At 50.3% G+C, this 228,115-nt stretch overlaps 3 protein-coding genes and 1 non-coding gene across 4 annotated transcripts in view; 1 reads left to right on the forward strand and 3 right to left on the reverse strand.

Moving 5' to 3' along the window:
* The window catches only part of GTF3C2 (general transcription factor IIIC subunit 2), a 108,147-nt gene extending 77,628 nt beyond the window's left edge, over nucleotides 1-30,519 (reverse strand). The window contains 5 exon segments of the mRNA XM_083178975.1: nucleotides 19,700-19,794; nucleotides 20,217-20,487; nucleotides 25,330-25,678; nucleotides 26,517-26,839; nucleotides 29,896-30,519. Coding sequence (XP_083035101.1) covers nucleotides 19,700-19,794; nucleotides 20,217-20,487; nucleotides 25,330-25,678; nucleotides 26,517-26,796 — 995 coding nt within the window. The 5' untranslated portion in view covers nucleotides 26,797-26,839; nucleotides 29,896-30,519.
* Nucleotides 2,855-2,973, reverse strand: LOC146066184 (5S ribosomal RNA). Its single transcript, XR_014472881.1, has one exon. It is a non-coding gene; the product is annotated as a 5S ribosomal RNA (ribosomal RNA).
* An 18,576-nt stretch (nucleotides 30,520-49,095) lies between the features above and the next one.
* EIF2B4 (eukaryotic translation initiation factor 2B subunit delta) lies at nucleotides 49,096-89,686 on the reverse strand. The gene is made up of 13 exons (XM_083178976.1): nucleotides 89,540-89,686; nucleotides 88,576-88,610; nucleotides 86,708-86,825; nucleotides 85,946-86,176; nucleotides 85,328-85,407; nucleotides 71,128-71,219; nucleotides 70,766-70,880; nucleotides 68,023-68,099; nucleotides 66,623-66,725; nucleotides 65,953-66,080; nucleotides 65,670-65,847; nucleotides 53,294-53,474; nucleotides 49,096-49,348 (listed from the first exon to the last, which is right to left on the reverse strand). Exons 1-13 carry the CDS (start codon nucleotides 89,559-89,561, stop codon nucleotides 49,149-49,151), a joined length of 1,560 nt encoding a protein of 519 aa, XP_083035102.1. The 5' UTR covers nucleotides 89,562-89,686; the 3' UTR covers nucleotides 49,096-49,148.
* Nucleotides 89,687-118,379: 28,693 nt separating this feature from the next.
* On the forward strand, nucleotides 118,380-205,519 carry LOC146064936 (scavenger receptor cysteine-rich domain-containing group B protein-like). The gene is made up of 7 exons (XM_083178977.1): nucleotides 118,380-118,522; nucleotides 124,447-125,007; nucleotides 148,286-148,600; nucleotides 150,044-150,361; nucleotides 150,735-151,058; nucleotides 174,854-175,168; nucleotides 195,005-205,519. The coding sequence occupies exons 1-7, from the start codon at nucleotides 118,456-118,458 to the stop codon at nucleotides 195,010-195,012; spliced, it is 1,908 nt and encodes a 635-aa protein (XP_083035103.1). The 5' UTR covers nucleotides 118,380-118,455; the 3' UTR covers nucleotides 195,013-205,519.
* Nucleotides 205,520-228,115: the final 22,596 nt, after the last annotated feature.

The following is a 228,115-nucleotide window of genomic DNA, read 5'->3' on the forward strand; positions in this document are numbered from 1 at the left end:
GAAAACACTACCCTTCCTGGCTAATATAGTCCGCTCAACCTCCTAGCCGACAAAGGAAGCTGTTTTATGTTTGGCGAAATGAAGGCTCCTTGCTGTAGAAGGTCCCTCCTCAGCGGCAGGGACGTCCAACGACATGGCCAGAAGGGCAGCATACTGTGCTCTCCTTGGTCAGTCCGGAGTGATTAGAATCGCTTGTGCCTTGACCTTGCGTTGCACCCGAGACAACCGGATCGGAGGGAACAGGTACACCAGTCGATATGGTCAGAGTGTCAACAGTGCATCCACCGCCACAGCCTGAGGGTCCCTGGCCCAATACTGCCAAAGCTTCTTGTTGAGCCGAGAAACCATCAGTTGTATGGACAGGCCCAACGGTCCATGAGCAGACGAAACACCTGAGGGCATAGCCCCCATTCTCCAGCCTGGTTCAGGAGAATGGCCTTGTGTATGGCTCAGAGTTCCAATACATTTACCAGAAGAACGGACTTGTGGCTTGACCACTTGCCCTGGAACCTCGCCCCTTGGGTAACAGCGCCCCAACCTCTCAGACTTGCATCTGTTTTAAGGAGAATCCAGTCCTAGATCCCAAAACTTCGTCCCTCCAACAGGTGGGATGGTTATAGCCATCATGCCAGAGATCTGCTGGCCTGAGAGGAAAGGCATATCAACCGATGCATCAGTAGATGCCAACCCAAACACTTGCTCAGGAGGTCCGATTGAAACCCCCTCGCATGGAATCGCCTTGTAGGACACAACCATCTTGCCTGAGAGACGGGTACACAGGTGGACTGAGACTCTGTCCAATCTGAGGACTTCCCTTACCAGAGACTGCAAGCGCCTCCACTTTGTCTGGCAGCAGAAACACCTTCTGGGCCACCATGGCCAATACCATCCCCAGAAACAGGAGTCTCTGGGCAGACGGGACTTCTGATCATTCAGAATCCATCTGTGACTGGACAACAGCCGAGTTGTCCAAGTTATGATCACCGAAACTGAGATTTATGTCTTACCTGTTAAATCTCTTTCTTCGAGGACGTCAGGGGCCACAGGGATTACATTGGGTAGAGAGTGAGGTCACGACCTTTCCAGCACCAGAAAGGATAAAACTTCTAGACTGCCCAGAGACAGCCCTGGCTCCTCCCTCCTCTAACCCGCCTCCTAGGCCTGGCTCCTCCCTCCTCTACCCCGCCTCCTAGGCTAGCTTACTTTCAGTTTTTCCCAAAGCCAGGCAGGAGACAAGATAGAAGGAAGAGAAACCCATACAGTAACACATTCAACCAATATATGTGTGTGTGTGTGGTTGCTCAACAGAGAAACCATAACTGTGACATGTATAAGTACCTCAACAAAGGAACTTTTAACTAAGTTCACTCACGGAGGAACTATGAACTTCAATACCATGAAGCAGGCGCGGCAGGGAGGGATCCCTGTGGCCCCTGACGTCCTCGAAGAAAGAGATTTAACAGGTAAGACATAAATCTCAGTTTCTTCTGCGGCAGACGTCAGGGGCCAGAGGGATTACATTGGGATGTCCTAAAGCAGCCACCTAAGGGTGGGGACGCGCCTGTGCCGCGGCCAATATATTCTGGCCGAATGCCGAGTTCTGAGAGGCAAACATAACAAACGCAAAAAAAGCGTAAAAAAATCGTTGGCAGACGACCAAGTTGCCGCCTTGCCAAGTTGCTCTGCCGTTGCACCACCTGTAAAAGCCCGAAACACACCCACAGATGTAGTGGAATGAGCCCGTACCCCCGCAAGAACAGGGAGTGAGGTGAACAAGGAATCCTGCTTGATAAACGACCGCAGATATCGGCTGGCAATAGTCTGCATGGTAGCAGACCAGCCCCTCTTATGAATTCTCTAGTGGATAAAGAGAGAGTCAGATGGCCAAAGTATTACAGCGTGATGTACATAGACGTGCAAAGCACAGACCATCTCCAGTTGCTTGCTGCCTAGGAGAGACCGCCGGCCTACAAAGGGCAGGGATCACTATCTCCTGGATGACCTGAAATTCAGGAACCACCTTGTGAGGTGTAAAGTAACGTTTCAAAGAATCCGTTCTATGAGAATAAAAGACCATGAAGGGCGATTGACCTGACAGAGCCTACCGGGCAGACACCCAGCAGCAACAGTCATAGGAAAACCGTTGTCCCAGTTAGCCTGTAAAGAGCCCTAAAGGGCCTAAAGAATCAGAGAAAGATTTTATCAAACCACCATGTTTGTAACAACCAGAGGTTGGATCTGCAGGACCCCCTGCCAGAATGAGCGGAGATCGTACCACAAAGCTCATAGGCTGTGGAATACAAAGGAGAGAGCCGAGCCCTGTTGCTTTAAAGAAAACAGGCGGAGGCCAGCCCCCACTACTTCTACCGAAAGTACAAAACCCTAGACAAACGGTAAATTCTGGGATTGAATTCAATCCTGTGGCTCTTAATAAGGTTGTCTTAACAGCCCTGTGAGCAGTTCTGGCCCCAGAGGCAGACAGATAAGAGAGATCCCTAACAGGGTTCACAGATCCGAGAACCAGATTCTCCTGGATTAAGGTGCCCCCACCTCCACTTTTAATGTACAAATTACTTTGAGGAGGAGCAAAAATGGGGAAAAGCCTACCTCCGAACGAATAGCCACTGGACTGACATAACAGAGCGTGGACTCTGTAACCTGCAGGGTCTCGAGACCTGGACACATACAGGGTGACCTGGTAAATGTGACGCAAAGCCATCAATCCACCATTGGTCCACCCCAATGGCCTACCAACCACAGGAACACCTCCGAAGGGAGGGTCCATCTGCCGGTATAGTTTTGCCAACAAGGCCGGGATCTTGCGCTGCACCCATTGGAAGAAGCGGGAGGCCTAAGCCTACAGCACCTGGTATTCCCAGACGGTCTCCCATCCAAGTACTAACCAGGCCTGACCCTGCTTGGCTTCCAAGATCAGACGAGATCAGGCGTGTTCAGGGTGGTGTGGCCGTAGGCTCATAGCCGGCCCACTCAGAGTGTCACCCTAGTGGTTGGTAAAAAACCACCCTTTTTGCATCACCCGACTGGACCTGCACAGGGTGACCTAGAAACCAAGGTTCTACCTTGCAGAAATCCCACAGGACTGTCTTTTTCACTTAGGTTTCAAGACAGAAGCATCTTTTCCATAATAGCATTATCCAGTCTATGCCTTAAGATGTACTGTTGCGTGTATAAAACACGGATTTACCAAAAGGATCAGTTTTGGTTATAATGTATGTGTATGTAGATACATTAGAAAACAAACAAACAGGAAACTATAATCGAACCGCTGTTTGAATGTAAGAAGCGAGAATGCTGGCCCAGCACCGCTATATATATCCACATATATATATATATATATATATATATATATATATTGTGTATGTACATGTATATATATACACATGTACATACACAAATACCTACAAGCATAAACATATGCATTCATGTACCCCTATACAATAGGTCGTACAGATTAAGAGGCAACATATTGGTATATAGCATATGGTGGCGCTGAAATGAACAAGGCCGTCAACATTGGCAACCAGTAAAACTTCTACCAAAGTGAGATTGCGTCCCTGAAGGGATGCATAGTCAAGGCCATATTAGCTTTTAATTATAAAAGCTACAGCCAGTGTTACTCCGCTAACATAACTTAAAGGAGAACCATAAGAAATGACAAACCGAATTGTTTGTGGGAGACAACGGGAGTACCTGGAGTAATACCACGCAATTACGGGGAGAATATACATAAACTCCACACAGTTAGGGTAATGGCATTGTTTGAATGGAACCCATGTTATCTACAACAGCTGGTGTTCCCATGTGATCTCAAACGAGATTGGGCATATCCAGTGTGTTATGAATATAGATTGACATCAGTGCCGTGAGGTAGTAATGTTAACCATTACACAGTTCGTACTGCACCTCCACAGCTGCATCTCCCAAAAATGCTACCCCGCTGGGGTGCAAGGCTACTAGAGGCCTGGAGGAATACTAAGTCAAATTATCTCAAATGTGCGATCTGCATGCTACATGCATGTGATCCTAATGTAAATCCGACTACATAGTCAGATCCCACACTGGATTGTATTGTGCGTACACACCACAACCAGCTCTGTATGTGACAGTGCAATGTTCCAACTTCCAATGACCAGGAATACCGAAGGTTATCCTGTGGAGAAATTACAATTCAGAGTCCACCGTTGGTGACGTTTGCCATAGTGCCCTGTCAGAACATGAAATAACCCCTGGTATTGTGGGGACTGAATCCTTATAGCCGTGCGCCTCGTCTACTTAAGAGACGGGAGCGTTGCTGATTGAGCTATTGCTCTATTAGGGTAAAACAGGCCTGGACTAGGTTCCGACAGGGTTTAAAAGTTAGCAGAGGTGTCTGGACCAGAACTGTAATGGCTGCACACACTGTGATTTCTAATTGACTTGCTATGGAAAACTTTGCTAACTCATGAGTTAGTAACATACAAGTCATGCTACCTGCATTAGACATTGCTGCCCTTGCCTTTGATTAATGGAGTGACCTCTGTGTCACTCTGATAGCAGGGTATAAGACTTCCTGCTGTCCTCTGTATGTGACAGTGCAATGTTACCCTCAGTATCTGTGCATTAGAGTAAGGCAGTGACCTCTGTGTCACCCTGATAGCAGGGTATAAGACTTCCTGCTGTCCTCTGTATGTGACAGCGCAATGTTACCCTCAGTATCTGTGCATTAGAGTAAGGCAGTGACCTCTGTGTCACTCTGATAGCAGGGTATAAGACTTCCTGCTGTCCTCTGTATGTGACAGTGCAATGTTACCCTCAGTATCTGTGCATTAGAGTAAGGCAGTGACCTCTGTGTCACTCTGATAGCAGGGTATAAGACTTCCTGCTGTCCTCTGTATGTGACAGTGCAATGTTACCCTCAGTATCTGTGCATTAGAGTAAGGCAGTGACCTCTGTGTCACCCTGATAGCAGGGTATAAGACTTCCTGCTGTCCTCTGTATGTGACAGTGCAATGTTACCCTCAGTATCCGTGCATTAGAGTAAGGCAGTGACCTCTGTGTCACCCTGATAGCAGGGTATAAGACTTCCTGCTGTCCTCTGTATGTGACAGTGCAATGTTACCCTCAGTATCTGTGCATTAGAGTAAGGCAGTGACCTCTGTGTCACCCTGATAGCAGGGTATAAGACGTCCTGCAGTCCTCTGTATGTGACAGTGCAATGTTACCCTCAGTATCTGTGCATTAGAGTAAGGCAGTGACCTCTGTGTCACCCTGATAGCAGGGTATAAGACTTCCTGCTGTCCTCTGTATGTGACAGTGCAATGTTACCATCAGTATCTGTGCATTAGAGTAAGGCAGTGACCTCTGTGTCACTCTGATAGCAGGGTATAAGACTTCCTGCTGTCCTCTGTATGTGACAGTGCAATGTTACCCTCAGTATCTGTGCATTAGAGTAAGGCAGTGACCTCTGTGTCACTCTGATAGCAGGGTATAAGACTTCCTGCTGTCCTCTGTATGTGACAGTGCAATGTTACCCTCAGTATCTGTGCATTAGAGTAAGGCAGTGACCTCTGTGTCACTCTGATAGCAGGGTATAAGACTTCCTGCTGTCCTCTGTATGTGACAGTGCAATGTTACCCTCAGTATCTGTGCATTAGAGTAAGGCAGTGACCTCTGTGTCACTCTGATAGCAGGGTATAAGACTTCCTGCTGTCCTCTGTATGACCTAGCTGGCAGCAAACTGTCCCCCCATAAACTGTAATCTGAGAACACAGTATCTTTCTGGAAGAAAGCAAGAAGGGGTTTTATTTTGTCAGCCAGCAGATACACATTGCACAATTAGAGGCTTATTGCAGAAATCTAAAGATCTCTATGTCACAGAGGAAAAATACATCAGGGAAGGCCACAGACACATGCCTCAGATGACAGTGTAAACGGAGTTATACACTTTCCACCTGACAATATATACACTACACACACACACAGGGAGAGAGAGTAGGTATAGGTAACCAGAGATAGAATCACTGGATAAGAGAGACAGTATAAGGAGATGAGCTGCCGAGGCCATCAACAACACCATGGTATATAACACAGGAGTGCTATGACCTAATTTACATACAGCCCAATACTGTCCCACTATGCTCTAAACCCCACTGTCTGAACACAGAACCTGGGGGAGCAGCTGCATTCAATATGCAGTTAATCAGGACAAGCTTGAGCACAGCCCTGGCATTAGTAGTCAGGAGCCTCCAGCAGCGTGCAATGGCGAAAAGTATGTTACAATGACCGCCAGAACCGCGTGATAGCTGGGAAAGTACCATGGACTCCGTCCTTACAATGGCGTCCCTTTTTAAAAGGGTAGCCGCGCCATCAGGCTATACTCATATGCCCAGGCTGGCCGGACCTGCAATGAGTGCAGGACCCCAATATAGGAGTCCCTATGTCACTATCGCTGTCCTCTAAGATTGTACAAGAGGCAGCTAAACTGGTACAGCTAACACCTATACTTCTGACATACAGTGATGGTGTTAACACAGTTATGAGACATCGCACAATGCAAATAATAATAAAAGTGGCACTGAGCTCCGCAAAGCACAAAGGCCGGCAGGAGCATAAAGTACTGTACCCTGTGCTCCAGTAGGAGAGGTACAGGGGAGATTTGCCCAAATGGCCTGGCTGTGAAGAGGTGGACCCCGGACTGGCAAAGTGCTCTCCGTGTCCCTCTATCACTATGCAGCAGGCAGGCAGGAAGAGATGCAAACCATCTATGACCTTAACACCCTTGCGCCCGGAGGTCTGAATTCAGACTTCGAGATTAAGTGGTTCTTGTGATACATTTTTTAAAATTTTTAAAATTAGATCTCTCTAAATTGGTATTTTTTACATATGTCTTTTTATACGTTTTATATGATTTGATTTATAATTTATGTTTCGTTTATATCTATAGATATAATGAGCACATAGAGTGAAGGGATAAGATAAGGCGTCCCTGTTGCTGGGTTACCAAAACACACTGCCCGGAATCACGGCACTTCTGAGAGGAATCCTGGGAGCTGTAGTCACTTCAGACGAAACCGGAAGTGACGTTACGATATTATACAAGCGTCTACAAACAGCTCACGATGTAAAGGATCTGTAAGTGTGCCGGATTGGGAGTGACATGAACACGCACCCTGCGCTCTGCTGCGTCTGAGCGGCAGGGTTGCCAAGACTACTCTGTAAGCCGGCAGCGGTAAACAGGAAGTCCCGCTGTTCCTCGCAAAGGACTATGGGACACGTAGTTCTACAAAATTAATTAGAGTCCGGCCAGGAAGCGGGAATAGACTGGGTATATAAAGGGCTCATACGCAGTGATGCAGGACACCTTGAAAAAGTTCTCTGCGGAGGAAGAAACGCGTTGGTGGACTGTGTATGAGACAGAGAAAGGAATTGTTGGAGAGACTACATCTTTAAACGCATATGGGACTGGTGAGAACTCAGTTCCCATAAGATTGGGTAATTTTCCAACTTTTTGCCTACTTTGGATGCACATGCACTTTAATTATAGTGCTCAATTTTTCATATTTTTTCTGAAGCTTTTTATCATTGTACCTATGAATTTCTTGTGTTTTTAAATAGTGTTAATAAATGACCTATTGGTGTTTGACATACTTCACCATTTAGATTTATTCATTTATTTTCATGTGCTGATTTCGGAGACCACAGCGCAGAACAAACTCCCTCAAGCGCCCGATAAGTGACCTTTCCCATTCTTTTCTGTTATATGGTATACTGGTATAACTGTGTATAGACAAATCTTATGCCTCTAGTAGGTCAGGAAATGGCAGTGTCACTAGCTTACACCGTGAAATACCAGAACCGTAACCAAATCAGCCCCCGATGTATGTAATAGGGGGTGTGTAATGTGACCTAGGCACTGCATATGCGCCTTTTCTGCGGATGGACTGGAACCAGTGCCCTTGAGCACCATATGATGAGCGCGGGTCTGAACTCGTGTCTGGGTATATACCCTAACTACTGAGGATTAGCCTTTCAGACTATGCAGGGACACTTCAGCTTGTTGAGTCCCACACTACCCCATGTATCATAGCGAAAGCTATGGGGGCAGCCCCTACGGGACCCTAGACAAGTGGACCCACAGACAGATGTCCTCTTGCAGGCATCTGGGGAAGGACACTCATTATAACCGCACAAGCTGGAATACACTTATGTTTGTTTCCAGGCCTAAGCAGGTAGCGGGTTATAGCATTACACAAGGTGCACTGGTGCCTCAAGGTGCACTGGTGCCTCAAGGTGCACTGGTGCGTGTATAAAACACGGTGGTTTCCAAAAGGAATCATCTCTTTGCTGAATTACATGTACATACATTATAACCAAACAGGGAATTATATAGAAATGCTGATTGAATGTCAGAATGCTGGCCAAGCACCGCTATATTCAAAAACGCATACACATATATAGACATAAATATATGTATACCTGTACCTGCATCTCATACGTCATACAGATAAGAGGCAGCAACTTGGAATATGGTATCTGGTGTCGCCATCATTGGCAGCCAGTAACAACACCAAAGTGTGATTGCGTCCGTAAAGGGACGCGTCGTGTCAAGGCCATAGCAGCCAGTGTTACTCCGCTGAAGTCATTTAGAGGAGAAGTTTAATAAATGAATACTATATACCCCTGCAGGGGATCTGAACCTGTAATGATGGTGTCAGAATTTAGAAACCAAATTGCAACAGATGCATCCACCCAAAACGCTACCCCGCCGAGGTGCAAGGCTACTAGTGGGCGGGAGAATACTGCATATTCCAACTTCCATTGAGCAGGAACCGTGAAGGTTATTCCTGGTGAAAGTGCAACTGTTGGTGGCGTCTGCCATAGTTCCCTCTCTAGGAAAAGGGCCTGAAATAAACAATGGTGGTCTGGGTGATGGCAGCTAAAACAGTGGCCACAGTGAAGTTTCACAGAGGTCTTTTACACTGTACAAGTGTCTGGACCAGAAACTGTAACCAGCTCTGTATGGGTACACTGTAGTGTTACAGGCTGTGGCCGGAGAGCCCGGCACACGGGGTTAATGGCGGCCACAGCACTGAAGGGGTTAACTCTCCGTGCCTTGCCGTTATTCAGAACAAGGGCACTTGACATGTTTTAAACTGTATGAGCAGCACTGAGCTGGGACAGGACCCCCCCTGCAGTGTGTGATGTAGCCTGCTGCTGGGCACAAGGCACTGAGCTGAGACAGGAACCCTCCTGCAGTGCTGATGTAAGTTGTAGCCTGCTGCTGGGCACAAGGCACTGAGCTGGGACAGGACCCCTTCTGCAGTGCTGATGTAAGTTGTAGCCTGCTGCTGGGCACAAGGCACTGAGCTGGGACAGGACCCCTCCTGCAGTGCTGATGTAAGTTGTAGCCTGCTGCTGGGCACAAGGCACTGAGCTGGGACAGGACCCCTTCTGCAGTGTGAGATGTAGCCTGCTGCTGGGCACAAGGCACTGAGCTGGGACAGGACCCCTTCTGCAGTGCTGATGTAAGTTGTAGCCTGCTGCTGGGCACCAGGCACTGAGCTGGGACAGGACCCCTTCTGCAGTGCTGATGTAAGTTGTAGCCTGCTGCTGGGCACCAGGCACTGAGCTGGGACAGGACCCCTTCTGCAGTGCTGATGTAAGTTGTAGCCTGCTGCTGGGCACAAGGCACTGAGCTGGGACAGGAACCCTTCTGCAGTGCTGATGTAAGTTGTAGCCTGCTGCTGGGCACAAGGCACTGAGCTGGGACAGGACCCCTGCTGCAGTGTGAGATGTAGCCTGCTGCTGGGCACAAGGCACTGAGCTGGGACAGGACCCCTTCTGCAGTGCTGATGTAAGTTGTAGCCTGCTGCTGGGCACAAGGCACTGAGCTGGGACAGGACCCCTTCTGCAGTGCTGATGTAAGTTGTAGCCTGCTGCTGGGCACCAGGCACTGAGCTGGGACAGGACCCCTTCTGCAGTGCTGATGTAAGTTGTAGCCTGCTGCTGGGCACCAGGCACTGAGCTGGGACACGAACCCCCCTGCAGTGTGAGATGTAGCCTGCTGCTGGGCACAAGGCACTGAGCTGGGACACGAACCCCCCTGCAGTGCTGATGTAAGTTGTAGCCTGCTGCTGGGCACAAGGCACTGAGCTGGGACAGGACCCCTTCTGCAGTGCTGATGTAAGTTGTAGCCTGCTGCTGGGCACAAGGCACTGAGCTGGGACACGAACCCCCCTGCAGTGTGAGATGTAGCCTGCTGCTGGGCACAAGGCACTGAGCTGGGACAGGACCCCTTCTGCAGTGCTGATGTAAGTTGTAGCCTGCTGCTGGGCACAAGGCACTGAGCTGGGACAGGAACCCTTCTGCAGTGCTGATGTAAGTTGTAGCCTGCTGCTGGGCACAAGGCACTGAGCTGGGACAGGACCCCTCCTGCAGTGCTGCTGTAAGTTGTAGCCTGCTGCTGGGCACAAGGCACTGAGCTGGGACAGGACCCCCCCTGCAGTGTGTGATGTAGCCTGCTGCTGGGCACAAGGCACTGAGCTGAGACAGGACCCCCCTGCAGTGTGTGATGTAGCCTGCTGCTGGGCACCAGGCACTGAGCTGGGACAGGACCCCTTCTGCAGTGCTGATGTAAGTTGTAGCCTGCTGCTGGGCACCAGGCACAGATTATATGTACTTATGAAATATATGTTTGGCACTGAGCTAGGACTGCATCATATATTGTATTGAATATTGAGGAATGCATTCTGGACTTACAATGCACTTTGTACATTTCTGGGGGGAAGGAATTTAGCAAATCTTGGTGATGAGGAAATGAAATGCTAATCTGCCCCTCTTGTCAGAAGGTCTGTGAGTGTCCAAAACACAGCAGGGAGTAGGCTCTGTGTCTGAAGCCCTGTGTAAAAGGTGATAAGGACATTTATGTACTATATGTGATGGGTCACTGAACCCAGGCCATCCTGTGTGAGGTGTTGGTAATGCAGACATTTGTGTTTCTTTATGTAAACATGTCCAGGAGATAAATATCTCCCCTGTTCCTGGAAGTTATATATTCTAAGGACATTGGAGTGAACCCTTTGACATGTAATCTGGATCTATTTATGACAGGAAAATGTTCCAATTGATATATAAATGTAAATGTCCCAGGCATGTACACCTCCTGCACAATGCTGAGTGGGTGGGGAGAACAGGGTGGGATTACCCCCTGTGGTATGCTGTGTGGATTTTGGATAAAAAGGCCCACGTTCTGCCTGTAGGGTTGTACTTCTGCCTGTATCTGAATGCTGTAACATCTGTATGCTGTGCGTCCTCTGAAAGGAGATGAGATCTCTTCAGATCTATTGGCAATAAACCATCTATTGCCCAAGACGACCACTTTTATCTTGCGGCCAACATAATTACTGCAATAATTCTGTTCTCCGGCTGTTCTGGGAACAAGTATCCAGCGTCCTCCCAGTCTCCGCCCTGCCAGCTACCAAAGCAGAGGCCTGGTCCGTGACCAGTGGTTGATCTGGAGTGCGCTTATCCCCAGCATACCATCAGAAGTCCACAGGGAGCTTGGGCACTTTAGAATAAATTAACAGCGACTAACTCCTCCCCTTCTACTTCCTCTCCTAGGCAGTCTAGGTATGTGCCCGGAGGGAGCTGGAAGAAAGACACACTTCCAAGAGGAGGTTAAACATAACAAGTCACACACACACACACACACACACACACACTCACTCACTCGCATAGAGTGAAAAATAGTTTGAAAAACAGCACTCATAACAGAATGAAACAACCCATAATTGCTGAGAAAACTTAGAATTAAGGCTAAGTACCAAGGTCTCATAAGACATCTGGTAACTGATCAAACCTGAAAAAGCAATAAAAGTGAGATACAGCGTCGGGTGGGCGTCCAGTGTCACCTATGGAGTCTGAGAAAAGGATTTAACAGTAAGTACAAAATCCCCTTTTCTCTTTCCTCCACTAGGTGACACTGGAGAGTTACAGTGGGGACGTCCCAGAGCTCCCAACACGGGTGGGATGACACTGAGAGCCCCTTAACACAGAACAGCCAAACTGCGAAGCAGTTGCCGCAAATGTGTCAAATTTGTAAAAACGGACAAAGGTCCTGCGGCCAGACCAAGTAGCCGCTCTACATAGATCCTGTATAGAAATTCCACGGGCAGCCGCCCAGGAGGTACCCACCGACCTTGTAGAATGGGCGGAGATAGAAGACGGTGGCACTCTAGAGGAAGCCACATAAGCCTGACGGATTGTCAGCCCGATCCACCTGGCCAGGGCCTGTTTGGAGGCGGGCCATCCAGGACGCAGGGAGTCATAGAGGACAAAAAGAGCATCCGACTTACGCAGACTCCGATCTGGATACGTATATGCACAAGGCCCGGACCACGTCCAGCGCTCTAGTCTCCTCTGACTCCTCCCGAAAGGCCGGCACCACAATAGGTTGGTTAATGTGGAAGGCCGAGACCACCTTCGGGAGAAAAACACTAGAAGTGCGCAGCTCCGCTCTATCCTCGTGGAAACGCAAGAAGGGTGGCTTACAAGAGAGAGCACTGAGCTCCGACACACTTCTCGACGATTTTACGATTCCACGTCCTCCATGGGTTCTAACAGGGAGGACTGGAGGAAGCTCAAGACCAAGTCCCACGGTGTTGTGGGGGGCTTGAAAGGAGGTTGCAGCCGCAACACCCCCTGGAAGAAAGTCTGAATCTGAGGAAGAAGCGCCAGTTTTCTCTGGAGAGAAAAAGAAAGAAAGAAAGAAAGAAAGAAAGAAAGAAAGAAAGAAAGAAAGAAAAAGAGAGAGAGAGAGAGAGAGAGACAGAGAGAGAATACCTGCACCTTCAAGGACCCCTGAGGAAAGGCCCTTCTGTAAAAACAAAAGCAACCGGGCAAGTTTGAAATTCACAGGAGAAACCCTCCTGGACTCGCACCAGGCCACATAGGCCCTCCATATACGATGGTAATGCACCGAGGTAACCTGTTTTCTGGCCCCGATCATGGTAGGGATCACTGCCTGAGGAATGCCTGCTTTTCTCAGAATGGACCTCTCAACAGCCATGCCGTCAAATGTAGATGTTGTAAGTTCGGACAGAAGAGGCCACGGCTCGTCTACTAACAGGCCTGTGAGAACCGTGTACCACGACCGGCGAGGCCAGTCTGGGGTAATGAACAGCACTGTTACCTACTCCCTCGGGTCGGTGAGAGCATCCCCACCGACGAGTCAAGGTCTGGAAGACCTGGGGGTTCAGACACCACTCTCCGTGATGGACGTCTCGTCAGCTGAGGTAGTCTGCCTCCCAATTTTCCACACCTGGTATTAAAATGGCAGACACGGCCCCCGCGTGCTCCTGTGCCCAAAGCAGAATCCTCTTCACTTCTCTCATCGCTGCACGGCTGCGAGTGCCTCCCTGTTTGTTTATGTAGGCCACAGCTGTGGCATTGTCGGACTGTACTCTGATTTCCTTGTACTGAAGAATGACCTCCGCCTGCAGGAGAGCATATTACACCGCTCGGAGTTCCAGCACATTGATGGACAGCTGTGCTTCCTCCAGGCGTCCACAGGCCCTGGAAGTGGAGGCCCAACGTGACCGCTCCCCAGCCCCTGAGGCTGGCGTCTGTGGTGAGGAGCGTCCAGTTGTGTATGGCGAACCGCCGTCCCTCCTGCAGGTTGCCGGAGTCGAGCCACCACGCTAGTGATGCTCAAGCCTGATGGGAAAGGGTGATTCGCTGATAAAGAAAAAGATGAACATGACCACTGGTGGAGCAGACACAGATGGAAGGGGCGAGATCGAAAACGCCCGTACTGCACCGCCTCGAACGTGGCCACCATCTTTCCCAACAGCCTTGTGCAAAGTAGGACTGACACTCTCCGATGCTGCAGCACCAGGCGAGCCGATTCCTGTAGAGACAGGACCTTGTCCACTGGGAGGTAAACCCGTCTGTGGACCGTGTCCAGGGTCATCCCCAGGAACAGGATCCTCTGCGAGGGGGTCAGTTGAGACTTCTGGATATTGAGCATCCAGCCATGGGACTCCAGTGTCTGACGTGTCAGCTGGATGTTGTGCAGCAGGATCTCCTTGGACGGAGCCTTCAACAGAAGGTCGTCCAAGTAAGGGACAATGGTAACTCCCTGAGCCCTGAGTATCTCCATCATGACAGCCATGACCTTGGTAAATACCTGGGGCGCAGAGGAGAGGCCGAAGGGAAGGGCTCTGAACTGCAGGTGACCTGTCTGAATGGCAAACCGCAGGTAGGCCTGGTGAGGGGGCCAGATGGGGATGTGCAGGTATGCATCTTTTATATCGATGGATACGAGAAACTCCCCCGGCTCCAGGCCTGCAATGACTGACTGCAGAGACTCCATCTTGAAACGGGTGAACCGCAGAAACGGATTGAGCTGCTTCAAATTCAAGATGGGCCTCACCGAGCCGCCCGGTTTGGGAACCAGAAACAGGCTGGAATAGAATCCCTTCGACCTTTCCGAGTCTGGGATAACCACCCCCATGTCCCTGAGTTTGTGAATGGCCGCCTGTAGTGCCTTGCTTTTCTCTGGAGAAGCTGGCAAACCTGTGGGAAAAAACGTAGAGGAGGAGGCAACAAGAAGTCTATCTTGTAGCCTACTGCCACCAGGTCCTTTACCCATGCGTCCTGGCAGGACATGGACCAAACGTGCTGGTAAAACAGCAGACGGCCTCCCACTCTGCGCTCCAGGCAGGGACTGGGAGAGTCATGCAGAAGGCTTGGAGGTAACCTTTGCATCCAGGATGGGTGCGCTGGCTGAACCTCTGCCTCGGAAGCCCCTAGAACTGGTTGTGCTTCCACATGACCTACCCATGAATCTGGGGGTGGGTTGGAATGATCGAAAGGACTGCCCTCCTGTAGTGGGGGGAAGGACCTGCGTGGGGGAGGGGCTGCTGTAGGCAGAAACTGTGACTTACCCCCCATAGCCTGTGAGATCATCTTGTCCAGCTCTGGACCGAAGAGCGCCTCACCATCAAAGGGTAACTCTTCCACCGCCTTCTTGGAGTCGGCGTCCGCATTCCACTGTCTCAACCAAAGAGTTCTGCGAGCTGAGACTGAAAGGGCAGAGACACGAGCCGCCAGCATACAGACGTCTGAAGAGGCTTCAACTAAGTAGCCTGCAGCCTCACGTATGTGTTCTACCAGCAGTAACATGTCACCTGCCCCCGGGTCTAGGGAGGAGGCAACCTGGGCCGCCCAGACCTCCATGGCCCTATTGACCCAACAGCCCACATGGGCCGGCCTTTGTAAAAGACCTGCGGCCGAATAAATATTCTTCAGGGTGCTCTCTAACCGTCTGTCAGAGACATCCTTGAGGGTAGAGGCTCCTGGTATGGGAAGTACTGTCTTTTTATACAAGCGTGATACTGAAGAGTCTACAGCAGGGGGCGTTTCACAGGACTTCCTAGCATCCTTGAGGGTAGAAGCTCCTGGTATGGGAAGTACTGTCTTTTTATACAAGCGTGATACCGAAGAGTCGACAGCAGGGGGCGTTTCACATGACTTCCTAGCATCCTTAGGAAAGAGGAAGTGAAAAACCTTTGGGACACCTGAATCTTCTTGTCAGGGTGTAACCAAGCTTTTTGCAGGTGATCTTCCAGCTCCACTGAGGCTGGGAAGAATGCAGACTGTTTCTGCTTTTTAGCATAAACAGAGGGACGCACAGCAGGCCTCTCCTCCTCAGAGACATTGAGGGTTAAACGGACTGTTGTATTAAGTCCTCTAAACCCTGAGAGGGGAACATCAGTGTCCTGCAGCGCTAGAGCCTCCTCTAGATCTGGCATATCATCATCTGTATCATCTAACAGAGGGACCTGAGGAAACATCCTATTAGCAGAAGCCACTCTAGGGGGAGGGGGTGCTGGGGTGTCTGCATGTAATGCTCTAGACCAGGGGTGGCCGGACTTTTGAAACCCAGGATCTACTTTTTGTACACTTACTTACCGGTGATGTAGCAGCATCTCCCCCTCTGCAAAATACACCCCCCTCCCCCCAGTGCAAAGTGCACAGAAGGTCCAGCACAGGCTGATAGGGTGAGGTGCACGGGGTACAAGTGATAGGCAGTTCATGGAGCACTGCCAGGTTTGTGGCATCAGAAGTCCCCAAATCATATGTGAAGGGTGGCAGTACCAGCTCTGAGACCCCTCAGTCTGAAGCTATACCAGAGCAGTCATGGGTGACTGATCAAAATACAAAGAGGGTGTGCAATGATGGGCTGTCAGACAATGAGGTGGATGTTTTTCTCCTCCTTCCTTGGGCGAACGTGATTCCCAGGATATAAGCTCCAAAATAGAAAATATACAGAGACAGAAGAAATGAATGACTCAGAACATCAGATCACCACTAGAATCTCAGGATTTCCGGTCTGTACTGACCTGAAGACCAGGCCCTATGAGCCCATAAAGGTATCTTTGTTATACACCAGTCCCCTTCCCATGAGAATAAAGGCTCACCTTCTAGCAGGGCCCTATGTGCATACAAAGGTTTCTTTTGGCTCCTGGATCCTCTGGGTGTGTAAAAATCTCACTCCAAACCGGTTCCACAAACGGTAGTACACAATTTTATTCCAGAGTCCAGCAAAAATACAATACAATAAAAAGATTTAAAAAACGGCTTTCCAAGTGCCTCTTTGTCTTAGCTCCTTATTCCTGTATCACTTGCCCGGGTACAGAGGTGAACAGGAATCCCAGTAAGATGACAAAAAATGGGTGAAGAAGAAAAACCAATGCACTGAACAGCCTCCTCCACAGCACCGACGCGTTTCGGACCAAACCTTTGTATGCACATAGGGCACTGCTAGAAGCTGAGCCTTTACTCTCATGGGAAGGGGACGGTCTGGTGTATAACAAAGATACCTTTATGGGCTCATAGGGCCTGGTTTTCAGGTCCTGTGGTTGTGGTCTGGCAAGGAAGGTGCATGGCCACACAAAAGTTCCCCCAAGGGTACAAGGAGATAGCAGGTGAATGGGGAGGCTGGGATGACAGAGATAGAGGGTGACTATGGAGGCTGGGGTGACAGGGTGATAGCTTGTGACTGGGGAGGCCAAATATAGCGGGTGTCTGGGGAAGCTGATATATTTTGGAGGTGGTCCGGCACAGCTACAAATATGGCCGTTACTTTGGGGGGTGCCCACACAGCGGAGACCAGGTATAGAAACACGAGAGGTGCAGCTCTCCAACCAGTGTAAATCCGTGTGTGTGTGTGTGTGTGTGTGTGTGTGTGTGTGTGTGTGTGTGTGTGTGTGTGTGTGTGTGTGTGTGTGTGTGTGTGTATATATATTTTATAATTTATAATTATACACATGCACACACTGTATAAAATAAAGGCTGCTTTTCCTGCCCTGCCTTCCTGCCTACTAATCTTGCAAATTGTCTCTGCTCCTCCGTCCCTGGCTGCCACTGTCTGTGCGCAGAGCACAGCGGCAGACACTACTTGCAGGTCTGTCATTTCCCATCCTGATCTGTCCTGCAGTATTGCTGTGGGACAGCTGGAAACACAGACGGGCGGGCGGATGACGGGAGACACACAATCGTGAGGCAGGCAGGCAGATGATGGGGGACACAGTCTGCCAAGAGGATGCAGGCTTTCCAGTGTGGGGAGCGGGTGCCTGTTCCCCACTGTGCCGGGCACTCTGGCTCCTCATTTGCGGTGCGCGGGCGATGTCATGACGTCAATACACCCGCGCACTGCTTCTTTGGGAACGCTGAATCCTCTGAGAGCTTCTCAGAGGTTTCAGCTGCTGTTTCCATTGTATATTAGGGCACTATCCTGCCCCGCTGCAGCAGGCGGAGGGACTGGGGCTGCAGCACATGGGGGACATAAAATGGCGCCCTCAGCGTGTGGGGTGAACTTGGTGCTGCACTTTTTGCTAGCAATCTTTTTAGGAGCCCCACCAGCCATCATACACTCATCAATCATCCACAGAGAGGAGAGAGAGAGGTTAAGCACCGGACAGGAGAGGAGGTATATAAGGCAAAGTCTGCCCCAAGCCAGAGACGCGCACTGTATATAAATATAACTTGCGCCGGCTAAGGGACCTTTTTGGACACAGTCCAAGCCGCCCTGACCTCCTATGTCCCGCTGTGACTCACTGTACCAGGGTCACCTGCACTTTACAGACGCCTCGAGGGAGCCGCTGATCACGCTGCTGCTTCAATGGCTGCCGCTCCTATGAAGAAGGAGGAAGCGGAAGTACCCAGCATGCCGCACGCCTATGCTCCGCTCCTCGCTATGGCGCTGTATTTAAAAGTGCGCTGCCGCATCTTTCTCACTGAATCCCCCGCTAACGGGAGATCAGCGCTATACTTACCCCTGCCTCAGCTGTTGGGTGCGGGGTGCTGACTGGTCCTCGAGGCGTGCTGCGTGCAGCGGCGACGGGACCTCAGGATCTGTGGTTCCTGCAGCCGGGTACCGGAGGCAAGCTGCGTGCAGCTGCGACCGGACCCACCGACAGCACCCTCGTCGCAGGCAGGTAGGGACAGGGGGCTACCTGCCTATCCTCCTGCTGATTGCAGAATCGCTAAAAATAAAAAAGCCCAGGAGTGAGCAATGAATGCACCCAGCTCCCGCAGGGCACATGCTAAGACTGCCTGGAGAGGAAGTAGAAGGGGAGGAGTTAGTCACTGTTAATTTATTCTAAAGTGCCCAAGCTCCCTGTGGTCGCCTTCTATTCCCCACTGTAACTCTCCAGTGTCACCTAGTGGAGGAAAGAGAAATAGAAGCTTAACTGCACATACACTACACAGGGATGGTACAGTATACCAGGGTTGAAACACTGGACAGGAGAGACAGTACATTGAAAGAAGCTGCCACAGGCCAGAACAACACTATGGTATATAACACAGGAGTGCTATAGCCTAATTGCATACAGCCCAATACTGTCCCACTATGCTCTAAACCCCACTGTCTGATCACAGAGCCTGGGAGAGCTGTAGCAGGTCTGGTCACCGGGAGAAGCAGCGCTGTTCTTGAGAAGACTGTCCAACAGCGTGTAGAGGTGACGGGGCAGCTGGGAGCACACCACACGGTAGCTCCCTCCACCCAGCAGCTCCATCTCCCATCATGGCGCCAAGTTTAGAAAAAAACACCTGCTGTACCGCCATCTTTGTAGGACCTGACCCCCACTGCTAGCAGGGGGGGGGGGGGGGGGGGGGGGTCAGGCAATACTCACAAGTCTGCCTTGCTGGCCGGAGGCGATAGGGCAGAGGGAGGATCGTGACGCTCACTGCGTCCGTGTAACTCCGGAGATGGTGGTCTCTGCAGCTGGGGACTGGGGCACGAGGCGCACACAGCTGCGGCCGGGTCCCCCCGGCAGCTCCCACGACGCAAACAGGCAGCGGCAAGACCCTGTCTGTCCTCATAAGTAAGAACTTACAGCTTTTTCTATCTATAACAATTGCCCTGGAGCAAGCCAGAGTGTGACCAGCTCCCAGAGGGCACATTCTAAGACTGCCTGAGGGGGGGTAGTAGAAGGGGAGGAGTTAACTACACTCGTTTACATTTAATGTGCCATGTTCCCTGTAGTCGCCCTTCTATTCCCCAGTGTTACTCCAGAGACACCTAGTGGATGAAGGAGAAAGGTGTACAGAACGGGGGGACGGGGGACGGGGGGGGGGGGGGGCAGTGTCGCTTTGTCACAATACATACAATCAGCGCGGACACATCACTTACAAGTCCTTAGTGGTCTGCGCTGATGCCCACACAGGCGCCATGATGGAATTGTGGAGTCCGTTCCCAGCAAACCCCCTGTGCATCGTATACACTTTCTGTGGAGTAAAAGGAAACAAATTGTGGTCAGCACCTGTCTACATGGCAGTCCCCCCCCACACACTACCAGCACCACCACTGAGCTGTCCCCTGTGACCAGTCCACAAGCGTTATGTCCACGTTTGTTCCCTGTGCCCACGCTATGCTGGGGACCACCTGGTTTAGCACTAGGACTGGGCAGGGACCACCCGGTGTACAGTACACCGCTAGGACTGGCCGTGGACAGTACACCGCTAGGACTGGCCGTGGACAGTACACCCCTAGGACTGGCCGGGGACAGTACACCGCTAGGACTGGCCGGGGACAGTACACCGCTAGGACTGGCCGTGTACAGTACACCGCTAGGACTGGCCGGGGACCGCCCGGTGAAGCCCTTGGACTGGATGGGTCACGACCATCGGGCTCAGATGGCAGTCCTCACCTCTCTGGGGGTATAGACCTCTGCCATGTGGCTGCCGGCATCGCTGGCGTACTGCTCACTGAGAACATCATCCTCAATCTCCTCCGTCTCCTCTGTGAGAAGAGCCTCTGGAGAAACCACAAAATCTACATCATCATCATCATCATCAGCGGCCTTCCTCTTCTTGCCGTGCTTCTTCTCCATCTCCTCAGGTACGGCCTGGTCAGGTGTGGGCGACCCAAGTCCAGTACCCGCCCACTCATCTGCCAAGCTCTGCAGGTACTTTATGGCCCTGAGGAGGCAAGAGAGGGCAATCAGGGACTAATACCAGCGGCCTCCCCGCAGCAGCTTCCCCACACACACACAGGACGGGTCAGGGACTAATACCAGCGGCCTCCCCGCAGCAGCTTCCCCCCACACACACACACAGGACGGGTCAGGGACTAACACCAGCGGCCTCCCCGCAACAGCTTCCCCACACACACACACACAGGACGGGTCAGGGACTAACACCAGCGGCCTCCCCGCAGCAGCTTCCCCACACACACACAGGACGGGTCAGGGACTAACACCAGCGGCCTCCCCGCAGCAGCTTCCCCCCACACACACAGGACGGGTCAGGGACTAACACCAGCGGCCTCCCCGCAGCAGCTTCCCCACACACACACACACACACACACAGGACAGGTCAGGGACTAATACCAGCGGCCTCCCCGCAGCAGCTTCCCCACACACACACAGGACAGGTCAGGGACTAATACCAGCGGCCTCCCCGCAGCAGCTTCCCCACACACACACACACACAGGACGGGTCAGGGACTAATACCAGCGGCCTCCCCGCAGCAGCTTCCCCACACACACACACAGGACGGGTCAGGGACTAACACCAGCGGCCTCCCCGCAGCAGCTTCCCCACACACACAGGACGGGTCAGGGACTAATACCAGCGGCCTCCCCGCAGCAGCTTCCCCCCACACACACAGGACGGGTCAGGGACTAATACCAGCGGCCTCCCCGCAGCAGCTTCCCCCCACACACACAGGACGGGTCAGGGACTAATACCAGCGGCCTCCCCGCAGCAGCTTCCCCCCACACACACAGGACGGGTCAGGGACTAACACCAGCGGCCTCCCCGCAGCAGCTTCCCCACACACACACAGGACGGGTCAGGGACTAACACCAGCGGCCTCCCCGCAGCAGCTTCCCCACACACACACAGGACGGGTCAGGGACTAATACCAGCGGCCTCCCCGCAGCAGCTTCCCCCCACACACACAGGAGGGGTCAGGGACTAATACCAGCGGCCTCCCCGCAGCAGCTTCCCCCCACACACACAGGACGGGTCAGGGACTAATACCAGCGGCCTCCCCGCAGCAGCTTCCCCCCACACACACAGGACGGGTCAGGGACTAATACCAGCGGCCTCCCCACACACACACACACACACACACACACACACACACAGGGCGGGTCAGGGACTAACACCAGCGGCCTCCACACACACACACACACACACACAGGACAGTACAGGGACTAACACCAGCGGCCTCTCCGCAGCAGCTTCCCCACACACACGCAGGACGGGTCAGGGACTAATACCAGCGGCCTCCCCGCAGCAGCTTCCCCCCACACACACAGGACGGGTCAGGGACTAATACCAGCGGCCTCCCCACACACACACACACACACACACACACACACAGGGCGGGTCAGGGACTAACACCAGCGGCCTCCACACACACACACACACACACACACAGGACAGTACAGGGACTAACACCAGCGGCCTCTCCGCAGCAGCTTCCCCACACACACACAGGACGGGTCAGGGACTAATACCAGCGGCCTCCCCGCAGCAGCTTCCCCACACACACACACAGGACGGGTCAGGGACTAATACCAGCGGCCTCCCCGCAGCAGCTTCCCCACACACACAGGACGGGTCAGGGACTAATACCAGCGGCCTCCCCGCAGCAGCTTCCCCACACACACACAGGACGGGTCAGGGACTAACACCAGCGGCCTCCCCGCAGCAGCTTCCCCACACACACACACAGGACGGGTCAGGGACTAATACCAGCGGCCTCCCCGCAGCAGCTTCCCCACACACACACACAGGACGGGTCAGAGACTAATACCAGCGGCCTCCCTGCAGCAGCTTCCCCCCACACACACAGGACGGGTCAGGGACTAATACCAGCGGCCTCCCCGCAGCAGCTTCCCCACACACACACACACAGGACGGGTCAGGGACTAATACCAGCGGCCTCCCCGCAGCAGCTTCCCCACACACACACAGGACGGGTCAGGGACTAATACCAGCGGCCTCCCCGCAGCAGCTTCCCCACACACACACAGGACGGGTCAGGGACTAATACCAGCGGCCTCCCCGCAGCAGCTTCCCCCCACACACACACACAGGACGGGTCAGGGACTAACACCAGCGGCCTCCCTGCAGCAGACGCACTACACACACAGGATGGGTCACGGACTAATACCAGCGGCCTCCCCGCAGCAGCTTCCCCCCACACACACACACAGGACAGGTCAGGGACTAACACCAGCGGCCTCCCCGCAGCAGCTTCCCCGCACACACACACACACAGGACAGGTCAGGGACTAACACCACCGGCCTCTCCGCAGCACCTCCCCCCCCCCCCCCACACACACACACACACACAGGACGGGTCAGGGACTAACACCAGCACACTACACACAAAGGACGGGTCAGGGACTAACACCAGTGGCCTCCCCGCAGCAGACGCACCACACACAGACAGGATGGGTCACGGACTAATACCAGCGGCCTCCCTGCAGCAGACACCAGCACACTACACACAAAGGACGGGTCAGGGACTAACACCAGCGGCCTCCCCGCAGCAGACACACCAGCACACTACACACACAGGACGGATCAGGGACTAACACCAGTGGCCTCCCCGCAGCAGCTTCCCCACACACACACACACAGGACGGGTCAGGGACTAATACCAGCGGCCTCCCCGCAGCAGCTTCCCCACACACACACACAGGACGGGTCAGGGACTAATACCAGCGGCCTCCCCGCAGCAGCTTCCCCACACACACACACAGGACGGGTCAGGGACTAATACCAGCGGCCTCCCCGCAGCAGCTTCCCCACACACACACACAGGACGGGTCAGGGACTAATACCAGCGGCCTCCCCGCAGCAGCTTCCCCACACACACACAGGACGGGTCAGGGACTAATACCAGCGGGCTCCCCGCAGCAGCTTCCCCACACACACACACACAGGACGGGTCAGGGACTAATACCAGCGGCCTCCCCGCAGCAGCTTCCCCACACACACACAGGACGGGTCAGGGACTAATACCAGCGGCCTCCCCGCAGCAGCTTCCCCACACACACACAGGACGGGTCAGAGACTAATACCAGCGGCCTCCCCGCAGCAGCTTCCCCACATACACACAGGACGGGTCAGGGACTAATACCAGCGGCCTCCCCGCAGCAGCTTCCCCACACACACACAGGACGGGTCAGGGACTAATACCAGCGGCCTCCCCGCAGCAGCTTCCCCACACACACACAGGACGGGTCAGGGACTAATACCAGCGGCCTCCCCGCAGCAGCTTCCCCACACACACACAGGACGGGTCAGGGACTAACACCAGCGGCCTCCCTGCAGCAGACGCACTACACACACAGGATGGGTCACGGACTAATACCAGCGGCCTCCCCGCAGCAGCTTCTCCCCGCAGCAGCTTCCCCCCACACACACACAGGACAGGTCAGGGACTAACACCAGCGGCCTCCCCGCAGCAGCTTCCCCGCACACACACACACAGGACAGGTCAGGGACTAACACCACCGGCCTCTCCGCAGCAGCTCCCCCCCCACCACACACACACACACAGGACGGGTCAGGGACTAACACCAGCGGCCTCTCCGCAGCAGACACCAGCACACTACACACAAAGGACGGGTCAGGGACTAACACCAGTGGCCTCCCCGCAGCAGACGCACCACACACAGACAGGATGGGTCACGGACTAATACCAGCGGCCTCCCTGCAGCAGACACCAGCACACTACACACAAAGGACGGGTCAGGGACTAACACCAGCGGCCTCCCCGCAGCAGACACACCAGCACACTACACACACAGGACGGATCAGTCACTAATACCAGCGGCCTCCCCGCAGAAGACACACCAGCACACTACACACACAGGACGGATCAGGGACTAACACCAGTGGCCTCCCTGCAGCAGCTTCTCCACACACACACAGGACGGGTCAGGGACTAATACCAGCGGCCTCCCCGCAGCAGCTTCCCCACACACACACAGGACGGGTCAGGGACGAATACCAGCGGCCTCCCCGCAGCAGCTTCCCCACACACACACAGGACGGGTCAGGGACTAATACCAGCGGCCTCCCCGCAGCAGCTTCCCCACACACACACAGGACGGGTCAGGGACTAACACCAGCGGCCTCCCTGCAGCAGACGCACTACACACACAGGATGGGTCACGGACTAATACCAGCGGCCTCCCCGCAGCAGCTTCCCCCCACACACACACACACACACAGGACAGGTCAGGGACTAACACCAGCGGCCTCCCCGCAGCAGCTTCCCCGCCCACACACACACACACACACACACACACACACACACACACACACACAGGACAGGTCAGGGACTAACACCACCGGCCTCTCCGCAGCAGCTCCCCCCCCCACACACACACACACAGGACGGGTCAGGGACTAACACCAGCGGCCTCTCCGCAGCAGACACCAGCACACTACACACACAGGACGGATCAGGGACTAACACCAGTGGCCTCCCCGCAGCAGACGCACCACACACACACACAGGATGGGTCACGGACTAATACCAGCGGCCTCCCCGCAGCAGACGCACCAGCACACTACACACACAGGTCAGGGACTAATACCAGCGGCCTCCCCACAGCAGACGCACCAGCACACTACACACACAGGACGGATCAGGGACTAACTACAGCAGACTCTCCACAGCAGACGCACCAGCACACCACACACACAGGACGGGTCAGGGATTAACACACACACACAGGACGGGTCAGGGACATCAGTGATGTTTTTGTGAGATGTTATGTGGACACTTACGTTTTAGCTGCTCGTCTCCTCGGCCTTCCACTCTGTGTCAGCTCTGTCTCGGGTTCCTCAGGGGCAGTCTCTATGGTAACCTCACGTGATTGGGCCTCCAGCTCCTGGGCCATCCTTATTAAGAGGAGTTCAGCTTTAGACTTGCGGCCTCGTTTCTTTGGCACCTTGACTGGCGGTGTTACTGGGTCACTGGCAGAAGCCCCGTTCTCCAACAGGCTGGCCAGGCTTGGAGAGGCAGTAAGACTGGTCCCAGGGTGACCTTCGCAGCTTGGTTTGCTGGCTGGCGTCTGTACGGCACAGCTCCCATCAGTAAGTAACGTCTTATTATTCCCACCAAGAAGGGAAGAGTCTAGGGAAACAAAAACCACAGGAAAGTAAAGGACTATTAAACAGTCATCGCCTGCCTGGCTCACCCCACCCTGCCCCCCTACCTGGCTCAACCCGCCCCACGCCCTGTCCCCCTACCTGGCTCACCCCGCCCCGTACCCTGTCCCCCTACCTGGCTCGCCCCGCACCCTGTCCCCCTACCTGGCTCACCCCTCCCCGCCCCCCCTCCCTGGCTCACCCCGCCCCCTGCCCCCCTCCCTGGCTCACCCCACCCCGCCCCGCGTCCCCCTACCTGGCTTGCCCCATGCCCCGTCCCCCTACCTGTCTCTCCCCGCCCTGCGCCCTGTCCCCCTACCTGGCTCTCCCCGCCCCGTGCCCTGTCCCCCTACCTAGTTCTCCTAGCCTCGTCCCCCTACCTGGCTCGGCTCTCCCCGCCCCGCGCCCTGTCCCCCTACCTGGCTCTCCACGCCCCGCTCCCCTACCTGGCTCACACCGCCCCGCGCCCTCTCCCCCTACCTGGCTCTCCCCGCCCCGCTCCCCTACCTGGCTCACACCGCCCCGCGCCCTGTCCACCTACCTGGCTCTCCCCGCGCCCTGTCCCCCTACCTGGCTCTCCCCGCCCCGTTCCCTGTCCCCCTACCTGGCTCTCCCCGCCCCCCTACCTGGCTTGCCCCGTCCCCCTACCTGTCTCTCCTCGCCCCATCCCCCTACATGGCTCTCCCCGCCCCGCTCCCCTACCTGGCTCACACCGCCCCGCGCCCTGTCCCCCTACCTGGCTCACCCCGCCCCGTCCCCCTAACTGGCACTCCCCGCCGTCACCCTTACAGCAGAAGGATGGCTAGATGTAAGAGGGTAGTTACCCAGGGAGGCCAGACGCTCTGAATGTCCCATGGTCACACTCTCCTGTGAGTCTGGGAGAGACAGTTTCCTGTGGCAGCTCATGGGCTGAGCTGCGGACCTGATGGGAGGATTCATTAGGTGGGGACCCTTGATTCCAGGAGACACCCCAGCCTCCTGGTGCCGGTCCACCATGGACGGATGAGCAGCTTTTGCTGGAGGAAGAGCACTCTCATCATCTCTTCTCTGTACCATGACCTCTACTGTGGTCGTCTCGCAGTTATCAGGAACAGAATGGTCCATTAACGTCACAGACACTCCCTAAGTCCCCCGATCATGCTGAGCTCTAAGAGGGAGAGAGAGTCGGGTCATCCCCATTATATCGGAGGCAGCGCAACAACAAACATACATGACACACACACAACAGTACAGGGAGAGAGAGTCGGGTCATCCCCATTATATCGGAGGCAGCGCAACGACAAACATACACACAGTACATACATGACACACACAGTACAGGGAGAGAGAGTCGGGTCATCCCCATTATATCGGAGGCAGCGCAACGACAAACATACATGACACACACAGTACAGGGAGAGAGAGTCGGGTCATCCCCATTATATCGGAGGCAGCGCAACGACAAACATACATGACACACACAGTACAGGGAGAGAGAGTCGGGTCATCCCCATTATATCGGAGGCAGCGCAACGACAAACATACACACAGTACATACATGACACACACAGTACAGGGAGAGAGAGTCGGGTCATCCCCATTATATCGGAGGCAGCGCAACGACAAACATACATGACACACACAGTACAGAGAGAGAGAGTCAGGTCATTTCCCATTATACCGGAGGCAGCGCAACGACAAACATACACACAGTACATACATGACACACACACAGTACAGGGAGAGAGAGTCGGGTATTCCCCATTATATCGGAGGCAGCGCAACGACAAACATACATGACAAACACACACAGTACAGGGAGAGAGAGTCGGGTCATCCCCATTATATCGGAGGCAGCGCAACGACAAACATACACACAGTACATACATGACACACACACACAGTACAGGGAGAGAGAGAGAGTCGGGTCATCCCCATTATATCGGAGGCAGCGCAACGACAAACATACATGACAAACACACACAGTACAGGGAGAGAGAGTCAGGTCATCCCCATTATATCGGAGGCAGCGCAACGACAAACATACACACAGTACATACATGACACACACACACAGTACAGGGAGAGAGAGTCGGGTCATCCCCATTATATCGGAGGCAGCGCAATATACAGACATTGTAACTACAAACATACACACAGTACATACATGACACTCTGTAAAGGGAGAGCACATACATGCCACACACACACACACACACAGTACACGGAGAGCACATACATGCCACACACACACACACAGTACAGGGAGAGCACATACATGACACACACAGTACAGGGAGAGAACATACATGACACACACACACACACACACACACACAGTACAGGGAGAGCACATACATGAAACACACACACACAGTACAGGGAGAGCACATACATGAAACACACACACACAGTACACGGAGAGCACATACATGAAACACACACACAGTACACGGAGAGCACATACATGACACACACACAGTACAGGGGGAGCACATACATGACACACACATACAGTACAGGGAGAACACATACATGACACATACAGTACAGGGAGAGCACATACATGACACACACACACACAGTACAGAGAGAGCACATACATGACACACACACACAGTACAGGGAGAGCACATACATGAAACACACACACACACACACACACAGTACACGGAGAGCACATACATGACACACACACACAGTACAGGGAGAGCACATACATGACACACACACACAGTACAGGGAGAGCACATACATGACACACACACACAGTACAGGGAGAGCACATACATGACACACACATACAGTACAGGGAGAGCACATACATGACACACACATACAGTACAGGGAGAGCACATACATGACACACACATACAGTACAGGGAGAGCACATACATGACACACACATACAGTACAGGGAGAGCACATACATGACACACACACAGTACAGGGAGAGCACATACATGACACACACACACACACAGTACAGAGAGAGCACATACATGACACACACACACACACACACACAGTACAGGGAGAGCACATACATGAAACACACACACACAGTACAGGGAGAGCACATACATGACACACACACACACAGTACACGGAGAGCACATACATGACACACACACACAGTACAGGGAGAGCACATACATGACACACACACAGTACAGGGAGAGCACATACATGACACACACATACAGTACAGGGAGAGCACATACATGACACACATACAGTACAGGGAGAACATACATGACACACACATACAGTACAGGGAGAGCACATACATGACACACACACACACAGTACAGAGAGAGCACATACATGACACACACACACAGTACAGGGAGAGCACATACATGACACACACACAGTACAGGGAGAGCACATACATGACACACACACAGTACAGGGAGAGCACATACATGACACACACACAGTACAGGGAGAGCACATACATGACACACACATACAGTACAGGGAGAGCACATACATGACACACACATACAGTACAGGGAGAGCACATACATGACACACACATACAGTACAGGGAGAGCACATACATGACACACACATACAGTACAGGGAGAGCACATACATGACACACACACACACACAGTACAGGGAGAGCACATACATGACACACACACACACACACACACACACACACAGTACAGGGAGAGCACATACATGACACACACACACACACACACAGTACAGGGAGAGCACATACATGACACACACACACAGTACAGGGAGAGCACATACATGACACACACAGTACAGGGAGAGCACACACACATGACACACACACACAGTACAGGGAGAGCACATACATGACACACACACACACACACACACACAGTACAGGGAGAGCACATACATGACACACACATACAGGGAGAGCACATACATGACACACACATACAGTACAGGGAGAGCACATACATGACACACACATACAGGGAGAGCACATACATGACACACACATACAGTACAGGGAGAGCACATACATGACACACACATACAGTACAGGGAGAGCACATACATGACACACACATACAGTACAGGGAGAGCACATACATGACACACACATACAGTACAGGGAGAGCACATACATGACACACATACAGTACAGGGAGAGCACATACATGACACACACATACAGTACAGGGAGAGCACATACATGACACACACATACAGTACAGGGAGAGCACATACAGGAATATCTCAGGATCCCATCACTGTGTCCCAGACGCGGTCACACTGAGGCGGGCGCAGCCGGATGACGTCAGAGATATCCGGGGATCCGGAGTAGGTCAGAGACTGTGTCCGGGTCCCGCCGCCATCTTACCGTAGCCTGAAGCTGCTCCCGCCTCCTACACCCTGTGCCTGCCGCCACTGTACCTCTGTGCCCGGCATCATATATATATGTACACCCGTGCTCCTCCCACGGACAGCAGCTCAGGGGGGGAGTATGTATAGTACTGCAGGTGCCGTGTACGGTCAGCAGCTCAGGTGGGTGTACGGTCAGCAGCTCAGGTGGGGAGTATGTATAGTAGTGCGAGGTGGGTGTACGGTCAGCAGCTCAGGTGGGGAGTATGTATAGTAGTGCGAGGTGGGTGTACGGTCATTAGTGCAGGTGGGGAGTATGTATAGTAGTGCAGGTGGGTGTACGGTCAGCAGCACAGGTGGGTGTACGGTCAGTAGCTCAGGTGGGGAGTATGTATAGTAGCGCAGGTGGGTGTACGGTCAGTAGCGCAGGTGGGGAGTATGTATAGTAGTGCAGGTGGGTGTACGGTCAGTAGCGCAGGTGGGGAGTATGTATAGTAGTGCAGGTGAGTGTACGGTCAGCAGCTCAGGTGGGTGTACGGTCAGTAGTGCAGGTGGGGAGTATGTATAGTAGTGCGAGGTGGGTGTACGGTCAGTAGCTCAGGTAGGGAGTATGTATAGTAGTGCGAGGTGGGTGTACGGTCAGTAGCTCAGGTGGGGAGTATGTATAGTAGTGCGAGGTGGGTGTACTGTCAGTAGCGCAGGTGGGTGTACGGTCAGTAGTGCAGGTGGGGAGTATGTATAGTAGTGCAGGTGGGTGTACGGTCAGTAGCGCGGGTGGGAAGTATGTATAGTAGTGCGAGGTGGGTGTACGGTCAGTAGCGCAGGTGGGTGTACGGTCAGTAGCGCATGTGGGGAGTATGTATAGTAGTGCGAGGTGGGTGTACGGTCAGTAGCTCAGGTGGGGAGTATGTATAGTAGTGCGAGGTGGGTGTACGGTCAGTAGCGCAGGTGGGTGTACGGCAGTAGCTGAGGTGGGGAGTATGTATAGTAGTGCGAGGTGGGTGTACGGTCAGTAGTGCAGGTGGGGAGTATGTTATGGAAGTCGAGTTACACACACGCCATTTTAGGATAGTATGGCCGCCATTTTGGTTCGCAGAGTTGCGCAAATAAAGTTTCCATACCCGAGTATGCGTGACAAAGTGGACCAGAAGAGTAGCCATACTATCACACATAAATTCATAAATACATACTGACACTAAGTAAAATATGTGTTTCTGGGGGGTTGGTATTGCGCTCCACTACTGGTACTTGTTTTCGCGGTGCAGCAAATTCTGGGTTCTTCCGCCTACTGAACCCTGGGGTAGATAATGCAATTGTTCTTGAATTGCGCACTCGCTGGTGTTGTTGTATACCTCTGGTTACTGTTAAGTAAATGTATTACAAATGTATGATAACAACTGTTTGTAAACAATAAAGTTTTTATTGATAATAAAAGGTGCAAAACACTCTATTGGTGCGGGGTTAATGGGGATGAGTAGGTCTCCCTGTTGTAATAATGTCACAGGGACCTTCAATGCTGCAGATCTCACTATTGTGTCTTCTGCAGATTGGTTTGGGTTACTGCAGCTGCGCTGCAGGATTGGGTTGGGTTAGTTAATTCAGCAATCTCCCGTGGTTTGGCAATGCACGGGATTTTATCTGTCTGTGCTGATGTTTGGAAATGGGTGGGGGGTTTTGTGGGTAGTTGGCAAAGGCAAATCTGGGTTTTTGGATGGGCAACGGCAGTCCTTTGGTGTCAGCGGTAGTCTCTCGCAGGGAAAAAGAAAGTTAGTTTTTGAGGTCAAGGCAAGTGTATGGTGGTACCGGGGGCTGGCGTCCCTAACCCTCCGGTGGTGCACCGTGCACTTACCCGATACCTGGGCTTGTTTCCTGCAGGGGATGGAGACCGCGTCCTCTCCTTCGGTGCTTCGCCGGCGTCCTCACTTCCTCGCGATAGCCGGCAGTGGGTCCACACAGTTGTCGCAGTTCCTCGCGGCACTTCCGGGTTCGGCTTTGCGGCGTCACCCGGGGTGTCACGGGTCCCGTCGCTGTGCGCGCTCAACTCCTCCAGGAGGAGACTTGTGTGTTGATGAGTGGGTGCAGGACTGGTGTCCTGGGGTCCAACGCGTTTCGGCACGTAAGTGCCTTTGTCAAGGATACAGTTTGAATCTCGGTGTTCCTGTATTTCTACCCGCCTTACTGTTCTGTCATTGGTTGGGGATACACTTGTGGGCGGGGTGGATCCTTGTGGGCGGGCTGTATCCTTGACAAAGGCACTTACGTGCCGAAACGCGTTGGACCCCAGGACACCAGTCCTGCACCCACTCATCAACACACAAGTCTCCTCCTGGAGGAGTTGAGCGCGCACAGCGACGGGACCCGTGACACCCCGGGTGACGCCGCAAAGCCGAACCCGGAAGTGCCGCGAGGAACTGCGACAACTGTGTGGACCCACTGCCGGCTATCGCGAGGAAGTGAGGACGCCGGCGAAGCACCGAAGGAGAGGACGCGGTCTCCATCCCCTGCAGGAAACAAGCCCAGGTATCGGGTAAGTGCACGGTGCACCACCGGAGGGTTAGGGACGCCAGCCCCCGGTACCACCATACACTTGCCTTGACCTCAAAAACTAACTTTCTTTTTCCCTGCGAGAGACTACCGCTGACACCAAAGGACTGCCGTTGCCCATCCAAAAACCCAGATTTGCCTTTGCCAACTACCCACAAAACCCCCCACCCATTTCCAAACATCAGCACAGACAGATAAAATCCCGTGCATTGCCAAACCACGGGAGATTGCTGAATTAACTAACCCAACCCAATCCTGCAGAGCAGCTGCAGTAACCCAAACCAATCTGCAGAAGACACAATAGTGAGATCTGCAGCATTGAAGGTCCCTGTGACATTATTACAACAGGGAGACCTACTCATCCCCATTAACCCCGCACCAATAGAGTGTTTTGCACCTTTTATTATCAATAAAAACTTTATTGTTTACAAACAGTTGTTATCATACATTTGTAATACATTTACTTAACAGTAACCAGAGGTATACAACAACACCAGCGAGTGCGCAATTCAAGAACAATTGCACTAAGTAAAATATAGTTAAAGGTTTAGAACGCCACACATAGCTTAGTTAGCCCTGCATACATCTATCTGTATCGTGTTTAGTACCGTTCCGTTCAGTTCATTATGCGAAGTATTCCGGTCATTGCGAATATTCCGCAATATACACGGCTCGATAGTTATGGACATAATCCATAATTCAGGGACAGTTTCTGTTGAAAGAATGTAACAAAGAAATCCAGATGAAACCAGTTCTTATCACTGCTGACGCCGAAACCACCGAACAAAGGACTCTTAAAGTTCACTCCCCTGGACCTAGCCAAACCAGGTGTATCAGCTTACCCCCCAATCACAGCTGACCTGACATTCGACCCCTGACCAATGAGAACGGCCTTTGACCTCCCCTTTCTGACCCTATAAGATAGGCGACCCAGAGCAGCCAAAGTCTCTTCGGCACATCTACCTTTCCCTGACTTACCACCGGACTATAGTTCATCCCTGAACGATAGTGAGCTCTGACCGGACTGCACTTCGCATATTTGATGAGACGGGTAACGGTTGCATTAACGGTATTTATACTTATTGTATTGATTGGCTGATTGTGTCTTGTATCTGTTTTCTTTCCCCTTAGCAGAGTCTGTTTAGTATTCATTGTTAGTATATTGTATTACTTGTTATACCTGTTTATTCTTATTTCTGTAACCCCCTTTTGTCCATTAGGGACTTAAATACAACCTTTTTACGGAGTTCTTATCTCCTTATTTCTATACAGTGGTCGTGTCTGTTTATTCGCATAATAGCAACAAGGTATATTACGGACACTGTCCGATAAGGTATATTCGCAGTTTAGAGACAAAATACTGCGAAGGAATCTCTGATTAAGGTACTGGTTCTCTGTGTACATAATACAATAAAAGGTACGCTACGCTGCGCTACGCTTTGTACGCACGTAGTTAGGTATAAAGGGTACGTTGGTTGCGGACTTATTACGTAACCTGCGCTTTTCACTTATTGTCTCTCTGGTCATATTTAATCGCCATTAACAATGTATAGTAGTGTGAGGTGGGTGTACGGTCAGTAGCGCAGGTGGGGAGTATGTATAGTAGTGCGAGGTGGGTGTACGGTCAGTAGTGCAGGTGGGTGTACGGTCAGTAGCTCAGGTGGGGAGTATGTATAGTAGTGCGAGGTGGGTGTACGGTCAGTAGCGCAGGTGGGGAGTATGTATAGTAGTGCGAGGTGGGTGTACGGTCAGTAGTGCAGGTGGGTGTACGGTCAGTAGTACAGGTGAGGAGAATGTATAGTAGTGCGAGTGGGGAGCACGGTGGGTGTACGGTCAGTAGCGCAGGTGGGGAGTATGTATAGTAGTGCGAGGTGGGTGTACGGTCAGTAGCTCAGGTGGGGAGTATGTATAGTAGTGCGAGGTGGGTGTACGGTCAGTAGCTCAGGGGGGGAGTATGTATAGTAGTGCGAGGTGGGTGTACGGTCAGTAGCTCAGGGGGGGGAGTATGTATAGTAGGGCGAGTGGGGAGCACGGTGGGTGTACTGTCAGTAGCGCAGGTGGGGAGTATGTATAGTAGTGCGAGGTGGGTGTACGGACAGTAGCGCAGGTGGGTGTACGGTCAGTAGTGCAGGTGGGGAGTATGTGTATAGTACTGCGAGTGGGGAGCGCGGTGGGTGTACGGTCAGTAGTGCAGGTGGGGAGTATGTATAGTACTGCGAGTGGGGAGCACGGTGGGTGTACGGTCAGTAGCGCAGGTGGGGGAGTGCGGTGGTTGTACGGTCAGTAGAGCAGGTGGGGGAGTATGGTGGGTGTGTGGTTAGTAGTGCAGGTGGGGGAGCACAGTCGGTTTATGGTCAGTAGTGCAGGTAAGGATCACAGAGAAGCACATTGCACTGGAAAGCATGTTGTTCTGGGAATCAGGTTGCAGGGAGAAGGACATTGCACAGGGAATCACATTGCAGATAGAAGTACGTTGCAGGGAGAAGCATATTGCACAGGGAAGTACATTGTACTGGGAATCAGGTTGCAGGGAGAAGGACGTTGCAGAAAGAAGCACATTGCACGGGGAATCACGTTGCACTGGGAATCAGGTTGCACAGGGAATCACATTGCACAGAGAAGCACTTTGCACTGGGAATCACGTTGTACAGAGAAGCACATTGCACTGGGAATCACGTTGTACAGAGAAGCACATTGCACAGAGAATCACGTTGCACAGAGAAGCACATTGCACGGAGAATCACGTTGTACTGGGAATCACGTTGCACTGGGAATCACGTACAGAGAAGCACATTGCACTGGGAATCACGTTGCACAGAGAAGCACTTTGCACTGGGAATCACGTTGTACTGGGAATCACGTTGTACAGAGAAGCACATTGCACTGGGAATCATGTAGTACAGAGAAGCACATTGCACGGGGAATCACATTGCACAGAGAAGCACTTTGCACTGGGAATCACGTTGTACTATGTATCACGTTGCACAGAGAAGCAATTTGCACTGGGAATCACGTTGTACAGAGAAGCACATTGCACAGAGAATCACATTGCACGGGGAATCACGTTGCACAGAGAAGCACTTTGCACTGGGAATCACGTTGTACAGAGAAGCACATTGCACAGAGAAGCACATTGCACTGGGAATCACGTTGCACAGAGAAGCACATTGCACTGGGAATCACGTTGCACAGAGAAGCACGTTGCACGGGGAATCATATTGCACAGAGAATCAAATTGCACGGGGAATCACATTGTACTGGGAATCACATTGTACTGGGAATCACATTGCACGAGGAATCATATTGTACTGGGAATCACGTTGCACAGAGAAGCACTTTGCACTGGGAATCACGTTGTACAGAGAAGCACATTGCACGGGGAATCACATTGCAGGCAGAAGGACATTACATGTTGTTCTGGGATATATGCTCCAGACCGAGGATGTTTTTTATTGTAGTGTATGCTATATATGCACCACGTATATATTGTGTTACAATGTATCCTACTGTATAAGCAAATAATCCTAATTACAGGGCATTTGTAAGAGGTTTAGAGTTATGATGTATAAATGCCTATTACATCTCAGTTATAATATAGTCTGGTTGTGACCACACTCCCCCTGTACACGAAGTCTGTGGACCCCTCCAGCTAGGTCTGTGCGCCATCTGTGGGATACTACTGGTAATGCAGGTGAACACGCAGTACTGAATCCTGTGCAGGTAACAGACCATAGTGATGCTGGAATCAGGAGACTATGACTGGATGCACTAATATCTGCAGGATTATATGTAACGGTGACCGTAATGTGACTATGGGAATCTAGGAAACGGGAACGCTCCCGGGCTGTGGACAATGGTCACTTATTAGGTAGACCCCCCCCCCCCCACATATCTAGAGGGCAAGAGGTGGAAGCCCAGATTGCTGAGAGTCACTGCGATGACAGCGTTGTTGGCTTACAGTGTTCTGTCTGTTATCTGGGTCTGGTCTGTGTTTAGCGCTGGCGCAGCAGGAAGGTGTTGGGGTGCAGTGTCACCCCTCCAATTCCTGGTCATCACCGTTCTGTGGAAGAGTTGGCGATGATGAAGAATGCACCAACTTTATAAAGACATCGCGCGGTGAGGAATCATTTCATACACAGCAGAGTCATGCCATATAATCTAGGACACAACACATTACAATGAACATGTTCCCCCACAGGAAGGTAATGTGGGGGATCCAGGCCAGGTTTCGTTAGAATCCCAGGTATAATCAGCAGCACTGGGGATGTCCTGACTTAAGGCTTCCCATGGCATTGTCTGCTGGCTCTCTATGGTGGACTCTCTGGCTGAGTGATAGGCCGGGGTGTGGATTAGACTGGGGACCATTGGAGCCTGTGATACCAGCTGTATATGAATGCTGTAACCTGCATAGAATAAACTACAAAGTCGTCACCTGAGAGCCTGTGTTAGTTAGTGTATTAGTGTATTAATGCTAAGTGTCACTGCTGAATGTAATGTTGTCATTGCCGTCCCTGCAAAAACCCAGGTTTTTGTTGCTGGGCTTTTGGCGGGGCACAGATCATCTCGGCTCACAGACCCCGTTCATACTGCACCTTAGGCTTGGGAAATTCCTGTGTCTGCCCTGCCAGCAAGTGTGAGGAATGTAAGCGCAGATTTAATGGCCATATGGGCAGCACCGCTCTTGCTCCGCCTGAGATCACGCCCCTTGGAGTACTGCTGACGAAGTGCTGTAAGTTTGTTCACAACCTGTTGCTGGGTGTTATGGATGCCGCGGGCAGACAGTATATTGTTATGTTGTAGTACAGTCGAATCTCGGAATCGGTACATCTGTCAGAACAGAGTTAGGTCGGCTGGCCCCAAGGTCGACAGGGTTAAAGGTCGATGCTTCGTGCCCGAAGCATCGTGAGGGGCTGCGGTTCAACTCCAACTGTGTCCATGTTGACTGTGTCGACATTCGGGTCAAAAAACAGTGAAAAACTCATGTCGACCTAAAACAATGTCGACATTGGCCCATGTTGACCTTAAGTCATGTCGACCTTTAACCCTGTCAACCTTGGGGCCAGTCGACCTAATGACAGTCGCCCTAAGTCTCTTCTGACAGATGTACCGCTTCGGAATCCTCAACAGTACCAGTCACTTGTTGCTTTATTCCCTCCTCCCCTCTCACACCCACAGCTCCAGCTCCTCCTCATCCCTCCACATGTCACCTGATCTCATTCCCCAATCAGCTTGCTTTATCACATAAAACCCGGTACACATATGTTCACACTGGCGAAGACCCAGGTAATCCCCAGGAATAAACAAGCAAAAAATCTGTGTGCAATTACAGAGGCATTACAACTGGGAATTTCACTTACACTTGGGACACAACATGGGAAATTACTGCTTGCCCTGGCAAAAACCTGGGTCTTTGTGGTGGTGAGAGCCACAGGGACATCAGATGGTGCAGGTAACGCTGGGGCATACAAAGGTGGGAGTCACAGGGACATCAGATGGAGCAGGTAATGCTGGAGCATACGATGGTGAGAGCCACAGGGACATCAGATGGAGCAGGTAACACTGGGGCATACAAAGGTGAGAGCCACAGGTAACGCTGGGGCATACAAAGGTGGGAGACACAGGGACATAAGATGGTGCAGGTAACGCTGGGGCATACAAAGGTGAGAGCCACAGGGACATCAGATGGAGCAGGTAATGCTGGGGCATACGATGGTGAGAGCCACAGGGACATCAGATGGTGCAGGTAACACTGGGGCATACAAAGGTGGGAGTCACAGGGACATCAGATGGAGCAGGTAATGCTGGAGCATACGATGGTGAGAGCCACAGGGACATCAGATGGAGCAGGTAACACTGGGGCATACAAAGGTGAGAGCCACAGGTAACGCTGGGACATACAAAGGTGAGAGCCAAAGGGACATCAGATGGAGCAGGTAATGCTGGGGCATACGATGGTGAGAGCCACAGGGACATCAGATGGAGCAGGTAACACTGGGGCATACAAAGGTGAGAGCCACAGGTAACACTGGGGCATACGATGGTCAGAGCCACAGGGACATCAGATGGAGCAGGTAATGCTGGGGCATACAAAGGTGGGAGACACAGGGACATCAGATGGAGCAGGTAACACTGGGGCATACAAAGGTGGGAGACACAGGGACATCAGATGGAGCAGGTAACACTGGGGCATACAAAGGTGGGAGACACAGGGACATCAGATGGAGCAGGTAACGCTGGGGCATACAAAGGTGGGAGACACAGGGACATAAGATGGTGCAGGTAACGCTGGGGCATACAAAGGTGGGAGACACAGGGACATCAGATGGTGCAGGTAACGCTGGGGCATACGATGGTGAGAGCCACAGGGACATCAGATGGAGCAGGTAACACTGGGGCATACAAAGGTGGGAGACACAGGGACATCAGATGGTGCAGGTAACGCTGGGGCATACAAAGGTGGGAGGCATAGGGACATCAGATGGTGCAGGTAACGCTGGGGCATACGATGGTGAGAGTCACAGGGACATAGATGGAGCAGGTAACGCTGGGGCATACGATGGTGAGAGCCACAGGGACAGGTAACGCTGGGGCATACGATGGTGAGAGCCACAGGGACAGGTAACGCTGGGGCATACGCTGGTGAGAGTCACAGGGACATCAGATGGAGCAGGTAACGCTGGGGCATACGATGGTGAGAGTCACAGGGACATAGATGGAGCAGGTAACGCTGGGGCATACGATGGTGAGAGTCACAGGGACATAGATGGAGCAGGTAACACTGGGGCATACGATGGTGAGAGTCACAGGGACATCAGATGGAGCAGATAACGCTGGGGCATACGATGGTGAGAGTCACAGGGACATAGATGGAGCAGGTAACACTGGGGCATACGATGGTGAGAGTCACAGGGACATCAGATGGAGCAGGTAACGCTGGGGCATACGATGGTGAGAGTCACAGGGACATCAGATGGAGCAGATAACGCTGGGGCATACAATGGTGAGAGCCACAGGGACATCAGATGGAGCAGGTAACGCTGGGGCATACGCTGGTGAGAGTCACAGGGACATCAGATGGAGCAGGTAACGCTGGGGCATATGCTGGTGAGAGCCACAGGGACATCAGATGGAGCAGGTAACGCTGGGGCATACGATGGTGAGAGTCACAGGGACATAGATGGAGCAGGTAACGCTGGGGGATACGATGGTGAGAGTCACAGGGACATCAGATGGAGCAGGTAACGCTGGGGCATACAAAGGTGGGAGACACAGGGACATCAGATGGAGCAGGTAACGCTGGGGCATACGATGGGGAGAGCCACAGGGACATCAGATGGTGCAGGTAACGCTGGGGCATACGATGGTGAGAGTCACAGGGACATCAGATGGTGCGGGTAATGCTGGGGCATACAATGGTGAGAGCCACAGGGACATCAGATGGTGCGGGTAATGCTGGGGCATACAATGGTGAGAGCCACAGGGACATCAGATGGTGCAGGTAACACTGGGGCATACAATGGTGAGAGTCACAGGGACATCAGATGGAGCAAGTAACACTGGGGCATACAATGGTGAGAGCCACAGGGACATCAGATGGTGCAGGTAACACTGGGGCATACGATGGTGAGAGTCACAGGGACATCAGATGGTGCAGGTAACGCTGGGGCATACGCTGGTGAGAGTCACAGGGACATAGATGGAGCCGGTAACGCTGGGGGATACGCTGGTGAGAGTCACAGGGACATCAGATGGAGCAGGTAACGCTGGGGCATACGCTGGTGAGAGTCACAGGGACATCAGATGGAGCAGATAACGCTGGGGCATACGATGGTGAGAGTCACAGGGACATAGATGGAGCAGGTAACACTGGGGCATATGATGGTAAGAGTCACAGGGACATCAGATGGAGCAGGTAACACTGGGGCATACGCTGGTGAGAGTCACAGGGACATCAGATGGAGCAAGTAACGCTGGGGCATACGATGGTGAGAGCCACAGGGACATAGATGGAGCAGGTAACACTGGGGCATATGATGGTGAGAGTCACAGGGACATCAGATGGAGCAGATAACGCTGGGGCATACGCTGGTGAGAGTCACAGGGACATCAGATGGAGCAGATAACGCTGGGGCATACGATGGTGAGAGTCACAGGGACATAGATGGAGCAGGTAACACTGGGGCATACAATGGTGGGAGACACAGGGACATCAGATGGTGCAGGTAACGCTGGGGCATACGATGGTGAGAGTCACAGGGACATTAGATGGAGCAGATAACGCTGGGGCATACGATGATGGGAGACACAGGGACATCAGATGGTGCAGGTAACGCTGGGGCATACGATGGTGAGAGTCACAGGGACATCAGATGGAGCAGATAACGCTGGGGCATACAAAGGTGGGAGACACAGGGACATCAGATGGAGCAGGTAATGCTGGGGCATACGATGGTGGTGAGAGTCACAGGGACATCAGATGGAGCAGGTAACGCTGGGGCATACAATGGTGAGAGTCACAGGGACATCAGATGGAGCAGATAACGCTGGGGCATACAAAGGTGGGAGACACAGGGACATCAGATGGAGCAGGTAACGCTGGGGCATACGATGGTGGTGAGAGTCACAGGGACATCAGATGGAGCAGGTAACGCTGGGGCATACGATGGTGAGAGTCACAGGGACATCAGATGGAGCAGATAACGCTGGGGCATACAAAGGTGAGAGCCACAGGGACATCAGATGGAGCAGATAACGCTGGGGCATACAAAGGTGGGAGACACAGGGACATCAGATGGTGCAGGTAACGCTGGGGCATACGATGGTGGTGAGAGTCACAGGGACATCAGATGGAGCAGATAACGCTGGGGCATACGATGGTGAGAGTCACAGGGACATCAGATGGAGCAGATAACGCTGGGGCATACAAAGGTGGGAGACACAGGGACATCAGATGGAGCAGGTAACGCTGGGGCATACGATGGTGGTGAGAGTCACAGGGACATCAGATGGAGCAGGTAACGCTGGGGCATACGATGGTGAGAGTCACAGGGACATCAGATGGAGCAGATAACGCTGGGGCATACAAAGGTGAGAGCCACAGGGACATCAGATGGAGCAGATAACGCTGGGGCATACGATGGTGAGAGCCACAGGGACATCAGATGGTGCAGGTAACACTGGGGCATACGATGGTGAGAGCCACAGGGACATCAGATGGTGCAGGTAACACTGGGGCATAAGATGGTGAGAGTCACAGGGACATAGATGGAGCAGGTAATGCTGGGGCATACGATGGTGGTGAGAGTCACAGGGACATCAGATGGAGCAGATAACGCTGGGGCATACGATGGTGAGAGCTACGTACGCGTATATGAGCTGGAATCAGGGGCGGGAACTACGTACGCGTATATGAGCCGGATTCAGGGCCAGGTGCTACGTACACGTATGAGCTGGATTCAGAGGCAGGTGCTACGTACGCGTATATGAGCCGGATTCAGGGGCAGGTGCTACGTACGCGTATATGAGCCGGATTCAGGGGCAGGTGCTACGTACGCGTATATGAGCCGGATTCAGGGCCAGGTGCTACGTACGCGTATATGAGCCGGATTCAGGGCCAGGTGCTACGTACGCGTATATATGAGCCGGATTCAGGGCCAGGTGCTACATACGCGTATATGAGCCGGATTCAGGGCCAGGTGCTACGTACGGGTATATGAGCCGGATTCAGATGCAGGTGCTACGTACACGTATATGAGCCGGATTCAGGGGCAGGTGCTACGTACGCGTATATCAGCCGGATTCAGATGCAGGTGCTACGTACGCGTATATGAGCCGGATTCAGAGGCAGGTGCTACGTACGCGTATATGAGCCGGATTCAGGGCCAGGTGCTACGTACACGTATATGAGCCGGAGTCAGGGCCAGGTGCTACGTACGGGTATATGAGCCGGATTCAGGGCCAGGTGCTAAGTACGCGTATATGAGCCGGATTCAGGGCCAGGTGCTACGTACGCGTATATGAGCCGGATTCAGATGCAGGTGCTACGTACGGGTATATGAGCCGGAGTCAGGGCCAGGTGCTACGTACGGGTATATGAGCCGGATTCAGATGCAGGTGCTACGTACGCGTATATGAGCCGGATTCAGATGCAGGTGCTACGTACGCGTATATGAGCCGGATTCAGATGCAGGTGCTACGTACGCGTATATGAGCCGGATTCAGGGCCAGGTGCTACGTACGCGTATATGAGCCGGATTCAGATGCAGGTGCTACGTACGCGTATATGAGCCGGATTCAGATGCAGGTGCTACGTACGCGTATATGAGCCGGATTCAGGGCCAGGTGCTACGTAAGCGTATATCAGCCGGATTCAGGGCCAGGTGCTACGTACGCGTATATGAGCCGGATTCAGGGCCAGGTGCTACGTACGCGTATATGAGCCGGATTCAGAGGCAGGTGCTACATACGCGTATATATGAGCCGGATTCAGGGCCAGGTGCTACGTACGGGTATATGAGCCGGATTCAGATGCAGGTGCTACGTACGCGTATATGAGCCGGATTCAGATGCAGGTGCTACGTACGCGTATATGAGCCGGATTCAGATGCAGGTGCTACGTACGCGTATAAGAGCCGGATGCAGGTGCTACGTACGCGTATATGAGCCGGATTCAGATGCAGGTGCTACGTACGGGTATATGAGCCGGATTCAGATGCAGGTGCTACGTACGCGTATATATGAGCCGGATTCAGGGGCAGGTGCTACGTACGCGTATATGAGCCGGATTCAGGGCCAGGTGCTAGGTACGCGTATATGAGCCGGATTCAGGGCCAGGTGCTACGTACGCGTATATGAGCCGGATTCAGAGGCAGGTGCTATGTACGCGTATATGAGCCGGATTCAGGGCCAGGTGCTACGTACGGGTATATGAGCCGGATTCAGGGGCAGGTGCTATGTACGCGTATTATCAGCCGGATTCAGGGCCAGGTGCTACGTACGCGTATATATGAGCCGGATTCAGGGCCAGGTGCTACATACGCATATATGAGCCGGATTCAGGGCCAGGTGCTACGTACGCGTATATGAGCCGGATTCAGAGGCAGGTGCTACGTACGCGTATATGAGCCGGATTCAGGGCCAGGTGCTACGTACGCGTATATGAGCCGGATTCAGGGCCAGGTGCTACGTACGCGTATATGAGCCGGATTCGGAGGCAGGTGCTACGTACGCGTATATGAGCCGGATTCGGAGGCAGGTGCTACGTACACGTATATGAGCCGGATTCAGGGGCAGGTGCTACGTACACGTATATGAGCCAGATTCAGAGGCAGGTGCTACGTACGCGTATATGAGCCGGATTCAGAGGCAGGTGCTACGTACGCGTATATGAGCCGGATTCAGGGCCAGGTGCTACGTACGCGTATATGAGCCGGATTCGGAGGCAGGTGCTACGTACGCGTATATGAGCCGGATTCAGAGGCAGGTGCTACGTACGCGTATATGAGCCGGATTCAGGGGCAGGTGCTACGTACGCGTATATGAGCCGGATTCAGGGCCAGGTGCTACGTACGCGTATATGAGCCGGATTCAGGGCCAGGTGCTACGTACGCGTATATGAGCCGGATTCAGGGCCAGGTGCTACGTACGAGTATATATGAGCCGGATTCAGGGCCAGGTGCTACGTACGCGTATATATCAGCCGGATTCAGGGCCAGGTGCTACGTACGCGTATATGAGCCGGAGTCAGGGCCAGGTGCTACGTACGCGTATATGAGCCGGATTCAGGGCCAGGTGCTACGTACACGTATATGAGCCGGATTCAGAGGCAGGTGCTACGTACGCGTATTATCAGCCGGATTCAGGGCCAGGTGCTACGTACGCGTATATATGAGCCGGATTCAGGGCCAGGTGCTACATACGCATATATGAGCCGGATTCAGGGCCAGGTGCTACGTACGCGTATATGAGCCGGATTCAGAGGCAGGTGCTACGTACGCGTATATGAGCCGGATTCAGGGCCAGGTGCTACGTACGCGTATATGAGCCGGATTCGGAGGCAGGTGCTACGTACGCGTATATGAGCCGGATTCAGGGCCAGGTGCTACGTACGCGTATATGAGCCGGATTCAGGGCCAGGTGCTACATACGCATATATGAGCCGGATTCAGGGCCAGGTGCTACGTACGCGTATATGAGTCGGATTCAGATGCAGGTGCTACGTACGCGTATATGAGCCGGATTCAGGGCCAGGTGCTACGTACGGGTATATGAGCCGGATTCAGGGCCAGGTGCTACGTACGCGTATATGAGCCGAATTCAGATGCAGGTGCTACGTACGGGTATATGAGCCGGATGCAGGGGCAGGTGCTACGTACGCGTATATGAGCCGGATTCAGGGCCAGGTGCTACGTACGCGTATATGAGCCGGATTCAGGGCCAGGTGCTACGTACGCGTATATGAGCCGGATTCAGGGCCAGGTGCTACGTACGCGTATATGAGCCGGATTCAGATGCAGGTGCTACGTACGGGTATATGAGCCGGAGTCAGGGCCAGGTGCTACGTACGGGTATATGAGCCGGATTCAGATGCAGGTGCTACGTACGCGTATATGAGCCGGATTCAGATGCAGGTGCTACGTACGCGTATAAGAGCCGGATTCAGATGCAGGTGCTACGTACGCGTATATGAGCCGGATTCAGGGCCAGGTGCTACGTACGCGTATATGAGCCGGATTCAGATGCAGGTGCTACGTACGCGTATATGAGCCGGATTCAGGGCCAGGTGCTACGTACGCGTATATGAGCCGGATTCAGAGGCAGGTGCTACATACGCGTATATATGAGCCGGATTCAGGGCCAGGTGCTACGTACGGGTATATGAGCCGGATTCAGATGCAGGTGCTACGTACGCGTATATGAGCCGGATTCAGAGGCAGGTGCTACGTACGCGTATATGAGCCGGATTCAGGGCCAGGTGCTACGTACGGGTATATGAGCCGGATTCAGGGGCAGGTGCTATGTACGCGTATTATCAGCCGGATTCAGGGCCAGGTGCTACGTACGCGTATATATGAGCCGGATTCAGGGCCAGGTGCTACATACGCATATATGAGCCGGATTCAGGGCCAGGTGCTACGTACGCGTATATGAGCCGGATTCAGGGCCAGGTGCTACGTACGCGTATATGAGCCGGATTCAGGGCCAGGTGCTACGTACGCGTATATGAGCCGGATTCGGAGGCAGGTGCTACGTACGCGTATATGAGCCGGATTCGGAGGCAGGTGCTACGTACACGTATATGAGCCGGATTCAGGGGCAGGTGCTACGTACGCGTATATGAGCCGGATTCAGGGGCAGGTGCTACGTACACGTATATGAGCCGGATTCAGGGCCAGGTGCTACGTACGCGTATATGAGCCGGATTCAGAGGCAGGTGCTACGTACGCGTATATGAGCCGGATTCAGGGGCAGGTGCTATGTACGCGTATTATCAGCCGGATTCAGGGCCAGGTGCTACGTACGCGTATATGAGCCGGATTCAGAGGCAGGTGCTACGTACGCGTATATGAGCCGGATTCAGGGCCAGGTGCTACGTACGCGTATATGAGCTGGATTCGGAGGCGGGTGCTACGTACGCGTATATGAGCCGGATTCGGAGGCAGGTGCTACGTACGCGTATATGAGCCGGATTCGGAGGCAGGTGCTACGTACACGTATATGAGCCGGATTCAGGGGCAGGTGCTACGTACACGTATATGAGCCGGATTCAGAGGCAGGTGCTACGTACGCGTATATGAGCCGGATTCGGAGGCAGGTGCTACGTACACGTATATGAGCCGGATTCAGGGGCAGGTGCTACGTACACGTATATGAGCCAGATTCAGAGGCAGGTGCTACGTACACGTATATGAGCCGGATTCAGAGGCAGGTGCTACGTACGCGTATATGAGCCGGATTCGGAGGCAGGTGCTATGTCTGTGCATATGAGCCGCATTTAGGGATGGGCGCTACTTATGCGCAGTTGCTGGATGTGCAGTCACCAGCACTACTGGCAGCCGTCATACAGTTAGTGTAACGTGTGCACTGTGCTTTCTGCCATTTTCATAGGTACTGAAAAAAATTGTTCAGCAAAGCTAATATCCGTATATAGGCCACCTCTGAATCAGGCCCATTGACAATAGTAGGCCTTCGCTACTTACGTGAACTAATAGTAGATCCCAGGGCATTACTTCCCGTGATGGGAGAGAGGGGGAGAGAGGGAGACTCGTATTGCCGTCATTCCGTGGCACTCAGAGCTGCCACATTCGGCAACAAGGTACCTCTGCACCCGGTGGTATGCACCTTGAAGCAGTTTTTGGAAATTTTCACTTACAAATTTCTAAAACACCAAAGTTCAATTTGCCTTGATCAACGATCTGGAAAAAAGATTGACGATCTGAGAAACAGATGACGAAGGAACATCACCACACCCGCTTTCGTTGCGGTCATTGAGCATCAATACAAACACATTCTGACGTTATGGTGGCGATTTGAACAAATTACAATCTTGGGCCTTGGCTCAGCATAAGGTAAAATTTAACAGCAATTTTAGAAATGAAAAATCCCCAAGGTTTACCCGGGCAACGGCGGGAGCGTCAACTAGCAAAAAATATATAAATTCAAATTGTTGTTAAATACAGATTGTCTAACAGTCAGTTTCTATGTCTCGGTGTCAATCATAAGTTTTGGGTCTGATCAGCTTCTATGTCAGTGGTGGGGAACCTCAGGCCCGGGGGCCATATGCGGCCCCTGTAGCTGGTCTTAATGGCCTGCCCGGTGGCTTTGCCGGGAGTCAAGTACAGGGGAATTCTCGCGAGAGGTCGGTAGTTTTTGCGAGATTCCTCTTAATCAACAGCAGCCGGAGACTGTCAGTCCTAGTCAGCGGCAGCCGCCGGAGCGTGGGGCGGCTGCAGCCGGAGACTGTCAGGCCTATTCAGCGGCAGCCACCGGAGCGTGGGACGGCAGCAGCCGGAGACTGTCAGTCCTATTCAGCGGCAGCCGCCGGAGCGTGGGGCGGCTGCAGCCGGAGACTGTCAGGCCTATTCAGCGGCAACCGCCGGAGCGTGGGGCAACCGCCGGAGCGTGGGGCGGCTGCAGCCGGAGACTGTCAGGCCTATTCAGCGGCAGCCGCCGGAGCGTGGGGCGGCTGCAGCCGGAGACTGTCAGTCCTATTCAGCGGCAGCCGCCGGAGCGTGGGGCGGCTGCAGCAGGACAATCTGTAAGAGAAATTTTTACATATGGCCCCCGAAGGATTTTTTCCCCATACAAACGGCCCTTGGCACAAAAAAGGTTCCCCACCCCTGTTCTAGGTGAACACTCATTGTACAAATAATTAGGAGGAGAGCAGGATCACATACAAGTCCCCTCCTTTCCGGTGTCCGTCCTGATGTAACATGAGTCACGCATATAAATAATAACCTTTCAGTAAGGGGTATATTCTATCCCGGCCGATGTTTGCCCAGGTGGAAATATCATCAGGATTGGGACAAATTGACATTCACCCTATTCAATGTCCGGTCCATATTCCGATGGTCAGACACGTCATGGATCGGCGATGACGGCCGCAGAGCTGACAATCCAGCGGACATTTTCCACAATTCATATTCGACTTTAAACAAAGCTTGAGACGTCCTGGCTGGGACTGAATACGGATGGCGATATTTCCCCCCTTCCGAGTGAACATTTATTTCTGCATCTAAGCATTAGCTATACCGCGTTACACCAGGTATTACCGCGGGGTCTGTAAAACGTTACAATCCAGAGTCACTTCTGTGTCCGGTGCACTTAAAAAAGTTTAAACATTACCAAAATGTAACATGAGTCACAGGACACAGCCCACCTATATATCATCCATCCTCACACAGCTAGGCCCCGCCCTCTGCGTGACACACTGACAGAACCATCACATCAGGGGAAGAGACTGGTACAGCACACTCCCACCTGGAATAGCTAGGCCCCGCCCTCTGCGTGACACACTGACAGAACCATCACATCAGGGGAAGAGACTGGTACAGCACACTCCCACCTGGCACAGCTAGGCCCCGCCCTCTGCATGATACACTGACAGAACCATTCCATCAGGGGAGGAGACTGGTACAGCACACTCCCACCCGGCACAGCTAGGCCCCACCCTCTGCGTGACACACTGACAGAACCATCCCATCAGGGGAGGAGACTGGTTCAGCACACTCCCACCCAGCACAGCGAGGCTCCGCCCTCTGCGTGACACACTGACAGAACCATCACATCAGGGGAGGAGACTGGTACAGCACACTCCCACCTGGAACAGCTAGGCCCCGCCCTCTGCGTGACACACTGACAGAACATCACATCAGGGGAGGAGACTGGTACAGCACACTCCCACCCAGCAAAGCTACTGTAGGCCCCGCCCTCTGCGCGACACACTGACAGAACATCACATCAGGGGCGGAGACTGGTACAGCACACTCCCACCCGGCACAGCTAGGCCCCGCCCTCTGCGTGACACACTGACAGAACATCCCATCAGGGGAGGAGACAGCATTTAATAAGACACATAAATATTACATGACCCCCCATTATTGCTCCCCACTCTTCACACGAAGCACCACCGGTACAGACGTGCAGGGGATCATCCCCAGGTCTGTGATCACTAAATCCACCAGGTCCGGGGGAGTCACGTCATACACCAAGTTCAGGAGCCGCAGTTCCTGGTTCTTCTCCCACTGGCCCAGGGGACATCGCCCCTTCCGGGTGACAATCAGGTCGTCTGGATCATCTGGATATAGCGAGAGGGAGAGTTACACATACTGGGCAATCTATGCTTCTACTGGCAGCATGCTCCGCGCCAGGGGACCTGCAGCTGGACGAGGAAACGCGGTGCACTATATGTGATGGCGCTGGGGGCGTGGCTACGAGAGGGAAAACTGTGCACTATATGTTATGGCGCTGAGGGCGTGGCTACTGGAGGGAACGTGGTGCACTATATGTGATGGTGCTGGGGGCGTGGCTACGAGAGGGAACACTGCACTCTAGGTGATGGTGCTGGGGGCGTGGCTACTGGAGGGAACGTGGTGCACTATATGTTATGGCGCTGAGTGCATGGCTACTGGAGGGAACGTGGTGCACTATATGTTATGGCGCTGAGGGCGTGGCTACTGGAGGGAACGTGGTGCACTATATGTGATGGTGATGGGGCGTGGCTACGAGAGGGAACACAGCACTCTAGGTGATGGTGCTGGGGGCGTGGCTACGAGAGGGAAAGTGGTGCACTATATGTGATGGTGCTGGGGGCGTGGCTACTGGAGGGAACGTGGTGCACTATATGTGATGGTGCTGGGGGCGTGGCTACGAGAGGGAACACTGCACTCTAGGTGATGGTGCTGGGGGCGTGGCTACGAGAGGGAAAGTGGTGCACTATATGTTATGGCGCTGAGGGCGTGGCTACTGGAGGGAACGTGGTGCACTATATGTGATGGTGCTGGGGGCGTGGCTACGAGAGGGAACACTGCACTCTAGGTGATGGTGCTGGGGGCGTGGCTACGAGAGGGAAAGTGGTGCACTATATGTTATGGCGCTGAGGGCGTGGCTACTGGAGGGAACATGGTGCACTATATGTGATGGCGCTGAGGGCGTGGCTACGAGAGGGAACGCGGTGCACTATGTGTGATGGCGCTGAGTGCATGGCTACTGGAGGGAACGTGGTGCACTATATGTGATGGCGCTGAGGGCGTGGCTACTGGAGGGAACGTGGTGCACTATATGTGATGGTGCTGGGGGCGTGGCTACGAGAGGGAACACTGCACTCTAGGTGATGGTGCTGGGGGCGTGGCTACTGGAGGGAACGTGGTGCACTATATGTTATGGCGCTGAGTGCATGGCTACTGGAGGGAACGTGGTGCACTATATGTGATGGTGATGGGGCGTGGCTACGAGAGGGAACACAGCACTCTAGGTGATGGTGCTGGGGGCGTGGCTACGAGGGGGAAAGTGGTGCACTATATGTGATGGTGCTGGGGGCGTGGCTACTGGAGGGAACGTGGTGCACTATATGTGATGGTGCTGGGGGCGTGGCTACGAGAGGGAACACTGCACTCTAGGTGATGGTGCTGGGGGCGTGGCTACGAGAGGGAAAGTGGTGCACTATATGTTATGGCGCTGAGGGCGTGGCTACTGGAGGGAACATGGTGCACTATATGTGATGGCGCTGAGGGCGTGGCTACGAGAGGGAACGCGGTGCACTATGTGTGATGGCGCTGAGTGCATGGCTACTGGAGGGAACGTGGTGCACTATATGTGATGGCGCTGAGGGCGTGGCTACTGGAGGGAACGTGGTGCACTATATGTGATGGCGCTGAGGGCGTAGCTACTAGAGGGAACGGGGTGCACTATATGTGATGGCGCTGAGGGCGTGGCTACGAGAAGGGAACACGGTGCACTCTATGTGATGGTGCTGGGGGCGTGGCATACGAGAGGGAAAGTAGTGCACTATATGTTATGGCGCTGAGGGCGTGGCTACTGGAGGGAACGTGGTGCACTATATGTGATGGCGCTGAGGGCGTGGCTACGAGAGGGAACGTGGTGCACTATATGTGATGGCACTGAGGGCGTGGCTACTAGAGGGAACGGGGTGCACTATATGTGATGGCACTGAGGGCGTGGCTACGAGAAGGGAACACGGTGCACTCTATGTGATGGTGCTGGGGGCGTGGCTATGAGAGGGAACGGGGTGCACTATATGTGATGGCACTGAGGGCGTGGCTACTAGAGGGAACGGGGTGCACTATATGTGATGGCACTGAGGGCGTGGCTACGAGAAGGAACGCGGTGCACTCTATGTGATGGTGCTGGGGGCGTGGCTATGAGAGGGAACGGGGTGCACTATATGTGATGAGGGCGTGGCTACTAGAGGGAACGCGGTGCACTCTATGTGATGGCAATGAGGGCGTGGCTACGAGAGGGAACGCGGTGCACTATATGTGATGGTGCTGGGGGCGTGGCTACTAGAGGGAACGGGGTGCACTATATGTGATGAGGGCGTGGCTACTAGAGGGAACGCGGTGCACTATATGTGATGGCAATGAGGGCGTAGCTACGAGAGGGAACGTGGTGCACTATATGTGATGGCGCTGAGGGAGTGGCTACTGGAGGGAACGCGGTGCACTATATGTGATGGCGCTGAGGGCGTGGCTACTAGAGGGAACGTGGTGCACTATATGTGATGGTGCTGGGGGCGTGGCTATGAGAGGGAACGGGGTGCACTATATGTGATGAGGGCGTGGCTACTAGAGGGAACGTGGTGCACTATATGTGATGGCAATGAGGGCGTAGCTACGAGAGGGAACGTGGTGCACTATATGTGATGGCGCTGAGGGCGTGGCTACTGGAGGGAACGCGGTGCACTATATGTGATGGCGCTGAGGGCGTGGCTACTAGAGGTAACGCGGTGCACTATATGTGATGGCGCTGAGGGCGTGGCTACTAGAGGTAACACGGTGCACTATATGTGATGGTGCTGGGGGCGTGGCTACGAGAGGTAACGCGGTGCACTATATGTGATGGTGCTGGGGGCGTGGCTACGAGAGGTAACGCGGTGCACTATATGTGATGGCACTGAGGGCGTGGCTACGAGAGGGAACGCGGTGCACTATATGTGATGGCACTGAGGGCGTGGCTGCGAGAGGGAACGCGGCGCACTATATGTGATGGCGTTGAGGGCGTGGCTGCGAGAGGGAACGCGGCGCACTATATGTGATGGTGCTGAGGGCGTGGCTACTAGAGGGAATACTGTGCACTATATGTGATGGCGTTGAGGGCGTGGCTACGAGAGGGAACACTGTGCACTATATGTGATGGCGCTGAGGGCGTGGCTACTAGAGGGAACACTGTGCACTATATGTGATGGCGTTGAGGGCGTGGCTACGAGAGGGAATACTGTGCACTATATGTGATGGTACTGAGGGTGTGGCTACGAGAGGGAACGCAGTGCACTATATGTGATGGCGCTGGGGGCTTGGCTACTGGAGGGAACGTGGTGCACTATATGTGATGGTTCTGAGGGCGTGGCTACGAGGGGGAACGCGGCGCACTATATGTGATGGTGCTGGGGGCGTGGCTACGAGAGGGAACGCGGTGCACTATATGTGATGGCGTTGAGGGCGTGGCTGCGAGAGGGAACGCGGTGCACTATATGTGATGGCGCTGAGGGCGTGGCTACTAGAGGGAATACTGTGCACTATATGTGATGGCGTTGAGGGCGTGGCTACGGGAGGGAACACTGTGCACTATATGTGATGGCGCTGAGGGCGTGGCTACTAGAGGGAACGCAGTGCACTATATGTGATGGCGCTGGGGGCGTGGCTACTGGAGGGAACGTGGTGCACTATATGTGATGGTTCTGAGGGCGTGGCTACGAGGGGGAACGCGGCGCACTATATGTGATGGCGCTGAGGGCGTGGCTACGAGAGGGAACACTGTGCACTATATGTGATGGCGCTAGGGGCATGGCTACAGGAGGGAACACTGGACTATATGTGATGGTGCTGGGGGCGTGGCTACGAGAGGGAACACTGCACTATATGTGATGGCGCTAGGGGCGTGGCTACGAGAGGGAACACTACACTATGTGATGGCTACGAGAGGGAGCGTGCAGCACTATATAGGATGGCGCTGAGGGCGTGGCTACAAGGCACTCACTCCTACATTTATGGGATATCATCCTCACCTAGCTCATTGGAGACAAAGGAGTCGGTCTGCACCTTCTCGCAGAACTTGTAGGTCTCGCAGCACACCAGCACCGGCACATTGTGAGCCTTGGCAATCAGCGCTATCTGGGAGGTGCCCACACGTGACATGACGTACCCATTGGCTAGTAGCGCGTGTGCGCCCAGGAACACCTTAGACACCTGAGGAGGAGAAGACATAACATGCAGTTACTGGCCATGGAATCACACCTCTGGGAGCCTGTAGACCAGGCCGCACCCAGGATATGGCCGGTGAGGGGGATACGGGGCTGCCTTACACTACTGCCGGGACAGACTAGAACGTGGAATCACACCTCTGGGAGCCTGAAGACCAGGCTGCACCCAGGATATGGCCGGTGAGGGGGATACGGGGCTGCCTTACACTACTGCCGGGACAGACTAGAACGTGGAATCACACCTCTAGGAGCCCGAAGACCAGGCCGCACCCAGGATATGGCCGGTGAGGGGGATGCTGGGCTGCGTTACACTACTGCCGGGACAGACTAGAACGTGGAATCACACCTCTAATGGGCCTGAAGACCAGGCCGCACCCAGGATATGCCCGGTGAGGGGGATGCTGGGCTGCGTTACACTACTGCCGGGACAGACTAGAACGTGGAATCACACCTCTAATGGGCCTGAAGACCAGGCCGCACCCAGGATATGCCCGGTGAGGGGGATGCTGGGCTGCGTTACACTACTGCCGGGACAGACTAGAACGTGGAATCACACCTCTAGGAGCCTGAAGACCAGGCCGCATCCAGGATATGGCCGGTGAGGGGGATACTGGGCTGCGTAACACTACTGCTGGGATGGACTAGAACGTGGAATCACACCTCTGGGAGCCTGAAGACCAGGCCGCACCCAGGATATGGCCGGTGAGGGGGATGCTGGGCTGCGTAACACTACTGCCGGGATGGACTAGAACGTGGAATCACACCTCTAGGAGCCCGAAGACCAGGCCGCACCCAGGATATGGCCAGTGAGGGGGATACTGGGCTGCGTAACACTACTGCCGGGATGGACTAGAATGTTGAATCACACCTCTAGGAGCCCGAAGACCAGGCCGCACCCAGGATATGGCCGGTGAGGGGGATACTGGGCTGCGTTACACTACTGCTGGGACGGACTAGAACGTGGAATCACACCTCTAGGAGCCCGAAGACCAGGCTGCACCCAGGATATGGCCGGTGAGGGGGATACTGGGCTGCGTTACACTACTGCCGGGACGGACTAGAACGTGGAATCACACCTCTGGGAGCCTGAAGACCAGGCCGCACCCAGGATATGGCCGGTGAGGGGGATACTGGGCTGCGTTACACTACTGCCGGGACGGACTAGAACGTGAAATCACACCTCTAGGAGCCCGAAGACCAGGCCGCACCCAGGATATGGCCGGTGAGGGGATACTGGGCTGCGTAACACTACTGCTGGGATGGACTAGAATGTTGAATCACACCTCTAGGAGCCCGAAGACCAGGCCGCACCCAGGATATGGCCGGTGAGGGGGATACTGGGCTGCGTTACACTACTGCTGGGATGGACTAGAATGTTGAATCACACCTCTAGGAGCCCGAAGACCAGGCTGAAGGTACGGCTAACTGCAATTACTCAAGGTACGGCTAACTGCAATTACTCAAGGTACGGCTAACTGCAATTGCTCAAGGTACGGCTAACTGCAATTGCTCAAGGTACGGCTAACTGCAATTGCTCAAGGTACGGCTGTGGCCGGAGAGCCCGGCACACGGGGTTAATGGCGGCTACAGCACTGAAGGGGTTAACTCTCCGTTCTTTGCCGTTATTCAGAACAAGGGCACTTGACATGTTTTAAACTGTATGAGTAGCACGGAGCTGGGACAGGACCCATCTGCAGTGCTGCTGTAAGTTGTAGCCTGCTGCTGGGCACAAGGCACTGAGCTGGGACAGGACCCATCTGCAGTGCTGCTGTAAATTGTAGCCTGCTGCTGAGCACCAGGCACAGATTATATGTACTTATGAAATATATGTTTGGCACTGAGCTAGGACTGCATCATATATTGTGTATATTGTATTGAATATTGAGGAATGCATTCTGGACTTACAATGCACTTTGTACATTTCTGGGGGAAGGAATTTAGCAAATCTTGGTGATGAGGAAATGAAATGCTAATCTGCCCCTCTTCTCAGAAGGTCTGTGAGTGTCCAAAACACAGCAGGGAGTAGGCTCTGTGTCTGAAGCCCTGTGTAAAAGGTGATAAGGAAATTTATGTACTATATGTGATGGGTCACTGAACCCAGGCCATCCTGTGTGCCAGGTGTTGGTAATGCAGACATTTGTGTTTCTTTATGTAAACATGTCCAGGAGATTAATATCTCCCCTGTTCCTGGAAGTTATATATTCTAAGGAAATTGGACTCATCCTTTGTAGTATGTAATCTTGGTTCGTTATGCACTGGAAGTAACATGTCAGATTGAGATGCAAATTGTAAATGTATGGGGGAGGATCTGACAATGCCAGTGTGTTTTCTGTCTTTATAAGCAGGGCCTGTGAGCCCAAGTTGTTGTACTTCTGCCTGTATCTGAATGCTGTAACATCTGTATGCTGTATACCTCTGAAAGGAGAAGGGATCTTTTCAGATCTATTGGCAATAAACCATCTTTTGCCCAAGAAGTCTGCTTCATCTGCGACCAACAGAATTAATTGCAATAATTCCGTTCTCCGGCTGTTCTGGGCATAGCATCCAGCGTCTCCGAGTCTCCGCTCTGCCAGCTACCAAAGCAGAGGTCTGGTCCGTGACCAGTGGGGGACTAGTCGACACCAGCAGTGTGTCGACGCAGGTAGTACTCAGGGCCAGCGGTTGGGCCTGAGGAGGTATCCGTGGTTCCAGACGCCACGTAGGAGGAGTCTGGTGGTGGCAGCGATAACCCCGCCCACTGCGTAGTGGGTGGAGTCAGTAACAGGCGGTTACTGACGGTAACAGGGAATCCCCTATTGGCCAGGTCCCGTGAGACCAGGAACCGCTATCTGTGGACCCGAAGGGCGTAGCCAGAGCTAAGGGCAGGCGTCCGGTCACAGAAATTGGTGGCAAGCCGGTGGGATAACCCAGGCGGCTCTTCAGTCACCCGATTGGAGAAGCCGAGTTACTCAGGGAGGAGTAACTGCAGCCAGGAGAACGCGCAAGATGGCGGACTTCAATGGAATGTCGAAGGATGACCTCGAGATCGTGTGTCGGAGGAAGGGTGTGGATATCCCTTCCAAAGCAACTGTAAACAAAATGAGGGCGGCGCTCAAGCGCTTGGAGGAGTCGAGTCGGGAGGAGGTGCAGCACGCTGATGGTGACCGTGTCCAGGAGGACAGCCACACAGAGGACCTTCATCTGGACCCCGTGAGACTCACAAGCCACGCCCCCTCTAGCAGCAGCCATGTTTCCCAACATTCCCTAGCAGGGCCAGGATCCCCGCGTCCCAGGGTGGACGGCGTGGATAGCCTAGCGGATCGGCTAGCGGAATTAGGGGAGAGGGCAACGGAACAAGAACGCATGCTCATCATTCGGATGTGGCATGCGGAGCGGGCACCACAGGCCGTGGTACCCCGAGGACCGTTGTCAGCTGCTACCCCCCGAGCGGGACGGATTCAGTTTGCTAAGTTTGCCGACAGCGATGGGGACATTGATGGACATTTGCAAGTTTTTGAGAGGACTTGTAAACTCCATGATTTGCCCAAACAGGAGTGGGTAAGACACCTTGTGCCCACCCTGCATGGAGAGGCCTTGGAGGCCTATCGAGGAGTGGCCAATGAGGACTGTGGGGACTATGATGTTGTCGCCAAGGCCCTCCTCCAACGGTTTTTTGTAACTCCTGAGTCCTATAGGAAAAAGTTTCGGGACTTGCCAAAGAATCCGGGCAGCACCCACGAGCAGTTTGCCACCCAGCTGCGGCAGTACTTGGTGAAGTGGGTGCAGGAATCAAAGGCCACAACCTGGGACACCCTGATTGATGTGATCTGCAGGGAGCAGTTCTACCGCAGGTGTGCCCAGGAAGTGAAGGAGTGGGTGCTAGATCGGGAGCCACCCAGTGTAAAGATGGCTGCCCAGCTAGCGGACAAGTATGTGGCAATTCGGTCACAGGGGCTGAAACGCCCAAGTAGCAGCCCACTACAAAGTACTGTACCACCAGGGGGACACCCCTCTTCAGCTCATCGCCCCCCAAAGCAAGCATCTTCCAACCTGGGTGCTCTTGGCCAGCAATCGCCCCGCAGCGTCCCTGCGAGTAATCAGGGATCATCGGAGCCCCAACTGGTCAAGAAGTGCTACAGCTGTGGGAAAATCGGACATCTGAGGATGAACTGTCCCACACTGCTGGCACCCCAGATTCGCGCTACAATTCCGAGTGCTGGAGCCCAGCTTGCTTGCTTGACCCGTGGAGATGAGTCCACAGAGACTGTACCCCCTCCAGTCAGTCCGATGGAGTGTGGTGAGAAACAGGCAGACTCTGCTGATAGAGTCACCTGCATGGCCATGCGGCCTCTACAGAATATGTGGCGGCACCTACAGGCGGTCCAAGTGGGGCCCCTGCAGGGGGAAGGCCTGAGAGACTCTGGGGCCTCAATCACTGTGGTGAGCCCCAGACTGATTGATCCTGCTGCAATCTTGCAGGGTCGCACTGCCAAAGTTACAATGGCAGATGGAGCGGAGCGAGAGGTACCCATGGCCAGAGTCTACCTGGATTGGGGGGCTGGACCAGAGTTGCGAGATGTTGCCGTCATGGATGGCCTCCCAACAGATGTAGTCCTGGGTAATGATCTTGGGGGTGGAATCGTTACTACATTTGCTAACGCAAAGTCAAGCTGCCAGACTACAGTCCTTACCATCGACACCAGCACAGCCCAGCCCAGAGGAAAAGACCACAGCGGCCAGACAACTGCCAGCACAGCCAACCACAGCATCAACCAGCCCAGAGGAAAAGACTACAGCGGCTAGATCAGCGCATCTCCCCAGCATGCCTTTTGCCTCTGGTGTGCCTACGTCCCCTAGAAACGCAGAGGATGTGTGTGCCAGCTTGTTGTATCCTGTGAGGGTGCCCAGCGATGCTCCTGTTCCTAGTGGTTTGCCAACTCCAGCGGTGAGTATGAGTGACCACACTGACCTTTACATGACTGACCCAAACCAGAATGACCCTAGACATCCCAACCTAGATGCCCCTGTAGAGTGTCCCCCTTTAGGAGAAAGTGAGGGGCACTGGCAGGGGGTTCAGGAGGCTCCGCTCTCTGACCCATCCCTGACAGGCATACGGTGCCAAGCTCGCAGCGGCCTTGATGGGGTGGGGGTGGGGAGTGTGCCCGGGCAGGAAGGGTTCAGGCCCATCGTAGTCAGGAAGGTAGAAGGGGATACACCAGATAGGGTGGGTTCCCCAAGACGTAGGTCCTTTGAGGAGGACAGGAGGGCAGGTCTGACAGTTGTTGCAGACGGGTGCCCGGGAGAAGTGACAGGGGTGCAGTGCCTGGAGGATAGTGTGGGAGGAGACAGGGGTAGGCCCAGACCAGGGAAGGTAGAGGCGACCAGAGGCTGTCCCCGGCCCACAACCCCCAGACAGGTACTGACCTTAGAAACTGTAAGACCCTACAGACCATTTGTCCCTGACTCTAGTTTGGTAGTGACGTCCCTTACAGTAGTGACTAGGAAGGGTCTTCCCAAGACAGTGGACTGTACACCTGCTTGTGAGTTGGCATTCCAGTCACTGAAGGAGGCTCTGGTACCAGCTCCAGTGCTGATGACGCATATTTATTACCAGGACATTGTGGTACGGACTATTGCGTCACTGCACGGACTGGGAGCAGTACTGAGCCAAGAGGAGCCATATGGGCAGGAGCACCCTGTGGCTTGTGTGAGCAGAATACTGCTATGGTGGGAGGTGGGGTATGCCACAATTTGGACACACTGGGTGGCAATTGTGTATGCAGCAGACCAGCTTTGGCACAGATGGTGCCACTGGCACCCCACTGGGGTGAAGGAACACCCACCTGATGAAGGTTTGCCCCCTTCATTGGGGGAAACAGACAGACTGTTGTTTTGGGGCCTTGGACTTGGACACTGTGGTGACTGTGTGGACTTTCAGCACCAACCGGATATGGCCCACTGTAGTCTGGAGGAACTGTCTAGGCTGGGGGCCAACACCCCCAGGCACTCCCAGTAACCCCCAAATGGGCTGCGGGACCAGGAGCCAAGTCGTTGGGACATGGCCCTCTGGTTTCCCGCTTGAAGGGGGGGGAAGAAGTGTGGCCGGAGAGCCCGGCACACGGGGTTAATGGCGGCTACAGCACTGAAGGGGTTAACTCTCCGTTCTTTGCCGTTATTCAGAACAAGGGCACTTGACATGTTTTAAACTGTATGAGTAGCACGGAGCTGGGACAGGACCCCTTCTGCAGTGCTGATGTAAGTTGTAGCCTGCTGCTGGGCACAAGGCACTGAGCTGGGACAGGACCCATCTGCAGTGCTGCTGTAAATTGTAGCCTGCTGCTGAGCACCAGGCACAGATTATATGTACTTATGAAATATATGTTTGGCACTGAGCTAGGACTGCATCATATATTGTGTATATTGTATTGAATATTGAGGAATGCATTCTGGACTTACAATGCACTTTGTACATTTCTGGGGGAAGGAATTTAGCAAATCTTGGTGATGAGGAAATTAAATGCTAATCTGCCCCTCTTCTCAGAAGGTCTGTGAGTGTCCAAAACACAGCAGGGAGTAGGCTCTGTGTCTGAAGCCCTGTGTAAAAGGTGATAAGGAAATTTATGTACTATATGTGATGGGTCACTGAACCCAGGCCATCCTGTGTGCCAGGTGTTGGTAATGCAGACATTTGTGTTTCTTTATGTAAACATGTCCAGGAGATTAATATCTCCCCTGTTCCTGGAAGTTATATATTCTAAGGAAATTGGACTCATCCTTTGTAGTATGTAATCTTGGTTCGTTATGCACTGGAAGTAACATGTCAGATTGAGATGCAAATTGTAAATGTATGGGGGAGGATCTGACAATGCCAGTGTGTTTTCTGTCTTTATAAGCAGGGCCTGTGAGCCCAAGTTGTTGTACTTCTGCCTGTATCTGAATGCTGTAACATCTGTATGCTGTATACCTCTGAAAGGAGAAGGGATCTTTTCAGATCTATTGGCAATAAACCATCTTTTGCCCAAGAAGTCTGCTTCATCTGCGACCAACAGAATTAATTGCAATAATTCCGTTCTCCGGCTGTTCTGGGCATAGCATCCAGCGTCTCCGAGTCTCCGCTCTGCCAGCTACCAAAGCAGAGGTCTGGTCCGTGACCAGTGGGGGACTAGTCGACACCAGCAGTGTGTCGACGCAGGTAGTACTCAGGGCCAGCGGTTGGGCCTGAGGAGGTATCCGTGGTTCCAGACGCCACGTAGGAGGAGTCTGGTGGTGGCAGCGATAACCCCGCCCACTGCGTAGTGGGTGGAGTCAGTAACAGGCGGTTACTGACGGTAACAGGGAATCCCCTATTGGCCAGGTCCTGTGAGACCAGGAACCGCTATCTGTGGACCCGAAGGGCGTAGCCAGAGCTAAGGGCAGGCGTCCGGTCACAACGGCTAACTGCAATTACTCAAGGTACGGCTAACTGCAATTACTAAAGGTACGGCTAACTGCAATTACTCAAGGTACGGCTAACTGCAATTACTCAAGGTACGGCTAACTGCAATTGCTCAAGGTACGGCTAACTGCAATTGCTCAAGGTACGGCTAACTGCAATTGCTCAAGGTACGGCTAACTGCAATTGCTCAAGGTACGGCTAACTGCAATTGCTCAAGGTACGGCTAACTGCAATTGCTCAAGGTACGGCTAACTGCAATTGCTCAAGGTACGGCTAACTGCAATTGCTCAAGGTACGGCTAACTGCAATTACTCAAGGTACGGCTAACTGCAATTCCTCAAGGTACGGCTAACTGCAATTCCTCAATGTACGGCTAACTGCAATTACTCAAGGTACGGCTAACTGCAATTACTCAAGGTACGGCTAACTGCAATTACTCAAGGTACGGCTAACTGCAATTACTCAAGGTACGGCTAACTGCAATTAATTACTCAAGGTACGGCTAACTGCAATTACTCAAGGTACGGCTAACTGCAATTACTCAAGGTACGGCTAACTGCAATTAATTACTCAAGGTACGGCTAACTGCAATTACTCAAGGTACGGCTAACTGCAATTAATTACTCAAGGTACGGCTAACTGCAATTACTCAAGGTACGGCTAACTGCAATTAATTACTCAAGGTACGGCTAACTGCAATTAATTACTCAAGGTACGGCTAACTGCAATTACTCAAGGTACCGCTACTGCAATAAAATATTAAGTGATGAATTGATCAATTGGGTATCACATAAAAAAGATTTATTCAATCTAACATACAACTAGCTAATGGTATATATGCAGAATATAAACATATTACAAATACGCTCAATAGTAGAATGTTGGCAGGACAAATGGAAAGTCCCGCTTGTTCCTATGATGCTCCCCTGCTGAGGGTTATTGGTCCCCAAAGGAGGTTTCCATTCAGAAATTGGTATGGTGGGTGTCCATAGACCTGTGTGGAGGCCTTGCCTGTGCTTGGCGTCAGATGGTCCCGATTCACAGAAGGTTAGGCCCCAATAATAGGCAGGTGGTGGTATCCCAATTTTATGTTCTCGTGGGGTGAAGCAATGTCCAACAGAGAGCGGGTGGCCTGACGTGGTTCCAAAGGTTCAGTGCTTCACCAACTGCTCCAATCATCTACTGTGCTACTTACTGAGCAAGTAGGATACAAAACAATCAGCAGTAGACGTTGTTACAGGGGGGACTAACCCAAAACACTCCTGGAGACTTGGTGCTGCCGCTGAATCTGGCTGCATGTGTCTCAGCTTGAGGGATAGACACCTGTGAACCGACGCCCAAAGGTGGGGGAGGGAGCCACAGGCTGGCACAGCCTCCCCTGTATGCTGGCCTTCCTCCACCTGGTTCTAATGAGCCCTGTGCAAAATGAGTGATTACACCCAGCCTGTGCTCAATGCCCTGGTGGTCTTGCAGCAGTGTCCACGCCAGCCGCAGAGTGACAGCGATTTGTGGCCTTTCACAGAGAGACTTACCTGCTGCTAAACACCGGGTGCCACCTCTCCCGCAAGTACCCCGCTTGACACAGGTCATGGGGGGAGTGTCGGCACCAGCAGGGGTGATGGAGCTTCAGTGCTGCCGTCGCTATGACTGAGAGCGCAGCCGGCCCTGCAGCGTGACCACTGTCGTGAAACCTAAATTTCTGTTTAAAAAAATAATAATAATAGAAAAAAGAGGATTTTGGTCATTACCGGTAAATCCGATTCTCTGAATCAGCAGCGGACACTGGAGTTCACATCGGGTTTTAGAGCTGGGAGGTAGGCACTGCTAATTTGTTTAGGGAAGGCTGGCTCCTCCCCTCTAGGACCCATCAGCCCCCAGTTAGGAAATTGTCCTACCAGAGGAGATGGTAACAATAGAAATTAAACTGTAACAACATACAACCAAAGCAGTCATGAACAGAAACCACAACAGACAGTTTACACAAGCTGTGTCCCCTGCTGATTCAGAGAAACGGATTTACCGCTAAGTACCAACATCCTCTTCTCTCTATCATGCAGCACTGGAGTTCACAGCGGGGAGGTTCCAAAGACCAGGCCCCGGGAGGGCGAGCTCCGTGGATCCTGCAAGACCAAACAAATGGAAGTCGCTGAAGATGAAAAGGTCCGAATTGGTAAAAGCGAACAAATGTGTTCACAGATGACAGAGTGGCTGCTCTGCAAGGCTGGGATGCCGAGGCTCCCCTTCAAGCAGCCCAAGACGTACTCACAGGCCTAGTGGAGTGAGCCATGAACGCTGTAGGAGGAGTCTTACCAGCATGAAAAGAAGCCTGTCTAATAGTCTAAACATATCCACCTTGCCAGGGTCTGTTCTGACGCAGACCCACCCCTGCGGAATGAGTCCTATAGGACAAAAAGAATCAGATTTGCGGATGGTCGATGTCCTTGTCACATATATATTCTGAGAGCCCGAACTACGTGTCTCCCCAAAAGGCAGTGCATTTGGTTTTGTCCATTAGAGGAGTGATTGTGCCTTTGCGAGTGAACCAGAATAACCCCCTTACACCATGGGGTCATAGTGAGCTGCCAAAGAAGGCTTTCGAGCCCTTAACATAGTGGGGTTTACAGTGTGTGGGATCCCTCTGCAGCGTAAGACGTTGGACAGACACTCTTTAGCTTCTTGAGGACCTGGCTTAGAAGAGAAAAAGGAGGGAACTTGTACATGAAGTGGAAACTCTCCGGGATCGACAGGGAGTCCACCACTAATGTGTTTGTGTCCGTGCGACGTACCTTGGGAGTTGATTTTTTCATGAGGCCCCAAGATCGACCCCTGGAGTTCCCCAACAATTGGTGAGTTCCAGGAACACCTTGGGGTGCAGAGCTCTCCCGGCTGAGAAAGTCGGCCTCCAAATTGCCAACTCCCGGAATGAACACAGCGGTGAGGATGACCTGCATCCTTTCTCACCACTGAAGAATCTTGGAGACCTCTGCCATGGCCTTCCGGCTCCTCGTGCCTCCCTGTCGGTTTACATAGGAGACGGCCGTCACTTTGTCCGATTGCATCTTGACCGGTCTTCCCTGAAGTTAGTCCTAAGGCATTAAAGATCGCCCTCCGTTCCAAGACATTTATGGATAAGCATCTTTCCAGGGGGTTCACTCTGCCTTCTAGGTGAAGACTATGCACCACTGCGTCCCAAACGAGAGACTGGTGTCCGTGATCAGTAAAAGCCAGTCCAAAATTGCAAATCGCTGAATAGCCTGGATCTGGTCGTCCAGCAAGAACACCCTCTGAACCCTGGTGTCCAACCAAAGTCCTAAAAACTGAATTATTTTGGTGGGAGTAAGGGAGGACTTCTTGAAGTTCAGGATCCATCCCAGATTGGTAAGAGTCTGGGCCGTCAACAGCACATGTTCCTGCAGGAGAGATGCTTGATGAGTAGGGTCGTCCAAGTAGGCAATTATGGTCCCCTTGGTTTCGGAGGGAGACAATAGTGACCGACAGAATCTTTTTAAAGACCCTGGGTGCCGACGGCAACCCAAATGTATAGTCTGGATCTAGCATCAATCCTGAGACCAAACAATAGTCAGCCCAGTGGACCCCAATTAGAGGTTCAGACATGAGTGCAGCGTGGCCAAGCAAATGGTGGCTGCTTTTGTGGTCAAGACTGTTCATGGGACTGGTACACCGACCACTGCTTGCCATGAGTGCTGGAAGCCATTTGCAGATGATTCTCAATTCCTGGAAACTCATAGAGGAGCTTGGTCATCTACTGTACAGTCCGGACCTGGAACCCTTTGACTTCATACCCCTCAGATCGCAAACGCCGGCTCACATCCAGGTTATTTAAGCAGTGTGAAAAGGGTATCGCATCGACACAAAGCACACCTGGGACTTAAGTCACCGGAAGATGTGGCGGAGACCTTCATCCAGCCTGCAGAAGACAGACCTGCTCCGGACAGGTCCAGTGACTACGCCAGGTGGTCAGAGCGCCTGCAGAAGAGAGACCTGCTCTGGACGGGTCCAGCGACTACCCCAGGTGGTCTGAGCGCCTGCAGAAGACAGACCTGCTACGGATTGGTCCAGCGACTACCCCAGGTGGTCTGAGCGCCTGCAGAAGACAGACCTGTTCCGGATTGGTCCAGCGACTATGCCAGGTGGTCAGAGCACCTGCAGAAGACAGACCTACTACGGATTGGTCCCGCGACTACACCAGGTGGTCTGAGCGCCTGCAGTGGAGACCTTCATCCAGCCTGCAGAAGACAGACCTGCTCCGGACAGGTCCAGTGACTACGCCAGGTGGTCAGAGCGTCTGCAGAAGACAAACCTGCTCTGGACGGGTCCAGCGACTACACGAGGTGGTCAGAGCGCCTGCATTAGACAGACCTGCTTTGGACAGGTCCAGCAACTATGCCAGGTGGTCTGAGCGCCTGCAGAAGACAGACCTGCTCTGGACGGGTCCAGCAACTACACGAGGTGGTCAGAGCGCCTGTATTAGACAGACCTGCTTTGGACAGGTCCAGCGACTATGCCAGGTGGTCTGAGCGCCTGCTTTGGACAGGTCCAGCGACTATGCCAGGTGGTCTGAGCGCCTGCAGCTTTGCATTAGATCCATCTGGCGAATACATCACTTTGTTTTTAAGAAGAAGTCTATATTGCACCCATCTCATACACCATTATACATAAAGCTCTAGCACCGGCACTCTCCTCCTGGCAAAGCGTAGAGGTTCTACCCTGCCATATATGCCCCCAATGACCCGTTCCTCCACTTACCTCTGGAATGATGTAGGAGATAGCAGAGATCAGTATGTACGTGCAGTGAATGCCGCAGTTCGCCAACCTCCGCAGGGTCTCTCTGCCCTCCAGACCTGGCCGGCTGTCTACCACGATGACACGGAACCTCTTCCCAGTGTTGTGTGCGTCGCAGAGAGTGAAGGTCACCAGCGAGGAGCTGAAACACACACGTTAGGGGGCAGAACTTGAAACATTTCCTGGCTCACATGTGGTGAGATCACATCTGACAAGGAGGATGACCACCAGCCAATCACGTACTCACCAGCCGTACACCAAGATGACATCATCCTCACTGATCTTCTCCGCTGCGTACTCAGAGATGACCTTGGCCGCCAGATGGATCTTCTCCTGGATGTAGTTATCAATGCACTGATACAGCTCCTGCTTCACCTGCACAGGGAGGAGGAAGTCATCAGTAGCTGGGTCAGCTGAGGAGCTAGCCACAGACCAGACCCATCAATCGCTGGCCCGCCACTACGAGCTACAGACCAGACCCACCAATCGCTGGCCCGCCGCTGCGAGCCATAGACCAGACCCATCAATCGCTGGCCCGCCACTACGAGCCATAGACCAAACCCATCAATCGCTGGCCCGCCACTAGGAGCCACGGACCAGACCCATCAATCGCTGGCCCGCCACTAGGAGCCACGGACCAGACCCATCAATCGCTGGCCCGCCGCTGGGAGCCGCAGACCAGACCCATCAATCGCTGGCCCGCCACTACGAGCCACAGACCAGACCCACCAATCGCTGGCCCGCCGCTGCGAGCCATAGACCAAACCCATCAATCGCAGGCCCGCCACTACGAGCCACAGACCAGACCCATCAATCGCTGGCCCACCACTACAAGCCACAGACCAGACCCATCAATCGCTGGCTCGCCGCTGGTTCCCAATACATAGCGCAGTGATATCTACGGCGTCAGCACTCACCTCCTCCTCGCCTTTTGCCCGGCTGACAGCGGAGATTTCTTTCTTTATGTATTTAATAGCATTTCCCATGCTGGCCGACAGGGGGCGGCACTGAGTCAGAAAACTGCATTACAGGCAAAGAGAAACCCATCAGATCACAGACATCCCATTGATAGCAAGCTTACCAACTACAGCACAGGAAACCTCGCCCGCACCCTGCTGCCCCTCCTCACGCACCAGAAACATACCCCTGCTGTCCCTCCTCCCGCACCAGAACCGCACCCCTGATGCCCCTCCTCCCGCACCAGAACCGCACCCGCTGCCCCTCCTTACCGCACCCCTGCTGCCCCTCCTCCCGCACCAGAACCGAACCCCTGCTGCCCCTCCTCCGCACCAGAACCGCACCCCTGCTGCCCCTCCTCCCGCACCAGAACCGCACCCGCTGCCCCTCCTCCCGCACCAGAACCGCACCCGCTGCCCCTCCTTACCGCACCTTGTCCCGCAACCCTGCTGCCCCTCCTCCCGCACCAGAACCGAACCCCTGCTGCCCCTCCTCCCGCACCCCTGCTGCCCCTCCTCCCACACCAGAACCGCACCCCTGCTGCCCCTCCTCCCGCACCAGAACCGCACCCCTGCTGCCCCTCCTCCCTCACCAGAACCGCACCCCTGCTGCCCCTCCTCCCTCACCAGAACCGCACCCCTGCTGCCCCTCCTCCCGCACCAGAACCGCACCCCTGCTGCCCCTCCTCCCGCACCAGAACCACACCCCTGCTGCCCCTCCTCCCGCACCAGAACCGCACCCCTTCTGCCTCTCCTCCCACACCAGAACCGCAACCCCTACCGCCCCAGAACCAAACCCCTGTTCCCCTCCTCCTGCACCAGAACCGCACCCCTGCTTCCCCTCCTCCCGCACCAAACCCTGCAGCCCCTCCTCCCACACCAGAACTGCACCCCTGCTTCCCCTCCTCCCGCACCAAACCCTGCAGCCCCTCCTCCCACACCAGAACTGCACCCCTGCTGCCCCTCCTCCCGCACCCCTGCTGCCCCTCCTCCCGAAACAGAACCGCACCCCTGTTGCCCCTCCTCCTGCAAAAGAAACGCACCCCCCTACTGCCCCTCCTCCTGCACCCCCTACTGCCCCTACTCCCATAGCACCCCCTGCTACCATTACTCCTGCACCGGATCTGCGCTCCTGCTACTCCTCCTCCTGTACCACGCCCTGCTATCCCTCCTTCCACACCACACTGCCCCTCCTTTCACATGGGAACATGTCCCTCCACCCATACCGGCACTGCACCCTGCAACTCATCCCATCTCCATCCTCACATCTTGATTGGCAACACTCCCCTGCCACACAGGCAACTCACCTGTACCCCTCCCCCTCTGGCAACTCACCTGCAGTTTGCTTAGTGAGCACTTACCTGATGGATGGCTTCAATTTGTTGACGAGGTCACGTGACAGCTCCTCATGGGGTGGAGTGCTGTAGTCTCTAATAACCTGTTATATGTAGGAACATGGCAGTACGCATTAGCAAACGAGGGCTACACAGTATGCCGGGTGGGAGATGATGAGGAGGGAAGGATGGCGGGGGCTGTTCGCCGGGTGTGAGGATGAGGAGGGAATGATGGCGGGGGCTGTGCGCCGGGTGTGAGGATGAGGAGGGAATGATGGCGGGGGCTGTGCGCCGGGTGTGAGGATGAGGAGGGAATGATGGCGGGGGCTGTGCGCCGGGTGTGAGGATGAGGAGGGAATGATGGCGGGGGCTGTGCGCCGGGTGTGAGGATAAGGAGGGAATGATGGCGGGGGCTGTGCGCCGGGTGGGAGATGATGAGGAGGGAATGATGGCGGGGGCTGTGCGCCGGATGGGAGATGAGGAGGAAATGATGGCGGGGGCTGTGCGCCGGGTGGGAGAGGATGAGGAGGAAATGATGGCGGGGGCTGTGCGCCGGGTGTGAGGATGAGGAGGGAATGATGGCAGGGGCTGTGCGCTGGGCGTGAAAAGTAGGAAATGATGGTGGGGGCTGTGTGAGGAGGGAAGGATGGCGGGGGCTGCGCGCCAGGTGTGTGAGGAGGGAATGATGGCGGGGGCTGTGCACCGTGTGTGTGAGGATGAGGAGGGAATGATGGCGGGGGCTGTGCACCGTGTGTGTGAGGATGAGGAGGGAATGATGGCGGGGGCTGTGCGCCGGGTGTGAGGATGAGGAGGGAATGATGGCGGGGGCTGTGCGCCGGGTGTGAGGATGAGGAGGGAATGATGGCGGGGGATGTGCGCCGGGTGTGAGGATGAGGAGGGAATGATGGCGGGGGATGTGCGCCGGGTGTGAGGATGAGGAGGGAATGATGGCGGGGGATATGCGCTGGGTGTGAGGATGAGGATTAAATGATTGCAGGGGCTGTGGTGAGGATGAGGAGGGAATGATGGCGGGGCTGCGCGCCAGGTGTGTGAGGAGGGAATGATGGCGGGGGCTGTGCGCCGGGTGTGAGGATGAGGAGGGAATGATGGCAGGGGCTGTGCACCGGGTGTGAGGATGAGGAGGGAATGATGGCGGGGGATGTGCGCCGGGTGTGAGGATGAGGAGGGAATGATGGCGGGGGATTATACGCCGGGTGTGAGGATGAGGAGGGAATGATGGCGGGGGATTATACGCCGGGTGTGAGGATGAGGAGGGAATGATGGCGGGGGATTATACGCCGGGTGTGAGGATGAGGAGGGAATGATGGCGGGGGATTATACGCCGGGTGTGAGGATGAGGAGGGAATGATGGCGGGGGATGTGCGCTGGGTGTGAGGATGAGGAGGGAATGATGGCGGGGGATATGCGCTGGGTGTGAGGATGAGGATTAAATGATTGCGGGGGCTGTGGTGAGGATGAGGAGGGAATGATTGCGGGGGCTGTGCGCTGGGCGTGAAAAGTAGGAAATGATGGTGGGGGCTGTGTGAGGAGGGAATGATGGCGGGGGCTGCGCGCCAGGTGTGTGAGGAGGGAATGATGGCGGGGGCTGTGCACCGTGTGTGTGAGGATGAGGAGGGAATGATGGCGGGGGCTGTGCGCTGGGTGTGAGGATGAGGAGGGAATGATGGCGGGGGCTGTGCGCCGGGTGTGAGGATGAGGAGGGAATGATGGCGGGGGATGTGCGCCGGGTGTGAGGATGAGGAGGGAATGATGGCGGGGGATGTGCGCCGGGTGTGAGGATGAGGAGGGAATGATGGCGGGGGATATGCGCTGGGTGTGAGGATGAGGATTAAATGATTGCGGGGGCTGTGGTGAGGATGAGGAGGGAATGAAGGCGGGGGCTGTGCGCTGGGTGTGAAAAGTAGGAAATGATGGTGGGGGCTGTGTGAGGAGGGAATGATGGCGGGGGCTGCGCGCCAGGTGTGTGTGGAGGGAATGATGGCGGGGGCTGTGCACCGTGTGTGTGAGGAGGGAATGATGATGATGGGGCTGCATGCCAGGTGTGTGAGGAGGAGGGAATGATGACGGGGGCTGCGCGCCAGGTGTGTGAGGAGGAGGGAATGATGATGGGGGCTGTGTGAGGAGGGAATGATGGCGGGGGCTGTGCACCGTGTGTGAGGAGGGAATGAAGATGATGGGGCTGTGCACCGTGTGTGTGAGGAGGGAATGATGACGGGGGCTGCATGCCAGGTGTGTGAGGAGGAGGGAATGATGATGGGGGCTGCGCGCCAGGTGTGTGAGGAGGAGGGAATGATGACGGGGGCTGCGCGCCAGGTGTGTGAGGAGGAGGGAATGATGACGGGGGCTGCGCGCCAGGTGTGTGAGGAGGGAATGATGGCGGGGGCTGTGCACCGTGTGTGTGAGGAGGGAATGATGATGATGGGGCTGCATGCCAGGTGTGTGTGAGGAGGGAATGAGGATGATGGGGCTGCATGCCAGGTGTGTGAGGAGGAGGGAATGATGATGGGGGCTGCGCGCCTGGTGTGTGAGGAGGAGGGAATGATGACGGGGGCTGCGCGCCAGGTGTGTGAGGAGGAGGGAATGATGATGGGGGCTGTTCGCTGGGTGTGACACCATGACGGAGAACCAGATTACCATTCTGATGACTTGTGGTGGGAATCGGCGTTCTCTGTGACCCAGTCACCTGGGATATTGCCCTACGCCATGGCAGATGTATGGGCTCAAGGATGCAGGGCGCGAGGGACATTACCTGTTTGAAGCAATGTAACATGGCGATACAGCGGGAGTTGGAGCCGCTGATGATTCCCTGCGAGTACTGCAGGCCGAGCCTCACCACCGCCGGGTGTATCACAGAGGACGGGATGCTGGGGGAAGGGAACAGACATCAGCACTGCAGGCAGCACGGCGGCTCAATGGTAGCATTGTTCTGGCACAGCATAGGAGTCATTCCATCCAGGACGCAACCCAAGGGAGTTTGTACGTTCCCCTCTCGCACTGGTAGTGTAACGTTTGTCCCGGTGTGTGCGCGCAGGCGTATGTATGTATGTATGTATGTATGTATGTATGCATCTATAGCGCTACGCAGCACGCCGTCTCCTGCATGGTCCTCACCTCATCTGCTGCGTGAGGGGGATCTTGCGGCTGTATTGGTGCAGGTGCGAGAACAGACTGACTTTGGCGCCATAATCCATCCGGTAAGGAACCTACAGAAGGAGGAGACAGGCCAGGTTATACAGCTTTCCCGGGATAATCAGATAATAAGTCAGTTACTGATGATGGAATAAACAATCGGGAACAGACCAGCTGCCGCCATTACTAAATAATGCAATGTTGTGTTAGGGGGGGGGGGGGGGGGGCGACGCGTTTCGTGCATGAAGCACTTTTTCAAGATAAAAATGGTGCTGTTTTTTTTTTCTTTATTTCATGGGGGGGGGGGACTTTATAAGAAAAATAAAAAATACAATTTAAATTGTAAAGCGGAAATAGTAAAAAGTTTTTTGGTTATAAAATACAGGTAAGTTCAAAAGCAATGTTCATTCCTTAGGGCATAACGTTTGTAACTCGAATATCCACTTGGATTCTGTTTGTTTTAGTGATTTAACGAAGTCTCCGCCTCTCCAATGATGTTCTGCTTTAGCAATGCCCATGAACTGCAGACCTTTTGGGTTTTTATTATGTACCAAAGCATTCGATAGACTAGGGGTTGTCAATCCTCTTTTGATATTGTAAATATGTTCCGAGAGCCTGATTGAGTTGTCTCTTGGTTTGGCCAACATACTGTAGGCCGCAGGAGCAACATAGCAGATAGAGGACGCCTTCTGTTTCACATGATATAGGCTTCTTGATTGGGTATTTTTTTGTTGTTGTAGTAGGAGGTGAAGGTTTTTAAACGGTTTGGTCGACATTTTGTCCATGTTTTTGCATTGTAAACAGGAGTAGAAGCCATTTGTGCCTCTGCGTTGTTGATTTGGAGAAACTGGAGACTAGTTCCTGTCTGAGGTTTCTTGCTTTCTTCTATATGATCCGTGGCTTGTTTGATAGCAGTGGGTTAAGGTCTTCATCTAATTTCAGAATATCCCAATTCTTTTCCAAGATTGTTTCGAATGTGCGATGATTGCTATTATATTGAGTGATGACTATGACTTCTTGTTGATGATCTGTAGGTTTTGCAGGTTTGTATTTGATGATTGGTGACTGAGTGAAGTGGATCTTGTAGAAATGTTTCTTTATATCCCTTTTGGAGGAAATTCTGTTTTAGTGTATTGCTTTGTGCACGAAAAGGGTCTTCATTGGTACAGTTTCTTCGAAGTCTTCTGAACTGTCCCATTGGGATGTTCCTTATCCAATTTCTGTGATGGTTGCTATGGGTAGGCAAGATGTTATTTCCAATAGGGAGGGGATTGAAGTAAATTGCGCTGCTGGTTTAGATCATATAACACACTATTTGGCTGAATAGAAATTAATGCTTGGACACTGTAATATTTGGAAATTTTATATAAATTTTTTTTAGTTATTACATATACATACATTTAATATAAAACAACAATGATATAAAAACAATACTAATACATGAATTGGGATCCCTTTAGATAGGCAAAAAATAACTTTAGCCAGTTTCTGGCAGACTTTCAGTGGTAGAGCTTACTATGCAGTCATTTGTATTAGGAGATACTTTGAAATGATGTATATATATATATATATATATATATATATATATATATATATATATATATATATATATATATATATATATATATATATATATATATATATGGGAATGTCCAGTTACGTACAGTATCAGATTTAACTGAGTACGGTCTGATCGCTGGTAGTACCACAAGTAACTTTTGCAGTCACAGGTAATGTTATATGCTCACCCTTTTTGATAGCATTTACTTCATGCCAGTTTGTGTAGGGGATTCTTCAACAGGCGGTTCTAGGTGGTGGCAGATGGTATTTCCTTTCCCGATGTAACTGTCACTCCTCTCGGCAGCGTGCCGGTGTAGCCTGCCTGTAGTCAGGTACGGGTTAACGCACTGACCACGGCGGTGAAGGAGTGACTGGGAGTATTGCTGGAATTTACCGCTTATTGTGGGGTCCCGGCTCTCTTGATGTAGCGTGGAGAGCCAAATGGCAACTTTGTGTTATTTTCTGCTGTTGAGGTCAGGTGCAGCCTTGCCTTCTCCCACCTGTGCGGTGCTGGGGAAACAGGGACCAGGAAGCTTAGACGATGAGGTTGTTTCCGTCAACAGGTTTTGTGTAAGTTCTTGTTGCGATATGGTTGTCTTCGATCAAGACTACTAGATCTAAGAAGGTGATGTTTGTTTTGCTGGTGATGGTTGTGAAGCGGAGGTTTAAAGGTGTTATTGTTGAGATTTTCTTTGAAGTCTGTAAGGTCTTCTGTACCTCCCCATATAAAGAAGATGTCATCAATGTGCCTCTTCCAAACAATGATGTTCTGAATGTATTTTTTGTTGGACTAAATGTGGTCCTCTTCCCATTTGGCGACAAATACATTGGCGTAGGATGGGGCAAATGAAGTTACCGTTGCGGTGCCACAGGTTTGAATATAGAATTGGTTGTTATTCCAGAAGTAGCTGTGTTGCAAAATGAATTCAACGCATTCCATAATGAAATTGATTTGGTTGATTGGTAGTGATGATTTGGTAAGGTAATGCGGAGTATGTTCACAGCCTTCTGTGTGTCTGATCGATGTGTAGTGAGGTGACATCACTAGTGCCTAGGATGTAGTTGTCTTTCTATTCGAATTGGAGGATATGTAGGGTGTCTTTAAGGTAGCTTTTTTGGGCAGTGACTAATGGTTGTAAAAAGGAGTTGATATATATACAGATAAGTTTGAAGTGATGAAATGATGCCAGAAACAATCGGTCTTCCCGGTGGATTTGTTAGGTTCTTGTGGATCTTGGGTAGACAGTAGAAGGTTGGTATTTTAGGAAAATGTATTTTGATGAAGTCATATTCATTTTTATTGAGTAGGTTTAGGTTAAAGGCTTCGTCTAAGATGGCAGTGAGTTTTTGTTGAAAGTGATTGGTTGGATTTTGTATGTGGTTGTCTCTGAGAGAAGTCTTGTTACCTCATCTTCAAAAAGAGCATTGTCCATTACCACTACTTCACCCCCCTTATCGGCAGGTTTCATTTTAATGGTCCGATCTTCTTTCAATGTTCTTAGGGCGTTCCTTTCTCCTTTTGAGAGATTGATTTTTCTTTTCTTTTTTTTCTGGTAGGTTAATTATCTCTTTTTCTACGGCTTTCTGAAATGTCTCTATGTAGGAGCTTTTACAGAACCAGGGATCAAATGTTGATGGTGGTCTGAAATTGGTATGGTTGTTTATTTCTGTATGTGTGGTGGATGATGTTTTTTTCGCAAATAATTTTTTTATGTTGAGTTTCCTGATGAATTTATTAGTGTCTATAAAAAGGTTGAATTTATTGATTTGAGAATCTATTAGCAATTGACAAATAATTGCATATACAGCCAAACATCGCTTTTTTTATATGTTGTATGTTTTATTGAAAGTGCACTTATGTTATATGAATTGTATTTTTAAACTGTGATATTGATGTTTTTTATTATTAAAAAAGAAAAATATAATTTCCCTTTAAATGGCTCAAGTATATATTTGTTTTTATATTATTTTTAGTACACCAGCGCCACTTAGTGGTGACAGCTTATAACTAACACAACATTGCATTTTTTGGTTTCAGTATACAGAGGCACACATTCCCTCTGATAAGTGTCTGCAGCTGACTCAAAATGATTGTAAAACTGACCACAGTAGCGCTGGTGTAACTGGTGGTCAGTGACTGGGTCACGCAGTAGCGCTGGCGTACATGGTGGTCAGTGACTAGGTCACACAGTAGCGCTGGTGCACCTGGTGGTCAGTGACTGGGTCACACAGTAGCGCTGGTGTACCTGGTGGTCAGTGACTGGGTCACACAGTAGCGCTGGTGCACCTGGTGGTCAGTGACTGGGTCACACAGTAGCGCTGGTGTACCTGGTGGTCAGTGACTGGGTCACACGGTAGCGCTGGTGTACCTGGTGGTCAGTGACTAGGTCACACAGTAGCGCTGGTGTACCTGGTGGTCAGTGACTAGGTCACACTGTAGCGCTGGTGTACCTGGTGGTCAGTGACTAGGTCACACATTAGCGCTGGTGGTCAGTGACTAGGTCACACAGTAGCGCTGGTGTACCTGGTGGTCAGTGACTGGGTCACACGGTAGCGCTGGTGCACCTGGTGGTCAGTGACTGGGTCACACGGTAGCGCTGGTGCACCTGGTGGTCAGTGACTGGGTCACACGGTAGCGCTGGTGGTCAGTGACTAGGTCACACAGTAGCGCTGGTGGTCAGTGACTGGGTCACACGGTAGCGCTGGTGCACCTGGTGGTCAGTGACTGGGTCACACGGTAGCGCTGGTGTACCTGGTGGTCAGTGACTGGGTCACACGGTAGCGCTGGTGTACCTGGTGGTCAGTGACTGGGTCACACTGTAGTGCTGGTGCACCTGGTGGTCAGTGACTAGGTCACACGGTAGCGCTGGTGCACCTGGTGGTCAAGTGACTGGGTCACACAGTAGCGCTGGCGTACATGGTGGTCAGTGACTGGGTCACACGGTAGCGCTGGTGCACCTGGTGGTCAGTGACTGGGTCACACGGTAGCGCTGGTGCACCTGGTGGTCAGTGACTGGGTCACACGGTAGCGCTGGTGCACCTGGTGGTCAGTGACTAGGTCACACGGTAGCCCTGGTGCACCTGCTGGTCAGTGACTGGGTCACACGGTAGCGCTGGTGCACCTGGTGGTCAGTTTTACAATAATTTTATATTATTTTTAGTACACCAGCGCCACTTAGTGGTGACAGCTTATAACTAACACAACATTGCATTTTTTGGTTTCAGTATACAGAGGCACACATTCCCTCTGATAAGTGTCTGCAGCTGACTCAAAAATGATTGTAAAACTGACCACCAGGTGCACCAGCGCTACCGTGTGACCCAGTCACTGACCACCAGGTGCACCAGCGCTACCGTGTGACCCAGTCACTGACCACCAGGTGCACCAGTGCTACCGTGTGACCCAGTCACTGACCACCAGGTGCACCAGCGCTACCGTGTGACCCAGTCACTGACCACCAGGTGCACCAGCGCTACCGTGTGACCTAGTCACTGACCACCAAGTGCACCAGCGCTACCGTGTGACCCAGTCACTGACCACCAGGTGCACCAGCGCTACCGTGTGACCCAGTCACTGACCACCAGGTGCACCAGCGCTACCGTGTGACCCAGGTCACTGACCACCAGGTGCACCAGCGCTACCGTGTGACCCAGGTCACTGACCAGCAGGTGCACCAGCGCTACCGTGTGACCCAGTCACTGACCACCAGCGCTACCGTGTGACCCAGTCACTGACCACCAGGTGCACCAGCGCTACCGTGTGACCCAGTCACTGACCACCAGGTGCACCAGCGCTACCGTGTGACCCAGTCACTGACCACCAGGTGCACCAGCGCTACCGTGTGACCCAGTCACTGACCACCAGGTGCACCAGCGCTACCGTGTGACCCAGTCACTGACCACCAGGTGCACCAGCGCTACCGTGTGACCCAGTCACTGACCACCAGGTGCACCAGCGCTACCGTGTGACCCAGTCACTGACCACCATGTACACCAGCGCTACTGTGTGACCTAGTCACTGACCACCAGGTGCACCAGCGCTACCGTGTGACCCAGTCACTGACCACCAGGTGCACCAGCGCTACCGTGTGACCCAGTCACTGACCACCTGGTGCACCAGTGCTTGACCACCAGGTGCACCAGCGCTACCGTGTGACCTAGTCACTGACCACCAGGTGCACCAGCGCTACAGTGTGACCCAGTCACTGACCACCAGGTACACCAGCGCTACCGTGTGACCCAGTCACTGACCACCAGGTACACCAGCGCTACCGTGTGACCCAGTCACTGACCACCAGGTGCACCAGCGCTACCGTGTGACCCAGTCACTGACCACCAGCGCTACTGTGTGACCTAGTCACTGACCACCAGCGCTACCGTGTGACCCAGTCACTGACCACCAGCGCTACTGTGTGACCTAGTCACTGACCACCAGCGCTACCGTGTGACCCAGTCACTGACCACCAGGTGCACCAGCGCTACCGTGTGACCCAGTCACTGACCACCAGCGCTACTGTGTGACCTAGTCACTGACCACCAGCGCTAATGTGTGACCTAGTCACTGACCACCAGGTACACCAGCGCTACCGTGTGACCTAGTCACTGACCACCAGGTACACCAGCGCTACCGTGTGACCTAGTCACTGACCACCAGGTACACCAGCGCTACCGTGTGACCTAGTCACTGACCACCAGGTGCACCAGCGCTACTGTGTGACCCAGTCACTGACCACCAGGTGCACCAGCGCTACTGTGTGACCCAGTCACTGACCACCAGGTACACCAGCGCTACTGTGTGACCCAGTCACTGACCACCAGGTGCACCAGCGCTACTGTGTGACCCAGTCACTGACCACCAGGTGCACCAGCGCTACTGTGTGACCCAGTCACTGACCACCAGGTACACCAGCGCTACTGTGTGACCCAGTCACTGACCACCAGGTGCACCAGCGCTACTGTGTGACCCAGTCACTGACCACCAGGTACACCAGCGCTACTGTGTGACCTAGTCACTGACCACCAGGTGCACCAGCGCTACCGTGTGACCCAGTCACTGACCACCATGTACGCCAGCGCTACTGCGTGACCCAGTCACTGACCACCAGTTACACCAGCGCTACTGTGTGACCTAGTCACTGACCACCAGTTACACCAGCGCTACTGTGTGACCTAGTCACTGACCACCAGGTGCACCAGCGCTACCGTGTGACCCAGTCACTGACCACCAGGTGCACCAGCGCTACCGTGTGACCCAGTCACTGACCACCAGGTGCACCAGCGCTACCGTGTGACCCAGTCACTGACCACCAGGTGCACCAGCGCTACCGTGTGACCCAGTCACTGACCACCAGGTGCACCAGCGCTACCGTGTGACCCAGTCACTGACCACCAGGTGCACCAGCGCTACCGTGTGACCCAGTCACTGACCACCAGGTGCACCAGCGCTACCGTGTGACCCAGTCACTGACCACCAGGTGCACCAGCGCTACCGTGTGACCCAGTCACTGACCACCAGTTGCACCAGCGCTACTGTGTGACCTAGTCACTTTTTCTTTGTGCCACCATAACTAGTGTGATTGGTGTTGGATGCAGTGACGCTGCTCTGCGCCTTCCTGTTACCCGACGGTAATCAGTGCCGACCGCTTACCGGTGCGCACGTACAGGTATCGCTGGCGAGAAGACAGGTCACCTAGTGAGACCGTAGCATGCTTGGAAATCCCTTCTGTACCCAGCGACCCTTACCTACATCCCACACGCTCCCGATGGGCAGGACCCCGACCCACACCCCACACACGCTCCCGATGGGCAGCTCCCCGACCCACACCCCACACACGCTCCCGATGGGCAGGACCCCGACCCACACACGCTCCCGATGGGCAGGACCCCGACCCACACACGCTCCTGATGGGCAGGACCCCGACCCACACACGCTCCCGATGGGCAGGAACCCGACCCACACCACACACACGCTCCCGATGGGCAGGAACCCGACCCACACCCCCCACACGCTCCCGATGGGCAGGACCCCGACCCACACGCTCCCGATGAGCAGGACCCCGACCCACACCCCCCACACGTTCCCGATGGGCAGGACCCCGACCTACACCCCACACATTCCCTATGAGCAGGACCCCGACCCACACCCGCTCCCGATGAGCAGGACCCCGACCCACACCCGCTCCCGATGAGCAGGACCCCGACCCACACCCGCTCCCGATGAGCAGGACCACGACCTACACCCCCCACATGCTCCCGATGAGCAGGACCCCGACCCACACACCCCACATGCTCCCGATGAGCAGGACCCCGACCCACACCCCCCACATGCTCCCGATGAGCAGGACCCCGACCTACATCCCACACACGTTCCCGATGGGCAGGACCCCGACCTACACCCCACATGTTCCCTATGAGCAGGACCCCGACCCACACCCGCTCCCGATGGGCAGGACCCCGACCCACACCCGCTTCCGATGAGCAGGACCCCGACCCACACCCCCCACATGCTCCCGATGAGCAGGACCCCGACCTACATCCCACACACGTTCCCAATGGGCAGGAAGCCACCCAGACTCGCCAGTACTGGTCACTTATAAGTCCTCTATGGTTGGTGGCCTGCAGCAGGTGACCCAGACGTGGATGATCCTGATATAGCTATGGCACTAGTCGTACTATGGAGGATATACCGGAACATTCAGCCTGTAACCAATGGCTTACGCCGCACTCCATCCCAGCACATGAAATGACTTATCCCGCACAGTCCGGGGGGCCACAGCGACAGACGGGAAGCCAGCACACAACACGCTGCGATTCTCTCCAGGACCAATACACTGATGCCACTTCTCAGAAATCACATAAGAATTCCTGGCTCCCTGGGCATGAAGATGGCATGTGATCCCATTGCCCGTGTTGGAGGTCAGGTCCAATCGCCGATTCTGACGCTCTCCATAACATGGATTATTCCAGCACCAGGTCTATATGAAAGGACGTCTGTTACGTCAGGTGAAAAAAAACACCAACACCACCTGTAATAACAGCCGCTGTCCCCTCAGGCCCTGGGAGGCAGAAAGCAGCAGGGTTCCAGGGGAAAGATCAGACACATCTACGGCTAGGAGGTGCACAGCGCATTCCGCCACACGCAGCAGGGTTCCAGGGGAAAGATCAGACACATCTACGGCTAGGCGGTGCACAGCGCATTCCGCCACACGCAGCAGGGTTCCTGGGGAATAATCAGACACATCTACGGCTAGGAGGTGCACAGCGCATTCCGCCACACGCAGCAGGGTTCCTGGGGAATAATCAGACACAGCTACGGCTAGGAGGTGCACAGCGCATTCCGCCACACGCAGCAGGGTTCCAGGGGAATAATCAGACACATCTACGGCTAGGAGGTGCACAGCGCATTCCACCACACGCAGCAGGGTTCCAGGGGAATAATCAGACACATCTACGGCTAGGAGGTGCACAGCGCATTCCACCACACGCAGCAGGGTTCCTGGGGAATAATCAGACACATCTACGGCTAGGAGGTGCACAGCGCATTCCGCCACACGCAGCAGGGTTCCAGGGGAATAATCAGACACAGCTATGGCTAGGCGGTTCACAGCGCATTCCGCCACACGTAGCAGGGTTCCAGGGGAATAATCAGACACGGCTACGGCTAGGAGGTGCACAGCGCATTCCACCACATGCAGCAGGGTTCCAGGGGAATAATCAGACACATCTACGGCTAGGAGGTGCACAGCGCATTCTGCCACACGCAGCAGGGTTCCAGGGGAATAATCAGACACATCTACGGCTAGGAGGTGCACAGCGCATTCCGCCACACACAGCAGGGTTCCTGGGTAATAATCAGACACGGCTACGGCTAGGAGGTGCACAGCGCATTCCGCCACACGCAGCAGGGTTCCAGGGGAATAATCAGACACGGCTACGGCTAGGAGGTGCACAGCGCATTCCGCCACACGCAGCAGTGTTCCAGGGGAATAATCAGACACATCTACGGCTAGGAGGTGCACAGCACATTCCGCCACACGCAGCAGGGTTCCAGGGGAATAATCAGACACAGCTACGGCTAGGAGGTGCACAGTGCATTCCATCACACGCAGCAGGGTTCCAGGGGAATAATCAGACACAGCTACGGCTAGGAGGTGCACAGCACATTCCGCCACACGCAGCAGGGTTCCAGGGGAATAATCAGACACAGCTACGGCTAGGAGGTGCACAGCACATTCCGCCACACGCAGCAGGGTTCCAGGGGAATAATCAGACACAGCTACGGCTAGGAGGTGCACAGCGCATTCCGCCACACGCAGCAGGGTTCCAGGGGAATAATCAGACACGGCTACGGCTAGGAGGTGCACAGCGCATTCCGCCACACGCAGCAGGGTTCCAGGGGAATAATCAGACACATCTACGGCTAGGAGGTGCACAGCACATTCCGCCACACGCAGCAGGGTTCCAGGGGAATAATCAGACACATCTACGGCTAGGAGGTGTACAGCGCATTCCGCCACACGCAGCAGGGTTCCAGGGGAATAATCAGACACATCTACGGCTAGGAGGTGCACAGCGCATTCCGCCACACACAGCAGGGTTCCAGGAATAACCAGACACGGCTTCTGCTATGCGGTGCACAGCGCATTCCGCAACACGCAGCAGGGTTCCAGAGGAATAATCAGACACAGCTACGGCTAGGAGGTGCACAGCGCATTCCACCACATGCAGCAGGGTTCCAGGGGAATAATCAGACACATCTACGGCTAGGCGGTGCACAGCGCATTCCACCACTCACAGCAGGGTTCCTGGGGAATAATCAGACACATCTACGGCTAGGAGGTGCACAGCGCATTCCGCCACACGCAGCAGGATTCCTGGGGAATAATCAGACAGCTACGGCTAGGAGGTGCACAGCGCATTCCGCCACACGCAGCAGGGTTCCTGGGGAATAATCAGACAGCTACGGCTAGGCGGTACACAGCGCATTCCACCACACGCCGCAGGGTTCCTGGGGAAAAATCAGACACAGCTACGGCTAGGCGGTGCACAGCGCATTCCGCCACACGCAGCAGGGTTCCAGGGGAATAATCAGACAGCTACGGCTAGGAGGTGCACAGCGCATTCCACCACATGCAGCAGGGTTCCTGGGGAATAATCAGACACAGCTAGGAGGTGCACAGCACATTCCGCCACACGCAGCAGGGTTCCTGGGGAATAATCAGACACAGCTACGGCTAGGCGGTGCACAGCGCATTCCACCACATGCAGCAGGGTTCCTGGGGAATAATCAGACACAGCTAGGAGGTGCACAGCGCATTCCGCCACACGCAGCAGGGTTCCTGGGGAATAATCAGACAGCTATGGCTAGGAGGTGCACAGCGCATTCCACCACACACAGCAGGGTTCCAGGAATAATCAGACACGGCTACGGCTAGGCAGTGCACAGCGCATTCCGCCACACACAGCAGGGTTCCAGGAATATTCAGACACGGCTACGGCTAGGCAGTGCACAGCGCATTCCGCCACACACAGCAGGGTTCCAGGAATAATCAGACACGGCTACGGCTAGGAGGTGCACAGCGCATTCCGCCACACGCAGCAGGGTTCCAGGGGAATAATCAGACACGGCTACGGCTAGGCAGTGCACAGCGCATTCCGCCACACACAGCAGGGTTCCAGGGGAATAATCAGACAGCTACGACTAGGCGGTGCACAGCGCATTCCGCCACACGCAGCAGGGTTCCTGGGGAATAATCAGACACAGCTAGGAGGTGCACAGCGCATTCCGCCACACGCAGCAGGGTTCCTGGGGAATAATCAGACACAGCTACGGCTAGGCGGTGCACAGCGCATTCCACCACATGCAGCAGGGTTCCTGGGGAATAATCAGACACAGCTAGGAGGTGCACAGCGCATTCCGCCACACGCAGCAGGGTTCCTGGGGAATAATCAGACACAGCTACGGCTAGGAGGTGCACAGCGCATTCCGCCACACGCAGCAGGGTTCCAGGAATAATCAGACACGGCTACGGCTAGGAGGTGCACAGCGCATTCCACCACACGCAGCAGGGTTCCAGGAATAACCAGACACGGCTACTGCTATGCGGTGCACAGCGCATTCCACCACACGCAGCAGGGTTCCTGGGGAATAATCAGACACAGCTACGGCTAGGCGGTACACAGCGCATTCCGCCACACGCAGCAGGGTTCCAGGGGAATAATCAGACACGGCTACAGCTAGGCGGTGCACAGCGCATTCCGCCACACGCAGCAGGGTTCCTGGGGAATAATCAGACACAGCTACGGCTAGGCGGTGCACAGCGCATTCCGCCACACGCAGCAGGGTTCCAGGGGAATAATCAGACACATCTAGGGGGTGCACAGCGCATTCCGCCACACGCAGCAGGGTTCCTGGGGAATAATCAGACACATCTACAGCTAGGCGGTGCACAGCGCATTCCACCACACGCAGCAGGGTTCCAGGGGAATAATCAGACACAGCTAGGGGGTGCACAGCGCATTCCGCCACACGCAGCAGGGTTCCTGGGGAATAATCAGACACATCTACGGCTAGGAGGTGCACAGCGCATTCCGCCACACGCAGCAGGGTTCCTGGGGAATAATCAGACACAGCTACGGCTAGGCGGTGCACAGCGCATTCCACCACACGCAGCAGGGTTCCAGGGGAATAATCAGACACATCTACGGCTAGGCGTGCACAGCGCATTCCGCCACACGCAGCAGGGTTCATGGGGAATAATCAGACACGGCTAGGCGGTGCACAGCGCATTCCGCCACACGCAGCAGGGTTCCTGGGTAATAATCAGACACATCTACGGCTAGGAGGTGCACAGCGCATTCCGCCACACGCAGCAGGGTTCCAGGGGAATAATCAGACACAGCTAGGGCTAGGAGGTGCACAGCGCATTCCGCCACAAGCAGCAGTGTTCCAGGAATAATCAGACACGGCTACGGCTAGGCAGTGCACAGCGCATTCCACCACACGCAGCAGGGTTCCTGGGGAATAATCAGACACATCTACGGCTAGGCGGTGCACAGCGCATTCCACCACACGCAGCAGGGTTCCTGGGGAATAATCAGACACAGCTACAGCTAGGCAGTGCACAGCGCATTCCATCACACGCAGCAGGGTTCCTGGGGAATAATCAGACAGAGCTACGGCTAGGAGGTGCACAGCACATTCCACCACACGCAGCAGGGTTCCTGGGGAATAATCAGACAGAGCTACGGCTAGGAGGTACACAGCGCATTCCGCCACACACAGCAGGGTTCCTGGGGAATAATCAGACACATCTACGGCTAGGCAGTGCACAGCGCATTCCGCCACAAGCAGCAGTGTTCCAGGAATAATCAGACACGGCTACGGCTAGGCGGTGCACAGCGCATTCCGCCACACGCAGCAGGGTTCATGGGGAATAATCAGACACAGCTACGGCTAGGAGGTGCAGAGCGCATTCCACCACACGCAGCAGGGTTCCTGGGGAATAATCAGACACAGCTAGGCGGTTCACAGCGCATTCCGCCACACGCAGCAGGGTTCCAGGGGAATAATCAGACACATCTACGGCTAGGAGGTGCACAGCGCATTCCGCCACACGCAGCAGTGTTCATGGGGAATAATCAGACACAGCTACGGCTAGGCGGTGCACAGCGCATTCCGCCACACGCAGCAGGGTTCATGGGGAATAATCAGACACAGCTACGGCTAGGAGGTGCAGAGCGCATTCCACCACACGCAGCAGGGTTCCTGGGGAATAATCAGACACAGCTAGGCGGTTCACAGCGCATTCCGCCACACGCAGCAGGGTTCCAGGGGAATAATCAGACACATCTACGGCTAGGCGGTGCACAGCGCATTCCGCCACACGCAGCAGGGTTCATGGGGAATAATCAGACACAGCTACGGCTAGGCGGTGCACAGCGCATTCCGCCACACGCAGCAGGGTTCCAGGGGAATAATCAGACAGCTATGGCTAGGCGGTGCACAGCGCATTCCGCCACACACAGCAGGGTTCCAGGGGAATAATCAGACAAAGCTACGGCTAGGAGGTGCACAGCGCATTCCACCACACGCAGCAGGGTTCCTGGGGAATAATCAGACACAGCTACGGCTAGGCGGTGAACAGTGCATTCCGCCACACGCAGCAGGGTTCCAGGGGAATAATCAGACACATCTACGGCTTGGCGGTGCACAGCGCATTCCGCCACACGCAGCAGGGTTCCTGGGTAATAATCAGACACAGCTACGGCTAGGAGATGCACAGCGCATTCCGCCACACGCAGCAGGGTTCCAGGGGAATAATCAGACACATCTACGGCTTGGCGGTGCACAGCGCATTCCGCCACACGCAGCAGGGTTCCAGGGGAATAAACAGACACATCTACGGCTTGGCGGTGCACAGCGCATTCCGCCACACGCAGGCGCTATTCCTGCGCTATGAAATGCGTGGTCAGGTATTGCCATGTTTTTCTGCAGTCAGAAATAGAAACACGGTAAAACTGCATTAAACAATATAACTTGTGTGTCGGCAGTCATGCACTTATTATACAGAACAGCCAATGCTTTATCTCCCTCCCCTATATCGGTGATCACGCCCGCTACCTGCTGTCTTTCCAGCTTCTTGGCCAGTTTCTTCTGCGCTGCCGGATCATCCACCTGGACATGTTCCGGAAGCCGCTTCACTGCGGAAAGAGCAGTAACATTGCAATAAGGCGTGAGGACGAGAAACATGTCACATGTACACAACAGAGGGGTTCTATGTCTGTGACATCACGAGAACAGAGGGGTTCTATGTCTGTGACATCACGAGAACAGAGAGGTTCTATGTCTGTGACATCACGCGTTTCGCAGGCCGTGCGCAAACAAAACACATGCACAGGACTACATCCAGTAACATAAGATGACGCCACAAGGAGCGAGGCTATACATAGTAATATAAATGGAAGATTGCACCATTCCCATCGTGACGGGCTGAGCGCAGTGGGAGTGTCTGAATGAATGGGAGTGGAAGGTCCGTTTGGTTGGGTGAGGTCATTACAGATTGGGGAGATAAAAGGGAGAACAGCAATCACAGAAAGGGTGTGATTGTTTATCCATCAGGGGTTCTATCCACTCTCCGACCTCCACACAGCCGCACCGTCCTCCGTCCCACCTTACCACTACTACCCCGGCCGCACCACCATCCGACCGCACCGCCCTCTGACCCGCCTGATCCCTTACCTGTCTGACTGTCACTGGGCGGGGCTTTCACTTTGGTGGGGGCGGGTCCAGTGCTCGGCTCGGCTTTCTTACTCTGTTTCTGGTTGCGCTCGGCCTCCTGTTTGGCTCTCCGCTCTGCTCGCAGCTCCGACTTGCTCTTTCCTCCTGCTGGCACCTCAGAGGCGGTCGTGGCAATATTAGGCTGGGCGGGGCATGGAGCGCAGGGCGTGGTAACAGGGCACTGGTTGTCCACTACAAGAACAGGCAATGAACATAGAATACCATGTACAGCAACACCTCAAATGTCACAGGGCAACTCTCCCTGCAGCTCAGAGTTCATACCCCTCAACACGCCCCTCCCCCGCCAAATCCGGCCCCGACCTCTCCCCCCCTTCCCGAGCAGGTCCCACCACCGGCGACCTCTCCCCCCCTTCCCGAGCAGGTCCCACCACCGGCGACCTCTCCCCCCTTCCCGAGCAGGTCCCACCACCAGCGACCTCTCCCCCCCTTCCCGAGCAGGTCCCATCACCGCCGACTCTCCCCCCCTTCCCAAGCAGGTCCCACCACCGGCGACCTCTCCCCCCCTTCCCGAGCAGGTCCCATCACCGCTGACCTCTCCCCCCTTTCCAGACAGGTCCCACCACATGTGGCCCCTATCAGGTCGCATCATACCAGGATCAGACATCGATGCCAGGCACCTATAAGTGACATGGGGACCTCACCCCTCTGTAAGGTGCACCTCTCACATCCAGCAATGCCCCCAGAACCCCTGAAATCTCCAACCTTTCTGGGCAATGCTCTCCGGTGCCCCCTCCGCTGCTGACACTGATGCCTTCTCCTTGATCTTCTTTTGCATCTTCTTTTCCTTCCGCAAACGAAGCTTCTCCTCTTTAGACATTTCCTGTACACAGGAACATAGACAGTGACCTCTAAATCCCAGGACCCTCGATAACCTTTCACCTGGACACAGGAACATAGACATATCCCCCCAACCAATCACTTGGACACAGGAACATAGACATATCCCCCCAACCAATCACTGACCACTACTCCATCCCTCACCACTACATCCTAACCGTCAGTGCTACCCTTCCCCCTTCTCAATCCCCCACCCAACCACTCCTCAACTATTGACCACTCCTCCATCCCTCACCCAACAACTGACCTCTCCTCCACCCAACCACTCCTCCATCCCTCACCCAACAACTGACCACTTCATCCTAACCGTCAGTGCTACCCTTCCCCCTTCTAAATCCCCCGCCCAACCACTCAACTACTGACCACTCCTCCATCCCCCACCCAACCACTGACCACTCCTCCACCCCCCACCCAACCACTCCTCAACTATTGACCACTCCTCCATCCCTCACCCAACAACTGACCTCTCCTCCACCCAACCACTCCTCCATCCCTCACCCAACAACTGACCACTTCATCCTAACCGTCAGTGCTACCCTTCCCCCTTCTAAATCCCCCGCCCAACCACTCCTCAACTACTGACGACTCCTCCATCCCCCACCCAACCACTGACCACTCCTCCACCCCCCACCCAACCACTCCACCCCCCACTCAACCACTGACTACTCCTTCATCCCTCACCCAACCACTACATCCAAACCATCAGTGGTACCCTTCCCCCTACTCCATCCCCCGCCCAACCACTCAACCACTGACCACTCCTCCATCCCCCACCCAACCACTACATCCTAACCATCAGTGCTACCCTTCCCCCTCCTCCATCCCCCCACCCAACCACTCCTCCATCCCCCACCCAACCACTACATCCTAACCATCAGTGCTATCTTTCCCCCTACTCCTCCCCCGCCCAACCACTGACCACTCCTCCATCCCCCCACCCAACCACTCCTCCATCCCCCACCCAACCACTACATCCTAACCATCACTGCTACCCTTCCTCCGCCCAATCACGGACCACTCCTCCATCCCCCACCCAACCACTCCTCCATCTTCACACCAAACCACGCCTCCATCCCTCACCCAATCCCTAACCACAACATCCTAAACATTAGTGATACCCTGCGTCCTACTCCATCCCCCGCCCAATCACTGACCACTACATCCCTAACAAGCAGCGTTACCCCTTAAAAAACACACAGGGCTCCTAATAAGAGCAGTATGGATACCAGGTGAGGCACCAGTTTCTCCTCCCTATAGAGAGCACACATGTAACTTATCACACTGATCCTTATAGGGAGCTACAGAACATGTGCAGGTACTGACATACTAACACACAGCACACATACACTGTGACACATGCAGTAATCATACACTGTGACACACACACACACAGTAATCATACACTGTAACACACAGCACACATACACTGTGACACACGCAGTAATCATACACTGTAACACACACACTGTGACACACACAGTAATCATACACACATACACTGTGACACACACACAGATCATACACTGTAACATAGTAATTAAGGCTGAAAAAAGACGTTAGTCCATCTAGTTAAACCTCGATGTATGTGACACACACAGTACACATACACAGTGACACACACACACAGTACACACATACACAGTACACACATACACAGTACACATACAGTGACACACACACACAGTGACACACACACACAGTGACACACGAGGCAGGACTATAGGCGGAGTTACCTGACCGCTCGCTGTTTTCTTGTCTTTACCTCCACCTGCCAAAGAGAAAGGTGTAGTGATATAACTGTATAACACAGCACAGGATAATGATGATGTATAACACAGCACAGGATAATGACGATATGGATATATATCAGCACAGGATAATGACGATATGGATATATAACAGCACAGGATAATGACGATATGATATATAACAGCACAGGATAATGACGATATGATATATAACAGCACAGGATAATGACGATATGGATATATAACAGCACAGGATAATGACGATATGGATATATAACAGCACAGGATAATGACGATATGATATATAACAGCACAGGATAATGACTATATGATATATAACAGCACAGGATAATGACGATATGATATATAACAGCACAGGATAATGACGATGTATAACACAGCACAGGATAATGACGATGTATAACACAGCACAGGATAATGACGATGTATAACACAGCACAGGATAATGACGATGTATAACACAGCACAGGATAATGACGATGTATAACACAGCACAGGATAATGACGATGTATAACACAGCATAGGATAATGACGATGTATAACACAGCACAGGATAATAATGATATATAACACAGCACAGGATAATAATGATATGGATATATAACAGCACAGGATAATGATGATTTGATGTATAACACAGCACAGGATAATGATGATATATAACAGAGCACAGGATAATGATGATATATAACAGAGCACAGGATAATGATGATATGATATATAACACAGCACAGGATAATGATGATATATAACACAGCACAGGATAATGATGATATGGATATATAACATGGGACACGATAATGATGACATAAAGCCTGTAGTGACACGGATTTATAACATAGCACAGCACAGGATAATGATGACATAGATGTAGGATACACAGTACTACAGGTGAATGACGGATACAGATACGGAGAGAGAACTCACCAGGTACCGGAGTCCCCTCCATGGCTGTAATCCGGTTCTCCTGTCACAACGCTCCCATACGGCCGGATTCCAAGGCGGCCATTTTATACCCTGGCAGAGCGGCCTCAGCTGTCGGGCAGGGTGACCAATCAGCGATGGCGCTGTACGTCTGTAGGCGTAAGGTTCAGAAGCCGCCATGATAGGTCCTGGCAGAGAGTGAATGCTGGGATGTTAGTGGCTCCCCCCCCCCCCGGCGGCAGCAGCCGGGTTCTGTGTGTGTGTGTGGCCCCTCCCATGACGTAGCCCAGGGGTGCTCAGTCAGCTCCCAGCATGCCCCATGCCAAGAGGGTCACGTGCTCTTCCTGTGTGCAGCCCCAGCTGTGGTGCAGGAGAGAGGTGCCTGGTGCCCCCTGCTGGGTTGGAGGTGTGATTATGTACTGTACACACACACACACACATATATATATATATATATATATATATATATATATCCACAAAGAAAATGGGTGCACTCACCGGTCTTTTTCCAAATGCAGGTGTTTATTTACATACCACAGCCGATTATTTCAGGTGACAGTGGGCATGGTCAACGTTTCGGTCTACACATAGACCTTTGTCAAGACCCCCTTACTCCTGCCTCCACCAGTGCACAACCAACAATAGACCATAGTGGACCTTTTATGCTCACACACAGGTACAAGGGCAACTCCCCCTTTCCTCTTTCCGGAAGTGCCATCTATTCTAACAGCCTAATACAATCACATATTTGCAGTATCAAACTACATTATACACACGCAATGTTAAAATCATTTAGTGGTGCTCACCCATATATCCCAAAGTACCATGAAGCGGGCTAGTGTCTGCCTTCACATCGCTGTGTTCAGCGCTGGCCGCGGTGTGCGTTCCAACGCCCGGCATGCGTTCCACCCGCCGGAAGATGTCACTGCCACATCGCTTCCGCCCATTGGTTATGGGGTATTCCAAATATCAATCAAAAATATCAGTGGAACGCGGAAATTATTGCGTTCCATATATATTAATAGATAGTACCCTGTGCTAGCACCAAAGGTCCACATACATAGCCCATATAATTAAAACAGTTCCATTTTTATATTTTACTAAAAAAAAAATTTTACTAACATTTTTTTTATCTTATTTAAAAAGATTTATCACCAGGCGCACTAATACACTATTTGTGAATTGCTGAATGTTATAATGAAAAAATGAGAAAAGTTGGGGCACTTTTATAAGAATACACTCAATGAGTTATACTCATTAAGCCCTCTAGGGGAGATGGTGTCCAATCTTTGTATCCATCTGGCCTCTTTGCGCAATAATAGAAGACCACGGTCCCCTCCTCTCTCCAACGGAATTCTTCGCCATTAGAAACGATGTATATGCCCAAAATGAGATGCCCATGGTCAAAAAACCTAGTACATTTGACCCCCCTTCGTCTAGCGCGAACTTAAAAACCTTTCTGCGGATGGTAGATTTAGATGTCAAGGAGGGTGTGAAAAGTTATCAGAGTTTTGACAATTTGTCTGTAGCTGAACGACGAGCTCTGAATGACCTGAAAAATTACACGTCCGTGGTGATAAGAAGCGCAGACAAAGGGGGAGCAATTGTCCTTCAGGATTTTGATAGTTACGATAAAGAGATCAAAAGACAATTAAGCGATGTTGGTACATATGAAAAGGTTGACTATAACCCTATGCCTAGGGTAAAAAGAGAGGTTGATCAGCTCCTTAAAACAGCCCTCAATATGGGCTGGATTGATGAGCAAATTTTTGGGTTCCTTGTAGTCGAGCATCCAAGGTGCCCTTTGATGTACACATTGCCAAAGATTCACAAGACTCTGATTAACCCCCCAGGAAGGCCCATCATCTCGGCCTACGGGTCTATACTGCAGCCATTGGCTCAATATGTAGATTTTTATCTACAACCATGTGTTCAAGCTGGCCAAAGTTACTTGAGGGACACTGGGGACTTCCTGGGGGGCCTTCGAGATATTGTGGGTCTATCTGAAAACTGTGTTTTAGCCACACTTGATGTCTCATCGTTGTACACGGTGATTCCACATATGGAGGGGATCCAAGCGGTCCGCACAGCGTTGACACGTGGGCCATACGATGGACCTCCTATCGAGTTCATCTGTGATTTGATTAGTATGGTTCTAAGACTTAACCATTTCCAGTACCAGGGTGGGTACTTTATGCAGATCTCCGGGACAGCCATGGGCTCAAACCTGGCGCCGGGGTTTGCCAATCTATTCATGGCTGAGTATGAGCAGATTCACATTCTAGAAAGGTATGCCACCAACATTGTACACTATAGACAGTGGCGCCGGATCGGGGGGGGGGGGGGGGGCGAGGGGGCAGCTTGCCCCCCCCAAAATTACTGAGGCGCTAAAGTACCGTTCAGGGCCGTTTCTAGAGGCGGACAAGCCGTGCAGCAGCCCGGGGCGCTGCACGGCTTGTCCGCCTCTGTTAAACAGCCAGGGCGCCCGGCAATGTTCCTTGCAAGGTGTGCGTACAAACATTTTAATTGTGCGCACTACTGTCCGCCGCCCGCCGCTCACTCCCCTGTCAGTGCAGTGGAGCCTGGAGCCGGGAGCCAGCCAGCGCCGTGTGCTCTGCCTCTGGGTATAAACTTTAAAGTGCTGCGCCGGCGTCTGACGTCAGACGCTGGCGCCGCACAGCGCGCAGAAAGAGCTACACTCAGGACGGAGCCTGCCTGCATGCCTGCCCACCTTCCTAACCCAGTGCCCACCACATAACTTAAGGCAGTGGCACAGACAGAGCCCTACCACCCCAGACGGTATGTTTACAAATAAACTCGCCCCCTGAAAATGTTGCACACTGACTATATATTATATATATATATATATATATAATATATATAGTCAGTGTGCAACATTTTCAGGTGTACATATGTGTGTATATATATATATATATATATATACATACATATGTGTATATATATATATATATATATATATATATATATATATAAGGAGCAATTAGAAGCAAGCACACCAGTTTAGTAGAAGATGAGAAAAACTTTATATAAAAAAGAAGGCATCAATCCATACTTGCAGTGCAGCAAATCTTTGTAACAGAGTACAATTGCAGAGTTTTAAATCCAGGCTTTACATGTGCAAAAATCCATACTTTACATGTGCAAAAAAGGACTGCAAGGACGCCATGTTCGAGCTCAACAGCTGTTTCGGTGCAGGTATCACCGTCGTCAGGAGCACACTGAACTGGCACACATTGCACCCCTTTATAGCAACCAACATTAGAGACAAACAATCTCACCTGTCTGAACGCACGTGAGTTTTCATTGGCGCGCTAACCGCCATCACAGCCTTCCTCTTGCCGCAAGTTCCGGAAGTGACGAGGCGCAGCCACGGCAACAAGCCTAGGCAAGCGTCCGTCACCTTGGAAACTACTGGCAGCGTCGCCGGAAGTGACGCGACGCGGGTCACGGCAGAAGCCTGACACCGCGTCCATCACCTAGGCAACGCCAGATAGCGTGGCACTTCTCCTGTCATCACCCCCAAATAGAGATCCAGGGGCGATCCACAGATCAGCGCTTAACTACCATCCGGTGTCGGACAGGGAATAGAGGTCAGCCCTGCTCCCAGGGTACAGTCCCCTCCCAGCCGGCACCGATCGCCATAGCGGGGGAATGATCTGGCTGAATAATTAGTGAACTAAGCTCCATGTTGGCTACCACCAGGGGTACATTATGTATACAACAGTGGGTATTATCAGCAATAAATGTGATCAATCATATCATATAAGTAATTTAAAGCATTACAGATAATAATGAAAAAATATAAAAAATTTATTCAAAAAAATACATGAGAAAAAATACATGAGAAAAAATTATCATAGAAAGCAATGAAAAGACAAATCCTCATTCAGTCCTTGAGGTGAGAGACAGTTCAATTGATGGATCCAAAAACTCTCCTTTTGTAGCAAGAGTCTCCCTCTATCCCCTCCCCGTCGCAGTGGGGGTATGTGATCTATAGGGATAAAGCTGAAGTCTCTTAATCGATGTTGACACTGGACAAAATGCCTAGCAACAGGCGGAGTGTTTGAGTCAATGGTGTTATAGGCTTTTTTTATTGAGGAGCGATGCATACATATTCTTTCTTTCAGAGTCCGGATTGTTTTACCGATGTAAACATGAGGACAGGGGCAGACAATAGCATAGATGACATAGCGACTATCACAGTCCAGGTGATGTTTTATTTCATATTGCTGTAGAGTTGTAGGATCCGTGAAGTGAGTACCAGTTTTGATGAATTGGCAGGTGAATGCGGATCTAATTGTACTTGAACAAGAGATTGATGTAATTGCTAATTCTGGTTTACAGTTATTGAAGACAGATCCCACTGGTGATTTGACAGTGAAACTTGATGAAGCCATTAACTCTTTTCATGCTGAACTTCTGGCTTTTAAAAAAACGAAATATAAGCTGGTAAAAGATGATTATAAAGAACTTAAAGTATATGGTTGGGTAAATGGTAATGAACAGAGGTACACATGGCGAGACAATGGAAAAAATAGGAGGAGACGACCTGGGAGAAATAATTTTTCTGAGTTAGACACGCAGACATCTGCATCAGATTCTGACCACTCCCAAAAACGGGTTTTTCCACGGGGGACAGTCACTCGGTCCAAACAAAAGGATCCTCTTGCAGGAGACCTACTAGAAGGGGTAGACGTAAGACGCAGGCAAATAGGCAAGAAAGGGAAGGACAAGATGTAGTCTTTAATTTATCAAATTATGCACTTAATCCTGATGAGGTCAAAGTCCTGGCTAAGGGTTTGTCCTTTGTCAGGACACACAAACAGAGACCATTTGAATTTGAGGTCGAATTCTATCGTTTTTTCAGGTTACTAAAGCTTAAAGACCATTTTGCCAAGCACCCACCTATCAATGCTGTGCCTCCCCCACAGTTCAAACCCACTAGTACTTTTGACCCCCCCTGCGACGGGGAGGGGATAGAGGGAGACTCTTGCTACAAAAGGAGAGTTTTTGGATCCATCAATTGAACTGTCTCTCACCTCAAGGACTGAATGAGGATTTGTCTTTTCATTGCTTTCTATGATAATTTTTTCTCATGTATTTTTTCTCATGTATTTTTTTGAATAAATTTTTTATATTTTTTCATTATTATCTGTAATGCTTTAAATTACTTATATGATATGATTGATCACATTTATTGCTGATAATACCCACTGTTGTATACATAATGTACCCCTGTTGGTAGCCAACATGGAGCTTAGTTCACTAATTATTCAGCCAGATCATTCCCCCGCTATGGCGATCGGTGCCGGCTGGGAGGGGACTGTACCCTGGGAGCAGGGCTGACCTCTATTCCCTGTCCGACACCGGATGGTAGTTAAGCGCTGATCTGTGGATCGCCCCTGGATCTCTATTTGGGGGTGATGACAGGAGAAGCGCCACGCTATCTGGCGTTGCCTAGGTGATGGACGCGGTGTCAGGCTTCTGCCGTGACCCGCGTCGCGTCACTTCCGGCGACGCTGCCAGTAGTTTCCAAGGTGACGGACGCTTGCCTAGGCTTGTTGCCGTGGCTGCGCCTCGTCACTTCCGGAACTTGCGGCAAGAGGAAGGCTGTGATGGCGGTTAGCGCGCCAATGAAAACTCACGTGCGTTCAGACAGGTGAGATTGTTTGTCTCTAATGTTGGTTGCTATAAAGGGGTGCAATGTGTGCCAGTTCAGTGTGCTCCTGACGACGGTGATACCTGCACCGAAACAGCTGTTGAGCTCGAACATGGCGTCCTTGCAGTCCTTTTTTGCACATGTAAAGTATGGATTTTTGCACATGTAAAGCCTGGATTTAAAACTCTGCAATTGTACTCTGTTACAAAGATTTGCTGCACTGCAAGTATGGATTGATGCCTTCTTTTTTATATAAAGTTTTTCTCATCTTCTACTAAACTGGTGTGCTTGCTTCTAATTGCTCCTTATATCACCATTTTTGTGGCTTGAGCACCCCCCCCCTCCAGCCTAGGAGTGTGCACAGCAGCTCAGCGGACTCTAAACATTTGTATGCAACTGTGGCACCTCAATATTGGACTTTATTTTTGTACATATTTTTTATGGTTTAGACATTTTTGTCTTTTTTTCTTTCTGGATTATTGGTTATTTTGTGATTTTTTCATATCATGGAAAGTAACGCTGCTCTATCGGATTCATTAACTGAATTGAAAAGATTTGATAGTAAGGATGTGGATAGAATACTATTTGCTAACACGGATTCCCTGGCTTTTGACGTTGAAACCCCAAAAGAAATATATGCTGATTTACACAAATTGAGAAAAAGAAAAGTGGAACTAACACTGCATGGTTTAACATTGTCGCAATATTTTAAAGAAAAATTAATACCTAGGGGTTTTAGGATTCGAAACCAGCCTACTATTGGTAGAAGTAACACCAATTTTTGCAAGCAATGGTGCCATATCCTAAACGATTGTTCAATCCAGTTGATGTTGTTGGTGATAGAGCAGGTGAATGCGGATCTAATTGTACTTGAACAAGAGATTGATGTAATTGCTAATTCTGGTTTAGAGTTATTGAAGACAGATCCCACTGGTGATTTGACAGTGAAACTTGATGAAGCCATTAACTCTTTTCATGCTGAACTTCTGGCTTTTAAAAAAACGAAATATAAGCTGGTAAAAGATGATTATAAAGAACTTAAAGTATATGGTTGGGTAAATGGTAATGAACAGAGGTACACATGGCGAGACAATGGAAAAAATAGGAGGAGACGACCTGGGAGAAATAATTTTTCTGAGTTAGACACGCAGACATCTGCATCAGATTCTGACCACTCCCAAAAACGGGTTTTTCCACGGGGGACAGTCACTCGGTCCAAACAAAAGGATCCTCTTGCAGGAGACCTACTAGAAGGGGTAGACGTAAGACGCAGGCAAATAGGCAAGAAAGGGAAGGACAAGATGTAGTCTTTAATTTATCAAATTATGCACTTAATCCTGATGAGGTCAAAGTCCTGGCTAAGGGTTTGTCCTTTGTCAGGACACACAAACAGAGACCATTTGAATTTGAGGTCGAATTCTATCGTTTTTTCAGGTTACTAAAGCTTAAAGACCATTTTGCCAAGCACCCACCTATCAATGCTGTGCCTCCCCCACAGTTCAAACCCACTAGTACTTTTGACCCCCCCCTGTACTAATCCCTCTATAGAAATTTTTGCTAGATTGGTCAGAACCGAAGTTGCAGCTTTTTTAAGCACACAAAAAATCTAATTTTCTAATCTCCCTAGAGAACAAAATCTAGCATTAGAAACTTTAAAAAATAATAGTACTATCACCATCCGCCCTGCCGATAAGGGGGGCGGAGTGGTGATACTTAATAGGTTAGATTATATTAATGAGATTAAAAGGCAACTCAATGATACTGTCTGTTATAAACCACTAACATATGACCCCACATATAATTATAAAAAGGAAATTGATTCGGTCATTAAACTTGGGTTACATAACAGATGGATAGATGAATCTACAGCATTTTTCTTAACTCAGAACCATCCCAGAATACCTATCATTTACGTATTACCAAAAATACACAAATCCCTTGTAAACCCTCCTGGACGTCCAATTGTCTCCTCATGTGGATCCTTGTGTCAGCCAATCTCTCAGTATGTAGATTTTTGGCTTCAACCTATTGTACAAAATACCAGCTTTTACTTAAGAGACACCACAGACTTTATTACCAAGCTTAAAAATTTGGGTACTGTACCAGCCTCTTCATTACTTGTCACACTGGATGTGACAAGTTTGTACACCAATATTAGACATGTTGATGGACTTGATGCTGTCAGGAGTCTAGTTACCACCAGTCCTCATTATGTTGGGCCTAATGTCAATTTTTTGTTATTACTAATGGAAATAGTTTTAACAAAGAATTATTTTTTGTTTGAAAGTTCTTTTTTTCTGCAATTACAAGGCACGGCTATGGGGTCAAACATGGCCCCAGCCTATGCCAACCTTTACATGCATTTATACGAGAACCAACACATTATGGCCAATAGTTTATTTTCCAGACATATACATTTTTATGTTAGGTATATAGACGATTTATTTTTGATTTGGACTGGTGGTGCTAGACTCCTGACTGAGTTTTTGGATTATTTGAACTCTTTGGCTACCACTATAAGATTTACTATGTCTTTTAGTGAGGCGACGCTGAATTTCCTTGATGTATGCATCATCAATAAGGATGGTGCATTGAGTACCCAGATATATAGGAAACCCACCGATAAAAATACTCTGCTTTATTGTGATAGTTTTCACCCTAAGCCTTTAAAAGCAGGTCTTCCATTGTCACAGTTATTGCGAGTAGTGAGGATAACGTCTGAGGTTGATAAATTGTATGATGCTTTACGACTGATGGGTGACAAATATATTGAGCGGGGTTACCCTGCCAGTGAAATAGATTAAGCCATCAGTAAATGTATGAATATGTCACAACAGACATCGCTGGTTCAAAAATCTCATAAAACATCCATACAGGAGCGACTACCATTTATTACTACCTATTCTATTGCTTCAAACAAAATCCGAGATGTGATACTTAAAAATTGGCATATACTCCAAACAGATGGCATCATGAAGGAATTCTGCAAGGAGGCTCCCTTGTTTTGCTACAAAAAGAGTCAAAATGTAAAGGACATTGTGGCTAAGTCAGACCTAGAACCCATGAAGAGATCCACTTGGCTATCCCTCAAAAAAGGTAGCTTTAAGTGTGCCCACTGCGTCAATTGCCAATTCATCAAAACTGGTACTCACTTCACGGATCCTACAACTCTACAGCAATATGAAATAAAACATCACCTGGACTGTGATAGTCGCTATGTCATCTATGCTATTGTCTGCCCCTGTCCTCATGTTTACATCGGTAAAACAATCCGGACTCTGAAAGAAAGAATATGTATGCATCGCTCCTCAATAAAAAAAGCCTATAACACCATTGACTCAAACACTCCGCCTGTTGCTAGGCATTTTGTCCAGTGTCAACATCGATTAAGAGACTTCAGCTTTATCCCTATAGATCACATACCCCCACTGCGACGGGGAGGGGATAGAGGGAGACTCTTGCTACAAAAGGAGAGTTTTTGGATCCATCAATTGAACTGTCTCTCACCTCAAGGACTGAATGAGGATTTGTCTTTTCATTGCTTTCTATGATAATTTTTTCTCATGTATTTTTTCTCATGTATTTTTTTGAATAAATTTTTTATATTTTTTCATTATTATCTGTAATGCTTTAAATTACTTATATGATATGATTGATCACATTTATTGCTGATAATACCCACTGTTGTATACATAATGTACCCCTGGTGGTAGCCAACATGGAGCTTAGTTCACTAATTATTCAGCCAGATCATTCCCCCGCTATGGCGATCGGTGCCGGCTGGGAGGGGACTGTACCCTGGGAGCAGGGCTGACCTCTATTCCCTGTCCGACACCGGATGGTAGTTAAGCGCTGATCTGTGGATCGCCCCTGGATCTCTATTTGGGGGTGATGACAGGAGAAGCGCCACGCTATCTGGCGTTGCCTAGGTGATGGACGCGGTGTCAGGCTTCTGCCGTGACCCGCGTCGCGTCACTTCCGGCGACGCTGCCAGTAGTTTCCAAGGTGACGGACGCTTGCCTAGGCTTGTTGCCGTGGCTGCGCCTCGTCACTTCCGGAACTTGCGGCAAGAGGAAGGCTGTGATGGCGGTTAGCGCGCCAATGAAAACTCACGTGCGTTCAGACAGGTGAGATTGTTTGTCTCTAATGTTGGTTGCTATAAAGGGGTGCAATGTGTGCCAGTTCAGTGTGCTCCTGACGACGGTGATACCTGCACCGAAACAGCTGTTGAGCTCGAACATGGCGTCCTTGCAGTCCTTTTTTGCACATGTAAAGTATGGATTTTTGCACATGTAAAGCCTGGATTTAAAACTCTGCAATTGTACTCTGTTACAAAGATTTGCTGCACTGCAAGTATGGATTGATGCCTTCTTTTTTATATAAAGTTTTTCTCATCTTCTACTAAACTGGTGTGCTTGCTTCTAATTGCTCCTTATATCACCATTTTTGTGGCTTGAGCACCCCCCCCTCCAGCCTAGGAGTGTGCACAGCAGCTCAGCGGACTCTAAACATTTGTATGCAACTGTGGCACCTCAATATTGGACTTTATTTTTGTACATATTTTTTATGGTTTAGACATTTTTGTCTTTTTTTCTTTCTGGATTATTGGTTATTTTGTGATTTTTTCATATCATGGAAAGTAACGCTGCTCTATCGGATTCATTAACTGAATTGAAAAGATTTGATAGTAAGGATGTGGATAGAATACTATTTGCTAACACGGATTCCCTGGCTTTTGACGTTGAAACCCCAAAAGAAATATATGCTGATTTACACAAATTGAGAAAAAGAAAAGTGGAACTAACACTGCATGGTTTAACATTGTCGCAATATTTTAAAGAAAAATTAATACCTAGGGGTTTTAGGATTCGAAACCAGCCTACTATTGGTAGAAGTAACACCAATTTTTGCAAGCAATGGTGCCATATCCTAAACGATTGTTCATTCCAGTTGATGTTGTTGGTGATAGAGCAGGTGAATGCGGATCTAATTGTACTTGAACAAGAGATTGATGTAATTGCTAATTCTGGTTTAGAGTTATTGAAGACAGATCCCACTGGTGATTTGACAGTGAAACTTGATGAAGCCATTAACTCTTTTCATGCTGAACTTCTGGCTTTTAAAAAAACGAAATATAAGCTGGTAAAAGATGATTATAAAGAACTTAAAGTATATGGTTGGGTAAATGGTAATGAACAGAGGTACACATGGCGAGACAATGGAAAAAATAGGAGGAGACGACCTGGGAGAAATAATTTTTCTGAGTTAGACACGCAGACATCTGCATCAGATTCTAACCACTCCCAAAAACGGGTTTTTCCACGGGGGACAGTCACTCGGTCCAAACAAAAGGATCCTCTTGCAGGAGACCTACTAGAAGGGGTAGACGTAAGACGCAGGCAAATAGGCAAGAAAGGGAAGGACAAGATGTAGTCTTTAATTTATCAAATTATGCACTTAATCCTGATGAGGTCAAAGTCCTGGCTAAGGGTTTGTCCTTTGTCAGGACACACAAACAGAGACCATTTGAATTTGAGGTCGAATTCTATCGTTTTTTCAGGTTACTAAAGCTTAAAGACCATTTTGCCAAGCACCCACCTATCAATGCTGTGCCTCCCCCACAGTTCAAACCCACTAGTACTTTTGACCCCCCCCCTGTACTAATCCCTCTATAGAAATTTTTGCTAGATTGGTCAGAACCGAAGTTGCAGCTTTTTTAAGCACACAAAAAATCTAATTTTCTAATCTCCCTAGAGAACAAAATCTAGCATTAGAAACTTTAAAAAATAATAGTACTATCACCATCCGCCCTGCCGATAAGGGGGGCGGAGTGGTGATACTTAATAGGTTAGATTATATTAATGAGATTAAAAGGCAACTCAATGATACTGTCTGTTATAAACCACTAACATATGACCCCACATATAATTATAAAAAGGAAATTGATTCGGTCATTAAACTTGGGTTACATAACAGATGGATAGATGAATCTACAGCATTTTTCTTAACTCAGAACCATCCCAGAATACCTATCATTTACGTATTACCAAAAATACACAAATCCCTTGTAAACCCTCCTGGACGTCCAATTGTCTCCTCATGTGGATCCTTGTGTCAGCCAATCTCTCAGTATGTAGATTTTTGGCTTCAACCTATTGTACAAAATACCAGCTTTTACTTAAGAGACACCACAGACTTTATTACCAAGCTTAAAAATTTGGGTACTGTACCAGCCTCTTCATTACTTGTCACACTGGATGTGACAAGTTTGTACACCAATATTAGACATGTTGATGGACTTGATGCTGTCAGGAGTCTAGTTACCACCAGTCCTCATTATGTTGGGCCTAATGTCAATTTTTTGTTATTACTAATGGAAATAGTTTTAACAAAGAATTATTTTTTGTTTGAAAGTTCTTTTTTTCTGCAATTACAAGGCACGGCTATGGGGTCAAACATGGCCCCAGCCTATGCCAACCTTTACATGCATTTATACGAGAACCAACACATTATGGCCAATAGTTTATTTTCCAGACATATACATTTTTATGTTAGGTATATAGACGATTTATTTTTGATTTGGACTGGTGGTGCTAGACTCCTGACTGAGTTTTTGGATTATTTGAACTCTTTGGCTACCACTATAAGATTTACTATGTCTTTTAGTGAGGCGACGCTGAATTTCCTTGATGTATGCATCATCAATAAGGATGGTGCATTGAGTACCCAGATATATAGGAAACCCACCGATAAAAATACTCTGCTTTATTGTGATAGTTTTCACCCTAAGCCTTTAAAAGCAGGTCTTCCATTGTCACAGTTATTGCGAGTAGTGAGGATAACGTCTGAGGTTGATAAATTGTATGATGCTTTACGACTGATGGGTGACAAATTTATTGAGCGGGGTTACCCTGCCAGTGAAATAGATGAAGCCATCAGTAAATGTATGAATATGTCACAACAGACATCGCTGGTTCAAAAATCTCATAAAACATCCATACAGGAGCGACTACCATTTATTACTACCTATTCTATTGCTTCAAACAAAATCCGAGATGTGATACTTAAAAATTGGCATATACTCCAAACAGATGGCATCATGAAGGAATTCTGCAAGGAGGCTCCCTTGTTTTGCTACAAAAAGAGTCAAAATGTAAAGGACATTGTGGCTAAGTCAGACCTAGAACCCATGAAGAGATCCACTTGGCTATCCCTCAAAAAAGGTAGCTTTAAGTGTGCCCACTGCGTCAATTGCCAATTCATCAAAACTGGTACTCACTTCACGGATCCTACAACTCTACAGCAATATGAAATAAAACATCACCTGGACTGTGATAGTCGCTATGTCATCTATGCTATTGTCTGCCCCTGTCCTCATGTTTACATCGGTAAAACAATCCGGACTCTGAAAGAAAGAATATGTATGCATCGCTCCTCAATAAAAAAAGCCTATAACACCATTGACTCAAACACTCCACCTGTTGCTAGGCATTTTGTCCAGTGTCAACATCGATTAAGAGACTTCAGCTTTATCCCTATAGATCACATACCCCCACTGCGACGGGGAGGGGATAGAGGGAGACTCTTGCTACAAAAGGAGAGTTTTTGGATCCATCAATTGAACTGTCTCTCACCTCAAGGACTGAATGAGGATTTGTCTTTTCATTGCTTTCTATGATAATTTTTTCTCATGTATTTTTTCTCATGTATTTTTTTGAATAAATTTTTTATATTTTTTCATTATTATCTGTAATGCTTTAAATTACTTATATGATATGATTGATCACATTTATTGCTGATAATACCCACTGTTGTATACATAATGTACCCCTGGTGGTAGCCAACATGGAGCTTAGTTCACTAATTATTCAGCCAGATCATTCCCCCGCTATGGCGATCGGTGCCGGCTGGGAGGGGACTGTACCCTGGGAGCAGGGCTGACCTCTATTCCCTGTCTGACACCGGATGGTAGTTAAGCGCTGATCTGTGGATCGCCCCTGGATCTCTATTTGGGGGTGATGACAGGAGAAGCGCCACGCTATCTGGCGTTGCCTAGGTGATGGACGCGGTGTCAGGCTTCTGCCGTGACCCGCGTCACGTCACTTCCGGCGACGCTGCCAGTAGTTTCCAAGGTGACGGACGCTTGCCTAGGCTTGTTGCCGTGGCTGCGCCTCGTCACTTCCGGAACTTGCGGCAAGAGGAAGGCTGTGATGGCGGTTAGCGCACCAATGAAAACTCACGTGCGTTCAGACAGGTGAGATTGTTTGTCTCTAATGTTGGTTGCTATAAAGGGGTGCAATATGTGCCAGTTCAGTGTGCTCCTGACGACGGTGATACCTGCACCGAAACAGCTGTTGAGCTCGAACATGGCGTCCTTGCAGTCCTTTTTTGCACATGTAAAGTATGGATTTTTGCACATGTAAAGCCTGGATTTAAAACTCTGCAATTGTACTCTGTTACAAAGATTTGCTGCACTGCAAGTATGGATTGATGCCTTCTTTTTTATATAAAGTTTTTCTCATCTTCTACTAAACTGGTGTGCTTGCTTCTAATTGCTCCTTATATCACCATTTTTGTGGCTTGAGCACCCCCCCCTCCAGCCTAGGAGTGTGCACAGCAGCTCAGCGGACTCTATATATATATATATATATATATATATATATATATATATATATATATGTATATAAACAGGGGGTAACATATAGCAATTTAGGGGGCGCCAAAATGAGATTATATCTTGCCCCCCCCAACCTAAAAACGTTCCAGCGCCCCTGACTATAGAGCAGGGGTGTAAAACTCAAATTCATCGGGGGCCGCATTCGCAGTTTGGTCACCCTCAAAGGGCCGGTTGTATCTTTAGGACTATGTGTCCACTCTTTATTAGCATAAATTATTGTCACTGCATTCAATTATTACTGTTTTTTGTAATAATGTAAGTAATAACTAGCTCTGAAAGCAGAAACATAGTCAGAATAATGACAAGTAGATATTCAAATGTACAATTTATTGAAAAATGATTTTTGGTAACAAACAGTAATTATTTTTTTTAAACATACAAATATTGCCAAACACTGTTTATTACACATATGGAAAACACAAGGCATTAACTTTTTTTTTACTTTTCTGACTAGATGGCTGACATCGTTTTCCTGAGGTCAGTCCATCGATGTCTGGCGTTAGGTCTTGTGTTGTAGCAATCCGCAAAACAGCATGGAGGTTATCATCAGTGATGCGTGATCTGAGCTTGGTCTTGTTCAGATTCATGACTGAAAACATCTGTTCACATAGATAAGTGCTCCCAAACATGGACAGAACACGTGCAGCTTGAAGTCGCAGCTGTGGCATCAAAGCAGGGGGGAGGAGACGGTAAAAGTCGCCGACTGTCGCATCCTGGAACTTTGCTTTCAGGCTGCTGTTGCACTGAAGTTCTATTAATTCCATTTGAAGGTGAAGTGGTGCACTGTCAACATCGATGTTGAAGGGATTGGCAAAGCTGGTAAAGGTTAAGTTTTGTTCTTTAAAGTCAGAAAAGCGTTGATTGAATTCATCAATCAGCCGATTCACTTTGGTACCCAATCGAGCACATGAAAAAGTACCTGGGAATGAGGTTGAGATGCTCTGGCAGATAGGAAAGTGGGCAAGACTGTCTTTTTCAAGCTGTGACTTCCATAGGCGCAGTTTCTCCTGGAAAGCTGTTATTGCCTCATACATTGAGGTTATGACTTGTTTGCGGCCCTGCAGCCTCAGATTCAGTTGGGCGAGATGCTCGGTTATGTCACACAACATGGCAAAATCGCACAGCCAGTTTGGATCTGACAGTTCTGACAAGGGCTTCCCTTTACTTTGCATAAAAAGAGTAATTTCTTCCAAAAGCTCAAAAAATCTCTTGAGAACGATGCTCCTACTCAGCCACCTTACTTCTGTATGGTATGGCACATCTGTATGTTCCATGCTCAACTCCTTCAAAAATTGTTGGAACTGACGATGATTCAGACCCTGTGCACGCAGAAAATTCACTGTTTTCGTGACTGTGGACTGTGGACACCTCGGCCATTGCGGTTCACTATCCTAAGTGCTTGGTTCCTGATATCTCCAGTACTGTGGCGTTAGTGTACCATCTGCTGTTCCTGTCGCACATGGTAGTGTGCTAAAGTGCCTTGTTTTTCCTGTGTGTCTGGTTCTTCCTCCATTTCTGTATTTGCCTTCCCCAGTCTCCTGTAGCAGCCTTGTCCAACAGAGGACCCGGGGGCATCTGAGTACCACGTCATGTCGACCTTCCTGCATGTTGACCTAATGGTGTCAACCTAATCACTGTTGACCAACATGCTGGTGACCCAATGACCATTTCCCAGCCAAATTTTGCCTCATCCTACCAGAAGTTATTGGGACTTTATCGGTCTCTAATGAGACTCTGGCTCAAATGTCTTTGGCCACAGAGTCCTCATGCTGTGAGTATCAGAAGAGGCAATAGTGGGTTCTGCTGCCCAAGCTCTCACAAGAAGAGCAACAGTGTTGTGGAGACCATGACCTGTGCCTAAAGTAGCCTCAGTAGAGGTCTCTCGTGACTTCTCCCAGTGAAGCACTCCAGCCAGTCAGTGCACAACTCCTGGTCCTTTGCTGCTAGATGTGTCCACATATCTTCTTCATACAGGGATGTTGTAGTCTTGCTCCTGAAGTCTTGGTCTATTCTCAGATTCCGATATCCAATATGAGTCTGATATTGAGCCATGTATTTCTGGCCCTAGTATTTTGAAGAGACTTTTGTCAAGAGAGAGACTTCTCTTCCTAAACATTCCCATTGAATGAATAATTATCTAGTTGCTGAGCCCATGTGTTATGCGGTAACTTTTCAGACAAAAAAATATCACATTTTTCTAGAGATCTCCAAACCTGCACATAAGAAGAAAAACAACAAGTGTTGGTCCTTGTCGTAGCCAGACATTTTTTTTACTTGTCTTGTGTCCAGTGGCCACCTTCAGGAGGTGGGGGGACACTGTTGTATGCTGCAGCTACAGCTTGGTTCTGTTTGTCTTTGTTTTGTTGTCTGTTTGTACCAACATGCCAGGTTTTATTTTATATTCTTTGTTTTGGAAAACTGGATATTGGGGTACTTTGACCACTCATGAAGAGGGGAGCACTGTTACCAGCAGCCTATGGCTGCATGATCCCTGTCTACAGCCCCAGCTGTTCTGCTCTGATATTGAACATATCCTGATTCCACTGCTCCTTCCTACATATCCAACCTCATCTCCTCACTAATCCTCCCTACATCTGCAGCCTCATCTCCTCACTAATCCTCCCTACATCCCCAGCCTTATTCTCTCAACTCTTCTCCTTGCTACATCTCCCGCCTCATCTCCTCATCATTCCTTCCTACATCTCCAGCCTCTTCTCCTCACTGATCCTCCCTACATCTCCTGCTTCATTCCCTCACCACTTCTCCTCCCGACATCTCCAGCCTCATCTCCCCACCACTCCTCCCTACATCTCCAGCCTCATCTACTCACCGCTTCTTCTTTGTACATCTCCAGCCTCATCTCCTCACCGGTCCTCCCTACATCTCCAGCCTTATCTCCTCACTGCTCCTCCCTACATCTCAATTCTTATCCTTCCACAACTCCTCCATATATCTCCATTGTCATCCTTCCACAGCTCCCCCATACATATCCAGCCTCCCTACATCTCCAGCCTCATTCTCTCACTGCTTCTCCTCACTACACCTCTGATAATGTAAATTATTTATCCTTAATACGAGGCAGTGATAAAGTATATTTATTATGCAAGCTTACAGAGAGTTGGGCATATCAATCTCTGGCTTTAGGCCAGATAACCGTCTCTTTTATACAGTAAGAGAAGCTGAGTAATATAATAATTAATAATTGACAACAAGGTGTACATATTTTAATGTAGGGACGTACATAATTATAATAGGGGGTGTATCTTCATAATCATCCACATATCGATAGATGATTGGTCATCATGGAACCTCCTTGATAATGTAATGTCATGTACATCTCCAGCAGGCGGAGAACGTTACCACACTCGACAACTCTGATACTCCAGAACGTGGAATCAGTTAGCATAGATGATGAATGATCACTGTCGTTCATAGTCCATGACAGAAAGTTTGAGAAGCCAATGTTAGTTTAAGCTTTTTGACCGTGTCATTATGCTCCTCAATGACAATTTCTACGTGCAAATTGCATAAACAACTAAAGTTCACTAAAACCTCTGAGTAAGCTATCTGGTAATTGTCTAAAATAGGCCTGAAATGTATTTCATATAGATTTGATATATAAGATGAATTACCGTAGTCCTACCTTATAGATTCTTATAACAAATATTTTATTTCACCACTCCTCCCTTTATCTCCAGCCTCATCTCCTCACCGCTCCTCCTCACTACATCTCCGACCTCATCTCTTCACCGCTCCTCCCTTTATCTCCAGCCTCATCTCCTCACCGCTCCTCCTCACTACATCTCCAACCTCATCTCTTCACCGCTCTTCCCTACATCTCGAGCCTCATCTTCTCACCACTGCGTCCTACATCTCCATCCACTCACTGCTTCTCCTCACTACTGTTAAGTGCCCGGAGTCTGCGGGGGTCCGGTGTGTGTGTATTCCTGCAGTTGCCGTGCGCCCCTATCATTAGCAGTAGCATGCACTGAGGCTAGACAGAGGCTGGGTGGAAGTGTTGGGGTTGTTGCCTGGCAGTGGGACCCAACTTCCAATCACGCTCCAGCATTCGGCACAATGGATGGCTAGGGCGGCTGACGTCAAGGGGACACTCATTGTGCGGCTATTAGGAATAAGTTCCCCAGCTGCCTCCAGGAGGGTGCCGGTTATAATCACAGCCACAGCTTGCCTGTCAGCATGTTCCCAATTTCTGCAGCAGTGCCTGTCTCCTGTTTATCCCATCGTACCCCTGGATCATTCCTGCTTCCCTCATTACCTCAGGAGGTGGAGATAAGTGTTCTCTCTCTTTTCCATCTTCATGTATTGTTGCATATATATGTGATAGCTTTACTGATATGATATTCTTTTGCATTGTTGCATTGTTGCAACATGCATTGTTGCATTTATGTACATAGCGGGATTATTAGGTGTATACCATTGAGTATTGTGATTAGTCGCAGTAGTCTCTCCCTGGGTCTGGAGAGACTCCCGTGATTGTTACTATTTTGGAGTGGTACTGCTGGAGGAGCCGTAGCCTGTGAAGGACAGCAGGATCATGTTTGTTTTGTTTTTCATTTTTTAGACATTCTTTAGTTAGCTTCACCTCTTGTCCTCTTTGGAGGTATTAGGCACCTTGTCCCACATAAGATCTGGTGGCACCAGAGTTGGGACAGATTTAATTTGCTCCTCCAAACGTGGCTATTAAAGGTGAAGTCTTAGCTTTGCAGGTGCCTTTAGCCTCTGCAGGAATTAACAGAGTTAGGGTTCAGTCCATGGCTCAGTTCCAGCAGCAGTTCCAGTGGGCAGGATATCCCTGAGTCGTAATGACTACATCTTCAGCTTCATCTCCTCATCGCTCCTCCATTCTCATCCTCCCACAGCTCCGCCATACATATCCAGTCTCATTACCTCAGCACTCCTCCCTATGTCTCCAGCCTCATCTCCTTAACGCTCCTCCCTACATATCCAGCTTCATCTTGCATTGTCTTGTCACCACTCCTTTCTACATACTTATCCATTCTCATCACCTCACCACTCCTCACTATATCTCAATTTTCATCTCCCCACTGCTCCTCCCTACATATCCAGCCTAATCTTCTCACTGCTCCTCCCTGCACATTAAGCTTCATCTGCCCACTGCTCCTTACAACATCTCCAGCGTCATCTCCTTACTACTCCTCCCTACATCTCCAGCCTCATCTCCCCTCTACTCCTCCCTACATCTACAGGCTCATCTCCCCACCACTCCTCCCTACATCTCCAGCCTCATCTCCCCTCTACTCCTCCCTACATCTACAGGCTCATCTCCCCACCACTCCTGCCTACATCTCCACTCTCATCCTACCTACATCTCCAGACTCATCTCCTCACTACTCATCCCTACATCTCCAGCCTCATCTCCCCTCTACTCCTCCCTACATCTACAGGCTCATCTCCCCTCTACTCCTCCCTACATCTACAGGCTCATCTCCCCTCTACTCCTCCCTACATCTCCAGGCTCATCTCCCCTCTACTCCTCCCTACATCTCCAGCCTCATCTCCCCTCTACTCCTCCCTACATCTACAGGCTCATCTCCTCACCACTCCTGCCTACATCTCCACTCTCATCCTCCCACTGCTCCTCCCTACATCTCCAGCCTCATCTCCCCTCTACTCCTCCCTACATCTCCACTCTCATCCTCCCACTGCTCCTCCCTACATCTCCATTCTCATCCTCCCACTGCTCCTCCTCACTACATGTCCAGCCCCATCTCCTTACCGCTCCTCCTCCCTACACCTCCATCCTCATCGCTTATCCCATTTCTTTGCCATTCTCAAATCCATTTCCATGTGTGCTTCCAAAGACCAGGAATTGTGGACACTCTGTTCCACGCATGTTACGGTCGGTGCATGAAATGGCTGCGTGGTCACTTTTTTGTGGTTAGTAATTAATTTGTGATCTAGCACCAATATTTTCTGTTTATCTTACACTTGTGTGATCCTTATGTAACATATTCAATGGTTCACTTCAGTTTTACTTGGAAACATAAAATGAGTAATACCCAGTGATGTGGGTGGTTGTCTGGAAGATTCCCCAGTGCTTAGGTTCCAGGCTGCTTTCATACCTTCATATTATGGTGTGGAAGAGGAAAATATTACATCCACATGTATCCGAGCGGTCTCTGTGCGGTTGTGTACCAGCAGTGCCTGCGCAGACCTGGACGCTGCGTACATTGGCTTGTGAAGCCCTGCGTATTAGCACGTGGTATGAATCAATACGGTAACATACAGATGGAGCGGGTCTCTTCTTTGCTGGCGCTGCGCCGGAATCTGGCGGAGAGGCGCCCCATCTGACTGAGACGCGCGTGCGTCTCACACACACGCGCGTCTCAGTTTCCCGTCGGCGAGGGGACGGGAACCCTGTCCGTCTCCGCTTCAGGGAGATGGACAGGGTTGGGGGGTTGGCGGGGACCCGGGGCGACCCTCGGTGAGGCGGCGGGGACCCGGGGGGGCCCCGTTGTAAGGCATCTCGTGCGCGTGCGTCCCCTTACGGCGGCTGGCGGGGGATGGCGGATGGCGAATCTTCCGCCATCCCCTGCAAGGGCGAGGCCCGCTCCCTCTGTACACAGTCGCACAGAATTGCCACAAAATCACTTCCAAATAACACATTCATATAGGGCCTTATTCAGATCTGAGCTCAGTGCATACTTGGATGGAAAATGGACAAAATCATGTGCACTGCAGGTGGGGCAGATGTAACATGTGCAGACAGAGTTACATTTTGGGTGAGTTATATTGTTTCTGTGCAGGATAAATACTGTCTGCTTTATTTTACACTGCAATTTAGATTTCCGTTGTGGCTTTCATTTACATAATAGGTCATGACATCACGCTTGGAAGACCCAGCGCTTCATGACTTGTGCATGCACAGTATGACTTTTCAGCTTGCAGGCTGAAAACCCGGGAGGATCCTGGGTATTTCCGTGAGCCCGGGAGAATAGGGCAAGAACCGGGAGACTCCTGCAAAATCCGGGAGGGAAGGCAACGCTGAATTAACAATATCAGATTCATGTATATTACTGTATGATAATGTGGTGGGTGTGACTAGTCTTGGGGCGGGGAACCCAGAAGTATACAACTGTAATCACATCTCATGACTCAGGCATCGCCCACCATTCAAGCCGACCAATGATCCCTAGTGTACTGGATATGTCCTATCCTCGGACCAATGGAAGAGCATACATTCCCTATTGTTTTACCTTTTGAACTATTGTATAAAAGAGCAGCGCTCCTGGTGTACTGTATGTCACACACACCTTCCTCGGAGGTCGTCTTGCTTAGATGACTGAGGCCTGGACCCAGCAGCGCTCCTGGTCTATATCACACACACCTTCCTCGGAGGTCGTCTTGCTTAGATGACTGAGGCCTGGACCCAGCAGCGCTCCTGGTCTATGTCACACACCGTCCTCGGAGGTCGTCTTGCTTAGATGACTGAGGCCTGGACCCAGCAGCGCTCCTGGTCTATATCACACACACCTTCCTCGGAGGTCGTCTTGCTTAGATGACTGAGGCCTGGACCCAGCAGCGTTTGCGTATCACGTGTGTATATTGGTTGTGGCTGTTTCTTTGTACTTGACTGTATGTTGCTGTTCCCTAAGTAAAGCTGTGCTGCTGCTTCGGACCACAGCATTAGATACTAAGTATTGGTGTGGCATTCCTTCTCTGATAGGGGTTTCATTATATCCTGTGTGTTGTAGATAATACTCTGTTTTGTGCCTGATCAGTATACCAGAGAAGAGTTTTAAACCAATATATCATGCGCTAAAACAGGCAGCTTCAGGACAACTCAGCAAATTGAAGAACCACTTTAATCACAAAAACATACAATGCCAGAGAAGTTTCTGAAGTATCCCAAAGCGCTTTATCCAAGGTGATTTTTGTAGATGCATCTTGGTCTTTGTAGTACCCAGGTTGTGACATCACTTCCGGTCACATGACTGGCCGGGCAGTCAGTGTTAGCCGGAGCTGGAATAAAGATGCGCCTGATTGAAGCTGCACAGGTGTCCGTGAGTTTTTTGATACGCACACATCTACATGGTGTCAGAGGCAGGATCAACATGGGCTGAGGAAGATTGACCCGTTGGTTTTCGACAAACACATCGCTGACAACTGGCTCAGATTCAAAAGAGAGTGGCACGTGTACTGCATCGCAGGCTTATCAGACAAGTCAAAGAAGGTACAGGCAAGGGCGTAACTACCATAGGTGCTGGGGGTGCAGCTGCTATGGGGCCCAGAGCTTAGAGGGGCCCACTTTGCCTGTCAAAGTATCATGTGCTGTATTCATTTTTTCAGCATTAGGTGATAAATAGGGGCCCTTACAAACTTTTGCTATGGGGCCCACATGTATCCAGTTACGCCACTGGGTACAGGCATACACGCTGCTGAACCTCGCGGGCACAGACGCCGTGGACAAATCAGAGGCATTCATCTACGTGGACACAGAAAACAGAGACGATCCTGAGGTTTTGCTTGCTAAGTTTGAAGAGATCTGCATGCCGGTAAAGAACGTCATCATGGACAGGCATATCTTCAACAGCACAAGCCAAAAGGGCGATGATACAGTGCAGTCATATGCCTCCACGTTAAAACTACTGGCCAAGAGGTGCAACTTTGGGACACTCACAGATGAACTCATCCGTGACAGAATCGTGTGTGGCATTAGGAATGACAAGGTGCGTGCACAGCTGCTAAGGGAGAAGGGCCTCATGCTAGAAACCGCCATAAGCATATGCATGCTCCATGAGCAGGCAGAAAAGGGCACAAGGGAGTTAAAGAGGGGCGCTGAAGTATGTGTCATGGCGGCCACCGCACCCCACTCACCCACATGTGGGAACTGCGCAGCACAGCACCCCCCAGGCAAGCAGAACTGCCCTGCATATGATAAATGCTGCAATGCATGTGGCAAATGGAATCACTTCGCCAGGTGCTGTCGCTCCAAAGACCAGACACCCCCAAAGCAGCAGCCAGAACCCCGATACAGCCGCACACCCAGGCAGGTCAGCCAGGTAGACACAGACCTGGTGCACAGCAAAGCCCGCATGACAGTCTGTGACAGTGTCGACCACACAGATGAGAGGGGTGAGATATTCATCAAGCTCAAGACTAAATACACCAACAGAGTGGCCACTGTCAAGATAGACTCAGGGGCCAAGTGCAATGTCATGTCACACAGACAACTACGCGAGCTGGACCCTGCTGCACAGGTCAACCCACAGGACAGAATCAACCTAATAGCATACGGAGGCCAGGTCATCACCACACTCGGCACCACAAGAATACAGTTCACCCGTGCTGAGTTGCTCTTCCACATCGTGGACCAACAAGTTAAATCATTGCTTGGCCTCCCGGACAGCATGAAACTGGGCCTGTTGACACTGGGGCCTGATGTACTCGCCATCCAAATGACTGTCCCAGAGATGAGAGACCTCCAAGACTTATTTGATAACAGCACACTAGGAAAGCTACCTATAACATATCATATGAGGCTGGATGACACAGTTGCCCCCACTGTTTGTGCTTCCCGCAGAGTGCTAAAAAATATGGGACTGTACGGTTATGCATTGACCCAGTACACCTAAACAAGGCACTTCTACGCCCCTACCACCCGCTCCGCACCATCGAGCAGGTGATTGCCGACATGCCAGGTGCAACCGTCTTTAGCACCCTGGATGCCAAGTGTGGGTTCTGGCAGATCCCTCTGGACAGAGCCTCTTCCTTGCTTACTGCCTTCATGACCCCCATTGGGCGCTACGTCTTCCTCCGCATGCCCTATGGCATCACCACGGGCCGCAAAGTTTTCCAGCGATGCATGGAGCAACTGTTCACTGGCTATCCCTGTGACATCATCGTTGACGACATCCTCGTCTGGGGCCACACCAGAGAGGAGCATGATCAACGCCTCCGCCAGGTACTCCAACGGGCTCATGCCCTCAACCTCAAGCTCAACCCTGACAAGTGCAGGTTCAGAGTCACGGAGGTGGCATACGTGGGCCACATCCTCACCAATAAGGGCATCCGGCCAGACCCAAACAAGGTCTCTGCCGTCCTCCAGATGCCCCTCCCAGCAGACAAATTGGCACTCCAGCGTTTCCTGGGAATGACCAACTACTTGTCCAAGTTTCTTCCCCAGTACAGCGAAACCGCTGCACCTTTGTGGCAGTTACTGCATCAGGACTCTGAATTGTGTTGGCTGGACACACACACAGCTGCTGTCAACCAACTAAAGACCATGCTCACACACCCGCCAGTCCTACAGTACTTCAACATGCATGATCCTGTTGTCCTTGCTGCTTATGCTTCACAAAATGGCCTCAGGGCTGTTTGCCTCCAGCACCGCAAAACGGTGGCATTTGCATCCAGGGCCCTCAATGACATGGAAACAAGATATGTACAAATTGAAAAAGAACTGCTGCTTGCAAACGTTTTCATGATTTCATCTATGGCCATCCTGTCGTGATTGAAACAGATTATCAACCTCTAATTACCATCCTGAAGAAACCCATACACTCTGCTTCCTCCCGCATACAAAGCATGATGCTCATGCTCCAAAGGTACAATTTGGACGTTATTTACAAGCCAGGTAAAGCTTGTAAACAACGCATTGTCCAGGGCATTCCTGCCTTCCACTGACTTGGGCAGCCCTGAGGACGAGTTTGAGGTCATGGCTGTAGAAGTCCTTCCCACCAAACGGATGGAGGAGCTGCGTGCAGCCACCAGCACAGATGAGCTCTCCCAGCGTCTCGCTGATGTCATCCTCAATGGCTGGCCACCCTCATCCAGAGACTTGCCCCACTGTCTACTTCCCTTCTTTTGCATGAGGGATGAACTCACCATAGTTGATGGTGTCATTATGCGAGGTCACCACTTTGTGATCCCAGCCGCTCTACAGTCTTCATACACCCAGCAGTTGCACCAGGGCCATGCAGGCCTGGAAGCCACCAAGCGCAGGGCCCGAGAAACTGCATTCTGGCCCTCTATGTAAGGTGACATTGAACGGTCTGTGTCTCTCTGTGCCCCCTGCAATGCCCTGCGTCCACATCATCCACGGGAGCCCCTGCTGCTCCACAACATCCCGGACCTTCCTTGGTCCAGCCTGGCGGCTGACTTATTTAAATGGAGGGGAAGGAGTACATGGTGCTTGTGGACTCAGGCTGGTTCGAAATTAACTACCTCACCACCACCACAAGCCTGATGGTAATAACAAAACTAAAAAGGCACTTTGCAGCACATGGCACTCCGCAGCAGCTCATCACTGATAATGCCATGCAATTCAAGAGCAGAGAGTTCGCAGAGTTTGCCAATACTTGGGACTTTCATCCTATCACCAGTAGTCCTCACTATCCACAATCCAACGGGTTGGCGGAGCAGGCAGTTCACTCAGCAAAGCACCTGATGGAGAAGTGTGCACGAGATGGCTCAGACATATACCTAGCCCTGCTCAACCTGAGAAACACACCCAGAGACGGGTTACCCTCCCCTGCACAGTGTTTGTTGGCACGGCGCACCCGTACAGTGCTCCCCATTGCAAAGCAGCTCCTGCGGCCCAGAGTGGAATCCCAAGTGAGTGATTGCATCAACAGACGCAGAGCAGGCTCCAAGGCGTCCTACGACAGATCGGCACATCGTCTGCCACCACTTTCTCCAGGCCAACCTGTTCGCATACAGACTGATTACAAAGATATGTCTAAGGTAGACAGAGGAAGAACGCAAGGGGTTTTGGGGCACACTTATATCAAATTGATAGTATAGCAGTAATGTGGGAATGGATTAGATTTAAAACTTAACTTTTATTACATAAGTTAATATAAGAACATTCAATAGTTGATCATTTAATATATCATAACATCAGACATTACGAAAAGACACCACGACAAGAAAAAACTTTAGCAGTCGCAAAATGCACTGTAATTGGGCGAAAATGATTGGCAACGGGATATCCAATATAATTTAATTTAAATACAGGTAAGAGGAATTTTATTTGCACTTGGAAGTATTTAGCACCATTAATTATAAATGCTGTTTGTAGTAATTGTAAAAATACTTAGTGCTCCTCTTGTTGCACGTTCCACACTTTATATACACACGATTTGTTAGATGATCTGAGTTTTAGTCATCCACACGGAGAGAGAAGTAAACTGACAGATTTGGTGATGTATTATAGGGGAAAGCTGTTGCTTCTGCTTTCTGGGTATGAATACTGCACCGGATATTCCCTAGTGGTCTCCCAAGAGGTACTGATCCGGCCAGTCACTGCTTAGCTGCTGAGATCTCAGGTACATTTCAAGCATCTGACTGTGTATTGCATGCATATTGCCCAATACCGATGTGCCAATTTATTTATTTTGTGTATATAAAGTGTGGAACGTGCAACAAGAGGAGCACTAAGTATTTTTAGAATTACTACAAACAGCATTTATAATTAATGGTGCTAAATACTTCCAAGTGATAATAAAATTCCTCTTACCTGTATTTAAATTAAATTATATTGGATATCCCGTTGCCAATCATTTTCGCCCAATTACAGTGCATTTTGCGACTGCTAAAGTTTTTTCTTGTCGTGGTGTCTTTTCGTAATGTTTGATGTTATGATATATTAAATGATCAACTATTGAATGTTCTTATATTAACTTGTGTAATAAAAGTTAAGTTTTAAATCTAATCCATTCCCACATTACTGCTATACTATCAATTTGATATAAGTGTGCCCCAAAACCCCTTGCGTTCTTCCTCTGTCTACCTTAGACATATCTTTGTAATCAGTGTTTCAGCTGAACTCTTTGGGAGCACCACCAACCAAGTACCCAGCCATATAGATAAGGCTAATGGGTCATATGTTGGTTTTATTACCATGTTTTCTTGTCTATTTTACTGCCTGTGACAATCCCACCCCATAGTAAAAACCCGCACACAGACTGAGCAAGGCTTTGACAGAACAGCAGTGGTGCAGCGTCCAGCAGAGCGTCCCAATAGTTATGTGGTGCAGTCTGACGATGCCTTGTATGAGCACAACCGACGGCACCTGCTGAGTACAGCTGAGGAGGACTCTGCACAGCCGGGTCCATCAGTTACTGCCACTGCTGCAACCAATGCTAGTGATGGTTCACATCATCTGGACGATCCCATCCCAGAGACCTTACCGGTGGCAGAGCCCTCCCAAAATGTCTAGGACAATCCCATGGGCTCACAGCACACCATCACCAGGTCCGGGTGGGTGTCCAAGCCCATTCCCAAGTTGCAAGACTTTGCCATTTAGTCTTTTCCTTCATCTTTGTCTTTATTGTTGTTTGAATTTGTTATGACCATGCATGTTCTGTCCTTCCAGTTAAAATGGGGGATGTAGATGCATCTGATGCATCTTGGTCTTTGTAGTACCCAGGTTGTGACATCACTTCCGGTCACATGACTGGCCGGGCAGTCAGTGTTAGCCGGAGCTGGAATAAAGAGGCACCTGATTGAAGCTGCACAGGTGTCCGTGAGTTTCTGAAGTATCCCAAAGCGCTTTATCCAAGATGATTTTTTCCTCTCTTATCTCATTTGGATGTGTTACCCAAAAAACAGAGAGAGAAGAAAAATAGTGTAATACCATTAACACATTTCTCAATCATAGAAAACTTCCATACCGTGGTCTATGATTGAGAAATGTGTTAATGGTATTACACTATTTTTCGGTATTACACTATTTTTCTTCTCTCTCTGTTTTTTGGGTAACACATCCAAATGAGATAAGAGAGGAAAAAATCATCTTGGATAAAGCGCTTTGGGATACTTCAGAAACTTCAGTGGTATTGTGCCTGATAAGTGTCTGCCACATCCGTTGTGTTTACACGCAGGTTTGTGTCGATTAGCGGTGAATATACGCTGACAACTATAAAGTGTATTTGTGACTTTATCTGCAGCTAAGAGCGGAGATCGGTCATCGGATCCTGCGCTCCTCTGTGACTCACAGCGCTGTAAGACGCCAGCTTCACAGCATTTACTTTGTTTCTGTGTGTCACACACACTCATGGCTGATCACAGCGGACAGATCCAAGCTCAGCATTCACTGCCAGTAGACAGAGGAGGCTGGGATGAAGTAGGGCAACCAGAGAAAATCCCTATTAATGCTATCTAAAGATAGCATTTGTCACAGAACTAGGTGTTTGTGGACCTGCCAGGGGTATTTGAGGTCCATGTAGCTCTGGCAAGTAGAACTGGTATAATGAACTGTAGGGAAGTGATAGAGGTTGATGTGGTCATTGCAGGGGGTATGGACTTCTGCGGCACCTGATGTGCAGGCCATGGCCCCCTGTCTGGGTCCTCTATACTAGCTATAACCTTGTGAATTAATACACTGGACCAGAATCCGGATCTGATTGTACATGATAAGAGAACCAACACATTGCCCAGAGAAGTGTCCTTACACAGATATATCCAGGAACACGCGTGTGTGGGCGTCTTACATGTGCTCTGACCTCTGTGGTCTGTTCATTAACCAGATGATAAACATGACCTCTGCCCCATCTGCTGCTCCATACCGCAGTCCCCATGCATCCATCCACCATGGCGGTCCTCATCCTCCTGCTCATCACCATATCCTGTGCTGCAGCTAAAGGTGGGTTCTCGGGTAACATGTACCTGTCATACTGCTCCAAGGTCCATCTCATACTCCTAGAGGTGGCCATGCTCGCCTGGTGTCCTAGAGGTGCTGAGAGTGGGGGGCATACTGTCCTGGTGTCCTAGAGGCGCTAAGAGTGGGGGCATACTGTCCTGGTGTCCTAGAGGTTCTGAGAGTGGGGGCATACTGTCCTGGTGTCCTAGAGGTTCTGAGGGTGGGGGCATACTGTCCTGGTGTCCTAGAGGTGCTGATAGTGGGGGCATGCTGTCCTGGTGTCCTAGAGGTGCTGATAGTGGGGGCATGCTGTCCTGGTGTCCTAGAGGTTCTGAGAGTGGAGGGCATGCTGTCCTGGTGTCCTAGAGGTTCTGAGAGTGGAGGGCATGCTGTCCTGGTGTCCTAGAGGTGCTGGGAGTGGGGGCATGCTCGCCTGGTGTCCTAGAGGTTCTGAGAGTGGGGGCATGCTGTCCTGGTGTCCTAGAGGTGCTGGGAGTGGGGGCATGCTCGCCTGGTGTCCTAGAGGTTCTGAGAGTGGGGGGCATACTGTCCTGGTGTCCTAGAGGTGCTGGGAGTGGGGGCATGCTGTCCTGGTGTCCTAGAGGTGCTGGGAGTGGGGGCATACTGTCCTGGTGTCCTAGAGGTTCTGAGGGTGGGGGCATGCTGTCCTGGTGTCCTAGAGGTTCTGAGAGTGGAGGGCATGCTGTCCTGGTGTCCTAGAGGTTCTGAGAGTGGAGGGCATGCTGTCCTGGTGTCCTAGAGGTTCTGAGAGTGGAGGGCATGCTGTCCTGGTGTCCTAGAGGTTCTGAGAGTGGAGGGCATGCTGTCCTGGTGTCCTAGAGGTTCTGAGAGTGGGGGCATGCTGTCCTGGTATCCTAGAGGTGCTGATAGTGGGGGCATGCTGTCCTGGTATCCTAGAGGTGCTGATAGTGGGGCCATGCTGTCCTGGTGTCCTAGAGGTTCTGAGAGTGGAGGGCATGCTGTCCTGGTGTCCTAGAGGTTGTGAGAGTGGGGGGCATACTGTCCTGGTGTCCTAGAGGTGCTGGGAGTGGGGGCATGCTGTCCTGGTGTCCTAGAGGTGCTGGGAGTGGGGGCATACTGTCCTGGTGTCCTAGAGGTTCTGAGGGTGGGGGCATGCTGTCCTGGTGTCCTAGAGGTTCTGAGAGTGGAGGGCATGCTGTCCTGGTGTCCTAGAGGTTCTGAGAGTGGGGGGCATACTGTCCTGGTGTCCTAGAGGTGCTGGGAGTGGGGGCATGCTGTCCTGGTGTCCTAGAGGTGCTGGGAGTGGGGGCATACTGTCCTGGTGTCCTAGAGGTTCTGAGGGTGGGGGCATGCTGTCCTGGTGTCCTAGAGGTTCTGAGAGTGGAGGGCATGCTGTCCTGGTGTCCTAGAGGTTCTGAGAGTGGAGGGCATGCTGTCCTGGTGTCCTAGAGGTTCTGAGAGTGGAGGGCATGCTGTCCTGGTGTCCTAGAGGTTCTGAGAGTGGGGGCATGCTGTCCTGGTATCCTAGAGGTGCTGATAGTGGGGGCATGCTGTCCTGGTGTCCTAGAGGTTCTGAGAGTGGAGGGCATGCTGTCCTGCTGTCCTAGAGGTTCTGAGAGTGGGGGCATGCTGTCCTGGTGTCCTAGAGGTGCTAAGAGTGGTGGCATACTGTCCTGGTGTCCTAGAGGTGCTAAGAGTGGGGGGCATACTGTCCTGGTGTCCTAGCAGTGCAGACCCTGTGGCCATGCTTGCCTGATGTCCTAGAGGTTGTGAGAGTGGGGGGCATGCTCGCCTGGTGTCCTAGAGGTGCTAGGAGTGGTGACATGCTGTCCTGGTGTCCTAGAGGTGCTGATAGTGGGGGCATGTTGTCCTGATGTCCTAGAGGTGCTAGGAGTGGTGGCATGCTGTCCTGGTGTCCTAGAGGTGCTGGGAGTGGGGGCATGTTGTCCTGATGTCCTAGAGGTTCTGATAGTGGGGGCATGTTGTCCTGATGTCCTAGAGGTGCTGAGGGTGGGGGCATGCTGTCCTGGTGTCCTAGAGGTTGTGAGAGTGGGGGGCATACTGTCCTGGTGTCCTAGAGGTGCAGAGACTGAGAGGGCATGCTCGCCTGGTGTCCTAGAGGTTCTGAGAGAGGGGGGCATGCTGTCCTGGTGTCCTAGAGGTTCTGAGAGAGGGGGGCATGCTGTCCTGGTGTCCTAGAGGTGCTGAGATTTGGGCATGCTGTCCTGGTGTCCTAGAGGTGCTGAGATTTGGGCATGCTGTCCTGGTGTCCTAGAGGTGCTGAGATTTGGGCATGCTGTCCTGGTGTCCTAGAGGTGCTGAGATTTGGGCATGCTGTCCTGGTGTCCTAGAGGTGCTAAGAGTGGGGACATGCTGTCCTGGTGTCCTAGAGGTGCTAAGAGTGGGGGCATGCTGTCCTGGTGTCCTAGAGGTTCTGAGAGTGGTGGCATGCTGTCCTGGTGTCCTAGAGGTTCTGAGAGTGGAGGGCATGCTGTCCTGGTGTCCTAGAGGTGCTGAGATTTGGGCATGCTGTCCTGGTGTCCTAGAGGTGCTGAGATTTGGGCATGCTGTCCTGGTGTCCTAGAGGTGCTAAGAGTGGGGACATGCTGTCCTGGTGTCCTAGAGGTGCTAAGAGTGGTGGCATACTGTCCTGGTGTCCTAGAGGTGCTAAGAGTGGGGGCATGCTGTCCTGGTGTCCTAGAGGTGCTAAGAGTGGGGGCATGCTGTCCTGGTGTCCTAGAGGTGCTAAGAGTGGGGACATGCTGTCCTGGTGTCCTAGAGGTGCTGAGATTTGGGCATGCTGTCCTGGTGTCCTAGAGGTGCTGAGATTTGGGCATGCTGTCCTGGTGTCCTAGAGGTGCTAAGAGTGGGGACATGCTGTCCTGGTGTCCTAGAGGTGCTAAGAGTGGTGGCATACTGTCCTGGTGTCCTAGAGGTGCTAAGAGTGGTGGCATGCTGTCCTGGTGTCCTAGAGGTGCTGATAGTGGGGGCATGTTGTCCTGATGTCCTAGAGGTGCTGAGGGTGGTGGCATGCTGTCCTGGTGTCCTAGAGGTGCTAAGAGTGAGGGAACGCTGTCCTGTTGTCCTAGAGGTGCTGAGATTTGGGCATGCTGTCCTGGTGTCCTAGAGGTGCTAAGAGTGGGGACATGCTGTCCTGGTGTCCTAGAGGTGCTAAGAGTGGGGGCATGCTGTCCTGGTGTCCTAGAGGTTCTGAGAGTGGTGGCATGCTGTCCTGGTGTCCTAGAGGTTCTGAGAGTGGAGGGCATGCTGTCCTGGTGTCCTAGAGGTTCTGAGAGTGGGGACATGCTGTCCTGGTGTCCTAGAGGTGCTGAGATTTGGGCATGCTGTCCTGGTGTCCTAGAGGTGCTGAGATTTGGGCATGCTGTCCTGGTGTCCTAGAGGTGCTAAGAGTGGGGACATGCTGTCCTGGTGTCCTAGAGGTGCTAAGAGTGGTGGCATACTGTCCTGGTGTCCTAGAGGTGCTAAGAGTGGGGGCATGCTGTCCTGGTGTCCTAGAGGTGCTAAGAGTGGGGGCATGCTGTCCTGGTGTCCTAGAGGTGCTAAGAGTGGGGACATGCTGTCCTGGTGTCCTAGAGGTGCTGAGATTTGGGCATGCTGTCCTGGTGTCCTAGAGGTGCTGAGATTTGGGCATGCTGTCCTGGTGTCCTAGAGGTGCTAAGAGTGGGGACATGCTGTCCTGGTGTCCTAGAGGTGCTAAGAGTGGTGGCATACTGTCCTGGTGTCCTAGAGGCGCTAAGAGTGGTGGCATGCTGTCCTGGTGTCCTAGAGGTGCTGATAGTGGGGGCATGTTGTCCTGATGTCCTAGAGGTGCTGAGGGTGGTGGCATGCTGTCCTGGTGTCCTAGAGGTGCTAAGAGTGAGGGAACGCTGTCCTGTTGTCCTAGAGGTGCTAGGAGTGGGGGCATGCTGTCCTAGTTTCCTAGAGGTGCTGATAGTGGGGGCATGCTGTCCTGATGTCCTAGAGGTGCTGATAGTGGGGACATGCTGTCCTGATGTCCTAGAGGTGCTGAGGGTGGGGGCATGCTGTCCTGGTCTCCTAGAGGCGCTGAGATTGGAGACATACTTCTGGTGATGTCCTAGATGTCCAAGGGTGGGGGCATGCACATCAGTTGTCCCAGAGGAGCTGGGAATGGGTCATGCTTGTCTGGTGTCCTAGAGGTCCTGAGCGTGGGGGCATGTGGAGCATGGGGGTGTCCTAGAGGTGCTAAAGATGTGGACATTCTGGCTTAGTGTCAGGTGAGCAGTGTATTGGTGAACACTGTATTGCAGACTACGTGAATCAGTGTATTGCTGAGCACTGTATTGTGGAGCATTGTAATGTAGTGGACTGTATTATGGAGCACTGTATTGCGGAGCACTGTATTGCTGAGCACTGTATTGTGGAGCCTTGTATTGTGGAGGACTGTATTATGGAGCACTGTATTGTAGTGGGCTGTATTGTGGTGCACTGTATTGTGAAGCACTGTATTGCGGAGCACTGTAATGTAGTGGACTATATTATGGAGCACTGTATTGTGGAGCACTGTATTGCGGAGCACTGTAATGTAGTGGACTGTATTGCGGTGCACTGTATTGCGGAGCACTGTATTTTGGAGAACTAGATTGAGGAGCACTGTATTTTAGTGGACTATATTGCGGAGCACTGTATTGTAGTGGACTGTATTGCGGAGCACTGTATTGTGGAGCACTGTATTGTAGTGGACTGTATTGTGGAGCAGTGTATTGCGGAGCACTGTATTGTGGAGCACTGTATTGTAGTGGACTGTATTGTGAAGCACTGTATTTTAGAGGACTAGATTGAGGAGCACTGTATCGTAGTGGACTTTATTGTAGTGGACTGTATTGTAGTGCACTGTATTGTGGAGCACTGTATTGTGGAGCACTGTATTGTAGTGGGCTGTATTGTGGAGCACTGTATTGTGGAGCACTGTATTGTAGTGGACTGTATTGTAGTGGACTGTATTGTGGAGCACTGTATTTTGGAGGACTAGATTGAGGAGCACTGTATCGTAGTGGACTGTATTGTAGTGGACTGTATTGTAGTGCACTGTATTGTGGAGCACTGTATTGTGGAGCACTGTATTGTAGTGGGCTGTATTGTGGAGCACTGTATTGTGGAGCACTGTATTGTAGTGGACTGTATTGTGGAGCACTGTATTTTGGAGGACTAGATTGAGGAGCACTGTATCGTAGTGGACTGTATTGTAGTGGACTGTATTGTAGTGCACTGTATTGTGGTAGCACTGTATTGTGGAGCACTGTATTGTAGTGGACTGTATTGTAGTGGGCTGTATTGTGGAGCACTGTATTGTGGAGCACTGTATTGTAGTGGACTGTATTGTGGAGCACTGTATTTTGGAGGACTAGATTGAGGAGCACTGTATCGTAGTGGACTGTATTGTAGTGGGCTGTATTGTGGAGCACTGTATTTTGGAGGACTAGATTGCGGAGCACTGTATTGTAGTGGACTGTATTGCGGTGCACTGTATTGCGGAGCACTGTATTTTGGAGGACTAGATTGAGGAGCACTGTATTGTAGTGCACTGTATTGTGGAGCACTGTATTGAGGAGCACTGTATTTTGGAGGACTAGATTGAGGAGCACTGTATTGTAGTGCACTGTATTGCGGTGCACTGTATTGCGGAGCACTGTATTTTGGAGGACTAGATTGAGGAGCACTGTATTGTAGTGGACTGTATTGCGGTGCACTGTATTGCGGAGCACTGTATTTTGGAGGACTAGATTGAGGAGCACTGTATTGTAGTGCACTGTATTGTGGAGCACTGTATTGAGGAGCACTGTATTGTAGTGCACTGTATTGTGGAGCATTGTGTTGCAGAGATTGCTGGAATCTACTGTATGTACATTTTGGGTGTGTGACGCACTCAGGATAATGCTCCGCTGTCACTGTGTCTGTCCCCACAGGATGCCCCCGCACTGTGAATACCTCCACACAGATCACCATATTATCTGACCGTTTCAATATCATGGGCAATTTACATGAACTTCCACAACTCAGAAAGTTTGCAGAAAAGTTTCAAGACGCAAATAGCAAGGTGGACATTTATCTGTATGGTTTCCTAACAGACAAACTGAGGGAGCACATGCGCCAGAATCAGCCCCTCGGGGCGCTCCGTTATACCGTACAGGGAGCGTCCATCTATGAATACATTAATTCCATGACCTGGCAGCCGACAGCCACCACGGACCGCGTGTCACATATCCTTGTTCTCATACTGGATGGCATCTACCCGTACGTATACGCCAAACCCCAAATCCCCAAACTGAAGAGAGCAGGACTAGAGATATTTGTCCTGGGAAATAGGGAGATGAAGGACTACACCTTGGATGAAATAGCTTCCTATCCGACCGAGACTCACTCGTTTAGCCGGCTGCAGTATCCCAGCCTGGATGATGCGCTGTCTGCATTGTCACAATCTGTGTGCCGCAGCCTTGAGGCCAAGGAACGCAATGCAAAGAAACAACGTGAGTATCCCAATTGTGAATATGCCAGATAGTATAATTCTCCTCTCCAGATATGTGTTTCTGTATCTCTGCTGTGCATCCAGAAGCCTCCTGTCAGTCTGTGTCTGCCGCCGGCGTATAGCAGTATGTCCGCAGGGGTGTATACGGTATATAGCCGCCCACCTGCTATGGAGACTGGCTGGTGACTGTGGCAGGAAGATGACCACATATCCAGACCATGGCTGGTGGCTATATACCATATACACTGCGGACATACTGCTGTGCACCGGTGGCACACACAGAGGGACAGGAGGCTTCTGGATGCAGCAGTGACAGCTGTAGCAGGAAACACAGAGCAGCTAATGACCCATAGGGGACAACACCACAACCTCCAGTGAGTCTAGCTGTGCACCACAACCTCCAGTGAGTCTAGCTGTGCACCACAACCTCCAGTGAGTCTAGCTGTGCACCACAACCTCCAGTGAGTCTAGCGGTGCGCCACAACCTCCAGTGATTCTAGCTGTGCCTTACAACCTCCAGTGACTCTAGCTGTGCACCACAACCTCCAGTGAGTCTAGCTGTGCGCCACAACCTCCAGTGAGTCTAGCTGTGCGCCACAACCTCCAGTGAGTCTAGCTGTGTGCCACAACCTCCAGTGAGTCTAGCTGTGCGCCACAACCTCCAGTGATTTCAGCTGTGTGCCACAACCTCCAGTGAGTCTAGCTGTGCGCCACAACCTCCAGTGAGTCTAGCTGTGCACCACAACCTCCAGTGAGTCTAGCTGTGCACCACAACCTCCAGTGAGTCTAGCTGTGCACCACAACCTCCAGTGAGTCTAGCTGTGCGCCACAACCTCCAGTGAGTCTAGCTGTTCGCCACAACCTCCAGTGAGTTTAGCTGTGCACCACAACCTCCAGTGAGGCTAGCTGTGCACCACAACCTCCAGTTAGGCTAGCTGTGCACCACAACCTCCAGTGAGTCTAGCTGTGCACCACAACCTCCAGTGAGTCTAGCTGTGCACCACAACCTCCAGTGACTCCAGCTGTGCACCACAACCTCCAGTGACTCCAGCTGTGCACCACAACCTCCAGCGACTCCAGCTGTGCACCACAACCTCCAGCGACTCTAGCTGTGCACCACAACCTCCAGCGAGTCTAGCTGTGCACCACAACCTCCAGCGAGTCTAGCTGTGCACCACAACCTCCAGCGAGTCTAGCTGTGCACCACAACCTCCAGCGAGTCTAGCTGTGCACCACAACCTCCAGCGAGTCTAGCTGTGCACCACAACCTCAAGCGAGGCTAGCTGTGCACCACAACCTCCAGCGACTCTAGCTGTGCCCCACAACCTCCAGCAACTCTAGCTGTGCACCACAACCTCCAGCGAGTCTAGCTGTGCACCACAACCTCCAGCGAGTCTAGCTGTGCACCACAACCTCCAGCGAGTCTAGCTGTGCACCACAACCTCCAGCGAGTCTAGCTGTGCACCACAACCTCAAGCGAGTCTAGCTGTGCACCACAACCTCCAGTGAGTCTAGCTGTGCACCACAACCTCCAGCGACTCTAGCTGTGCACCACAACCTCCAGCGACTCTAGCTGTGCACCACAACCTCCAGTGACTCTAGCTGTGCACCACAACCTCCAGCGACTCTAGCTGTGCACCACAACCTCCAGCGAGTCTAGCTGTGCACCACAACCTCCAGCGACTCTAGCTGTGCACCACAACCTCCAGCGAGTCTAGCTGTGCACCACAACCTCCAGCGACTCTAGCTGTGCACCACAATCTCCAGCGAGTCTAGCTGTGCACCACAACCTCCAGCGAGTCTAGCTGTGCACCACAACCTCCAGTGAGTCTAGCTGTGCACCACAACCTCCAGCGAGTCTAGCTGTGCACCACAACCTCCAGTAAGTCTAGCTGTGCACCACAACCTCCAGTGACTCTAGCTGTGCACCACAACCTCCAGTGAGGCTAGCTGTGCACCACAACCTCCAGTGACTCTAGCTGTGCACCACAACCTCCTGTGAGGCTAGCTGTGCACCACAACCTCCAGTGAGTCTAGCTGTGCACCGCAACCTCCAGCGAGTCTAGCTGTGCACCACAACCTCCAGTTACGCTAGCTGTGCACCACAACCTCCAGTGAGGCTAGCTGTGCACCACAACCTCCAGTGAGTCTAGCTGTGCACCACAACCTCCAGTGAGTCTAGCTGTGCACCACAACCTCCAGTGAGGCTAGCTGTGCACCACAACCTCCAGTGAGTCTAGCTGTGCACCACAACCTCCAGTGACTCTAGCTGTGCACCACAACCTCCAGTGAGTCTAGCTGTGCGCCACAACCTCCAGTGATTTCAGCTGTGTGCCACAACCTCCAGTGAGTCTAGCTGTGCGCCACAACCTCCAGTGAGTCTAGCTGTGCACCACAACCTCCAGTGAGTCTAGGGGCGAAATGTAATAGGGTGTGATTTTTGGACATGTGCGATTTTGGGTCAAAAACGTCCGAAATCGCACATTTTCCGAAAATCGCACATTTAATAGGTTGAAAATCGCGGTAAAAAATCGCACTTTTTACCGCGAAATCGCACTTTTAGAAGTGCGATTTTTAGTCACATTGTGGTGCACAGCTAGACTCACTGGAGTTTGTGGTGCACAGCTAGACTCACTGGAGGTTGTGGTGCACAGCTAGCCTCACTGGAGGTTGTGGTGCACAGCTAGAGTCGCTGGAGGTTGTGGTACACAGCTAGAGTCACTGGAGGTTGTGGTGCACAGCTAGAGTCACTGGAGGTTGTGGTGCACAGCTAGACTCGCTGGAGGTTGTGGTGCACAGCTAGACTCGCTGGAGGTTGTGGTGCACAGCTAGACTCGCTGGAGGTTGTGGTGCACAGCTAGACTCGCTGGAGGTTGTAGTGCACAGCTAGACTCGCTGGAGGTTGTGGTGCACAGCTAGACTCGCTGGAGGTTGTGGTGCACAGCTAGACTCACTGGAGGTTGTGGTGCACAGCTAGCGTAAAAGTGAGGTGTGTGTGTGTAATAAACTTTTACTTCTCTGTGTGTGTGTTTTTTATAAACATTCTTTTTACAGGTGAACTACAAGTCCCAACGGGCCCATTAATGCCCCGCATGCTGGGACTTGTGGTTCTCCAAGTCCCAGCATGCAGGGGAGGTCTGCTGGCACTTGTAGTTCTCCGGTATAAAGCAATGTAACGTATGATGGATTTAACCCTATCAGGCCGGCGTCCACTGGCCACGGATGCCGGTGACAGCCCCGGGCTTCAGCCCTGGATGGGTGAAGCCTGGGGGGGGGACCCCTTTATTGGGGGGGTCCCCACTCCTCCAGGTACCCCGTCCAAGGCTGACCAGCCACGGTGCTCATGTTTTGGCCGGGGGACCTTGTATAAAAAGTGTCCCCCGGCTGTGGCATGACACCGCGGGCTGTTGGAGCCCGGTGCTGGTTTCAAAATACGGGGGACCCCCAGATTTTTTGTCCCCCGTATTTTTGGAACCAGGACCGGTCCAAGAGTCCGGGGCTGGATTCAGAAATACGGGGGACCCCTATGCTTTTTGTCCCCCCGTATTTTTGGAACCAGGTCCGGCTCAATGAGCCCGGGGCTGGTTATGCTTAGGAGGGGGGACCCCACGCAGTTTTTTTTTAAACTTTTTTTTTTTTGCACAAAATCGCATTTATGAAAATGCGCACATTTTCGTGACTGAAAATGCGCACATTTTCATGACTAAAAATCGCCCGAAATCGCGGCAAATCGCATTTTTTGTCGCTAATTCGCATCTCATTACATATGCGAATTCGCGGCAAAAAACGCGATTTTTAAAGGTGCGATTTCTGGCGAGTTTGGAACTCGTCCAAAAATCACACCCTATTACATTTCGCCCCAGCTGTGCACCACAACCTCCAGTGAGTCTAGCTGTGCACCACAACCTCCAGTGAGTCTAGCTGTGCGCCACAACCTCCAGTGAGTCTAGCTGTTCGCCACAACCTCCAGTGAGTTTAGCTGTGCGCCACAACCTCCATTGACTCTAGCTGTGCACCACAACCTCCAGTGAGTCCAGCTGTGCGCCACAACCTCCAGTGAGTCTAGCTGTGCACCACAACCTCCAGTGAGTCTAGCTGTGCACCACAACCTCCAGTGACTCTAGCTGTGCGCCACAACCTCCAGTGAGTCTAGCTGTGCACCACAACCTCCAGTGAGTCTAGCTGTGCACCACAACCTCCAGCGAGTCTAGCTGTGCCCCACAACCTCCAGCGACTCTAGCTGTGCACCACAACCTCCAGCGAGTCTTGCTGTGCATCACAACCTCCAGTGAGTCTAGCTGTGCACCACAATCTCCAGTGAGTCTAGCTTTGCACCACAACCTCACCACACATTCTCTCTCTTACTAATCGTTCCTCACTCCCACAACACAATTGTCCCCTTCTGGTTTTATTTCCTCCTTGCTGACTGGTGAACAACATTGTCAGTCTTTCCAGAAGGGAATGAGTAGGGCTTTTGTAAAAGGAACACCCCTTTGCTGTCTTCTTCTGGAAGGCTTCCTGTGGGACTTCTGTAGTCTGAGCACTACAATTTAAGAACACAACATTTGGGCCAGAGGGTTAACTCTTTCCTTACTCACAAGCAGGCAAGTTCCTTACCTCCTCACATATCTTCCCCTTCTTAAATCGAAACAGGAATTGTCTTAATATCGGAGACCTGACTGTTGATTCAGCCTGGATAATCCATCAGCATTGTAATGGTCATAGAAACATAGAATTTGACGGCAGATAAGAACCACTTGGTCCATCTAGTCTGCCCCTCTATTAAACATGTTACCTCAAACCATATTTGATCCTTATTTCTGTGTAAGGATAACAATATGCCTATCCCAAGCATGTTTACATTGTACTACTGTATTTGCCTCTACCACCTCTGATGGTGAGCTATTCCACTTATCTACTACTCTTTCTGTGAAGTAATTCTTCCTCACATTTCCCCTGAATCTTCCTCCCTCTAGTGTCAGTGCATGTCCTTGTGTTCTGTTGCTCCTCTTCCTGTGACTAATGTCTCCCACCTGTACCTTCCTCCCCCTAGTGTCAGTGCATGTCCTTGTGTTCTGCTGCTCCTCTTCTTGTGACTAATGTCTCCCACCTGCACCTTCCTTCCTCTAGTGTCAGTGCGTGTCCTTGTGTTCTGTTGCTCCTCTTCCTGTGACTAATGTCTCCCACCTGTACCTTCCTCCCCCTAGTGTCAGTGCATGTCCTTGTGTTCTGCTGCTCCTCTTCTTGTGACTAATGTCTACCACCTGTACCTTCCTCCCTCTAATGTCAGTGCATGTCCTCGTGTTCTGTTGCTCCTCTTCCTGTGAAGAATGTCTCCCACCTGTACTTTCCTCCCTCCAATGTCAGTGCATGTCCTCGTGTTCTGCAGCTCCTCTTCCTGTGACTAATGTCTCCCACCTGTACCTTCCTCCCCCCAGTGTCAGTGCATGTCCTCGTGTTCTGCTGCTCCTCTTCCTGTGACTAATGTCTCCCACCTGTACCTTCCTCCCCCTAGTGTCAGTGCGTGTCCTCGTGTTCTGCTGCTCCTCTTCCTGTGAAGAATGTCTCCCACCTGTACCTTCCTCCCTCTAGTGTCAGTGCGTGTCCTCGTGTTCTGCTGCTCCTCTTCCTGTGAAGAATGTCTCCCACCTGTACTTTCCTCCCTCCAGTGTCAGTGCATGTCCTCGTGTTCTGCAGCTCCTCTTCCTGTGACTAATGTCTCCCACCTGTACCTTCCTCCCCCCAGTGTCAGTGCATGTCCTCGTGTTCTGCTGCTCCTCTTCCTGTAAAGAATGTCTCCCACCTGTACCTTCCTCCCTCTAGTGTCAGTGCATGTCCTCGTGTTCGGCTGCTCCTCTTCCTGTGAAGAATGTCTCCCACCTGGACCTTCCTCCCTCTAGTGTCAGTGCGTGTCCTCATGTTCTGCTGCTCCTCTTCCTGTGAAGAATGTCTCCCACCTGTACCTTCCTCCCTCTAGTGTCAGTGCGTGTCCTCGTGTTCTGCTGCTCCTCTTCCTGTGAAGAATGTCTCCCACCTGTACCTTCCTCCCTCTAGTGTCAGTGCATGTCCTCATGTTCTGCTGCTCCTCTTCCGGTGACTAATGTCTCCCACCTGTACCTTCCTCCCTCTAGTGTCAGTGCATGTCCTCGTGTTCTGCTGCTCCTCTTCCTGTGAAGAATGTCTCCCACCTGTACCTTCCTCCCCCCAGTGTCAGTGCATGTCCTCGTGTTCTGCTGCTCCTCTTCCTGTGAAGAATGTCTCCCACCTGTACCTTCCTCCCTCTAGTGTCAGTGCATGTCCTCGTGTTCTGCTGCTCCTCTTCCTGTGAAGAATGTCTCCCACCTGTACCTTCCTCCCCCCAGTGTCAGTGCATGTCCTCGTGTTCTGCTGCTCCTCTTCCTGTGAAGAATGTCTCCCACCTGTACCTTCCTCCCTCTAGTATCAGTGCGTGTCCTCGTGTTCTGCTGCTCCTCTTCCTGTGAAGAATGTCTCCCACCTGTACCTTCCTCCCCCTAGTGTCAGTGCATGTCCTCGTGTTCTGCTGCTCCTCTTCCTGTGACGAATGTCTCCCACCTGTACCTTCCTCCCTCTAGTGTCAGTGCATGTCCCCGTGTTCTGTTGCTCCTCTTCCTGTGAACAATGTCTCCCACCTGTACCTTGTTATAACCCGATATATGTGAAAGTTTCTATCATGTCCCCCTTTCCCTTCTCTGCTCTAAAGTATACATATTAAGATCTTTTAGTCTTTCCTGGTACGTTTTGTGATGTAGGCCATGCACCATTTTAGTTGCTCTTCTTTGTACAGTCTCTAATGTATTTATATCCTTCTGGAGATATGGCCTCCAGAACTGAACACAATACTCTAGGTGAGGTCGTATCAGTCAATCCCTCAGGACCCCTGCCCAGGCTGACCGGTCAGGGGGTAATGCTTTGGCCGGGGGACTTGTATAAAAAGTCTCCCCCCAGCTGTGGTTGAGCCTGGTGCTGGTTCTAAAATACGGGGGACCCCTAGTCATTTTGTCCCCCGTATTTTGGGAACCAGGACCTTGAGCCTGGTGCTGGTTGTAAAAAATATGGGGAACCCCTACTCTGTTTGTTCCCTGATTTTTTACAACCAGGACCGGCTCTGTGAGCCTGGGGCTAGTTACGACCGCGGGGGGGGGGACCCCACACCATTTTTTAAATTCTTTTTTTTAACCCTTTTTTTTTAACCCTTTTTTTTAACACACTCTCTCACTGATCCATGCAGTTTGCATATATGAATTCGTATTAGCGGCCCTATATACGGGCGCTAATATGAATGGATACGACATCAGTCAAATACCACTGCTTTGTAAATTATCCTCCGGAACACGAATATTCATACAGCTAGAACAGCCGTATGCATACATACTGTATTAATTCGTATTAAGAATAAGTATACGAAAAATTGTATTCCTATTCTTAGTAAATTTCCCCCTTCGTTTCTTATGTAGCTTAAAAATTAATCAAACTCCTAGGGGGATCCATTCCAGATTATTAAATTATCGTCACTATAACATTTAAAAAGAAGGTACTTGTTTCCTAGCACGGTGCCAGCGATTTTAATTGCATCCATCGGGACCCAAAAAATCGAGTCGATCGCATTGCATGCAACCAAATCACATGCGATGCGATCAACGCAATTTTTTACATTGGAACAAATGTAAAATGGTCCCTGAGACCCGATTTTACATTGGCCCCAATGTAAAATGCCCCCCAGACCCCAATTTTCATTGTATACCCACCCTCATGGATGAAATGCCCCCCATTGTTAACGCCACCCCACGATCAACGCCAACCCGAAGCTTGGCGAGTGCAGCGAGCCCGCGAGGGGCGGCGGTACGCGTCCTCCGACCTTTTCATACCCCCACTATCCACGTCGGCATGGAGTTGATTTCATATAGTGTGGCGAGCACAGCGAGCCAATGAGCCCGAAGCGTGGCGAACGCAGCGAGCCCCGCGAGGGGACACAATCAACGCGATTTTGTAATAGCCGGCTAATTTAACATTGCTCCCTATGTAATATCACTTTGATCGCGTCGGTCACATCGCATGCCATTGCGATGGACGCGATTTTCTCATTGCCGGCAATAAAGGCTAAAAATTGCCAAATATTGCGTCAGTTGCGTCCATCATATACCTTAAGTTACCTTAACTTAAGGTATTAGGTCACCCACGACGGGCGCCGTGCTAGGAAACAAGTACCAAAAAGAATAATATTTCCCCTAAAACGGTGATCACTGTAGATATACTTGTTTTCCCATTGGCCCATTAGCAAATTCACAAAACTAGGGGCAAATATTGTGCCCATGGCTGTACTGCATGTCTGCAGGTAAATGTGATCTAAAAATGTAAAATAATTATGTTTTAAAATTAATCTCATCACCTCACAGCCATATATAGGGCCGCTAATACGAATTCATATAGGCAGTCTGCATGGATCAGTCTCAGTATTGTGGAGGACTGTATTGTGGAGGACTGTATTGTGCAGCACTCTTTTGTGGAGGACTGTATTGCAGAGAGCACTATTTTGCAGAGGGTGGTATTGTATAGCATTCTTTGCGGAGCACTGAATTGTGGTGGACTGTATTGCGGAGCACTGTATTGTGAAGCACTGTATTTTGGAGGACTAGATTGCGGAGCACTGTATTGTGGTGGACTGTATTGTGGAGCACTGTATTGCGCTGCACTGTACCACAATACAGTGAGTGAGGCAGAAGATGTTTATGTGCCCATAGATCTTAAAAAATCTCTTCTCGTATTGCTAGGAGGCACAGCATACAGATGTTACAGCATTCAAGTCAGGTAGAAGTACAATTGTACACATGGCAGCAGCCCTCCTTTTATGCTACTCCGATACACATTACCACAGTGGGTAAGCCCACCCTGTGGTCTCCAACCAATCATCTTAAGTGCCAGAGTCGTGCATGCATTGGGCACATGCACACTCTGCATTGACCCCTATGGACAGATGGGAGTTACTCCACTGAGCCACAGCCCACCTGGGGGGGGGGGGGGGCAGGTGTCTGTCTGTCTGGCCAGGGGGAAGGTTTCCCCCTACATAATACACTGACACCACGAGCTCTGCCCCCAGAGGCACACATACTGTATGGGCTTTGTCACATCCTGTTATCATTCCATCTACTCCCTGTACTGTCTCTCCTGATAAGTTTGTGGTCCATGGGATTCTAATACTGCCCCACTCCTGATGTGCAGTGTATAGCTGGAAAGTGACAAATGTTTGTCTTTTGATGGTAACCATAACTAATTTTATGCCATCATGTTTGCTGCCTGCACTTATTAGAATTACAGCATACTCTGGTGTACAGTCTATCCTGTTATAGACAGCATGGGCACCACGCAGTAACTGGGGTGTGGGTACATTCTATTATTATCACTGTGTAGAGTATGTTTCACAACATACTCCATTCCGATGATCATTTGTGTCTACTGAATTTCATTCTAATCTTTCTGATTGGCTATCGTGGGGTCCAGCTACTCTCATCCACCATCCAATACCAGCTATGATGGCAGACAGCAGATGGTGGGTTATCACGTGGTCCCTCTATTCTCATCCATCATCCAATACCAGCTATGAGGGTGGACAGCAGATGGTGGTGTTATCACGGAGTCCCTCTACTCTCATCCATCATCCAATAACAGCTATGATGGTGGACAGCAAATGGAGGATTATCACAGAGGCCCTCTACTCTCATCCACTATCCAATACTAGCTATGATGGCGGACAGCAGATGGTGGGTTATCACAGAGTCCCTCTACTCTCATCCACCATCCAATACCAGCTATGATGGTGGACAGCAGATGGTGGGTTATCACAGAGTCCCTCTACTCTCATCCACCATCCAATACCAGCTATGATGGTGGACAACAGATGGTGGGTTATCACAGAGTCCCTCTACTCTCATCAATCATCCAATAACAGCTATGATGGTGGACAGCAGATGGTGGGTTATCATGGGGTCCCTCTACTCTCATCCAAAATCCAATACCAGCTATGATGGTGGACAGCAGATGGTGGGTTATCAGGGAGTCCCTCTACTCTCATCCACCATCCAATACCAGCTATGAGGGTGGACAGCAGATGGTGGGTTATCACGGAGTCCCTCTACTCTCATCCACCATCGAATACCAGCTATGAGGGTGGACAGCAGATGGTGGGTTATCACGGAGTCCCTCTACTCTCATCCACCATCCAATACCAGCTATGAGGGTGGACAGCAGATGGTGGGTTATCACGGAGTCCCTCTACTCTCATCCACCATCCAATACTAGCTATGATGCTGGACAGCATATGGTGGTGTTATCACGGGGTCCCTCTACTCTCATCCATCATCCAATAACAGCTATGATGGTGGACAGCAAATGGAGGATTATCACGGAGGCCCTCTACTCTCATCTACTATCCAATACTAGCTATGATGGCGGACAGCAGATGGTGGGTTATCACTGAGTCCCTCTATTCTCATCCACCATCCAATACCAGCTATGATGGTGGACAGCAGATGGTGGGTTATCAGGGAGTCCCTCTACTCTCATCCACCATAGAATACCAGCTATGATGGTGGACAACAGATGGTGGGTTATCACAGAGTCCCTCTACTCTCATCAATCATCCAATAACAGCTATGATGGTGGACAGCAGATGGTGGGTTATCATGGGGTCCCTCTACTCTCATCCACCATCCAATACCAGCTATGATGGTGGACAGCAGATGGTGGGTTATCAGGGAGTCCCTCTACTCTCATCCACCATCCAATACCAGTTATGAAGGTGGACAGCAGATGGTGGGTTATCACGGGGTCCCTCTACTCTCATCCATCATCCAATACCAGCTATGATGGTAGACCGCACATGGTGGGTTATCACGGGGTCCCTCTACTCTCATCCAAAATCCAATACCAGCTATGATGGTGGACAGCAGATGGTGGGTTATCAGGGAGTCCCTCTACTCTCATCCACCATCCAATACCAGCTATGAGGGTGGACAGCAGATGGTGGGTTATCACGGAGTCCCTCTACTCTCATCCACCATCGAATACATGGTGGACAGCAGATGGTGGGTTATCACGGAGTCCCTCTACTCTCATCAATCATCCAATACCAGCTATGATGGTAGACCGCAAATGGTGTGTTATCACGGGGTCCCTCTACTCTCATCCACCATCGAATACCAGCTATGATAGTGGACAGCAGATGGTGGGTTATCACAGAGTCCCTCTACTCTCATCCACCATCCAATACCAGCTATGATGGTGGACAGCAGATGGTGGGTTATCACAGAGTCCCTCTACTCTCATCCACCATCGAATACCAGCTATGATGGTGGACAGCAGATGGTGGGTTATCAGGGAGTCCCTCTACTCTCATCCACCATCCAATACCAGCTATGAGGGTGGACAGCAGATAGTGTGTTATCACGGGGTCCCTCTACTTTCATCCACCATCGAATACCATCTATGATGGTGGGTTATCACGGAGTCCCTCTACTCTCATCCACCATCCAATACCAGCTATGATGGTGGACAGCAGATTGTGGGTTATCACGGAGTCCCTCTACTCTCATTCACCATCCAATACCAGCTATGATGGTGGACAGTAGATGGTGGGTTATCACGGAGTCCCTCTACTCTCATCCACCATCCAATACCAGCTATGATGGTGGACAGCAGATGGTGGGTTATCACAGGGTCCCTCTACTCTCATCCACCATCCAATACCAGCTATGATGGCGGACAGCAGATGGTGGGTTATCACGGAGTCCCTCTACTCTCATCCACCATCCAATACCAGCTATTTTGGTGGACAGCAGATGGTGGGTTATCACGGAGTCCAGCTACTCTCATCCACCATCGAATACCAGCTATGATGGTGGACAGCAGATGGTGGGCTATCACGGAGTCCCTCTACTCTCATCAATCATCCAATACCAGCTATGATGGTAGACCGCAGATGGTGTGTTATCATGGGGTCCCTCTACTCTCATCCACCATCGAATACCAGCTATGATGGTGGACAGCAGATGGTGGGTTATCACAGAGTCCCTCTACTCTCATCCACCATCCAATACCAACTATGATGGTGGACAGCAGATGGTGGGTTATCACGGAGTCCCTCTACTCTCATCCACCATCCAATACCAGCTATGATGGTGGACAGCAGGTGGTGGCTTATCATGGAGTCCCTCTACTCTCATCCACCATCCAATACCAGCAATGATGGTGGAAAGCAGATGGTGGGTTATCACGGGGTCCCTCTACTCTCATCAATCATCCAATACCAGCTATGATAGTAGACCGCAGATGGTGTGTTATCACGGGGTCCCTCTACTCTCATCCACCATCGAATACCAGCTATGATGGTGGACAGCAGATGGTGGGTTATCACGGAGTCCCTCTACTCTCATCCACCATCGAATACCAGCTATGATGGTGGACAGCAGATGGTGGGTTATCATGGAGTCCCTCTACTCTCATCCACCATCCAATACCAGCTATGATGGCGGACAGCAGATGGTGGGTTATCACGGAGTCCCTCTACTCTCATCCACCATCCAATACCAGCTATGATGGTGATCTGATGTTACTGTATATAGTCCTTCTACTATTGTTGTTGGGTCCTCGATAATTCAGGGTTCAGCACATGTAGATGAAACATAACCGAGAGAAAAACAGCAATGTGTATGTCTGTAGGTTGTTCCCACTTTATAGTATGGTACGTATGATGAAGATGCGTAGCTAACTTACACAATATCAGTTAGGTTTACACATATAACGGTTCCTTTTAAAGTGACACAATAGCTTACAATAACCTTAGCTTTGAGCAAGACTCTCTTCGACCTTATACCCTGTCAGCTCTATTACATACGCCAAGGTCTGTACTCCCTGCAGAGGCGAAGTCGCATCCATTATTTTGGAGCGCATACTTGGCATGGTGGTCTGGAAACAAGCTACTGAAAAGGCACCTGGCTCATTCCCGGTCCCTGACCTTTTGTGGCAATCCTTGTTTTCCGGCTGCACAAGATAATCTGAAGTTTGTCTTGTGGCAAAAAAAGGGAATAGATGTATTTGACCGTGGAGGTGATATTATCACACCTACACCATCATCTCCCCCGTTCCCCAACTCCGCTGCCTGGGTGTCACTCTGTCACTGGGGGTGACATTCTATGATCTGCGCTAAGTGCGCATGTTTTATTTGCACACCATATCGCCGCAAATCGCCTTTTTTGAAATCGCATTTTTCTGCCTAAATGCGCATATTTAATGTGATGCGCATTGGAGGCTGAAAAGTGCGAATAGGGTCGATTTGTGGCGATGTGGTGCGCTGTTTTTAGTCCTGAAAATGTGTGATTTTCATGTGTGAAAATCGCACATTTGCAGGACAGCGCAAGGTTGTAAAAAAAAGAACCGAGCGCGGGGTCCCCCGCCCGAGTGTAACCAGCCCCGGGCTCACAGAGCCGGTGCTGGTGACATAAAATCAGGGTCCCCGACAAATAGGGGTCCCCTTGATTTTATGAAACCAGCACCAGACTCAAGGTCCGGCGCTGGTTCCCAAAATACGGGGGACAAAGTGAAAAGGGGTCCCCCGTATTTTAAGAACCAGCACCGGACACAACCAGCCAGCAGGGTAATGCCACAGCCGGGGGGAGACTTTTTATACAAGTCCCCCCGGCCAAAGCATTAACCCCCTGGCTGGTCAGCATGGGCAGGGGTCCTGGGGAAGTGGGGACCCCCCCAATGAAGGGGTCCCCCCCTCCAGGACTTACCAGCCCATGCTGATAGTCCGGGGCTGTCCTCCATGCCCCTGGGCTGTGGGCATGGAGCTGATGCTTTGTGTAAAAAAAAGAATGATAACTATTGTTTTACACTGGCGAACTATGAGTCCCAGCAAGCCTACCCCGCATGCTGGGACTTGGGGAACCACAAGTCCCAGCATGCGGGGCATTAAAGGGCCCGCTGGCACTTGTAGTTCTGCAGTGTAAAAAATAGTGCACAAAATCACACTGACACCCTGTAAAATAAAACTTTAATACACACAAAACACACACACACTGATACTTACCTACCTTGAGCCCATAGGTCGGTCCCTGGATCCTGGATTCTTCCTCCGGGGCTCCAGGGCAGAAGAGTCCGGTTCCGGGGCCTTGGTCCTGGTTCCGGGGCTGGTTCTGGGGTTCCGGGGCTCCTGGCGTGAAGAATCCGGGGTCCGGGATCCGTGGTAGTCCAGAGGGGTACCTAAGGAGGGAAATCCAACTCACCTGCTCCCCGGCGGCGACCTCCGGTGACAGCGCTGCTCCCGACTGGTACCCGGCTTGAAGGACTTTGCCCGGCGCTGAGATGTTTCCTCTTCGCCGTCTCTGAACAGAATGATTTCTCGGCCAATCAGGAGCCGAGAAAGTCGGCTCCTGATTGGCCAGAAATCATTCTGAATATAGACGCCGAGGGAGTAACATCTCAGCGCATCCAGAGCATCCAATCTTCAATCATCCAGCCGTCCAATCTTCAGTCATCCAGCCGTCCAATCTTCAGTCATCCAGCCGTCCAATCTTCAGGTATCCTTTTCTCTAAACTCAAATCCTGAACATTGCCTTATCCTCACAGAACTACCGGCACGTATCTTGTTTATTTTGAACGGACTGCCATCTTGTTTATTTTTGCAAAGGACTGCTATCTCTTGTTACTTGTTATTTATCAGAGACTTGCATCTATTTATTATTTGTCCAATCAAGAAGTATTGATCCTGGTTACATTATCTGTTATATGAGTTCCTTCAATAAACCTGTTTGTGTTAACCCATCTCCGGCTGGTCACGCCTCTCTTCCTGAGATCCGCACCACTCCATCAATCCACCATCTGACCACTCCAGTCACGACTGATTCCACACACCCATTTCGTGACAGTTTGCTGAAGTCACATGGACTTGGTCAGTGATCAGAGTGTGAGAAGTGTGGGTTGTCTAGATCCTGGTGCCAGCATGGAGAGACAGATTGATCTTCAGTTCTTACTCACAAAGTTCTGGCAAGACTTATCTGGTTGTTCTTGCAAGCTGCAGCAATCCTTGCCGGCTAATGAATCCTCACGTGTCACATCTGCAGCCGCATGTCATTTGGCCTCTTCACCTCTACCCCCTGACTACCTGGCTACTCCAAAGGAGGACAATGAGGCTTCTGCGGACAGTGGGTCTGTCATAAGTCCGTTACTTTGCCATCTGCAATCTGGTTCTGCTTGGACCTTTAAAGAGCCAGAATCAGAGACATTAAAGGTTTTACACCAGTTACTGAATCAACTACAGGAATTACCATCTAAAATTTTTTCTGTAGTCTCCGCCATATTGGACAGTTCTTTGGTACCCCTTTCCAGTGGAACTGTGCTCAAAGGAACTTCCACTACACTTCCAAGTACTCCTGAGAAGTACTCTCATAAGCCTTGTAAGGACATACCACAAAGCAGACCACGAGCCCAGCTGTCTGAGGAGGAACGTCAGTGGCGCAGGCAGCTAGACCTGTGCTTCTATTGTGGTGGTTCAGACCATTTCATAGAAGATTGTTCTCTCCGTCTGCCCAGAAATGGGGAGATTCCTCCCGTTACAGCTCAGAAAGAAACCCGAGTTAATACTTGGGGCCCTGGAACAAAGATCATCTTGGCCAAACACGGTTTTACTGCTGTCCACCGAGCTCCTGGGAAGGTTCCTGTATCCATTACTGGAGGTGGAGTCTCAGGATTTCCTGCCCAAAAGCATGTGTCTGTCTCATCAACCTCAGGAGGGTTGTCCAATACCGCAGCCCCAGCAGAGGTATCTTGTGCTAAATATTCAGAACGAGTATCCCGTCTCCAGCCCCAAGAGGGGGTTCAGCCTTTTCAGCCCCAGAGGGGAGTTCAGCATCTCCAGTCTCAAGAAGAGGTTTGTGGCCTCCAGCCCCAGGAGGGGGCTCTCAGTCTCCAGCTCCAGGAGGGGGCTCTCAGTCTCCAGCCCCAGGAGGGGGCTCTCAGTCTCCAGCCCCAGGAGGGGGCTCTCAGTCTCCAGCCCCAGGAGGGGGCTCTCAGTCTCCAGCCCCAGGAGGGGGCTCTCAGTCTCCAGCCCCAGGAGGGGGCTCTCAGTCTCCAGCCCCAGGAGGGGGTTCAAAATCTCCAGCCCCAAGAGGGGGTTCAAAATCTCCAGCCCCAAGAGGGGGTTCACTGTCTCCAGCCCCAAGAGGGGGTTCACTGTCTCCAGTCCCAGAAGAGGGCTTTCTGTGTCAAGCCCCAAAATGGGATTTCAAGTGTCCAGTCCCAAGTAGGGGTGAATCCAGGTGTCCAGTCCCAGAATGGGATTTCAAGTGTCCAGTCCCAAGTAGGGGTGAATCCAGGTGCCCAGTCCCAGAAGGGGGATATTCCAGGTGTCTGGCTCCAGGAGGGTCTGGATTCAGGTGTCAAGCTCCAAGAGGGGGAAATTCCAAGTGTCCAGTCCCAGGAGGGGGTCCTGTATACCAGAGACCCTGGAGGAGAGTCAGACACTTCTGCCCTGGCCTCTGGGCCTGAGGACACTTCTGCCCTGGCCTCCGGGCCTGAGGACACTTCTGCCCTGGCCTTCGGGCCTGAGGACACTTCTGCCCTGGCCTTCGGGCCTGAGGACACTTCTGCCCTGGCCTCCGGGCCTGAGGACACTTCTGCCCTGGCCTCCAGGCCTGAGGACACTTCTGCCCTGGCCTCCGGGCCTAAGGACACTTCTGCCCTGGCCTCCGGGCCTGAGGTTGTTCCAGTTATTCCAGTGCAGACTGCCTTGCCCAAGGCATCCGAGGGGTCTGCAATGAACAAAACACTCAATGTGCCTGCCTTGTCTGAGGCTTCCGTGGTTCCAGTTTTTCCTAAAAAGTCCAAGATTCTTGATCAGCCGAAGCCTTCCAAAGCCCCAATTCCATCATTTAAAGATTCAAACAGAGAATATTCGCCCATCTATTTTGATGGGGATCTTTTCCATTATGAAGCCCTGGTGAACCAATATTTGTCTGTATTGGAAACCGAACCTTCATCTGGTCTCACGCTAGCCAACATCGTCAGTTACCTGTTTTTGTCATTTAAAGGAGAAGCTTTGGAGTGGGCTAGTCCGCTTTATAAATCTAACGACTCCAGACTTCGAGATCTGACATCCTTCTCCAAGGCCGTAGTGGAAAGGTTCGGTTCTCAGACTCCCTGTAAGAATTCCTCCACCACTACAGTTAAAAGTCATCCAGTGGCCAAAACCGGCCATTCTTTGCCATCCATCCAAGATTGCAAGCCATCTCAACAATGCATTAGAACCTTCAATGTTTCAAAGAATTATCTATCGATACCCGAATCTATGGACATTAGAATTGGGTACACATCTATGTCCACCCATTGTGTTTTTTTTCCTCTGGACTGCCCAATTCTCCAGGATCATCTTCTGAAAAGGAATCTGCCTCGTCAGTACCCACCATATGTATTGGATCTTCCGCTTCATGCTACCTCGGTGGTCCTTCAGGGAGTTTGAATTCAACTAAGAGGTCTACAATCCTGACCCTAGACCAAGACTCAAATTCAGAGTATGATTCTGATTATGATGCAACTCCCTTCCTGGGAGGTCCTGTGCTCTCTGATGCCTGTTTTGCAGAACCTAAAGCTTCACCTTCCTCAAAAAAATCAAAGCATTCATCTAAGAAAAAGAAGAAGCATCGTCGTTAACCTAGAGCTCCCTTCCAAAGAAGGTTCTGGTATAGGTGTCCGGAGTCCACCCTGAAGGAGGGGGTACTGTCACAGATCTGCTTAGTCAAGCTTACCTGAATGGTGATTCTGCTCTGTGTCTCAGTCTGATTCAGTTCTGTCTCCATTCATGCTGCCACACAGTCTGTGCATTGCTGGTTCATTGATTGGTGCACCTGATGGAAATCCAGACAGAAGCTGGAATCACCTGTAACCCTTTGCTCTCCTGTTCCATGTGGCTCACCTGTTTAGTTCAGACTGAAGTATTCTGGATTCATGCCTCAGATTGCAGATTGCCCTCTGTCATTTCCTCCAATCAATACAAGGCAGGGGGATAAATATCTTGCTCACAGAGGCAGAACTGACTTCAGCAACTTGTCTTCCTGCTGTATGTGCTGGATGCTCTGTGCAGTTCAAACCTGCTTCCTGGAATCCCTGCGTGAGTCTTCAGCGTTCAGCTCCCAGAGGCTCTGCTTGTCTGGCTGGTCCAGCGCTCCCGGTCTGGTCCACAAATTGTCCTATTCTGCTCCAGTTCCTGCTCATCTAGTTCCTGTGTTTATCCTCAGTTTTCTTCAGTTATTTGTTATATGCCAAGTCAGCCATTTCAGTTCTGTTATCTCCGTCACCTGTTCCTGTGTCAACGCCAAGTCGCTACCCTGTCCTGATACCAGTTTCCTGACCTGCCTGCTACAAGCTGCATCCAGCCATTTTGTGCTACGTCTCTGCTGTAAGCTTTCAGTAATCCAGTCATCCAGCCATCCAATCTTCAATCATCCAGCCGTCCAATCTTCAGTCATCCAGCTGTCCAATCTTCAGTCATCCAGCCGTCCAATCTTCAGTCATCCAGCAGTCCAATCTTCAGTCATCCAGCAGTCCAATCTTCAGTCATCCAGTCGTCCAATCTTCAGTCAGCCAATTGTCCAATCTTCAGGTATCCTTTTCTCTAAACTCAAATCTTGAACATTGCCTTATCCTCACAGAACTACCGGCACGTATCTTGTTTATTTTGAACGGACTGCCATCTTGTTTATTTTTGCAAAGGACTGCTATCTCTTGTTACTTGTTATTTATCAGAGACTTGCATCTATTTATTATTTGTCCAATCAAGAAGTATTGATCCTGGTTACATTATCTGTTATATGAGTTCCTTCAATAAACCTGTTTGTGTTAACCCATCTCCGGCTGGTCACGCCTCTCTTCCTGAGATCCGCACCACTCCATCAATCCACCATCTGACCACTCCAGTCACGACTGATTCCACACACCCATTTCGTGACACAGTTCATCTTCTGTATCGCAGTATCTTTATTAAAACTGGTTTTCTTTTATCCAATTGCATCCCTCCCTTCTGTCGTCTATGCAAAAACCTTACATCAAGGCACCTAGCCTCCGTTACACTCCAGCTGGTGATACTGCTAGCGTGACAAACCCCCTGCAATGGCCCGCTCTAAGATGTCGATCCCCAGAGCCTTTGGAGGACTCGACCTCCCAGACCTATTTCGCTACCAGTCAGCATGCCTCCTAGCCCCGATCAAACACTACACTGACCTTGCCTCCCCCAGAGCTTGGGTAAGCATCGAACAATCCCATTCCCCCCCACATCCCACTACTTGACCTATTTAAAATCCCAAAACATATCAGACCAGACCTCCTGAATCTACTCCCATCCACCAAATCTAATCTGTATACATTGGACAAATTGACTGCCACTCTACCGGCCCCGTCCTCCCTCATTGTTACTTTACCCATCACTACCATGGCGAAACTAATACCCAACCTTCGGCTAACCATCTGGAAAGCCTGTGGGATTGGCTCCCTTAACAACGTTTTGGACGTCCAGTCCATGCTCCCCTTCGCCTCCCTTCAACGCCAGTTCTCACTTCCCACATCTGAAAACTTTCACTATTTACAACTTGCACACTGGTGGAAAGCCCACTTCCAAAACTACTCCCCCCCCCCCCAGATGCTCTTTCCCAGACAGTTCTCTCCAGACCCTCCCTGATTTACTTAAGGGGATATTTCCTTCTGGTATAAAACCTTGATAACCCCCTCTGAGTTCTCCAAGACCTCTGCTCACAGGATATGGGAGACAGCCCTCTCATTGGCGACAGATCTTTCTATACTCCTACGCAATGTCCCGCTGCTTAAACCACACTGAGATGCACATCAAGCTGATCAATAGGCTATATCTAACCCCTGACCGCCTCCACACCTTTTGGCCGACCTGCTCAAACCAGTGCTGGAGGCAGTGTGGCTGTGTGGGTAACAAATACCATATTTTCTGGTCCTGCCCCAAACTCCCGGAGTACTGGGCGGAGGTCTTCAAGTTAATCTCCACGACCCTCCAGATTGCCCTCACACCCACCCCAGTTATCGCCTTATTCCATGTGTACCCCCAGGAGGTCCCACCAGAGAAAACGTACGTCCTTGTACACATACTCATTGCTGCACGAGCAAATCTGGCCCAGCAATGGAAACAACCCTCCCCCCCATCCTTTCTCCAGGTTGTGTCTAAAACAAACCACCATTTCCTCATGGAAACCAATTTCCTCCCTATCTCACCCAAACCCTCCTCCTCTCACTCCCGTTGGTTACCTTGGCGCATGTATGTCACAGAGGGAGAAGGAGCCAAATTCTTCCACCCCGCGGCCTCCACCCAGCTGTAGCAGTTCAGCCTCAATGAACCCCCAGATGCCTCCTCGCCATAGGACCGTAACCTAATGTTTCCGCTTTAAATGTTAGCTTCTTCCCATTGGTTGGGTTTAAGAACTGTTGTATTTTATCATGCTTCACTATGCCCCTCCAAAGCCCTTTGTGTTGCTCGCTCTACGTAGCGACTGGTTATATGTCAATCTGTACCTTGATTATTTATGTTATGTACCTTGATTATATTTGATGTCCAGGTTCCAAAATCAAACCTTATCGCATATTTTTTAAATCACATTATTTTGCTTGAATTCAACTATTTAACGAGATGCAAATTTGCAGCAAAAATATGCAATATGGAGCGATTTTTAGTCATGAAAACTGCACGGGGTCCCCCCTCCTGAGCATAACCCCCCTCCTGAGCATAACTCCCCACTCCTGAGCATAACCCCACTCCTGAGCATAACCCCCCTCCTCCTGAGCATAACCCCCCTCCTCCTGAGCATAACCCCCCTCCTGAGCATAACCCCCCTCTTGAGCATAACCCCCCCTCCTGAGCATAACCCCCCTCCTGAGCATAACTCCCCACTCCTGAGCATAACCCCCCTCCTGAGCATAACCCCCCTCCTCCTGAGCATAACCCCCCTCCTCCTGAGCATAACCCCCCTCTTGAGCATAACCCCCCCTCTTGAGCATAACCCCCCCTCTTGAGCATAACCCCCCTCTTGAGCATAACCCCCCCCTCTTGAGCATAACCCCCCCTCCTGAGCATAACCCCCTCCTCCTGAGCATACCCCCCCTCCTGAGCATAACCCCCCCTCCTGAGCATAACCCCCCCCCCCTCCTGAGCATAACCCCCCCTCCTGAGCTTAACCCCCCTCCTGAGCATAACCCCCCTCCCCTCCTGAGCATAGCTCCCCTCCTCCTGAGCATAACCCCCCTCTCCTCCTGAGCATAACCCCCCTCCTGAGCATAACCCCCCTCCTGAGGATAACCAGGCTGGTCTTGGTTTCATAAAATCACAGGGTGGAACAAATAGGGGTCCCACCGGATTTTATAAAACTAGCACTAGGCTCAAGGGCTGGTCCTGGTTCCCAAAATATGGGGTACAAAATGAGTAGGGGTCCCCCGTATTTCAAGAACCATCATCAGGCCTAACCAGCCAGCAGGGTAATGCCACATCCGGGGGGAGACTTTTTATACAAGTCCCCCCGGTCAAATCATTCACCCCCTGAGTGGTCAGCATGGGCAAGGATGCTGGGAAAGTGAGGACCCCCAATGAAGGGGGTCCCCCCCCTCCAGAATTTACCTGACCAGGCTGAAGCCCGGGGCTGTCCCCGGTGGCCCTGGGTGCTGGCCACTGGGCTGATAAATGTGTAAAAATAGAATAAACGATTGTGTTTTGTTGTGGAACTACAAGTCCCAGCAAGCCTGGACCACATGCAGGGTCTTGAAGTCCCAGCATGTGGTGCATTAAAGGGCGAGCTGGAACTTGTAGTTCCATAACAATACAAATACTTACCTACTGTACCTTGACACATAGATAGGTATCCTCCATCCGCTGGTGCCTATGGGGTACCTGTGGAAGGAAACCATACTCACCAGGGTCCTCCAGCGTAGAGCATCCACAGTCTTGGCAAAACAGAAAAACAAACTACGCCAACCCACGGACTAAGTGTGTTTACATCCTGCGGCTCCTCCTCCCACATAGCACTATTGGCCACCTTGCGGCCTAGCAATTCCTGATTGGCGGATAGGAAGCCAATAGTGCTATTCAGGAGGAGGAGCCACAGAATGTAAACACACCTCCTGCAGCTTATCCTCACTTAGTCCGTGGGTTGGCGTAGTTTTGCCAAGACTGTTGATGCTGCTTGGACAGAAGAGGACGTGATCTACGCCGGAGGACCCCCGTAAGTATAGACTCCTTCCACAGGTACCCACATTGGATTTTCTTCAGGACCGTCGGATGGAGGAGACATACCTATGTGTCAAGGTAAGTATCTCTATAAATAAAGTATGTAATACAGTTATACTTTTATTGTGTATTTGTGTTTCATTTCCTTAATTGTACTGCTGTGGAACTATAAGTCCCAGCAGACCCTTTAATGCCCAGCATGCTGGAACTTTATATATAACACATTGTTTTCTTTCACTGTAAAGGTGTGTACACGCGATCAGATGGTATCGGGACTGGCATCGCACGGCATGCCAGAGGGGCACAATATACACTATATAGTGTTACCTGCCCTCTCTATCTGGCTGCCGATATGCGCTCACACGGGAGCGCGCATCGGGCTCGGAAGCCCTAAAAAGGCATGTGATTTGGCTTCCGATGTTCCCTATATCGGGAACATCGGAAGCCAATTCTAACCGTGTGTACACACTATAAGAGTCCTAAAGACCGAAACGGCGTAGACCATAGTAACATAATACTTAACTAACTATCTAACTACACTTCTTTTGTTTTCACGAGCCCCGGACTGACACTTATCTTCTCCGCACTAGATATAGATCTATAGATAGACAGAAAAAAATAGGTCTCATTACTTTTTATTCAAACCCTGTATTTATTGTGTCTGCCGACACCCCTCCCCATCTGCCGACACCACCTCCCCATCTGCCGACACCCCTCTCCATCTGCCGACACCACTTCTAGAAGAGTATTCCATACTTGTACTGCCTTTCCTTGTAAGGGTGCGGAATCTTCTCTCCTCCAGCCTGAGCGTATGCCCACATGTCCTGGTCTCTGACCTCAAAGTCAAGGGGTTGCCTGGCCGTTCCTTATATTGGCTCCTGATATATGTGTACACGTTAAGCATGTCTCCCCTTCTCTGTCCTCATAGCGTAATGACGCCAACCCTTTTACTAGCTCTACTGATGCTACGTCTCTTGGGCAGTTCTCTCGCAGGTGAAGCTGGTTGGTGGACGTGACCTCTGTCAGGGTAGAGTGGAAGTTTTGTACAATAAAACCTGGAGCTGGCTGAGTGATGAACACTGGGACAGGCATTCAGCTGATGTCATCTGCAGACAGCTGAAATGTGGACCTTCGGTGGAGGCCTGGAAGGGAGAGGGTTTGGTTCATGGTTATGTTCTGGAAAAGGTACTTTGTACGGGAGATGAGCACGATGTCTCCCAGTGTTTACTGGGAACATGGGGAGAGCGAGATGAAACAACGACTCAGCACAGTGCAGGGGTCACCTGCTCATCTTCTGGTGAGTACCGGGTGCCCTCTACTTGTTCATGGTCATGCTGTATCTACACATCATCATGGTCTCCTTGTGTGTCTCCCATGTAACACCATGGTCGCCTTGTGTGTGTCCCAGGTAACACCATGGTCGCCTTGTGTGTCTCCCATGTAACACCATGGTCGCCTTGTGTGTGTCTCCCATGTAACACCATGGTCTCCTTATGTGTCTCCCATGTAACACCATGGTCTCCTTATGTGTCTCCCATGTAACACCATGGTCTCCTTGTGTGTCTCCCATGTAACACCATGGTCTCCTTGCTGTGTGTCTCCCATGTAACACCATGGTCTCCTTGTGTGTCTCCCATGTAACACCATGGTCTCCTTGCTGTGTGTCTCCCATGTAACACCATGGTCTCCTTGTTGTGTGTCTCCCATGTAACACCATGGTCTCCTTGTGTGTGTCTCCCATGTAACACCATGTTCCCCTTGTTGTGTGTCTCCCATGTAACACCATGTTCCCCTTGTTGTGTGTCTCCCATGTAACACCGTGGTCTCCTTGTTGTGTGTCTCCCATGTAACACCATGGTCTCCTTGTTGTGTGTCTCCCATGTAACACCATGTTCCCCTTGTTGTGTGTCTCCCATGTAACACCGTGGTCTCCTTGTTGTGTGTCTCCCATGTAACACCATGGTCTCCTTGTGTGTGTCTCCCATGTAACACCATGGTCTCCTTGTGTGTGTCTCCCATGTAACACCATGGTCTCCTTGCTGTGTGTCTCCCATGTAACACCATGTTCCCCTTGTTGTGTGTCTCCCATGTAACACCGTGGTCTCCTTATGTGTCTCCCATGTAACACCATGGTCTCCTTATGTGTCTCCCATGTAACACCATGGTCTCCTTGTGTGTCTCCCATGTAACACCATGGTCTCCTTGCTGTGTGTCTCCCATGTAACACCATGGTCTCCTTGTGTGTCTCCCATGTAACACCATGGTCTCCTTGCTGTGTGTCTCCCATGTAACACCATGGTCTCCTTGTTGTGTGTCTCCCATGTAACACCATGGTCTCCTTGTGTGTGTCTCCCATGTAACACCATGTTCCCCTTGTTGTGTGTCTCCCATGTAACACCATGTTCCCCTTGTTGTGTGTCTCCCATGTAACACCGTGGTCTCCTTGTTGTGTGTCTCCCATGTAACACCATGTTCCCCTTGTTGTGTGTCTCCCATGTAACACCGTGGTCTCCTTGTTGTATGTCTCCCATGTAACACCATGGTCTCCTTGTGTGTGTCTCCCATGTAACACCATGGTCTCCTTGTGTGTGTCTCCCATGTAACACCATGGTCTCCTTGCTGTGTGTCTCCCATGTAACACCATGTTCCCCTTGTTGTGTGTCTCCCATGTTCTGTAATACCCTATTCTCCTTGTTGTTTGTCTCCCATGTATCACCATGGTCTCCTTGTTGTCTCTCAGGTGTCGGTGGTGTTAGACTGGTGAATGGTTCTGGAACCTGTGATGGGATAGTTGAAGTGTCCCTTGATAAGACCTGGCATAGACTCTGCCTTTGGAAGTTTGACCTCCGGGAAGCTGCTGTAGTGTGCAGACAGCTGGGCTGTGGTCCTGTCCAGAAGATCCAGGAGCATGTCATGGGACCTGAAGCTCGGATGCAGACGGTGGAGAAAACTCAGTGCACAGGAGCGGAGTCCCAGCTGTCTGAGTGCAGTGTCAGTCTGTGGAGTAAGGAGCCATGTCTATACAATGTACACGCCGGAGTGGTCTGCTCCTCATTAGGTAAGAGGTGATCGGCTTTATGTTACCAGCTGTGGTCATACAGGTCCAGTGCTTCCCTGTCACCAATCTGCTACTGGTCATCCGATCCAGGTGTCGGCAGAGCTGCAGCTCCAGTGCTCACAGGTGAGCGTGCACTGATATCCCTCTGATCGCATGAATTGCACTCACCTGCGATCTCTTGTGAATCAGGACCTCTACCACTGTAATCGCTGATGTCCGCGATGGCTGCCTGTTCTCTTATGGATTATTAGCTGCACTTGCGTTCTGTCGTTATGGAGATACATTGCTGTCACTCTCCCAGGACGGGGAACATATTAGTACTGTATTTCTTCTAGGACAGTTCTGTCGGCTAACGCTTTGTTCTTCTGTCCAGTGATTTCCAAGGTGGCGGTGGTTAGGGGCAGCAGATGTTTCGGGAAGGTGAAGGTGTACCACAATAACACGCAGAGCTCCGTGTGTAATGACAACTGGAGCGTGGCAGAAGAGGCGGTACTCTGCAAACAGATCGGCTGTGGCCCAGTTGTAGAAATGGCCGAGGTAAAGGCTATGGCGTTACGCAGGGGGCCAGATCCCCGGACAGATTTCCGCAGTGTGAATTGTGGTGGCCATGAAGCAAACCTGTCCCAGTGCGCAGCTGTTCTGAACATAGAATACACATGTGAAGCTGAGGAGGCCGAGGTGATGTGCTCACAGTCAGGTAAGGAGATATAGGGCCCACCACGCGTCATATAGGGCCCGCCACACGTTACACAGGGCCCGCCACGCATTATACAGGGCCCGCCACGCATTATACAGGGCCCGCCACGCGTTATACAGGGCCCACCACGCGTTATACAGGGCCCGCCACACGTTATACAGGGCCCACCACGCGTTATACAGGGCCCGCCACGCATTCTACACGGCCCGCCACGCATTATACAGGGCCCACCACGCGTTATATAGGGCCCGCCACACGTTATACAGGGCCCGCCACGCATTATACAGGGCCCGCCACGCATTATACAGGGCCCACCACGCGTTATATAGGGCCCGCCACACGTTATACAGGGCCCACCACACATTATATAGGGCCCGCCACGCATTATACAGGGCCCGCCACGCGTTATACAGGGCCCGCCATGCGTTATACAGGGCCCACCACACGGTATATAGGGCCCGCCACACGTTATATAGGGCCCACCACACGTTATAGAGGGCCCGCCACGCATGATACAGGGCCCGCCACCCGTTATACAGGGCCCACCACGCGTTATATAGGGCCCGCCACACGTTATATAGGGCCCATCACACATTATATAGGGCCCGCCACACATTATACAGGGCCCGCCACGCGTTATACAGGGCCCGCCATGCGTTATACAGGGCCCACCACACGTTATATAGGGCCCATCACACATTATATAGGGCCCGCCACGCATTATACAGGGCCCGCCACGCATTATACAGGGCCCGCCACACGTTATACAGGGCCCACCACGCGTTATATAGGGCCCGCCACACGTTATATAGGGCCCATCACACATTATATAGGGCCCGCCACGCATTATACAGGGCCCGCCACGCGTTATACAGGGCCCGCCATGCGTTATACAGGGCCCACCACACGTTATATAGGGCCCATCACACATTATATAGGGCCCGCCACGCATTATACAGGGCCCGCCACGCATTATACAGGGCCCGCCACACGTTATACAGGGCCCGCCACGCATTATACAGGGCCCGCCACGCGTTATATAGGGCCCGCCACACGTTATACAGGACCCACCACGCGTTATACACTGCCCACCACGCATTATACAGGGCCCGCCACGCGTTATACAGGGCCCGCCACGCATTATATAGGGCCCGCCACGCGTTATACAGGACCCACCACGCGTTATACAGGGCCCGTCATGCGTTATACAGGGCCCGCCACGCGTTATATAGGGCCCGCCACGCGTTATACAGGGCCCGCCACGCGTTATACAGGGCCCACCACGCGTTATATAGGGCCCGCCACACGTTATACAGGGCCCACCACACATTATATAGGGCCCGCCACGCATTATACAGGGCCCGCCACGTGTTATACAGGGCCCGCCATGCGTTATACAGGGCCCACCACACGTTATATAGGGCCCATCACACATTATATAGGGCCCGCCACACGTTATATTGGGCCCGCCACACGGCATATAGGGCCCGCCACACGTTATATAGGGCCCACCACACGTTATATAGGGCCCACCACACGTTATATAGGGCCCGCCACGCATTATACAGGGCCCGCCACGCATTATACAGGGCCCGCCACACGTTATACAGGGCCCGCCACGCATTATATAGGGCCCGCCACGCGTTATACAGGACCCACCACGCGTTATACACTGCCCACCACGCATTATACAGGGCCCGCCACGCGTTATACAGGGCCCGCCACGCATTATATAGGGCCCGCCACGCATTATACAGGACCCACCACGCGTTATACAGGGCCCGTCATGCGTTATACAGGGCCCGCCACGCGTTATATAGGGCCCGCCACGCGTTATACAGGACCCACCACGCGTTATACACTGCCCACCACGCATTATACAGGGCCCGCCACGCGTTATACAGGGCCCGCCACGCATTATATAGGGCCCGCCACGCGTTATACAGGACCCACCACGCGTTATACAGGGCCCGTCATGCGTTATACAGGGCCCGCCACGCGTTATATAGGGCCCGCCACGCGTTATACAGGGCCCGCCACACATTATATAGGGCCCGCCACACATTATATAGGGCCCGCCACACGTTATATTGGGCCCGCCACACGTTATATAGGGCCCGCCACACGTTATACAGGGCCCGCCACACATTATATAGGGCCCGCCACACGTTATATAGGGCCCGCCACACGTTATATTGGGCCCGCCACACGTTATATAGGGCCCGCCACACGTTATACAGGGCCCACCACACATTATATAGGGCCCGCCACACATTATATAGGGCCCGCCACACGTTATATTGGGCCCACCATACGTTATATAGGGCCCGCCACACGTTATATAGGGCCCGCCACACGTTATATAGGGCCCACCACATGTTATATAGGGCCCACCACACGTTATATAGGGCTTACCACACATTATATAGGGCCCACCACACTTTATATAGGGCCCGCCACACATTATATTGAACCTGCCACACGGTATATAGGGCCCGCCACACGTTATATAGGGCCCACTACACATTTTATAGGGCCCACCATACGTTATATAGGGCCCACCACACATTATATAGGGCCCGCCACACATTATATTGGGCCCGCCACACGTTATATAGGGCCCGCCACACGTTATATAGGGCCCGCCACACATTATATAGGGCCCACCACACATATAGGGCCCACCACACATTATATAGGGCCCACCACACGTTATATAGGGCCCACCACACATTATATAGGGCCCGCCACACTTTATATAGGGCCCACAACACATTATATTGGGCCCCCCACACGTTATATAGGGCCCGCCACACGTTATATAGGGCCCACCACACGTTATATAGGGCCCGCCACACATTATATATGGCCCACCACACATTATATAGGGCCCACCACACATTATATAGGGCCCACCACACATTATATTGTGCCCACCACACAGTATATAGGGCCCACCACATGTTATATAGGGCCCACCACACGTTATACAGGGCCCACCACTCATTATGTAGGGCCCACCACACATTATATTGTGCCCACCACACATTATATAGTGCCCAGCACACGTTATATAGGGCCCACCACATTTTATATTGTGCCCACCACACATTATATAGTGTCCAGCACACGTTATATAGGGCCCACCACACATTATATAGGGCCCACCACACATTGTATTGTGCCCACGATAAATGTATTACTGCACAAATAACTCTCATACAGTAGATGGCTGGTTGTCCTGGGAAGGTCCACGTACGGAGATAGGGGGGGCAGTATAAGGTCCACATACGGGGATCGGGGGGCAACATAAGGTCCATGTACGGGGATAGGGGGGCAATATAAGGTCCATGTACGGGGATAGGGGGGGCAACATGAGGTTCATATACGGGGATAGGGGGGCAACATAAGGTCCATGTACGGGGATAGGGGGGCAATATAAGGTCCATGTACGGGGATAGGGGGCAACATAAGGTCCCTGTACGGGGATAGGGGGCAACATAAGGTCCATGTACGGGGATAGGGGGGCAATATAAGGTCCATGTATGGGGATAGGGGGGCAACATAAGGTCCATGTACGGGGATAGGGGGTAACATAAGGTCCATATATGGGTATAGGAGGGCAACATAAGTGCCACATACGGGGATAGGAGGCAGAATAAGTTCCACGTACGGGAATAGGGGGGCAGAATAAGTTCCACGTACGGGGATAGGGGGCAGTATAAGGTGGCCCACCCACCTGCCCGGCGGCTTTGCCAGGAATCAAGTACAGGGGAATTCTCGCGAGAGGTCAGTCGTTCTCGCGAGATTCCTCTTAATCAACAGCAGCCTCAGACTGTCAGTCCTATTCAGAAGCAGCCACTGCAGCGTGGGACGGCTGCAGCAGGACAATTTGTAAGAGAAATTTTTACATATGGCCCCCAAAAGATTTTTCCCCCCATACAAACGGCCCTTGGCACAAAAAAGGTTCCCCACCCCTGACGTACGGGGATAGGGGGCAGTATAAGGTCCACGTATGGGAATGGGGCAGTATAAGGTCCACGTACAGGGATAGGGGCAGTATAAGGTCCACATATGGGGATAGGGGGGCAGTATAAGGTCCACATACAGGGATAGAGGGCAGTATAAGGACAAAGTATGGGTATAGGGGGCAGTATAAGGTCCACGTACAGGGATAGGGGGCAGTATAAGGACAACATATGGGGATAGGGGGGCAGTATAAGGTCCACGTATGGGGATAGGGGGCAGTATAAGGTCCACGTACGGGGATAGGGGGGCAGAATAAGGTTTATGTACAGGGATAGGGGGCAGTATAAGGTCCACGTATGGGGATAGAGGGCAGTATAAGGTCCACGTACAGGGATAGGGGGCAGTATATGGTCCACTTATGGGGATAGAGGGCAGGATATGGTCCACGTACAGGGATAAGGGGCAGTATAAGGTCCACGTACAGGGATAGGGGGCAGTATAAGGTCCACGTATGGGGATAGAGGGCAGTATAAGGTCCACGTACAGGGATAGGGGGCAGTATAAGGTCCACGTATGGGGATAGAGGGCAGTATAAGGTCCACGTACAGGGATAGGGGGCAGTATAAGGTTCACGTATGGGGATAGAGGGCAGTATAAGGTCTACGTACAGGGATAGGGGGCAGTATAAGGTCCACGTACAGGGATAGGGGGCAGTATATGGTCCACGTACAGGGATAGGGGGCAGTATAAGGTCCACGTATGGGGATAGAGGGCAGTATAAGGTCCACGTACAGGGATAGGGGGCAGTATAAGGTCCACGTATTGGGATAGAGGGCAGTATAAGCCCCTTTCTTCCCCCAACCAGCCCCTCACTCAGTCATCACTCTTTCCTCTTTTCCTGGGTGGTGGATTCACAACACTGTCCAGGCGCCACTGGTGCTGAGGGTCATGTGTTGGCTGCTGCTGTACACAGAAATCTCTGGGAAAAATGGTGCTGTGTACATCCACAGAGAAACCGCCAAGTACATAGGAGGGGCTCTGCACACAGCCTAGTACATGCTGGGCCATCTCCTCCATCTCCCAACATGGCCCATTGCAAGGTGGGAAATATTCTCTGCTCATAGACTGGCATATCTACCGGGAACACAGCTATCTGATGTGTAGTCATGGGCCTTGTCACAGACCCACCGGCCACTCCTCCAGATCCGTCAATCCGAGCAGCACCGGCCGTGACTGGGGTTTCACTTTGGACACACGAGTTCCCTATATCAGGTATGCCGCCACCAGCAAAGCCTGATTTAGCCCAAGGTACGCCTTTCTTACAGCCGACCACACAATACAATATACACCACCACAAAACCCTGTGTCTTCGGCGGGTCAGACCCGGGTCAGCGGCAGTGTAAATGGGTCACGCCATGTCCCTTTACACAGGACTTCTACCCAGGTCCTGACCTGGGTAGAACACGGCTAGGACCTGGGTAGAGGTCGGTGTAAATGGGAATACCGGGTCATCCGACCCGTCTCTCTCTTACATCAATGGGGGACGTGCAACCTGCGGACAGCAGCAGCGGCAGTGGAGGAGGTGAATGGATGCCTGTGTGCGGCGTCCATTCACCTCCCGGACAAGGGCTGGGGGCAGCAGATTACCTTAGTGCTGGGCTTGCCCCCAGCGCAGCAGTCCGGGTCCCGGCGGCGGCGATTGGCGCTTGGAGATGATGTCATCTCCAAGTGGCGGGGGGGGGAGGGGCGGATGCAGCGGTGGAAAAGGGAGCGTACGCCGGGTCGGACCCGGGTTGAAGCGGGGATCAAAATCCTGGGTGCGACCCGGCGTTTTTGGTATAAAAGGGGTATAAGAAGGTTGTGGCATAAACCACCCTATTATTTATCCCAAGAATAATTAAAAAGCTTTAGTTATAAAAATGGTTACAAAGATTTAGAAACTACACACAGTGTAAAACAATGTCAGGCAAAGAAACGGGAAACGATCCATAGATCCTAATACACTTCCTCCAACAATCTCAGCTATGTCACAGAGGTAGAGGTATATAGCTGAGCACCAGTTATTGTGAGAGAAGGGCAGATATACCTGCAGGTTCCTCCCCCCTCAGCTATGTCACAGAGGTAGAGGCATATAGCTGAGCACCAGTTATTGTGAGAGAAGGGCAGATATACCTGCAGGTTCCTCCCCCCTCAGCTATGTCACAGAGGTAGAGGTATATAGCTGAGCACCAGTTATTGTGAGAGAAGGGTAGATATTCCTGCAGGTTCCTCCCCCCTCAGCTATGTCACAGAGGTAGAGGCATATAGCTGAGCACCAGTTATTGTGAGAGAAGGGCAGATATACCTGCAGGTTCCTCCCCCCTCAGCTATGTCACAGAGGTAGAGGCATATAGCTGAGCACCAGTTATTGTGAGAGAAGGGCAGATATACCTGCAGGTTCCTCCCCCCTCAGCTATGTCACAGAGGTAGAGGCATATAGCTGAGCACCAGTTATTGTGAGAGAAGGGCAGATATACCTGCAGGTTCCTCCCCCCTCAGCTATGTCACAGAGGTAGAGGCATATAGCTGAGCACCAGTTATTGTGAGAGAAGGGCAGATATACCTGTAGGTTCCTCCCCCCTCAGCTATGTCACAGAGGTAGAGGCATATAGCTGAGCACGAGTTATTGTGAGAGAAGGGCAGATATACCTGCAGGTTCCTCCCCCCTCAGCTATGTCACAGAGGTAGAGGTATATAGCTGAGCACCAGTTATTGTGAGAGAAGGGCAGATATACCTGCAGGTTCCTCCCCCCTCAGCTATGTCACAGAGGTAGAGGCATATAGCTGAGCACCAGTTATTGTGAGAGAAGGGCAGATATACCTGCAGGTTCCTCCCCCCTCAGCTATGTCACAGAGGTAGAGGCATATAGCTGAGCACCAGTTATTGTGAGAGAAGGGAAGATATACCTGCAGGTTCCTCCCCCCTCAGCTATGTCACAGAGGTAGAGGCATATAGCTGAGCACCAGTTATTGTGAGAGAAGGGCAGATATACCTGCAGGTTTCTACCCCCTCAGCTATGTCACAGAGGTAGAGGCATATAGCTGAGCACCAGTTATTGTGAGAGAAGGGAAGATATACCTGCAGGTTCCTCCCCCCTCAGCTATGTCACAGAGGTAGAGGCATATAGCTGAGCACCAGTTATTGTGAGAGAAGGGCAGATATACCTGCAGGTTCCTCCCCCCTCAGCTATGTCACAGAGGTAGAGGCATATAGCTGAGCACCAGTTATTGTGAGAGAAGGGCAGATATACCTGCAGGTTCCTCCCCCCTCAGCTATGTCACAGAGGTAGAGGCATATAGCTGAGCACCAGTTATTGTGAGAGAAGGGCAGATATACCTGCAGGTTCCTCCCCCCTCAGCTATGTCACAGAGGTAGAGGCATATAGCTGAGCACCAGTTATTGTGAGAGAAGGGCAGATATACCTGCAGGTTCCTCCCCCCTCAGCTATGTCACAGAGGTAGAGGCATATAGCTGAGCACCAGTTATTGTGAGAGAAGATCAGATATACCTGCAGGTTCCTCCCCCCTCAGCTATGTCACAGAGGTAGAGGCATATAGCTGAGCACCAGTTATTGTGAGAGAAGGGCAGATATACCTGCAGGTTCCTCCCCCCTCAGCTATGTCACAGAGGTAGAGGCATATAGCTGAGCACCAGTTATTGTGAGAGAAGGGCAGATATACCTGCAGGTTCCTCCCCCCTCAGCTATGTCACAGAGGTAGAGGCATATAGCTGAGCACCAGTTATTGTGAGAGAAGGGAAGATATACCTGCAGGTTCCTCCCCCCTCAGCTATGTCACAGAGGTAGAGGCATATAGCTGAGCACCAGTTATTGTGAGAGAAGGGCAGATATACCTGCAGGTTCCTCCCCCCTCAGCTATGTCACAGAGGTAGAGGTATATAGCTGAGCACCAGTTATTGTGAGAGAAGGGCAGATATACCTGCAGGTTCCTCCCCCCTCAGCTATGTCACAGAGGTAGAGGCATATAGCTGAGCACCAGTTATTGTGAGAGAAGGGCAGATATACCTGCAGGTTCCTCCCCCCTCAGCTATGTCACAGAGGTAGAGGCATATAGCTGAGCACCAGTTATTGTGAGAGAAGGGCAGATATACCTGCAGGTTCCTCCCCCCTCAGCTATGTCACAGAGGTAGAGGCATATAGCTGAGCACCAGTTATTGTGAGAGAAGGGCAGATATACCTGCAGGTTCCTCCCCCCTCAGCTATGTCACAGAGGTAGAGGCATATAGCTGAGCACCAGTTATTGTGAGAGAAGGGCAGATATACCTGCAGGTTCCTCCCCCCTCAGCTATGTCACAGAGGTAGAGGCATATAGCTGAGCACCAGTTATTGTGAGAGAAGGGCAGATATACCTGCAGGTTCCTCCAACAATCTCAGCTATGTCACAGAGGTAGAGGCATATAGCTGAGCACCACTTATTGTGAGAGAAGGGCAGATATACCTGCAGGTTCCTCCCCCCTCAGCTATGTCACAGAGGTAGAGGCATATAGCTGAGCACCAGTTATTGTGAGAGAAGGGCAGCTATACCTGCAGGTTCCTCCCCCCTCAGCTATGTCACAGAGGTAGAGGCATATAGCTGAGCACCAGTTATTGTGAGAGAAGGGCAGATATACCTGCAGGTTCCTCCCCCCTCAGCTATGTCACAGAGGTAGAGGCATATAGCTGAGCACCAGTTATTGTGAGAGAAGGGCAGATATACCTGCAGGTTCCTCCCCCCTCAGCTATGTCACAGAGGTAGAGGCATATAGCTGAGCACCAGTTATTGTGAGAGAAGGGCAGATATACCTGCAGGTTCCTCCCCCCTCAGCTATGTCACAGAGGTAGAGGTATATAGCTGAGCACCAGTTATTGTGAGAGAAGGGCAGATATACCTGCAGGTTCCTCCCCCCTCAGCTATGTCACAGAGGTAGAGGCATATAGCTGAGCACCAGTTATTGTGAGAGAAGGGCAGATATACCTGCAGGTTCCTCCCCCCTCAGCTATGTCACAGAGGTAGAGGCATATAGCTGAGCACCAGTTATTGTGAGAGAAGGGCAGATATACCTGCAGGTTCCTCCCCCCTCAGCTATGTCACAGAGGTAGAGGCATATAGCTGAGCACCAGTTATTGTGAGAGAAGGGCAGATATACCTGCAGGTTCCTCCAACAATCTCAGCTATGTCACAGAGGTAGAGGCATATAGCTGAGCACCAGTTATTGTGAGAGAAGGGCAGATATACCTGCAGGTTCCTCCCCCCTCAGCTATGTCACAGAGGTAGAGGCATATAGCTGAGCACCAGTTATTGTGAGAGAAGGGCAGATATACCTGCAGGTTCCTCCCCCCTCAGCTATGTCACAGAGGTAGAGGCATATAGCTGAGCACCAGTTATTGTGAGAGAAGGGCAGATATACCTGCAGGTTCCTCCCCCCTCAGCTATGTCACAGAGGTAGAGGCATATAGCTGAGCACCAGTTATTGTGAGAGAAGGGCAGATATACCTGCAGGTTCCTCCCCCCTCAGCTATGTCACAGAGGTAGAGGCATATAGCTGAGCACCAGTTATTGTGAGAGAAGGGCAGATATACCTGCAGGTTCCTCCCCCCTCAGCTATGTCACAGAGGTAGAGGCATATAGCTGAGCACCAGTTATTGTGAGAGAAGGGCAGATATACCTGCAGGTTCCTCCCCCCTCAGCTATGTCACAGATGTAGAGGCATATAGCTGAGCACCAGTTATTGTGAGAGAAGGGCAGATATACCTGCAGGTTCCTCCCCCCTCAGCTATGTCACAGAGGTAGAGGCATATAGCTGAGCACCAGTTATTGTGAGAGAAGGGCAGATATACCTGCAGGTTCCTCCCCCTCAGCTATGTCACAGATGTAGAGGCATATAGCTGAGCACCAGTTATTGTGAGAGAAGGGCAGATATACCTGCAGGTTCCTCCCCCCTCAGCTATGTCACAGAGGTAGAGGCATATAGCTGAGCACCAGTTATTGTGAGAGAAGGGCAGATATACCTGCAGGTTCCTCCAACAATCTCAGCTATGTCACAGAGGTGGAGGCATATAGCTGAGCACCAGTTATTGTGAGAGAAGGGTAGATATACCTGCAGGTTCCTCCCCCCTCAGCTATGTCACAGAGGTAGAGGCATATAGCTGAGCACCAGTTATTGTGAGAGAAGGGCAGATATACCTGCAGGTTCCTCCCCCCTCAGCTATGTCACAGAGGTAGAGGCATATAGCTGAGCACCAGTTATTGTGAGAGAAGGGCAGATATACCTGAAGGTTCCTCCCCCCTCAGCTATGTCACAGAGGTAGAGGCATATAGCTGAGCACCAGTTATTGTGAGAGAAGGGCAGATATACCTGCAGGTTCCTCCCCCCTCAGCTATGTCACAGAGGTAGAGGCATATAGCTGAGCACCAGTTATTGTGAGAGAAGGGCAGATATACCTGCAGGTTCCTCCCCCCTCAGCTATGTCACAGAGGTAGAGGCATATAGCTGAGCACCAGTTATTGTGAGAGAAGGGCAGATATACCTGCAGGTTCCTCCCCCCTCAGCTATGTCACAGAGGTAGAGGCATATAGCTGAGCACCAGTTATTGTGAGAGAAGGGCAGATATACCTGCAGGTTCCTTCCCCTCAGCTATGTCACAGAGGTAGAGGCATATAGCTGAGCACCAGTTATTGTGAGAGAAGGGCAGATATACCTGCAGGTTCCTCCCCCCTCAGCTATGTCACAGAGGTAGAGGCATATAGCTGAGCACCAGTTATTGTGAGAGAAGGGCAGATATACCTGCAGGTTCCTCCCCCCTCAGCTATGTCACAGAGGTAGAGGCATATAGCTGAGCGCCAGTTATTGTGAGAGAAGGGCAGATATACCTGCAGGTTCCTCCCCACTCAGCTATGTCACAGAGGTGGAGGCATATAGCTGAGCGCCAGTTATTGTGAGAGAAGGGCAGATATACCTGCAGGTTCCTCCCCCCTCAGCTATGTCACAGAGGTGGAGGCATATAGCTGAGCACCAGTTATTGTGAGAGAAGGGCAGATATACCTGCAGGTTCCTCCCCCCTCAGCTATGTCACAGAGGTAGAGGCATATAGCTGAGCACCAGTTATTGTGAGAGAAGGGCAGATATACCTGCAGGTTCCTCCCCCCTCAGCTATGTCACAGAGGTAGAGGCATATAGCTGAGCACCAGTTATTGTGAGAGAAGGGCAGATATACCTGCAGGTTCCTCCCCCCTCAGCTATGTCACAGAGGTAGAGGCATATAGCTGAGCACCAGTTATTGTGAGAGAAGGGTAGATATACCTGCAGGTTCCTCCCCCCTCAGCTATGTCACAGAGGTAGAGGCATATAGCTGAGCACCAGTTATTGTGAGAGAAGGGCAGATATACCTGCAGGTTCCTCCCCCCTCAGCTATGTCACAGAGGTAGAGGCATATAGCTGAGCACCAGTTATTGTGAGAGAAGGGCAGATATACCTGCAGGTTCCTCCCCCCTCAGCTATGTCACAGAGGTAGAGGCATATAGCTGAGCACCAGTTATTGTGAGAGAAGGGTAGATATACCTGCAGGTTCCTCCCCCCTCAGCTATGTCACAGAGGTAGAGGCATAAAGCTGAGCACCAGTTATTGTGAGAGAAGGGCAGATATACCTGCAGGTTCCTCCCCCCTCAGCTATGTCACAGAGGTAGAGGCATATAGCTGAGCACCAGTTATTGTGAGAGAAGGGCAGATATACCTGCAGGTTCCTCCCCCCTCAGCTATGTCACAGAGGTAGAGGCATATAGCTGAGCACCAGTTATTGTGAGAGAAGGGCAGATATACCTGCAGGTTCCTCCCCCCTCAGCTATGTCACAGAGGTAGAGGCATATAGCTGAGCACCAGTTATTGTGAGAGAAGGGCAGATATACCTGCAGGTTCCTCCCCCCTCAGCTATGTCACAGAGGTAGAGGCATATAGCTGAGCACCAGTTATTGTGAGAGAAGGGCAGATATACCTGCAGGTTCCTCCCCCCTCAGCTATGTCACAGAGGTAGAGGCATATAGCTGAGCACCAGTTATTGTGAGAGAAGGGCAGATATACCTGCAGGTTCCTCCCCCCTCAGCTATGTCACAGAGGTAGAGGCATATAGCTGAGCACCAGTTATTGTGAGAGAAGGGCAGATATACCTGCAGGTTCCTCCCCACTCAGCTATGTCACAGAGGTAGAGGCATATAGCTGAGCACCAGTTATTGTGAGAGAAGGGCAGATAAACCTGCAGGTTCCTCCAACAATCTCAGCTATGTCACAGAGGTAGAGGCATATAGCTCAGCACCAGTTATTGTGAGAGAAGGCAGATATACCTGCAGGTTCCTCCCCCCTCAGCTATGTCACAGAGGTAGAGGCATATAGCTGAGCACCAGTTATTGTGAGAGAAGGGCAGATATACCTGCAGGTTCCTCCCCCCTCAGCTATGTCACAGAGGTAGAGGCATATAGCTGAGCACCAGTTATTGTGAGAGAAGGGCAGATATACCTGCAGGTTCCTCCCCCCTCAGCTATGTCACAGAGGTAGAGGTATATAGCTGAGCACCAGTTATTGTGAGAGAAGGGCAGATATTCCTGCAGGTTCCTCCCCCCTCAGCTATGTCACAGAGGTAGAGGCATATAGCTGAGCACCAGTTATTGTGAGAGAAGGGCAGATATACCTGCAGGTTCCTCCCCCCTCAGCTATGTCACAGAGGTGGAGGCATATAGCTGAGCACCAGTTATTGTGAGAGAAGGGCAGATATACCTGCAGGTTCCTCCCCCCTCAGCTATGTCACAGAGGTAGAGGCATATAGCTGAGCACCAGTTATTGTGAGAGAAGGGCAGATATACCTGCAGGTTCCTCCCCCCTCAGCTATGTCACAGAGGTAGAGGCATATAGCTGAGCACCAGTTATTGTGAGAGAAGGGCAGATATACCTGCAGGTTCCTCCAACAATCTCAGCTATGTCACAGAGGTAGAGGCATATAGCTGAGCACCAGTTATTGTGAGAGAAGGGCAGATATACCTGCAGGTTCCTCCCCCCTCAGCTATGTCACAGAGGTAGAGGCATATAGCTGAGCACCAGTTATTGTGAGAGAAGGGCAGATATACCTGCAGGTTCCTCCCCCCTCAGCTATGTCACAGAGGTAGAGGCATATAGCTGAGCACCAGTTATTGTGAGAGAGAGGCAGATATACCTGCAGGTTCCTCCCCCCTCAGCTATGTCACAGAGGTAGAGGCATATAGCTGAGCACCAGTTATTGTGAGAGAAGGGCAGATATACCTGCAGGTTCCTCCCCCCTCAGCTATGTCACAGAGGTAGAGGCATATAGCTGAGCACCAGTTATTGTGAGAGAAGGGCAGATATACCTGCAGGTTCCTCCCCCCTCAGCTATGTCACAGAGGTAGAGGCATATAGCTGAGCACCAGTTATTGTGAGAGAAGGGCAGATATACCTGCAGGTTCCTCCCCCCTCAGCTATGTCACAGATGTAGAGGCATATAGCTGAGCACCAGTTATTGTGAGAGAAGGGCAGATATACCTGCAGGTTCCTCCCCCCTCAGCTATGTCACAGAGGTAGAGGCATATAGCTGAGCACCAGTTATTGTGAGAGAAGGGCAGATATACCTGCAGGTTCCTCCCCCTCAGCTATGTCACAGAGGTAGAGGCATATAGCTGAGCACCAGTTATTGTGAGAGAAGGGCAGATATACTGTACCTGCAGGTTCCTCCCCCCTCAGCTATGTCACAGAGGTAGAGGCATATAGCTGAGCACCAGTTATTGTGAGAGAAGGGCAGATATACCTGCAGGTTCCTCCAACAATCTCAGCTATGTCACAGAGGTGGAGGCATATAGCTGAGCACCAGTTATTGTGAGAGAAGGGCAGATATACCTGCAGGTTCCTCCCCCCTCAGCTATGTCACAGAGGTAGAGGCATATAGCTGAGCACCAGTTATTGTGAGAGAAGGGCAGATATACCTGCAGGTTCCTCCCCACTCAGCTATGTCACAGAGGTAGAGGCATATAGCTGAGCACCAGTTATTGTGAGAGAAGGGCAGATATACCTGCAGGTTCCTCCCCCCTCAGCTATGTCACAGAGGTAGAGGCATATAGCTGAGCACCAGTTATTGTGAGAGAAGGGCAGATATACCTGCAGGTTCCTCCCCCCTCAGCTATGTCACAGAGGTAGAGGCATATAGCTGAGCACCAGTTATTGTGAGAGAAGGGCAGATATACCTGCAGGTTCCTCCCCCCTCAGCTATGTCACAGAGGTAGAGGCATATAGCTGAGCACCAGTTATTGTGAGAGAAGGGTAGATATACCTGCAGGTTCCTCCCCCCTCAGCTATGTCACAGAGGTAGAGGCATAAAGCTGAGCACCAGTTATTGTGAGAGAAGGGCAGATATACCTGCAGGTTCCTCCCCACTCAGCTATGTCACAGAGGTAGAGGCATATAGCTGAGCACCAGTTATTGTGAGAGAAGGGCAGATATACCTGCAGGTTCCTCCCCCTCAGCTACGTCACAGAGGTAGAGGCATATAGCTGAGCACCAGTTATTGTGAGAGAAGGGCAGATATAACTGCAGGTTCCTCCCCCCTCAGCTATGTCACAGAGGTAGAGGCATATAGCTGAGCACCAGTTATTGTGAGAGAAGGGCAGATATACCTGCAGGTTCCTCCCCCCTCAGCTATGTCACAGAGGTAGAGGCATATAGCTGAGCACCAGTTATTGTGAGAGAAGGGCAGATATACCTGCAGGTTCCTCCCCCCTCAGCTATGTCACAGAGGTAGAGGCATATAGCTGAGCACCAGTTATTGTGAGAGAAGGGCAGATATACCTGCAGGTTCCTCCCCCCTCAGCTATGTCACAGAGGTAGAGGTATATAGCTGACCACCAGTTATTGTGAGAGAAGGGCAGATATACCTGCAGGTTCCTCCCCCCTCAGCTATGTCACAGAGGTAGAGGCATATAGCTGAGCACCAGTTATTGTGAGAGAAGGGCAGATATACCTGCAGGTTCCTCCCCACTCAGCTATGTCACAGAGGTAGAGGCATATAGCTGAGCACCAGTTATTGTGAGAGAAGGGCAGATATACCTGCAGGTTCCTCCCCCCTCAGCTATGTCACAGAGGTAGAGGCATATAGCTGAGCACCAGTTATTGTGAGAGAAGGGCAGATATACCTGCAGGTTCCTCCCCCCTCAGCTATGTCACAGAGGTAGAGGCATATAGCTGAGCACCAGTTATTGTGAGAGAAGGGCAGATATACCTGCAGGTTCCTCCCCCCTCAGCTATGTCACAGAGGTAGAGGCATATAGCTGAGCACCAGTTATTGTGAGAGAAGGGCAGATATACCTGCAGGTTCCTCCCCCCTCAGCTATGTCACAGAGGTAGAGGCATATAGCTGAGCACCAGTTATTGTGAGAGAAGGGCAGATATACCTGCAGGTTCCTCCAACAATCTCAGCTATGTCACAGAGGTGGAGGCATATAGCTGAGCACCAGTTATTGTGAGAGAAGGGCAGATATACCTGCAGGTTCCTCCCCCCTCAGCTATGTCACAGAGGTAGAGGCATATAGCTGAGCACCAGTTATTGTGAGAGAAGGGTAGATATACCTGCAGGTTCCTCCAACAATCTCAGCTATGTCACAGAGGTGGAGGCATATAGCTGAGCACCAGTTATTGTGAGAGAAGGGCAGATATACCTGCAGGTTCCTCCCCCCTCAGCTATGTCACAGAGGTAGAGGCATATAGCTGAGCACCAGTTATTGTGAGAGAAGGGCAGATATACCTGCAGGTTCCTCCCCACTCAGCTATGTCACAGAGGTAGAGGCATATAGCTGAGCACCAGTTATTGTGAGAGAAGGGCAGATATACCTGCAGGTTCCTCCCCCCTCAGCTATGTCACAGAGGTAGAGGCATATAGCTGAGCACCAGTTATTGTGAGAGAAGGGCAGATATACCTGCAGGTTCCTTCCCCCTCAGCTATGTCACAGAGGTAGAGGCATATAGCTGAGCACCAGTTATTGTGAGAGAAGGGCAGATATACCTGCAGGTTCCTCCCCCCTCAGCTATGTCACAGAGGTAGAGGCATATAGCTGAGCACCAGTTATTGTGAGAGAAGGGTAGATATACCTGCAGGTTCCTCCCCCCTCAGCTATGTCACAGAGGTAGAGGCATAAAGCTGAGCACCAGTTATTGTGAGAGAAGGGCAGATATACCTGCAGGTTCCTCCCCCCTCAGCTATGTCACAGAGGTAGAGGCATATAGCTGAGCACCAGTTATTGTGAGAGAAGGGCAGATATACCTGCAGGTTCCTCCCCCCTCAGCTATGTCACAGAGGTAGAGGCATATAGCTGAGCACCAGTTATTGTGAGAGAAGGGCAGATATACCTGCAGGTTCCTCCCCCCTCAGCTATGTCACAGAGGTAGAGGCATATAGCTGAGCACCAGTTATTGTGAGAGAAGGGCAGATATACCTGCAGGTTCCTCCCCCCTCAGCTATGTCACAGAGGTAGAGGCATATAGCTGAGCACCAGTTATTGTGAGAGAAGGGCAGATATACCTGCAGGTTCCTCCCCCCTCAGCTATGTCACAGAGGTAGAGGCATATAGCTGAGCACCAGTTATTGTGAGAGAAGGGCAGATATACCTGCAGGTTCCTCCCCCTCAGCTATGTCACAGAGGTAGAGGCATATAGCTGAGCACCAGTTATTGTGAGAGAAGGGCAGATATACCTGCAGGTTCCTCCCCCCTCAGCTATGTCACAGAGGTAGAGGCATATAGCTGAGCACCAGTTATTGTGAGAGAAGGGCAGATATACCTGCAGGTTCCTCCCCCCTCAGCTATGTCACAGAGGTGGAGGCATATAGCTGAGCACCAGTTATTGTGAGAGAAGGGCAGATATACCTGCAGGTTCCTCCCCCCTCAGCTATGTCACAGAGGTGGAGGCATATAGCTGAGCACCAGTTATTGTGAGAGAAGGGCAGATATACCTGCAGGTTCCTCCCCCCTCAGCTATGTCACAGAGGTAGAGGCATATAGCTGAGCACCAGTTATTGTGAGAGAAGGGCAGATATACCTGCAGGTTCCTCCCCCCTCAGCTATGTCACAGAGGTAGAGGCATATAGCTGAGCACCAGTTATTGTGAGAGAAGGGCAGATAAACCTGCAGGTTCCTCCAACAATCTCAGCTATGTCACAGAGGTAGAGGCATATAGCTGAGCACCAATTATTGTGAGAGAAGGGCAGATATACCTGCAGGTTTCTCCCCCCTCAGCTATGTCACAGAGGTAGAGGCATAAAGCTGAGCACCAGTTATTGTGAGAGAAGGGCAGATATACCTGCAGGTTCCCCCCCCCCCTCAGCTATGTCACAGAGGTAGAGGCATATAGCTGAGCACCAGTTATTGTGAGAGAAGGGCAGATATACCTGCAGGTTCCTCCCCCCTCAGCTATGTCACAGAGGTAGAGGCATATAGCTGAGCACCAGTTATTGTGAGAGAAGGCCAGATATACCTGCAGGTTTCTCCCCCCTCAGCTATGTCACAGAGGTAGAGGTATATAGCTGAGCACCAGTTATTGTGAGAGAAGGGCAGATATACCTGCAGGTTCCCCCCCCCCCCTCAGCTATGTCACAGAGGTAGAGGCATATAGCTGAGCACCAGTTATTGTGAGAGAAGGGCAGATATACCTGCAGGTTCCTCCCCCCTCAGCTATGTCACAGAGGTAGAGGCATATAGCTGAGCACCAGTTATTGTGAGAGAAGGCCAGATATACCTGCAGGTTCCTCCCCCCTCAGCTATGTCACAGAGGTAGAGGCATATAGCTGAGCACCAGTTATTGTGAGAGAAGGGCAGATATACCTGCAGGTTCCTCCCCCCTCAGCTATGTCACAGAGGTAGAGGCATATAGCTGAGCACCAGTTATTGTGAGAGAAGGGCAGATATACCTGCAGGTTCCTCCCCCCTCAGCTATGTCACAGATGTAGAGGCATATAGCTGAGCACCAGTTATTGTGGGAGAAGGGTAGATATTCCTGCAGGTTCCTCCCCCCTCAGCTATGTCACAGAGGTAGAGGCATATAGCTGAGCACCAGTTATTGTGAGAGAAGGGCAGATATACCTGCAGGTTCCTCCCCCTCAGCTACGTCACAGAGGTAGAGGCATATAGCTGAGCACCAGTTATTGTGAGAGAAGGGCAGATATACCTGCAGGTTCCTCCCCCCTCAGCTATGTCACAGAGGTAGAGGCATATAGCTGAGCACCAGTTATTGTGAGAGAAGGGCAGATATACCTGCAGGTTCCTCCCCCCTCAGCTATGTCACAGAGGTAGAGGCATATAGCTGAGCACCAGTTATTGTGAGAGAAGGGCAGATATACCTGCAGGTTCCTCCCCCCTCAGCTATGTCACAGAGGTAGAGGCATATAGCTGAGCACCAGTTATTGTGAGAGAAGGGCAGATATACCTGCAGGTTCCTCCCCCTCAGCTATGTCACAGAGGTAGAGGCATATAGCTGAGCACCAGTTATTGTGAGAGAAGGGCAGATATACCTGCAGGTTCCTCCCCCCTCAGCTATGTCACAGAGGTAGAGGCATATAGCTGAGCACCAGTTATTGTGAGAGAAGGGCAGATATACCTGCAGGTTCCTCCCCCCTCAGCTATGTCACAGAGGTAGAGGCATAAAGCTGAGCACCAGTTATTGTGAGAGAAGGGTAGATATTCCTGCAGGTTCCTCCCCCCTCAGCTATGTCACAGAGGTAGAGGCATATAGCTGAGCACCAGTTATTGTGAGAGAAGGGCAGATATACCTGCAGGTTCCTCCCCCTCAGCTATGTCACAGAGGTAGAGGCATATAGCTGAGCACCAGTTATTGTGAGAGAAGGGCAGATATACCTGCAGGTTCCTCCCCCCTCAGCTATGTCACAGAGGTAGAGGCATATAGCTGAGCACCAGTTATTGTGAGAGAAGGGCAGATATACCTGCAGGTTCCTCCCCCCTCAGCTATGTCACAGAGGTAGAGGCATATAGCTGAGCACCAGTTATTGTGAGAGAAGGGCAGATATACCTGCAGGTTCCTCCCCCTCAGCTATGTCACAGAGGTAGAGGCATATAGCTGAACACCAGTTATTGTGAGAGAAGGGCAGATATACCTGCAGGTTCCTCCCCCCTCAGCTATGTCACAGAGGTAGAGGCATATAGCTGAGCACCAGTTATTGTGAGAGAAGGGCAGATATACCTGCAGGTTCCTCCCCCCTCAGCTATGTCACAGAGGTAGAGGCATATAGCTGAGCACCAGTTATTGTGAGAGAAGGGCAGATATACCTGCAGGTTCCTCCCCCTCAGCTATGTCACAGAGGTAGAGGCATATAGCTGAGCACCAGTTATTGTGAGAGAAGGGCAGATATACCTGCAGGTTCCTCCCCCTCAGCTATGTCACAGAGGTAGAGGCATATAGCTGAGCACCAGTTATTGTGAGAAGGGTAGATATACCTGCAGGTTCCTCCCCCCTCAGCTATGTCACAGAGGTAGAGGCATATAGCTGAGCACCAGTTATTGTGAGAGAAGGGCAGATATACCTGCAGGTTCCTCCCCCCTCAGCTATGTCACAGAGGTAGAGGTATATAGCTGAGCACCAGTTATTGTGAGAGAAGGGCAGATATACCTGCAGGTTCCTCCCCCCTCAGCTATGTCACAGAGGTAGAGGCATATAGCTGAGCACCAGTTATTGTGAGAGAAGGGCAGATATACCTGCAGGTTCCTCCCCCCTCAGCTATGTCACAGAGGTAGAGGCATATAGCTGGCACCAGTTATTGTGAGAGAAGGGCAGATATACCTGCAGGTTCCTCCCCCCTCAGCTATGTCACAGAGGTAGAGGCATATAGCTGAGCACCAGTTATTGTGAGAGAAGGGCAGATATACCTGCAGGTTCCTCCCCCCTCAGCTATGTCACAGAGGTAGACGTATAAAGCTGAGCACCAGTTATTGTGAGAGAAGGGCAGATACACCTGCAGGTTCCTCCCCCCTCAGCTATGTCACAGAGGTAGAGGCATATAGCTGAGCACCAGTTATTGTGAGAGAAGGGCAGATATACCTGCAGGTTCCTCCAACAATCTCAGCTATGTCACAGAGGTAGAGGCATATAGCTGAGCACCAGTTATTGTGAGAGAAGGGCAGATATACCTGCAGGTTCCTCCCCCCTCAGCTATGTCACAGAGGTAGACGTATAAAGCTGAGCACCAGTTATTGTGAGAGAAGGGCAGATACACCTGCAGGTTCCTCCCCCCTCAGCTATGTCACAGAGGTAGAGGCATATAGCTGAGCACCAGTTATTGTGAGATGAGGGCAGATATACCTGCAGGTTCCTCCCCCCTCAGCTATGTCACAGAGGTAGAGGCATATAGCTGAGCACCAGTTATTGTGAGAGAAGGGCAGATATTCCTGCAGGTTCCTCCCCCCTCGGCTATGTCACAGAGGTAGAGGCATATAGCTGAGCACCAGTTATTGTGAGAGAAGGGCAGATATACCTGCAGGTTCCTCCCCCCTCGGCTATGTCACAGAGGTAGAGGCATATAGCTGAGCACCAGTTATTGTGAGAGAAGGGCAGATATACCTGCAGGTTCCTCCCCCCTCAGCTATGTCACAGAGGTAGAGGCATATAGCTGAGCACCAGTTATTGTGAGAGAAGGGCAGATATACCTGCAGGTTCCTCCCCCCTCAGCTATGTCACAGAGGTAGAGGCATATAGCTGAGCACCAGTTATTGTGAGAGAAGGGCAGATATACCTGCAGGTTCCTCCCCCCTCAGCTATGTCACAGAGGTGGAGGCATATAGCTGAGCACCAGTTATTGTGAGAGAAGGGCAGATATACCTGCAGGTTCCTCCCCCCTCAGCTATGTCACAGAGGTAGAGGCATATAGCTGAGCACCAGTTATTGTGAGAGAAGGGCAGATATACCTGCAGGTTCCTCCCCCCTCAGCTATGTCACAGAGGTAGAGGCATATAGCTGAGCACCAGTTATTGTGAGAGAAGGGCAGATATACCTGCAGGTTCCTCCCCCCTCAGCTATGTCACAGAGGTAGAGGCATATAGCTGAGCACCAGTTATTGTGAGAGAAGGGCAGATATACCTGCAGGTTCCTCCCCCCTCAGCTATGTCACAGAGGTAGAGGCATATAGCTGAGCACCAGTTATTGTGAGAGAAGGGCAGATATACCTGCAGGTTCCTCCCCCCTCAGCTATGTCACAGAGGTAGAGGCATATAGCTGAGCACCAGTTATTGTGAGAGAAGGGCAGATATACCTGCAGGTTCCTCCCCCCTCAGCTATGTCACAGAGGTAGAGGCATATAGCTGAGCACCAGTTATTGTGAGAGAAGGGCAGATATACCTGCAGGTTCCTCCCCCCTCAGCTATGTCACAGAGGTAGAGGCATATAGCTGAGCACCAGTTATTGTGAGAGAAGGGCAGATATACCTGCAGGTTCCTCCCCCCTCAGCTATGTCACAGAGGTAGAGGCATATAGCTGAGCACCAGTTATTGTGAGAGAAGGGCAGATATACCTGCAGGTTCCTCCCCCCTCAGCTATGTCACAGAGGTAGAGGCATATAGCTGAGCACCAGTTATTGTGAGAGAAGGGCAGATATACCTGCAGGTTCCTCCCCCCTCAGCTATGTCACAGAGGTAGAGGCATATAGCTGAGCACCAGTTATTGTGAGAGAAGGGCAGATATACCTGCAGGTTCCTCCCCCCTCAGCTATGTCACAGAGGTAGAGGCATATAGCTGAGCACCAGTTATTGTGAGAGAAGGGCAGATATACCTGCAGGTTCCTCCCCCCTCGGCTATGTCACAGAGGTAGAGGCATATAGCTGAGCACCAGTTATTGTGAGAGAAGGGCAGATATACCTGCAGGTTCCTCCCCCCTCATTTGGGATTTTGACCATTTCCCTAAATAATTGATCTCCTACAGGAAAGGACGAGTCCGCTGCGACTTGTACAAACTCCTTACACAGTGGAATGCAACAGGAGATGCCGTCATTTCGTCTACAGCATGATGGTCGATAGTCATTAAGTCGACACCATTAGGTTGACATGGGTCCAGGTCAACATAGGAAAATGTCCACATGGTGCTAGGGCGAAAGGTCATTAGTTCGACAATGTCTAGGTCGACAGTCAAAAGGTCGACATGGGGTTTTTCCACTGTTTTTTGAGCCGACATATGCCGACAGGCGGTATTTCATGCCCTACCATCCACTAGGGCGTGGTGGGAGAATAAAATAGTGTGCCGAGCGCAGCGAGCGATGCGAGGGGACGCGGTGCACTTCAAACTGTGTCCATGTTGCCTGTGTTGACATTCAGGCAGTGAAAAAACCCATGTCGACCTTTTGACTGTCAACCTAGAGATTGTCGAACTAACGACCTGTCGAACTAATGACCTTTCGACCTAGACCCATGTTGACCTTTTCCCATGTCAACCTAATGGTGTCGACCTAATGACTGTTGACCATCATGCTGTAGACCAAATGATCCCAACCTTTATCAATACTGTGGGGTGTGCGGTGCTACCGCCGGCCAGCAGGAAGGTAGAGTCAGGAACACTACAGAACGTCTGTGTTTGTGGTGCACATAGAGAGAGGATTTCTTATAATAGAACCTTTATGGTGGATTTCAATTTAAAATGTATTTGTGAAATGATAAAATCGACATACAACACAAATCACAGGACTTCTTAAATGTAGCGGGGGACAGGCACATAGGATTCTATTATAATCAGGGATCTGTACGATCTGTCAGGATGTGAGGTGTGATCACAATATCATTGCTGAAATATCCAGATCTACCAGATTGTATAGTGTGTATCAGATCACAATGTAACTGCTAAAGTGCTCAAATAGTGCTTGGCCGTGTGTTTTAATAATGGGGAACCGTGTCCCCAATATTCCACACCGCCTGGGTATAGAGATGTTCCGGGCAGACCGGGTGCGGGCAGCGTCCTGGCCCCTCCTGTCACCTTCCGTCACAACGATAAATAATAGGCAAAGAAGAAGGCTAACAATGTAATTCTAAGAGGACAATAGGTCCAAGTAAGGATTAGTGTTGTTGCGGCAATGGCAGCAGCCTCTATCTCCTGTTATCTGCACCGTATGCAGTCACTAAGGGGCGACTGGCACAACGCTCCGGCTGTCAGTGCCCGAGACACACACAGTACACCACACACACCACTGACAGGTCTATGGCAATACACAATTATAAATACATTATCCCCGCTTACTGGACAGAACTCCTTAGATGCTGGATGACTCCCATGCAGTGCCGCTGTGTGTAACAGCTTTACTGGAGAAGACACTAGGCTCCTAAACCCTATATATATATATATATATATATATATATATATATATATATATATATTCTATAGTATATACCAGGCATATTCAAACTGCGGCCCTCCAGATGCTGTGAAACTACAAATCCCAGCATGCCTCTCCACAGTTTTAACACTCCCTTATAGCAAAACTGTGGCAAGGCATGCTGGGATTTGTAGTTTCACAACATCTGGAGGGCCACAGTTTGAAGACCCATGGTATATACACACCCTGCGAAAGTAATGAGGATGCACCAATCTGTTGGGATCGGTCATTGCTATATGTTATATACACTACCATATACGGACACATTGTTACCATGTACTGGTTGTGTGATCGTTACACAGGGGACATATTGATGATCCATTAGTGAGGACTGGTATGAGCAGGGCAGCTGCCAGTCATATAATGCCTTTATCCCTCTTATGTCCCAGAGATATCCCAGGTGAGACTGGTGGATGGGCACAGCGCCTGTTCTGGACGGGTGGAAGTTCTCTACAAGGAGAAGTGGGGGACAGTGTGTGACGAGCACTGGGATCTCTCTGATGCCAACGTGGTGTGTAAGCAAGTCGGCTGCGGTCCTGCGGTGCGGGCACCAGGGGGGGCATATTTCGGGCCCGGATCTGAGAAAATCTGGCTGGAGAGGGTCTTCTGCAATGGTTCAGAGTCTGCGCTGTCCCAGTGCGGAGCCGTTGTATCACGGAAGAGCGTCTGTGTCCACTCACAGGATGCTAGCGTGGTTTGTGCAGGTGAGATGTTGGCAGGTGTACACAGAGTGTGATCACTATCACTTGTGCACACAGCATTATCACTATCACGTGTGTGCACACAGCATTATCACTATCACGTGTGTGCACACAGCATTATCAATATCACATGTGCACACAGCATTATCACTATCACTTGTGCACACAGCATTATCACTATCACGTGTGCACAAAGCATTATCACTATCACGTGTGCACACAGCATTATCACTATCACTTGTACACACAGCATTATCACTATCACGTGTACACACAGCATTATCACTATCACATGCACACAGCATTATCACTATCACGTGTGCACACAGCATTATCACTTACACTTTTACACACAGCATTATCACTATCACTTGTACACACAGCATTATCACTATCACGTGTGCACACAGCATTATCACTATCACTTGTACACACAGCATTATCACTATCACGTGTACACACAGCATTATCACTATCACATGCACACAGCATTATCACTATCACGTGTGCACACAGCATTATCACTAACACTTGTACACACAGCATTATCACTATCACGTGTACACACAGCATTATCACTATCACTTGTACACACAGCATTATCACTATCACTTGTACACACAGCATTATCACTATCACGTGTGCACACAGCATTATCACTATCACTTGTACACACAGCATTATCACTATCATATGCACACAGCATTATCACTATCACGTGTACACACAGCATTATCACTATCATATGCACACAGCATTATCACTATCACGTGTGCACACAGCATTATCACTAACACTTGTACACACAGCATTATCACTATCACTTGTACACACAGCATTATCACTATCACGTTTGCACACAGCATTATCACTATCACTTGTACACACAGCATTATCACTATCATATGCACACAGCATTATCACTATCACGTGTACACACAGCATTATCACTATCATATGCACACAGCATTATCACTATCACGTGTGCACACAGCATTATCACTATCACTTGTACACACAGCATTATCACTATCACGTGCACACACAGTATTATCACTATCACGTGTGCACACAGCATTATCATCATCACTTGTACACACAGCATTATCACTATCACGTGTGCACACAGCATTATCACTATCACGTGTGCACACAGCATTATCACTAACACTTGTACACACAGCATTATCACTATCACGTGTACACACAGCATTATCACTATCACGTGTACACACAGCATTATCATTATCACGTGTGCACACATCATTATCACTATCACTTGTACACACAGCATTATTACTATCGTATGCACACAGCATTATCACTATCACGTGTACACACAGCATTATCACTATCACGTGTACACACAGCATTATCACTATCACTTGTACACACAGCATTATCACTATCACGTGTGCACACAGCATTATCACTATCACGTGTGCACACAGCATTATCACTAACACTTGTACACACAGCATTATCACTATCACGTGTACACACAGCATTATCACTATCACGTGTGCACACAGCATTATCACTATCACGTGTGCACACAGCATTATCACTATCACTTGTACACACAGCATTATCACTATCATATGCACACAGCATTATCACTATCACGTGTGCACACAGCATTATCACTATCACTTGTACACACAACATTATCACTATCACATGTGCACACAGCATTATCACTATGACATGTACACACAGCATTATCACTATCACGTGTTCACACAGCCTTATCACTATCACGTGTGCAAACAGCATTATCACTATCACTTGTGCAAACAGCATTATCTCTATCACTTGTGCACACAGCATTATCACTATCACTTGTACACACAGCATTATCACTATCACTTGTACACACAGCATTATCTCTATCACTTGTGCACACAGCATTATCATTATCACATGTACACACAGCATTATCACTATCACTTGCACACACATCATTATCACTATCACGTGTACACACAGCATTATCACTATCACTTGTACACACAGCATAATCACTATCACTTGTACACACAGCATTATCACTATCACTTGTACACACAGCATTATAACTATCACTTGTGCACACAGCATTATCACTATCACTTGTACACAGCATTATAACTATCACTTGTACACACAGCATTATCACTTGTACACACAGCATTATCACTATCACTTGTACACACAGCATTATCACTATCACTTGAACACACAGCATTATCACTATCATATGCACACAGCATTATCACTATCACTTGTGCACACAGCATTATCACTATCACATGCACACAACATTATCACTTTGCTCACAGCATTATCATTTGTGCAAAAAGCTTTTTCTCCTTTGGGAGACATCAGGGGCCACAGCGTTACAGTGGGTAGTAAGGAGATGGGAGAGCACCAGCACCCTAGAGGTTAAACTTGAACTGCCTCCCAGGCAGCCGGGCTCCTCCCCTCCTCTACCCCGCCTCCAGGCCAGGAAGCTCAGTTTTTTCGGGTGCTGGCAGGAGCCAGATGCACCTAATAGAGGGGCTGCTATTTAGCAGCCTAACTTGATTTTTATATTTTATTTTTCATTTTTATTTTTACACTGACTTCTGTCAGTGACAGAGCAGCAGCGCCGGGGGGTCTGCACAGACACCTGCGCTGCTGCTCCATCACCCGGGTCCGGAGCTGCATCGCCACTCGAGGGTGGGGACCTGCAGCGGCCCCCGGGCACTGGGGAGCCACAGCCACCACCGGACGCCGGGGACCTGACAAAAGGTAAATCGCGCTCCCCGCTGGGAGCGCGCGCGATTGCGCTTGCTGGGCATTGCGGCTGCAGCAGTTCGGCGGGGGGGACCGCCGACTGCGCTGACAAGCAGACGGCTGGTCCGCCACCCGCTCCCGCTGGACCACCAGGGAAACGGTTTGTGGGCAGCGGCACCAGGTATGCGGGGCCGCCCGGTAGCGCCGGACCCCTGCCATTTTTACCGGCGCCGCATGTGGACACCTCCCTGGGGGCCATTTGTCAGCAGGGGGAGAAGGCTCCCCCCACATCAGCCTCTCCACCCGGGGACAGTAGGCAGGGAACTGTGTTTAGCACACAGAGAGTTCCCGCCACTGACATCCCTTCCTGCCTGCCTGCAACATGTGAGGAGGGACACGGAGGAGCTCATAGCCACCCGGAGTTCCACTCCTTCACTGCCAGGTCATTTGGGCATGTCCCCCCTGTACCCCTCCTTCAGGACAAGGTACAGAACTGTGCTCTGAGAGGAGCCTTGTGCCATTAATTGCATTGCCCTTGTATGCTGCATTGTTTGTTAACAGTTTAGCTGCCTGTCAGTTTAATCTGTGTTACACTGTACTATATGGCCATGTATTGCTGGTTAGGTCATGCTGACTTAACATGTGTGGAGGGACACAGAGAGCTTATCGAGCCAGTCTGGGGTTCCACTCCTTCACTGCCTGGGCTCCCCTCTGTGTTACACTGTACTATATGGCCATGTATTGCTGGTTAGGTCATGCTGATTTAACATGTGTGGAGGGACACAGAGAGCTTAAAGAGAGTGAGCTGCAAATAGCAGCGAATGAAGATAAAAACTTAGCCTGTGTCCCACAAAATAGAGACATAGGTGCTGCAGGGGGGAAGGGGCCAGATTAGGGCAGAAAGGAGATAGGGAAAGGACAATGGAATAGGCAGCCCACCCCCCAGGGCATAAGCCATACTTAAGGAGGGGGGAGGACAGGGGTCAGCACACTCAGTCATCTCAGCAAGGATCAAGCAGCAGCAGCGTCGTTTTGTGCAAAACACCACTACTACAATGGACCGGCCTAGGAGATCCAGAGAAGCCCCAGCAAGATTCCGCTTACCGGCAGAGCAACAGAGGGCGAAGAGGCCAGCAGCAGGAGCCCGGAGGTCGGCGGCAGGACGGGGACCGGAGGAAGCACCCAGAGAATCCAGCATGGAGGAGGCGAAGAGAAGGAGATGCGGAGATGTGGAAGACGGCGACCAGCGGCGGCGGGGAGAAGCAGCATTACAAGACACGGTAATCAGCAGCCCGTCCCCGCTCTACCCGACACCCAGCAGCAGCGGGAAGGAGCAAGCCGCCGCTCCCCACAGCGCCCGCACTGCCAATCACCGCCGAGCCCAGGATCAAGCCCCCGCTCCCATCAACCCGCCGGAAAGGGAGCCAGAACACAGCAAGCAGCCGGAGCGCCGGGACAGGCACGCACCCGCCACCCCCCGCACCGCCCTCAACAAGCCCCTCAGTCAGTCACAAATACCGGCCACCGCCCCCCCCAGCCCGGGCGCCGCCCCCCCCAGCGCCCGCACCGAGCCCCTGTACCGGCCGGAGCTCCATCAGCGGGACACAGCCTCCGTGTCCCGCAGCACTCCCTCTGAGCCCCTGCAGCAGCGTAACAAGCAGGCAGGGAGGCTCAACGTCCCCCACAGCTCCCCCGCTGGTGGCCAGACGGGCCAGTACAGCACCACGCAATTACCTGGGGCAGAGGGAGAAGTTGGAAATCACCAGCGTCAGCTCCCAACCCCAGCCCAGCACACCAGGGACCCCCAGGCAGATCACCCTCCCCCAGGGGCAGCTTCACCCATCCCCAGCCAGCAGTCCCCAGAGCTGTTTACAGCATGGGACCCAACCCCCCCCCAGCAGCCAATCCAATGAGGGGCAGTATACCCAGCTGCATCAGCCTAGCCCTTCCCCCCAAATCCAGGTGCCCAGCCAGCAATATCTGCACGCAGTGCAGGTAGGAGGGAGTGGGGGAGGTCACATACAAAACGGACCAGCCCACTATCCCGCCCCTTACACCAACAACAACCAGTTGCTAGGCAACCCCCACCTGCAGCCCCCACAAAGCGACTTGCAGCCAGTTATGGCTGCAGGTGAATCCGCTGAGCCCCTGCACCAAACCCAACCCCCACAGCAGGGACACACGTACGAGCGGCAGGGGCGGGTCCCCCAAGCACAGTCTGCGCCCATTCCGCATGGGCACAACCCCAACACCTGGCCCATGCCCGCATTACCCATGCAGCAATCCATTGAAGCTCTCGGGCGCAGCCCGGCAAATATATGGCCTCCTCCCATCCACCCCCCATGCCCACAGGGGAACCCCCCATACCCCACCCAGGCAGCAAATTACCCCCCGCAGCCGGGATTCCCCAATTATGGGCAGCAAGGGTACGGGCACCTTTCGCAGCACCCGGGCCCCCAGTATCAGGCAGCCAACTACCAGGGACCATATTACCCAGCTCCAACCCATTCTGAGCCACGCTACCCTTATTCACACTAGCCCCACAACATATACCCAGGGCAGGGGTATTACCCCCAGCCATGGCAGCATTACCAGTCAGCGCCGCCATCGCTTGCCCAACAGCAGTGCGCACAGCAAGTAGTGCCACCCAGCGTGTACCCACTTCAGAGAGACACTATGACCATGGATCGACCGCCACAAAGGGAACAAGGACAAGCCACAGGACTAGAACCAAGGGGGGAGGCCCAGGGGCATCTGGCTACAGGACAGACAAGCAAATCAACGGACAGCAATACCACAGTGCCAAGCACCCGTCAGACACCGGCGGGCGATCAAGATGGACAAGAGAGTGGAGCAATAATACAGGAAAGAGGAGAAGAGTCCCAAACGCGTCACGAAGATGGAAATACAAGCGGGAGTAATGGTGAGTCAAACGCAGGGTCTTCGGACTCCGACTCTGATTCAAGTGACAATGATAGCGATGCAAACACATCTAACCAAGGCCAGGCCAAGCTCCTTAGAATGGTCAGGCAGATCAGGAATGGGAAAAAGGGCAGCCGTAAGGGACGGGAGAAGAAGAGGAAGAGCAAGGAACTAGAGGCACAGGAGTCACTTACATGCGCATCCACCACAATTGACACGGGTGTACGCAGCGCAGTAGTGAAGGATATAAAAACTGGCAAATACGTGGACATCTTCGCCATGACAAAGGAGGCCAGGAAGGCAAGTGAGCGGGCAGCTACCAAAGGCCCAGGGGCGGAGGCAGCTTATAGAACATACAACAGATGGTTAAGCGGGATGTACAAATTTGCAGCATGTTACCTTAAGACCAGACCTGGGGAAAACATGAATGTTTTAAAATACATGAATATGATACATGACATGGCGGAGAACAGTAAGGCAAACACCTGGAGGGAGTACGACGAAGCCTTCCGTAGGAAACACAGCGGGAGGAAAGTGCTAACATTGGGGGCAAAGGATGTGGAAATATGGCTGGTGGTTACACAGCCCAAAGAAGAGGAGCCGCCCAGCGATTGGGGGAGTCGGGCGGGGAGGCCTAGTTCACAGGAAAAACCGGGAGGAAAATGCTTCGCGTACAACAACACATACTGCACCAGGGGCCAGTACTGCAAATTCCGACACACATGCACACACTGCGGCAAAGGACACCCAGCAAAGGAATGCTACAGGAAGGCAGGAGGTCCCACCGTGCCCAAAAAGGAAGGGGAACGGCGCAATAAGTAAGGCAGCGACTCCAATACAACTGAAAAACATGCAAAAATGGCTAGGATGGTACCACAACAAGGAAGATGCAGAGTTTCTAGAAAAAGGGTTCAGAGACGGTTTTAAGTTACCCATTGAAGGAACAGTCAGAGGCGCAGTAATACCGCGTAATTTAAAATCAGCCACAGAATTCCCCCACATAGTAAGAAAAAAATTGTTTAAAGAAATAGAAGCGGGTCGCATAGCAGGCCCCTTCCAAGAACCCCCTTTACAGCAACTTGTAGTGTCCCCCTTGGGGGTAGTACCAAAGAAGGCGCCTGGAAAATTCAGGCTAATACAGCACATGTCATACCCCGCAGGAGGGTCGGTAAATGACGCCATAGAAAAACAGCAGTGCAGCGTGGCTTACCAGTCCTTCGAGGATGCGCTCAAAATAGTGCGCAGCTGCGGGGAAGGGGCCCTCATGGGGAAGATAGACATTGAATCGGCATTCAGGCTCCTTCCACTTCATCCCCGGAGTCAAAAATTCATGGGCCTCAAATTTGAAGGCAGTTATTTCATTGACTTATGCTTACCGATGGGCTGCGCCATTTCATGCGCTTTCTTCGAAAAATTCAGCACGTTCCTGCACTGGTGTGTGGAAGCAGGAACAGGCAGCAAGACTATGGCACACTACTTGGATGACTTTCTACTGGTCGGCCAGGCTAATACCGATAGATGCGAGCAGCTGCTCAAATCCACCCAGGCACTATTCCACACATTCGGGGTACCAATAGCAACCGAAAAAACGGAAGGACCAACCACAAGGCTCTCCTACCTAGGCATAGAAATAGACACCTCAGACAAACTATGCAGGTTACCGGAAGACAAGGTGTCCAACCTCCTGGGGCAGATTAGCGAGCACGCAAGGGCAAGGAAACTGACACTAAAACAGCTCCAATCATTGCTGGGGTCACTAAACTTTGCGTGCAGGGTGATCCCCATGGGCAGAATCTTCTGCCGCAAAATGGAAAGGGCCACAGCGGGGGTGAAGAAGGCGCACCACTTGGTTACGTTAACGGCAGAAATTAGAGAAGACATGCTCATGTGGGAAACCTTTTTGCAAACATTCAACGGAGTACGGATCTGGCCGGCACCGTCGGTGCCCAACAAGAAGCTGCAACTATACACCGATGCAGCGGGGTCATGGGGCTTCGGAGCTTACCTAGAAGGAGAATGGTGTGCAGCGCTGTGGCCCCCTAGCTGGGCAGAGGAGGGGCTGACAAAGAACTTGCTGCTATTGGAGCTTTTCCCAATAATAGTAGCAGTGGAATTGTGGGGCAGCAGGTTAGCCAATAAGGACATAACTTTCTGGTGTGACAACTTGGGGGTGGTGCAGGCGGTCAACAAGCAAAGTGCCTCCTCCCCGCCAGCGATTAACCTGATCAGGCACCTGGTCTTGGGTTGCCTGCAAAACAACATAAACTTCCGCGCCAGGCACGTGCCTGGGATAGACAACACAATAGCCGACGCCCTCTCCCGGGGAAAATGCAAAGCCTTTAGGGAGGCGGCACCACAGGCTCAGCTGCAAGGGCTAACCTGTCCTCCTTACTTATGGCAGATTGTGAAGACGGGGTGAACAAGATGGTGAGGGATTCACTAGCGCCGGTGACATGGAGAAACTACAGTGCAGCTTGGAAAAAGTGGGAGAAGCATAGAGAAACAGCAGCAAGAGAGGGTAAGAAAAAGAGGGAGGAGAACGAATCGCTAAAGGCATTTCTGTGGGACATGTACAAAGACGGCAAATCAAGAGCGCAGGCAAGGGTGGCGCTAGCCGGCATCGCCTTCTTCTCCAAGATGTCGGGGAGAGCCGACATAACTAAGAACTTTACCATCAGCAGGATGATGAAAGGATGGGGCAGGCGAAGTCCAGCCGAACCGGACGCCAGACGGCCCATTACAGAGCCCATGTTAGAACAGCTCATGTCGACAGCGAGCGAAGTTTGCAAGGGAGAACACGAAACAGCGCTGCTGAGGGCGGCTTTTGCAATGGCTTTCTACGGGGCTTTTAGAGTGAGCGAGCTGGTGGCCGCGTCAAAGAGGTGCAAGACATCGGGCATGTTGGCAAGCAACGTATCGATTAGCGAAACAATGGTGGTCTGCAAAATTCACAGGTCCAAGACGGACCAGCAAGGGAAAGGAAAATGGGTGACGCTGAAGGAAGGAAGCAACCCAACAACATGCCCAGTCAAGCGGGTAAAAGATTTCTTGGGGCACAGAACGGGGGAGGGCACATCATTCCTAGATCATGCAGACGCAACTCCACTCACCATTTACCAGTTCAGAACATTGTTCAAGCGCTGCGTGGTAGCAAGCGGCAGGAAAGAAAAGGATTATGGCACGCACTCTTTTAGAATTGGAGCAGCCACGTCGGCATCCGAAGCAGGGTGCTCAGAGAAAACTATAAAAGACATTGGCAGATGGCAATCGGCAAGTTACAAAAAGTATATACGGTCAACAAAGGAAATGTTACACAACTAACACCCATCTGAGCATCCCATAACCCAACCCAGATTACCACGGCAACAAGCAAGAAACTTCTGGACAGCGAGTAAACAGGAGATTAGGACACGGGCAGGCATCAGGGGACAGGAAACCAGAATAGAGTAGGTCCCAGGGCGAGACAGGGTCACGGTTTGGGTGGCGGGCTACGGTCATAGGACCTAGCGTTGGCGGAAGTACTGCGGGCCAGCCAACGGAGGGCGCCAGGCCTGGTGTCGGGGGGCAAAACGGGATCACCCACGGGTACAGGTCGTGAGTTGCGAGAAGGGGATCCCGGTCTCCCAGGCGGTTACATGATTCAGTTGATAAGGGGCTGGTGGACCGCAGTGCTATCTTTGCCACCCAAAATTAAGTAACAGAGAATTTGTAAACAAGTTAATAAATTGTGACCAATTAATTCGCCAAATTTACTTGACTCCGAATGGTTATTTCAGGTACAAGGGGAATTGTGAGGAGACAAGTCACGGGGTTCAAGGTGTTGAGTGGTGAGGGGCATCAGGCGATCAGTGGTTTAAAGAGAGTGAGCTGCAAATAGCAGCGAATGAAGATAAAAACTTAGCCTGTGTCCCACAAAATAGAGACATAGGTGCTGCAGGGGGGAAGGGGCCAGATTAGGGCAGAAAGGAGATAGGGAAAGGACAATGGAATAGGCAGCCCACCCCCCAGGGCATAAGCCATACTTAAGGAGGGGGGAGGACAGGGGTCAGCACACTCAGTCATCTCAGCAAGGATCCCACCCACCCATCCCAAGAGGAAGAAGGAACAACATCAAGCAACGTCAAGATGGCAAAGCAGCAGACGGAAGTAATGCGGACCAGCCATGGTATGGCGCTAGGCCTGGCGTCGGGGGCGGAAGTACTGCGGGCCAGCCAACGGAGGGCGCCAGGCCTGGTGTCGGGGGGCAAAACGGGATCACCCACGGGTACAGGTCGTGAGTTGCGAGAAGGGGATCCCGGTCTCCCAGGCGGTTACATGATTCAGTTGATAAGGGGCTGGTGGACCGCAGTGCTATCTTTGCCACCCAAAATTAAGTAACAGAGAATTTGTAAACAAGTTAATAAATTGTGACCAATTAATTCGCCAAATTTACTTGACTCCGAATGGTTATTTCAGGTACAAGGGGAATTGTGAGGAGACAAGTCACGGGGTTCAAGGTGTTGAGTGGTGAGGGGCATCAGGCGATCAGTGGTTTATCAAGCCAGTCTGGGGTTCCACTCCTTCACTGCCTGGGCTCCCCTGTAATAATCTCCTCCAGGAGTCAGGTTACAGAGCAGACAGAGTTCAAACTGTGGGCACAGCAGAGCCAAGTGCAACATTGTATCCTGTGAATTAACACCATCACTGCCTGTCGGAAGCATAAAGGACAGAGCGGATGGTGTAATGGTTAGCATTGCTGCATCACAGTGCAGAGGTCATGGGTTCGATTCCCAACATGACCCAAACTGTGCAGTTATCTGCCTGTCAGATACAAGCTGACTGTCAGATGCAGACTGCGTTGTCTGTACCATATAGACTGCCAGTATATCCACTGCACCTGTATATATAACTGCACTGTATGTATATTACAAGCTGGCTCAGATGCATACGGCATTGTCTGTACCGTATAGACTGCCGGTCTATATGATATCACTGCAGCTGTCTATTGTATGTATATCACTGCACTGTCTATAATATCACTGCATTGTATGTATATCACAGGCTGGCTGTGCACTGTGTAACACTATCACTGCCTGTCAGAAATGCGGCCTGAGGCGCAGCGAGCTCGCCCCACACAGGCAGAAAACCGCAATGATTGCTATATGTGCCTAGTAGCTTACTGCGTACTGTAGGGGCAGCACGGATGGTGTGATGGTTGGCATTGCTGCATCACAGTGCAGAGGTCATGGGTTCGATTCCCAACATGACCCAAACTGTGCAGTTATCTGCCTGTCAGATACAAGCTGGCTGTCAGATGCAGACTGCGTTGTCTGTACCATATAGACTGCCAGTATATCCACTGCACCTGTATATATAACTGCACTGTATGTATATTACAAGCTGGCTCAGATGCATACGGCATTGTCTGTACCGTATAGACTGCCGGTCTATATCACTGCAGCTGTCTATTGTATGTATATCACTGCACTGTCTATATCACTGCATTGTATGTATATCACAGGCTGGCTGTGCACTGTGTAACACTATCACTGCCTGTCAGAAATGCGGCCTGAGGCGCAGCGAGCTCGCCCCACACAGGCAGAGAACCGCAATGATTGCTATATGTGCCTAGTAGCTTACTGCGTACTGTAGGGGCAGCACAGATGGTGTGATGGTTGGCATTGCTTCTTCACAGCGCTATGGTCATTTCCCAAATATGACTCTAGCTGTGCGGAGTTTGTGTGTTGCTTGAGTGGGTTTACTCCGGGTACTCCGGTTTCCTCCCACAATCCAAAATATGAAACAGAAGTATGAAACTGTGTTAGCCGTACATATGGGCTAAATGTCTACGCCACCACATGGTGTACATAGTACCAGCTTACTGTGTATAGCTTGAACTCTATCTCTGTTGGTCAGAGAATACTGTGTAGCGGTACCATATAGGCTACCCGCCTATTCTATGGCATTGTATGCCTTCTATACTTGTAGTACATTGTCTGACCTGTGCCTTTAGCTGCCGGTTCACAGTGCTATAATACTGCAACGTCTTCCAGGCGCTGATGTCTTGTACATCCTATAATGCTGGCCTATGCCCGCATTAGACTAGTACAGGACGGCTTATGCACAGGCTGCTACAATGCGTGGGCGATGCCCACAGGTACAGTCTCCTCTCAGGAGACTACTTGGGGTTGCCGGTGCAGCTAGTAGACAAGTTCTTATCTGCACCGCCCCCGCAGCCTTGGATTGGCATCATCCCTTGGGTGAGTGCTTATCTGCCTCCGGACAAGGTCCCCAGAAAAGCCGTCCCCAACCTTGGCGGGTGTAGCTCTCCGCACAGTGGAAGCGCTCCGTACCCGCAGCTAGACGCGGATACCCCCGTCATCCACACTCCTCCGTCAGCAACAAAGGAGGACACCTGGGATTAGTATCCTCTAGAGGGGACCGCCGACGACGGTATGGAAGATGGGAGGCCTGTGATAAGGTGAATCCCCCACTTCGTCTTGAAGTGCCGACCTTGGTCTCGGCTCTCAACTAGGTCCTTACCCTTACCTTAAATGACCCCTCTGAGCCACCTACACCTTTGGGAGTCTCCCTAGGTGTATTCTGGGTTTATTAAGTAAATCAGTGAACTTGACTAAGGTCATTAGTTTAGAGATTTCTAACAGGAAGTTTAGCTTGCCATCGGCAGTTTCCCTTCCTTTTACCCCGTTCCACAGGAGGACATAGTCCCCTGGGAGACTGTCCCTAAAGTGGACGCACTCCTGCCCCAGGCATCTGTTTGGGTGGCTATGGCCTTAGTTGCGTGAGCAACTTCTCTCACAGCGGACGCTGCATAAGGGGTGCCAGAGAAAACCCTGCTGCCTCTATTGAGCATCACGTGACACTTTACCTGGGGGTGGCGGCTCTGGAAATTACACCACTCACCTCCAGAGGGTCACCTTCAGCCATAGCTGCACACACAGACCGGTGTCTGCGCTTTTGGAAGGCCCAAACTCAAAGTCCCTTTAAGGGTTCCTTCTTATTTGGGCCAGATACAATTTTTGGGAAAGAAAGTATTATACTTTTCTCCCAGTGATAGGCGCTGATCAAACTGTGATGTTTTTACTTTTGCTTATCAGAATCTTAATTAAATATTGTGACAAGGATATTTTATATATAGTGAGCAGCAGACTAAATGGTGCGATTGTGATCTCGCACCTAATCAGGTGTTGGGTGCACCTGAGTTTACCCCACCTGTCCAACCAAAGACCTTTTATATAGACTGCGCTTATATGGCAGGTGCACGTGGGCTAAATCAACGATCACTACTAAATAATAAATAAATATATATTTATTAGTATGAATATATCAATATATAAAATTAAAATGAATTTTCTTTATATACATTTATACATAAAGAGACATATATAAACTCAACACAATAAAAATCGGTGGCCACCTAAAAATATATGAATAAATCAATAGTTAAATATTGCTTCACAAAAGGAAGCTTTCCTTGATAAGGATGGATATCGCTTTTCCAGTGAAAGAGGGGACAATATTGGCAGCCAATTTAGTAATTTTCAATCACCGCTTGTGGTTTTAATATAAATTGTCCAGTGCACTTTAGATAAATCTCATACTCACAGATTCCATACAAATGTGAAGTTGGGCTGTAGCATAAATTAGCAGGGAGGCAGGAGAGTTGGTAAGTATACTTTAGTCTGTAACTCTCCGTTCTACACCCGCAGAGAACTCCGTCACCGTGACACTGACCCAAAAGCCGGCAGTCTCTCACACACGGCTGGGGTCACAGTCAGGCTGGCCCGTGAAGCTGCAGAGTCGCGTCTCTCACCCGCTCTCTGTCAGCTGGAAAGAATGGATCTGCGGTCTCTGTTAGTGCTGCTGTTTGCGTAAAGCTGCAGAGTCGCGTCTCTCACCCGCTCTCTGTCAGCTGGAAGGAATGGATCTGCGGTCTCTGTTTGTGCTGCTGTAAGCGGATAATATCGGTGATTGCTGGCTGTTTAGAGGTCCCTTCTTTGGATAAAGACACCGGGCAATTCTCCTCTAACGCGTTTCGCTCGTATTGGAGCTTTTTCAAAGAGTGAAAAAGCTCCAATACGAGCGAAACGCAATAGATTGGCTGGAAAAGCGATATCCATCCTTATCAAGGAAAGCTTCCTTTTGTGAAGCAATATTTAACTATTGATTTATTCATATATTTTTAGGTGGCCACCGATTTTTATTGTGTTGAGTTTATATATGTCTCTTTATGTATAAATGTATATAAAGAAAATTCATTTTAATTTTATATATTGATATATTCATACTAATAAATATATATTTATTTATTATTTAGTAGTGATCGTTGATTTAGCCCACGTGCACCTGCCATATAAGCGCAGTCTATATAAAAGGTCTTTATTTGGGCCAGAGCCAGATATGAGGGCCGGTTTAGATTCTATTCGGCAGAGGATATACCTTCTGGGGGATTGCCATCTGGCTCTACAGTCCAGGATCAGACATCTCTTCTCCCCCTGGTGGGTGTCTGTGCATGCCTGCAGGGGGGCCCTGGGGTTGGTGGTATCGGCCTTCGCATTGGCCGAATAGGCCCAGTTCCATTCCCACCCTGTACAGGGGAAGATACTCTCCAGGGGGTTGGGACCCTATCACAATATCTGGGCCCAGAAGTTCGCCTGGTCTCCAGCAGGCCCCCCCCCCCTTTTTCCTGGTGGCGCCGGGACGGGACCTCACTACTGGATCCACTAGTAGACACTCATAGCCACGCATGCTAGCCCTCCGTGTTTGGAGGGTGGTCACTTCCCAGAGGTCGTTCCATGGTATCTGGACCACTCTGGTGGCCCAGCTCTTCATCATCGTCCTCAAACTGAAGACAATCTTCCGGGCAGTCTGCCTGGCGGAACCCTAACTTAGGGGTTGCCCGGTGCAGGTCCAGTCGGACATTGCTACAAGGGTGGCTTAGGTTAACCACCAGGGTGGCACTCGTTGTCAGCCCACTATGGCGGAAGCATCCTGCATCTTTCAGAGATGATCCCTGCTCTTTCAGCAATCTTTATCTCTGTAGTCCTGAATTGGGTGGCGGTCTTCCTTGGCCGTCAAACCCTGGATGCCGACGATTTGACCCTCCATCGGGAGGTGTTTCAGATGATGGAACAATGGTGGGGCCCAACCGAGGTGGCCTTGATGGCCTCTCGCCATACCCTCAAACCACCACTGTGCGGGTTTAGAGGGGGGCTTGCCCGGTAGATGCCCTGGCGCTCCGTGGCCATACACACTGATGGCGCTTTTCCTCCTTTTGCGAATGTATCGCAAACTGAAGCCGGAGGGCGGCACGATGAGTCTGGTTGCTCCACCTTGGCCCAGACGAATCGGGTGTTCAGATCAGCAGTCCTTGTCAGTAGCCCCTCCTATTCGCTTATCCCTGGGCACAGGCCGGCTCTTTCAGGGTCCGCCTCTCTCTCTCTCGACTTTGAGGCACCTGGCTTTGACGGGATGGCTGTTGAGACCTCCCGGGTAAAAGGCCCAGTGGGTTTTACTCAAGAGTGACCCCCACTATGCACAGGGCAAGGAAACCTTTCTAGACAGGGGTGTACCATCGCATTTGGAGGGCTTACTTTTCCTGGTGCGAATGCTACGCTTCAGATTCCGGGACTTACTGCCTGGCTAGGGTTCTGCCTTCTTGCAGAAGGGTCTGGAGGCTGTGTTGCATTTCTCATCTTTAAAGGTTCAGATTTCGGCCTTGTACAGAGTGGCCCTGTCGACGGATGTCTGCACATTCCTGCAGGGTGTCTTCCATATCCAGCCTCCCTTTGTTACCCCGGTCACCCCAGGGGATCTCTCTAATCCTGTCGGCTTCAGGGCCCACCTGTTGTGCCCTTGCGGTTGGTGGACCTGTGTTGACTTGCCTGGAAGATCATTTTCTTGTGGCGATAGATTTGGCCAGGGGAGTCTCTGACACGTCAGCTCTGTCCCGTAAGTCCTTTATTCTTGGTCTTTCGTTTTAACCTGGCGGTTCTTCCTACCGTTACTTCTCACCTACATTAGGTGGTGTCCAGCTTTCAGGTCAACCAGGACATTATTGTTCCGGCATTTAGACAGTCTGTTGTTACTACGGCTTGGTCCTCCTTGGACGTTGTCCGGCTGGGGCGCATCTGTGTGCACTGTTCTAGGCTGTTGCACTAGTCATACTCTCTCTCTCTCTTTGTACAATATGGTGTTCGGATGAGAGGGTGGCCCGCCTCTACGCAAACTACTGCCCGCTGGAGTCGCTCTGGCAGGCATATTTGGACACCTCCCTCCCGGTTCCGGCGGGGATTCGGGCACATTCTGTTAGGTCTGTGGAGGTGTCCTGGGCTGTAAGAGGCGGTGCTAAAGTTGAGCAAATTTGCAGGGCGGCGACTTGGTCATCCGCCATTACTGTCTTGCGTTTTTGCGCTTTTGACACGTTTGCCTCCCAGGACTCGGCCTTCGGCCAGAGTGTGTTGGCTGCGGCACAGGCGCGTCCCCACCCATAGGTGGCTGCTTTAGGACGTCCCACTGTAACGCTGTGGCCCCTGATGTCCTCGAAGAAAGAAATTTACCAGGTAAGACATAAATCTCATTATCATAATCATGTGCACACAAAATTATCACTCTGCTCACAGTGGTCGAGTGGTCTGCTTAAAGCATTATCACTTATACTGTACATGCAGCATTATCACTACCAATCTGCTTAGAGAATTAGCACTATCACTTGTGCACACAGCATTGTCACTATCACTCTGCTCACAGCATTGTCACTATCACTCTTCTCACAGCATTATCACTATCACTTGTGCACACTGTGGGCGGTATTCAATGAGCTGAATCGTTGGTCACAGCGATTCAGTTTTTTCATTCGCCAGCCAATCGCCGGTTTTTTGCTGCCAATCGCCATGCATGGGGATTCGTGGGGAGTCGCCGAGTCACCCTATTCAACGTGGCTGAGAATCGCCGGCCCTAACGGCGATTCTCAGCCAACCCTGCGTTTCCCTAAACAGCTTCATTAATGTCGTCAGTGTTTAAAAAATTGCAGTGAAATGCAAGAAAAATGCAAATTACCCTGAATAAACGCTTCCAATACAGCAGACGGCAAAATCTGGGTAATCTGCACAAAAGCCAAACGAAGGAGTGAGGTGGGGAGGAGAATCATGGGTAAGTGAGGTGCACCATGGGTAAGAACAGTGCTTTGTGGGAGAAAAAAAAAATACCTCAAAAAATTAAATATATATTTGTATAGCACTTCTACGACCATCACATCACACAAGGGCAGCAAATAATAATACATTACACTTGCACAGTTAAATAGAACACTTAAAACCAATTATTTGACATGTTCCTATAAAAGTTCACCAGAAAAAGATGACGAGGGACACTCGGTGAGGAACGGCGATATGTAACAAGAAAAAGGAATCGCCAACTTCTCATTGAATACACTTTTGGCGATTCCCCTCGACTACCGTCGATTCCCCATGCAAAATCCTATAGACTAAAAACGGCGATTTGTAGAGAATAACATTTGGCGATTGGTGCTTCATTCACCGGTCCTTATCGGCGATTATAGGTCATTGAATAGGGTGATTCGCATTAGGAGCTCCAAAAATCACCGTCAGACACGAAAAAAACACAGAATCGCCATAAAACTTGGCGATTCTGGCTCATTGAATACCGCCCTGTGTGATCACAATCACATACCTACCAACATGATTCTCTCCAGGAGGGACACATTGCTCTGCTCCTGGACTTCCCACTTAATTAATGATTGCCATCACCTGTGGAGAAACACCTTTCTTATTAGTGAACCTGTTCAACACAGGTGATGGCAATCATACATTAAGAGAAAAAGTCCAGAAGCAGAGTAATTTGTCCCTCCTGGCATGGGTCATGTTGGGAGGTGTACAATCACTTATGCACACAGCATTATCACTATCACATGTACACACAGAATTATTACTGTCACTTGTGCACACAGCTTATTACTGTCAATTGTGCACATGACATTATCATTATCACTTGTGAACACAGCATATCACTCTGCTTACAGCATTATCATTATGACTTGTACACACAGCATTCTCACTATAACCATACCTCCCAACAGTACCAATTTTATCGGGACAGTCCCGATTGTCAGGGCCTGTCCCGATGTCCCACCCGCGGGCGGCAGTGTCCCGCGGTGTGGGGGGGCTGTTGGGAGTCCCCCCTGTCGGCTGCTAAGCAGCGGGGAATAAACGCTGTGCGCATGCGCACAGCGTCTATTCCCGCAGCCAGGGGGCTGGGTGCATGGCTAGAGGCTCACAGAGCCTCTGGGTCATGCCCCCATAGCGGCAAAAGGGGGCGTGGCCTCGCGGGAGAGCAGCGAGTATAGGCCACGCCCCCGAATTAGGCCACGCCCCCCAAAAATTGGCACCAGCAGCGTCCCGGCTGCTAAACTTGAAAAGTTGGGAGTAGGGATGCTAATCCCGGGGCATTTTTTCAATCTCTAAGTCAGTTTAGGCCATAAAACACACTACAATAAAACAAGAAGCCCAGTCCACCCCCTGCTTCAGCCGCCCCGCACATTCATTTACTTACACCGGCGGCCAGGAGCAGGGCAGACAGGAGCGGGAGGCGTCGGCGGCGGTAGCAGCAGCAGCAGAGCCGACGGCTGACGCTGCCAGGTCCGGTCCAGCGGGCGGGCGGGCAGCAGAGCGGGCGGCCGACGCTGCCAGGTCCGGTCCAGCAGGCGGGCAGCAGAGCGGGCGGCCGACGCTGCCAGGTCCGGTCCAGGTCAGAGATGATTCTGGAGCAGGTATGGGCAGTCCGACCTGCGCAGCGTGATGGTCAGAGGTCACGCTGCGCAGGTCGGACTGCCCATACCCGCTCCAGACTGCAGTCTGGGGATCAGGAACTCCTGGGTAGCGTCTGAGCACTCGCTCAGACGCTGCCCGGCATTAGATATGCGCATGCGCATATAATCCCGAAATCCCGGGATTCAAATCCCGGCATTTTTTAGGCCAAATCCCGGGATCCTGCCGATCCCGATCCCGGGATTGGCCACCCTAGTTGGGAGGTATGCTATAACTCGTGCACACAGCATTAAGTACTTGTGTATTATCTGGGCGCCCGATTTTGTTAATTGCATGCTTTAACTTAAGGCATGCAATGCAATGAACGTGATTTCCCGCGATAATCTCATCGCATGCAACCAAATCGCATGCGATGCGATTGACGTGATTTTCCATAGGAATCAATGTTAAATGGTCCGAAATGGTCCCTGAGACCATTAGGGTCAATGTGAAATGCCCCGCAGGCCCCACCATTGTTTGTATGCCCCCTCATTGTTAACGCCACCCCACCATCAACGCCAACCCGAAGCGTGGCGAGCGCAGCGAACCTGCGAGGGGCGGTGGTACGCGTCCTCCGACCTTTTCATACCCCTACTATCCACGTCGGAGTGGAGTCGATTTTATAGTGTGGCGAGCGCAGCGAGCCCCGCGAGGAGACGCGTAATACCAGTGAAGTAATGCGTGTGCGCTCGCCACGCTTCGGGCTCGGTGGCTCGCTGCACTCGCCACACTATATAGAATCAACTCCACGCTGACGTGGATAGTAGGGGTATGAAAAGGTCGTAGGACGCGTACCACCGCCCCTTGCGGGCTCGCTACGCTCGCCACGCTTCGGGTTGGCGTTGATGGTGGGGTGGCGTTAACAATGAGGGGGCATACAAACAATGGTGGGGCCTGCGGGGCATTTCACATTGACCCTAATGGTCTCAGGGACCATTTGGGACCATTTTACATTGATTCCTATGGAAAAATCGCGTCCATCGCATGCAATGCGATAGACGCGATTTTATCAGCCCGATAAAAAAAATCGGGCGCCCAGATAATACACAAGTACCCAGCATTATCACTATGACTTGTACATACAGCACTATCAATATCACTTGTACGCACAGCAGTATCACTATGACTTGTACACACAGCATTATCACTTATACATGTAGATTTATCATTATCACTCTGCGTACAGTATTAGTACTATCGATGCTAAAGCATTATCACTGTCACTGTCTCGACGCCCTGTGCCTTACATATGTGACTGTTGTATGTGTAGTTTATGAATTATAGTAATTTGTCATCTCAGCTCCTCAAATGTTTAAATGTTTATTTTGTTTTACAGAACACTAGCCCGTACACTTAGGATGTCCAGGGATGGTATATGTCCGCAGAAATTTTGTTACTGGTCTGCAGAATTCATTATCGCTTTATCCATTGTATTAATAATACTCACTTGTAACTCACCTGAGCCACTGCTCACTTATACACTAATTACCTGGATACATGCTCACCTGTAACTCACCTGAGCCACTGCTCACATATACACTAATCACCTGGGTACATGGTCACATGTAACTCACCTGAGCCACTGCTCACTTATACACTAATTACCTGGATACATGCTCACCTGTAACTCACCTGAGCCACTGCTCACATATACACTAAACACCTGGGTACATGGTCACATGTAACTCACCTGAGCCTCTGCTCACATATACAATAATCACCTGGATACATGGTCACCTGTAACTCACCTGAGCCGCTGCTAACATATACACTAATCACCTGGGTACAGGCTCACCTGTAACTCACCTGAGCCGCTGCTCACATATACAATAATCACCTGGATACATGCTCACCTGTAACTCACCTGAGCCGCTGCTCACATATACACTAATCACCTGGATACATACTCACCTGTAACTCACCTGAGCCTCTGCTCACATATATATTAATCACCTGGATACATGCTCACCTGTAACTCACCTGAGCCTCTGCTCACATATACACTAATCACCTGGATACATGCTCACCTGTAACTCACCTGAGCCTCTGCTCACATATACACTTATCACCTGGATACATGCTCACCTGTAACTCACCTGAGCCTCTGCGCACATATACACTAATCACCTGGATACATGGTCACCTGCAACTCACCTGAGCCTCTGCTCACATATATATTAATCACCTGGATACATGCTCACCTGTAACTCACCTGAGCCTCTGCTCACATATACACTAATCACCTGGATACATACTCACCTGTAACTCACCTGAGCCGCTGCTCACACATACACTAATCACCTGGATACATGCTCACCTGTAACTCACCTGAGCCTCTGCTCACATATACACTAATCACCTGGATACATGGTCACCTGTAACTCACCTGAGCCTCTGCTCACATATATATTAATCACCTGGATACATGCTCACCTGTAACTCACCTGAGCCTCTGCTCACATACACACTAATCACCTGGATACAAGCTCACCTGTAACTCACCTGTAACTCACCTGAGCCGCTGCTATCATATACACTAATCACCTGAGTACATGCTCACCTGTAACTCACCTGAGCCGCTGCTATCATATACACTAATCACCTGGGTACATGCTCACCTGTAACTCACCTGAGCCTCTGCTCACATATATCATAATCACCTGGATACATGCTCACCTGTAACTCACCTGAGCCTCTGCTCACACATACACTAATCACCTGGGTACATGCTCACCTGTAACTCACCTGAGCCTCTGCTCACATATACACTAATCACCTGGGTACATGGTCACATGTAACTCACCTGAGCCACTGCTCACATATACACTAATTATCTGGATACAAGCTCACCTATAACTCACCTGAGCCGCTGCTCACATATACACTTATCACCTGGGTACATGCTCACCTGTAACTCACCTGAGCCTCTGCTCACATATATATTAATCACCTGGGTACATGCTCACCTGTAACTCACCTGAGCCGCTGCTAACATATACACTAATCACCTGGATACATGATCACCTGTAACTTACCTGAGCCGCTGCTCACGTATACACTAATCACCTGGTTACATACTCACCTGTAACTCACCTGAGATGCTGCTCACATGTGCATTAATCACCTGGGTACATGCTCACCTGTAACTCACCTGAGCCACTGCTCACATATACACTAATCACCTGGGTACATGGTCACATGTAACTCACCTGAGCCGCTGCTCACATATACACTAATTACCTGTATACATGCTCACCTGTAACTCACCTGAGCCGCTGCTCACATATACACTTATCACCTGGATGCATATTCACCTGTAACTCACCTGAGCATCTGCGCACATATACACTAATCACCTGGGTACATGGTCACCTGTAACTCACCTGAGCCGCTGCTCACATATACACTAATCACCTGGATACATGCTCACCTGTAACTCACCTGAGCCTCTGCTCACATATACACTTATCACCTGGGTACATGCTCACCTGCAACTCCCCTGAGCCACTGCTCACATATACACTAATCACCTGGGTACATGGTCACCTGTAACTCACCTGAGCCGCTGCTCACATATACACTAATCACCTGGATACATGGTCACCTGTAACTCACCTGAGCCTATAATCACATATATACTAATCACCTGGATACATGCTCACCTGTAACTCACCTGAGCCGCTGCTAACATATATATTAATCACCTGGGTACATGCTCACCTGTAACTCACCTGAGCCTCTGCTCACATATATCTTAATTACCTGGATACATGCTCACCTGTAACTCACCGGAGCCTCTGCTCACATATATACTAATCACCTGGATACATGCTCACCTGTAACTCACCTGAGCCTCTGCTCACATATACACTAATCACCTGGGTACATGCTCACCTGTTACTCACCTGAGCCTCTGCTCACATATACACTAATCACCTGGGTACTTGCTCACCTGTAACTCACCTAAGCTACTGCTCACATGTGCACTAATCACCTGGATACATACTCACCTGTAACTCACCTGAGCCTCTGCTCACATATACACTAAAAACCTGGATACATGCTCACCTGTAACTCACCTGAGCCTCTGCTCACACATACACTAATCACCTGGGTACATGCTCACCTGTAACTCACCTGAGCCTCTGCTCACATATACACTAATCACCTGGGTACATGCTCACTTGTAACTCACCTGAGCCTCTGCTCACATATACAATAATCACCTGGATACATGCTCACCTGTAACTCACCTGCTCTGCTCACATATATATTAATCACCTGGGTACATGCTCACCTGTAACTCACCTGAGCCTCTGCTCACATATACACTAATCACCTGGATACATACTCACCTGTAACTCACCTGAGCCTCTGCTCACATATACACTAATCACCTGGATACATGCTCACCTGTATCTCACCTGAGCCTCTGTTTACATATATCTTAATCACCTGGATACATGCTTACCTGTAACTCACCTGAGCCTCTGCTCACGTATACACTAATCACCTGGATACATACTCACCTGTAACTCACCTGAGCCTCTGCTCACATATATCTTAATCACCTGGATACATGCTAACCTGTATCTCACCTGAGCCTCTGTTTACATATATCTTAATCACCTGGATACATGCTCACCTGTAACTCACCTGAGCCTCTGCTCACATATATACTAATCACCTGGATACATGCTCACCTGTAACTCAACTGAGCCTCTGCTCACACATACACTAATCACCTGGGTACATGCTCACCTGTAACTCACCTGAGCCTCTGCTCACATATATCTTAATCACCTGGACACATGCTCACCTGTAACTCACCTGAGATGCTGCTCACATGTGCACTAATCACCTGGATACATGCTAACCTGTAACTCACCTGAGCCACTGCTCACATATACACTAATCACCTGGGTACATGGTCACATGTAACTCACCTGAGCCGCTGCTCACATATACACTAATTACCTGTATACATGCTCACCTGTAACTCACCTGAGCCGCTGCTCACATATACACTTATCACCTGGATGCATATTCACCTGTAACTCACCTGAGCATTTGCGCACATATACACTAATCACCTGGATACATGCTCACCTGTAACTCACCTGAGCCTCTGCTCACATATACACTTATCACCTGGGTACATGTTCACCTGTAACTCCCCTGAGCCACTGCTCACATATACACTAATCACCTGGGTACATGGTCACCTGTAACTCAACTGAGCCGCTGCTCACATATACACTAATCACCTGGATACATGGTCACCTGTAACTCACCTGAGATGCTGCTCACATGTGCACTAATCACCTGGATACATGCTCACCTGTAACTTACCTAAGCTGCTGCTCACATATACACTAATCACCTGGGTACATGCTCACCTGTAACTCACCTGAGCCACTGCTCACATATACACTAATCACCTGGGTACATGGTCACATGTAACTCACCTGAGCCGCTGCTCACATATACACTAATTACCTGTATACATGCTCACCTGTAACTCACCTGAGCCGCTGCTCACATATACACTTATTAGCTGGATGCATATTCACCTGTAACTCACCTGAGCATCTGCGCACATATACACTAATCACCTGGATACATGCTCACCTGTAACTCACCTGAGCCTCTGCTCACATATACACTTATCACCTGGGTACATGCTCACCTGTAACTCCCCTGAGCCACTGCTCACATATACACTAATCACCTGGATACATGGTCACCTGTAACTCACCTGAGCCTATACTCACATATACACTAATCACCTGGATACATGCTCACCTGTAACTCACCTGAGCCGCTGCTAACATATATATTAATCACCTGGGTACATGCTCACCTGTAACTCACCTGAGCCTCTGCTCACATATATCTTAATCACCTGGATACATGCTCACCTGTATCTCACCTGAGCCTATGTTTACATATATCTTAATCACCTGGATACATGCTCACCTGTAACTCACCTGAGCCTCTGCTCACATATATACTAATCACCTGGATACATGCTCACCTGTAACTCACCTGAGCCTCTGCTCACACATACACTAATCACCTGGGTACATGCTCACCTGTAACTCACCTGAGCCTCTGCTCACATATATCTTAATAACCTGGATACATGCTCACCTGTAACTCACCTGAGCCTCTGCTCACATATACACTAATCACCTGGATACATGCTCACCTGTAACTCACCTAAGCTGCTGCTCACATGTGCACTAATCACCTGGATACATACTCACCTGTAACTCACCTGAGCCTCTGCTCACATATACACTAAAAACCTGGATACATGCTCACCTGTAACTCACCTGAGCCTCTGCTCACACATACACTAATCACCTGGGTACATGCTCACCTGTAACTCACCTGGGCCTCTGCTCACATATACACTAATCACCTTGGTACATGCTCACTTGTAACTCACCTGAACCTCTGCTCACATATACAATAATCACCTGGATACATGCTCACCTGTTACTCACCTGAGCCTCTGCTCACATATACACTAATCACCTGGGTACTTGCTCACCTGTAACTCACCTGAGCCTCTGCTCACGTATACACTAATCACCTGAATACATACTCACCTGTTACTCACCTGAGCCTCTGCTCACATATAAACTAATCACCTGGATACATGCTCACCTGTAACTCACCTGAGCCTCTGCTCACTTATATCTTAATCACCTGGATACATGCTTACCTGTAACTCACCTGAGCCTCTGCTCACGTATACACTAATCACCTGGATACATACTCACCTGTAACTCACCTGAGCCTCTGCTCACATATATATTAATCACCTGGGTACATGCTCACCTGTAACTCACCTGAGCCTCTGCTCACATATACACTAATCACCTGGATACATACTCACCTGTAACTCACCTGAGCCGCTGCTTACATATACACTAAGTACCTGGATACATGCTCACCTGTAACTATCCTGAGCCTCTGCTCACATATACACTAATCACCAGGATAAATGCTCACCTGTAACTCACCTGAGCCTCTGCTCACATATACACTAATCACCTGGATACATACTCACCTGTAACTCACCTAAGCTGCTGCTCACATGTGCACTAATCACCTGGATACATACTCACCTGTAACTCACCTGAGCCTCTATTCACATATACACTAATCACCTGGATACAAGCTCACCTGTAACTCACCTGAGCCGCTGCTAACATATACACTAATCACCTGGGTACATGCTCAACTGTAACTCACCTGAGCCTCTGCTCACATATACAATAATCACTTGGATACATACTCACCTGTTACTCACCTGAGCCTCTGCTCACATATATCTTAATCACCTGGATACATGCTCACCTGTAACTCACCTGAGCCGCTGCTCACACATACAATAATCACCTGGATAAATACTCACCTGTTACTCACCTGAGCTGCTACTCACATATACAATAATCTCCTGGATAAACACTGACCTTTAACTTACCTGAGCCACTGCTCACACATACAATAACCACCTGGATACATGCTCACCTGTAACTCACCTGAGCCGCTGCTCACATGTGCACTAATCACCTGGGTACATACTCACCTGTAACTCACCTGAGCCGCTGCTCACACATACACTAATCACCTCGATAAATACTCACCTGTAACTTACCTGAGCCGCTGCTCACACATACACTAATCACCTGGATAAATACTCACCTGTTACTCACCTGAGCGGCTGCTCAAACATACACTAATAACCTGAATAAATACTCACCTGTAACTCACCTGAGCCGCTGCTCACATATACACTAATCACCTGGATAAATGCTCACCTGTAACTCACCTGAGCCGCTGCTCACATATACACTAATCACCTGGATAAATGCTCACCTGTAACTCACCTGAGCCGCTGCTCACATATACACTAATCACCTAGTTACATACTCACCTGTAACTCACCTGAGCCGCTGCTCACATATACACTAATCACCTGGATACATACTCACCTGTAACTCACCTGAGCCTCTGCTCACATATACACTAATCACCTGGATACATGCTCACCTGTAACTCACCTGAGCCGCTGCTCACATATACGCTAATCACCTGGATACATGGTCACCTGTAACTTGCCTGAGCCTCTGTTCACATATACACTAATCACCTGGATACAAGCTCACCTGTATCTCACCTGAGCCGCTGCTCACATGTGCACTAATCACCTGGATACATGCTCACCTGTAACTCACCTGAGCCGCTGCTCACATATACACTAATCACCTGGATACAAGCTCACCTGTAACTCACCTGAGCCGCTGCTCACACATACACTAATCACCTGGATACAAGCTCACCTGTAACTCACCTGAGCCGCTGCTCACACATACACTAATCACCTGGGTACATGCTCACCTGTAACTCACCTGAGCCGCTGCTCACACATACACTAATCACCTGGATAAATACTCACCTGTAACTTACCTGAGCCGCTGCTCACACATACACTAATCACCTGGATAAATACTCACCTGTTACTCACCTGAGCTGCTGCTCACATATACAATAATCTCCTGGATAAATACTCACCTGTAACTCACCTGAGCCACTGCTCACACATACACTAATCACCTGGATAAATACTCACCTGTAACTCACCTGAGCCACTGCTCACACATACAATCATCACTTGGATAAATACTCACCTGTTACTCACCCGAGCTGCTGCTCACATATACAATAATCTCCTGGATAAATACTCACCTGTAACTCACCTGAGCTGCTGCTCACACATTCAATAATAACCTGGATACATGCTCACCTGTAATTCACCTGAGCCGCTGCTCACACATACAATAATCACCTATATACATGCTCACCTGTAACTCACCTGAGCTGCTGCTCACATGTGCTCTAATGACCTGGGTACATACTCACCTGTAACTCACCTGAGCCGCTGCTCACACATACACTAATCACCTGGATAAATACTCACCTGTAACTCACCTGAGCCTCTGCTAACATATACACTAATCACCTGGATACAAGCTCACCTGTAACTCACCTGAGCCTATACTCACATATACACTAATCAGCTGGATACATGCTCACCTGTAACTCACCTGAGCCGCTGCTAATATATTCACTAATTACCTAGATACATGCTCACCTGTAACTCACCTGAGCCTCTGCTCACATATACACTAATCACCTGGGTACATGCTCACCTGTAACTCACCTGAGCCTCTGCTCACATATACACTAATCACCTGGATACATGCTCACCTGTTACTCACCTGAGCCACTGCTCACATATACAATAATCTCCTGGATAAATACTCACCTGTTACTCACCTGAGCTGCTGCTCACATATACAATAATCTCCTGGATAAATACTCACCTGTAACTCACCTGAGCCACTGCTCACACATACACTAATCACCTGGATAAATACTCACCTGTAACTCACCTGAGCCACTGCTCACACATACAATCATCACTTGGATAAATACTCACCTGTTACTCACCCGAGCTGCTGCTCACATATACAATAATCTCCTGGATAAATACTCACCTGTAACTCACCTGAGCTGCTGCTCACACATTCAATAATAACCTGGATACATGCTCACCTGTAATTCACCTGAGCCGCTGCTCACACATACAATAATCACCTATATACATGCTCACCTGTAACTCACCTGAGCTGCTGCTCACATGTGCTCTAATGACCTGGGTACATACTCACCTGTAACTCACCTGAGCCGCTGCTCACACATACACTAATCACCTGGATAAATACTCACCTGTAACTCACCTGAGCCTCTGCTAACATATACACTAATCACCTGGATACAAGCTCACCTGTAACTCACCTGAGCCTATACTCACATATACACTAATCAGCTGGATACATGCTCACCTGTAACTCACCTGAGCCGCTGCTAATATATTCACTAATTACCTAGATACATGCTCACCTGTAACTCACCTGAGCCTCTGCTCACATATACACTAATCACCTGGGTACATGCTCACCTGTAACTCACCTGAGCCTCTGCTCACATATACACTAATCACCTGGATACATGCTCACCTGTTACTCACCTGAGCCACTGCTCACATATACAATAATCTCCTGGATAAATACTCGCCTGTAACTCACCTGAGCTGCTGCTCACATATACAATAATCTCCTGGATAAATACTCACTTGTTACTCACCTGAGCCACTGCTCACACATACAATAGTCACCTGGATACATGCTCACCTGTAACTCACCTGAGCCTCTGCTAACATATACACTAATCACCTGGATACAAGCTCACCTGTAACTCACCTGAGCCTATACTCACATATACACTAATCACCTGGATACATGCTCACCTGTAACTCACCTGAGCCTATACTCACATATACACTAATCACCTGGATACATGCTCACCTGTAACTCACCTGAGCTGCTGCTCACATATACAATAATCTCCTGGATAAATACTCACCTGTAACTCACCTGAGCCACTGCTCACACATACACTAATCACCTGGATAAATACTCACCTGTAACTCACCTGAGCCACTGCTCACACATACAATAATCACTTGGATAAATACTCACCTGTTACTCACCCGAGCTGCTGCTCACATATACAATAATCTCCTGGATAAATACTCACCTGTAACTCACCTGAGCTGCTGCTCACACATTCAATAATAACCTGGATACATGCTCACCTGTAATTCACCTGAGCCGCTGCTCACACATACAATAATCACCTATATACATGCTCACCTGTAACTCACCTGAGCTGCTGCTCACATGTGCTCTAATGACCTGGGTACATACTCACCTGTAACTCACCTGAGCCGCTGCTCACACATACACTAATCACCTGGATAAATACTCACCTGTAACTCACCTGAGCCTCTGCTAACATATACACTAATCACCTGGATACAAGCTCACCTGTAACTCACCTGAGCCTATACTCACATATACACTAATCAGCTGGATACATGCTCACCTGTAACTCACCTGAGCCGCTGCTAATATATTCACTAATTACCTGGATACATGCTCACCTGTAACTCACCTGAGCCTCTGCTCACATATACACTAATCACCTGGGTACATGCTCACCTGTAACTCACCTGAGCCTCTGCTCACATATACAATAATCTCCTGGATAAATACTCGCCTGTAACTCACCTGAGCTGCTGCTCACATATACAATAATCTCCTGGATAAATACTCACTTGTTACTCACCTGAGCCACTGCTCACACATACAATAGTCACCTGGATACATGCTCACCTGTAACTCACCTGAGCCTCTGCTAACATATACACTAATCACCTGGATACAAGCTCACCTGTAACTCACCTGAGCCTATACTCACATATACACTAATCACCTGGATACATGCTCACCTGTAACTCACCTGAGCCTATACTCACATATACACTAATCACCTGGATACATGCTCACCTGTAACTCACCTGAGCTGCTGCTCACATATACAATAATCTCCTGGATAAATACTCACCTGTTACTCACCTGAGCCACTGCTCACACATACAATAATCACCTGGATACATGCTCACCTGTAACTCACCTGAGCCTCTTCTCACGTATACACTAATCACCTGGATAAATACTCACCTGTAACTCACCTGAGCTGCTGCTCACATATCCACTAATCACCTGGATACATGCTCACCTGTAACTCACCTGAGCCTCTGCTCACATATACAATAATCACTGGGATACATGCTCACTTGTAACCCACCTGAGCCGCTGCTCTCTTTTATATTAATATATAAATTTAAATAAAAACACTTCTATTTCTACAGTGTGTGTTTTACAATGATTTTGGGAACCATGAGTCCCATACTCTACGGTCCCTGAGCAGATTGGTGGCATGTACAGATATGGAGTAAATGTGTCCTCCTTGGAGTGTCCTGACATGTACTGAATGTCCCCATCTGTCAGCATGTGTCACCAATGGTCTCCGCTTTCTGCCTTACATGATTTCATCGGTATGTGACGCTTGATTCATGGCATCTAGAGAAGAAAGCGGTGGAGGTTCCTGGACTGAGAGGAGCTTCAGGTGCTGATTCAGAGGTGCACTATATAATAATCTCTGCCCAAAGCTGTACTAACCAATATCCCGCCACACATCACACGGATACTAATCTCACATGGTATTATTATGTAATTAGTATGACAAAGTAAAGCTCATCTGATAATCCGTCCTTTGTGATCAGCGCCAGACACTCCATTTCTTTGATCCGGGCCCAGGGTGCTGGGAGGTGCCCAATTGGATATCAGGATTAGTAAATATAGGAAATGCGAGCAAAGAATTTTCCATTTAGTACATCCCGCCCAAAGAAACAGCGTCAACGTATCCTTTCCAAACAGTCAGTAGCTCTTCACTTGTCCTGGAAACTATCATCATCATAATCCACTATTAGAACCTGCCCACGACCAGCTATGCAGTGGAGCACGCAAAGGTGGTTTCTGAGTACCCAGACCCACCCAGGAGTCTAGGGGCCCTAGGCTGAGGGTCCCCTATTTCCATGGGTACAAGAATTTTAAAAATCAGCCCTGGGGAACCGGAGATATCTGACTTCAAAGCAGTGGTCCCCATCCAAGCCTGTTAATTGCTCTTCCCAGTCAGATATTTCAGGTTCTGTCTGACTTGGAGTTTTGCTGAGGGTATATTCCAAAAGCTGGGACTCTCCCCCTTTGATGGACACTAGTAGCTTGTCTCTACTGTTCCCAGAACCAGAGATATCAGCCTTCCAGCAGCTGGTTAGTGCTCCAGCTCCACACACCTGGTATGTAGTTTTATATACTCGTTGGCAGATTGCTCTGCCTCCTGAACTCTGATCCCCTAGTCCCCAATAACATTTGGTAGGTGAGATTCTCTAGTTTTTAAGAAATATAAGAAATCTAGTTCCAGGAACTGGAGATATCTGCAGTCAAGCAAGCTGTCCTCCCACCAGAAAATTATGAATAATAAGCCCACTCCACTATACACCCCTCCTCTGCATATTAAACATCCTCTACCACCCTGGAAGTTATGTATCAGGGCCCCTTCATTCAGCCCAATGCCCCCTTCTCCCACCCCATCTCCCACCATCTGTGCAGTAAAGGGGTAATTAGTGGAAATTACTGATCCAGGCCCTACATGCTGAGCGGTTGATATAATACCCCCTACCACCCGCGGGACATCAAAGCTTCCCCTACCCCTACCGCTGGAGGATCGGTAGGTGCCCCAATACATTGCTATGCCCAGGGGTCTACACTGCTGTTATGTATATGTATAGATAGATAGAGTCCAGAGGGTTCAGCACTCACCCCTATGTAAATTAAATTTACCCCGGGTGCCTTCCTTGGCAAGCATGTGGATAGATGAAGATAGTTGGTGGCACTCACGGGTAAATGAAGAAATTGAGACTAGGTCCAAACAGCTTAACATTCTATTCATTAGAATTATCATCAGAAGCTTCTGATGAAAATTCAAATTAATTGAAATATTAAGCTATTTGGACCAAGTCTCAATTTCTTCATTTACCCGTGAGTGCCACCAACTATCTTCATCTCTCGACCTGCCCAATTCCCTTCCAGACATACTGAAACGTTAAGGTTAACCATTGCCTGTGTTCTTTAAATACATGTTCACAGAGAAATCTATAAAAAATGGAAAGATTTTTTTGCACCTTATTTATTAGAGGTATTCAATAACTTATTTGAGTATGGTGAACTGCCGTCATCTATGACAGAGGCCAATATAATTGTTATTTTAAAACCAGGAAAAGATCCCACGTCACCTGAATCATATCGACCCATTTCGTTATTGTCAACAGACGTTAAAATTTTAGCTAGAATTTTGGCTGCCAGGCTGAACTCCGTGATCGGGTCAATCGTCCACGGAGATCAGACTGGATTTATGCCGGGGAGAAGTACTATGCAAAACATCAGAAGACTGTTCAGTCATTTACAGTCGGGAGAGGAGACTGGGACGGGCGCGGCGGTGGCGTCGTTGGACGCCGCCAAAGCGTTCGACTCAGTAGAGTGGGGATATCTGTTGAAAGTATTAAGTAAATTCTCCTGTGGTCAGGGATTTATAAGATGGATAAAATTGCTATACTCCGCTCCAGCTGCACGCATAACTGTCAATGGGTATACTACGGAGCGATTTTCTCTGGAGAGAGGTACACGACAGGGATGCCCTCTATCTCCGGCCTTATTTGCCCTGGCAATAGAACCTCTTGCTAGCTATATCCGTGCGTCCCCTGAAATTGAAGGCTTGTCAATGGGAGGTATCTCGGATACTATAGCACTGTATGCGGATGATGTACTTTTATTCCTGAGAGAGGCAAAGAGATCATTGCCTGCGATATTACGGATAATAAACTCATTTGGGGAGTACTCGGGAATAGGTATAAATTGGACTAAATCATATATACTTCCAATTGCGGGCAAAATACCGCATGAAATAGATCTCTCCTGCCCATTACAATGGACATTAAGATTTAGATATTTGGGAGTATGGATTACCCCTAACCCGAAAGACTTTGTCTTCCAAAATATTGACTCTGTAACACAGGAGTTTAAATCTAAAATGCATATTTGGAAGAAGTTACCTTTGACAGTTGTAGGTCGTATTAATTTAATTAAGATGGTGATTCAACCTAAATATTTATACTTATTACAACACTCCCCTAGATATATACCGAAAAAAGTATTCTTAGCAATAGACAGTGTGATATCATCCTTTATTTGGGGAGGGGGAACGCCAAGAGTTGCCATTCAAACCTTAGTAAAATCCAAAGATGATGGTGGGTTGGGTTTGTCGAATTTGAGAGCCTACTATCTTGCTGCTCAACTTGTACATATTTCAAACTGGTTGAAGGGAAGGGATATATTAACTTTTAGGGATCTTGCGACTAAATTTGGAAAATTTGATTATACACCTATACAGTTCCTGTTTTCTGGGGTCTCGGTCGTGTCCCTACCTCCCCTTCTTGGGCAGATGGTGACAGTGTGGCGACTGATCCATAAGATCTATGATTGGGAAGAAATAGAGGAGGAGTCACCATTATGGCACAACCCAATACTTAAAGAATTTAAGACTCTATCTCAAGATACTTTCTGGAAAAAAACTGGAATTTGTGAGGTGCAGCAGCTATATAGTCAGGGGACTTTCAAATCATTCGATCAAATGAAAGAAGAGTTTGATATCCCTAATGAAGCATTTTTTAGATATTTACAGATAAGAAGTGCTGCACAAACCCAGTTCGGAAAGGATCCTATAGATATACTGACATCTCCTGTAAAAAGGTTTCTCCATTCTTTGGGATCTAGGGGTCAAATATCCAGAATATATGGAGAAATAAATAATCAAATTAACCTATATATATTCGATCAGCTTAAAAACAAATGGGAATTAAATATAGGGGAGCTTTCTAATGAGCAGTGGGCGCAAATTCTGAGATCTACTAAATACACTACTCCGTGTGTTAGACACCAGCAGACACATTTCTATATCACACATAGGATTTATCGTACACCTATATCTCTCTTTAAAGCAAAACTGAGATCAAACTCTGTATGTCCAAAATGTGGGCAGGAGGGGGCTGATTTTTGGCATATGCTGTGGACTTGTCCACCAATACAGGATTTTTGGTTAAAAGTATGGAGAGATATAGTGTCTACTGAATTAACTCTCCCGATGATGTCAGCTAGGATATGTTTATTTGGCCTAGGCCTACAAGAGACACATTCTAAAATAATATATCAATATGTTCTTTGTTTAACAACTTTGGCTAAGGTCCTTATAGCTAGAAAGTGGATGGCCCCAGAATCACCCAATATCTATCATTGGAGAGCTCTGATAAATGAAGTATCCGGACATGAAAGGATTATGTATAAGAGCAGAGGCTCAATCTCAAATTATACTAAAAAATGGGAGAGATGGAATTTATCAATGATAGGAGTAGATATTCCCTCCTTCGAGCTACAAGATAGAGGAGAAGGATAACCATATAGATTTTAGGCTCGAGTAAATAAGTATTTAAAAAGTAATCAAGAGCTATATAATAAGAAAGTAGGCTGCAAGAGAAAAGTATGAAACTTAATTCTAAATACTAAAGTCATGATAAAAAATAAAATAAATGCAGATAATCTTATGGGAATAAAACCAGAGGAAAGAATACAAATGGGGTAAGAAATAAAGTATATGACCTAAAATGATATGCTAACAAGGTAATAGATAATAAGTAATAGGCACAAGGAAGGAGTAATGGGTATGAAGGGGGGGGGGGGGATAAATCGTGTATACTAGTGAGCAGAACGGGGTTTACTTTTTTTTTTTTTTTTTTGCCTATATTTCTGTGAAGCCAAAATGGCGACGATGAGTACTATGGATCATCTAGAAGGGCACAATGAGAAAGGAGGGGAAAGAGCAGAAATATGGAGAGGTGAATATTTAAAATGTAAGGGAAAATAAGCACACCCACAAAAGGCCATACAAAGCACTGACACAAGCCCAAACATAGGGAAACACAAATACACACTCACTACATATAGTCACCACATTAGGCTACGTTTACACCACATCTATATATAGCACAATCAGAAAAGACACGGACACTACTTACACTAGCACTTTAATATAAGCTTAATATAACTCAATAAACACAGATAGGGCAAGCATTACACAAAGGAATTTCACATATAGAATCACGACTAACAACACTCACATTAGTCACAGTAGGATTAAGAAACAAATAAAGAACTAAAGAAATCTCTATGATGGACAGGTAATGAGGAAGGGAAGGGAAGGAAGGGGAAAGGGAAGGGAAAAGAGAAAGGGAAGGGAAAAAAAAAAAAAATATGTGCCGGGATTGTCTGTATAAAATCGACGCCATTCTGGCTATGAAGAGGAGGGAAGGAGGTAAGGGAAAGGAACCTGGTATATTAAGGGAATATAGGAATTCGTCTGTATTTTATTTTTGTATTTTTGTTGTCTGTGTATATTGTGTTAGACGGACTCTGTCTAATATAATTGTATGTATACTAAGAAAATAATAAAAAGGAAACAAAATAAAAAAAAAAAATACATGTTCACAGACTGCAGGAGCCAGTGTATAGGTAATGGCAGTGTGTCCCGCACCTCTGAGTCATCCTGCTTCATTAAAACCGGCCGCTGGCACTTCCTCCCTGCAGGCATGTGTGCGTGGTGACAGCGTCATTATGTCACCTGCCCTGCTTCACAGGGGGACGGGAATCCCAAGGTCTCCCAGCACTGGAACCCAACAAGGTCCGCCGGACAGGATGCGGGCAGTGTCACTCAGGACTGGGGACAGGCGGCCCTGCTGTGGTGAGCTGCTGTCCGGCTGCTTGTCAGGTGGGCTAAGGCTGCTGCAGGCGCCGCTGATTGCCATATAGTGTGACAGGCGCAGGCTGCGGCAGCCTGGAGCTACAGTATTACGGAGGAGTGGAAGCGCCTCTAAGGCCTGATGCAACCTACTTCGCAGGCTGTGCTGAGAGGGTAGCGCCGGCCCTGCGGATCACGTTCTGTATTAATACATATCTATTGCCCCAATCACTCTCCGGGGACAATGAGATTAACATTATTTTAGTGTCACATAAATCCATCAAAGGGAGGCTGACCCGCTTCGTACAGAAAAGCATTGCTGGGCAGGACCCCCCTTTCCTAGCACACAGAACAATATAAGAGGGGGTAACACAGTGTATCGGGGGAGGACCCCCCTTTCCTACCACACAGAACAATATAAGAGGGGGTAACACAGTGTATCGGGGCAGGACCCCCCTTTCCTAGCACACAGAACAATATAAGAGGGGGTAACACAGTGTATCGGGGCAGGACCCCCCTTTCCTAGCACACAGAACAATATAAGAGGGGGTAACACAGTGTATCGGGGCAGGACCCCCCTTTCCTACCACACAGAACAATATAAGAGGGGGTAACAGTGTAACGGGGCAGGACCCCCATTTCATAGCATACGGAACAATATAAGAGGGGGTAACACAGTGTATCGGGGCAGGACCCCCCTTTCCTAGCACACAGAACAATATAAGAGGGGGTAACACAGTGTATCGGAACAGGACCCCCCTTTCCTAGCACACAGAACAATATAAGAGGGGGTAACACAGTGTATTGGGGCAGGACCCCCCTTTCCTAGCACACAGAACAATATAAGAGGGCAGGACACAGTGTAACGGGGCAGGACCCCCCTTTCCTTCTAGCACACAGAACAATATAAGAGGGGGTAACACAGTGTATCGGGGCAGGACCCCCCTTTCCTAGCACACAGAACAATATAAGAGGGGGTAACACAGTGTATCGGGGCAGGACCCCCCGTTCCTAGCACACAGAACAATATAAGAGGGCAGGACACAGTGTGGGCAGGACCCCCCCTTCCTAGCACACAGAACAATATAAGAGGGGGTAACACAGTGTATCGGGGCAGGACCCCCGTTCCTAGCACACAGAACTATATAAGAGGGGGTAACACAGTGTAATGGGGCAGGACCCCCCTTTCCTAGCACACAGAGCAATATAAGAGGGCAGGACACAGTGTATCGGGGCAGGACCCCCCTTTCCTAGCACACAGAACAATATAAGAGGGGGTAACACAGTGTATTGGGGCAGGACCCCCCTTTCCTAGCACACAGAACAATATAAGAGGGGGTTACACAGTGTATCGGGGTAGGACCCCCCTTTGCTAGCACACAGAACAATATAAGAGGGGGTAACACAGTGTATCGGGGCAGGACCCCCCTTTGCTAGCACACAGAACAATATAAGAGGGGGTAACACAGTGTATCGGGGCAGGTCCCCCCTTTCCTACCACACAGAACAATATAAGAGGGCAGGACACAGTGTAATGGGGCAGGACCCCCCTTTCCTAGCACACAGAACAATATAAGAGGGGGTAACACAGTGTATCTGGGCAGGACCCCCCTTTCCTAGCACACAGAACAATATACGAGGGGGTAACACAGTGTAACGGGGCAGGACCCCCCTTTCCTAGCACACAGAGCAATATAAGAGGGGGTAACACAGTGTATCTGGGCAGGACCCCCCTTTCCTAGCACACAGAACAATATAAGAGGGGGTAACACAGTGTATCGGGGCAGGACCCCCCTTTCCTAGCACACAGAACAATATAAGAGGGGGTAACACAGTGCATCGGGGCAGGACCCCCCTTTCCTAGCACACAGAACAATATAAGAGGGGGTAACACAGTGTATTGGGGCAGGACCCCCCTTTCCTACCACACAGAACAATATAAGAGGGGGTAACACAGTGTATCGGGTCAGGACCCCCCTTTCCTAGCACACAGAACAATATAAGAGGGGGTAACACAGTGTATCGGGGCAGGACCCCCCTTTCCTAGCACACAGAACAATATAAGAGGGGGTAACATAGTGTATCGGGGCAGGACCCCCATTTCCTACCACACAGAACAATATAAGAGGGGGTAACACAGTGTAATGGGGCAGGTCCCCCCTTTGCTAGCACACAGAACAATATAAGAGGGAGTAACACAGTGTATCGGGGCAGGACCCCCCTTTGCTAGCACACAGAACAATATAAGAGGGGGTAACACAGTGTAATGGGGCAGGACCCCCATTTCCTACCACACAGAACAATATAAGAGGGGGTAACACAGTGTATCGGGGCAGGACCCTCCTTTCCTAGCACACAGAACAATATAAGAGGGGGTAACACAGTCTATCGGGGCAGGACCCCCCTTTCCTAGCACACAGAACAATATAAGCGGGGGTAACACAGTGTAATGGGGCAGGACCCCCCTTTCCTAGCACACAGAACAATATAAGATGGGGTAACACAGTGTATCGGGGCAGGACCCCCCTTTGCTAGCACACAGAACAATATAAGAGGGGGTAACACAGTGTATCGGGGCAGGACCCCCCCTTCCTAGCACACAGAATAATATAAGAGGGGGTAACACAGTGTATCGTGGCAGGACCCCCCTTTCTTAGCACACAGAACAATATAAGAGGGAGTAACACAGTGTATCGGGGCAGGACCCCCCTTTGCTAGCACACAGAACAATATAAGAGGGGGTAACACAGTGTAATGGGGCAGGACCCCCATTTCCTACCACACAGAACAATATAAGAGGGGGTAACACAGTGTATCGGGGCAGGACCCTCCTTTCCTAGCACACAGAACAATATAAGAGGGGGTAACACAGTCTATCGGGCAGGACCCCCCTTTCCTAGCACACAGAACAATATAAGAGGGGGTAACACAGTGTAATGGGGAAGGACCCCCCTTTCCTAGCACACAGAACAATATAAGAGGGGGTAACACAGTGTATCGGGGCAGGACCCCCCTTTCCTAGCACACAGAACAATATAAGAGGCGGTAACACAGTGTATCGGGGCAGGACCCCCCTTCCTAGCACACAGAACAATATAAGAGGGGGTAACAAGTGTAATGGGGCAGGACCCCCATTTCCTACCACACAGAACAATATAAGAGGGGGTAACACAGTGTAATGGGGCAGGTCCCCCCTTTGCTAGCACACAGAACAATATAAGAGGGGGTAACACAGTGTAATGGGGCAGGACCCCCCTTTCCTAGCACACAGAACAATATAAGAGGGGGGAACACAGTGTATCGGGGCAGGACCCCCCTTTCCAAGCACACAGAACAATATAAGAGGGGGTAACACAGTGTATCGGGGCAGGACCCCCCTTCCTAGCACACAGAACAATATAAGAGGGGGTAACAAGTGTAATGGGGCAGGACCCCCATTTCCTACCACACAGAACAATATAAGAGGGGGTAACACAGTGTAATGGGGCAGGACCCCCATTTCCTACCACACAGAACCATATAAGAGGGGGTAACACAGTGTATCGGGGCAGGACCCCCCTTTCCTAGCACACAGAACAATATAAGAGGGGGTAACACAGTGTATCGCGGCAGGACCCCGCCTTCCTAGTACACAGAACAATATAAGAGGGGGTAACACAGTGTAATGGGGCAGGACCCCCCTTTCCTAGCACACAGAACAATATAAGAGGGGGTAACACAGTGTATCTGTGAGATCCTGCTGGTGTGAGAGAACCATTGTCGCCAGTCTGTGAGATCCTGCCTGTGTCAGAGAACCACTGCATCCAGTCTGTGAGATCTTGCCGGTGTCAGAGAACCATTGCATCCAGTCTGAGAGATCCTGCCTGTGTCAGAGAACCATTGCCTCCAGTCTGTGAGATCCTGCCTGTGTCAGAGAGCCATTGCCTCCAGTCTGTGAGATCCTGCCTGTGTCAGAGAACCATTGCCTCCAGTCTGTGAGATCCTGCCTGTGTCAGAGAACCATTGCCTCCAGTCTGTGAGATCCTGCCTTTGTCAGAGAACCATTGCCTCCAGTCTGTGAGATCCTGCCTGTGTCAGAGAACCATTGCCTCCAGTCTGTGAGATCCTGCTGGTGTGAGAGAACAATTGCCTCCAGTCTGTGAGAGCCTGCTTGTGTCAGACAACCATTGCATCCAGTATGTGAGATCCTGCCTGTGTCAGAGAACCATTGCATCCAGTCTGTAACATCCTGCTTGTGTCAGAGAACCATTGGCTCCAGTCTGTGAGATCCTGCCTGTGTCAGAGAACCATTGCCTCCAGTCTGTGAGATCCTGCCTGTGTCAGAGAACCATTGCATCCAGTCTGTGAGATCCTGCCTGTGTCAGAGAACCATTGCCTCCAGTCTGTGAGATGCTGCCTATGTCAGAGAACCATTGCCTCCAGTCTGTGAGATCCTGCCTGTGTCAGAGAACCACTGCCTCCAGTCTGTGAGATCCTACCTGTGTCAGAGAACCATTGCCTCCAGTCTGTGAGATCCTGCCTGTGTCAGAGAACCATTGCCTCCGGTCTGTGAGATCCTGCCTGTGTCAGAGAACCATTGCCTCCGGTCTGTGAGATCCTGCCTGTGTCAGAGAACCATTGCCTCCGGTCTGTGAGATCCTGCCTGTGTCAGAGAACCATTGCCTCCAGTCTGTGAGATCCTGCCTGTGTCAGAGAACCACTGCCTCCAGTCTGTGAGATCCTGCCTGTGTCAGAGAACCATTGCCTCCAGTCTGTGAGATCCTGCCTGTGTCAGAGAACCATTGCCTCCGGTCTGTGAGATCCTGCCTGTGTCAGAGAACCATTGCCTCCAGTCTGTGAGATCCTGCCTGTGTCAGAGAACCATTATCTCCGGTCTGTGAGATCCTGCCTGTGTCAGAGAACCATTGCATCCAGTCTGTGAGATCCTGCCTGTGTCAGAGAACCATTGCCTCCGGTCTGTGAGATCCTGCCTGTGACAGAGAACCATTGCCTCCAGACTGTGATATCCTGCCTGTGACAGAGAACCATTGCCTCTGGTCTGTGAGAACCTGCCTGTGTCAGAGAACCATTGCCTCCAGTCTGTGAGATCCTGCCTGTGTCAGAGAACCATTGCCTCCAGTCTGTGAGATCCTGCCTGTGTCAGAGAACCATTGCCTCCAGTCTGTGAGATCCTGCATGTGTCAGAGAACCATTGCCTCCAGTCTGTGAGATCCTGCCTGTGTCAGAGAACCATTGCCTCCGGTCTGTGAGAACCTGCCCGTGACAGATATGGAAGTCCATTTATTTATATATGCAAAGTCTATCTAATTTATTCATGTCGCACGTAACCAATAAGCGAATGTCCAGAATTATAATCAATGAATATTATTTATAAATGTAAGCAGATGAAACTGTATCATGGATTATACAATATAACAATACAGGTATTATAATTAATAACGAATATTACACCAGCATCCTTAACTACAGTTAACCTCAGTGTTATATATGTGTATGTGAATACAGTGCTGGGGGCGTGGCTATGAAGCAGCAGCCATTTTAGATTAACCAACCTTGTGTCCACCATTTTAGATACCGCCACATGGCATCACAAAGGAACCTTAACAATCTAAGGACTCAAACTTCCGCATGGCAACCAAACATAAACTGACTGTACATTCATAATTTCTATCCACAACGTTTACTCCAAATTACCTCTAACCTGCATCATGCGATACTCACAATCCTGAATATAACTTGCACATTCAGCAAACACACTTAACCTGCAGCATACACAATTTGAATATCATTAAGCTACAATGTACTTCTCTGAACAGAGCACCTAAATGGCACTATACAATCCAAGGCCTTGCTATATCATACTCACATCGCATGGCATTACACACACACCATCCGAGCACATGCTAACAACACTTGTTACATATAAGTTGGTTTTATCCGCCAGTTTATCTAGATATTCTCACTGGATATTACACAAAGCATTCACACACTTGATTTAGCACAGATGCTGGTATCCATACATGCTCACGCACAGCCTAACACATGCTTTCAAATACATGCCTCCCTTTGAGCAAACACACACTTGAATACAAAGAGTCCATACAACATACTATAAAACTCTTCTACAACCATCAATCAGCTGCTGGAACAGTCTACCTAACAAAGACATGCTGTAGGCCGAAGCTTTGGCACATGTTACCACAGGAATTCCAGGCCTCCTTCATCCACCATGCTCAAATCAGTTAAATCACTACAGCTTATCCTTTCAAATACCAATCTATATGTTTATCCATAATCTACCAACCGCTGCTATATGTAGCTATTGTGAAACACAATACAATCCATGATGATAGCACAAGGCTGAGCACATGGCACACAGCCGATAGGCCTACACTTTATGGCCTAACAATCTTTCATGATACAGGGTTGTAAATCTCAATCTAACCAGTAAAACAATATCCTATCTTAACAGATCAAAACATCACTTTTGCTACTCATACTCCTCCTTCGCTTACAGTTATTTGAAACACATCATACTACTCATACAATGAAATACAACATTCCTGGCTATGGCCGATATGTAATAGGGTGCGATTTTTGGACTAGTCCAAAAATCGCACCATATCGCACAAAATCGCACCTTTCCAAATCACATTTTTTGCCGCAAATTCGCATATGTAATGAGATGTGAATTTGTGGCAAAAAAAGTGCGATATGGTGCGATTTCGGGCGCTTTTTTAGTCCTGAAAATGTGCGATTTTCAGTCATGAAAATCGGCACATTTTTAGTACTGTGCGCTGTGTTGTAAAAAAAAAATAGAAAAAAAACGGCGTGCGCTCCCCCCCCTAAGCATTACCAGCCCCGGGCTCAAAAAGCCGGTGCTGGTATCATAAAATCAAAGGAACAATCAAGTTGGGGTTCCCTGGATTTTATAAAACCAGCACCAGGCTCAAGGTCCGGCGCTGGTTCCCAAAATACGGGGGACAAAATGACTAGGGGTCCCCCGTATTTTAAGAACCAGCACCGGACACAACCAGCCAGCAGGGTAATGCCACAGCCGGGGGAAACTTATTATATAAGCTCCCGCGGCCAAAGCATTAACTCCCTGGCTGGTCAGCATGGGCAGGGGTCCTGGGGAAGTGGGGACCCCCCCAATGAAGGGGTCCCCCCCCTCCAGGACTTACCAGCCCATGCTGATAGTCCGGGGCTGTCCTCCATGCCCCTGGGCTGTGGGCAGGGAGCTGATGATTTGTGTAAAAAAAAGAATGAAAACTATTGTTTTACACTGGCGAACTATGAGTCCCAGCAAGCCTACCCTGCATGCTGGGACTTGGGGAACCACAAGTCCCAGCATGCGGGGCATTAAAGGGCCCGCTGGCACTTGTAGTTCTGCAGTGAAAAAAATAGTGCACAAAATCACACTTACACCCTGTAAAAAAAAACTTTAATACAATCTGCTCTGGATGCGCTGAGATGTTACTTCGTCGGCGTCTGTATTCAGAATGATTTCTGGCCAATCAGGAGCCGACTTTCTCGGCTCCTGATTGGCCGAGAAATCATTCTGTTCAGAGACGGCGAGGAGGAAACATCTCAGCGCCGGGCAAAGTCCTGCAAGCCGGGTACCAGTCTGGAGCAGCGCTGTCACCGGAGGTCGCCGCCGGGGAGCAGGTGAGTAGGATTTGCCTCCTTAGGTACCCCTGGGGACTACCACGGATCCCGGACCCCGGATTCTTGACGCCAGGAGCCCCGGAACCCCAGGACCAGCCCCGGAACCAGGACCAAGGCCCCGGAACCGGACTCTTCTGCCCTGGAGCCCGGATCCAGGGACCGACATACGGGCTCAAGGTAGGTAAGTATCAGTGTGTGTGTGTGTTTTGTGTGTATTAAAGTTTTATTTTACAGGGTGTCAGTGTGATTTTGTGCAATATTTTTTTCACTGCAGAACTACAAGTGCCAGCGGGCCCTTTAATGCCCCGCATGCTGGGACTTGTGGTTCCCCAAGTCCCAGCATGTGGGGTAGGCTTGCTGGGACTCATAGTTCGGCAGTGTAAAACAATAGTTTTCATTCTTTTTTTTACACAAATCATCAGCTCCATGCCCACAGCCCAGGGGCATGGAGGACAGCCCCGGACTATCAGCATGGGCTGGTAAGTCCTGGAGGGGGGGGACCCCTTCATTGGGGGGGGTCCCCACTTCCCCAGGACCCCTGCCCATGCTGACCAGCCAGGGGGTTAATGCTTTGGCCGCGGGAGCTTATATAATAAGTTTCCCCCGGCTGTGGCATTACCCTGCTGGCTGGTTGTGTCCGGTGCTGGTTCTTAAAATACGGGGGACCCCTAGTCATTTTGTCCCCCGTATTTTGGGAACCAGCGCCGGACCTTGAGCCTGGTGCTGGTTTTATAAAATCCAGGGAACCCCAACTTGATTGTTCCTTTGATTTTATGATACCAGCACCGGCTTTTTGAGCCCGGGGCTGGTAATGCTTAGGAGGGGGACCGCACGCCAGTTTTTTATTTAAATTTCTGTTTTAACTATTTTTTTACAGCAGAAGCATGCACAGATCTCAATGATCTGTGCATGTTTCTGCCTAAATCGCCAGTCAGAAGCTGGTCTATTTTTTTTGCGATTTTTTTTAAGCTCCCATATGCGACTTTAGAACTCGCATCCTATTACATATGCGAGTTCTATAGTTTACTATGGGAAAACATCTGGATGCGATTTTCAGTGTGCCTGAAAATCGCATCTTTAAAATGTGCGATTTCGCGGTAAAAAATGCGATTTTTACCGCGACTCGCATCCTATTACATGTGCGATTTTTAGAAAAAATGCGATTTTGGTCAATTTTGACCAAAAATCGCAAAAGTCTAAAAATCACACCCTATTACATATCGGCCTATGTATTATTGAAGCTAGAATACATCTTTCCTATATCTCACACGTAGCTCTCTGCATCATAATACTCCTAAACATTCAGTCCATTAATCATATCCTAGTCCTGGCGCACAATTCAGTTTGATGATACATGTTTACTTATCACGTCCAAATCCATATGTAATGGAAGGAACCTCCCGGCGAGGCCAGACCCATCCTCTCTGCGTCGAGTTCGAACAACAACTCTCTGTGTGTTTTTTCTCTTGCTTTCCAAGAGAACTCTCGGGGGAGGGGAGAATCCATTCATTCACATTGTATCAATAGCCTATAGACACGCCCCTTTGTTTGCTGTATCCTGTATGGTTCACTGGTGTTTGGGAATGTTAATGACTTCATCTCTAATGATGGTTTTCTGTGATTACTCTAATGTGAACTTATAACTTGTGTAATATATGAGTGCAACTTGATATGGAATTCTAATAACCATCATCTGATAGCTAATATGATTCCACACATTTAGAGACTAAGCATGGCGTATGCGCTAAAATGCGTAACTTGATATGCAATATTTCCTGGCTTATGGGATAAAGATTATTTATCCCTGACTATATTAATGTTATGGGCATGGTTAAAATTATAGTTATGGAAATTATATGCTGGGAAAAATTAGGCATTGACAGTCGTCCCTTTGACAGTCCATAAAACTGTCACATTAAAATTAATAATGCATAATTTCCGCATTAATTTCCATAATTCATAAAATTTCAATATTTTTCATAAAAATATTTTTCATTGATAAAAAAAAAGAATTTTGAAGTGTGGAGCATATGTGTATATGTAGAAAGAAGGGGATGTATAATTTTTGCGCAATGGCTTAATCCTAGATTAATAATAAATGGGGGAGTGCATTTACTTAACACCGGCATGTCCAGACCATGACCTCACAATAGTTGCAGGGCCACAGCCCTGACACACACGACTGAATGATACATTTGGGGAGTGTATGTGTAGGTGTCTATGTGGGTGTAGTGTTCCTGCATAGGTGTTGTGTTACCTACCGCAGGATGTACAGGGGTGAACAACCTTCATATGTTCTACAAAGGATGCTGGGAAAACATTGATGAACAACATAAAAAAAACAATTTAACAGAGTATTATAAAGATTTCCTGAAAGAGTGGAGAACAGTCATTTCTCCTAGTGCAGTTAGTGGATTAAAAACCTGGATAGACCTCCCAGGACAAAAACCGTCTACGCACTTTTGGGTCATTCCTAGTGTCTCTTGACATTAAAACTAAGGGCTAAAAAGTCTCTAGTGGGTCTTCTGCGCATCACGACGTGGGGTCGTCTAGGGGTCATCATTCTCTTGATCGGCTTGTGTATTTCGTCGGCTCTTGGGGCTTTCTAGCTGGGTTCCTGTCCAGTCATCTGTCGGTATCCAAGTCGTCATCTCGAGGACCATCATCTGTCTACAGCTGGGCTCGTCTCTCCTTCTCCATTGCATCTGTAGGAAAAAGAAGTATCAATATTTTTGCATTTCCACCTATTTTTTTTTCCTACCATTCTTGGCTTCTTGTATTCCATCCGATCCACTTGTAGACTTCCGATAGTTCTGTCGTCGACTTGTTTCCCTGCAGAGACATAAACAGAAAGACCTTCCCAAGCGTTAAAAGTATCCCGCCTCCCACATCTGGGAAGCTTCTACACTCTAAAGTGCTATAGTTTAACCCTCGCCTTACTGTCTCTTGACACTAGGTGGCGCTCTAATTTATTTAAGGATATTTCTACCCTGTACTACCAAACCTCTTTCAATTTAACCTCTATACCACTCCATATATTACAAATACAGTTGTCTGAGCCAAATAATCTGCGTTCTTCTTCGGAAAAATGTGACTAGAGGAAGTCTGAGATATTCAGCTTCCGTTTCAATATTTGATCTCTCATTTTCCTTGTCCAATCACTAGGGACTATCAGTTACTTGACATCTGGACCTAACACTATCAATATCTTGAGATTTTTAAATCTCATTTAAAAACACTGTAATATATCTCGTTGTCTAGGGGATGAAACTTTTTCAATGTTAGGTCCATACGCTCTCCATGCAATTAGGAGCAACAGGGGTTTCCAAATCCAATGCGTCACATTTGACCGGGTCCAATCACAGCTCTTTCCGGCTTACTAAACAACAAAAAAAGAAAACAAATCTTTAGACACCTTACATGACACATGTCTGATTCTGAGAACCATCAAAACAAACAATGACAATCAAACAAACAAAAGAGAGAACATATAGAATACCTTCCATTTCTCCTTACTGGATTCCTAAGAACCTGGACTGACAATTACATCACATACAAGTCACCACTAGGTGGCTATTAACTTTTAACCACTTCCCTATATCTATGTGTTTACATACATATGTGTCATGGGAACTATATGTCATGTAATGAACAAGCATGTTTCAAAAACAAATTTCCCAATACGTCATCCCTGGTACCGAGGGCGGATCGTATGCAGTACTCCTTTGAATAGAACATGTTATCTTGTTCTCTACCTTTCCTCGTGTTCTATACTTGTATGTCTTACCATAGTCTAAACCTTCATGTGTTCGCGGTAATCTTATGTTCTACGTTTAAATCTTTAATCTACTTGTTAAAAGGGAGAAAGAAAGTTTAGGAGTCTTGTTAGCTACCGTTCTGCATTTGTGCGACATCTCTGCTTCTCTATACCTACAGCAGTTATTAACCTGGGGATGTAATTAATTTCAAATACAATTTGGCATTCTCAATTTATCTTGTTACCTTAATACTTATTACCTGAGTCAGTGTGAAACCAGTATACCTACTTCTCCAGCTGTGTCAATTTGGCGTCAACTGTACCGTCTCTTACCACTTGGGAAAAACAGCATCCTCTCTGGCTGTTTGACTCCGCCTTACATTTGACTTCTCTCGTCTCGGAGTTGACAGCGGTCTGGAATATTACGTCAACACTTACTAATCCTGAACAAGGAGTTGACACAGGGTATAGGTTAGTCAGTTTCACAATTTCATCAGACACTTTAGAATAACTGGTCCCATTATATACGAATGGGGGGGTATTGCTATTCCACTTTAACAGTCTAATTGCACCTGTACCATCACTTTTCCTATTGCCATTTTCCTATACCACAGTTTTAAACAATCACTATGCCTTTTCTTACCTCGCGTTGATGAGAGCAGACATATTTTCAATTCTTTTTGTGTAATTCATCCGGTTCGAAGCTATCAACACTGGGAAATTCTAACTTGCTGCCTTGTGTATTCTTTTCCATTTCTTTTGGTAAACAACTGCTCGTTCACCGTGCTCACTGCACATAATGAAGGCTGTCGACCCTTCCGGTCGACTAGCTTCCTCCCTAACTTTCACGTTATCACTGCGTGACCCGTTATTACCCATAATTACAGGAATAAACGTTCACAGCTAATAGATACCGGTGGGTTGTTACTTGTCTGAGAGCTCCCCAAACACTCACTTCTCAGCGTCCTAGAACAGTCCCACAATCAAGTGGGTGCGAAGGCTACGAGGTATGATACTCAATCACCAAGTCTTTCAACTAGCAGCGAACTTCTAGTCAACTTGCAAGGTGCGGCCAAATTTTTCCAGGGCACAACAAACTTGTTTTCCTGTACCCCCAAAAACTGTTTTTTCTAAATCAGCTAATCGGATCACTGGGTTCCGATTTAGCTTCTTGTACCCTCCTAGTGGATCAAAATAGGTAGTTCCACGGAAGGGGCAGTTCCTATGGGCACGTCGCCACGTGCACCCTGTCCTACACTGGACTGTCCTACACTGGACTACACTGCGCATGAGTCGTGCCGTCACACACCCGTTCACCTCAGTTTTGTTTCACACTGGGTGCTAGTTACACCTAGGTCTTATGCTTAAACTTGAAATATTTCTGTACAGAAAATCTTCCTAGGTTGGTAGCTCTTCAACTGGATGTCACACGAGTGTTCCCTTGACTATCAATGGGAATTTAATCAATACTATTTGAATTTCTTCAATTTTGAACAATAATAAAAGAATCCTGTTTGTAACTCAACAGGAGTCTTACTCAATATATATCTGAATTGTAATTATCACTCAATTAGTTATCATTACCCATCGTTGGGCATTTACCTGTACCGCGTACCTAGGCAATCACACGCGCCAGCACATGTGTCCATCACGCAAACAGTGTCTCACTGAGCGGCAGACGTTGACACCCATGTGTCCGAGTCCCGCCTTCTTTTGCATACTTATGTGGGTTCACACAATGCCACTTGGCATTGTGTCCCACAGTAACTTAATTATTCAAGAAATCCCAACAGTACACTCTTTCTATAACATTTGTGGTTAGCAAGGATATGGCACTATGAATTTGACACCTCTTACAATACTGTAAATATCTCACATTCACAGGGGAAAAACAAATGCAATTTTACTCTTAACATGTACAAACTCCACACAATACAATACCTCTTTCCAGTTTTCATGCACCTATGCATTTGGGATAAAGATCACAACAGGAAAAAAAACTTTGTTTCTATTGTGAACTATTGAAACTACAGTCTCTGCTGGGAGAGTATAAATGAACCATTCCTATTCAAATTCTACCTTTGGCTATGGTTGTAAGTCTATTGTCTCAACACCTTAATTTACATCTAAATACCCTCTGGCTGGTACTTTTAAAAGTTAAGAATCTTTGTGCTGTGTTGTTATATGTTTAGGGGAAATCTGTCTTTTAGCCTGGAATAAAAAAAAAGAAAAATGTTATATATCATATTTGGTAACAATTAGTTTCAGTTTCAGGTTTAATACTTTAGAGTAACATTCAAATTTCATACTGCTTGTAACTTGTACATTTACTTGATTTTTCTATTGACTGGTATTTTATCTCTCGCTACTTTATCACTAAACAATACTTTTGTATTTAAAATACCTCTGGTTCAATCCTACCAATTATGGGAACGATAGTTTACCATTAAACAATCTATACATTGCTCATTTTAGTATCCACAGTACTTACCACTGTGCTTAGTTATGCCATTATTGTATGCTAGAAAAGATATCTAAAAAAAAATTCCTTTCCTAGAACAAGCATTTTATCCCAGAGATCTTTGAAATACAAACAACCAGTTTACACAATGATCAATGGCTCCTTCAGGTTGAATAACTGGCTGCAACATACTTGCAGTTTATGACTATGCATATATACTTTATAATCCGCTTCTGCTGCAATTATAAAAATGTGCATTTTATTTAAAATTTGCACTGCTTATAAAACAATTCAAATTTTACTAAAACAATTCAACCTGAAACAGCCCTTGCCAATCATATCTGACTATTATTTAAAAGATAAACATCAAAAGGAGATAACATCGCATGAGAGAAAACAAATTATTATAACATATATACTTATAGAATCGCATCTTGGTATTTAAATATAAATAAATGTTGTTCCTGTTGTCCCAAAGTTCAAATTAGTATCTCACAGATTATGCATATGCAGGCCCGGACCATCAGCATTAGAAAAACCCAAAACAAAAGCGAAAAATTTAAAATAATTATTTCTATTCTATATGTGATCCCTCCCTTGCTGATTGGCTCAAATCTGCATAATATTGCATATCTTTAAGTATGTAATATCCCGGAAGAGCCCCCATCTATGGAAGTCCATTTATTTATATATGCAAAGTCTATCTAATTTATTCATGTCGCACGCAACCAATAAGCGAATGTCCAGAATTATAATCAATGAATATTATTTATAAATGTAAGCAGATGAAACTGTATCATGGATTATACAATATAACAATACAGGTATTATAATTAATAACGAATATTACACCAGCATCCTTAACTACAGTTAACCTCAGTGTTATATATGTGAATGTGAATACAGTGCTGGGGGCGTGGCTATGAAGCAGCAGCCATTTTAGATTAACCAACCTTGTGTCCACCATTTTAGATACCGCCACATGGCATCACAAAGAAACCTTAACAATCTAAGGACTCAAACTTCCGCATGGCAACCAAACATAAACTGACTGTACATTCATAATTTCTATCCACAACGTTTACTCCAAATTACCTCTAACCTGCATCATGCGATACTCACAATCCTGAATATAACTTGCACATTCAGCAAACACACTTAACCTGCAGCATACACAATTTGAATATCATTAAGCTACAATGTACTTCTCTGAACAGAGCACCTAAATGGCACTATACAATCCAAGGCCTTGCTATATCATACTCACATTGCATGGCATTACACACACACCATCCGAGCACATGCTAACAACACTTGTTACATATAAGTTGGTTTTATCCGCCAGTTTATCTAGATATTCTCACTGGATATTACACAAAGCATTCACACACTTAATTAAGCACAAATGCTGGAATCCATACATGCTCACGCACAGCCTAACACATGCTTTCAAATACATGCGTCCCTTTGAGCAAACACACACTTGAATACAAAGAGTCCATACAACATACTATAAAACTCTTCTACAACCATCAATCAGCTGCTGGAACAGTCTACCTAACAAAGACATGCTGTAGGCCGAAGCTTTGGCACATGTTACCACAGGAATTCCAGGCCTCCTTCATCCACCATGCTCAAATCAGTTTAATCACTACAGCTTATCCTTTCAAATACCAATCTATATGTTTATCCATAATCTACCAACCGCTGCTATATGTAGCTATTGTGAAACACAATACAATCCATGATGATAGCACAAGGCTGAGCACATGGCACACAGCCGATAGGCCTACACTTTATGGCCTAACAATCTTTCATGATACAGGGTTGTAAATCTCAATCTAACCAGTAAAACAATATCCTATCTTAACAGATCAAAACATCACTTTTGCTACTCATACTCCTCCTTCGCTTACAGTTATTTGAAACACATCATACTACTCATACAATGAAATACAACATTCCTGGCTATGTATTATTGAAGCTAGAATACATCTTTCCTATATCTCACACGTAGCTCTCTGCATCATAATACTCCTAAACATTCAGTCCATTAATCATATCCTAGTCCTGGCGCACAATTCAGTTTGATGATACATGTTTACTTATTACGTCCAAATCCATATGTAATGGAAGGACGCTCCCGGCGAGGCCAGACCCATCCTCTCTGCGTCGAGTTCGAACAGCAACTCTCTGTGTGTTTTTTCTCTTGCTTTCCAAGAGAACTCTCGGGGGAGGGGAGAATCCATTCATTCACATTGTATCAATAGCCTATAGACACGCCCCTTTGTTTGCTGTATCCTGTATGGTTCACTGGTGTTTGGGAATGTTAATGACTTCATCTCTAATGATGGTTTTCTGTGATTACTCTAATGTGAACTTATAACTTGTGTAATATGTGAGTGCAACTTGATATGGAATTCTAATAACCGTCATCTGATAGCTAATATGATTCCACACATTTAGAGACTAAGCATGGCGTATGCGCTAAAATGCGTAACTTGATATGCAATATTTCCTGGCTTATGGGATAAAGATTATTTATCCCTGACTATATTAATGTTATGGGCATGGTTAAAATCCTAATTATGGAAATTATATGCTGGGAAAAATTAGGCATTGACACAGAGAACCATTGCCTCCAGTCTGTGAGATCCTGCCTGTGTCAGAGAACCTTTGCCTCCAGTCTGTGAGATCCTGCCTGTGTCAGAGAACCATTGCCTCCAGTCTGTGAGATCCTGCCTGTGTCAGAGAACCATTGCCTCCAGTCTGTGAGATCCTGCCTGTGTCAGAGAACCATTGCATCCAGTCTGTGAGATCCTGCCTGTGTCAGAGAACCATTGCCTCCAGTCTGTGAGATCCTGCCTGTGTCAGAGAACCATTGCCTCCAGTCTGTGAGATCCTGCCTGTGACAGAGAACCATTGCCTCCAGTCTGTGAGATCCTGCCTGTGTCAGAGAACCATTGCCTCCAGACTGTGAGATCCTGCCTGTGTCAGAGAACCATTGCCTCCAGCCTGTGAGATTCTGCCTGTGTCAGAGAACCATTGCCTCCAGTCTCTGAGATCCTGCCTGTGTCAGAGAACCATTACCTCCAGTCTGTGAGATCCTGCCTGTGTCAGAGAACCATTACCTCCAGTCTGTGAGATCCTGCCTGTGTCAGAGAACCATTGCA

The sequence above is a fragment of the Crinia signifera genome, chromosome 3 (assembly GCF_055691185.1).
Source record: "Crinia signifera chromosome 3, ASM5569118v1, whole genome shotgun sequence".
Classification (NCBI taxonomy): Eukaryota; Metazoa; Chordata; class Amphibia; order Anura; family Myobatrachidae; genus Crinia; species Crinia signifera.

What these genes read in the sequence shown, in the direction of transcription:
- EIF2B4 (XM_083178976.1), bottom strand. Translation starts at nt 89,561, where the DNA reads ATGGAGGGGACTCCGGTACCTG. An exon ending in AAATTGAAGCCATCCATCAG is followed by an intron (nt 66,726 to 68,022) that starts GTAAGTGCTCAC and finishes CCTGTAATGCAG; the next exon opens with TTTTCTGACTCAGTGCCGCC. An exon ending in GTCATCTTGGTGTACGGCTG is followed by an intron (nt 65,848 to 65,952) that starts GTGAGTACGTGA and finishes TGTGTGTTTCAG; the next exon opens with CTCCTCGCTGGTGACCTTCA.
- LOC146064936 (XM_083178977.1), top strand. Translation starts at nt 118,456, where the DNA reads ATGCATCCATCCACCATGGCGGTCCTCATCCTCCTGCTCATCACCATA. An exon ending in GGTCACCTGCTCATCTTCTG is followed by an intron (nt 148,601 to 150,043) that starts GTGAGTACCGGG and finishes GTTGTCTCTCAG; the next exon opens with GTGTCGGTGGTGTTAGACTG. An exon ending in GGTGATGTGCTCACAGTCAG is followed by an intron (nt 151,059 to 174,853) that starts GTAAGGAGATAT and finishes CTTATGTCCCAG; the next exon opens with AGATATCCCAGGTGAGACTG.